This window comes from Mauremys mutica, chromosome 4, assembly GCF_020497125.1.
Source record: "Mauremys mutica isolate MM-2020 ecotype Southern chromosome 4, ASM2049712v1, whole genome shotgun sequence".
Taxonomy (NCBI): domain Eukaryota; kingdom Metazoa; phylum Chordata; order Testudines; family Geoemydidae; genus Mauremys; species Mauremys mutica.
Genome location: NC_059075.1, coordinates 131,029,089 through 131,279,091, shown reverse-complemented (window position 1 = coordinate 131,279,091; position 250,003 = coordinate 131,029,089). Strand labels below are relative to the sequence as shown.

The window sequence follows — 250,003 nt, the reverse complement described above, 5'->3', positions numbered from 1 at the left end:
ATTGTGAGATTATATTATATCTGAATATAGTACAAGCAGCAAAGAGTCTTGTGGCACCTTATAGACTTACAGACGTTTTGGAGCATGAGCTTTCGTGGGTGAATACCCACTTCGTCAGATGCATGTAGTGGAAAATTCCAGGGGCAGGTATATATAAGCAAGCAAGAAGCAGGCTAGAGATAACGAGGTTAGTTCAATCAGGGAGGATGAGGCCCTCTTCTAGCAGCTGAGGTGTGAAAACGAAGAGAGGAGAAACTGGTTTTGTAGTTGGCTAGCCATTCAGTCTTTGTTTAATCCTGAGCTGATGGTGTCAAATTTGCAGATGAACTGAAGCTCAGCAGTTTCTCTTTGAAGTCTGGTCCTGAAGTTTTTTTGCTGCAGGGTGGCTACCTTAAGATCTGCTATTGTGTGGCCAGGGAGGTTGAAGTGTTCTCCTACAGGTTTTTGTATATTGCCATTCCTAATATCTGATTTGTGTCCATTTATCCTTTTCCTTAGAGACTGTCCAGTTTGGCCGATGTACACAGCAGAGGGGCATTGCTGGCATATGATGGCGTATATTACATTGGTGGACATGCAGGTGAATGAACCGGTGATGGTGTGGCTGATCTGGTTAGGTCCTGTGATGGTGTCGCTGGTGTAGATATGTAGGCAGAGTTGGCATCGAGGTTTGTTGCATGGATTGGTTCCTGAGTTAGTTACTATGGTGCAGTGTACAGTTACTGGTGAGAATATGCTTCAGGTTGGCAGGTTGTCTGTGGGCGGGGACTGGCCTGCCACCCAAGGTCTGCGAAAGTGTGGGATCATTGTCCAGGATGGGTTGTAGATCCCTGATGATGCGTTGGAGGGGTTTTAGCTGGGGACTGTATGTGATGGCCAGTGGAGTCCTGTTGGTTTCTTTCTTGGGTTTGTCTTGCAGTAGGAGGCTTTTGGGTACACGTCTGGCTCTGTTGATCTGTTTCCTTATTTCCTCGTGTGCGTATTGTAGTTTTGAGAATGCTTGGTGGAGATTTTGTAGGTGTTGGTCTCTGTCTGAGGGGTTAGAGCAGATACGGTTGTACCTTAGTGCTTGGCTGTAGACAATGGATCATGTGGTGTGCCTGGGATGGAAGCTGGAGGCATGAAGGTAGGCATAGCGATTGGTAGGTTTTCGGTATAGGGTGGTGTTAATGTGACCATCACTTATTTGCACCGTGGTGTCTAGGAAGTGGACCTCCTGTGTAGATTGGTCCAGGCTGAGGTTGATGGTGGGGTGGAAGCTGTTGAAATCGTGGTGGAATTTTTCCAGAGTCTCCTTCCCATGGGTCCAGATGATGAAGATGTCATCAATGTGGCGTAGGTAGAGAAGGGGTGTGAGTGGACGAGAGCTGAGGAAGCGTTGTTCCAGGTCAGCCATAAAAATGTTGGCATATTGTGGGGCCATGCGGGTGCCCATGGCGGTGCCACTGATCTGGAGATATATATTGTCATCAAATTTGAAATAGTTGTGTGTGAGGCTAAAGGCACAGAGCTCAGCAACCAGTTGTGCTGTGGCATCATCAGGGATACTGTTCCTGACAGCTTGTATTCCATCAGTGTGTGGGATGTTTGTGTAGAGAGCCTCTACATCCATGGTGGCTAGGATGGAGATAGCTGGGAGTGCTCAGACCCTATGCCACCAGCACTCCCAGCTATCTCCGTGACACCACTGATTTCCTGAGGAAACTACAATGCATTGGTGGCCTTCCAGAAAACACCACGAAAGCTCATGCTCCAAAACATCTGTTAGTCTATAAGGTGCCACAAGACTCTTTGCTGATTTTACAGATCCAGACTAACACGGCTACCTCTCTGATACTTGAATATAGTATGTAAATATCCTAATGTAGGTTTGAAAATATTCTGTGTTTATATTTGAAATATCTTCCAAAATGTTTTAAGTCCAGGAAACAATATGAACAACACACTTGTTTAAATGGATACATAGGCAGATAAGAGAATTATAACCTGTGAAAAGTCATATTGGTATTTCACATGATGGTCCAATGGATGAAAAATGCAGCTGGGTTTCAGAAGACTTCTATTCTATTCCTGACTCTGCCACTGACCTGCTGTGTGACCCTAGCCAAGTCTCTTCACCACACTATGCCTCAGTTTTCCTTCCCTCTAATACTGGTCGAAATTCAGAATTTCTGCTCCATGGGAAATTTCAAAATTTGTTTTCATTCCAAACTGGAACAAAACCAAAAAGTTTCCCCAAAATGAAATTAGTTCAATGAACTATTTCAGGTCCATCAAAATGTTTTTATTTCTTACAAAACCAAAAAGTTTTGTTCTGATTTTGACTTTTCAGTTTTGTTTACATTTTGAAATTATATTCTTTTAAGCATATTAAAGTCATTTTAAAAAAATCAGAACATTCCATTCTGAGGCAGTTGAAACAGAATGTTTCATCCTTATCTAAACACTTTCACTCTCCACCCCCAATGAAATGATGTTGAAATTGACGCATTGCAATGGAAAGCATCACTTTCAACAACCCGGCATTTTCACTGGAGAGAATTTCTGACCGCTCTACCTCCCCCCCGCCCCCCCCCCCCCAGCCCCTTTGCCTGTCTTGTCTACTTAGACTGTAAGTTCTTTGGGCTGGGGCTCTGTCTCTCAGGACTTGTCAACCCTTGTGGCAGCATGGAGGGAGAGTGTGGCAACACGCAACAGTGAAAAGCAGCCTGCGTCCATGCTGTGTTGTGTAGCGACACTCAGCCATGAAAGACTCTGGCAGCAGGAGCTACACTGCTTAAAAAAATAACAGTGTAGACATGGGTGGCACTTCCTGAGTGTGCAGAGAGCTGTGTAGGGTAGATGCTCTAAGTGTTCAGGTGTGTCTGTACTCATCTAAGCAGTGCCTCCCTGTCTACACTGTTCTTTAGCCCCATGCTAAGGTGTGTGTTGTCTACACACCGCTGTATGTGTACACAGAGCCTTACTCTATGTATGTGCAGCACCGGTACGAAAGGATCTCAGATTTGGCCTCTAGGCACCACTGTGATTGAAAACAATAAGACAGGGATAATTACATTGCCCTTCCTTTGATAAATGCTTTGAGGTTTACAGAGGTAAATATTACTGAGGCTAATATTACTGAGGCTGACGTTTGGGGGTCTTCCAAGGTGCCTGAATCCCATTTGGAGTTAGGTGCCTATCTCTCATAGGTTCTCTTTTGAAAATTCCTGTCTGTAGGGGCTTTCCTGTCCTAATGAGAGGAACCTAGAAGCCAGATGCAGGCCTGGGTTCCAATGTTCACTGGAGTCAGTGAGTCTTCCTAGTGACTTCAGTAGGCTTTGGAGCAGAAACCTGGAGAAGACCACATTTGTCTGGATCGGGTCCTATCGCCAGGTTGTATTCATAAGTAGGCTTGGCAGAATTCTGTTTCTGGTGGGCTTTTTCCAATTTCAACAGATAATGTCAATGTTCATTTTTAAGCATTTTTTTTTTCAATTTTTATCAGTTGTTTTCACAGTTGCAGGAAATTATGGGGGTGTCAGGCATTAAGGGGGGGTGAGCCCATTATTTAATGACAGAAGACCTTGTGAGTCGAAAAGTTAAGGCTTTTTAACCCTTAACACACACACACTGTCATCATCACATGTCAAAATATACCAAGTAAACAGCCCTCCGTGAAACTTGAGTAAGTTCTCAACCCTATTTTTCTTTGCTAGCTGTAAATTTCAATTCACATTGATAGAAATATTTGTGCGTACAGTGAAATTGACGCCTGAACCACATTTACCAATACAAATTGAATCCTTCCAAGCATTTTCAGAAGCTTGTTAGTAGCTGCATTTTATTCCTTAACCCTGATACACCCCACATAGCGGCATGAGCAAGAACTGCTACCCATGAGACTCACTCTAGGGGCATGGCAAACTATTCCCTTCCCCTTTCCTGGCTTCCCTTCTACCAGATCATAATCATAGGTTATTAGAGTTGGAAGGGACCTCAGAAGGTATCTAGTCCAACCCCCTGCTCAAAGCAGGACCAATCCCCAACTAAATCCCCAAATTGTCCCCTCAAGGATTGAGCTCATAACGCTCGTTTAGCAGGCCAATGCTCAAACCACTGAGCTATCCCTCCCCCATCAACTTTCTCGTCCCGCTTTTGTCCAAGTGTATTTTTTTTAATCATTTTCTCAGAGAAAAGGTTAAAGCATCCCAGAAAAGGTTCCGAAGGAACAGTCCAAAAACCTAGTGGAGGGAACAATTAACAAAGTGGCTCGAACCCCTTGCAGGATTGTGCTGGCTGGCAAGATCCCTGCACCTACATGGTGCCCTATTAACCTCAATGAGCAGAATAACTTGCGGGAGAGGGATCTCTTCCTGAGAAGAAGGGAAATGTTCTGACGTGCCGGTCAAGGCTCAGATGGGCATATTCGTCCCATGGATATTAGAACACTTCCATAGCTCATCTCACAGCCTGACGCATTAGCAGGGTCAGAGGCAGGCCAGCATCGCTGCAGGATGATTCGGTCCCGTAAGGATATCAAGAATTACCTCCATTCGCATTAGCAAAGGCGGCTTGGGTGACGTCTGTGCTAGCTAATTCTCTGCGCAACTCATTCTTGCAGCATTAAATTGTCTCCTAAAATGGATCATCGCTTGCTAACGAGCCTTCAAGTGCCTTGTTTCTCTGTGCCTGCCAGCCACTGTGTGCGGTAGACAGAAGTCCTCCCATTTGAGATGGGGACATGTTTGCTTGCTCTAGGAAACACTGGGGCAGGCTTCAGTGGGTGACACTGTCTTCTCCGAGAGGGAGGATGGCTCTGTGGTTAAGGCACTGGCCTGAGCAGCAGGGGATCTGAGTTTAATTTCTGGTTTTTGCCACTGACTTCCTGTGTGACCCTGGGCATATCATTTCACCTCTCTGAGCCTCAGTTATTCATCTCTAAAATGGGGATGACAATACTTTAGTCTGTATTGCCTGTTTTTATTACCATAGCACCCATGGAACCCATTGTGCACGGTGCTGTATAAACACAGAACAGACGGTCCCCGAGTGTAAGCTTTTGGGGGCCAGGGACTGTCTCTAAGTAGGTGCATGTAAAGTGCCTAGCACAGTGAGGCCCTCATTAGAGCTGCTTGAGAGTTTTCTGACAATGTTTGTTTGGGTTTTTTTTGTTTTTGTTTTGTTTTCCCCACCCCCACCCTACTGGAAATTTCTGATTCATCAAAAACAAAACCGTTCACTGGATAGGGTCGGTTTGGACGACTCTCTCAATTTCAAAACATTTTCTAAATGAAGAGTTTCATTGTCCAGGCTGAAGTGACTGTTTATTTAAAAATTTTAGTTCTGACGTAAAAAAAATATTTTTTAAAGACTTTTGATTTTGACTTTTAAAAAAATAATTAAACACGTCTTTTGAAATGACTGAAACAAAACATTTCATACGACCCGAATGCAGTTTTGTTTCTGATTATCAGTTCACAACATATTTAAAGATTTGACGTTTTAGGTCAAATGACTTTAGGTTTTGTCCTGACTTGGGGTGGGAGTGAATTTTAAAATCTCTAGCTCTTCTAGGATTGGAAAACCTTCCCCATACTCAAATCTCATTGAGGCCTCCCAGGGCTACTGGAATACGACTAATATTGTAGGGGTATCTAGGGATCACCAAATGAAATTAATAGGCAGCAGGTTTAAACAAAAGGAAGTGTTTCTTCACACAACACACAGTCAACCTGTGGAACTCCTTGCCAGAGGATGTTGTGAAGGCCAAGACCATAACAGGGTTCAAAAAAGAACTAGATAAATTAATGGAGGATAGGTCCATCAATGGCTATTAGCCAGGATAGGCAGGGATGGTGTCCCTAGCCTCTGTTTGCCAGAAGCTGGGAATGAGCAACAGGGGATGGATCACTTGATGATTCCCTGTTCTGTTCATTCCCTCTGGGGCACCTGGCACTGACCACTGTCTGAAGACAGGATACTAGGCTAGATGGACCTTTTGGTCTGACCCAGTACTCCCATTCGATAGACTTAGCCCCCGAATGCACTGTTCCCAGTTCCTATCCCATGCACATTCTGGGGTCCCTGAGCTTCTTGGGGCTGCTCATCTCATTTCTCTGTGCTGTTCCTCTCCCACTGGTGGGGTTCATCCCTTGCCGCTGGGACAGAGAAGACTCACAAGGATTGTTTGGGGAACATGAGGGAAATGCTCTAGAAGGCAGGACGGAAATTCAAATGAATTAATTTGCTGCTCCACAGTATCTGTGGTAATATGTAAAAGGGGGGAAAATGACACCAGACACTAATGCAGTGAGAAGGAGTGATGGGCTTCAATTAACAGCAGCAATATTCAGCTGGGATATTGTGTGTGTGAGAGAAACAGTGTTAAGGGGAAGGACGCTCATTGCAGAGCAGAACAGTTTGCCTAATGAGGGGAGTCCAGCCAATGGTTAGGGAAGAGGCCGATCCTGCTTGATGTAGAACCCTGGGGCAGGTGATCTCAAAAGGCTGCTTGTAATCCATGGGCCAAATTCTCTATTGGGGTAACACTGGGTTTATACTGAAGCAACAGCCAGTATGGCCACATGTGTGGCTCAGGTATGTCTACACATGCAGACCTACACGGAGAGCACATGGGCTTTACAGGGTTGTAACATGGTTTATAGCAGACAATTTGGTCCAGTCCAGGCAAAGCAGAACTAAGTTATATCATGGTTAAGGCATTGATTATTGCATTGCCATGGTATACCCTGACACCGTAGATAAGAGTGAGTAAATTGGTCCTATGGATATAAAGCCCTAAGAGGATCGGTCCTCCTTGCTATATTTAAAGTACCTGATTCTGACCTTCCTCACATTGGTGCTATGAGAGTGCTATGTCTGTAGATAGGTAAGCAGAAAATGTGCCAGCAGATGGTGCTCAGAAGCATTATCCAGGGGTCTGAGCGAACCCGTCGTTTGCTAGTGTTGTGCCCTGCAAATTCCTTCCTTTTTGCTGCTCTTTACAGACCTCACTGGAATTACTCCTGCTTTGCACAGGCAGGAGTGAGCCAACTCAGCACTGATGCCTCCTCCCCAAGCCTTGCACTGATGCCACCTACCTGTTAGGGAGCCCACTATAGCATCTTAGGTTGGTGGATAATCAGCCTGCTGCCGCAGTGACCCCCTAGGCTGTGGAACTTACTCTCCCATAATGGCCATCTCAGTCCCTCCCTCCTCACGTAGACAAGTTCTTCGTCATGGGTGTTTATTTAGCATGATCATCACCACCACTGGTCCCTTATTTCCTTCTCCTTCTCCTTTGTTCTGTGTCAGTGCCTCCCTCTCGCTCTTTGCTCTCTTAGCCCAGGGCTTTAGGAAGAAGGTACCTTTGTTTCAGCACCCTGAGGACCTGGACAGGAAAAGGGGAGTCGATGCGCTTCATGAAGGCCCCCAGAGCCAAACCCTCCTCTTACACTGCTCCAGCTTGCACCCGAGTGATGGAGAAGAGAATCTGGCCCTTGATATTATTAAGTAGAGATGCTGAACCACAAAAATTCAGGCCCCAAACTAGATTTCAAATCCAACCCCCCAGAATTCAGGGACTGCCCTTATAAATCACAAGACTGGCCATTCGTCCCCAGCCACATGTGTTCTTCATTAGAAACCATCTCTGCTATGGATACTAATACAGACAAGCATTGCACTAGTAAGTAGAAATACAGGAAGGACCTGCTTCAAAAAGCCCATCAAAGTGAGTTGGAGTCTTTGCATTGATTTCATCAGGCTTCTGGGCTCAAGTGTAGCGTGAAATGACTAGAAAGAAACAAATCCTGCATCTTGGCCGGGGCTTAGACTAGATGACCCTTGTGGTCCCTTCTAACCCTCTGATTCTGTGATTCTAAAGTGAAACTGACCGGCTTTAGTCTAAGTCACCATCTAAGATGAGTGAATTACAAATAAAGTACATGAACAGCAGAGAGAAAAAAGTGCATCCCTCCTGTTTGAATTAATCCAAGTAATGCAGAAAGGGGATTTTTAATATATAGGATTTTTATGTTGGCAGTGTCCCTTTCAAAAAGCAAATGGGAAAATCCAAAGAGCAAAATGACATAAACAAGGGGGGCTGTGGAGCACTGGAAATCTAGGGTGAAATTCATCCCTGGGCTGTGGACCACTGCCAGGCTTCAAAATTGGCATGAGGTGGGACTTAAGTGGTACCTAGGATGTGTGCTGAGTGAATCTCCCCCTAAGAGCTTACCGAGGTCTGATATTATACACGGCATTGACGCACGTTGGGAAAAGTCTATTTCTGCAGTGGATGTTCCTTTCCTCATGTAGAGAATGATTGGGTCCGACCCTGTTTGATGAGAACAGACGGGTACAAGAGAGGCTCTAGCTGGCTGGGCAGAGGGATCACTTGTATCCAGCCTAGTTGCTACTGAATGTGTGACATAAGCTCTTTGCTTCCACTAGGCAAAATTACCCCCTGTGCAGAAGGCCAAAGCGCAAAGCCCAGGCAACAATTAAACCCCAGTTAAGCTTCCAAAATAGGATGTAGGTGATGCTGAGGCCTCTCTGGCCCCTCTGCACTGTGAAGAATGTATCTGTTTGTAAACTCAAGGCACAGGCTCATCCCCCACCCCCACCACACACACACCCTGGTCCTTTCCTTTCAGATTTTAAGCATCCACTGTAGGCCCTGAGCCTGCTATTTTCAAAAGTGCCTAAGAGAATTAGGTACCCAGTTCTCCCTGAAAAATCAGTGGGAGTTGGGTGCCTGGCTCTCATAGCATGCTTTGAAAACCCCAGCCTTCCTGTTTATCTCACACTTAGATGGGCAGGCCACTTAATCACAGCCCCATCACACACACTAACTCAGCAGTCACATCCATAACCCACCAATGAACTGCCTAACAAGTTAACTGCGGGGAGGCCGCATTTCCAGTTTGCCAGAAAGAGCCGCTTGTGGCCGTTGATGTATTAACCTCAGACAAGTTGTGTGATAAACCCTACAGGCATCTGCATCACTCCCCAGGGGCTTGTGGGGCCTCGGCTGGCCGTTAATCAGCTACCAGCCTGTGTCTATTCGGCTCTGTAGCGTTTGCTTTATGGTGACATTTACTCATCCAGGAGCACGGCTGCCTCTCGCCACTGGTGCAGTCAGCAAGCTTGTCCGGTCCCTGGGCAAGCCCAATATTATTATTATTAAGTATTTATAGAGAGCTGTAAATTTGCATGGCACTCTACAGACAGCAAAACGCTTCCATGCCTGCCCCCTGGGTAAAAATCCTGGCTCTGAGGCTGAGATCCTCAGTGGTGAATGTCAGTATCTCTCTATCGGCTTCAATGGAGTTATGCTGATTTATATTAGCTGTGGATCTGACTGCCAGGCCAAAGAACTCAGCGCATCCCCTGGAGACAAGCCTATACACCTAGCCCCCAATTCTCTGCATTGCCCTGCAAGCCCTTGGACAGCACAGGGGTAATGTCCTCCAGGGGTTCCTCCAACCAACAGCTCTCCCAGGGATGCCTCTCAAGAGCGGGGCAAACCACAGCTGGGGTGGCAGCTATCTGCCAAGCCCACTGGGGTGCAGGGGGCGGGTGATTTTTGGGCAGGGGAAGGGGAGAGAATTCGTCAGGATCCATCTCCTTGTCTGCTATCTCAGACGGGTTGTACGTGGGCAGTCAGCCTGTGCCTCTGTGGCCACACTAATTTTCCTGTATCAGAGGGGTAGCCGTGTTAGTCTGGATCTGTAAAAGCAGCAAAGAATCCTGTGGCACCTTATAGACTAACAGACGTTTTGCAGCATGAAAGTCTATAAGGTGCCACAGGATTCTTTGCTGCTTTTACTAATTTTCCTGGGCTAACTCATGTTTGGCTACCCGAGCTGAGATTTACAGCTCCCTGCCTCAGTGTAGACGTACCCACAGAGAGTCTGAGATGAAACAAACCAGACCCAGGTCTCCCACAGCCCAGAGCAGTGCTCTAGCCACAAGATCACCCTTCCGCTCTGCTAATGGTACCCCGTGGCTTTCCCTCCACATGTCGTCGGTAGAGAGACCAGCTGACCTGTGGGTGGGGCTTTTACCTGTCCTGTTGGGAGAGCATCTCCCAAGGCTTTGGTGATGGGATCGTCACCTCACACCTAACTCCAGGCCTCCTAAACCATGAAGCACGTGAGACGCCGGCTCACCACTCCGTGTTTCTCTAACATTCTGGTGCGGGGATATATCGCTGCAATTACTTCCCAGCCAAATGGGCTTCACCGGAGCCGCTCTCCATCTCAAGTTGATTGGCCTGTCCTTCCATCTTGCGCTCTGTTCCTCCATGGCTAATCAGGCATTATTTTTGCTTTTGCTCTTGAGCGATAGTGGCTAAACCAGGCGAGCGCAGGAGATACGTTAATACCCTCAGGGTTGTGTACCTGTAAAGAACAGCAGGAGGGTTTTATGTTAGGGTGACCAGATAGCAAGTGTGAAAAATCGGGATGGGGGTGGGGGGTAATAGGCCTCTATATAAGAAAAAGCCCCAAATATCGGGACTGTTCCTATAAAATCGGGACATCTGGTCACCCTAGTTTCTGTCAAAGTTCAAAACTGCCAGAGCTCTAAGGCCTGGGTCTGAAGCTCGCCGAAGTCCATGGGAGTCTTTCCATGAACTCCAATAGGCTTTGGATCAGGTGCTAAGTAGAGTGGGAGACCCCATGCAATGCAGAGAGAGCTCCTGAGCTGGGAATCAGAGCATGGGGGGATGGGGAAAAGGGGGGTCAACAATGCAAAACAGGGGTTGATGGTATCGCCATATCAATGTGAACTGTTTGCTGGACACCTCCTTCTCCACTGCTAAGTGGAATTGCAACCTCAAGAGGTTTTTAAAGCCCTCAATTAATATATTTATATTGTGATAAGATCTAGTGGCCAACCTGGCTGGAACTGCTGGGTGCTGCACAACCATCTAGAAAATGACAATCCGCGTCTTGAACAGCCTGTGTCTATTTGGTAGATGTGGGATATGTTAACCGTAGGCAGAACAGGTTCATATCTGAAAGCGAGCACCCATGTGCCTAGAATCCCATTCACACAGGAACTCTGCATACCTTTCAAGCTTCCTGTTGCTCTGCTGCATTATTAGGCCTGGTGTTACTTAGTTAACTCAATGATTAAGACAGAAGGGGCAAATTCAGAAGAACGGCCATAGGGGGTCAGACCAATGGTCCATCTAGCCCAGTATCCTGTCTTCTGACAGTAGCCAATGCCAGGTGCCCCAGAGGGAATGAACAGAACAGGCAATCATCAAACAGAGGCTAGAGACACCATCTCTGCTCATCCTGGCTAATAGCCATTGGTGGACCCAGAGGTGAAAGTAAGCCGGTACGGTCTGGTACGGCATACTGGCAAGAGCCAGTACACAGCCGACTGTACCGGCAGGGGACAGCTTCCCTAGTCTAGCAATTTAAAAGGGCCCTGGGCTCCCAGCAGCAGCTGGAGCCCCAGGACTCTGGTGGCAATTTAAAGGGCCTGGGGATTTAAAGGCCCCACCCCTTCTGGTCGAGCTCCCCTTGCTCAGGACCCCAGCCCTGCATATCAGTAAGTCCCTTAAGTTACTTACACTCCTGGGTGGACCTATCCTCCATGAACTTATCTAGTTCTTTTTTGAACCCCATTATAGTCTTGGCCTTCACAACATCCTCTGGCAAGGAGTTCCACAGGTTGACTGTGCACTGTATGAAGAAACACTTCCTTTGGTTCCTTTTAAACCTGCTGCCTATTCATTTCATTGGGTGACCCCTAGTTCTTGTGTTCTGGGAAGGGGTAAATAACACTGTGACGTCCCTATTTACTTTCTCCACACCAGTCATGATTTTATAGACCTCTGTCATGCTAAAAAGTCCCAGTCTTATTAATCTCTCCTCATATGGAAGCTGTTCCATACCCCTCATCATTTTTGTTGCCCTTTTCTGAACCTTCTCCAATTCCAATATATAGAGGCAATATGATATTTTCTGTCTTATTATCCATCCCTTTCTTAATGATTCCCAACATTCTGTTTGCTTTTTTGACTGCCGCTGCACATTGAGTGGAAAACATAATCCCAACTATACATATACAATGATGGGGTCTAAATTAGCTGTTACCATTCAAGAAAGAGATCTTGGAGTCATTGTGGGTAGTTCTCTGAAAACAGCCAATGTGCATTACTTTGCATTTATCAACAGTGAATTTCATCTGCCATTTTGTTGCCCAGTCACCCAGTTTTGTGAGATCCCTTTGCAACTCCTCGCAGTCTGCTTTGGACTTAACTGTCTTGAGTAGTTTTGTATCATCTGCAAATTCCAATCTCATTTACATTGGTGTAAATCCAGAACAACCCTACGGAGTTCAACAGAGTGACTCCTAATTTACAGCAGCGTGAGATTGGAATCTAGCCAAGGACCCATAATCCTTTGCAATCTCTGCTCCGCTCTACTCCACTCTCTCCTCACTGTGCAAAGGCCTTTCTGATTCAACAACTTCTTTCTCCTTTAACCCCTTGCCTGCACTCCTCACTTGGACCCACCTCCCACTGTCATTGATATTTATTGTTTGTATTGCAATAGGGCCTAGATGCCCCAGGCAGGTTTCAGGGCCCCATTGTGCTAGGAGCTGGAAAGACAGCCCTCTTGCCCCCAAAAGCTGACCGCCTGACACATCGGGGCTAATTCTTTTCTGCGAGGGAGATTAAAACGATGGGGCCAGATGCACCAGTATGCTCTGGCTGCAAAACTGCTCTAATCCCAGTTTAACTGGCCAGTTCAGCCAGGTTTATGCCTCGTTGGCTGGGCTGGAGTAGCACAAAGCAGGTGGGGTGGTTGATACTGATGGAGGAACTTGGCCTAGGCTGTTGGAGGGTGTTTGTGAAATTAAGAGTCAGATGGATGGACAAAGCGAGTGAAACAGAATGATACCTCTGCAGCTCACTCTGTATATTTCAGATGGATTTTTCCACTGGGAGCAGAACTCCTTTCTGCGAGACTATCAGCGAGATGCTGCTTGGTCTATATATTTAATTAGTCTGTGGTCTAAAAATACCCTAGCAGTTTTCTGCACTGGAGTCCAGTCATTCCTTTGAAGCGGCAGCTGCTCTAATTCATCTTAGTGCTTCAATAAGGTCGAACCCACGTGGGCCCCAACTAATTACTTCCAACCACAAAGAAAACAAGGCAGCAAAGGCCTGGCCCAGGAAATGACCTGAAATCAATCGCTCCGATGATTTTCCCCCCTCAAGGATTCCTGTGGGGCAGAGAAGACCTGGGTCCTGGACCAAATCATGCAACTGGGGCTTTTCAGTCCTTTTTGTTTGTCTTGTTTCCTTCAGCTATTTTCTGGTCCTAGATTCCAAGGCGGGAGGTGTAATTCCCAGCGCAGGTAGACATACACGGGCTAGCTCTGCTCCAGCTAGTGCCTAAAAATAGCAACGTGGCCATGGTAGCACAGGCCGCAGCTCAGGCCAGCCATCCGGTACGTACCCAAGGGGTTGTACTTCAGTGGCTAGCCCAAGCTGCTGCTCCTACGGCGGCCACACTTCTATTTTGAGGTGCTATCTCAAGCATGTACATCTACCCCAGCGTGGCATCACGTCTCCCAGCGGCTGCACAGACACACCCAGAGAGGTTTAAGTGACTTGCCCCAGATCACCTAAACAAATCAGTGCCAGAGCTGGAAACAGAACCCAGGTGTCCTGCCTCCCCTCTGTAGCAGGATGGACCCCTGCTCCTGCCCTGAAGGGGTTAAAAACAGCCCTGGGAAGGGGCTGTGGCTGGAGAAAGCAGCCTTTAGGCTGGGGCAAGAAGCCTGGGCTGATTGGGGAAAGTAGGCTCAGCTGTGGCCATGCTCCAATCAGGCCTAGCTGGCCCCTATAAGAGGCTGTGAGCCAGAAGCCCAGACAGTCTCTCTAGCGATAGAGGGAGATGGGCCTGGCTGCAGGGAGCTGGACATAAGGTACCTGAGTGAAGCAGGGTTGGGGAGCTCTAGCCTGGAAAGCCCCAGGCTGCGGCCTAGCATTGGGCTAATAGGTACTGGGGGTTGCAGAGGGCAGCCCAGGAGTAGGTCAAGGCAGCAGGTCCAAACCCAACCTTGCCAGTGATGAGTAGGCTGATACTGCAGCCTGCCCCAGGGTGTGGGGCTAGACAATGACTGGCAGTAGCCATACACTTAGGCAAGGTGGGGATAGAGGGTGGGGGTTCCCTGGGGAGGGGAGACCCTGAGAGAAAGGGGGTTACTGCCAGGGGGCAGCACCCCATGTAAAAGGGCACCGGGTCCAGGGAAGGACACGGGGGCCAGAGGACAGGCGGATCACCAGCCTGCAGAGGGCGCTCCACAGCTGAATCGAGCTAATTCCCGGAAGTCACCAGCAGGAGGCACCGCAGGGGCGAGTCCGACCCCATTTCACCCTCCCTCAGGACTTTCCAAGCCTTGCGTCTCTTGCCCTAGAGACAGCATCAGACAAAGTGCATCAGTTCTGCGACGTCTGCTGCTGGAAAGCAGTGTGAAAGCTGCACCAGCTCTGCTGACGGATGGCATTTCTCAAAACCATTTAAAAAAAATTCCTTCACTTCCCCTATCAATAACATTTTAATTTTCTCCTCTGACAAGCCAAGATCTATTGAAAGGAGATGAGTGAAATGACTGAAGCAAGAACCTTATTTTGTATCTGAGGCTCTCCCTAGTACTCTCCATAAATCAGACTCTTACTTTCATACAGTGGCTTTTTGAGAGGTTCCTGGGGGGCAGAGGAGAGCCTGATCCCTCGTAGAGGTAAAATGTTTCATGCTTAGCAATTATCAGAGTGTATATTTGTGATGGGCTAAAACCCTCAGAACTCAAAGCCACAGGAAATAGCTGCATCTGAGATGCTTAGGACTCACTTAGATTGTAGGCTCTTTGGGGCAGGGACTGTCTTTCTGTTATGTTCGTACAGCGCCTTGCATAATGGGCTGATCTATGGGTGGGGGTGCTACTGCAGTACAAATAATAAATATGTTTACTAATAATGGTCACTCCAAACAAGACACCCCTTGCTGAGAACCATGGGCCTGATTTTCAGGTCCCCTGTTCGGTACCGGGATGGAGATGGGGTAGTTGAGGTAGCTTGAAGACTCCCTTCATTCTAGAGCTGTTCAAAGAGCTGCTCAAGTCCTTCAGCATAAGTCACGCAGCCTCAGGGCTGCTCTACCTTACGCTCGGCTTCCCAGAAGACCTAAGGCTTCAGCCAGCACAGACGAGAATGAGGAGGAAAGAAGTTACCATTATCCCATGTGGAGAGAGTCCCCTCACTCCCGATCTTCCTGCAGCTGCTGCAAGGGAGGAATGAAGAGGCTGGTTTTACTACAAGCTGTTTTACTACAATGTGTCATCACTCCCACCTGCCAGGGCTCCATGCAACCTCCAGGGTGAAGAGACCCGCAAGGATCTCCACTCCTGCCATTGAGCTGGAGGCAGAGCTTAATTTGTGCCAGGGCTTGCGAGGGCTAAGCCCCAGTGCCTCTAGGCTTGGCAGTTCATAGCCCCGGCACCTCTGGCCTTGCTGCATAAACAAATGAGAAAGGCGGGGTCATTTAACAGTGCAATAAACGAGGGAGCAGCATCTCCGAGTTGGGCTTCTTGCAGGGATAAGTCACAAATAAAATTAACGTACCACCATTTAAATGTGAATGGGGCCAACAGGCCAATTTTCACAGCTACCGCTGCTCTAATGTTTTTCCATTAGAGATTATTAGCCTTTATTGGGCAATTGAACCCACATCTCCTGAACATCATGCTAGTATTTTAACCACAAGATTAACCTGCATTGCATGCCCAGGTGCTCCAGCTACTGACCTTTACCTGGATTACACATCACTGGTGGCTGAGAAACAAGAACAGAGGTTTGGGTCTCCAATTGTGACTTCTTAAATCAAGGAGAGGCTGGTGCTGAGGGATGAACAATGCTAATTCAGAGCACATGTCAAGTGCTTCTCTTCCTTGTTCTCCAGCTGCTATTACCCTTCAGGCTCTTAAACAAAGGATATTCCGGCTCTAGGGCAAATGAAGGGACCTTCTCCAGGATGATTGACAGAAACCAGCTTCTTAATGGCAGAAATCTAGTGTCAGTTATGCACTGCTGCTCCTGTGGACCGCGACAGGAGAAGTGTAGCAGAGTTAACAGAGTTGCTGTTCAGAAGACAAGAAAGCAAAGCTTGACCCTCACCCACTGCAACTGTAAGTGGAGCCTTTGAAATAAAGATGACCCCTGAACTGTCCTCAGGGAAATCTACAGCAGCAGGAGGGTTGTAATTTCTCCACCCAAGTAATGCTGGGGTGTGGGGGTTATCTGGCCTTTGACGGAGCGTGATGATAAATGTATGGAGCTTTTGTCCTGGCCACTGCAGATCGAATCACGTGGTTCTCCTCCGTAAGAGGCTTGTCTGGCTGGCTTCATAAAGCCGTTCCCAGGATAAAAGAAAAGGTTTGTGTGTTATTTGTGTATATAGGGCTAAAGGCCGCAGCTGTGATTGGTGCCCATTGTGCCAGGTGCTGTACAAACACACAATGAGAGACGGCCCAGCCCGCAAAGAGTTTACAGTGGAAATAGACAAGCGAGACAAAGGATGGATGAAAGCAACATGACACAACAGTTTAGGACAGGAAGTGGAGAAAAATACTGTTTCCTATTGAAATTGCAAAGGGATTTTAGGGTGGCAGGATATAATCATTTCAGTTATAATTTGGCGAGGACGTGGGATTGTTGGTGTTTAGAGTGCAGTCAGCCAAAAACACCAATCAAGACTGAGGTCCTATTGTGCCCGGTGCTGTACAAACATGGGGATACCCGCTTCCACTCCTACTCTCATATAAAAGGCTCTGGGATCTTCAATGTCCCCCAACTGCTGTGTTAAGATTTTTGGGGCTCTACCAGCTGGAGTTGGCCCTGAATAGATAAGCCAGAAGAGAGAGATGCAATTCCAATCACTGTCCCTTGAGCCATCTGGTCCCTCTGCCTTCTCTCATTGTGGAACGGAAGGTGATTGGTTTTGTGTTGTTTTGTTGTTTCTGATCAGTGCACTGCCAGGATTCTTTTCTGGCTGGTGCACCTCAGCTGCCCTGGGATCTAATCGAAAGGTCTGTCTTTGTTGCCTGTCTTCTTTGTTCTCCAGAAATATTTAGTCATGAGGCTTAGCCACATAAAAACAAACAAATTTTCAGCTGGAATAAGATGATCCGAGGTTGATGCAACCTCCTCTTTGCCACCCCATCCTCAGGGGGAGCCATTTACCAGAAGGGGCCATTCAATCTTCTAATCGGACCTCCTGCATAAGACAGGTCCTTCAATTCTACCCCCTCCCCATCCCCCCAGTATTGCACCCAATCACTTGTATTGGGCTAAAACATCTCTTCCAGAAAGACATCCAGATCTGAAGCCTTCAAGAGATGGAGAATCCACCGCTTCCCTTGGTAGTTTGTGCCAATGGGTAAATCACCCTGACCGTTAAAAAATTGTGCCGTACTTCCAGATGGATTTCGTCTGGCTTCAGCATCCAGCCACTAGTTCTTTCTCCTTGTGCTGAATTGGTGATAGCTAGGTTGATGGGCTCCTCCAGTTCAGCGGAGGAGCCCATGGACCTGGCAGCTAGGGAATTGGGGTACAAAGCAAATAAAACCTCCCTGACGCCTGGGCTGGGGGTGTGAGGGGAAGCTCATCCCAGGCTCATCCTTAGGTGGTGCTGACTGCGAATGGGGCATGGCCAACAATGTGCTGACCTGGAGCATCCCCTTAGCAGCCTTCAAGGCACCTCTGGAGCCCAGAGTGAAACCTGCAACTCCCGGATAGGTGGCAGACAGTGCTAACACCTCCTCACCCTCCCTTGGTGTGAATTCTCACCCTCACTGGGGCACCGTGGAAAAGGCTGGTGATTAGAGTAGGAGGCGTAGAAGGTCACCATAGCAGCCAGCATAACCCCATAATGTAGATGCAACCTACACCAATAGAACGGGGTTATTCTGTCAGTGAAGGAACAACATTTCCCTTGGACAACAGCAACTGCGCGGACGGAAGCATATAGCATGGACCAAGTCTGAATTAAAACGTGAGCTAACACATTTTCTGATAAAGCCCACCTTTTAGCCCGGTGTAGACATAGCCTCAGGTCTGGTGCATACGAGGAAGGGTTTGCTGGTCCAGCTATGCCGGAGTAACCATGCTCGTCTGCAGAGCAAGTAACAGGGCTGCACGCCAGGGTGTGAATCTACAACCCACTAGCTTGCCGTGCCGTAACATCCCACGAGGACACTGCTACAGGGCACTGAAAGGACCGGAATGCAGCTTACATTACACCTACTTGAAAGTGTAGATTCACACCCTGATTAGCCACACAAGAGCTTGCTATGTAGACAAGCTCTGTATCAGCAAACCTTCCTAGGGGAGATGCAACTTGTAGACCAATTCCCTGAATGAAATAAACTAGACAGGCAAAAAGACTTTGTCCGCCCTCGGGCTTTTGCTGGCATTGCTCTGGTGGTTAGGTGGGTGGCATTTTCCTCACTCCTAACCAATGTAGCTAGGCCAGCAAACTTTTAAGTGTAGATCAGACCTTAGAGAGACATTTCTAAGGGTGGAAAACAACCTTCCCAGTTAGCATCTTCATCTGGGACACAGCACATAGTCATCGCTGGCCTGTCTGAAATATCTCCAGCGAGAAGGAGGGAGGAATACGGATCATTTACAAGCATGAACCCTGACGAATTTGGCAGCAAACTGAATTGCCAAGGGGCATGTTTGTTGTGTGACTTCAGAAGCAGCCACTTGCCCTGATTTCCCCTGGGAGAAGGGCGTAAATAAAAGTCTCCCCTTAATCCTGGCCTTGTGAACATTCTAATTCTGACATTTCCAAATCAATAGGCGCCATCACTGGGGTGACTCTTCATCCTTTGCTTGACTCATGGGCTGTGCATTGTTTAGGCTTGCTGCAGCCAGGGCCTCTTTTGTGCTGCGACGGATAATCTCTCTCTGGGGCTGTGCCCGTGCCAGTGAAGTTTGCTCTGTTTTCCTTCTGTCTGGCATTGTGCCTTGGGTGAGCTGAAAACCAGAAGGTGAATGTTATAAAGCCAGAAGAGCTTGGGCACTGGAGCCCCAAACTATCACTAGTCCTCTGTTTCCCCACAACTTCTTAGCATCTGGATTGGAGCTACAGCTAAGCCTGAGCCACAAGGCTTTCCAGAAAATGCCACCTCCTCTCCCCCCACTATTGCTCATCTCTGACTGGTACAGAGCCAGACAATCCATGCTGCAGAAGCCTCGACAAATTCTGAGCTCCTCAGCCAGGCAAAACTCGCATTTAAATCAAAAGGAATTTGTGTGTGTGAAGGCTGGGTAGAACCCGAGCGCCCAGGTTTTTGTTTGATGTTGGTGTCACCTAGTTGACTTTAGGCCTGATTTACACTAGGATGAGCCAGAGGGGAATCAGCCCCACCGTTTCTTTCCCGCCCTGTGCAGCCTCTGCATACCTTCTCTGTGGAGCTTTAGAAGTAACAGTAACCGTTCTCTTTCCCTCTCCTCCTTGCTGTTTGTTTTGCTTTCACTCTCTCGTCTTCTTTTTCCTTTATGCTGCTTTTTCCTGGTGGCAGCATTGAGAGTAGGGAGGACCAGACCTCCCTTTCCTCTGCAACAGGTTCCAGCGCCTCCTGGGGGGATTGCCCAGCGTTCCCAGGTCAGCCGGGAGATAAAATCCCTCCAGTGTGTCCTGGGTCACCCAGTGGGACGTGCCCGGAAGAGTTCCAAAGGAAGCCGCCTGGCGGGCATCCTTATCAGGTGCCCACACCACCACCTCCCGATCCAGAGGAGTGGTGGCTCTACTGTGAGGCCCTCCTAAATAGCCGACCTTCTCCCCCTGTCTTGGAGAGTAAGCTCAGCCACCCTGCGGAGAAATCTCCTTTCCTTCGTTTTGTACCCATGATCTCGTCCTTTCGGTCATTACCCAAAGTTCATGACCATCGGTGAGGATGGGGACATAGATTGACCCGTAAACCGAGAGCTATTTCCACGAACTCAGCTCCCGCCTCACCACCACGGATCGGTACAGCGCCCGCATCACCACCACTGTCGCACCAATCCGCCGGTTGATCTCCTACTCCCGCTTGCCATTGTTCATGAACAAGACCCCTAGATACTCGAACTCTTCCATTAAGAGCAGCTGCTTCCCCCTCACCTGGAATGAGCAGTCCACTTTCTTCCAGGAGAGGCCCGTGACCTCTGATGTGAAGGTGCTGACTCATCCCAGACGCTTCGCACTCGGCAGCAAAATGTTCGAGTGCATGTCGGAGATCGCAGTCTGAAGAAGCAAGAAGGACAATATCTGCAAACAGCAGAGATGCCACCGCCACGTCCCCATACTGGATGCACTCCCCAGCTCGGCTGCGCCTTGATATCCTGGTCATGAAAATCACAAACGGGAGTAGGGACAAGACACACCCTTGGCAAAATCCAATATCCACCTTGAACTAACTCAACTTGATGCCAAGAATATGAACACAACTCTCACTCCAAGAATAGAGGGACCGGATAGCACGCAAAAGCCCGATGCTCCAGTTCTACCTGGTCCTCTCACCAGCAAACTCTTTTTGATTTGAATGTGAGTTTTGCCTGGCCGAGGAGCTTGGAATTTGTCCCCAGGAAGCCCAGCCTCTGGTGAGCTTAAAAGGCAGAGTCCCACTTGCTGTGAATGGTTGCCAATGAACCAGAAAATACAGGCATGCAAAATACCCTAAGAGAACAGCTACCAACCCCTGCTCTCACCGCCTCCAGGAGCCCAGCTCTGCGCCCTCCCCTCTGGGAGCTACCACGGGCCAGGCAATGACTCAGGACTTGTATCCCCAAATTAAAGAGCTGATGTCATTGGCCAACATGTGTATCTTCCTACAGATCCTGTTTTCAGGCATGGGAGCCATCCTCAGAGCTTGGGTGGCTAGAATACTTGTGAGGTGTAATGACAGCTGGATAAGGGGTATGAGTCCTAGTGAGTCTAGAGAGGTTTATGGGTGTAACGTACAATGAAAGGGGCTGGTCAATTATACTTCCAGAGGGTCCCTCTTGACTGATCACTGAATTTGACCTGGGATCAGCTCCATAAGATGTCATAAGGGATTTTCACACCTACAGTAAATGAAAGTTCACCTCCTTACTAACAAAGCTCATGTCTCATGGGCTCTAGGGTGTGTGTATTGGTCATTATAATACCTATAATGGCATCTTAGATTACAGAGTGCCTTCAGACTTTATACATACAGTCAGGAATCACTTTAAGCCCTGAAATGCAGCTACCTCTGGGGTGGAATTTGGCAGCTGCATACCAGCATATAGCAACATGGTGCAAAAGTTGCCCCCCCCCACCCCTATTGAAACCACGGGAGGAAGAGGATGCAGCTCAGCTGGTACAAATGGACATAGCTCTGAAGTCGTTGGAGCTGTGCCATTGATGCCAACTGAGGAGTGGCCCTGCTGCTTACAAATAGTGCTGTGGGATCTCAAATACTAGGTGGTTCACATGGACACCACTGTTAGCAGATGAGTAACTCAAATGGCCACAAGTGGTCATGTCTCAGGTTTACCATCTCCTCACTTTATTTGGCTTAGCAGTGTCCATGTGCAAATAGTAAAGGGTATCGAAAAAGATGCTCACATAGATTGTGTGTTAGCCTGGGAGGATTTGCTTCTATTTCATTGTGGTTACAGCCAGGAGTGCCCTACCACTTACCAGCCATCTCAGAACAACCTCTATGAGTGTTTGCTGCCCTTTGGGTAAACAATTGATCAATATGGCTGGGGGTCCCGGTTCAGTTCCAACCTGACTAATGCTCAGTTCTTCCCCCAGGAAGCATCAAGTGCAGAATTCCCCCCTTCCTCCATCATTGCAAAATATCTTTCTGCCAATGTCACCAAACGTCGATCGAAGACATCAGCTGCAAATTACTGTGAAGAGGCTGTGTGCCCATTTGCATAGATGTCGAGGGAGCATTAATTCAGAGCGTCATTAGCCCACAGGGGCAGATAATGCTTCAGAATGTCTTCTGATGGGTGTAAGCAACCCCTGATTAGATCTGGTCTTCATGGCGTTCCTCCCGTCGAGGCTTTGGGATGCCAACCCAGGCACTATTTGCTTACACGAAAGAAAGTGCCTGACAATGAACTGATGCCTCTGCAGTGTGAGCAGATGACTTTCCCACCTTGCTCCAAATAAAGTCTATACACATGCACAAGCTCAGACTTACCCTCTTTCTGAATAACACCAATAACAATGGAGAGTAAGCTTTTGCCCCCAGATTTCCTGCAGGGTCTCCTTCTCTGTCTCTACTTCCCTCTGACCAGACAGTCACAACTGCTGTTATGGCAATAAGTACCAGAGTGCCGTTACACAGAGCTGTACATGTTCTTTTTTTTAGCATGCGAGCAGTGTTCGGTCCTGGAATACATGCCCTATTGTTTTTCAATATTATGTGTTCAGGGAAGATGTAGAACAGCTAGCAAGGTTCTTCACTGCCTTAATCTCACCAACTAGCATCAATTCTTGGGGGAGAGTTGCTTGCTGTTAACTGGGCATCGGCGGCTGGGCTGAGATTTCAGAAATAAGGGATTGCCTTTGTGCCATTTGTGCCCACCTCTGTTCCAGGTCTGCTTCAGCATAAATAAACAAGTTACATTATGAATAAATCCAGACTTCCTATCACTGAGATGTCCACCAATGGGAAGCTACCTGCTGGGCCCCCTAACATCTGCTGCTGCTAGGCAGAGAGGTGACGCTATCCTGGTGGAATGAACACAATTGCACTGCGGGGCTGATTCAGATGCTTTCTTCAGGATTCCGGGTAGGCTGGTAGAGGAGCATGTGCCGCATTAGGTGTGTGTATGCATAGGCGGCAGGTTTGTATAATTTTTGGTGGGGCCCAAAATGGTGGTGCCCCCCCGCTCCCGCCCTGTAAGCCGATATAAAATGAAGCTACAACGCGTCAGTGCCACAAGATTACAAGGGTCAATTAAAAGTGGAAAGTCAGAAGCAGCACTTGCCTACTTCAATATACAGTATTATATTTTGTTGCATCTGTTGTGATGAAGTGGGAATGTTCTTAATATTTTCTCTGAATACTGTGTGGGTGCCTCAGTTTCCCCTGCAAGATGCCAACTGAAGGTGTTGGGGACAAAGAGATCAGGTGGCCTCCTTGTCCAGAAGAGACACAGAGGCCAGAGGAGGGAGTGTCAGTTTGGAGCTGGCTGGGGAAATGGGGAGAGACCCAGAACTTGGTTCTGGGCTCCCTACCCCCCAAGATGGACCTGACAGAGGGGTTCTGTTTTCTGTACCAACAAGCTCTGTTTAAACTGTGTTCCCGTCATCTAATAAACCTTCTGTTTTACTGTCTGGCTGAGAGTCACATCTGACTGCAGAGTTGGGGTGCAGCGACCTCTGGTTGCCCCAGGACCAGCCTGGGCAGACTCACTTTGGAAAGTGCATGATGTGGAAGGGCATGCTGAATGCTCCGAGGTCAGACCCAGGAAGGTGTAAACTTCTTGCCCTGGAGACAGTATGCTCCGAGAGAGGAGGCTCCCCCAGAGTCCTGACTGGCTTTGTATGGAGATGTTCCAAAGCATCACAGCATCCCCTTCCACACCGTGCACTTCCCAGAAGTCCGCACAGGCACTGACACTCCCTCCTCCGGCCTTTGTCTCTTTTCCAGGCATTAGGAGGCCACCTGATCTCTCTGTTCTCCAACACCTTCAGTTGGCACCTTGCAGGGGAAACTGATTTGGGAGAAATGAAGTAAAAGCTGCCCAAACCGAGCTTGAGCACTCCTGAATTTTGAGGTGTTCAAATCTGGAAGGCAGGTGCTGGGGGTGGGAGAGGGCTGTGGGCTCCATGGGGGAGCATGGCAGCAACTGTCTGGAGCTGCATGGAGCCAGATACGCTGGTCTGAGTGGCACAGTAAGCGGTTTGGGGGTTGGTGAAGAGGTAGGGAGTTCCGGGGGGCAGTCAAGGGACAAGGAGCAGGGGGAGTTGGATGGGGCAGAGGTTCGAAGGGGCAGTCAGGGGACAGGCAGCAATTGGATAGGCATGGGAGTCTAAGGTTTATCAGGGGACAGGTAGGGGGTGCGGTCCTGGGGGGGGAAGTTGGGTGGGGTCTCAGGAGGGGGCAGTTGGGGACAAGGAGAAGGGAGGCTTAGATAGGGGCTGAGGTCCCAAGGGGCAGTTAGGGGCAGGGGTCTCGGGAGGGGGTAATTGGGGAACAAGGACCAGTGGGGCTTAGATAGGGGGTGGAGGTTCTGGGGGGCAGTTGGGGCAGGGGTCTGGGGAGGAGGCAATCAGCGGACAGAGGCTGGGATTCAAAGGGCTCTGGGCTGCCTGCAACCGCAGGGAGCCCAGAGCCTTTTAAATCCCAGCCGGGGCCGGGAATCAGAGGGCTCTGGGCTGCCCGCTGCGGCGGGGAGCCCAGAACCCTTTAAATCTCAGCCGCGGCCGGGAATCAGAGGGCTCTGGGCTGCCTGCAACCGCGGGGAGCCCAGAGCCTTTTAAATCCCAGCCGCAGCCGGGAATCAGAGGGCTCTGGGCTGCCCGCTGCGGCGGGGAGCCCAGAACCCTTTAAATCTCAGCCGCGGCCGGGAATCAGAGGGCTCTGGGCTGCCTGCAACCGCGGGGAGCCCAGAGCCTTTTAAATCCCAGCCGCAGCCGGGAATCAGAGGGCTCTGGGCTTCCCGCTGCAGCAGGCAGCCCAGAGCCCTCTGATTCCCGGCCGCGGCTGGGATTTAAAGGGCTCTGGGCTGCCTGCAACCGCGGGGAGCCCAGAGCCCTTTAAATCCCAGCCCCGGCTGGGAGTCAGAGGACTCTGGGCTGCCTGCAACCGCAGGGAGCCCAGAGCCTTTTAAATCCCAGCCGGGGCCGGGAATCAGAGGGCTCTGGGCTGCCCGCTGCGGCGGGGAGCCCAGAACCCTTTAAATCTCAGCCGCGGCCGGGAATCAGAGGGCTCTGGGCTGCCTGCAACCGCGGGGAGCCCAGAGCCTTTTAAATCTCAGCCGCTGCTGGGATTTAAAGGGCTCTGGGCTGCCTGCAACCGCGGGGAGCCCAGAGCCTTTTAAATCCCAGCCGCGGCCGGGAATCAGAGGGCTCTGGGCTGCCTGCAACCGCGGGGAGCCCAGAGCCTTTTAAATCTCAGCCGCGGCCGGGAATCAGAGGGCTCTGGGCTGCCTGCAACCGCGGGGAGCCCAGAGCCTTTTAAATCTCAGCCGCTGCTGGGATTTAAAGGGCTCTGGGCTGCCTGCAACCGCGGGGAGCCCAGAGCCTTTTAAATCCCAGCCGCAGCCGGGAATCAGAGGGCTCTGGGCTTCCCGCTGCAGCAGGCAGCCCAGAGCCCTCTGATTCCCGGCCGCGGCTGGGATTTAAAGGGCTCTGGGCTGCCTGCAACCGCGGGGAGCGCAGAGCCTTTTAAATCCCAGCCGCGGCTGGGATTTAAAGGGCTCTGGGCTGCCTGCAAACGCGGGGAGCCCAGAGCCTTTTAAATCCCAGCCGCAGCCGGGAATCAGAGGGCTCTGGGCTGTCTGCTGCGGCGGGGAGCCCAGAGCCCTTTAAATCCCAGCCGCGGCCGGGAATCAGAGGGCTCTGGGCTGTCTGCTGCGGCGGGGAGCCCAGAGCCTTTTAAATCCCAGCCGCAGCCGGGAATCAGAGGGCTCTGGGCTTCCCGCTGCAGCAGGCAGCCCAGAGCCCTCTGATTCCCGGCCGCGGCTGGGATTTAAGGGGCTCTGGGCTGCCTGCAACCGCGGGGAGCGCAGAGCCTTTTAAATCCCAGCCGCAGCCGGGAATCAGAGGGCTCTGGGCTGTCTGCTGCGGCGGGGAGCCCAGAGCCCTTTAAATCCCAGCCGCGGCCGGGAATCAGAGGGCTCTGGGCTGTCTGCTGCGGTGGGCAGCCCAGAGCCTTTTAAATCCCAGCCGCCGCCGGGAATCAGAGGGCTCTGGGCTGCCTGCAACCGCGGGGAGCCCAGAGCCTTTTAAATCTCAGCCGCTGCTGGGATTTAAAGGGCTCTGGGCTGCCTGCAACCGCGGGGAGCCCAGAGCCTTTTTAATCCCAGCCGCAGCCGGGAATCAGAGGGCTCTGGGCTTCCCGCTGCAGCAGGCAGCCCAGAGCCCTCTGATTCCCGGCCGCGGCTGGGATTTAAAGGGCTCTGGGCAGCCCCGGCGGCGGCAGCGGCGGGGGGCGCTCCAAGCAGGGGAGAAAAAATATTGGTGGGGCAGAGCCCCTGCTTGGGATTTATTCATGGGGCTAAAGCCCCAGAGCCCCATATAAGTCGGCGCCTATGTGTGTATGTGATGTGTATGGAATGAGTTGCAGATGTAGGGTGAGCAGCTGTAGCGTGGAGCAGTGCAGGATTTCAGAGGGCAAGGGAATTGCCCCAGGGTGGCTGGATGATGGAGAAGGTCTGGCTCTGTTTCACATCTCTGTGTCCACAGAGTGATAAATCTTTATCTCCCCCAAGTAATTGACGCTGCCTGCCTGCGAGGGCCAGCGCCACTCTGACAGATGGGATATTTTGCTGCTGGCAATTGGAACTATCAAGGGAGGCATTATTCTCGCTGCCTCTGACTTTCTCATCAGGGAGAGAGTGCTGAAGTGCTAGAATTAACGTGCCATTTGATTTAATATGCAGCACCCAACACTCAATTCAAATCGTTACACTGGAAAGCTGGGCCCGACCAACTGGGGCTGTCCAGTACGGGGGAGGCTGGGATATCATTTCTATTCCAGTCAGGGGAGGGGAGGGGGACTGTAGTGTACAGGAATTGGATAGTATCCCTTTAAATAAAATAAATGGTCCAAATGGGAAGGTGCTTCCCCAATGTGGGAAGATTTGACTTAGCCCTGGATCTGACCATCCCTTAATGATGTAGTTTTTGACTTTGAGCTTCTGGCTTCTGAAGCACCTTGCCATTTAAACCAGTGATACCCAAAGGTGAGTCAAACACAGGTCACTTGGCCTCTGATCTTGATCACTGTTCTATGGGAGCAGATCCCTGAGCCTGCATAAAACTCCAATTTCATTCATCCGCCACAGCTTGCAGGATTGGGCCCTTAGCTTAGATATGGATGTGGGACGTGCCCTGACCAATGATTCTAAACTGCAAGCCTCAGGCAGGAGCAGAAAATAGCTCCCCCTGCCACGCAGGGCCCCATTGGCCTAGCAGGAGCTTCCTCCCCCCCCCCGCACCCCCGCCAACTATAGAAGTCAGACTATGCCTATGGAGTAAGGCAATCACAATGGGGCCCTAACGGAGGTTCTTGGGTCTCATCTGCATCTCCCAGGAGCTGAAATCCTATAATAAATGAGAGGCTTCAGCACCAGCCAAATGGTCTTGCATAAATTTCCATCAGCAACCTATGTAATGAATTTTCCATTCATTTCCAGCGGCTAACTCCATTTGCTGTGGGGATGGGGCGACTAATGGTAATTTGATCCAATCTGCACTCCCACCCAGCCAGAGTCACGCTGCCCCGAAATGCGTCACCCTGCAGCCAAGGAGGCATTTACGCCACTGTCTCTTACGCACGGCATCTTCCTTTCCGTTTGTCATGTCCGCCCTGCGTCAATAGGGCAAGAAACGAGGGTGTCCGTTCACAGCGCCAGAAGCCAAGGCCACGGTCAACTTCAGATTCCAGGCTTAATAGGGAGGACAAAATCCCAGCTCTATAGATTCTGGGTCTGACTCACCATTGTCCTGCACCTTGGGTCATCACTTACACCAGTGGGCGGAAAACACGACCATTCTGATTTGGGAGCATTTGACACCTGTTTCCCAGCAGTATCAATGACAACACATATATATACCTGCCTCTGGAAATTTCCACCACATGCATCTGATGAAGTGGGGATTCACCCACAAAAGCTCATGCTCCAATACGTCTGTTAGTTTATGGTGCCACAGGACTCTTTGCTGCTTTTTACAGCTCCAGACTAAACACGGCTGCCCCTCTGATAAATGACAACACAAGGTGCAAAGTAATGGAGTCAGGCTTGGTGCAGGGTAACTGTTTCCTCAGCACCTCCTGTTGGGACAAGCTGGAGGCAGTAGGAGTTATGAGCTCCCCACACCCTCCATTCCAAGCAGTTGGGGAGGCTTGGCTTGGAGTAGCAGTGGTTTCACCAGTCAGCCCTCCTATGCCGTTGCCTACAGTGAGTGCTGCAGGGACTGGAGTAGCCACGAGCTCCCATGCTACCTGGAACACAGTCTCTACATAGCTATTGGCTCGAGTTTCTGTATCTTTGTGTCATTTGCTGCTACGGTAGGTCAGGTATTTTGTCTGGAAAAGTTTCTGTAACCTGGATTTAGGTGTGCAGTTCCAGTCAGTGTGGTCTCTATGTGGATGCAAGTGTAGTGCCCTCCAGTGGGGAATGAAGAGCTTCACACCTCTGTAAATGAACTCTATTCTGTCACTTCCCAAAAACAAGTATGTTAACATATTAAACACCTGCCATGTATTGGTGATAAAGATCTTACACATGAGATCAATGACCTAGAGGAGGAGGCTGCAATGGAACAGGACAGACTAAATTGGGCATCTGCAGTGGGATTTTTCATTCCAAAGCAGACTACTTTGGGGGAGGATAGCTTAGTGGTTTGAGCATTGGCCTACTAAACCCAGGGTTGTGCCTTCAGTGCCTAAGGGGACCACTCAGGGATCTGGGGCAAAATCAGTACTTGGTCCTGCTAGTGAAGGCAGGGTGCTGGACTTAATGACCTTTCAGGGTCCCTTCCAGTTCTACAAGATAGGTATATCTCCATATATCATTATTATTTATTATATACTCATCAAGCTCAGACTCTCACAGTAACCAACTGTTGATATCTTAGAGAAGTGGCTCTCAACCAGGGGTACATGGACACCTGGGGGTACTTGGAGATCTTCCAGGGGGAACTCAACTCATCTAGATCAGTGTTTCTCAATTGAGGGATTGCAGCCCCCAGGGGGATCACAGGACAGGTCTAGGGGGGTTGCAAGTGCAGGGCTGGCAATAGGGGGTAGCAAGCAGGGCAATTGCCTGGGGCCCCGTACCACAGGTGGCCTGCAACACTAAGTTACATGCTTTGGCCCTGGGCGGTGAGACTCGGGCTTCAGCCAAGGCTCACAAGTGAAAAACAGGCTCAAGTATTGCACCGAAACGTAAGTACAATATTTATATTCCAATCAATTTCTTTGATAATTGTATGGTAAAAATGAGAAATAAGTAATTTGTCAGTACTAGTGTGTCTGTGACACTTCCATATGTTGATGTCTGATTTTGTAAGCAAGTACTTTCTAAGTGGGTTGGCCCTTGGGTTATGCCAGACAAATCAGACTCCTGAAAGGGTGGAAAAGTTGGGAGCCACAGTGCAAGAGTGACCAGCTGGGGGCGTAGAACCTTTAGTTCAAGTCTCCCCCTGGGCCCGGTGAGAAAGGAGCGGAACAGTGTCGGTGCTGAGGCTTTCATCTTGCAGCAGTTCCACTTTAATTATCTGTTAATTGGGCCAAAGGAGAGGCAAGTGTGGGACGCCTCTATAGGGCGGCGGATGGGGCATTCTCGGGATGCTGAATCCCGTCTGCTTGCACTGCCAAGCTGTGAAAGGCCAAAACTAGGGAGTCACACCCCGACTCATCCTGGGACTGGCCCGGCCGATTCCCAACTGGTTTTGGCCTCAGTCCGGCGGGAAGCGGCGCTGTGCGCCGGGCCACCCGCCCTGGGGGAGGGGGGGCGCTCCCTGGCGGTGGCTGCCGGCCAGGCCCCCGGCACGCAGCAGCACCGGGGCGCTTGCACAGCGCAGGCTCAGGCCGGGCTGCGACTCCACCAGCCGTGGGCCCCGCCCCCTGCGCTGCGAGCCTCGGTCACGCGCCTAAGAAATTTGACCCTCCTGCGCCGCCGTCCGGCAGCTCTACTAGTGTCTGTCACGTGGGTGGGGGCTGCACAGGAGTAGCTGCGAGGGGCGGGCGGAAGAGAGAGACCGAGATCCCCCCGCACCGGCCGGCGGCGCAGCCGAGTAACATGGAGGGGACGCTGGAGCAGCACCTGGAGGACACGTACGTGCCATTGACCCCAGCGGGCGGGGGCACTGGCCGGAGGGAGGGGGACGGGAGGAGCACCGGGGTGGGGGGTGTTGTATTGGTGGAGGAAGGAGGAATGCTGGGGTGGAGGGGGCACTGGCCGGAGGGAGGGGGAACGTGGGGAGCACGGAGGGGGAGGAACGCTGGGGTGGGGGGATGCTGGGGGGATTGTATTGGTGGGGGAAGGAGGAATGCTGGGGTGGGGGGCATTGACCGGAGGGAGGGGGGAGCACTTGGGGGGTTGTATTGGTGGGGAAGGAGGAACGCTGCGGGGGGGGCGGCACTGGCCGGAGGGAGGGGGAATGCGGGGAGCACGGGGTGTTTATTGGCGGGGCGAGGGGGAGCACTGGGGATGCTGGGGGCACTGGCGAGGGGTAGGGGGGACACTAGCAGGAGGGAGGGGGAGTGCTGGGGACACCTGATTGGTACTGGGAGGGTGATTGGCAGGGGGTTCTTTGGGGACACCAAGGGTGGGGTGCTAGCGTGGGGAGGAGGGAGCATTTGGGCTACTTGGATGGGGGCACGGCCTGGGAAGGATCTGCAATGGGCATACCTGGGTAGGTAAGAAGAGGGAGTGCTGGGGTGAGAGTGAGTTTTGGTTGGTAGGATTTGGGGAATGATGATTTTATGGGATAGAGAGAGTAGGAACTTTTCAGGTGACTGGCAACTTTTGCTCTTTGGTAATTGAGAACCCGCTCTTCTCCCTCATCTCTTTTCTCTTCTGCTTCCACGGAGCAGGGGTTCCTGTTGACAAAAGTCCTAGAGCTTTTCTGCTCTCTTGCTCAGATGGAAACAAACCCCCATTCTGAACAGGGGATTCTCAGTGAGGCTTACCCTGCTCGCTGACTGAGATGGTATCAAATTAACCAGCATTTCTAAATAATGAAATGCATTTTGCAGTTATGAAAGTTCCTGCTTTCCCTCCACCCTGAACTATTTTGACAAGGGGGGGCTGTTATCAGGCTGAAAAGATGGCACTGCTTAAATTGTTTCAGATTTAGGTGAGGCTCTCACTGTTGTCTTGATGTCTCATTTGTTTCTTTCCCATCTAATGCTTAAATTGCTGATCTCGGGTTTTATCTTTATTAGAATGAAGAATCCTTCAATAGTTGGAGTCCTTTGCACAGATTCACAAGGCCTGAACCTTGGCTGTAAGTAACAAAGCAGCTTATTTGCTTCAGAAAATGGGGCCCCTTTCCACTTTCATGTTGTACCAGGAACACTTTCATGTTGAAATAGTGTACATGCTTTAAAATATACACTAGAAAAATAAACCTGCTGTCTGTCAGCTTTGGGCAGATCCCTGCAGTTTCTGTTAAACTCTCCATCTCCTACTTCTTTAAAATCCCGTGTTTTATTCTTGCTCTCTCCTGTCCCAATATTTGAAATATCAAAGTGTACATGGTCTACTTGCCTCTCTTTACCAGTGGTTGCCAACTAACTCATTTTTTAAAGAAAACCCACTAATCTGTATAGGGGGAACAACTAGCCTTTGTTTCAATAATGAACCAATATGTATGGCTGTAGCTAGGGTCCCTTGGTGCTATGGACCAGGTTCCTGTTTGTCCTAGAACACAGAACAATTGAAGTATAAGACACAGCTGTTGCTGATTTGGTAACAGGTATCATCTGATTATGGCCCAGTTAATTAAAAGGTGGGGACAAAATGTGGAATGAGGAGCCCAAGAATGAATTGTAATTGTAAACATTGCCATTGACATAGGTATCTTTATGGGTTTATAGGTAAACAGATTAGCTGCCTCTTTCAGTCAAAATTAAAAGAATGGGTTTGCCTGAAATAAGGCAGCATTGGATACTGAATATTAGGGTATGCTGCAAATATGACTATATAAATCCACCAAAATCACAGTTGTGATGACCGTATTTATCTGGGAAGAGTACAGATAACATGGTGGTAAGCACTGGCAGGAAAAACGCCTTAGAATGCACTAGCAATTATGGGGATAACCTGAAAAATGGGTTCAATTAGTGCACATAGTTCAACTAAATTCTTGGGCTGGCTGGTTATGTAGTTACTGTCATGTAATGAGGGGTTTTACACTTACATAAAGATGTATTTTATAGGTCGTGGAACCCTTTCAGATGAACATGCAGGTGTGATATCAGTTCTAGCCCAGCAGGCAGCCAAACTAACTTCAGATCCTACTGATGTTCCTGTTGTGTGTCTGGAGTCAGATAATGGGTGAGCATCTGGAGCTGTATGTCTGTCATTCCCTTTTCTTTTTGGTTTGCCCTGTATCTTATCATTAGGATCTTCTGGGAATATTAGATCTTTAGAACAGCCTCTTTCACTTCTAGGTGGTTCTGCTCATGTGCCCCTGGTTACAGTGACAGATAAAAGGCTACAAAGCTTTACCCCCAGTGGCACACATGGCAGCAACTCTAGGAAAGTAATTCTTGCCTTTCTCTGGAGCTGGACTGTGGATTGCTTATTAAAATTGAGGCCCTAAGGCATTGGTGAATGTAACCTTGTTTCTATACATACTGCATGCTTCAAAAAGCGGAGAGGCTGCTGCCAGATACAAGGATGCAATACTAGCTAGTCATTCCTGCAGCATGTCTGTAATGGCTATTTAGACCTTATGATCCTGTTTTAATCCTCCTGAAAACTTTTCACAAAAGAAGGGAGATTTGATTCCCAGGAATCTCCCACTTCAAGCTTTTGAAGTACCTGGAGGTGTTGGTGTTTGGGGGGGGGGGGAGATTAGAGCCCAAATGTTTTCAAAGTAGGCAGAGATGGAAAATGGAGTCCTAGTCCTTTGTGTACAGGATCTAGTCCAGGGTTGTTCTCAACAATTTTTTTGGTTGCCTCAGTGTGGCCACTATGACAACTTTTCCTAAAATGCCTAATTAACTTTAGAAAAAACAAATTACTGTGATTTGGACATACGTATGTGCATATTTATGTATGTAGGGGTTTTTCACAAACTGAATAATAAAAATAACATACAGTTGTCTCTATTCTTTACTGGACCTAAACAGAAAAACACAAATAATGTGCTTTGTATGTTCTGGGTGTTTTTTGTTTTGCTTTTTTGTCTGTTCTTTTTAGACTTGCTAGCTAGTAAGTCTGCATCTGGGAAAAGTAATATTTGTACGTGTATTGTCACTTTTCACAACAGATTTACTTAGCCCTGGTTGTAGGGGGAGATGGACAAATTAAGCTGTGGCTAGGGAGGCAACAGGGGCCAGGGCAACGAAGGTGATAATGAGCCCTGCACTTCAGGGGATGGAGCCTGCCAACATGCAGCTGCAGTCTGCCACCCTAGGGCAGAAGCCTGAGCCCAACTGCCTGGCCCAACCCCTGCCAGCAGCCCTGGGGGAGGGGCTGCTGTTTCCCCTACCCTCACTGCCCATGAGACAGTGGCTGTAAAAGCCCCTGGTGGCTGCATTTGAGAAATGCCGATCTAGTCAGTGCTTCCTCTTTGACAGTATGCAGCAGATACAACTTTAGATAATGCTTTCCCAGTACATCTTTGCTAGTGACCTGCAGATTAGCTGCACTGTAGTAGCTATACCTATCTTCAATAACTGTTTGTTTATTTCAGGAACATCATGATCCAGAAGCATGACAGCATCACTGTGGCAGTGCACAAAATGGCATCTTGACCTTTCATACATCTGCTTGGTTCTTTTCCACCCTTGGTGCAACTCCTTGTTGTTGGACTGATCTATTTCCTCTGCTGATCATATCCAGAAAGTGCTTGCAGAACTAATTTTGGGGCAATCTTAAATATGTGGTAGCTTCCCTCCTTATTTAAACTGGTACTGTACTTCAGTCAGAGTCTAACTTCCAGCACAGCCCAGAACTTACTGTCAAGCATGGACTGTGGTTTAACTTACCTTACTTGTGTAATGATCAAATATCCTAACCTGTGGCCTTACTTGTTGAATTCAATAAATTATCTGAGATGAAATACACAGCTGGCTATGTAAGCTTCAGTTGAACGCTGGTTTATCTGAACCTCTGACTAATACTATATATAGACAGACTTTTACAGATATGTCATCTTACAATAAAGATCCCTTGCACTTCCCAATGGTCCTCTCTCAAAAACATCAGGCAAGCTCTTTTTTTTTTTTTTTTAAAGGTAAACAAGCAGAAAGCTTAACTCATGTAGGTTGCCTTCATACATCAAAGAAAGAGCCAAACCCCAGTAAGATTCTTTGTAGGACACCTTTAATCCCTTCTGGCTAAAAATACATACATTTATAAACAGTTTCCTTGTCTGTTACAAATGTCTTTGTTTAAAATTGAAGTATTAAGTTCAACAGCACTACTTACTGTGTTTTGCGTCCTGTGTTACTGTTTTGACACTGGAAATGGACTTGTCAAGCTGTCAATTTCACACCAGGATTCTCAGACTTTAACACCTAATGATACTGTTAAAATTGCAAACACTGCAGGGGAAACATTGTTTAACAACTCCCTCCCTTGGTGATCAAGTATATATGGAAACATTTGTTTTATGTATGGTAAAAGCTTACTTATAAAACCTAATTTGGGGCCAAATTTGACCTGAGACTGTCCCAATTACTAAACCCATGGAGGTACAAATCTTTACTGCATGGTTTTAAATCAGTACAAGAAAGGTGACCTTAAGTAGTGTGGACTCAGAGTGGATGATGTCAACATCAATAGACAATACTAGACCCAGTGACTTTTAACATGACATTAGCAGGAAAATGGTGCAACTATTAGTCCTAAATCTCAGAGCAATACAATCCTTGATAGGGACATGGCCAAAAGGATCCTTACTTTTCAAACTTCCTGTTTGACTGTTAAAAGCTGTTCCTCTTGCATTTGGTACTCTCCAACCTCCTGTAGTGCCAATGGGGACTAGGGAGTACTCTTATAGTTCTGTTGATTATCGTCTCTCACCATTATAGCTTTGACCAATACCCCCATCTCAAATCTCTTGTAAGGAAGTGAAATGTCAAGTAGTTCAATTTTCCAAGTGATCAATCATAGTTGCCAAACAATGCATTAAAGAAAGTATATTCTTAAACTGTCCAGGATGCATTAAGATCCTTAGTTTCATTGTTATCCGGAATGAATACATAAAGTTCAGTGCCATGTAGCTACATAGTTACTTGAGGAGAAAAGTTACATTTGCTGAGGAGCAGACACAGCAGATGTATTCTCTTCCCCCAGCCCTTCCATGCTTACACCAAACAACATATACTGAGAAAATGTGTCAACTCTCTGCCAGTAAGGTAAGTTGTCAAATTTTTCTTTAAATTCATGTTTATAGGCTCTTTGCCCTTTCTACTGATTGCTCTTAGCTGGTATTTTGGAGCAGGGGGTCAAACACAGTGATAGTGAAACAGTTGAGGCTGCTATGCCAAATCTGAGCTCTGACAGGATCTGTGCTGGATTTTTAAAAGAAGGGGATCAGAAGCTTTTGGTGTTCCAATTAAAATAGGGTGGGGCACAGAATCTTTACACAGCAGAGTGGATAACTGCATAAGGTAGAGGAATAAGGGAGGCTGAGCATTGAGATTGGGTAACACATGAATACTACACCCACTGACTGGGTGGTGGTAAGCTTGCTCCCATTGTTTGTTCTCATGTAGCAGATTTCCTAAGCCACTTCCAATGGGAGTCTCTACAGCCAGAAGAACCTCCACACTGCTGCACTGTAGCTTATGCCACTTTCTCCTGAAGTGAACTGAGCTGCTGCAGGAGAGCCGAGGATTGTGGATGAGGGCAGCAGGTCTCACCTGTGGCCGCTGACTGCGAGCTCTCCTCCCCCATTTGCAGCACAAATCTGTCTGTGTATATGTCTCCACTGCAAAATAATGTTTTCCTTTGTTTTAACAGTGTGATAATACGTTAGCTAGCCTACAGTAAAATCCTAGAGGAGACAAGGTGCTACAAGATAACCACGACATCAACATTATACCTCTATCAGTGGTTGACCTCATCGAAAAACTACAGTGCTTTTGCCTCCACTAGGGTTTTACAGCAGGCTAGCTAATGCATATTAGTTTCACTGTAGTAAACACACACCATTTTGGGCAATTAAGACATTGCTTTAGCCTGGAAGTGTTAGGGCAGGTGCCAAGCCCCGTGAGTGTTTCCAAGCAGTCCTTGTGTCAGGACTATACAAAACATTCATCAGTGAATTAAGGAATATGATCTTGCTTATGGTACCTGCTATGCAGCAGGGAGGGAATCCCTGTCTCTGGTTCCCCATCTCTACCTGCTGTGATAGACACACACACAAGTTCAGATGTGGCTCCTGTACTGGAAACTGGTTTTGTGCACTGATGCCACCTACTGGCCTATGTGGTGACTAACAAGCAAAACCTCATGCCTGCCCTCAAGCCTTCCCTTGCAGTTTTTGGGCAGCACTTTAAGGACTCAAATTTCCTCCAAGCAGGATACTTTTAGCAGAGAACTTCATTTCCCCACCCTCGGTCTTGGGTAAGGGGTGGGGCGGAAATGCCTTGAATATGCTAATTACTTTCTCAGAGGAGGGATAAAGTCCAAAAGGCCCTGCACTTAGGGGGCTGCATTTTTTTTTTTTTTTGGGCTAGCTCTGCCTTCTTTGCTTCGTGGCTTCTTTTAGAAGAATGAGCCTTGTGTTCTCCAGTGCAGAGAGGAATTAAGGAACAGACTTAAATGAACTAACTCAGGAGGCTGTAGCTAGCCCCAAGAACAAATGAAGACAGATTATTTTTCTTGATCTTATTTTTTGCAGCATTTTATGCTATGCATCATCCAGACGGTAAGAGAAAAGCTTTGGGTTACAATCCCGCTAACTCCCTTGCAGGTCTCAGCTGCACTATGAGGCAAAACTCCTAGAGCAAACTCAGTAACAGACAGAAACCTCACAGATAAATGGTGAAGGAATAAAATGGCATAGATGCAATGGTGTTGGGAAGAGGTTCAGAGGGGCACTGAGCGGGGTATAGTCAGACAGATGGTGAAGCAGGCTCCCTAGTTCTGGCACAGACTGAATTATGTATAAATACACCAAAGGAAACCTACCTGAACATGCAGGCGTCGTCTTTACTTGGGCACAGCTGTAGTCTAGAAATGAGTAAAAAGGGTGGGAGTTAAAGACCTGAGTTCCATCTCCAGCTCTGCCACAGTGTGAGCGTGCAAACCTAAGTGCCTCTTTACCAAAGGTGTAACAATGCCTAACCAGCTTTAAAAAGCAACTTGTGATCGCTGACTAAATGCAAAATATTGTCTCCCATGTTAGCAGCAGCAGAGGCTGGAGAACAGGAGCAAAGATCGATGGAAGCAAGTGTCAGATTGTTTGTTTGTTTTTTAAAGTAGGTCAATCCTGCAAAGTGAATTTTGAGTCTTGTTTACCTAAAAGAGCCTGATCAGTAAGGTGAAGTGTGACTATTTCCTGAAATTCTCATTTGCAGGAGAAAGGAAGGGGGCAGAGGCAGAAAATCAGCCAACAGCAATGGAGGAGGAGGAGGAACAGCAACCCATACCACCCCCTGATGGAGGATGGGGATGGATGATAGTGCTTCACTTCTTTCTGGTAAGTAAAGAACTCCCAAGGGTCCCACAGGTTAAGTCCTGGAGGAAAGAGATGCTTTCACCGGTTGTGTTCTCACACAGAATGCTTTTTAGACAACAAAACCAACGTATGATGCACACAGGGTTGATTCTAACATGCTCGTGGCAGAGATTAACATTGCCAAGGAGGGCGGGAGTCCTACTTTAATGAGTCTAGCACACTGGTCTGTAACTTTACAGGTAAAGATTATGCTCTCAGTGAAATGTGTAACTAGTTGTAAGAAAGGATTGATCTCTGTCCTTCATTAAAAAGCAGTTGGACTTGGTACTCTTTGCTTGTGACAGTCCCCCCCCCCCGCCAAGTCTCCAGAAGTACACATTGTTGCTGTAGAAATCATACAGCTTTCCTATTACTTCTGGTTAGCTTGATAACCATAGAGGAACCCAACTCTGGTCTCCTTCATGAGGCTCTGTGGGGAAAAAGGCTGCAGATTCTCAGCTAGTGTAAATGCAGTTGCACCAATTTACAACAGCTGAGAATCTGGCAGTGATGGCATTTACCAGAGCTGTTTTTTAACCAGGTAAAATCATGGTTTTTACCAACTAGTTAGTCCCAGTTCAAAGTATTTTCTATTTTAAAAAAACTGTTTCATTAATGTACACCACATTGCTTAACCTTAGTTACATAGTCAAAGTATGGTTCCATAAGGCAGAAGATTCAGACATTAATTTAGATTGTTGTACAAATACAAATTAAAACTGCAGTATACAAAATACTAAACATCAGAATGTCTGTATACATTTTAGTTTGGTATTTTCTCAAGGAAGTTAGGTGTCATGACTCATTTTCATATTATATAAACAATATATTTAGCAATTTGATAATTTTTTTGCAATCTATATATTTCAGTAATTTTCATTAGTATTCTAATAACTTAATTTTTCCCAGTTTAAACTGGTATTTACCAGTGCTCTGTCCTAAACTAGTTTTTCCCAGGAAATTGCCAACCCTGGAATCTGGCCTGCAGTCCGTATAAAAAAAAATTAATTGCTAAGCGGCTTCAAAATGACAACTCGTTTACCTGCAATTTGTACGTTAACATCAAGTAGTAGATATAGTTATAATTGCTGTAAGTACATTTTGACCATGGATGTCAAAAGCACTACACAAGCTTGTTTAGCTAAGCCTCCAAGGTAGGGAGCCTTATTACCCATATTTCAGAATGTCACAGCTCAAAACAGCAACGCTATGAAAAGGAGCCAGGCATCCTGACTCAAGTGTGTTTAGTATATTATACTACCTGCTTTATTTACCAGTCAGCTACTGGAAAAAGAAAATTAGGCAGCATGGCAGTTTCTGACAGGGAAATCTTTCCAGTGCTCATGCCAAAAAGCCAATCAGTTCTGATCTGTCAATGACTCTTGATTTCCAAGAATTCAAACACTCCAGTACTGCTTGTTAAATCACTGACAGTAAGTGTTTAGTTATTTCAAGATTTTTTTCAGTCTCTAGTTTTTATAAGAACTAGTTACAGAAATATGCCAAATACAGTTCAAAGGAATCTGAATTTTTAAACACCTCAAGTGCAATGCCATTCTGATCTGTTGGAAAAATACCCATACTGTGTAGGCTTTGCTCCAGTTAGAATGTGGGCACCACTGAGACCTAGTCACTGAATGTCTCTCACAATACTACCAGACAAGTGTCTCCATTTCTGTCACTAAGCAATGCTGCTAGATGGCTTAGAAATGTCCCCTCCCAATATTGCATCTAACTTGCAATAATGGGTGGAGTGTGTGTATATATGGGGAGGAAGGGGGATTTTTTCCTGACTCTAGCCTGTCATCAGCTTTTCTCCCAATACATGATTCACCACAGTCCTGAGGAACAGGGAGAAGATATTTTTCCAACTATGTGCAGCATTTCACTTGCATCTGCTTTGGGTTTAGGTAAACGTGCTCGTGATGGGAATGCTGAAAACCTTTGGAATTTTCTTTGTGGTCTTTCAAGAAGAGGTGGGAGGCTCTTCAGAACAAATCAGCTGGATCGGCTCCATCATGTCCTCTCTTCGCTTCTCAGCAGGTCAGCAGGGATACGTAAGGTTCAGAAAGTAACAGAGACAGGTCTCTAGTCTTTGAATTTTAAGTCCATTTGATTGCATTAAATAGGTGACATGAAATGACCTGCCAAACTCCTAGTGTCTACATGACAAACTAGTGCAACTGGCACATTTGTTGACACTCCTAGAGAGTCCAAAAATTAATTGAGCCTGGATGCTGAACAACCCTCCAGGGCTAGAGGGCAATCACTCCAAAGCAGGGTTCAATAGCACTAAAAGAAGTGATTACTGGTACTATCATACCTGTTCTTTGAAGACTTCCGTCTGAAGGGCTGTGACTCTTGGCTGACTATGGGGAAGCTCTCTTGTGGTGGTAGCACAGGGAAATCTTTAAAGAACAGGGTTTGCATAAACACAGCCTTTGACAAGTCACTGCCCTTCTCTGTACAGGATTGGCTATGCCAGATCTGATCTATTTAGCACAGTATCCTACCTCTACTACCCAATCTTTCAAAGTAAAGCAGTCTCTCCCACCACTAAATAATCCAATTTAACTGAGCACTGCTGTCTAAAGGGAGCAGGTTAAGGAATTCCTTCCTGACTATCTCCAAACAGGAGATTTGATTACCTCTCTCTCCACAGAGCATAAAATGAGCACTTCTTGTAGCTCTGCTGGAATTCTCAGAGAAGGGTATGAGAATATCAAGAATGCTATTCTAGATGCTACTGTACCGTGAGCTGTTTATATATATGTTTTCCTCTAAATCTTCCAACTGCTTACCTCACGACTGACTTATCTTCCAGGTCCACTGGTCACTATAGCCTGTGGGAAGCTGGGGGACCAGCTGACTTCCATCATTGGGGCAGGCCTAGTTAGCAGTGGTTGTCTGATCAGCACACAGGCCACTAGTATCTCCTTCCTGTGTGTGTCTATGGGACTTCTACTGGGTGAGTGTAACCTCCTACAGCTCACAAGTTTCGCTCTGGCTGCCTTTTTGCCACTTTCCTGAGTGTCTGATCAAAGTGTTTACAACAGGGCACCAGCAGATCCAGATAACCATTAAGCCATGTGGCTGCTTGATTATCCTATTTATATTAGTGTATCACCCAAAGGCTGCAAAAAGAAGTTTCTTTCCTGCAGGTTTTACATTCAGGAAGGCCTAATGAAAGTTTTGACTTACTAGAGCCACTATGTGAATTTAAATTTTTTGTAAACCCACGCTGCGTAGCAAAACCTGGCTTTTTAAATCCTTCATTGAAAAGGAACAATATGCATCTGTAAAGAAGCCAGTTTCTAAATACCATGGGTGAAATCCTGATCCCATGGACTTCACTAGGGCCAGTATTTTACCCGGGGCCAGCTAAAGAAGCAGGTGCTTGGGGCAGCACATCCGGGTTTTCAGCGGCGGGTCCCTCAGTCCCTCTGAGAGCGAAGGGCCTGCTGCCGAAGAGAGGAGTGATGCGATCATGCTGCCGCAGCTCCCCCACACACACACTTGGGGCAGCAGAAAACCCTGTGCACCTTGGGGAGCCATGCCATTGAACTTTACCTGGGTTCCCAGAAAGCACTATTGCCAGCCCGCCAATCCCTGCTACTCTGCAGTTTCTAAACAGGCACAGCTTGGGCATTTCCTTGTGTGCATCACATGCAGTCTCCTGTCTTCACAATACAGCTGTTAGTTGAGATGACTCATTGAGGGTAGGTCTTGAACTAGAAGCTCTGCTCCTCACTTGCATGAGATGAAAATTCTACTCCACACGAGTCACTGCTTGGGCACTGACAATCTTTCTTCTTCTATTTCAGGGCTAGGCTTTGCTTGCTTGTATCAAGCAGCTGCTGTGATGACTGCCAGGTACTTTAAAAAGCGACTGGCTCTATCCAATGCAATCGCTCGCTCAGGAATGGGACTGACATTTATACTAGCACCTTTCACTCAACTTCTGATAGATTTTTATGGTTGGCAAGGTAAAGTGGTTTTGCCTTTTCCACATTTCACCATCAGCACCTAGAAGGGATTGTTATTTTAAAGACTGAAGTTGTGGGGTTGGTTTTTGGCACCTTCTTCTGATAGAGGGGCTAAGCTACTTTGTTTATTTTTGACATATCAGGAATGGCAACTCTGGTCATCTCTGGGATTGTTAATTTTTTACAATATCCTTCTTCCAAAATGTAATCAGTCACTGAAGTTATATTGGTATTAACCAGTGACTACAAATTCCTCTCTCATTTGCTAAACTTTCACACTTTCTTGTAGTGTTGTATTTTCACCACTCAGCATGGCGTCCGCCAAATGAGACAGGAACTGAATTTTTAAGAATACAAGTAGAGGAGGAAAAAACCTTTTAGTTCTTTCCTTCCCCTTGTTTTAATTTATTAGGCAGGGCAATGGGACGGACAGTAGCTATGTTTCTTATGAGTTTGAGTTTATCTGCTTCCCAGCTAGAGTCTCTGTTTGACATTTCTCAAGCAGGAAGGTGACTTCATCTCGGGAAGAAGTCAAACAGAAGGCCTGACAAGACAAATACTGTTTTTCCTTGCAGCAGATCATTCCGTGTGTTCAGTATGAAAAAAGAGCCCATTCTAAACAATGTTTGTGTACTGATCAAAGCATTAGGGTGAAAAAAACCCTTATCTTCCTTCCCTCTCTCTTCTCTCAGGTACCTTACTGATCTTTGGAGGGATCATGTTAAACCTTGTGCCTTCTAGTATGTTACTGCGACCTGTTAACATCAAGAATCTCCAGGACTTTTCTGGTAGAAATGTAGACAGTGGATCATTAACACAAAGTAAACATCCAGCAACTCTTACAAGCCACCTAGATGAAATCAGTACCACAGAAACACAGTTTAATACTAGACTGGATTCTCCTATGCAAGATTCCACTGTCACAAATGGGCTCCACTCAGCTGGAACATTAGGATCACTAGTTCCAGTGAACTCTGCTGGTTTGGAAGGGTCTGAGAGAGAAACCTCCAACTGCTACGCTCCTGGCGGAGACAGTGACAGGGACTGCAGCTATAACAACCTTCCACTGCGAAAGGAATGGAATTCCCACTCACGGCCAGTTCCCTGCAGGCAGCCTCTTCTTGATTTCTCACTGCTGAAAGATCCCTTCTTCTGTATTTTTGCCTGGTCATTTTTGTTCAGCCAGCTGGCCTACTTCATTCCCACCTTTCACCTGGCAGCAAGAGCCAAAACCTTGGGCATAGACAGCATGGATGCCTCTTACCTCATTTCAGTGGCTGGTAGGCAAGAGTCTTCTAACCTTATTTTTAAAAGGTATTTATATTTATACAGAGTAGGAAAGAAATGTAATAACCCCTGAAATCAAAAAACTGTGTAGCAGTCAGCCAATCCTAAAAGGGAATTGTTGCTCAGTGCTCAAGAGGAAGGCAAACAAATGACAATAATATGTCCTAGGAGTAAATTCCTTTCTGCTCCTACATCTGGATTATACCCATAATTGCAGAGAGTTAATTGCCAATTTTTAATACTGTGGCAGTAGTCTTTTGACCTCAAGTAAGATGCCTTCGGACAGAGAAGGAGAATGTCAATTACCTCTAGTAGTTTAGCCCAAACCTTACGCTTTCATTTTTTAAATTAAGCTACCAACACTCCTTGTTCAAGTCTTTATAGGACCCCTTTTAAGTACTTACACACTCCATGAATAATTGCCTGTTAAGGAGCTTGGGGGCAGTGGTGGCTAATGGGGAAAAGGATATACCACATCTGAGGGTAGAAGCCAAACTCAAACAGCTTAATGGGACCAAACTGAGGAACATGGCTAATCTTCAGCTAAGAATATTAGAGGAACTGGCACATGAAATTGCAACCCTAATAAGGATTTTTAATGAATCTGTAAATGTGAGGGGGTCATACCTTATGACTGCAGAATTGCAAATATAGTATTTAAGACAGGAAAAGTGATCCAAGCACCTATAGGCCCATTAGTTTGGCATCAATTGTATGTAAGGTCTTTGAACAAATATTTTGAAAGAGAGAGTAGTTAAGGCCAAAGGTAAATGGTAATTGAGATAATGTATACATGACTTTACAAAAGGTTAAGCATGTGAGACCAAGCTGCTCTTTCTTTAGGTCTACTGTATTTCCTTTGTCTAGAAAATTTGGTATCTTAATCTACTTGGATTTCAGTAAGGCATTTGATGCAGTGCCACTTGGGAAATTAGTTAAATTAGGGAAGAGGAGGATTAATATGAGAATCAAAAGGTGGGTAAGGAACAGCTCAAAGGGGAGACTACAACAGGTCATGCTGAAAGGTATACTGTAATGGTGGAGGGAGGTTACTAGTGGAGTTCCTCAAGGATTGGTCTTGGCACACCACTTATTTAACATTTTCATATGTGACCTTGGCAAAAAAGTAGGTGTACACTAATAAAACTTGCAGATAACAAAGTTGGAAATATTGCTGATGTGGAGGACCCCCCAGAATATCCTACCTTAAAAACTGGAGTAATAGAAATGGGATGACATTTAATAACAGAGTGCAAGATCATGCACCTATGGACTAAGAACTTTTGATGTAAGCTGGGGACATAGCAGTTAGAAGCAACAGGGGAGAGAGACCTGCATGTACTAGTCAGTCACAGGATGATTATGAACCACCAATGTGACAGTGGTAAAAAAAAAAAACCTAATACAATACTAAAATATCAGGTGAGAACACTTCCCTATTTCTATTGCAATTATTATAGAAGGCACTAGTGAGACCAGCTAGAGGACAATTCTGATCTCCCTTGTTTAAAAAGATGAATTCTAACAGGAACAGGTACAGAGAAGGGCTACTAGGATGAGACTTTAGACTAACAAAACAATCTCCTCAACAAGCCAAAGAATGAGGGGACAAATGATTGCTCTCTATAAATAGAGGGATAAACAGCAGGGAGGAAGAGGAGTTAAGGACCTATGTTGGCACAAGAAGAAATGGACAAACTGTGCCCATCATTAAGTTTAGGCTTGAAATTAGACAAAGGTTTAATCATCAGAGAAGTGAAAATCTCAAACAGCCTTCCAAGGGGAATAGTGGAGGAAAAAACCTAACCATTTGTAAGACTGAGTATGACAAGTTTATGGAGGGGATGGTATGCTAAGACTGCCTACAATGGGACATCCATGACTGCTATTAGCAAATGTCTCCAACTACACATGATGGGGAACTAAACAGGAAAGGCTCTGACTTACTATGAAGAATTCTTTCCCAAATGTGGCAGGTAGGTCTTGCCCCAATGCTCAGGGTCTGATTGTCATATTTGGGGTCAGGAAGGTATTTCCCCCAAGGTTGGACTGGAAAAGAGCCTTCCTCTGCCTTGTGGGGCACAGGTCACTTGCTGATTTGAATTAGAGTAAATGCTGGATTCTCTGTAACTTGGAGTCTTTAAATCAAGATTTGAGGATTTAAGTAACTCATCCAGAGGTTATGGGCCAGGTTCTGTGGCTTGCAATGTGTAGGAGATCAGACTAGCAGATCATGATGGTTCAATTCTGGCCTTAAAGTCTGAGCCTAAATCAAGTTAAGAGCACAACTCTTCCCCCCCCCACCCACCTTTTTATTTTTATTTTATTTTGCAGTGAAGACAACGCCTTAGGGTGCTACCTTTATCTTCTCCCCTAACCCTCCCAGCCACTGTGTGCACAGTGGCTTCTGTTGTGAAACACTTTGCATTTATGTAACAGTTGGAGGTTACAATGGCACACTACAAACTGAAAAGTTTACAGGCCAGCCTACTTTAAGTACAGCTGTTGTGCATGAAGCCTGTCCACCTCAAAAATCAAACCTTTTTAGTTTCAAAACATGCAAGTAATGTTACCTTAAGAAAATAGCTCCACTCTAGCATTAAAGAGCCCTTTATTGTACAAAGAAAGTTTACCTAAAGTGAAATCAACATCCTTGGAATGTTATTTAGGGGATATTTGGGCCAAAGAGGCAAGTGATCTAGGTTAAGAACACAATGGTTAATTTGCAGATGACATTGGCAGGAACAGAGGTTTGTGCTCAAACCACTTTCTAGCCAATAGGATATTCAGTGGTAATCAGCACTTTCCTGAACTTGAGACTAGTTCATATAACATACCCAGAAGGTAACATGTATTTTATTAAAAGTGGCCCTGCACTTTAAAAAATGTTTGATTTATGCCCTTTTTTGCTTCTTCATGATGGTTTAAGGTGGGGTTTGGTTTTGTTTGATCAGGATTGCCAAGTCTGGTCATCTCTGATTTTGCTGTATGTCTTTGTGCATGTGTCATGTTTACTGTAACTGTCTCACCCCTTAATTTAATTTTTAAAGAGCATCCTCTCTCAACTCCAGATGCCCATTGGATGCTTACCAAGCACTGAATAGAAAAACAAACATTTTAAAAGAATCCCATCCTCATCTCTTGTGATGTCGTATCCTAAATGTAAAATACAAGCAGAATTCTCTTGACAAACATTTCAGGCAAATGTTTTTGTACATTATGAAGAATCAAGAAGAGCACAAAATGGCTACTGAACAATTTCTAAAAGATTTGGCTAGAGCCTTCACAAGAATTTTCTGTTTCTCTCTAGGGATTATAGAGACAGTCAGCCAATTGCTTTCTGGCTGGATTGCTGATCAGAACTGGATCAAGAAGTATCATTACCATAAGACTTACCTTCTTCTGTGTGGCATCACTAACCTGCTTGGTCCTCTTGCCACATCCTTCCCATTACTTATGGTCTACACAGTAAGCTTTGCCATTTTCTGTGGAGGATACCTGGCTCTGCTGCTCCCTGTGCTGGTGAGTAAAGGATCTCATCAAGAGGTAATACAGTAATGCTTTGCACTTCCAATTGAGTATCTCAAACACCTGAAATCCTATGGCCTGATTTTCAAGGGTATTGAACATCCACAGCTGCCATAGATTTCAGCCTGAGGGTCCTGTGCTCAGAACTCTCAACTCTCAATATCAAACCACTGGGAACCTTGTTAGTTTACTGGTTTTAGGATTACAGTGTCATATGGAGGCCAGACACAGCAGAGGCACAGTATTGGGAGTGCCCTCACAACCTATTTCCAGTGACCTAAATGACCACTTCGCTTCCCAAGTCCTGTCTCAGTGCCACTGTTCCAGCTTAGGTATTGCACTCTGTCCAGCAGAGACTATGAGGAGAACTCATTCATTTGAAACCTAAATCAATATTGGTACAGTGAAGGGCTCTGAATGCCTATGACCAGTATAACATTGCACAAGCAAGATTTGTACAGATATATAGCTACATGAAAATGCAGCAGCATCTCCAAAGAGCGTGAGTTTAAAATATCTTCAAAGATGTAAAGATTACTAATTTCAAATGTTTGTACAGCCCAGGGCTAGAAATGCATCAGTCAGCACTGATCATACTGATCTCAATCTTGGGTTTAATTCTGTATGGACAAACTTTCAAACTATAATCGAGTAAAGAGGAGACTCCCCAGAGAAACATTTTTCATTCTAATGTGTCTGTACATTATATAAAGTAATAATAATTCTGGTTCCATGAACAGGTAGATTTTGTAGGTGTCCCCAGACTCCACAGTTCTTTAGGATTTGCCTCATTCTTTGCTGGGATAGCAGCCATCGCTGGACCTCCTATAGCAGGTAACATAAGCAATATTTTCCCTCTATCCTCTCAATAGAAAATACTCTTAGTTCTTCTCTAGCATCAAAATACTTACTAGGAAACATTTGAGAGTCAAGATGAAAGGTAGTTAAGATGACTTTTTTCTTCAAAAGAAAACTAATTTCTAACAAAAACTAACATGCAAGTGAATGAGTTAATGGTGGTAAACCACACAGCATTTTCTTTAGCTCTGACCCTCCCTTTAGGGGAAGGAAGAGGAAAGAATTGTATGCATCTAAAGGAGACTCAAAATTATGACTTTACCCAACTCAGGCTGTTATTTCAGTTTAACTTGATGCTGAAGGGATCTGAAGAGGTGATAACATGGTCCCAGCAACATGAGGGGTAGGTGCTATATTTGCAGTGCTTTGCATAAAGCAGAGGGGACCGAAGTGGTTCCAATTGTCACCTCCTGACTTGACTAAAGATTCAAAATCTCTACTACTAAACAGCTTATGTAGGCTCAAATGTAAGTGGGAGCCTTCCCCCTCCCCTCCCAAAAAATACCATCTTATTCTATATATAGTGTGTGGCACATTTTGGGGGCTATATTAATATAAATATTCAGAGTCAGATATTTCTTTATCCACTTAGATTGAGGAGAAATTTGCATGCTGTTTCATGCACCTCTGCCCAAGGCAAAGCCTGTCCTTCACTGAACCTTTCATCTTACCCTCATATCTGGATGTGTGATCATCTTCAGCTATTCCCAGACTAGCATTTTACAATATATGGATAAAGCTGCCAGGTCAAATACCAGTGGGTGAATGGCATTCGGTCACTCATCTATCTTGTAAATAGACCAGGAACGTAGAATAAAAAGTGCCAAACCAAATTTTGCATTTACAGTTCGTTGTATGCATCCCCACCCAATGATCTGCTGCGTCTCACCTGGTCACATACTTAATTCAAAGTCTGCCCCGAGTACCTTATATAGTGAATTACTTCACTTTCTGCATTTTCTTTTGTCTATGCATCATACATGCTAACATGGCTATTGCCACTTTCACCTGCTTGTAACATATCTTCACTAACTGGTGACGTCTCTTCTTTCTAACAACTAAATTATTTTTAATCAAACACTAATCATTAATAGTTTATTGGGGGGCGGGGGGAAGGAGGGTGCAGGCTATACGTATTAGTCTGGCAGCTCCTGGCAGTCCAAGTCCTGAGATGGGAAAGGGCCAGCAACAGGCGGGAGAGGCAACCAGGAATGAAGCAATCTAATTTTTCCAGCCCCCTCAATTGTGTGCGCCAGTTTGTCCCACAAAAGGAAAGGGAAGATGGGATTGAGCACGTGATTGTATGTTCAGGGTGCAATCCTATGATCCAAGATCAACTCTGCAATTTTTCCCTCAAATCAAGCCACCTAAGTATGAAAGCTGCATATGCTAAAAAATATTAACTCTCCAACACTGCAGAAGCATGTGCTCCTTACACTTCATATTGAAAGTTAATTCTGGTGAAAATGAAAGAAGCTTGTTACTGCTCTTAAAGATGGTTCTAGGGTTTCTCTTCCTTTGACTGTGATTAAATGAACTATTCCTAACTTATCTACAGTACTGAAGTCAAGACTGATTTAAAAAATATTTCCATAAACTCAAAACATCTAGTACTCTTAGTACAATATACACTATACATAACACCAGTAAGAGGTGAAGGATGCATATTCTGCAAAACAAAAACTATCAAAACATGCATACTAGAAAAAAAAGCTATTTACCTGAAAGACTTGTTTCCTGCTCCTAGGTCCAAAGTCAAAAGCAGTGGTTGTCCACCCAGAGATAAAAAGTTTGAAGCTTCACCAGCAAGTAGGAACCACTTACCTGCTCATCATACAAGGGACACCTGTTTAAGCTGTGAATACTTCTGACATTCTAGAAATGAAATTAAAGATAACAGGAGACAAAACAGGCTGATTCTTAGGCCTGGTCTACACTGGGGGGAGGGGGGGTGTCGATCTAAGGTACGCAACTTCAGCTACGTGAATAGCGTAGCTGAAGTCGAAGTACCTTAGCTCGAATTACTTACCCGTCCTAACGGCGCAGGATCGATGTCCGCGGCTCCCCCATCAACTCCGCTACCGCCACTCGCTCCAGTGGAGTTCCGGAGTCGACAGGAGCGCGTTCGGGGTTCGATATATCGTGTCTAGATGAGACGCGATATATCGAACTCCGAGAAATCGATTGCTACCTGCCGATCCGGCAGGTAGTGAAGACGTACCCTTAGAGGCACAAACAAACACTGGAAGTGAACTATGTTAAGCTTTACAGGAATACAAGGGGTTCTCAAACTAGGGGTTGCAAGGTTATTGCATGGAGGGTTGCGAGCTGTCAGCCTCCACCCCAAACCCCGCTTTGCCTCCAGCATTTATAATGGTGTTAAATATATTAAAAAGTGTTTTTAATTTATGGGGGGGCACACTCAGAGGCTTGCTATGTGAAAGGGGTCACCAGTACAAAACTTTGAGAACCACTGAACAATACAAACCAACTATCATGCTTTTAACAAAACAGTTACAATTCAAAGCAAAAAGGCAATTTACAGAAAAAAAGCACAGCAGGCTCCTCCAGCTCCATTAGTGGCAATAAAAGGAATGATAGCTATACTTAAACATATAACATAGGCATATGCTGTGAGGGGTTAGAGTGTTTAGTTATGGAACAAGGATTTATCAGCACTACTTACGTTTAGAGAAATGCTGCTTTTCTGGATTTCCACAGGAAACTTTGCTTCCCCTTTAGGTTCTCTCCAATTCACTGACTAATCCTTCTGCAACACTGAGTGGCTAGCTGCAATCTGCTTTCTACGACCAGTAATCAAAAAAAGAAACCATTAAGACATCTCTTTATGATCAAAGTCTCTCAGATGCATGTTCTTCAGGATGTACTGTAATGCCAGCTGGTAAGAGGTGGTAGGCAGGCACCACCTACTGATGATTTTGAAAACAGCAGAGTTGAAAGGAAAATGTGAATTTGTGTTCTTTCCTTTATGTTAAGTAGGTATTTTTCAGTTTCTCTGTAAGCTCTACACATAATGGGTTTAAAAACTGAAGCTCATGTCTCTTCATTCTGGACATCTTAATCCTGTGACTAGAGCTTAAGTAGCCCACCCATCTAAAACATAGCAAACTTTTGTACAATTTTGAAGTCATCACATCCTATGAAAATAAAGCATTTACCTCATCCCATTAGATTACCCATAACTTGTCATTTAAAACCTACAAGTTCAGGAAGGGCCCAAACAATATCCCTGAGAAAATGAAACAAGATGTCACCGTAGTGAAGTGATATAATGCAAGGAATTGAAATATCACAACTAGTTAACTCGAGTTCAGAGCAGCAGTTAGTGAGATGCAACTATTGGCTCAAACTCCTATTAGCCTTCATCCTCTTAAAATGGCCATTAAAAACATTTAAAAATATTGATTTTTTTTCCTCTTCACATTTTCTTATTTTTATTCACATCTAAATTTGAGAAATTACTTGTTTTTCTATTATGGTCTAGGCTCTCCCCACACAGACAGAACCCCTGACTAAAACAGCCATGTGACCAAGGAAAAGTAGGGGCTGTTATGTATTTTTCCTGATTGGAGACTAGTTTTAGAACCTCTGATATACTGGGCCATATCCTAAACTGGGGTAACTCCACTGGCTTCCATGGATCTGTGTACGTTTACACTAGCTGAGAAACTGACTCATCAAGTCTTCATCTTGTCTCAGTGCTGTTGTCAACATGCCTTGTATAGCCAAGTGTCTGTCTACACTGCAATCAGAGGTGTGACTGCAGCACATGCAGACATACTCAAGCTAGCTTTTATTTAGGTAGCTTGAACAGTGGCAACACAGGGATGTCATTGAATTTACCAGAGGCGGCTTTTACCAAGTAAAATCATGTTTTTTACCACCCGTGGAAAAAACTAGTTAGTCCCAGTTTAAAGTATTCTCTATTTCCATTAATACACACCGCATTCCACTTAGTTTTAGTTACATATTCAAATTATGGTTCCATAAGGCAGTAGAATATCTGTATACATTATGGTTCAGTATTTTCTCAATGAAGTTATGAGTCATAACTCATTTCAGTTTTCAGTGTTATTATTAAACCTTGGAAGGTTACTATGTAGGAAAGTCCAGCAGCTTTAATAAGCAAACCCTCATCCATTGCAGGTTGGCTGTATGACTACACTCAGACATATGCCTGCTCCTTTCTCTTTGCTGGAACATGTTATCTCATCGCACCCATTTCCTTCTTCTTCGAGCCTTCGGCCCATAAATGGAAGCTACGGAAAGAAAAGGAGTTGAATGAAGTGACCACTTAGCGGAGAGGCTCTGCTGCAGTTGAAAGAAAAGAAGAAGCCTGACTTCAGTATATGATCAGAAGGTGATAATTAGGACAGACTTTTCACTAATTCATAAAAGATGGTAGAAAAATGAAAACTGACATTTGTCGCAACAAAAGACTCAAATGAGCTTACTGTCCATAAATGTTACTTCATGAGCAAGTGGTGTTTAAGATCAAGATGAGCCCAGCAAGATGTGCATTTTGGCTAACAAGACTTTTTGTTCCTAAAATATCCCCAGTTTGGCATGAAGTCTAGTCATCTCTTAAAACAACTTTACTGCTTCTCTTCTTTCTCCAGTGTATATTATCTCATATGTTTAACATGATTAGTAAGAGCCTTTGTGTTAAGCAATTCATTTCTGCTTTTCCAGCTTGCTTAGCCAGTGTCCTTAAGCCTGAAGGGCAAAAAGATAATAAAAGGTAATAATTGTAGATATACCAATCTCCTAGAACTGGAAGGGACCTTGAAAGGTCATTGAGTCCAGCCCCCTGCCTTCACTAGCAGGACCAATTTTTGCCCCAGATCCCTAAGTGGCCCACTCAAGGATTGAACTCACAACCCTGGGTTTAGCAGGCCAATGCTCAAACCACTGAGTTATCCCTCCCCCTAATCTAAGGGCAATCTAAACCCAGTCAACCCAAACATATGGAGTTAAAAACAGACTCACCTTTCAACATAAAGCAGATAAGGCCCTCAAAAGTGCTAAAATAGAGGATCTTGTTAAAAATATCTGGAATAATGATCCAGGGAAGAGAGTGCTCTAAAGAGAATTAAATTTAAGCTTCAGAGAAACAGAGGGAGTCCATAAAAACCTGTTTTTCTGCACCAAGGAAACAACATTGTGACTGCTAAAAGTTCTCCTGACCATTGGCATAGTGCATCTTTGTTATAACACACAGGATGTTGGAATCAAACAAATTTAATTAAAGAAGGCACTAAGATATAATATTAAATTCAATCCTCTGTTCATACAATATAACCAATTGTTATTTGATGTGCTGAGTATATTTTCATTAAAAATTTAGCAACACAGCTGGAATTCCTGAGTTGGAAAGAAACCTTTAGAAAAGGAATGGGACTAGAAAAAGAGACCCTTCTGAAACCAGCAACTCTCACTTCTAGCCCCATAAGTTACTATACTCCCATATAATGCAAAAGGGAAGGTATATTAGGTCAGATGGTCTTTTCCTGTTATTTGTATAACAATGCCCTGAGGCCCAACCCAGACTGTACTAGACACTGGGCAAATGACTTAAGATAATTTCTAGTCCAAAGATTTTACTATCTAAACAGAAAAAAAATGGGTGGGAGGTAGAGAGGTGAACACATTTGCTCAAGGTTACACAGAAGGTAAGCAGCAAGCTACAAACAGAACCCAGGTCTCTGGGCTACCCATTCAGGTGCACTGTGTACCAGGCCACACTGCCTAATGTGTCATACAATAGCAGGTTTAAAAGGACTGTAAGGCAGATATCAAAGGCTCCTCCGATCTCCTTCCCATCCCTCCAAGTGACTGGGGCATGCACAGACTACATTCAGCTGTCAGAGCCAAGGCAAAAACTTTAGTTTAACCTTATCTGGTTGGGCCTATGTATTAAATAAATCTCCAGACAGTCTAAAAGGATCAAGAGGTGTGCGCACATTGCAGGGAATATACAATATATTCCTACTTTCTCCTAAAGGTGGAACCTCCGAATATTCCCTAGAAAGGCAAAAAACTGTGCATGTGCTCTAAGGGGGGAGTGAGGTGGGGGATTTCTCCCCAACTCATGGCAATCAGTGCAGTTCTTTACACATGATCAAGCGTCACTAGAGTTAAACATCTAATTCCATTTATGCCCCCAAATATCTTTAGTATCCAATATGCCCCTTAAATATCTGGGCATGTTGTATTACTGTTCTCACTTAGCCTCCATTCTTCGTGTTTACCTAGACACTTCACACCAGTTTGAACGTAGCAGCACGAAAATGTTTAAAGCGATTTCTGAAGGGCAAGATCTAATACAGCAGCTTTAGCTTTCTTCACACTACAGTGACTTCAGGCTTTGCAATATCTATCATCAGCTATTTGAAAACTATTAATTGATCTGGAATCTGCAGTATTTTTCAATGAAAACTATTTTGGTTAATGGCACAATCCATCTTCTATCATTAAAAGAATTTTCCATTACAGAAACATTTAACATGCAATTTCAAGCATGAAAGTAAATGGTGTATATTTAACAAAAAACTACCAAACATTACAAGTTTATTAAGGATCTGAGACATTGCTGAAGGCAAGAAGACTCACTTAAGGACAATGGGCCAAATTCGGCCCTCATCTAACTCCACTGGTTTCAAAAAAATCTGTGCCTGCTTATACCAGGGAAAAATTTGGCTTTAAATCTGCAATATTTGTCAAATATAAATGATATTAAGGTGCCTGATTTTTCAAAGATTCAGAATTCTCACAGCTTTGAATAATTTCAATGGAAACTGCAGGCAAGGAACACCTCTGGTAGTCAGTCCATTAATCTCTAACTGTATTATCAAATGTTACCCTCTGATTTGGTTGAGTGAATTAACTCTTAAATCCATGACACAAGAAAGATGTACTAGACAGGGATTTCAGAAGGATAGCTTGGTTGGAGGAGGGATAGCTCAGTGGTTTGAGCATTGGCCGGCTAAACCCAGGGTTGTTAGTTCAATCCTTGAGGGAGCCATTTAGGGACCTGTGTCAAAAATCTGTCTGGGGATTGGTCCTGCTTTGAGCAGGGGGTTGGACTAGATGACCTCCTGAGGTCCAAGCACACTAGCCTGGATGAAGAGCACCTAGAATGCCATATACCTTGATCTTCGCTATGGCAAGTGAGGGCCTCGCTAGATGCCCCTTTCTTAGGTCAAACTCTGCTGCCAGGCAAGACTAGTGTGGCAGCTGTGTAGCAGCGTTCACTAATGCAGGATCGGATTCCCAGGTTCTCCATCTTGCTTTTCACTTTTAAGTGGTCATTACTCTGCACCTGCACTGTGTATGATCAAACAAATATCAATAGGCCACTGAACACCTTTCAGGAAGTAATTGCTTCCATTAACAATGGTTGAATCAATGACAAAGGCTCTATCTCCTCATTACCTTGAACCATGCAGTTCATTTCTTCCTCTGCCAAGCCTATCCTTTGCATGTTCTTAGGCTCCCCGTGGACACTTTCATAAGGAAGAGTGAAATACAATTCTTATAAGCAATGAGACTTATAGGAGTTGATTCATATTATTGTTCCTATACTTGAGAATCTGTCTAAGAGCAGCTTTTGGGAGATGAAGTGAAAGACCAAAAGGATAAATACCACAACGTAAGGGTACGACCAGACTCAGAATGGCAACAAGACTCAATGTGGTGATAAATCATTCCTTCAGCCTGGAATAGTTAAAGGTGCCTAAAGGAAGTAAGCACAATCCCCCCTCCCCTGCCACTTGGGCCATCCCCCTTCACCAGGCAGGATTAGTGTTATAGCGCCGGGGCAGAGGGTGCTAATGTGGATGGTCAGGGCAAGGAAGAAGCAGCAGAGAAGGATGCTGGCCTATGATTTTAGCAAGGTACAGTTGAATTTCATTTGTCACAGCATTTTTTAAATCAATCAGCACAAAATCCTTGACTTTTACTAAATACTTACTGCAACTGCTCTCATTTTTGATAAAAATGCAGTAACAAATCTAAAACCTTATGGCTGTTCACCATGACTGATTAAAAAAAAAAAATCACTCATCTTGGTGGCTTTCAATTGTTTCTGTAGAAAAAGCGGTCAAATTTGCAAAAAATAAAAGTTAATGTAAGAGTTTATACAGTATTTTAAATCCTTACCTTATATATCTGAAGACCCAGTACCTGTTTCCACAAAAGCAGAAATTATTGTAAATTTGTTAGTACTCCGTCTCTCAGTTGCGGGCTTTCAGTTCCTGCTTCCATATCTGTGGAAACCTACATTGGACCATCAAAAGTCATGGCAAAGGTTTAAAATATAGCTTTAGACAACTCCAAGCTACACAAAACAAGTCTTATCCCTGCCTTATAGTTTGCATAGCAACCTTTTCAACCAAAAGAGTTAACGGCCAAATATAAGACCTTATGTTGTCAATGTCAGCTGCTGACTGCTTGCTAAGGTAAGGCCTTGTCTATACAGGGAAACTGATTGGAATATTTATTGTAGAATAAGCACAGTGATTATTTCAGCATTAAGTGACTTACGCGAGAAGAGTGTGTCCACATGGGGAGCTATTCCAGAACAGCTTATTCCAGTCAATCCCCCTGTGTAGACAAGGCTTAAGTGACAATTTCCAAAGCCAACTGAAGAATTAAAACTCACTTAACGTTTAAAAAGCTGAAGGCAGCATGGCCAAGCAGTTTGAGCACAGGGACTGAAGTCAAGGACTCCTCACTTCAATCGCAGCTCTGCTATTGGCCAGCTGTGACCTTAGGCAAGTTACATCACTACTGTACCTCCATTTCCCTATGTACAAAATGGGGCTAATGCTATTCACCGCCTATAGGGATACTGTGAGAATAAATGTTTGCACAGTTGTTTCAAAATGTAAAGCGTTTATAGTGAGCATTAGTTATGGGAAATAAAAAGCATATTTAAAGTTTACAACTTTTTAATAAGAACTCATGCTTTTTAGTGGCTATGTTGGACACCCACACTTTTTTTGGCTGATTTAAGGTACACACCAATACACCCAAGGTTGAGTACTTGACAGAACTACACCCCTTCAGCTGCCGCTTATTTGTGCCCTAACGGAGAATAACATGATGTGAAAAATGATAAAAAGAAACTCAGGAAAAGATGTGTCAATATGGCTTCCCATCACCCAGGCACTGGGAAGCAGGATGGTTCTCCCCTCCTCAGTCCGGCAAATGCTTTGTATGGTTGTGACTTGATTTGTCCCCATACACAAGCACTGATAACAGGAATGCTCAGAGCTCTAGGAACAACATTCCCTAAATAACATGAATGTGCATCTGTGCTCATCTTTGGTTTAGATTAAGAAACAAAAGTTTCCCAACAGAGTTCTCCAGAGCAAGAATGGGATTTTTTTTTTTTTTAAAGAAAAACTAACACAAAACTCTGTAGTTTACTGCATGCTTGAAAACCTGAGAAAACAGAGGTGAGCTTTTCAAGAGTGCTTGGTGTTGGTTGGTTGCTTCTGTTTCCACGGAAGTCAATGGGAGTTTTACCACTGACCTCTGTGGGAACAGAATTAGTCCCGCTTGGGAGTTTTCATTTAGGTTAAATTCTAGGTTTTAAAAGATTGACATCTGTCCCTTTAAAATTATTCTGAACTAGTTGGTGAACTATTGGCATAATACATGGAAGACAAAAAAAATCTGTCTAATCTATGGGTAAAATTTTCAAAAAGTTTTTGAAATCATCTAAGTGACTCAGGAGCCAAAGTCCTTATGTAATGCGGATTGAGGCTGCCTCCTGAGTCACTTAGGCACTTTCTAAAATTTCACCCTACATCAGTGGTACTCAGCCTGAGGCTTGCGAGCCACAAGTGGCTCTTTAATGCGTCTCCTGCAGCTCTTTGCAGCACAGGATTTTAAAACGCTGTGATTTAATTATTAACCAATCTAAGTTATTAACAATCAGGATGCTTTTACTATGTTATTAACCAACTGTAGTTAATAAGATAATACTTGGTCAGTCATTTTGCTGTGAGAATGAGAATACATACATATACATACACACAATATTTCCTGACATACTGTTTAAATATGGATATATAGTACCATAGTAAATGAAACAATGAATTCACACTACTATGGCTCTTTTGGGTCATGCTGATCACTAATTTGGCTCCTGAACCACTGAGGAGTGAGTATCACTGCCCTAGACTATTTTTTCATCTGGGCCAGCAAGGACTAGGATCACAGCCTGGGCTAAGAGAGACAAAGAAGAGTGTCTATGTTGCTCAATAGCAACTCCTTCCCAGTCTCACTGAGTGGTGTCACCACCAAAAAAAAGGGGGGTGGGGGAGAGAAGAGAACCATCCAGTCCAAGCACTCTTGAGGCACTGAGATGAAGCTGTGGGCAAAGAACAGCTGCACCTATTGGGTTCTGGGAACTGGGCAGGCGGAAGCCCTCTCACTGCTAAAGGATCCCCGCCCCAGCCTAAGGGGAGGATCTATAGGACCTGAAAACCCAACAGAGTTCGGGGGACAACTAATAAAATAACAAGGACAGGAGTGCAGTCAGAGGATCAAAAGAAGGGAGCCTGACGGGGACACCGAGCAGAGAACCCTGGACAGTCAAGGGAGCGTGGATGCCGCCCAGAGGAACTCTGCACGGATGCATGAATGGACAGAGGACTGGAAACAAGCCCCACAGTCACAGGAATCCCCATTGGCCAACCTCCTCTCCCTGGTTTTGTAGATGGCCGTTTTAGCCAGGGCTAGGAGGAGGTTGACCAGGAGGTCCCGTGACTTTGTGGGGCCACGGACAAAGAACAGCTGCAGCTGGGAAAATCCCTACGGACATAGAGGATCTAGTTTTAGATGCTAAAGTTCAGTAAACACTATGTGAACATTCTAGAGCCAACTGCTTTCGTGTGTTTAGAGATCTATATCTATAAAGGCCATATACATGTGGAATCAGTACCAGGCAGTCAGGGTAGATTTCATACTTCCTGGTCATGCCAGGTCCTTCTAGTCTAGTTCGGTTTGAAATGAGAAAGACTAAAGGCATTTATTAAGAACTATTTGACAGCTAGGAAGCATGCTGCTACATCCATCCTCATTTAAAATGAATGTGTGTGTTGATGAATAGATATGGGATTGATAGACATGGAGAATGAAGTCTTTCATTCATCCATGCAACAGTGGCAGTTCAGGAAAATAATGTTAGCTTCCTTACATTGCCCCACCAATGTCTTTAGTACCTGCTCCTGTATTTTTCACTCCATGCATCTGATGAAGTGGGTTCTAGCCCATGAAAGCTTATGCCCAAATAAATTTGTTAGTCTCTAAGGTGCCACAAGGACTCCTCGTTTTTCCTGACAGAGTGGTGATCTTTTAGGGCCAAAAAGAAGGTTCATTTTCAATTCCTTCTCCACTGAGATTGACAAGTTCATAGCTCTGAATGGAGACTCGTTTCACACATGCTGACTTGGCCTAAATTTGAATAATTGACTAAGAGCAATTCCTTGGCTACAATGAGCTAGAGAGTCCTGAAGCACTAGCAAATTCAGATCTTCACAATAACTTTTGGAAGCAGTAGCCCACGGAAGGAGAGGTATTTCACACAACAGATGTCCACCTGGCACCCTAAATCTAGTCAAGAAATAGAACAATTTAGGGTAGTCATGTCTAGATTTGATGTGATTCAAATGTGGAACTTGGAGATTAGAAAGAAGGTGCAGCCTAAACATGAAATACCTAAAAGCTCACTTGTTGCACACTGCAGAACCCACAAGGAAATAATCAATTCAAGGTTGCTTCCAAGACTAGACATCATTGTCATGTGCTGCAGAGATACTGCCCTGAACAGGACAGCACATGTATCTCTTAGTATTAATTTAGATAATGCTGCCAACATGATAGATACTTTAGTCATTATAATTAAATAGTCAAAGAAGACACTGAGAATGCAGCAACTCTGAACCAAAATTAAAATCTGAAGCCAAACTGATCTTCAGTTCAGGATGTAAAACTAATATGATTGTGACTCATTCTCCAGTCAAGTTTGTTTTTTGGATTTAAGTAACATCACTAGAGTAAGCTCTTCACTGGAGGCAATACAAAGACTAGCCAGCCAAAGGAATCCAGACTGTTTCCCATATAATTAGTGGTCTGTTCCTGTTTGAGATGCTCTGACTTAATGAGAATGACGTCAATTAATACCCAAACATCTCAGGTCCCTCATACAGGGCCCAAGCTCCCATTAGAAAAGTCAGTGGAAAAAATCCTTTATGCTCAAAATGAAGTTAGATTAGGTCCTCCATTGGTTTGTGGTTTACTAGAGTGAGAGCTGAATAGTATCTTGTTATCAAGTGAGCAATAACACAGCTCAAGTGAATGGCTGGCAGACTCCTTCAGTTCCAAAGTAGTCACATTCCCCACTCTTCTAAAAGTATTTGTCCAAACTACTCACACTCTGAAAACCACCGCACATATTGTCTTTTTCAGTTCTCTGGGAGAGTGTCTTGCTATGATCTAATTTCTTGCCATTCTGCAATAAAATGTTAGTTGTATAGCGCTAAGTCTTACACAAACCTTACTGTGAATGTTAGCAGCTTTTCAAGTTTAACAGCAGACTGAAATTTTGTACTTATTTACAACACACCTGCAGCAGATAAAGAGCACAGTTCCAAAGAAACATGGGTGTGAATTAAAATAGCCAATTCCCCTCTTGTTTGGCTAGAATCAGTTAACTCAGCAGTGCAGTTAAATGATTCGTCTTATAAATCCATTTTCCCATTAAACTTGTTTACCTGAAGTCCCACTAGCCAAATTAATTCAATGCATATAAGCACTGTTAACCTTTACAATTATTAATTTTAACAAAAGTGTGCAGTTACCTGGCACGTTAAGGCATCCCTCTAACCAATCCAGAGGGGCTGAACAATCCTGCGAAGAAATAACTCACTATTACAGAACAGCCATTAGAGAATCACCCTGCACCACACACCAACACTAATTAAAATCACTGGGGTATAAGTATCTACTAATACAGGGCGAGTAGAAATAATCCCTTAATTAAAAGGAGATTCATACTGAATGTTGAATACAGCTAGAGGGACCTCTTATGGATTAGCCTCTAGGGGCACCACATTGCATTTGCAGGAAGGACATGAAAAATCAGATAGTAAATGCCAGATCACTCATCCACCCACCCAGATTGCCTGTCTCCATTATCTGTCTTCTTGAAGATGGCCCAATTATTTGGATCATATGAATAAAACTCCATCGCCCTGGCTGGGATTGATAACCCAGCCATGTCAATCACACCTTTGATTCACAGTACTACTACAGGCCCAAAGTCTACATATCTTTTGTAAATGGAATTAAAATTATTGTACCAAATTTAAGATTTAGATGGCATATCTGAGCAAGGTGGGAGAATAAACACTGAGTAAAAATGTCTTATTCTTGACTACAATGAATACAAACTCGTGGTGGGAAAAACTCCATATGAAGTTGGAATTTTCTAGTTATCACATATCTAGAACAGCTCCAGAGCATTTGTGTTATGCAGCTTAATACTACACTTATACCAGCATACCACAAACAGATGAGCAGTCCTCAGTGTGCCCACATTCACAAACACCCACCCTCCCTGTGCCAGTGTTAGCCCATTGGGGGCCTTAAGCAGGAATATTTCCCACCCCCTCACAACATACACTAATAATTAATAGGGGGGCCCTTGAGCTGCTTGGAGCCCTAAGCAACTGCTTAGTCTGCTTATGCCTAATGCCAGCTCTGCACACGCGCACACACAAATTAAGTAGCATTCTGGGTTGTTAGTGTTTTCATTCAAGCATTAGGTGAAGGATACGGGGTATGTCTATGCTGCAAAAGAGACTCATAATTGCAAGTCTCAGAGCTTGGGTCTACAGACTCGGGTTCACACCACAGGGCTAAAAATAGTAGCGCGTACATTACCCCTCAGACACTGAAACCCATCACCCCCACCAGATTTCAGAGGCCACGCTCTAGGCCAAATAGGAACAGCCACACTATTTTTAGCCTTGTAGCAAAAGCCCGTCTTCAGACCTGGGCTCTGACTCATTGCCACAGGTTTTATTTTTGAAGTGTAGACATACGCTAGGTTGCCAGAAAACCTGAGGTTTTATTCAGGAGACCAGTGTCTTACACCCCCAGTTGCTAGAGGTGCTTTGCATCCTTTAACATGAACCCCCAGGACCAAACTAAAATGTAGCATTGAGTGGTACTGAAGACTACAGTCCAGTCCCCAAAGATTGGTGGTCATGGCTCTTTGACATGGAGTGAACACGTTAGTAAAAATTAGTAGGTAACCTCAGGGTGGAGGATAAAGAACAAAAACCACTTAAATCAACATAACCTTCTCCCTATAAATCACAATTCAGTTTGACCTTTAAAACCCCCCTTACCTGTTTATAAGAGATTTATACAGCTGTTTGCCACGGGAACGGACACCTTGCAGAACAAAATCGTGGCATCCTTTGTTGATAAGCACCTGTTGCCTAGCAATCACCCTGCATGGATGAAGGACAGGACTAGGGTTCTTTATCCACAGTAGATTACGGTTTCAAGGTAACCAGAGCAAGCTCGCATCTCAAGGTGTCTTCATCTGCATGTCAGACAGCGACTAGTTAATTCTAACAAAGACTGGCAAACATAACACGAGAGGTTTCTGAAGCCAACGATGCAGCAGTGTTAGCTTCCTCTTGAGCTCTGGTGTTGTCAAATGCCCCGAAGTCTCCTGCAGCAAACATGGAGTTGTACTCCTGTACTGGAACAGCCTTCCAAAGCTCAGGAGCCCCCGTACAGGATAATGCAGGAACTACAGCATACAATTTTTTCAAAGGTGCCTCCATATTTTCCTCTCACAATCTGTACTACAAACTGAGGTGACTGCAAGCAAATGTGCAGTCGTACCTATGAAACGATCAGGGTGCATGCACATCCAAGGCGTGTGGAACATTTGCTTCAAAACCAGCCAAAATAAGGCACTGATACCAATGCAAACGTTTTAATTACAAACTAGCTCTCTGGAATTCTTCATCCATTCAGAACTAAACCCATCACTGCATAACTCTGCTGAAAAGCCCCTGGAGATGGAGGAGCTCCTCAAAGTGTGTCAGGAAAGGTTTTATTAACATCATTTAACACTTTTTAATGAGACTCATTTTTCTTTTCTTTTGGCAATTTGGTGCAAAGGTTTACGTGCATGATTCAAAGCAATTTCAAACTTTTTCTTCAAATTAAAAAAAAATCAGAACTAAAGCCAAACAAGTTGGGTGAACAAAATAAATCAGAAACTTAAAATTCAGGAACTCCAGCTCTTCAAACCAGCGAAGCCCCAGACTTGCACACTGTTCTGAGGCTTTTATGGTGTTTTCCCTGCTTCTTGCATGCCCGCATCAGCACCGTTTCCTCGTAAAGATGAGGAGTTAGCAGCAAATGACCCCCTTCATTGCAATCAAAGGGAGGTGCCACAGCAACACAATGAACTAGATTCTTCAGATCTGATACAACAGGCTGGTCAATATGAAAGTGATGGTCTCCCTGCTTCTTGCTCAAGACCCACAACTATCAGATCAACAACTGAGCAGCAGCAGCAAGTACCCCTTAGCTGCAAACAAAGGGGTCAAAGGTTTGTCGTCAATTCACTTCCAGGCAGAAAAACATTTTCCTCAAAAGAAACAATTTATTTAGAATGAAACAAAATCAGCTCAACTGTGAGCGCATGTTTGAGTGACAGCTACTTTTAAGCTGTGTGAGCCATAAAAAGGGTATTCCTTTACTTTTCCAGAAATCTTGTGTACACAGCACAAAGCAAAGAGGTCATTTTTCCACTTTAAAACACGGGCATTGGCATCACAATAGCAGATACACAACTTTTTTTTTTAAGCTGCCATTTTAGTAAAATGCACAAATACTAAACAGATAAGCTTTCTTCCATCAAGAGGCCCATGTAAATTCCACATGAGCCACAACTTCTCTTCGCAAAGGTCCGTTAGAGCTTGGAATCCCATATTATCTTCTGCAGTCCACCAGCTTTGCTTGCAGGAGGAAAGAAAAGGTAAACATTTGTACTGAAACAACAACAGGTTTTCCCCTCCCCACACTATACAGATGAACATAAAGAACAACAAGGCCTTTCTAAGTATTCTACTTGGACTTTGAAAAGCACCAATACCACCCACCGGCACAAAACCTTGAAATGAAGTCACTTTCTATATATAAATGCATAACAAGTAGTGCAGGTTTTTTTGGACTGCTGTTAAACTAGGTTTACAGGATTGAAGATATACAGGATTGAAGATATTCAACAGGTTTCTAACAGCTAACAGAACATGTCAAAAATCAGCCATGAGGAAAACCAACTGAACGGTTTATAATTCACTTGATTTTCCTCAAAGGACATTTCCTGAAGGCAACTTCTCAATAAAAACATGAAATGTAGTGTTACATGTTGATATCTTCTCATTTTGCTGTATAATTCCAACAGCAGGATGCACTGTAGCCAAGAGGTCAACTCAAGGATGCACTTAATAAACAAAACTTAAGATGTTACTATTCAAGTAGTATTTCTAATCCACCATTTTCATACAATTAGAACTGCATGAAATTAAATTCATTTAACATTTTCAAAATAATATGGTTTGCTTTGCTTAAGTCTTATACAAAGACTACTTTTATGTCAAGTTTAATGATTCATTGGAGTAGCTGTCCTTGGTTTTTACTTGTGGAAAGTCATTAAGAATGGGAGGCAGGGGGAAAGAATCCCAAATCCTCTAGTTACACGGCAATGATTTCTTCAAGTCTGGTATCTTTTCATAGTAGGCTCTTAGCAGGCTCCTGATAAGCACTGCTGTCAACACTGAATTGGGAAAGGATGTCCCCAGAAGCCTTCACGCAAAACCTCAGAAGTCTTTAGACTCTCACCCCACCATTTTGTTCTCCATTCCCCACTAATACTCAAGGCCCTATACACCACAGCTAACATCCGCTAGATGGTTCCTTAAGCTACCCAAGGAAATTGTGTTCTCTCTTCTCTGCCCTCCATAGGAGGCTGCTTCCAAAATACCTTCAACCACCATTGGCAAGAAGAGACATCTAACTGAGAACTCATCCTTCTTTAAAAAGGTTTAAGACCTATTTGTCTGTGTTGCCTATACCTCATCTCCCCTCTGCGATCCGTGCAAGGGTGACATCACTGTCCAAACCACAGAAGTCTATACCTTGCAACAGTTTGAGGTAGCCTTGAGATTCACACCACAGTGCCAGCAAACAGACTGTACACTAGATTCAAGCAAACAAAGCCATTGGCTAACAGCCAAGAGAGTTGTATAAAGTTTGCAATTCGTAAAAATCTAAAATATTAACAAAAGTATGAGTCACTTGAGGTTCTTTCCCCAAAGCATAAAGCACACTATGAAATGATGATTCAGGAAAGGGACATCCCTTTTCCACGCTAATTCAGTACATTGTAACTAATGAAATATAGGAACATCAGCTGCACACAGCATTAGAAAAGATACTGAGTTCTTACCAGAGCCACATAATGACAAATATAACCAGAAAATGTAACTCTGCTAAATCTGTTTTACTCTATACAGAAGTGGCATTAAATATGGACTTCTGCTAGCAGTCAGCTATGGCAAAGGAGGTTTAAGTGGACAGTTACTCCAATGCTGTGCGCTTCTATAGCGCAAGGGAAAATACAGTCAAAAGAGCTGTATTAGAATTGATGCAGCCTGTGGCTAAGTGATGTGTCAAAATGTTGCCTGTCACTTGTTTTGACTTTATGCACCCTTAAAGGGTTTTCAAATCCTTGTTTGCAAAACAGAACCGCAAATAAACCAGATTTAACAGAAGCAGATACCTCATTAAATAAGAAACCAAGAAACCTGGAGTATGAAGTACAATCTTGTCCATCCCATGTTAATTTTCAGTATAGCACATCTCAAGCTCATAGAAGGCAGAGATAATGAACATGACTACTTAATTTTCAAGGAAAAACGAAAGTGCATCTAGAATGCGCTTTCCTAGGAGGACTTCCTTAAGTGTTAGTTGTCAGAGATTTGCTGATAAGTATACTCTGACCCCAAGTTTGGTTGGTTTCTTTTTCTTTAAAAAAAACAAACAAACAAAAAAAAAACCACCAACAGGTGTCTGTTGCATATGACAGTAACAAATACTGTTCTTAGCAAGTTTAAATGTTGAAAACAAACAAGTTTACTGCTAGTATTTTACATTTTTGAATTCCCAGTGGTAAAGATGGATGGGTGGTCTTTAAAACACTAAGAGTAATTAACCCAGTGCTTTAAAGTGATTCTAACTTCCTCCTGCAACTCAAATACAATGAGGAAACTCACTGTAAATGCAACAAATGCTTAAAGGACAATGAAATGGGCAACACAGCATCTGTGATGAATTACATGATAATATGCAACATAGACACCTGCTAAATAAAACAGACATTCTTTGTCACAAGTAGTGAATATGCTAAATTACCTACAACATATGGATCATCCCTTATGTAATTGGTGCCATTTCCAAAAATACCACAATTCTCACTGTTAATAGCAAGACGAACAGCTGCATTCTGCCTTCTATAAGCCTATTACATTCATGCTGAAGGACAATCCACAAGTCCTGGATTTTACTTTCACTGAACATTAAGAGTATTAAATGAGGTTTGTAATTTTAGTTTAGAAAAAAGGAGTAGCAAAAACTAGTTTTAGTCAGTAGTGAACAATGAATACACTACAGGGTCTGAGTAAGTCAGTCAGTGTCACTTTTACACAGCCGCATTTCAAAAACCATAGTTTAAACCTAGGGAAAAAGACGACCCAAGTTCAAGATCATGTTCTTGTTTCTACAAAGAGGTTTGTAAAGTGTAAATAAGTATATTCATATTTACACTTCATTTGGGGACTAGCTAAAGTGGGGGCTTTAAAATGTTTTGATTCTGGTTTTTTTCTAGATTTTATCAAGATAAGGGAGAAAAGCACAGAGAAAAATTTAAATGAAAATGAACTAGGTTTGTTGAACAAGGTGAACTGCTTTTTCAACATTTTGGAGAACTTTTAATACTCTGCCAAGACGCTAAAAAAACACTGCAGTTCCAATGACTATGAAACCTCACATAATGCCCACTCTATTGTACCTAAAACAAGTAGTCCTCAGAAGACAGACAGCAGTTTCTTTCTATTAACAAAGATAAAATGGTGATGAAAACTTTACATAGTTTAATTTTCACAGAATTAAAAGCCCTCTCTGAAGAGTATACTTGTTTGGAGTCTGCACTGTGGAATCCACTATACCTGCAACTCTGAAAAAGGCAGTAAAAATAACAAAAAACCTCATCAAATGATTAGTTGTTCTTAAAGCACCTACTTGTTTCTTGCATACTAGAGTAAGCACAAGACATTCAAGGTTTGTAACAAAGTCCTCACCTATTTACCAAAATGTTGTTACTGCTACAAACCCAAAGTGCATATATGGGATACAATGGAACTCAGAACAGGAGGAACACACCTGTTAAAAGCACACCTTCTGGGCATGCATTTCTGTGGACTGAGTGAAATCCTCAAATTAATACCTACAAAGGAATTCAATGTTCAAGCTACAGTGTACCACAAGATGAGGTGCTAGTCGCTTAAAAGAAATCAACCTTGAGTCAGTCAACTCAAAGTGAAACCATTCAGGTGCCTGATAAAGGACTTATTTAACTTAGGGCTATTGGTCTAAGGCCTTCACAGAATTTCAAAGACTCAAAATGAGTCAATGCCAGTCCACTATCTGGTATGTGGTTTTCTGTTTAAACTACTTAGTGCTTTATACCTGGTCTTTTAAGTTTGTAATTCTAGAGAAGTTTTTAAACCTGCTTTTAAAAAAAAAATGATCAAATGAAAAAAGTTAAAATTAAAAAAAAATGGGAAATTTTCAGTTTTAGTTGAAGCAGGCTTAACCTCCCTGCTACCCTCATTGATAAGGGATCCTCAAAATATCCTACTCAGGCAGAAGGCTAAACCTTCCTGGCTTCTAACTATAGAAAAATGTAGTTACAGAAAAACAGGTGGGGAAAATTGTCTACAAATAACGATCTAATTAAAAATAATTGTGGAGTTGGCTAAGGCTGTATCCCATAGCACCTGGCACACACTGGAGGGGCTGTGTGGAGGAGAAACCGGCAGGGTTGGATACAGAAAACACAAGGGCTTTAGGATGCACCACGGACAATGATCATGACCAGATAGTCGTCCTCTGATTTGGCCAGGGCCTTGGCCGTGGAGTCCAGGAACTGCTGGGAGAAGTCACAGGGTGGGAAGGCGTGCAGGACCCCGCTGTTCTCCTTATCTTTGTTGCCCCCCACAGGGAGGCTGATCACTCCGGCAGCCTGCTTTTGCTTTAGATAGGACACGAGGTTCCTGAGAGGCCTCTGTGTGGAAGTGGTGGCAGCATCACTGGCCCCAGATGAGGAGCGGTTGTCCGAGGTGCCAGGCACAGCCAAGAGGATGGCATAACCATTGGGTCCCGCCACTTTAATACGGCGGGTGACCTCATCCAGCTTGGGCTGGTCCAGGCGGAGACGCTGGGTGATCTTGAGTTGGGCCACTTTGCCACCAGTTGCTCCCTCCACCAGGAGGCTGCTAGCTACACTGAGGTCCCCCTGAAGCAGGTGCATGTTGGACGGGAAGTTGCTATTCTTCAGCAGGAGCATTCCCTGCCAAGCCAGGCATAGTTTGGGAGCCCCAACAGCCTGTGACGTTCCATCTTGCTGTTGCTGCTTCTGGGGTGGAGGTTTGAGCCGGGACCCGCCACCACTGCCCCCTTCTGTGGTACGCTCATCCTTTTTGGCTGGGCTCTTGCACTCCTGGGCAGCTGCTGCAGTGGAGGTGCGGTGCTTCCTCTCTCTTTCAGCAGAGTTTTTGCGGTCACGCTTTTCATTCTGACCTCGTTCAAGACTGCCCCTGCGTGGTTCCCGAACAGGTGATGGCCGCTCCAGCAGGAGCAAACGGGAGGATAAGCGTTCTGTTTCACTAGCATAGCGCTCCCTGCTCCCACCAAGGTCAGGACTGCGGTCTGGGGGAGAGGCCGTGGCCAAACAATGTCGCTTCCGGGACACAGATGAACGCTCGCTATCTGGAGAGCGGTCTAAGTGCCGGCCACCATCCTCTGCCAATCTTCGCTTCCTGGGTTGGTCCCTACTGCTGCTGGTGCCACCCAGCTCCCTCTCTCCTCGGTCCCGTTCAAGGGACCAGCCATCCCGCCGGCGCTCCAAACTTTCCAGTGGATCATAGGCAGCTGCTCGATTGCTCCTGTCCCGTACAGGAGGTGGTGGTGGCACCCAGTCTGCCTCAGGATAGAGATCTCTGTCGCGGTCTCTATAGAGCAGTGGTGGTGTCCTGTCCCGTGCCCCCCGAAGTGGGTCTGGGGGAGCTCCACGGTGTGCCCCAAAAGCAGCTGCCTCTGCTACTAGCTCATAGTGGGCAGGTGGTGGTAGGGTCAGCGGTTGCAAGTAGGGTTGCTGGTAGCGATGCTCAGTGTCAGCAAAGTCCACTCGGAGGCGGCGGTCTGGGCCACCCAAAGGGAAGCCACGCATGTGGGCACAAGCGGCCTGAGCTGCGTCCAGGCTCTCATACTGAATGTAAGCCCATGAGTCTCCTTTACGATAGTCAATAGTGCGAATGGTGCCAAAACGGTCAAACTCCCTTGCCAGGGCAGCCAGTGGCACCCAGGGGCCAAGGCCACCCACCCAAAGCCTGGTGGTAGGAGTGGCTTTGCCATAACCAATTTTGATAGGGTTGCGAAGCAGCACCTTTCCAGACATAGCTAGCTTGGCTCGGTGTGCCATGTCCAGATTTTCAAATTTGAGGAAGCCATAGGTGCTGGTCTGGCCACGACCTGGACGCTTGATGTCCACTTCTGTGATGACCCCAAAGCGGTCAAAAGCCCGGCGCAGGTCCGACTCGCTCACCGTGATGTCCAAGTTGCCCAAGAACAAAGTGCGGTTGGCTCTCTGATCATCCTCAGGACTGATCTCCTCTTCACCAGCAACTCCTGCACCTCCTCCTCCTCCTCGGAAGCCCCCAGCCGCTGCCACTCCAGCCACTCGCTCCAGCCCATAAGCTGGCCGCACACGGGTATCATAGAAAGCCCCGTAGTCCCGCTCCCTCTCCAGCTCCCTAGGCAGGGGAGGTGGCGGGGGCAGGCGGCCCAGAGCGAGTTGCTGTAGCCGATAGTCTCTGTAGCCCAGGCCCCCTCCTCCACCCGCCGGCGACAGCGCCCTCTGGGTTGCTCCGGCCGGGGGGTGCCTGACAGCTGCGGCCGCTGCAGCCGCCACGCCCACGGCCGCGGCCCCGTAGGGAGAATGAGAATCCTTGTCCAGCAGGGCCGGGGAGCGGCTGCTGCGGCGCCGGCTGCTCCCCCCGACATAGACCGCTTCGATCTTGAGCGGCCGGTCGTAGAGCACCAGGCGGCCGCGGGCGTGCTTGGCGGCGCGGGCGTCCTCCGGCCGGCGGAAGTTGACGAAAGCCACCCGCTCGTCGCTGGCGCCCGTGCCCGGCGGGAGGCGGCTGATCTTGACGCTGACGTCCCCGAAGCGCTTGAACTCGTGGAAAAGCCCGTCCTCCACCGCCTCGTCGCTCAGCGCCGAGCCCAGCTCGCTGATCTTCAGCGTCTTGTACTCGCCGCTCCCGCCGCCTCCTCCCGCCCCGGCCGACTCCGACGAGGAGGAGGGGGCCGGCGGCGCCCGGGACTCACCCCCGCCGCCCCGGCTGCCGCTGCTCCGGGACGACTCCGCGTTCTTGCTGCTGCTGCTGTAGCCGTGGCGGCCGGAGCTGGCCGCCGCCCCCGACTCGTACTCGCGGCTCCCGCCCCGGCTGGCCTTGTCCAGGTGCAGGCCCCGCCGGCTGCTGCTCTCGCCGGAGCCGCCCGCCGCTTTCCCCCCGTTGCTGCCGCCCGCGCCGGAGCCGCCGGGCTTCTTGCTGCTCCGCTCGGCCCGGGCCGAAGAAGAGGAGGAGGCCGAGTCCTCGCCGCCGCCCCGGGACCGTTTGGCCTTGGCCGGGGAGCGCTCCTTGCCCTTCATGGCGGCAGGCACCTCCGGGACGGATTCCCCGACTAACCGCCGTGCTCACACACCCGCCGCCATCTTGGAACCTGCCGCGGAAATGAACCCCGCCCACCTGTCACCCATTGGACAGTTAAATTATCACCCGCTCCCCTCATTGGATTGTGAGCCTGTCAGTAATAAGTGGCCCTAGCGTTCCCAAGGTTCGCTAGCGGAAGACCCACCCTACCGCATCACATCTAGGTTGTGATTGGCAGGGACGTCTGTCTCTCGTTACAGATTCTCGCGCTCTCACGGCTCACTAGCGGATGACCCACCTTGAAGGCTCTTATTGGACAGCTCCGGAATCGCAGAATTCTGATTAGACAGTCAGTCTGTCAATCCTAACGGTTCTCGCGCTCTCTTTGCCCTACTCTTTAATGTTCCTTGGTCAGGTGTCATAGTCTCCTTTCTATGATTGGTGGAGCCATCTGTCATTTCTAACGGTTCTACTTTGTGGCGCCAGCATCCGGCCCCGCCATTTCCCATTGGTCAGAGAACGCTTCACCCCTTACATTTAATTAGATGAGGGTTCCCTCAATCTTAACGATTCGTCGCGAGCCACAGTGATCCCGCCCCCCTGCTCTCATTGGTCACCCAAAGCCTTTCCCTAGCAATATGGTAGAATGAAGTCCATGTCTCTCCTGTCTGAGCGCGGGTCGCAGCCTGTCCTGTCCCAAAGTCATTATTGGTCGGTTGAAATCTTCCCCTACCATCTGATTGGATGGTAACGACTGGCCCGCTCCACGAATAGGGCGCGGGAGATGTCAGTCATGCTAAGGCTGGCAGTCGGGAAGGGCGCACACGCACGTGTTGCCTGCTGTGCCTGGCCTTGCCGGCCGCCCCATGCCGCTTGCTTGCGCTGGGGCGGGGCGGGAACTGGGTATCTTCCCCCCCCGAACCCGGCACAATTCGAGATTTTGGCATTTTTCTCTGACTCAGACGAAAAGTCAAAATCTCGAAAACGTTCACGAGCCGGTGTTCGGGGGAGGGGGAGAGCTCAGGATCGGGCCCGGTAATCACGTGAGCTATCCTGGGGTTGGGTCCACTAATCTGGGGCGGAGACCAGGATTGGGCCCAGTAATCCTGGGAGAAATCCTGGCATCAGGTCCACTAATGTGAGGGAGCCTGGGATCAGGCCCACTAATCCAGGAAAAAGTAGCTCATGTCTGATAATTAGGGGGCGGGGGCAGGATCCGTCTGATAATATTCAGGGGAAACCCAAATTTGGATCTGATAAGCCTTGGGAACACCTGGGCTCAGGTCTGATAATCAGGGGACAAAACGGGTTTGGGTCCTGTAATTCAGTGATAGCCCAGGATTGGGTCTGATAATATGGGGGGGACAGGCTTGGTCTAATATGGGATATGGGAAAAACCCATGTCATAGCCAATAGTCTGGGGAAGAACATCTGGATTGGATCCAATAATATGGGAAATACACTGATATTGGGTCTGATAATCTGAGAAAAAACTCAGATCACATCACTATACTCTGGGGGGGAAAAACCTAGATTGGTTTGATAATCTGGGGGGGAAAAAAAACCTGATTGAGAAAAGGGGATCAGGTCTGTCAACATGTTTCTAATATGACCTTTTCATTTGTATAAATTAACTAAAATTCTTAAATAAAATGTCCCTTTGAACTAGTAAAATGATATTTTTGTTTTGCAAATGTCCAAACTGATCATTTCAACAGTTGCCCATTGTTTTTAATTAAACATTTTTGAAAGTGGGAGATTTGTCGAATCCAAATCTTTCCCACCAGTGGTTTCAGTCCCTGCCCTGAAGAGCTAACAGTAAACAAGTGAGATAGGGTGGGAGGAAAAAAAAAAAAGCATACAAGCTCCAAGCAGATGCGTGGGAGCTGAGCCACAGAGCCCTGATCCAAAGACCACTGAATTCAGTCAGAGTCTTTCCACTGATTGAAGTTGAAACGGGTTTTGGATTAGACCCAGGGAAATGAAGCAACTCACTCTAGAGCCCCATAGAGAGTCTGTGGCAAAGCCAAGAGCCAAACTCTAGCTTTCAGTTCCATGCCTTAGCCACAAAAGCACCATCCTTCTCTATTTTCCGTGTCTCTGGAGAGCAGAGACAATGAAATGGGAGAGGTTTTCTTTTTAAGGAGCAAGATTCTGTGTCTTTTTAAAACCCCTATTGCCAAATCCTCTTACTTCAAAGGGCATCACCCTCCAAATGTGAGACAAGAGGCAGATGTGGATGAATGGGCTGATTTTCCTCCTCCTTTAATAGCTGCCTTTCTAAGGGATTGCAGCAGCTGTTTCCTCAACCCTCTTAAAAACATCACTAACCATAGAGGGCAGAACTAAAGAGGGATTATTAAATAGCTTGCTACAGAGATGCTCTCCCTTACTAAATTGTATTGATGGGACTGCTGAGCCCTGGCCCCGCACAATTCTTCTGCCAGTTATAAAATAGCCAATGTTAGAAACAATCTAAGGGGAAGAAAAAGAGTGAATAATTAAATCACTGCTACAGTATAATTTAATTATTATGTTTGCATCTTAATTTTCCTAATCCTGCCCCCCGTCTCCAGGTAAGGGGCTGAATACAGTGGAACTGCTGGTATTCGCCTGTGCTGGGACCTGCATCTCCTGCATGCAACGCATAACAATAACTCGCTCTTATATAACATTTTTCATCAGTAGAACTCAAAATGCTTCACTATCTTTAATGTATTTATCATCACAATACCCCTGTGAGGCTGGACAATGCTATTAGCCCCACTGTACAGATAGGAAAACAGAAAGGCTAAATGACTTGTCTGAGGTCACACAGGAAATCAGTGGCAGAACAGGGAATTGAACATTGGTCTTCTGTGGTGCTTCAGTCATCAGCCAGGCTCTGACGAAAGCATATAACCATGGCAGTAGAATCCACAAACTCATAAATGAGGCAGAGAATTGCTTGAACTGGCTGGCTCTTGGCGCCTGCAGGAGCAATGAGGTTCTCCCAGAAGATGAGATGAGACTCGTCTTGGAGAAAGCTCAGCCAGTCAGAGAAGCATTTGGAGCTGTGGAGAAGGCACACACGGAAAAGTGACAGGAAGCGCAGAATGGGTGGGCAGACTTCATGAGCAGCACCCAATCACTGCACCATTACTTGCTAGAGCTTGTATAGTGCTCTTCTCATCCTGTGCCTTCCCCTCCCTCCCGCAGGAGCGCAGGGGGAAAGGGGAGCTCCAGAATGCCTCTCACACCCCCATTTGGACACCCCAGGCTCAGGGCTCTGTGTCTAGGGCATGCAGTGAGACTGCTTGTTCTCAATTCCCCACCCTGGGGGTGCGGCTCTGGCACGCACTGATGGGGCCTATTCTGCATTCCCCAGTGATCTGCTTGTGGTATGAACTGAACAACCTCTCTTTGGTCTCAGGGCTGTTTGCCTGAGTCATGTCCATTCTCAGTCCCCTTACAGTCGCCGAGCTGTTTGCCTGTAATACGGACTAAGTAGACCCGGTCTCAGCTCCCCTCTGACTCAGCACACAGAGACTTAGGTGTGACAATACGCAGTGTTACCAGCCCTCAGTTTTAAATGCTTAGGCAACCATTGGAAGAACAATGGGATCCCCTAAACCTGAGTTAGGTGCTTAGGCTCCCTCTTTAGTGAATGGGGAGAGACGGGCACCTAAGACTGGGATCTCCTGGAGATGCTGCTGAGGGGGTGGGGGGCCATGCTAAGCCCTGCCCTTCACAGAGTTTGGTCCCTATCTCCGCTTGTGACCCTACCTCTGCCGCCAACAGTCCTGTGGATATGTTGCTGCTGTTTGGTTATATGAGGTAGAGCTGTCCTTTGCTCTGTATATTCTAGAAGTGGGTGAAAGGATAGAAATGTACCAGTTTACATGTGCTCCACATTCCCTTGTGTAGCTTAGCAGTGTGGCGGAAGAGTGTGTTGATTCACACCGAGATTTCACGGGAATCCTTCAGAGAGATCTCTAGGAAACTTTCCTGCAGGTACTTGCCAATCCTTAGCAGAGCTGCTTTGTTCCTTCCCCCTTTGTAGGAAACTTTCCCTTGCCAATCGGCAATCACTTGTGCTGGGACCAAAGCGGCACACAGGAGAGCAGCATAGGGTCTGAAGCTGCATGATGCATCCTTGCTTACCCTCTGGAGTGAGATATTGGCTTCAATGACCCCCACCTGTGGAAAATGGTGGCAGAATTTACAATACTGTCCCTAGTTGCCTGCAGTGATCCCCTTAAAAAATCACCCAGACCAGTGGTTCTCAAAAACTTTAGCAATTCAAAGACCCCCATTTTGATTTAAAAACATTTCACGGACCCCCCAAACTCCCTGCTCAGCCCCAGACCCTCCACTCCATCCCTTCCCTCAAGGCCTCACCTCTTCCCGCTCCACCCCTGCCCCTCCTCTTCCCCATCTCCTTCCACTCCTTCCCCTGAGTGCGGTCCGTCCCCACTCCTCCCCCTCCCTCCCAGCGCCTCCTGGACACTGCTGAACAGCTGTTCCCTGGTGTGTGTGAGGCGCTGAGAGGGAGGGGGAGCAGTTGAGGGAGGGAGGGGGAAGAGTGATCAGCAGGGCCTGCGGACCACCTGGAGTACACTTGTGGAACCCCAGGAGTCTGCAGACCCCAGTTTGAAAAACTTTGCCCATCTTGAGTGCCAAACATCACTCCCCCACCCCCTCAGGCCATGTTTAGGGTGTGTTGCCAAGGGACAGTGGGAAAGCGATTTGTAAAAAGAGGTATATTTTACTATAATGATTCAGTGCTGTGTGTGAACTAACAAACATGCTTCTGTTTCTTGTGCTTCAGCAGATGTGGCCTTCAGGGGAAACCCCTATACACCGGCGGAGTGCCTCTGCTAGATAAGGAAGCGCCCAAGGTGCAACAAGGAGGACAGGTGCAGGCTGCTATGACCATGGGAATATTTTCCTCAGTTAGGGCTAGCCAGCCATAAAGGAAGCACCAGCGCACTTTTAATCTGCCAAAGGCACATTCTGTGGTCATTCTGCACCTGCTCAGCCTATTGTTGAAGCACTCCTTGCTGCTGTCAGGTTTCCTGTGTAAGGCTTCATGAGCCATGGGAGTAAGGGGTACGCTGGGTCTCCCAGGATCACCTGGGCATTTCAACATCCCCCATTGGAATCTGAGAAAGAAAGTCCCTGCTTGCAGCTTTCTGTACAGGCTAGTGTTCCTGAAGATGGGCACACAGCAGGTCAGGCAATTCTGATTCCTGTTCAAAGTGGGAGTTCATGATATACTGCATGACCATCCGTGATGTGTGCTTTACTGTGACCACAACAGTAGAGAGCAGTGTGGGATCCATCCTTTCAGACAGAGATGGCAGGCGCACAATAAACAGGGGCTGTTGAAAAATGCTGCACAATGCAGTCAGAAGCTCATGGAATGATGGAACAGAAAAAACTGCATCATGGGACGTTGAGCCTGCACCCATGATGCACTGGGATCCACTCCGCCTTCCCACAACTCCGAGCTGCAGAAGGTGGCGAGTAGCACAATGGGATGCTACCCACAGTGCACTGCTCTGACTGTCGATGCTAGAGCACCAACTGTGGATGCGCTCTGCCAATATTAGTGTTGTGTGAACATGCCCAAATGATATAATTATACCGTTCTTGGATTATCAGTGTAGCTTGCATCGACAAAACTGTGTATTGTAGACAAGGCCTTAGTGAAAGCTGATGGTTCTGCTTTAACCTGCCCTGCAGTGTTCACTTTTTGTGGGTTTAAATTACACACCCTAATCTTGATTCAAGCTAGTTTTTGCAGTCTCTCCTTCTATCATAGTATCAGAGGAGAAACAGGAAAGGAACCAATGGGAAACCAAGTGTGGTTTATTGATGCTTCAAACTCAAGACCCAATACTATTCAACTCTAGAGTTGGTTGAAATCTGTTCATCAGCAAAAAGAAAGAAAATACTTGGTTTTGTTGGAAAATAAAAAATTCTTTGCAAACTTATAAAAGTTGAGATCCTTTTGAATTTTTTTCCCTGAAAATACATACATTTTTTCACCTAGTTCTACTCAGCTCTCTGCTTACCCACCTGTGAAATAAGTCTGATAGTAGTTACCTATCTCACTGTGATGTTGGAAGCCTTAATGAATGGTGAGCACCTTAATAATACTTAAGACAGTGTTTTTCATCTCCATGCACTTCACTGAGGGGGTGGACCCAGTATCATTTTCCCTGTATTACAGACTTGAAAAGTGAGGTACCGAATGGTGAAATGAATTGCTAGTGATCACAGAGCAAGTCTATGGCAGACCCAGGGCTAGAACTCAAAATTCCTGACTTCCCGTTTTGGGCTGTAGACACTCTATCCAAATGAAACTTTAATACTAGTTAAAGGAAATACTGCAGTTATTTTAAAATGTCCACAATCTCTTCCAATGCTGGAAATCTAGACACTAGAGTAGGGTGCTAATCAGGAGAACCAGAAAGTGAAACTGACCAGTTTTGTTTCAGGAGTCAACTTGATGTACAAACAAAGCAAACAAAGTGTGTCACAACAAGGGGAAGGCAAATTTGCCATAATCGGGGGGGGGCGGGGGGAGAATTCATTTGATAAAGCAGCAATTCTATCCAATCAGTCCTAAAAGATCTGAAATATCCAGTTCTGTTCTCAAGAGCAGAAAGTATGATGATCACTTACTGTGTTTCTGGCTGAAAAGTCCACATTAATCCATGTGTCATGTAGCCATGGAAATAAAATGACTCCCCAGCTGCAGCTTAGTACAAACCAGAGGTGGAACTGAATGAGATTCTTTTTCCTGACAGTCCACTGGATGGCGTTTCTCCCCATCTTTATCATCTCTTTTCAAAGGAGCTGGTATCCTATAACACAGGGATCTGGGGGCTGGATTTCAAATTAGGGGTAAAGAACCCCAATGTGTTAGTCTTCTTTATGCACGACATGCCTCAGGTGGCACGTGACCAAGATTCATCACCAAATTTGGTCCGCTGGTTGGATCATTAGCTTCCCCGGCTTAGGCCGGGTACTGACAGGGAGTGCAACATGAACACTGATCCATGCCCCACAAGTGTTAGTAGGGACCCAGGAGTGATCAGAAGTGTATACTGGAAATATAAATCTGGCTATGTCTGTGTCTATGGAAATTAGGGTCTCAAAGTTACCTTAAGATGTGTATCAGAGTCCAACCTGCATGTAATTAGTTGCACAATCATAGGGGAGGTAGGCTCATGCAGATATAATTGTCCTGGGCTGTATGGAAGACACATGCACAGAGGTATAGCCGGTGTCCTAGAAACAAATTAAGGGTTACTCAAGAATCTATTTCCAAATCACATTGACCATTATTGTCCATTTGGAGCTGCTTTACTCAGTTTGGAGTAGGGTGAGGTTGCAGGAGAACATGTAAGACTTGATTTCAGTTTTATGGACTAGATTCTGAGCTGGTATAAACCAACAAAGCTCCCCTGACTGCTATGTTAATTTGCAACAGCTGATGATCTGGTCCTGTGTCTATTCAGAATTTGTGATGGTCCTATTTTCTTCATCTGCTGCAGTTTAGAAGTGAAATATACAGTAATTACTTAAAAGCATCAGCTGATGAGTCATAGTTTAAAAGACACATTGGGTGAGTAATGGCCATGTATCCTTGAAGGGCCATCCACAGAGTAATGTGACATTTAATGTGATTTCAATTTTGCTTCTAAGTTGCTCTTTTTAAATTGGATGTCCTGCGATTTTCCATCTCCATTTGAACTGCAGTCAGATGCCTGATTTCCGTAGAACGAGTCCAATTGCTGGTTGTTCAGCAGCTTCAGTACATTGAGTAAGAGTTTTGGCACTGATGAAAGGAAAGGCAGCATTTTGGGAGCCCTGGAAAATGGAGATTTTTAATCAGCCCACGAGGAGGGGTGTACTGCAAGCAGCAATCTTCCCCTCATGCTTATTACAGAAGTGCTCTGTATCTGTACACATTTAAGGTGTCAGCAGATGGTTCTTAGGAATATGTTGCATGGTTTGTGGGTTTTGTAGGACCAATGAAATTTGTCTACTGCAAATGGCTTCCTTTGGTAGCTCTTTGCAATACTGCTCGAGGTGAGGGGGCATTTCAGACTCCATGCCCCTTGAAACACAGCCTTTCTACTAGGCTTGCCCACTGATGCTGGTTGTGGGGATGGGTTTTATGATGTGTGCACATGACCACCAAATTCATTTCACACAAGGACACTCAGCACCTCCATGACTAGGACTGGCACTAGCAACCTTGATTTTACAACTCAGGCTGCTCCCAATGGACTCAGACATCTAGCCTCCCCCCCCCCACCCGTTCTGTTACTTGGAATCAACTCTGACAGGGAGTTGAGAGCCATCACTCACCTGTTTCCCCTCATCCTAAGCCATATGCAGCTTGTGACAGGGTTCACTCACCACTGTGGCGCCTCCCGCTGGCAGTCTTGGGGATTAACTCAGCATGTTAGTGCGCCCTCTTCGGGTGGTGCCTCGCCACTGTCACTCCTGCTCTAGGACCCACATCTCTCGGAGGACCATGGCATCCTCTTCAGTGGCACAGCGCTCCGGCCCTGCCACACACTCTGCTGCCCCCTTTTCGGGGGACCTGCAGTCCGCTGTTCAGCCACTTCCCATAGTGGCTACTGCAACAAGTTGTCTGGCCAGTTTCTCCTGGCATCAGCATCCTCTTTGTTCTTGCCTCAGGGCCTCAGCCTGCAAACCCCAGCAGCCAGCTGGGAGCTGCCTCTCGCTCCCCACTAGCAGCACTGCTCTGTCCAGGGTTCTGGCAGTTCTCTCAGCCCTCCAGAGACACAGTCCTTCCTCGCTAGGCTCCCAGCAGAGAATTGCCTTCCTCTGCCCTTAAGTTCCCTTTTTATATGGGCCTGCTTGGCCCTGATTGGCAGCTCCCTTCAGTCCTTCTCTGATTGGTTGCCTCCTGCACAGCCTCCCTAGGGCTCTGTTAGCCTCTTAGAGCCCAGTGTGGGGCAGGCACCCCATCACACAGCTGTTGGTGCCGCTCCATTCTAAAGAGTTGATCTTGGAAAAGCAGAACAATCAGTTTGACACAGGAGGAAATGCAATGAGGATTACCAGGCCAGATCCTCAGCTGGTGTAAATTAGTATCATTCCATTGAGTAATGTTGATTTACACCAGCTGAAGATCTGTCTTCTGACGGGCTGGAACTGTTATAACCATCTAGGTTTCCATTATTCAGGAAGTTGCATTTTAGTCTTAGCTGGTGCTTAGAGATGTCAAAATACATTAAAGTCTCTTAGACAAGGCCTTGAGAACATCCCAGGAAGGAAGATTCACTAATGAGCAGTCCTTCACTGTGACCAAGTGCTGGGAGGGAAGAGAAAGGTTCCCCCAATTCACCAGCTGAAGAGGGCAAGTCTGTTGATGACCTTCATAATGCCCTGGGCCATCCCTGCTAGACCTCTGACCCTGGCATTGGAACAAAGGTTGCTCTGACAGGATCCTCCCTAGGTTTGCCCTGAGCCAAGAGAAGGTGTGATGCCCCAGGCTGTGCGGCTACCAGTGCCATGCAGACATGTCTGTAAAGCTCCTTCTTTCGTACATCACAACTGAGTCTCTTTCCCAGGAACCTGGGACATAACACCACACCTCTGCTTTTCCATGTGGAAGGAGCGGTGAAACCCCTAACCTCTAAACACGCCCCTCTGGGTCCCTGTGCCTGGAGAGTTATCTCCCCTCTCCCCCACCTCACTCCCACTGGTGGGCAAGTCTTGCTCTCCTGCTCTGATTGTCCCATCTGGGTGAAGCTGTAGACTCCATTTCATTTTGAAATACATTCTTGTGCTGAATTTGATTGGCATTTGGCCTTCACTTGCTGAGCTTCGGCCTGTAGGATGGCCCCCAAAGAAGGCAGCTCCTAACAGCAGAAAGAACAGGAGTACTTGTGGCACCTTAGGGTACGTCCATACTACCCGCCCGGGTCGGCGGGTAGCGATCGACTTCTCGGAGTTCGATATATCGCGTCTCATCTAGATGCTATATATCGAACTCCGAACGCGCTCCCGTCGACTCCAGAACTCCACCACCGCGAACGACGGTGGCGGAGTCGACGGGGGAGCCGCGGACTTCGATCCCGCGGCGTCTGGACGGATGAGTAGTTCGAACTAAGGTAGTTCGAGTTCTGCTACTGAGTAGCTGAACTTGCGTACCTTAGTTCGACCCCCGCCCCAGTGTAGACCAGGCCTTAGAGACTAAAGGTATGGCTACACTTGCAGCCGTACAGCACTGCTGTGGGAGCGCTTCCGCGGCAGCGCTTTGAAGTGCGAGTGTGGTCACGGCGCCAGCGCTGGGAGAGAGCTCTCCCGTTGGGATTAGCTTACAGCGCTGGGGCAGTGTTTACACTGGCGCTTTGCAGCACTGTAACTTGTTGCGCTCAGGGGTGTGTTTTTTCACACCCCTGAGCGAGAAAGTTGCAGCACTGTAAAGCGCCAGTGTAGCCAAGGCCTAACACATTTATTTGAGCATAAGCTTTTGTGGGCTGCAGCCCACTTCATCAGATGCATAGAATGGAACATATAGTGAGGAGATATATATACATACAGAGAACATGAAAAGGTGGAAGTTGCCATACCAACTCTAAGAGGCAGAGTAACTATGCAAAGCTTCTCCTAATCAGTAGGTGCCTCTCCCTCTAGCTGGAGTAGCCAGGATCGATAACATGAAAATAGCCTCATGATTATTTATGAGTTGGCTTGTTTTCTTCCAACAGGTAGAGGCTTAATTCTCCTCTCATCCACTCTGGTGTGAATCAGGAGTCACTGGCTAAAGAAGATGTGAGAGAACAGGCCAACACCTTCCATACCAGTGGCCAGCAGAGGGCAGAAACTGCACATGAATCCCCTGACCCTGATTGTTCCATTCAGTGGCCAATCTCTTTCACTAGCCTGGCTTAGCAAACCTGGGACCCTCATCCTGCTGGAACTAAGGGAATTCAAGGGAGCCAATGGGCCACTGCAGATTCTCCCCAGTGAGACGTGTGGGGCTTGGAACATATTCTGTCATCAGGGTTGTTCATTCTGATCATACCCTTGGCATTATTTTTCAGTCAAGTGGTTAGTGCTAGAGCTTAATAAATAATGAGGGAATGTATGGAGCCATTAGCATGATAATTGTTCACTTTCTACGCTAACCCTCAGAGACTGATGGAGGAAAAAGCAAAGAGAGGAGTAAGCTAGCTTACAAGTCACAAGGCCTGGGTGATCTGATCTCACATGTGACCAGAGAGGTTCTGGTGTTAAGCTCTCTGCTGGGACATGCTGAGTGATAGACCAGAGAGGAAGGATGGTTCAGTGGCTAAGGCATTAGCCTTGAACTTAGGAAAACTGGGTTCAAGTCCCTGCTCTAGCAAAGCCTTCTTCTGCAATTTACTTTGCCTCCATTTCCCACCCGTACAACAGGGATAATTGCCCTGCCTCAGAGGGTAGATGGATGCATTTAAATCTATGAAGCATCTCAGTTGTATTTATATGTATCACAATCTCCTTGCATGCTGGCACATTGCCAGAGACAGGGATGAGAGAGCAGTACAGTGTCATGACATGATCAGTTTGTCCTGCTGGGCAAATAACAAACAGATGGCAGCTCTGCCCAGGAGAGAACCAGCACAATCATGGCATTTAGAACCAACCTGAACAATGGAGGTTTGGGTCTCAACTGGGCTCACCCTGTTATTTGGGCCTGTCAAGCGCCTGGATAAAGGCTGATTTTCTCCCTGCTCTGACCTGAAATCCAAAACCTCCAGCAGGCCACGTTTCGGGGACAAACGGTGTTTCGCTCTCTAAGCAAACAGCAGAGTTCGTCTGTGTCAGGAGAAGCTGTGAAAATCCAGCCGGTGGCACGATGCTCAGCGGGAGCGTGGCAGGCGGGGGCGTGGGAGGTTTTCTGGCTCAGCCAAGCGACCTTGTCAGGAGAGGAAGGGATGTGGCCTGTAGTGAGAAGCATGGCAGTTACGTGAGTGGAGCAGGTGGGGGATGGGATTCAGGGTGAAAAGTTGATGAGCATGAGGTGCCCAGGGAAATGGCTGAGCTTGTCATCATCAAAATGGTACCAAGAGGACTCAAGAAACTCCTCCCCGTGTGCAGCCCTGTAAGCAGGCACTATAGGCTCCTCTCACTTATACCAGTATCATTTCATTGACTTGAGAGGAATTACTCCTGATTTACACTCATGTCACTGAGAGCTACATCAGGAGGACATTTTCCTGCTGGAAAATCCCAGGCCGACTCAGTCCATTCCGCTGCCTGTGCAATCCAGTGTCTTCATGATACCCCACGTCTGACCATCTCCAGGCAGCTCTTCCCCAGGAAGCTAGGTGACTCAGGTCTAGAATGGTCACCCCCAGACCCTAGGGATGCCCCCCTGAACAGTTTGGGCTGGCTGTCAGGACAAACTTGCCACGCTGCAGCATCGTGATGTTCACATCATGAGATTTTCTCATGGGGGGGGGAGGTTGCGGCGTGGTAGCACCTCACAGTACCGTGTCCACATGCATGTCGACCACGCTCATCACATCATATCACAGCGTGGTGCAAAGGGCACTGTGTCAGCATGCCACAGCAAAATGCACTGTCAATGTGAGTTTGTGTGTGTGGTGGGGGGTTGGAACCCAGAGCTGCCACTAGAGTCATAGCCTCTTCTTAAAAACCTCCAGTGATGGTGATTCCACAACCTCCCTAAGCAACCTGTTCAGTGCTTAACTACCCTGATAGTTTCCTAATATCTAACCAAAATCTCCCTTGCTGCAACAAAGCTGATGATGTCTGTCCTACTACCCCCGTGGACATGGAGAACAATTGATCAAGGTCTTCTTTGTGACAACCTTTTGGCTTTGCTATTGCTATTTTACAATTGCTATTGAGTTTTACGTGGAAAATGCTCAGAGACTCTGGTGCTCGGGGGCAGAATAAAACCCTAAGAGAGAGAACCATGCCTTGTGGTTTTGCACCTGGTTCAGAACTGACACAGCTGTTGGGGTGGGGGAGATTTTCCCAAGCACTCAGGACCCAGCACCTCCCTTCGTGACACTTAGTGATCTGATTTCCCACATTGCTCTGCACCCACAAATGCCCTGAGGGTGTGTGCTGAGCCCTTCCGAAAATTCTGGGCCATGCAGACCAGGTGGGAGTTGGAAGCAGCATGTTAGAGATGCAGAGTTAGGGCACAGGGAGATTACATGGTTTGCTCAAGCTTTGTACAAGGAACATGCGACAGAACAGACAATGGAACCCACATCGTTCGAGCACCTTAAACACATGAGCATCCTCCCGCTCTGGTATGGAGGCAGGGTTGTCCAGTGGTTAGGGCATGAGCCCAAGCTGTTGGAGACCTGTGCTCCATCTTCCCCAGGCTTCCTATGTGACCTTGAGCACATTACAGTCCCTCTGTGCCTTGGTTCCCCAGCTGTACAATGGGGATAGTAGCCCAGGGGTGTTATGAGTTCTAGGTTTTGGGATGTGTCATACTGCAGTAATGGAGGCCATATGAATAGCATAGCTAGCGAGCACCTTGCTACTTAGGCATCGGCTGTGTTAGCCTGTGTCTTGCTTACTCGGCTCTCTTTATTCTGCTGTGCCACACCAATTCTGTGCCCCCTGGCTGCAGCTCGATTGCCCAGCTTCTTTTCCCCCGCTCCTTTAGCATCTCCGTCCCCTACCTGGGGGCTTTCAGAGAGGTCATTTGCGATACACCCCCGTGGGAGCATAAAACAGACACAAAACAAACCTCTTCATCGCCTCCGAAAGGTGCCAGGTCTGTCTAATGCCTCTTAATGAGTTGGAGCGATGAGTAATCTGGGCAAGGTTTCACTTTGCAGAAGAAAATAAAAAATCAAGAGAACCCAGGGGCTGCCAGCTTAATTTGTCATTTTAATGAGTGAACTCAGAATGCATGATTTGAATGCAGCTTGCCGGCAATCAATAAACTCTGTGGGTCTGTAACAGGACACTCAACAGCATTCAGACTGCTGGGGCCCCCAAAGTCACTGCAGGCATCTAAGAATCCCACTTGTCTTTATTAAAGCATCCACCGTGTCTTCTTCCATGCTGCCACGGGAGAGCGAAGAGACGGCACGTCAAAGCAAATGAAACACAGGGAGAGGATGCTGAGAGCCCCTAAGGTCTTGGGTTTCCATGACAGAGCTGCTGGCTCTCGGCAAAGCTCCGCGGTTGTTCAAGGAGACCCTTTCCTGCAAAGGAACTGAATCCTCCTTGAGAGGATGAGCTGTGAATAATTCATGGCCTCCGGTTAATCACATGGCCCTCCTGAGCTCCAGGACTGGGAGCTGAGGACTAGGGCTAGACTCTGGGAGACGCGGGACGAGATGTACAGTCTCCTAGTCCTTCGCGCCACCTTGGTGTTAGGAGATCTCTCTCCTGCCCTTGTCCTCCGGTGTGACCAAGCGAAGTGTCTTCTCTCCTCTCCCAACCTGATATGTAGTGAGAGGGGGACAAATACATTCCCCCTCCCCACCTTGAGGATGGGTCCAATGGATTTTCTTTCTCAGCCGTCCTGGTATGGCTGGAAAGATAGATAGGAGATAGCCCAATTCTTGGGCCAAGGGCAGGTTTTGACCCCAGGCCCTTTGCAGTGAAAAAGAACAAGGTACAGTCATCTGAGCTAAAGTACTAAGTCTAATTGCCAGATGCAGCGTCAGCTACTGACACTGCCTTTGTGGAGCAACCAAGTAGAGGACAATGAGTCACACTCAACCAAAGCGAGTTTCATAGACACAGCTCAGAGGAAAAAAGAGCAGCCTGGGGAAAAACTACAAGGGGAAAATGGCATCCCACCCACTTTCCATACAGGACGTGGCATTTCACCTCAAAACGTGAGATGGGTAGAAGGCCACATCTTCCAGGGCACTCCTGGGAAAAGAAGGATGAACTCCAGGCAGGGCAGCCAATGCAGTCCCCTTCCCAGGGTGGAATTTGGTTTTACTGTAGGCTTAGGCTCTATTCTTAACTTCTCCCTGCTCTAGAGGAGCTACATGGAGCATGTGGGCTGCATCCGCCCCGAGGACTGTAGGGAAGTCTTCCATCATCACTGGAGCACCAATGCAGATGGTAGCAACTGGGCTCAGGGATCTTTATCATTGTGTTCTCTAACCGTGCTCTGTAAGACATGTTGGTAAGAAGTCTGATGGCTGGTCTACACTAGCGCTCCTATTGCTGATGCAATGGGGTGAGAGTTCCCTAAAATCCTCACCACAGACAAGACCAGAGAGGGCGTCATTCTCCACTAGGTGAGATGTGTCCAAAGTGGGACCTTGCAGCTAGCTTAGGGAGGGGGACTTTCTTCTGCACATAGGGGTGTAGATGAAAATTGGGAGTCCCCCTCCCATTATGTATGTCCCCATCAATTCCCAGGCTGCCTTAGGCCCAATTCAGTGGTGATGTGTAGGAAAGCCTCTGATATTGACCCTATGGGACAGACCCACAGCAAGAGTGAAGTTTATTGACTTCAGTGGAGCTATGCCAAATTTACACCAGCTGAGAATCTGGCCCCGTGTCTCTCGACAGGCCCAAAGGGGATACATGGGGGAAAACGCACATGATCACGTCAGCTTATGGTTTGCTTTTTAGTTCTAGTGTTATTCAGCCCTCAAAGGTCTGATGCATTGAGTCCCTGGCTCCATCACACAGCCTGGGCTTTGTAGGGTAAGGCCTGGTCTACACTGGGTGGAGGGGTTGATCTAAGATACACAACTTCAGCTATGAGAATAGCGTAGCTGAAGTCGGCGTATCTTAGATCGACTTACCTCCTGTCCTCATGGCGCGGGATCATCGGCCGCGGCTCCCCCGTCGACTCCGCTTCCGCCTCTCACCCTGGTGGAGTTCCGGAGTCAACGGCAGAGCGTTCGGGGATCGATATATCGTGTCTAGACGAGACATGATACATCGATCCCCAATAGATCGATCGCTACCCGCCGATCCAGCGGGTAGTGTGGACGTACCCTAAGGCATCATTATTTTCCAAGACCTGAGCATCTTACATTCGGAGGCCTTACTGTGCCTAGGGCCAGGGGCTGCGAGTCAGGACCCCTCCCCAGTCCTCCTCTCAGTTTTGTGCCTTGGCTTCTCCCTTTGTAAAATGGGAACCGTTACCTCCTTCTGTCTCAAGGGGTGTGCGGCCAACGTATACTTAGTTAATGTTTGGAAAGTGCTTTGAGATCCTCAGATGAATGACACTGGCCTAGCGTAACTCAGTGTTGCTCCACTGAAGTCACAGCGATGTCAGTTTACAGCAGCGGAGGAGCTGGCGGGCTGCACGACAGCTGAGTGCTATTACATTTCCCTTCGCTGAACTGCAGCTGCCGCTCATTTGCCCATGTTCCTAGTCTCTCCAGCTCGTTAGGCATTTCATTACCATTTCAATGCTGCACCTTTCTGTGCTTTCCGCCCCAGTTTTGGATGATCAGCAGTTTCATCAACTTCTGTACATTCCCTTTCCAGATCACAGATGCACAAATGGAATAAAATCCCTTCTTAAAGGGACAGTTGCTGTGGGGCTCTTCTAGTCACCTCCTTCCACCTCAAACTGCTTCTACTCAAAGCACCCTGGCCCAGATCCTCAAAGCCTTTAGGTACCTAACTCCTCAACCAATGGGGAGCTAGGTGCCTTGGGCATACAAATCCGCTCCCAGTCTCTAACCACCATGGGAGATGGTATCAGAGGGGCAAAGCCCTACAGTTCTTACTCATGCAAATTGCATTGGGCCACAGTCTGCTGGGGAATGATGTAACACTTTTAAACTATATGTTGCATCCCCACTCACAGCCCATGTGGAGGAAAACAGCCTACTACTGATACCAGCTGAGGGAGTTATTGCTTTAGCTCAAGCAGTAGACACCTGTGCTTTGGCACAGAAGATTTAAGTTTCAAACTCTGCTAATGATCTAGTAGTGGGGGGTTACTATGCTGGATTCCTGAAAATCTCATGGGGGTGGGGGTCAATAGGAGTTGGAGGTGCTCAGGATCTGGCCCACAGACAAGGTCTGAACCTGGAACGAAACTTTTGAGAGGCTTTGATATGTTTGCTTCACTCTTTCCCCTTTACTTCCATACTTGCTGCTGCCTCTGCCTTTCCAGGATCTGGCAAGGATGGGGAAGTACCAGAATCTGATGGGAAAGTGCTCCCGTGATATTTCCACCCCACTCTGGAAATAGCAGAAATCTTGCCAGGAAGCATGTTCTCATATCACTACTGCAAAGCCAAATTCATCTCTCCTGGGAATAAGTAGGAACAGCTCTTCAGGTCAACAGAACTGCCCTCCACTTCTCACAAAGGACTCAATTTGGCCCAGTGGGTTCAGATAGTTGGGATCAACTTTGAATGACCATCCTCATTTTCTGGAAGCAAAATGCTGTTCTCAGTCACACCAGGTGCAGCTCCTTGACTCCATTTGTGTGGGTGTAACCATCAGAAGAACTTCACCCTGGGATTTTATCCAACCCTTTCGAGATTCACCCACCACTGGCCCAGTCACCTTCTCCTTCCACTCCCTGCTCGTGCAGAACTGTTGCCTACGGAGTATTCTGCACGCTACACTGCCACATTCCTTCTCGCTGACCTTGTCAATTAACCCACTGTGCTGCTGTATCATAAGCCATTTCCACAAACATTATTGTGTCCAGAGCTCCCTCATCCATGGACAGTGAATTCTTGTGATTCTTTTTTAACTGACTCAGTATATTTTTAAATGACCCATGAAGCTATTTCGGTTTAATTTCCGTTTTGGTTTTCTCCCTCTGTCGGATCGCCCCGCTCTCCAGAGACGGCTTATTTTCATCTCTCCTGCACATGAGACAAGCTGGTTGGATTAAGACAAAAGCCTTTCCCCCCAAAAAGATTAGACACACATAAGTACAAATAGCATCTGCAGCTCTCCAAGCTAAGAAAACAATGATAAGGGCTTTTGACCCTCATGCCTCAGGGTATAAACTGATACCAGCTGGGGGATCAGGATGACATTTTCCATTCCGTGGTATGCCCAGGTAAGTGAGTAATGGGGGCGGGGAAGAGGTATTTCCCTTTCCTTTGAGCACAGGCAGGCTAGGAACTGAATAAGATTTTATGGGTTCCATACCCAAGAGCAACTCTGAAATAATTTGATTTTAGAGTAAGGGGAAAAACAAGAAAGAGCCAGGGTAAAAAGTGTCCATGGTAGAGACCACAGTATCTTTGTGTGTCTTCTCTGTAATAGTCTAAGTCTATCTATCTCTCCCTTCATCCTCTGTCTCGGCACCTAAGTCATTTATATGGCATCAGTCACCTCTGTAGCACCTAGACATGAGTTGGTCTTCACCCTTCACTGTAACGTGAAGGCAGGCACTCTGACATCTTGACCTGCTGTTATTGTGACTGCCTTCATTAACTATTTCCCCTTCCATAGGAAAGTTTGTTTCTAGATACTGGTCTCCTCTTTCTCTGGTCTTACATGTGAGGCCCAAACAGGGGTGGCTCTAGACATTTCGCCACCCCAAACAGGGCAGCATGCCGCGGGGGGCGCTCTGGCGGTCGCCAGGAGGGAGGCAGGCGGCTCCGGTGGACCTCCCGCAGGCGTGCCTGTGGAGGGTCTGCTGGTCCCACGGTCCGCTGGTCCCGCGGCTTTGGTGGACCTCCCGCAGGCACGCCGGAGCCGGCAACCGGCAGAGTGCCCCCTGCGGCATGCCACCCCAATCATGCGCTTGGCGTGCTGGGGCCTGGAGCCGCCCCTGGGCCCAAAGAATTGGCTGTGAGGAGACCAGGGTTCTATTCCTGGCTCTGCTACTGACTCACGGTGAGACCTTGGTCAAGACACATCAACTCTCTGTGTCAGTTTCCCCAGCTGATAGACGGGGGTAATCGTACTTCACCAGGATATTGGCAATCTACTTATTAATCTATGTAAAGCATGCTGAGACTCTCAGGTAGAAAATGTATTTCTAAGAGCATGAGCTCTTTGGGGCAGGGACTGAGTGTGTGTGTTTGTGTATATACACAGCAGCTAGCGTATTATAGATACTACCAGAATATAAATAAAAATAAGGGGAAGCGAGATTATTACTTGGCACTGCTTGAAGAGAAATCATTTAATGTACGTAATGTGCCCAGCTCCCTCTAGCAGTCCCTGCCTCCTGCTTTGACCTCTGGTAACTTATGCACTTGAGAAAACTTCTCTTCATTCATCAGCGCTCTGGGTGCCATTTGCCTTTCAGCCAGTGCCCCTTGGGCTTGTGCTCCGTTTCTTTCACACCCAATTAACTTCACACTGTGAACTCCATTCCTCACTCCTGCCCAATGCTTTATCACTCGCACAGGAGTCACCCTCACCCAGGATTGCTTTTATTTTTTGCATTTTCTTGTTCATACACATTGGCCTGTTGTTTGCGACCTGTGCATGTTTATTAAGGGGTGGCATCTGCAGCCCTTGGCGCTACCACCGTAGATGAGGAAACGCATTCCACTTCTCCTCTGTGCATTTCCCTCCATCGTGCCACCCTGTAGATTTCATCCAACACTTTGGATGAAAGTTTTTCATTCCAGACTTTCCTCTGATGAAATCCAGAGTTAGTTTTACCTGCTACCTTCGCCTCCTCCTCAGTCACCTCCTAGCCCTTCGTATTCAGTGAAGTGCTGCATCGCTGGTCTGCGTTATGCAGCAGGAAAATAGCAGCTGTGTAACCCCCTTTGAAATTTGTCAGCTCCTGGAATCATACTGGACTGAGCCTCCAGGGGAGGGGATCTACCCTATGGACGACAATAACCACCATGGCTCCAGAGCCTCTGTACCTTAGAATCCGGGGCAGGGACAGAATCGATTGGACAATCCTGCAAAACCCAATAGGAAGGCTTCTGCTGGGGTGATTGATACAGGCAGTTTTTGGGCCAGTTATGAAATAGGACTGCTCAGTCCCCTGGTGGGCAGGCACAGACTGACACAGAGGCAAAGAGTCTAGATGTAGTTAGTGTTGCTCTTAGACTCACAGACATTAAGGCCAGAAGGGACCATTATGATCAGCTGGTCTGACCTGCACATCGCAGACCACAGAATCTCACCCACCCGCTCCTGTAATAGACCCATAACCTCTGGCTGAGTCACTGAACTCCTCAAATCATGATTTAAAGATGTCAAGTTACAGAGAATCCACCATTTACACTAGTTCAAACCAAAAAGTGACCCATGCCCCATGCTGCAGAGGAAGGTAAAACACTCCAGGGCCTCTGCCAATCTGACCGGGGAGAAAATTTTTTCCCAACCCCAAAAACAGTGATCAGTTGGACTCTGAGCATGTGGGTAAGACCCATCAGCGAGACACCTGGGAAAGAATCCTCTGGAGTAACTCAGAGCCTTCCCCATGTAGTGTCCCATCACCAGCCATTGGAGATATTTACTGCTAGCAGTCACCGATAGGCCATGTGCCATTGTAGGCAGTCCCATCATGCCATCCCCTCCATAAATTTATCAAGCTCAGTCTTGAAGCCACTAAGATGTTTTGCCCCCATTGCTCCCATTGCAAGGCTGTTCCAGAACTTCACTATGATGAAATCTTCATCTAATTTCAAGCCTACCCTTGTTGATGGCCAGTTTCTATTAATTTGTTCTTGTGTGCACACTGGTGCTTAACTTAAATAACTCCTCTCCCTCCCCAAATGTATTAATAGAGAACGATCATATCTCCCCTTAGCCTTCGTTTGGTTAGGCTAAACAAGCCAAGTTCTTTGAGTCTCATCTCATAAGTCAGGATTTCCATTCCTCTGATCATCCTAGTAGCCCGTCTCTGCACCTGTTCCAGTTTGAATTCATCTTTCTTAAACATGGGAGAGCAGAGCTGCACACGGTATTCCAGATGAGATCTCACCAGTGCTTTGTATAACAGTACTAACACCTCCCTGTCTCTACATTCTAGGACTGCATTAGCCTTTTTCACGGCCACATCACATCGGTGGCTCACAGTCATCCTGTCAAAGCAGCAAAGAATCCTGTGGCACCTTGTAGACTAACAGACGTTTTGCAGCATGAGCTTTCGTGGGTGAATACCCACTTCGTCGGATGCATCCTGTCATCAACCAATACACCCAGGTCTTTCTCCTCCTCTGTCACTTCCAACTGATAAGTCCCCAGCTTATAGCAAAAAATTCTTATTGTTAGTTCCCAAGGGCACGACCTTGCACTTTGCACTATTAAATTTCATCCCAGTTCTATTACTCCAGTTTTCAAGGTCTTGGATCTTTTGAGTTTGGAACTGATTAGAAGCAGCAGAACAGCTCAGGGTGTCTCTGCTTAGCTCCTGGTCCCCACAGAGAAAGACACTGAACTGCTGTGGGATCTAGTGCATGGGCAAGCAGTTTCTGCCCTAGAGAAAGCAGTGGCCAGAGAACGAGTCCAAGGCTGGCTACTGAGAGCCACCTGAGACCTCCACAAGACTTCGAACTAGGAAGCCAGGAGAGGGCCCCCTTCATTTTCTTTAAGCAGACAAAAGTTTGCAGCGCTGCTACACCCATCTCCAGACCCATCCTAGGCATTCCATCTGGCTGGAAGAATGCCAGGGTGGGAGCTGGGGGTTGTGGTACAGTTGTGAATGGGGGGAAAGTTTTGTTTTATTAGTGTAGTATTTATTAATTAACCTTAGCCTTTCCTTCCCTACAGCCTCTATTTCCTGCCCACAGTAAGGTCCCATTTGTTATACTGTTACTTAGGGGTGTGGCATTTATTTGTTGGGGGTGTGGATGAATGTATTTTGTTGTTTGTGCACTGGGTCATAGTCCTTGTTAAGGGTGATAGCATTAGTCATTTTCCCCAGGGACAGCCGCCTTTGTGTTCCAGGCATAGTGAGGGGGTCACCATGGGTGGAGGCACCATGGGTCACAACAAAGAACCCAGGACCCAAACTCCTACAAGGAGAGTGGAGAAGCCGCTCCAAGTGATAGGTATCGGGGAGGGGGCTTGAGCCACACATTGGGGAAGGGGCTACAGACAAATAAAAAGGATCCAGTACTACACTGGAAGGCAGGGATCCTGGTCTCTGCTGAAGGTACTAGAATCCATCATAGTAAGAAATGAAGTCAACACAATTCTTTCCCCCTCCCCTGGGACACCCTGACTGTGAGTTTTGTTCAGGAGAAAGTTGTACTAAATATTTGGCAACAGGATGAAATGTACATGCCCTGAGCCAAGATTTAAGCCTAGATATCCAGAGGCAAAAGGCTAGTGAACTGACCCATTGTGCCACCTAGTGCTCGATTCCTCTGTCTTTTAGGCCCCCAATCCCAAAGTCCCCAAAGGTCTGTACAATTGAATGAAAAAAATTATAGCATAATCGTCAATTACACCCACTTGATATGTTCATGCTGGGGTGGGGGGGTGCTCAGAAATGCTGCCAGCTGCTGGCCAGCCAGAAGTTCTACCTTTTCCTGTGATCTTTTTGCTAGCCAAGTGATCAAAATAATGAATTATTGCAAACTGTGTCATTCCAGGTTTGGAGTTAGAGGTCCCCCACCCTCGTCGCTCTACACAAGCACGGAGGCAAGGACGGAGTCCCTTCATAATCCAGGAGTGTTTGGATCTGGGGTTTTGCTTACTGCCTCTCTCTCTGTAATACCACATTTTAACTGTTAGCTTGTCCACATTTGAAGATCTCAGAGTGCCTCATGAAATATAATGAAGCGAAGAGGAAAGATGCCTCACTGAACAAACACCAGACCTAGAATGTAAATGAGCTGCATCACTAGGCATGGGATCAGAATCTGAATTTAGTTAGTGCTTAAAATAAACCCCACAGAGAGTTTTGGGAAGGGATTTATAATCTTATGCTTCAGGTCTAAAGCCAGTCTCTGAGGAGACTTTAATGGGTGGTAGAGGGGCCCACATCTTCTGTAGGTAATGTTTTTGGCTCTTCGCTCTGAAATATCTGGTGCTGGCCACTCTCCCAGACAGGAGACTGAGCTGGTGGACTATGGGCAATTCCTATGTTCATGTGTAATCAATATCAGCAATTTCTCTTTTGGACAAATGTCCCAACTAATATGACTGAAATTATGCTCCCAGTGGGTTCTGCTGCTGCCCAATTAGCAGCAGCACTAGGGCTCAGCCCCTGTGATCGGAGCTCACCTAGCTAGGTCTGTGTGCCACCACCAGCTCAGTCTCCTGTCTGGGAGAGTGGCCAGCACTCTAGCAATGCGGGAGAATAGGCTGAATGCTGAAGATCAAGACCCATTCATAGATTCTAAGGTCAGAAGAGACCACTGTGTGACCATCTAGGATCATGCCCATTGCTATTAAAAATCTACCAGCCTCATCCCAGCCACCATCTTCACTCCTCATGTCAGAGAAAGGCTGTCCAGGTGAGGCACAGACCTATTGTCCCTTTCATCTAAGGATCTCAAAGCACTTTACAATCACTGCATCACATTCATCCCTGCTGTAACTCAACTGAGGCCTCAGTACCAGAAATCAATCTGGCCCATTCATTCATTATTATGAGTAATGCTGAGGAGCCCCCGTCCACGACCGCATACCTACACACTGTAGAAACACAGAATCATTACACCTCACAACAGGGAATTAGTTGAGATCTGGAGAGAGGAAGTTACACATAAGAACAATATTGTCAGACATATTTGATGAACATAATTTGTTGCGGAAGAGTCAACATGGTTTTAGTAAAGGGAAATCATGCCTCACCAATCTACTAGAATTCTTTGAGGGGGGCCAACAAGCATGTGGACCACAGGGATCCAGTGGATATAGTGTACTTAGGTTTTCAGAAAGCCTTTGAAAAGGTCCCTCACCAAAGGCTCTTACGCAAAGTAAGCTGCCACGGGATAAGAGGGAAGGTGCTCTCATGGACTGGTAACTGGTTAAAAGAGAGGAAACAAAGGGTAGGTATAAATGATCAGTTTTCAGAATGGAGAGAGGTAAATAGTGGTGTCCCCCAGCATAGGTGCCAACTCCGTGGATGCTCCGGGGCTGGAGCACCCACAGGGAAAAATTAATGGGTGTTCTGCACCAACCAGCAGCCAAGCTCCCCTCCCACCTCCTCCTCCCCCGGTTCCTCTGCCTACCTCCCAGTGTTTCCCGCCCGGCCATCACCAAACTGCTGTTTGGCGGCGTTAGCAAGCTCCGGGCTGGGGAGGGAGGGGGAACATGGCACGCTCAGGGGAGGAGATGGGGCCAGGATGGGGATTTGGGAAAGGGGTTGGAATGGGGGCAGGGAAGGCGGGGAAGAGGCGGTGCAGGGGCAGGGCCTCATGGAAGGGGTGGAGTGGGGGCGGGGCCATGAGCAGAGGTGGGGGGTCAAGCACCCACGGAAAAGAGGGGAAGTTGGCGCCTGTGTCCCCCAGGGGTATGTTCTGGGACCAGTCCTATTCAACATATTAATAAATGATCTGGGAAAAGGGGTAAACAATGAGGTGGCAAAATTTGCAGATGATACAAAATTACTAAAGATAGTTAAGACCCAGGCAGACTGCAAAGAGCTACAAAAGGATTTCTCAGAACTGGGTGACTGGGCAACAAAATGGCAGATGAAACTTAATGTTAATAAATGCAAAGTAATTCACACTGGAAAGCATAATCCCAACTATACATATAAAATGATGGGTCTAAATAAGCTGTTACCACTCAAGAAAGAGATCTTGGAGTCATTGTGGATAGTTCTCTGAAAACATCCACTCAATGTGCAGCAGCAGTCAAAAAGGTGAACAGAATGTTGGGAATAATTAAGAAAGGGATGGATAATAGGACAGAAAATATGTTGCCTCTATATAAATCCATGGTACGCCCACATCTTGAATACTGTGTGCAGATGTGGTTGCCCCATCTCAAAAAAGAGATATTGGAATTGGAAAAGGTTCAGAAAAGGGCAACAAAAATGATTCTGGGTATGGAATGGCTTCCGTATGAGGAGCGATTATTAAGACTGGGACTTCTCAGCTTGGAAAAGAGATGGCTAAGGGGAGATATGATTGAGGTCTATACAATTATGACTGGTGTAGAGAAAGTAGATAAGGACGTGTTGTTTATTACTTCTCATAACACAAGAACTAGGGGTCACCAAATGAAATTAATAGGCAGCAGGTTTAAAACAAACAAAAGGAAGTATTTCTTCACACAATGCACAGTCAACCTGTGGAACTCCTTGCCAGAGGATGTTGTGAAGGCCAAGACCATAACAGGGTTCAAAAAAGAACTAGATAAATTCATGGAGGATAGGTCCATCAATGGGTATTAGCCAGGATGGGCAGGAATGGTGTACCTAGCCTCTGTTTGCCAGAAGTTGGGAATGAGCGACAGGGGATGGATCACTTGATGATTCCCTGTTTTGTTCATTCCCTCTAGGGCACTTGGCACTGGTCACTGTCGGTAGACAGGATACTGGGCTAGATGGACCCTTGGTCTGACCCAGTAGGGTCATTCTTATGTATAGCAAGCCAATGGCAGATCTGGGAATGGGAACCCAGGAGTCTCTTGGCTCTAAACACATTCTCCCTCCTTAGTGCTGTTACCTTTTGGGATGATAGAACACAGAACATTAGGGTTGGAAGGGACCTCAGGAGGTCATCTAGTCCAACCCCCTGCTCAAAGCAGGACCAATCCCTGGACAGATTTTTGCCCCAGATCCCTAAATGGCCCCCTCCGGGATTGAGTTCACAACCCTGGGTTTGGCAGGCTAATACTCGAACCACTGAGCTATCCCTGGGGGCATTAAAGGGTCACTTAGCTCCCTCCCAACCAGTCGCTGGGCTCTGCCCACAGGTAGGCTAGTCAGTCCAAGATCTCCTTTCTGTTCCACGGGCTGCACAGAACATGAATGGGTTGGGCACACTGCAGTCATCTGCTTCCTGCTGCGGTGAATAAGAAATACTTCCATTGACAAAACAGTGGCTTAGAGCCAGCTGCTGACACCACTGGGGGCTGCTCCAAAGCCTTGATCCAGTCAGGCAGCAAACAAAGTGAAGCAGTCTAACACCCTCCTTGCGTATTCCACTCGCCACATCCCACTGGTTTGCTGTTAGAAAATGCAGGTGGGGAGGAATGGAAAGAGATGTGTGAATGCTCTGCAGCTGGGAGAGGGAAAGAGGAGGTGCGGCAGATTAGCATGAGCCAATAAAAGAAAAGAAGAATGAGTGACAGAAAGAGAGAGAGAAATGGGCAGATCTCAAGGGCCTCATTCAATATTTACTCAGTTTTAACTCAGGAGGAGCATGGCATAAAATATTATTATAACAGTCGTCTTGAGCACTTATGCAACATCAATATTAAAGCCTTTTACAAAAAGACGGGTATCCATCACTGCCTCTTTCCAGGAGAGGAGAAATGCCCCAGCTCATGCAGTGAGAGCAATGGGGGTTCTGACTCCCAGTCCTATTCACTAAGTGACCCATCCCATCCAAGTCAATGATGCTTCTATTGATTTCAATGGGAGCAGAAGCAGGATCCTGGCACTTACGCCACTGACCTGGTATGGCACTGTGGAGCCACCCCAGGATGAGCACTGATGAGACTACGTCTGTTAGTTGCAGTCTCCCCAGGGGCTGCGCTATCCCTTGCAGGAGAGATGGGATGTTCTAGTGCTTAGGGCTCTAGTTTAGGACCTGCAGAGCCTGGGTTCAGTTCCTTTATCTGTCACAGCTTTCTCCTGTGACCTTGGGCAAGTCACTTAGCCTTTTTATGCCTCAAGTCCCCAGCAGTAAAATGGGGATAATTGCCCTTCCTGACCCCACAGAGGTATTGCAAGGCCTTTTGCCATGCACCTTTCCCCTCTGCTGGGGATTAGCTCCCTGTCTCCTCCGCCTCTCTCTATGGGGTCACTGCACTTTCTCTCTTCAGCTGCCTGGTCCCAACTGCCCATCTCCAGCTGCTGTGAAAACATCCAGTTCCCACGGTCCTCATAGAGCAAGATGAGTGGCACAAAAAGTGACCTGTAGCTATTTCCAGAAATAGCCATAGCCTATTTGCCCCTTCATATTCCATGGGGCCATGTTATTCCTGTAGCATTCAGTAGTCAGGAACCCTACACACCAATGAATTTTCACACAAACACCGATTTGCCTGAAATTCATAACGAAAGTGCATCCCTTGCTTCTCCTCACTCTGCTGTTCTGAAAAGTTTCACCATCCAGGTAAGGAACAGAAACAATAGCATGCGACTGAAGACCAATCACACGCTACGAATATCTTCAGAGGGGAAACAAAAGAAAAAAACCAACAAAACCCACAGTTCACAAATACGCCAGAGGCTGAACTAATATGGAGTCCAAGCCACACTCCCTGTAACCTGCTAGTGGCAGCTAGTCCACATATGCAGGACAACAATGAACCTCCTACACTGGCAGTCGTTTAGCTGGGGCTTTAGACCAGCATGCTTAGATGCAGATGCCTCAGGTCTGATTCCCAGCTGCTTACAACCCTGCCAGGGGCCCAGCCTTGCATGATGAAGAACAAAGACACCTGGGCAAGCAGGATTGTAAATGAGTCACTCCGAGAACACAGGGTTCCATTTGCTGCATCACAGCAAATCTGAGCAGCTCAATTGCCATCCCTTCCTCGGCTAACAGGGCATCTCCTTCAACTGCCCAATTCCAGTTGTTGTCCCCAACAGCCTGTTTCCACTGTCGCTCCAACGGTTGCACGTGCGGTATATGAACGTTAAGCCACAGTGACTGCCTCTTTAAGTTCCAGATCGTTCGGAGGGGCAGCGTGAAAGTGACCTGTCAGTTGGCAGCAGCCGGAGTTGAAGCTTGAGACTGAACCCCCCAAAATGGAGTGGGCTGGGTGTAGCTTGTAAACAAGGACTCGCTGTGCTAAATGGATTCCTTTCTGTCATTACTTTATTTGTTGTTATTCTGAGCCAATTAAAGTCATTTTACTTAATTAAACAGGGATATTTAGCTGATTGGATTTCTGGGAGACAGAGCAGCTGCCAAACTGACATGGGCCAATTCCAGCTGCTACTCCGCAACCGTCCAATTCCGACTGCCTGAATGCACAGTTCCAAGTGCCGCTGCCCAATCCACTGCCCCTGCCAGACTGCCCCATTCAGATGACTCAGTTCCAGCTGCCAAGCCGCCCAGTTCCAACTGACACTGCCCAGTTCTAACTCGCAGGCCCTGCTGCCCAGTTCCAAGTGTCCTCTCCGTTTGCCCAAGGAACCCTAGTCTACATTTGGACTGGGAGAATTTAGGAGGTGGCTCCATCTTTCCTCTAGAATCATGGGACGTGCACATCTCCCTGGAGCGTGAAAGCCGTCACTCGTCCTTGGATCCCACACCAGTAGCCAATGCACATCGCCACACTCCCAGGTACTCTTCTCTCTGACAAGAGATTTTTCACCTGTGCCCCAATCTCCTCTGCACTGTCTTGGCAACACAATCTGTTTATTCTGGGACTCGGTGAGTTTCTGTTGCTCATGAGTTTATTGGCTGCATCCGTCTTAGGTGCTACCTGCTATTACTGACAGGTATGCTAATAATACTTACATAGCACCTGTTCTCTGTGAGCAGGTCACCAGGCGGTTTCCCAGGACAGGTAGGTGTCAAAATCCACATTTTACCAGTGAGAAAAGTGAAACACTCAGAAGTTGCAATTTGTCCAAGGTCACACCATAAAGCACCAGCCAAGCAGGGAGAACTCAGGAACCCTGGATCCCATCCATCAGATAATGCTGGCTAACATAGCCCCAGGTGGCGAGCCCACACAGCTGCATTGTGACATGGAGATGGCTATTTATGGGACTGTTGTCATAGCATCAGTCAATCCATTTTAGGGGCTTGTTTGGTGGCAGCCTTGTGGTGTTGCTATGTGTTGGTGTTGCTATGGGAGACCATTCAGTGTAGTAGGGCCAGGAGCTAAGAGCTCAGAGAACCCACTGCAGGCAGATTCACAAACAGTGTGAGCCCCTCAACAAAGTGGGGGCAGAGGAGGGGACCACATACCTCCAGGGGAATGAATAGGCCCAAGTCACAGCTCAGCCAAACAGCTATACAGGGCATTAAGCTGTGCCCACACCAAGTTTCTTGTGCCAGTTCCCAGGGCACAAGGAAGGACCCTGCAAACTGAAGCAGGAAAGCATAAACACACTCAGGAGTACATTTAGGCTCAGCCCATTGGGAACATGGCTGCATTCCTTTTCTTTCAACCCAGAGTCAGGTGGAGTTTTGCCTAGCTAGTATTCTTTACCTTCAGTTCTGAGCATGCTGGCTGCTTGCACACATGTGCTGATGCGCTGGTCAGCTTCAGACCTACTCAGCTGTTTGCCCTATGTCACCCAGAGAGCTTCGCCTTGCGCTCGAATGCCAGCTGCCAGCACTTTTAGAGTGAGAGGATGAGAGTTCTAGCCCAGCCCTCGCTGGGAAGTCCCAAGGGGCATGGCATGCTGAAGGACAGCTGGGACTCCTTAGCGGGCTGGGGTAATACCAAGTGAAGAAATAGGTAAAATGCATTGCAAGTTAAACAAAACCCTGAAGATTCCTCGGATCCTTTCTCATGATGAGGCTCCACAGGGTTGGGGTGTCTGCTGTAGTTCCACAGCTTTTGTCCCAGTATCTAGCAGTCCCTTTGGGCACAAAAGAGCCCTTATTCCATCAGCTGAACAGGCACCACCCTGAGCTGCCTGGTACAGGAGTTCCAAGGACACTAACTGAGTAAGGTCACAACGCACAGCTATTGTGTAATGCGAAGTGAGCTCACTCAGCCTGATGATGGTCATAGTACGTCCATCCCCTCTCCTTGCTTGTACAGCCCATTAAAGCTGGGTGACTCTTGATCTTTCAGATGGAACCTGTAGCTTCCTGTGAACTGGCATTCTCCGGTGGGGTGGAGAATAATGGAAGCAGCGGGGCATGTGATTCCGATTCTTGTCCGATCTGTATTGTTTTCAGCTCCAGTGCCGCCACCGTCTCTCCCTTTTTCTCTTTCTGTTTCCCCCGGGGAGTCAGGCAGGCAGCTGAGATAATTTACCGCTTAATGTGGGCAGATGGCTTAATTTAAACAGAATCAGAGAGGATGGAAGTGAGTCGGATGAGCCGAGCCCCCCTCGGAAAGGATGCAGACACAATGCTGATGCTTTGCCCTTCCCTAGCCCCTCTCATCTGCAGATCTCTAAGCACTCTGGGGGGAGTTTTCAAGGCTTTATAGAGCACGTATATGCCCAATTTCTGGTCAGAATTTGGCATTTAAATCCCTCCTGTGGCTTTGAAAATCCAACCCTTTCCATGCATTAATGTAAGTCCCCCAACACCCCTATGAGGCAGGTCAGTATCATTATTCCCCTTACACAGGTGGGGAAACTGAGTCACAGAATGGCAAAGGGACTTTCTCCAAGACACACAGTGAATCAGTTGCAGAGTGAGCTATATAGAAGCCATGAGTCCTTGAGCTTGGAGATACAATGCCTACTTAGAAGACTTCAGCCTAAGGAGGGAATATGATAGCCACATGCTGGTATTTGATCAAGGATGGGGGCTTAAGAGGTTTTCTTGAAATATATTGCAGGCATGGGCCAGCATGGATGAGGGTTTCCACCTCTCGCATGTAGGATTCTGCCATTTCAAAGTGGCCAGAGGTGACCCTACATCGCCATAAGTAAAAGAGAGGCACATTTCAAGGAAAGCTCCAGGTCCAGTGTATTTTCTATGAGCCATGATGATAGATCCAGTGGGAGATTTTCCAGGGTACAAAGAGCAGTTAGGTAACCAGTTCCCATTCAAAGCCCCTGCCCTGAGGTGCCTAACTCCCATTTCCGCCTTGGGAGATTTCCCCTCCATCCCCCCTTGCTCCACATATGCTACTTTATTTGAGGAGGAACCCAATCTTTGTTTAGTTCTCACTCTGCCCTCCACCTCTGCATGGACAATGGTTTTCCTTTCCCACCAAGGAAAGAATCCCCAGTGTTAAATAATAATTATGACAGTGGAGGACAGGAAGTGAATGATCCTATATCTTGCTGAAACTGGACAGCTGACTATACTGTGGTCACCCAGACTCAGCCGGGACTAATGCCCTGACCCTTTTGAAAAGAGCTCTGATCTTTAATCCCTTCTTAAAACTCTCCTGTGCTTGATACCTACCAAAACCTTGACAATAGTTAGGCAGCTGATGAGCTGAGACCATTGCTGATCATTTCATTGTCTCCGTGTACATCCCCCATCTGTCTATCAGTCTTCACCCTTAAGCATCGATTGGAAGCCAGTCGGGGCAGGGACCATCGATGTGTTCTGTATTTGTACAATGCCTAGCACAACAGGGAATTAGGTCAATGGCTGGGGGGTCCTGGTATTTTGTATTGCAATAGCGCCGAATAACTACACGTGGTCAGGCCCTTGATTTTACCCCACATCCAGCAGCACAGCCTCATGCTGCGGCATTGGTTCACTATGAACTTAAGGGGAAGAAAAGTGAAACAAACATGCTGCACCATGGGGGTGCTCATATGATAGACATTAAACAATCAGCCCCCTTGAAATGTTCTACTCTGAAGTCTCCCATCCAAGTCCTAGCACAGCCCAGGTGTTCTTAGCTTGGAAGGAGCACACGGCAATATTAAGACCTAGACTCAAGTAGCCAATTTATAGTGCGTAACAGCACCATTTAGGAGCCATGCTACAAATCCTTATCTGCCAGTAGATGGCGCTCTTTATAATCACTCGCTATATATGGCATGCACATCCATTACAGCTATATTACCTTTATATTTAGCATTCCTGTAACAGGTGGCCTGGCTGGAGGTGACTGCTTTAAAAAGTTGCCCGCCCATGGAGTTTCAACTGTGAGGCTCTGTCAATTCCTGTTCCCTTCTCAGTAATGACAGCTAATAATAATACTTAGAAATTTCATGATCTGTGTAATGTAGGCTGATCACAATGGTTCCCTATTGCCTTAAAATCTGTGACTCTTATTTAGATCACTTTACAAAAGAAAGTCAGTGTCATCCCTACTCCACACAGATGAGGAAACTGAGGCACAGAGAGATTAAGTGATTTGCCCAAGGCTGCAGACTAGGTCAGTGGCAGAACTAGGAACATGGTCCTGGTTCTCCTGGCTCCCAGTTTAGCAGCCTATCCCCTGGACTACACTGACATCATCTCTCAGAAGCATCCCTGAATGGCTGATCCTTGCAAGAATCCCCCACTGACATGATTGATTCTAGCGAAGTGTGGCTGGATATTCCACCCTCTCCTCCAACAAGTATAATTTTCCTTGCCATTAGTCTAATTATCTTCCATATCCTGGCTCCCCACCTCCTCACTTCCAGCCTGATTACACAGTAGGCTCGGCCAGAGCTGCAGGGCGCTGGAAGGATGCTCAGTGTCATATCGACATGGAGCAGCTGCTTTGAATTGTGGCTGTTGGCAGTGATTATTGGGGATGATAGACAGCCAGCGCTCATTTCTCTTGCTCTGACTCAGAGGCCACAACATGCTGCAGCTCAGAATTTCAATCAGCCCAGGCAACGCACAGCCACCTGGAACCTGGAACTGGTGTGTCTGAGTAGCCAGGACTGGCCCTTTCCTGCCTCTAGAGAAGCCACTTGGGAAGCACAGAAGACCTGTCCTCCCTGTCGGAGAAATGGATTAAGGGTCTGTCTACACTGCAGTCAGGAGGTGTGATGGCAACACGTGTCGGCAGACCCAAGCTAGCTTTGATCTAGCTCGGGCAAAACTAGCTTGAACAAATAGAAGTGAAGCCGCCAGTGCGATCACAAGCAGCTCTATGGGCTAGCCCTGCTCACCCAGGACCCGGGGTACATACTCAAGGGGCCGCAGCCCATGCTGCCAGAACTTCACTGCTATAGTTACTTGAGCTAGCTTGGCTCTAGCCTGGTCAAAGCTAGATTGGGTATGTCTACGTATGAAGCAATCATACCTCACCGTGGTAGTGTAGACATCCCACAGTGTTGCTTGAATTCAACCCTCTTGTATATTTCTAGTGGGGCTACAGAGTGGAATCATAGAATCAGAGACTATCAGGGTTGGAAGAGGAGGTCATCTAGTCCCACCCCCTACTCAAAGCAGGACCAGTCCCCAAGAAGGAGTAGAGGGGGAAAGTTTGGGGTTCCTTTTCAGAAAGCTGGGTCAAAGCAGTTGGCATATTGCTGAGGAAGAGTGGGATGGAGGTGCAAAATTTGGGGACTCCTTAGGAAAACTGCAGGGAGGCTTTGGACAATAAATAGGGTGCCCCAAATCTCCATGGGGATGTGGCAAAATGTGTGGGCCCTTTGAGAAAAATCTGGAAATCCTATACAATTGGGAGACCCGGCTCAGCTGACCGGTTTGATCCGGTCTTAACCCACCCATCCCATGGTTATGATAGCAACCACCAAATCCACAATGGCAGGGGATTATCAAAAGCCACGTGAAGAACCAGACAGGTGTTTGAGGCTCATGGGTCTGCAGCAGGCACTCATCCACCAGGGTATTCTATGAGGAGGTGATAAAACCCAGAGGGTTCTGTCTCTGATCAGGATGGTTACTACAGAAATATCCTCTAATAATGACTCTCATTCCAGCCCAGATGCCTCCCAGAAGGCACCATTCCTTCCCCTGGATGGATCAAGCAATGCCCAGTTAAGACAACAGACAGAGAGGAAAGCCCTGACAGAGAGAGGGGCAGCGGGTCGAAGCCTCGACCTTCCCCATCCCACCCCTTCTTCCCATCACTCTTTGCAAGGCTGCATCTACATCTCAGCAAAGTTTCAGCTGTAACCCAGCGCAGATGGTCTCGTCCCTGTTTGAGATTCTTGTCGTGGCTAAGCAGCAGGCTGGCATGCTGAGCGAGTCTGCCATGCAGCTGTCACAGCTGATTTCTCTAATGAGAGGCCTTGCACTCCAGCCGAGTGGTTGATGATGATCAGCACGATGGGCGAGATGTGCTTTTCCCTGCATGAACAAGGGTCATGGAATTCCTTAGCCAGAAGGAAGAGCTAGTGGGGTCTGGGATACAGCTGTGCTGCCTTGGGCTATGCAGGCAACCTCCTGCCACACGACAACCTCTGGAAAGTGGGAGGCCACTTGTTCCAACCAGTGCTGGAACAATAGCAGCGTGTGACAGGAATCATGAGAATGAGCGTGGTTCATTTAGAGGGTGCTCCTATCAAGGAGGTCAGCTTGCCTAATGGGTAAAGCACTAGTCTAAGTGCCTGGAGACTTGGGGGGTGTATTCTCAGCTCTGCTACTGAGCAAGTCACTTCGGGCTGGATTTTTAAAATGTATTCAGGAGCCTAGTGGGATTTCCAAATGCACCCAGCATGCACCTATCTGAATCTTTAGGTGCCTAAATTAGCTTTAAAAATTTGGCCTATTGTGCCTCAGTTTCCCCATCTGCAAAATAGGCATTTTGAGACCAATGCTATTAGCCAGCAGGGTCCCCTTCCAACTGTGTGTCATCCTCTCCTGTTGCTGGTTCTGGAGAAAATGGCCTGAACAAGCAGGAGGAGAGAGTAAAGCTCCCCTTGAATTCTCCCTCACAGACAGCAGAAGCTTTTGGTTCCCAAGAAAGTTATTTTGCCGCCTCGGTGCCCATCTACAACACAGCCCCTGTGAAAGGGGAGGCTGCCCCCTGTTTACTCATCCAGCTGCACCCTGGCTCAGCTTTGAAATGGATGGGGAGCCTGAAAGGCCAGGAAGCCTGCTATTGGACAATCAAGGTGCTAAAGGAGCATTCAAGGAAGATAAGGCCATTGTGGAGAAGCTAAATGAAATCTTTGCATCAGTCTTCATTACAGATGATGTGAGGGAGACTTCCACACCTGAGCCATTCTTTTTAGGTGACAAATCTGAGGAACTGTCCCAGATTGTGCTGTCAGTAGAGGAGGTTTTGGAATGAATTGATAAATTAAACAATAATAAGTCACCAGGACCAGATGGGATTCACCCAAGAGTTCTGAAGGAACTCATATATGAAATGGCAGAACTACTAACTGTGGTATGTAACCTATTGCTTAAATCAGCCTCCATACAGATGATTGGAGGACAGCTAATGTAACACTGATTTTTAAAAGAGGCTCCAGAGGTGATCCTGGCAATTACAGGCCAGTAAATCTAACTTCAGTACCAGGAAAATTAGTTGAAATTATCGTAAAGTACAGAATTATCAGGCATAGATAAACACAATTTGTTGGGGAAGAGTCAACACAGCTTTTGTAAAGGGAAATCATGCCTCACCAATCTATTAGAATTATTTGAGGAAGTCAATAAGCACGTGGACAAGGGTGATCCACTTGATATAGTGTACTTGCACTTTCTGAAAGCCTTTGACAATGTCCCATACCAAGGATTTTTAAGCAAAGTAAGCAGTCATGGGATAAGAGGGAGCATCCTTTCCTGGATCAGTATCTGATTAAAAGATAGGAGACAAAGGAATAAGGAATAAATGGCCATCTTTTACAATGGAGAGAGGTAAATAGCAGGCTCCCCCAAGGAACTGTATTGGGACCAGTGCTGTTCAACATATTCATAAATGATCTGGAAAAGGGGGTAAACAGTGAGGTGGCAAAATTTGCAGATGATTCAAAATTACTCAAGATAGTTAAGTTCAAATCTGTGGAGAAAGTGAATAAGGAAGTGTTGTTTTCCCCTTCATATCACATAAGAACCAAGGGTCTCTCATAGAAATTAATTAATTTAACACAAATATAAGGAAGTACTTCCTCACACAACACAGAGTCAACCTGTGGCACTCGTTGCCAGGGGATGTTGTGAAGGTCAAAAGTATAACTGGATTCAAAGAATTATTAAATAAAAGTTCGTGGAGGATAGGTCCATCGATGGCTATTAGGCAGGATGGTCAGGGATGCAACCCCATGCTCTGGGTGTCCCTAAGCCTTTAAGTGCTGGGACTGGATGACAAGTGATTGATCATTTGATAACTGCCCTGTTCTGTTCATTTCCTCTGAAGCACCTGGCATTTGCCACTGTGAGAAGACAGGATACTGGGCTAGATTGACCACCGATCTGACCCAGCTTGGCTGTTCTTATTTTCTTATGTAAATCCTGAGCATATTTAATGTTAACATCTCCCATTCCCTGTGTATTGGTGACTCCTGGTTATTGACATGGTCACTGGGCCTATACAAAAAGAACAGGAGTACTTGTGGCACCTTAAAGACTAACAAATTTATTTTAGCATTTATTTTAGTCTTTAAGGTGCCACAAATACTCCTGTTCTTTTTGCGGATACAGACTAACACGGCTGCTACTCTGAAACCTGGGCCTATACAGTAATCCAGGGATAGCCTACACTAGAGCCTCTGGCCTTCCTTCCCTTTAACTAACTGGCTGGTACTCTACACTGCCATTTCAAATGGCTCTGTTCTGATTTACACTAAGGCCTCTTTACACCACTCTGACAGAGTATGTAAAGGCACCTTAGTGCAAATGAGAATCAGGTCCTACATGTTTGCACAGTGCCTGGCACAGGGGTCCCTAGCCTGGTTGAAGTCTCCAGTAACTATGTCAATGTAAATCTCAAATAACAATATAAATAGTACGATCCTAGAGAGGTGTAGCTCAGAGTGCAGTTCTCCACCTTCCCTGGCGTGGGCCAAAATGGAGCATTGCATGCTGGGACATGTAGTCTGCACAGGCTGCATCTGCGAAGTAGCTGCAGCTCTCAAATGCCTGGCACATTGTCAGTGCAGCAACAGAAGACAGGTCACTTTCCCAGGGCGTGGGGCATGTGAAAACGTGGCTGCTGGGATCCAAGCAGCCGTCTCTGCCGCATCACCCCTCATGCTTCCAGAGCGACAGCCTCTGAAAGAGATGGGAGGGCTTCATCCCAGAGCTTCCCACCACATACAACACAAGCTCTTGTGGAGCTAGGAAATTACTGTGTGAATCCATCACCTGCTCTGAGGTCATCCTGACCGAGCTGTTTAAAGCAACTAGCTATAAATAGTATCAGAGGGGTAGCCGTGTTAGTCTGGATCTGTAAAAGCAGCAAAGAGTCTTGTGGCACCTTATAGACTAACAGACATTTTGGAGCATGAGCTTTCGTGGGTGAATACCCACTTCGTCAGATGCATGGATCCGATGAAGTGGGTATTCACCCACGAAAGCTCATGGTGCCACAAGACTCTTTGCTGCTTATCTATAAATAAGGAGCCTTTTGCCATCTTAACACAAGGGAGCCAGATGATCCTCCAAACTGCCTGATCCCAGCTGGAGGCCTAAAGGGGATTTTTACGGTGCTGGAAGGAGAATGTGGCCTCAGCAAGTGTAAATCAGCCTAGTGCCGTTGAAGCCAGTGAGTGAAGCTACACCAATTTACCCCAGAGGAAGATCTGGCCCTTGGAGTTTGTTTTTGCTTGCCGTTCCCACTTCTTTCTTGGCCCATCCAGACTGGCTTATCTTCCTGCTCAGCTCTGCATCAGACCTCTATTGAGTCATCCACCCTGGGGCACTGAGGTGGGTACCACTGTCTGCAGTGCAGCTCCAGGCTGAGACATCGGGCTTAGCCTTGAGTCAGAGGAGAGAGCATCCCCTGCTAAGCCATTCACCCCACTCCCTACAGCACAGCACATCCCTAGCATGGCTCTGGGGCTGGATACCACTTCCTGCAGCACAGCACCCCCCTAGCACCATGCTGAGACACTGGGGCTAGCATTGCCTGAGAGGCGAGCATGCTCCCTGCTGAGTCACTTTTACTGCTCCTTGTAGCACACAACATGGGGGCCGTAGGGTCAGCACTGACTCCCAGGACAGAGTGCCTCTACTGAGCCAGCCACCCCACCCCCCGCAGAACAACCCCCGCTCCCACCACACTGAAGCATTGGGATCAGCACTGACTCCAAGGGGACAGCTCCCTCTACTGAAATCAACAGCATCAGCTCCTGGTTTCGCTTGCTCTCCAAGTACTGCAATGTCCTAAACCTGCTTAGCCTGGGAGCTCTGACAGGATCACAGACACAAGATGGTCTCGGCTGTGGATTAAAACATGCCTGGATATGAGAAATACAAGAGGAAAACTTGATGTAGATGCAATGCATCTGGCTTTTGATATACCCACCAGGGCATTCTTGTATCTAGAACTTCAATACAGTAATCTGGGTTATAGCTACTAGATACAGCTGTTTTCTACCAAGCCCTCTGTTTAAGTAAACATCCTCAAGACAGATGTTCTTACCCGGTAACTGTAAGCAGCAAAGTCTCTTTTGGCTTAAATGTCTAATATCCCAGCCCTTCACAGGGAAGGGGGATTAGGGAGGGAGAGTTATAATCAGATGAAAACAACTCATTACCTAGCAAATGAGCTGTTTTAGGGGCGGAAAGTTGGGTGTAGGGGGACAGCAAAGGTCTGGGAAGTGTGGGCCTTATAAATCTATTTTCGTTTACTATTAGAGAAAACATGCCCACTCGTTGGCTATCAGAAGCTTTACCTGTGAGAGTTACTGCAAAATTGACGAGCGCTGTAAAATTAGATTCTTAATGCCTCCCTGACACCATCTCTCTACACAGCTGCTGCTGTGTGGTGTATTTGTAACCTGAGAAATTGCAAAGGCATTCCACTACTCCCTGAAAGTCACTTGAACATTTTTTAATGATGCATGTTCCTTGTTGCCTTCGCTTAGAATCGAGATCCTTTCAAGTCAAACGCTCTTTGATTAGGCAAGGAAGGCAGATGGTAAACACTGGCCCCCGGTTCCCCTCCCTGCCCAAAAGAGCTAAATTTAAAAGAAGACAGAGATGGTATGTAGCACAAAGATATGAAAGTCTAACAGTTTCTGTGACTATGGTAAAATCTGGAGCAGTTACAACAAACCCTCCAAAATCCTGTCATCAAAAGTTTACCAGTGCTATTGCAATTGCTATCACATGCCTGACCAGTGGGCCTTCTAGTCCAGTGTCCTGGCCCCAATTCACCAAGGCACGCACCTAGTTTTAAGCTGGTGACTAGCCCTATTGATGGGGCCCTACCAAATTCACGGTCCATTTTGATCAATTTCATGCCCAGAGGGTTTTAAAATTGGTCAATTTCACATTTTCAGATGTTTATCTCTGAAATTTCACAGTGTTGTAACCATGGAATCCCAACCCAGTGGAGACTTGCAGCTAGGAGACCCCTGGCTGGGGTGCTCCCAGCAGTAAGAGGGAGATCAGATTTCACAGGGAAGGGCTTATTTCACAGTCCGTGACACATTTTTCACAGCAGTGAAATTGGTAGGGCCCTACCTATTCATATCACGTGCTTAGAAGTGAGACACATGATTAGTTGCCTTGCCGAATTGGGGCCCCCGTCTCAGACAGTGGTTAGTACCAGCTGCTTCAGAAGAAGATGCACTCAGTTATGGAATAATCCATCCAGAAGGGAAGTTTCTTTCTAACATCACCAAGCTCCAATAGGTAGAGGCTGCCTTATGTCCTGAAGCAGGAGGGTTACAGCATTTCCAGACTTCAGGGCATTTTAAAAACACTTTCACATGACGCACAGTTAGCCTGTGGAACAAGATATCAGCCACAAGACACCAGTGAGGCCAAGAGTTTAAAAAGACTGGAAGTTCATGAAGCTAACAAGACTATCCAGTTGGAATAGTTTCCTAGAGTCTGAAGCCAGAAGAGACAAGTAGATCATCTAGTCTGACCTCCTATAAACATACAGCCATTACATTTCACCTCCCATAGCCCTATTATTTTAATAGAGAGCCCAATTATTTTAATCACACACTTCAGTCCTCAGGAGACTAAACTGTTGTGGCCACAGGCAGAGAAAGGAGAGCCTGATCTTCCACCAATGCCAGAGGCTCCTGCAATAGCAGGGAATTTATTAGGCAATGCTCAGAGGATCCTAGCAGGCAAGCCACACTCCATGGAACACTGAGGACCCTGGACAATCTGACCAGGAGGAAAATTCACCCTAAATCTGGCAATCAGTTTCACCCTGAGCATGGGAGCAAACACACACCAGCCAGGCATCTAGGAAAGATAAATCTCTGGGCCATCTCAGAGCACTAGTCCACCTTGTCCAGTGTCGTATCTCCAGCGGTGGCCAATCCCTGATATTTCAGAGGAAAGCAGGGAAAAAGAAACCCAAAACACATCTGGTTAGTTGTGCATCGGGGAAAATCATTCCTTCCTGGCCCATGCAGACGGCCGACTGAAGCATGAGATTTGATTATAGTCATAATACAAAGCTTCATGTGTTATGAGCATGTTGAGGGTAACACAGAACTCCCTGATCTCTCTATGGCTATAAGGAAGGGGATGGATAGCAGGATTCATAAATTCACAGACACCAAGGCCGGAAGAGACCACCACAATCATCCATTCTTCTGCGCACACAGGCAGTAGAATTTCCCTCAGAAGCTGGATTAAAGAATAGCCTTTAAAAAGATCCCTGATCTTGTTTTAGAGCCCAGCACTTCCCCTGGTGAGCTGTTCCAATGTGTCATTCCCCTTGCCCCAAGGAAATTTCATCTTATTTCAAGGTTAAATTTGTCTAACTTCAGGGCATAACAAGATGCTGGTCAGCAAGGCTGAAAAGCCCTTTACTATCAGATCTCTTTGCCATGTGTAAGTACCTAAACACAATCAACTCTCAACCTTCTCTTTGATGAGCTGAATACGGGGAGCTCCTCAAATCTCACATCATTATTTTTTTTCCCAGCCCTTGGATCATTTTTGTGGCCCTCCTTAGGACTCATTCCAGTATTTCCACATCTTTCTTGACGTGTGGACACCAGAACTGGACAAAATATTCTTACAATGCTGTATCCAGAGATAAGATCACATCCCTGCTTCCACTTGATATCCCCCCGTTCATACATCCAAGGATCACTTTAGCCCGTTTTGTCACAGCAGAGCTCATGTTGAGGCGATTATATATGATGCTCTCTAAGATCTTCTGAATCAATGCTCATCCAAAACAGACTCTTTCAACTTGCAGGTATGTCTGCATTCTTTCCCCCCAGATTTATTATTTTGCATTTGGCTATATTAAAATGACTTTTATTGGATTCTGACCATTTAACCAGGTGATTCAGATCACTCTAACAATTTATTTACTACCCTGCTAATATTTGTGTTATCTGCAAACTTTACCAGCAAAGATTTTACATCATCATCCAGATAGCTGTAAAAATATTAGAGCAGCACTGGACCAGCAACCAATCCCTGGGGACCCCACTAGAAACAGCACCCTTCCTTGACGTCTCCTCATTAATAACTACATTTTGAGATCTATCAGTGAGCCAGTTTTTAATCCATCTATCCTGTGCCATTAGTTCCATATTATGCAGGGGGAGTGTCAAGTGCCTTGGAGAAATCCAACTATATTATATCTACACAGTTGCCTTATTCAATCAGACCCATAATCCTACAAAAGTTTGTTTGGCAAGATCTAACTTACATAAAACCATGATAGCTGGCATTAATTATATGCCTATCCATTAATTCTTTGTGGATAGAGTCTTGTATAAATAGGCTTGGCAGGATTAAATTTTGATCATTTTTATAATTTTTATAGATAATATTGTTTATTTAATTTATCAAATTAAATTTTCACAGCTGCACCAAGTTATGGCAGGGTGTCAGACAATAATTATTTAATGACAGCAGACATTAAGATTCAAAAAGTTAAAGCTTTTTAACCAAACACAAACTGTCGTCAACATCACCTGTCAAAATATAGAAGGTAAATATACTTAAATCAGACTCAGATTAGTTCTCAAGCAGCAGGGTTTTTTATTTTGTCTATCAGTACATTTTTATTATGATGGATGCATTTTTTTTGTCAGTTTGTGGGCGTTCAGTGAAATCAACATTTACAAATAAAAATTGAATCCTCCCAAACCTACATATTAACCATGACATTATTTTACCTGGGACTGACAACAGGCTAGCTGATCTATAGTTCTCTGGGTCATCCTTTTAAAACATTGAAACTACATTGGCAGAACTCCAATCCTTTGGAATTTCCCCAGTAAAGATGAAAAAAATGAACAAGAGTTTTGGAAGGGCTATAAACCTTCCTGCTTCAGGGCATGAATCAACCTCTAACTAGTTGAGGTCAGGAAGTAATTTCCCCCATGGGCAGGTTATTCCACAATTGTCAATTGAGGAGATAGGTGTCTTGCACCTTCCTCTGAAGCAGACACTGTTAAGAGACGGAATCCTGAGATAGATCCCAGGTCTGATGCAGTCTTGCAATTCCAATGTTTCTGTGTTTGTAGTTTTTTAGCATGGCAATGATCCTACTTTAGTTCCTCCACATGCTTTCTAATCCACATGAGAAAGCAAAATGAGGGTCCTAGCCCCAACTTTCAGCAAATATTTAAGTGTGGATAATTTAGAGAGGTTTCATATAACAAAGATTTCACTACTTTTTTCCTTTTTTTTTTTTTGCTCAAATCTATCTTACATTTTATTTACTGCATGAAGGATGATCACAAATCATCAGAACCTAGATAGAGGTCACAAGAGAAATGATCAAAGTGCGTTGTCGGTTGCATTTGCCTTGATTTTGTGGGGGAGGGGGGGTTCCCTTGCTAGAGGGCAACATTCAGTCATTCACAACGAGCATCATTGGTACTGATGCCCTGATCAGTAAGGGAAGAATTTTTAAAGCAGCTTTCTGAGCCCACAATCAGGGTCAGATTTTCAGGACAGCAAAGTGCTGGGGGTGGGGGGAGGTGTCACAATGAGAGCTGAGCTGTTTTGAAAATCTAACCCTGACAGCAGGGGCTGAGTACTTGCAAAACTGTCTCACCACTAAAGATGGACTATGTAATGGGACTGCCCAGCCTCAGTCCTGTTTAGTCCTCAATCCTAAAGGCTCTCAGCAAAAGAGCTATTGCCTTGCTCAACTGTCCCAGTGAAGTCCATGGGGCGAGGACGACACATTCGGTATGGCTACACTGCAATCAAACACCCGGGGCTGGCCCGAGTCAGCTGACTTGGACTTGCGGGACTTGGGTTACACTGCAGTGTTATAGCCTTGAGCCCCGTGACCCCCAAGTCAGCGGACACTGGCCAGCGGCAGGCACTTGATTGCAGTGTGGATGTACCCCGAGGTAGCCAGGCGCTGGTGTTTGCGTCTCAGCTGGCGTTTGACTGCAGTGTGGATATACTCTGAGGTAGCCAGGCCTTGGTCTTTACAAGGCACAGAGAAGCAGATGGGAAGCCAAGCTGACCTTTTTAGAGGAGCCTAAATGAGACAGGTACCTAACTCCCATTGGATTTCAAAGGGAGCTGGGCGCCTCGGCGTGAGAGCTGAGGAGCAGGCAGTGGAAACACTCTGTCTGCATCCCGGAGTTCAGATCTAGGCACTCTCCAAAGGCAATGCCTCGGCTGATTCACCCATGGGTCCGTGTGTGGAGGGGTGGGGGAGCAGTCTCTTAGGCAGTGGCAGATGGGAAGCCAGGGCAGTTCATAGAGCACTGGCGCTATCTGTGCTCCTCATGGCTCAGTCCACTAAGCCAGGGGGCTGCTGCCTCCTGCCCTCTAGGGTAGTGCCAAGCGCAGGAAGTGGCAAGGGAATGAGGAGGTGGCCAAGGCCTGGATTGCTGTGACCAGATCTGCATCAGAGAGGAAAGGCGCCCGGTAGGTGCATACAGAGGACCAAATCCCCAGTTGGGGTAAATCAAAATAACCCCGTTTGCAAAGGCTGATTTACACCAGCACGAGTGGCGCTGGAGAATGGGCTTTTCCTTTTTCTTCCCTTGAGTTCTGGGTTCCCGTTGCCCTGACTCACTGCTCCCTAAGACAAGAGTTCTGGCCTAATGCAGGCGCTGTATAACCGGCTGCCGTATATTCTCCAATCCCTTTCACTATTCAGTGTCAGCCTCTCATCTGCTTCCATTTCCATCCCCAGTGCCAGCTGCTTCCTCCAGAGGCCACACTTCCCTCTCCTCCAGGAAACAACTTCTTGCCTCTGAGCTATACCCTTAGATACCAAAAAAACCAACAACCCAATGCAGGCCACAACAAAACCAAGGCCTATTTCAATCGCCCCTCCTCCATTACATGCAGCGTCTCTCCGCTCGAGGGCTTCTAGGAAATCAGTCCAGCTAATGGATGGATGAAAAGGGCTTTTGTGACATGCTTTGTGTTTTCTAAGCCATGGAAAGACATTTCTAATTATTGCACAAAAAGGGGCTCTCAGCCGTGCACTCCTCCATTAACCGGCTCGGTGCAGCGCAGCCAAGTGGCTGCAGATCCTGGCCCCGCGCTGTCAGAGCCACACTGCATTTGTGTCTAAATGCTTCCCTTTCCTGGCAGATTCATTCCTTTTATGATCATGTTTGCCGCTTCTTCTCCCACCTCCCTTCCCGTATGGCTGTCCCTCCTCCGCCCGCCTCCAGTCTCTCTGTTCCTCACTTTGCCTCTGTCACACTTACTCCCTTGCATTTTTAAAAACCCTTCATGAGCTTGCCCCAGCCGATCTCACAGACCTTGTGTCTCTCTTTCTATTTCCTTCCCTGCTGCCTCCACTCACCTAGTGGTGACTCAGCATCACTGGGGATACAAGAGCTTTCTCCTCTGCAGTTCCTGGAAATAGACTTTTGGCTGGTTTCATCTGCTCTCCAAGGGCCAGATCCTCAGTTGGGATAAATCAACGTTGCTCTGATGCTATCACTGGAGCTACACTCAAATTTGCTTAACTTAAAGGCCCAGATCCTGGACTGTGGCCAAGGAGCACTTAGTGTAGCTCAGGATCTTGGGAATTCTGTGTCAGGCTAGTTCCCAACATGAATTAGAGCAGCCTGCGGGCTGCTCTAATGTACACTGGCTGCTAACAGCCCCAAGAAGCTATTCTGGAAGCTGGAGGATCAGCTGGGTGTAAGGAAGCCCCAGCCCCATACACTACAGGAATCCACCCGTTGTCAGCTAAGCCAGCTTTAGGGCGACCCTGATCTTGTGGGTTAGTGGACAGCTGCCTCATGATGGCTGAGAATCAGGCCCAGACACTAGTCCCATTAGGTTACACTGGGCCAGAGTCTCAGCTGGTGTTAAGTTGGTGTAGCTCCATTGATTTATATCAGTGGAAGACCTGGCCTATGGGCAGTCCACCCACATGAGGAATTAGCCAGATTTAACTTTTTGATACATCTTCTTACAAACTTCTTTTAACAGACAAATAATTTTGAAAAGCCACTAATTGTGGCACAAAGTAATAATTCACGCTAACTGCAGTTAGCATGTCTCTTTCCCGTGACTAGTGTAAGACACAGTTACGTTTTTGGAACAGAATCAGTCATAACAATTGATCCTAGAAGGCATCTGTACAAGCACCTGAAAAGACAACTATGTTGATTGCCACATGTCCCACAAGCAAGCATCAGGAGAGCAGAGAAACACATACAAAGAGGAATCATTTTCAGCAAAATGCAAGTATTTAACAGCCTGCAGCAACACTACCCAACTGTTCATGACAGGACAGGAGGATTTGCATATCCCTTGGGAAACACAGTGGGAATTTTAGGGAGGCAGCACATAAATCCCAGAGCTGGAAACTGACCAGGGCACCAGGATTCTTGCAGAATATACTGTGGTTGCTTTAATGCCACGTATGTCCAGGGTCCTTGGTTTTCCACGGGGCTGGGCAGAGTCTTGGGGAAGGAAAAGGCCTTGTGCAGCTTATTTCTGGGAAAGTCACAGTTCATTCCCTGCTCTGTTCCTGGGGCAGTGCAACCACCTGCTGCCCCTTACTTGGGGTGCATTTCAAGATGCCAGTCTAAGCCCGCGAGCTGGGCACAGAGAGACTATCAACGTCCTCCTCCTCTAGGATGTGGTGCCTCTGCGTACACAGCTCAAGATTACACCGACCTTTCTTGCTGCTATATCACACTGCAGACCCATCTCTGTTCAGCAGGCCAAAATCCCTAGCGTGACCATACGTCCCGTTTTGGCTTGGACAGTCCCTTTTTTAGGCCCTGTCCCGGCCATCCCGAATTTTTTTACAAAACTGGACATTTGTCTCATTTGGCAAAAAAAGTGGGGTGGGACCCTTAGTGGGGTGTAGAGGAACATGTGGGGGGCGGGGGATGAGTGGTAATGCCAGCCCTGCACTGGAAGGAGGGAAAGGGAGAGTGGATCGGGCTGGCCAGTCTCACATTCAGGGAGGAGAGGAGGGGCCACAGGCAGCCCCGGGTGCGGGTGTGCAGCGGGGGACTCGGACCATCAGTCCTGTGCATGGGGGTTAAGGATCGGCAGGGGAAAGGGGGGTTGTGTGTGGGTGGGGGCTTGGGCTGGCCCCAGGTGCCAGTGGGGAGGGGGACCTCAGACTGGCCCAGCGTGGGCAGGAGGCTGGGACGTCTTGGGTGGCCCCGTGCATGGGAGAGCGGCGGGGGTCTGTTGCAGGTGCCAGGGAAGGGGACCTCATCCCAGCTTGGTGGGAGGTAGGGAGGCTTGGGCCAGCCCTGCGTGGTGGGGAGGGGCTCAGGCCAGCCCAGGGGTGTCACCTTTTCCCTTTGGGAAAATATAGTCACCCTAAGTATCCCCCTAAAACTCTTTCAGCATTACAGCCTCCCGATACCTCCCTCCAACTCAGTCTCTGGCGGTGCAATTATTTCCCCCCCATCTATATCATCTTGCATTCCCCTTCCCTCCCCCTACCCCCAAAATGAATTTGTGCCTTTTACACCCGTGTAAATACAGTCTGGCTCGCTGCCCCCCTCTAGTGGCTAGACCACATAAAGGTTTAAGGCTGCTGCAGACTTTGAGCCATGAAAAAATAAAACATCTTTAAAAGAAAAAAAAAACAGTTTAACCTTATCGGGGACCACAAACTCTAAAATCATAAGGTTACCGCACTACCGGGCAGAGTTACTGTTGTTTGGATGTCGTAACTGCATATCCACACGGCAGCATGTTTACATTTTTTTTTAGTGCAATCTTAATGATGACGTTCCTGGTTGAAAAAGATCTGTGGGTTACAGTGGACCACAAATTTAATGGGAGTCAACAACGTGATGCAGTTGCAAAAAAAAAAAAAAAAAGGCTGGTACCAGTCTGGGGTGTATGAACAGGAGTGTCGTATGTAAGACACAGGTGGCAATTGTTCCGCTCTACTTGGCACTGGTGAGGCCTCAGCTGGAGACCTGTGTCCAGTTCTGGGCTCCTCACTTTAACAAAGATGTGGATAAATCGGAGAGAGGCCAGAGGAGAGCAAGAAAAAAAGAGAAAATATTTGGAAGACCTGACCTATGAGGAAAGGTTACAAAAAAAAAGAACTGGGCATGTTTAGCCTTGAGAAAAGAAGACTGAGAAGGGGACCTGCTAACAGTCACCAAATATGTTAACTGTCCTCTTTATAACAGCCCTTATCAATTGTTCTCTGTGACCACTGAAGGTAGGACAAGAAGTAATGGGCTTAATCTGCACCAAGGGAGATTTAGGTTGGATATTAGGAAAAACTTTCTAAGGGCTGGTCTACACTAGGGGGGAGTATTGATCTAAGATACGCAACTTCAGCTACGTGAATAGCGTAGCTGAAGTCGAAGTATCTTAGATCGATTTACTTCGGGTCCTCATGGCGCAGGATCGACGTCCGTGGCTCCCCATGTTGACTCCGCTACCGACACTCGCTCCGGTGGAGTTCCAGAGTCAACGGGAGCGCATTCGGGGATCGATATATCGCGTCTAGATGAGACACAATATATCGATCCCCGAAAAATCGATCGCTACCCGCCAATACAGCGGGTAGTCTGGACATACCCTAAGTCTCAGGATAGTTACACTCTGGAACAGGCTTCCAAGGGAGGCTTAAAAACCTCCAGTGACGGGGGTTTCACAGAACAGGTTGGACAAACACTTGTCAGGGTTGGCGTAGAGGTTTACTTGGTCTTGCTTCAGTGCAGAGGGCTGGACTAGATGACCTTTCGAGGTTCCTTCCAGCCCTGCATTTCTATATTACACTGCAGCCAGAATGTCAGCATTCATCTCCAAGCCAATCTGAATTAATTTAGGGAGCGAGATTTTTATTACAGGCTAAATGGAATGTTTCACTCATCTAACTACCCAGAGAGCAGCTGCAGCTTTTAGCCGCAGCTCTGTGGAGTCATGCAGGGGTTGCACGAGGGAACACAGCGCCTACTCACAGGAGAGTTACTGCATTAGTATTATTAGCAATTATTTGTATTACAGTAGCAATACAAGGTCCTTATCGAGGACCAAGGCCCCCTAGCGATAGACACCTTAAAAATAAATATTTATATTGATCGTTATTAGGGTTGCCACAGCACTAGGGTGCCCAGCCATGGACCAGGACCCCATCCTGCCTACTGTACTGATACAGAACAAAACCACAGCCCCTGCCCCAGAATACTTACTGTCTAGAGGTGACATCCTAGCCCCACTGAAGTCAATGGGAGTTTTGCCACTGACTTCACTGAGGCAGGGATTTCACTCCAGGGGTCAGATGAAACAAACAGGTGTGAGAGGAGGGGATGGGAGGAAGAGTAAATGGGGCACAGAAGAATGGACTTCCAGGCTTTCAAGTGATGGAATTTTGTCTGAAAATATCCATCCAGTTGGGCAAGATTTGCTCTTTATCCCCCTTCCCCATCTCCCGACACACGCCCGCTTATCACTCATGCTTTTACTACCTGTTACGCCCAGCCTCACTCAGCAAAGCATTTAAGCACATGCTGATCTGTGGCCTGCCTGCCAAAAGACCGCTCTGTTATTTCAATGGCCCAGAGGACGGTCTGAATGCAGGCTCCAGGAGCGGCGCAATCTTAGACGGGAAGCTCTTGCGGGGCAAGGGCCGTCTTTTTTGTTCTACGTTTGTACAGCACCCGGCACAGTGGCGTCCTAGTCATAAATAATTCATGACTGAACAGTGCCAGATGCAGGTGGCGATTTGGTGGTCATGATAGGAAGCTGGTTGGGAAGATGCGGGAGCAGGAGGTCAAAGAAATTCAGGTGCCGTGTCAAACACCTGAGCGTGCTGGAATGCCGTAAATTCATCACAGAACATTAATATGCCTCTGATCCTGCCTCTCCCCCGACTGCACCTCGCTTTGAACAGACTGGAGTCCCTCATCGTGACTCCTCAGCGGCTGCACACAAGAAAGAAACAGTGCCCCCTGAAGGAAACCTTGCCCCTTGGCAAGTTTCAGCAGGTGACTGAAATATTAGCATCAGTGGATTTCTGGAGTGCTGCAATTTGTCTGTGCTGCACGCTGTTCTGCAAACGCCATGTTCTCGGAGCAGAGAGCAAAAGATGAAGAATTGTTCGTGCCAGAAAGAAACGAAAGGCTAATGATGTAGAGAACAGTGAGCAACAAGCAATGGCAAGAGGCAATTCATTTGTGTGGGGGTTTGAGGGTTGTTTTTTTAGACTCTTCAAGACAGAAAATGGATGTTTGTTATAATACAAATACGCTGGAGAGATGGATTTTTACAAGGCACAAGCCAGAGAGACACCAGCTGGTAGGAGCAGCTTCTGGAGCAGCCAAAGCAGGGACTTCTGCACTGCAGGGGAGGGGGGCCTACCCCTGTCCCCAGCACCCCTCAGAAGTGTATAGGGAAGACCCCTCACAGTCTGGACAAAGTAGAACCCCATGGTGCCTCCTCTTCCCCATTTTGTGGCTTTGAGGGAAAATGGAACAGAGGAGCCAGCCAGAGACTCCAGCCGGAGCGGGGACCTTCTCACATCCAGAGAGCACTGTACAGTTTTGATTGGACTTTCTGTGCCCTATGCTGCTTGGCTGTTTGCACCAACCCTCTCCCTGCCCATGTGACTCAAGGACTCCTTGACGCTAACTGGCAGAGGGCATGGAGTGGTATCTACATAGTAGTTCGCCAAAGAGTGTCATGTGAGGTCACTCTTGAAAGCCTGTGTCACACTGCTCCTCATAATCATTGTGAGATGGATGGATGCATAATTGTGAAGAATTATGTGTAACTCCTGAAAATCATGGTCTGTAGGTCTGTGACTTGGAGTGGTCAACAAAAGGCAAGAACCAGGTTTCTTTCCGGCAGCTGATGTTTATCTATTGGTCTGTCCACATGTAAATTGAGTACTGCATACTTCACACCAAACACCTATTTACAGTCTGAGCAACGAGCTAATCAAGTAATTGCAAAGTCTCCAGAGGAGATCCTAGACAGGGAAACACAAGCAGTGGGGGGGTTTGCAAGTTAGCTGGAAAAAGAGACGATTAAGGGGGGACACGAGAGAGGCCTACAAACTCCCGAATGGTGGGGAGAAAGTGAATGGGGAAGTGTTATTTGCCGCTTCACATAACACAAGAACTAGGGGTCACCCAATGAAATTAATAGGCAGCTGGTTTAAAACAGAAGGAAGTACTTCATCATGCAATGCCCCGTCAACCCGTGGAACTCGTTGCCAGGGGATGTTGTAAAGGCCAAAAGTATAACTGGGTTAAAAATAAGAATGAGATACGTTCATGGAGGATAGGTCCATCAACGGCTATTAGCCAAGATGGTCAGGGCCACAACCCCATGCTCCAGGTGTCTCTAAATCTCCAACTGCCAGAAGCATCTGGCAATGGCCACTGTCAGAGCCAGGATATGGGCCTAGATATGGTTGGGGTGGGGGGGTTGGATGGGGCATGGGAGTCCCGGGGTTTGTGAGGGGGTAGGGGGGTGAATAGGGGTGAGGGCAGTCAGGGGACCGGGAGCAAGGAGGGTCCTGGGGGGGAAGTTAGGGTGGGGGGTCTCTGAAGGGGGTGGTCAGGGGACAAGGGGTAGGCAACCTATAGCATGTGTGCCAAAGGCAGCACGCAAGCTGATTTTCAGTGGCACTCACACTGCCCGGGTCTGGGGAGATCTTCATTTTAATTTAATTTTAAATGAAGCTTCTTAAACATTTTAAAAACCTTATTTACTTTACATACAACAATAGTTTAGTTATCATATTTAGTTATATATTATAGACTTAGAGAAAGAGACCTTCTGAAAATATTAAAATTATTACTGTAACGCGAAACCTTAAATTAGAGTGAATAAATGAAGACTCAGCACACCACTTCTGAAAGGTTGCCGACCCCTGGCCTAGATGGACTGTTGGGCTAATCCAGTACAATCGTTCGTATGTTCAAGTGAAGATAATGGATTTTTGAACTATAACTGTGGAGACAGAGACAAACACTAGGGAGTGAAGAGGACAGTGTGCTTGGCTTATGAACAGAACACCACAGCCAAGCCTGGCTGTGACACACACCAGAAGCATTGGGGGCACACGTTTGCTCTGATGATGGGACAGTGTCTTGGTAGGAAAGCTGAGGCTCTAGTAGGTGTGTTATGATTTTATTTTTATTGTATTCTTTCTTTCCAATCTTTCTGCTTATGCATTTCAATCTCTGTTCTTTGTTAAATAAACATATAGTCACTGAAATCCAAGTGCTGTGTTCTGTGACATAACAGGGAAGCTGGGTGGCCTATTCCTTTGGGACCAAAGGATCTGGGAATTCTGAGAGCATCCAGTGGACCAGGGGCTGGGCACTCCAGGGAGATGCTTGGAGGGCTCCAGAGTTGGATTGTGCCTATTGCTAGGCTTCTGTCCTGCACTTAGGATGGAAGAATCCCATGCACTGCTACAGACTAGGGACTGAATGGCTAGGCAGCAGATCTGCAGAAAAGGACCTAGGGTTTGTGATACAGCATGGCCAGAGGGCAGCAGGAGAGGGTTAGAAGGGAGCCTTATTCCCTGTAAGGGGAAGAAAGTTTGCTATAGATTAACTAGAGCACCTGACGCCAATTAGAGCACCTGAAGCCAGTCACATGATAAAAACCTCTGCTTCAATCAGACAGTGTGGGAGTTGGAACAGAAAAGATTGGTGTTGGAGCAGAGAACAGTTTGAAGGGAAGCAGAGGACAGTTTGGAAAAGTGCTGCGGTGGGCTAAGAAGTCCAAGACCCTAGATAAAGGGGCACCTGGCTTGTGCAGAGGGAGGGCAGGAAGCCCCCCACAAGCTGAAGGGCAGGAGAAGGAAGTAGCCCAGTGGAAGGATCCGTCAGTTCAAGTGGTTCACCACTATCCTCAGGGCCCCTGGAGTAGAGGGCTGGCCCAGATCCCTCCCTCTCCACTCCACTCCCCTAGGACACTAGTGGGGCAATTAATATTCCAATTTAGGGGCAAGAAATGGTGCCCTGAACCCCCCCCCCCCAAAGAAGAGAAAGCGCGAGACCCATCATAATAGTGCCGGCAATTTGCCACAGGTTACAGTGGACGAGAAGTTGAATATGAGTTAACAATGTGCCCTTGTTGCCAAGGAGGCTAATGGCATTTTGGGCTGTAGAAGTAGGAGCATTGCCAGCAGATCGAGGGACGTGATCATTCCCCTCTATTCGGCATTGGTGAGGCCTCATCTGGAGTATTTCATCCAGTTTTGGGCCCCACACTACAAGAAAGATGTGGAAAAATTGGAAAGAGTCCAGCAGAGGGCAACAAAAATGGTTAGGGGGCTGGAGCACATGACTTATGAGGAGAGGCTGAGGGAACTGGGATTGTTTAGTCTGCAGAAGAGAAGAATGAGGGGGGATTTGATAGCTGCTTTCAACTGCCTGAAAGGGGGTTCCAAAGAGGATGGATCTAGGCTGTTCTCAGTGGTACCAGCTGATAGAACAAGGAGCAATGGTCTCAAGTTGCAGTGGGGGAGGTTTAGATTGGATATTAGGAAAAACTTTTTCACTAGGAGGGTGGTGAAGCCCGGGAATGGGTTACCTAGGGAGGTGGTGGAATCTTCTTCCTTAGAAATTTTTAAGGTCAGGCTTGACAAAGCCCTGGCTGGGGTGATTTAGTTGGGGATTGGTCCTGCTTTGAGCAGGGGGTTGGACTAGATGATCTCCTGAGGCCCCTTCCAACCCTGATACTCTATGATTCTAACCTGTAAATAGGCAGTGAGGCCTGGAATGCAGGGCTTGTGTTGGGGAACTGACTCACAGCAGGCACAGCCACGGCTTCCTCCCGCTAAGGGCAGGTGCCTCACAATCCTGGAAATCCGCGAGAAGCAGCCTACCTCCCTCCAGTCTCTTCATTTCTGCTTCACTCCTCACCTGCAGCTCTTACCTCTTCTCCCCTACCCTGTCCCCTTCCCTTCTCCCGGAGCTGATCCCCTTCTAACTAAACCCACTGATCCCAAATCTAAACCTAAATCCTGCACCCAAATCTTCATGGAATTAACATGCAGCTTGCTGCCATCACTTTGTTCACTCCGTTGGTGCGTCCTACCTTTCCCCCGAATCCGGTGTCCGTCTGGTATATTTAGATTGGAAGCTCTCTGGGGTAGGGACCATCTCCTACTCTGGGTTTGTGCAGTGCCTGGCACAATGGGCCCTTGCTCTTGGTTGATCCTTTAGCACTACCATCATAAACATGATTAATAACAGCCAGATGTGCAGGTACATGCCTGCCGAGAGATGGCCCAATGGTCAGAACTGGAATGGGCTGGAACTTAGGAGACAAGTTTAATTCCCTACTCTAGCACAGATTCCCTGGGTGATCTTGGGCAAATCACTTAGTCCCCAGATTTTTGAGGCCATCTAGTGCCTTAGAGAGGAAGGACGGTTCAATGGTTAGAGCACTAGTGTGGGACTTGGAAGAGTTGGACTCAAGTCACTGCTCACCACAGATTTAGCATCTCTGGGCCTCACTCTCCCTTCTGTTCAGTGGGGAGAACAGCACTGACCTAGCTCACAGGGGGCGAGAGAGTGGAGGGGGCTGTGAAGATCAAGACATTAAATATCAAATGCTCAGACACAATGGTAAAGCGGGGGACCTGTGGTGGGTGGGTCTTGTGGTGAAGGCACTGGACCAGGACTCCTGAAATCGAAGCTCTGCTCCTGCATCTAACACAGACTCCCTGTGACGGTCAGTCTCTTCCTCCTCTTTAAATCTAATCCTTCCCTTGGCTGTTCAGACTGTAGCTCTTTGGGGCAGGGACTGTCTCTCACCAGGCACGCCCAGAGCCTAGCACAATGGGGCCCTGAGCTCAGTGAAGACTTTTTAAACATAAAAACAAGAAACAATAATAAAGCTGGGACTGCTGCCAATAGCTCCCATTTTAAGCAGCTCTGTGCCTCAGTTTACCCCGTCTGTAAAAGAGCAGGGATAATGATACCAACCTCCTTTGTAAAGTGCTTTGAGATCTACTGATGCAACAGGCTATATACAGACTAGGTGTTATTATTAACCGTTGCCTCCCAGGATAGCAAGGCTTTAGACAGACTACTCCAGCAGGTCAACAACAGGTGTGCTTGACGCACAAGACTATCCAGGTATTTCAGACAGAGATCTTCCATTTGCAGTCTTTCCGAGCTACGCATCACATCAGAGTCATCAGCTTTCATTTCAGGATGTCCAAGCCTACATCTGAAAGGCTAGTCCTGGGAGCTGACAAAATCCTTAGGCATTTATAAAGCATGGCAGATTGGAAGAGAGTTTCCCCAGTGCAATTCCTGCTCTTTAAATCAAACATTGGCATCTATTTCTTACCTTGGCAAATCCAATAAACTTGCTGCACTAAATTCTTTAAATGGAAGGTCTCTGATCTGAAGGGATCTTGTGTTGCATTTGGTTTCCTGCATTCTGTTTCCAATGCAGCTCCAGGGTCAGATTTTTCTCTCGCTCACACTGGTTTAAGGTCCCCGTAGCGCCACTGAAAGCAAGGAGGGTTATGCTGTGCAGATCTGGAGTGAGAATTGGGCCCAGAGTGTCTATATTTGGCTTAAATCATATTCATACTGATAAGAGAGACCCAGAACCTCCTGGGAGTGAATAATGATCAGCGCTGTGTGAGGTTGTTGGGAAAGTTTCAAGTCAAGAGGAACTCAACTAGTTTGGACCTGACCTGGTTTTGTGAATTGAGCTCAAGGTGAGCATCTTTTCCATCCCCCGGGCCATTTTCACAATCAGCCAGGCTCATGCAGGGCATTGTTTTTCCTACATGCACCCATACTGACTCACGCAAGCTGGTCCAGGTCACACACATTTGTGTATGTCATGATCCACACAACAGCATTCTTCAGGCAAATGGAGGGGGGGTTGCAACTCATACATCGCTCACATTACACACTCCAGCAGTTTCCACCTGCGACAGGGCAAAACTCACCCATTTGAGCTGAGGCCCTGTTGCTGATTGGGTCTCCCACCCCACCCCACCAGGGCGATGGGGCCCTGTACTCACCCAGCCTCCCATCCATCAGCAGCACAAGGTCCCATGGGCACGTAACCCTTCCAGAGCTACTAAAGGTCCATAAGCAGGTGGGGAGAGACACAAACTGATAAGCCCCCAGCTGACCTTCCTTCCTTCCTGGGGCCTCTGGCAAGTCATAATCCAGCTGAACACCCACAGCTGAGTTGCTAATAAGAGTTCCAAAGTAATCATTAGCAGTCCAGCCCACCTTCCCCTGGAGGGACTTAGGCAGGCAGCAGCCAGAGGAGCAGTCTTTGCTCTCAGCCATACTTTCCTCCTGGAGCTGACATACAGAGATCTGTTCTTCTGCCAGGCTGTTGCTAATTGAGCTGCATGTCCCCTTTGTAGGCCCTTCTTCCAGGCCTGACGTGCCCCGCAGGTGCGTCGGGGCAGGGCCGCTTGAGCCCCGAGCAGGTCAACAACCTGCCCCTGGCCTGTGCATAGTTTGTACAGCCTCTCACAGGCCCAGCTCGGAGCACCTTGCAAGGACCTCAGCGGCAGAAATGAGACCAAGCAGAGACCTTCTACGCATCTCTGATGGTGATCATAGGCCTGTGGCTTGTCTGCCAGCTGGCTCCTCTACCGCAGGGCAGGCAGAATTACTTAGTGCCTTTCTCAGTCGGATAGCTGGACAAATTGCAAGTGCATCCCCCCCGCCCCCCCTTTGTGTCACTGTGGTGATGTCAGCAGTCTGGAGAGGTATCTGCATAGACTACATTGCAATAATCTAATGAGAGCATCATCAAGGCAGGGGTCCTTGGGGAGAGGTCAGCAGCAGAGAGAAATGGCTGCAAAAGAGAGGTGAGGACTTCCCCACCAGTGGCACTATCTAAGCATCCAGGGACAATCAGGGCTCCAGCTGTGCCCTATAAAAGGTGTTGGGACTGTCCTTAAAGGGCCAGCACACTCTTTTACACACCCCCATGCTGTGAATTATTATAGTTAATTATTTGGGTTATCGTAGCACCTAGCAGCCCCAGTCATGGGCCAGGCCCCCATCGTGTGAGGTGCTGTACAGACACACAACACAAAGCCGGCCCCTGCCCCAAAGAGCTTCCAGTCAAAGTCAGGAATAAATGTCTGCCCTATTATCATGACACCTGCCTCCCCTCACCTCCCGCCCCAGAGATTGTCTTGTGCAAACTCTCAGCCCAGAGATCTTCCCCCCAGGGACAGCTGGAACCAAACTTCCCATCCTGCAGAACCCTCTGAGGGGAACCCTAAAAATAACCTGGGCCAGAGTTTGAACGGTTGTGTGACACAAGTCTTGCCTAGGTGCCTTGACAGCCTTCAACCTTCACCCCATGCCTAACAATGTACCTCGGTGAAAATTCTTAGTCATACCTTGCAATGGCTCATGGTTTAATTGTCGATCTGTCACCGAAGGTCCTTGTTGAGCGTGATTCTTGTCAGTTGCCAGGAGAGGACAAGTGGTTTACAAGGCCGCAAGTGTCAGACTGAACTATTTTCTTTTATTATTATTATTACCCATAACAAGGGAAGCGAAGCATTTTCTGATGGTAGCCTGCCTAGAAACGGGCTAGATAAATATGCCACAAGCACAGATGAAGAGCCCCCTGGCTGAGGGCTGTTTCCAGCTCCTTACTGTTATGCTGAGTGTATGTTTAGAATAGCATTAATGAAAGCTGGTCACACGGCAATCTTTTTGGATGGAAAGTGGCTTTTAGCCCCAAACAAACATTCCCAAAGAAAATTTTCAGGTTGGACAAAAAGAACAAACCCAACAACTCTAAATCAGAAGCTGAAAACTTGACAGTAAAAATTTTCAGCTTTCAGTTTGGGGGGGGTTTCAGTTAAAAAAACCCTCAGTGTTTGGTTTTTGAAAATCAATTTTTTAAACCAAAAATGGCTTTTGAAAACCTGAAAATTTTTATTAAGGAAATGAATCAGAGGGGAGGTTTAAAAAGCAATTTTTTCCCTACATTTTCCAGGAAAAATAATTGGCATTTCTCAACCACTGTTGCTACCCATTGGGAAAGAACCACATGCCAGAGGGGAGGATGTGAGCACGATCTTGTAGGGAAATACTGGCTGTGGATATGTCTGCATTGGAGTGGGGCTGTAATTTCCAGCTCGCGTAGACATTTCTGTGCTAGCTCTGAGCTAGCATCCTAAAAACACCAGTGTAGCTGTGGCACATTGGCAGCAGGCTGGGCTAGCCACCCAAATACATACCGAGGGTGTCAGGTGGGATCGTACTCGGGCAGCTTGGGGGTATGTACACTGCTGTTGTTAGCATGCTAGCTCAACCCAGGGATTTACAGACCAGTCACTTTAACTTCTGTACCCGGAAAGATAATGGAGCACATAATTAAGCAATCAATTTGCAAACACCTAGAAGACAATAAGGTGATAAGTAACAATCAGCATGGCTTTGTCAAGAACAAATCGTGTCAAACCAACCTGTTAGCCTGCTTTGACAGGGTAACAAGCCTTGTGGCTAGGGGGCAAGTAGTAGACATGGTATAGCTCGACTTTAGTAAGGCTTTTGCTACTGTCTCACATGACCACCTCATAAACAAACTAGGGAAATGAAACCTAGATGGAGCTACTATAAGGTGGGTGCATAACTGGTTGGAAAACCATTCCCAGACTGTAGTTATCAGTGGTTTACAGTCATGCTGGAAGGGCATAACGAGTGGGGTCCTGAAGGGATAGGTTCTGGGTCCGGTTCTGTTCAATATCTTCATCAATGATTTAGATAATGGCATAGATAGCATGCTTATAAAGTTTGTGGACAATTCCGTGCTGGGAGGGTTTGCAAGTGCTTTGGAGGATAAGATTAAAATTCAAAATGATCTGGACAAACTGGAGAAATGGTCTGAAGTAAATAGGATGAAATTCAATATGGACAAATGCAAAGTACTCCACTTAGGAAGGAACAATCAGTTGCACACATACAAAATGGGAAATGACTGCCTAGGAACAGATACTGCAGAAAGGGATCTGGTATCATAGTGGATCACAAGCTAAATATGAGTCAACAGTGTAACACTTGCAAAAAAAGCAAATATAATTCTGGGATGTATTAGCAGGAGTGTTGTAAGCAAGACACAAGAAGTAATTCTTCCGCTCTACTCCGCGCTGATTAGGCCTTAACTGGAGTATTGTGTCCAGTTCTGGGCGCCACATTTCAGGAAAGATGTGTACAAATTGGAGAAAGTCCAGAGAAGAGCGATAAAAATGATGAAAGGTCTAGAAAACATGACCTATGGGGGAAGATTGAAAAAATTGGGTTTGTTTAGTCTGGCAAAGAGACGACTGAGAGGGGACATGAGAACAGTTTTCAAGTACATCAAAGGGTGTTACAAGGAGGAGGGAGAAAAATTGTTCTTCTTAACCTCTGAGGATAGGCAAGAAGCAATGGGCTTAAATTGCAGCAAGGGAGGTTTAGGTTGGACATTAGGAAAAACTTCCTAACTGTCAGAATGGTTAAGCACTGAAATAAATTGCCTAGGGAGGTAGGGGAATCTCCATCATTGGGGATTTTTAAGAGCAGGTTGGACAAACACCTGTCAGGGATGGTCTAGATAATTAGTCCTGCCATGAGTGTAGGGGACTGGACTAGACGACCTATCAAGGTCCCTTCCAGTCCTATGATTCTATGATCCAATCAGAGCTAGGGCAGGCTCATCTGCTTGAGCTGGAAACGATACCTCCAGTGTAGATGATGTGTATCCCTATCTTTGGAGAACAGGGTTCAATCCCTGGCTTGCCAACTTGTGGCAGGCAAGTCATTCTTCTAGTCCTGATTCCCCGCCCCTGACTTCAGTGACAAAGAATCAAGCGCTCTGTCCTTTGTTTCCCTGCTTTGAGATCCCTGAGGAGGGTGGGACAGAAGCATAGGGTGGTGGTAATTGTTGTGCCCACAACAAGCCGAAGACCTGAACATGGAGTGTTTGTGTAGCAGGAAAGATCACTTGGGTTTCAGTTCAGCTGGAATTCAGAGCTACAGATTACTGTTCATTTTGCCTCTTAGCTCCACGGCACAAGGGATGAACAGAGACCACAATCTCAGCTTTGGGCTCACAGTTCACTTTTTTGTTCATTGTCTCGCACCTGTCCCAGTGAGATAAGGCGCGAGGTGCTAACAGGGCTGGTACACATGAAATATACTATCCAAGCTGTTAACCCTTTCTACTCAGGAATGGAGTGTAAGCAGTGCATAGGCTTTGCTCCAGCCCTTGCCAATGGATTTTCCCCCTTGTACACATCCAGCTCAGATAGCAAGAAAATGCTCTACACATGTATGTGGAAGGAAACTAATTTTGCCTCCCAGTCACTAAAGAAAACACCAGATGCTAGCTGCAGATGATGATGATTTATGGTGCAGTAGTGCCAACCAAGCTGTGAACTCCACTGCACCAGGTGCTGTACAAATTCAAAATGACAGGCAGCTGCTGCCTCCAAGAGCTTACAGTCTCAAAAGATAAGGCAAAGGGTGGGAGAGCAAAGTGACCTGCCCACGGTCAAGCAGTAGGTCAGTGGAGGAACTGAGGCTAGCACCCACCTTGCCAAGCTCTTAGTCCAGTATCTTAGCCACTAGCCCATGCTGCGTAGCACCATCAAGGCATCATGAAGGCTACCGTAGGCTGACAAGGTTCAGAACGAGAATACCCTGCAGAAGTTGTGGCTTTGAAGGAAGTGGTGCCTAATAGCTTCCAATGGCGATCAACTTTCTTCAGTGCTTTCCTCAAGGCCAATTTCAGAAGCAATATACATAAAGTGCAGTAAATGAGCCTCTAACAGTAACTTAGATAACACCAGTCAAACTGGACTGATCTGTAGCAGCATGGTTCTCTTCCCCAGGGTCCCCATCTCCATCTGGTGCTGCAAAGTGTAAGCTTTTTAAAAACGTCACCCTCTCATCTTTTGGGTTGGTGAAGCCTCTAGAGTCAGACCTTCATAAGATGAGCTGAGAGTAACTGATGGGGCGACACTCACATGAGTGTCCAGGCAAACTGCTCCCATTCATCTGGATTGTGAGCCAGCGGTTCTCAAACTGTGGGTCAGGACCCCATTTTAATGGGGTCGCCAGGGCTGGCGTTTAGATGTGCTGGGGTCCAGGGCCAAAGCCCAAGCCCGAGGGGTCCCGATCAAATAAGTTTGAGAACCACTGGAGCCTACTGATGACAATCTTAATGCCGACCTGAACTATTTCCAGGCAAACAGGACAGGAGAGGGGTAATCATATCCACAAGGCTCGCGCAATCTACAGTGAGCAGCGTCCCATTTTGGCATCACAAGTAGGTGAGGCTTAGGTGGGGGTGGGGGGGCAGAGCTTGGGAGAGAAATACAGTTTATTTTCTTCTAATCCAGCTGGTAAATTCCACCAACTCAGCACATCCATTGAGTGGGTGTAAGTCAGTCTAAGTGACTTTGAGTGTAAGGGCATCTCAGTTACACCACCTTACACATCACCTGTACATTTGGCCCTAAAAGCCAAGTCCTTTGTAACTCAGCTCTTGTATCTAAAACCTCAATACCCATGACTACTTTGTCACAACCATATTGAGAACAATATCTCCCTACTGTATGGGGTTTTCAGCCTGCGCTGGTACAGCTACTTGTGAATCCCAGGCTGCAGTCATGTTCTGAATTGTGACCATAGCTCCTCTGGGTATTGCATTATAAACTGCCTGGTGGCAGCTGGGGGCTCTGCCAGAGTTTAAAGAGACCAGGTGATGTAAATGAGGCTGTCACAGCTGAAAGCATGGAATTGTGCTTCATTAAAGGTGCTTTGATTCTGTTTCTCGGGTCATGTTACATTACCGGTGCGCGGCTGATGCTGGCATTGTGTGACACTGGGGGAAAAGAGAAAGGGACTGGAGAGGAGTCTGAATATTTGCAGCGCACCTGGAGCTTTGATCTTGTTGGAATTCAGAAGATAAATAAGGACGGCCCAAAATGTCCCGCATCTCATGGTGCTGGGTGCTGCACAAACACAGAGAGTGTAGGTCAGAGGTGGGCAAACTATGGCCTGAGGGCCACATCCGGCCCACGGGACCGTCTTGCCTGGCCTTTGAGTTCCCGGCCGGGGATGTCGTCCCCCCCCGCAATCCCCCCTCCTTCTCCACAGTTACGCCGCCGTGTGGGCAGCATGGCTGGCTCTGGCATAGTAAGGGGGCAGGGAGTGGGGGGGGGGTTGGATAAGGGGCAGGAGGTCCCAGGGTGCTGTCAGGGGACAGGGAGCGGTTGGATGGGGCAGAGGTTTTGGGGGGGGCAGTCAGGGACTGGGAACAGGGGGGGTTGGATAGGCGTGGGAGTCTCGGGGGGCCTGTCAGGGGCAGGGGTGTGGATATGGGTTGGGACAGTCAGGGGACAGGGAGTAGGGGGGGTTGGATAGGCATGGGAGTCATGGGGGGACTGTCAGGGGCGGGGGATCCCAGGAGGGGGCGGTGAGGGTACAAGGAACAGAGGGGGTTGGATGGGTGGGGGGTTCTGAGGGCGGCAGTCAGGGGGCAGGAAGTGGGAGGGGGAGGATAGGGGGTGGAGGCCAGGCTGTTGGGGAAGCACAACCTTCCCTACCCGGCCCTCCATACATTTTCGCAACCCCGATGTAGCCTTCAGACCAAAAGTTTGCCCACCCCTGCTGTAGGTGAGTCATATAGGACACTCTTCCAAGTCAATATTGAACCAGCTGTGCTGAACAAGGCATAAAACCAACATCTTGACCATTTGTGATCAACAACTCCGATTGCCTAATTACCGTGACACAAATTAATCCCTCTGGGTCTATCCTGTGGAATGACCAAAGAATCCCCTGGGGTGAGATGTCTCTCCTCGGGTGTGACCAAGGAATAACTACGGCTCATTGTATTGGCCAAACATTCCCCAGTGTTCCAGCTGAGGAAGATCTAGTTTTGCATTCTGGAGGATTGCTGTACTACTTAAAAACTGTCACCTTCCATCCCAGAGGTGGCTCTGTTTCAGCGACAGGTGAAATGATCCTTGTACGGTATGGCAGTGTTTCAGTGCTCTCTGGACGAAAGGGATTATATAAGTGTCCATCACTATTATTATGCATAGCAAGAGCTAATTCTTTTTCTAAATTTCCGAGGCAGCTGCGAGACCAAGGAGAAGAAGATTTGATGGGCCAGAAAATAAAGGAAACTCAACTATTCCAGTGGATGCTTCACTCAACAGTGAACTCATCGGGGCAAACTTTCTGCTGCTGTAAATTGGCCCACTGACATCAGTAGACCTGCACTAGTGGACACCAGCAGAGCAGAGCATTTGACCCGTCAATGAAGAATGGCCCTCCCTCCAATTCTCCTCCTGGAACAGACAGTCCCATCCTTGGGCCAATTCAAAAACCAGACAGAATCTTTATTTTATTCAGCTGTTCATACAGTGTGTTGCTGAGCCTTTCTGAATAGGCCATGGGACACAAGTGTGTGAGAGCCAAACTGCTGGGAACTGGGCCACTGGGAGAGGATAAGGTCCGCGGGAGGATGTTACGCACAGAATGAAGTGCAGATCTGATTCAGTTCATCTAATCCTAGAAGAGAGGCTCAGGGGAATAATTTCTTGTTCCATCATCCCCAGAAGGACCACCTTTCCCTTGGCTTTTGCTTCATGTAATTTCTTCCACAGCAGTTGTGTTTTTCAGGTCAAAGACATCCTGCAGCCACCTTACAGGTCCTTCATTTTTCATACTTACCTTTCTGAGGGTGACTTTGGCTTTTTGAAATCAACAATGAAGGGCGGGAGGCGGCAGAATGAATTAAAAGAATGAGAGAGAGACAAATGAGCAGATCGCTGTAGGAAGGCTAAGAAAAATCTCCCATATGCCTTTAAACCACCTTTCCTCAGGGGTCCGCAGCCTAATTGTCCTAATTTTAATTTATCCTCACGTAGCTCAGATGAGAAAGGAGACAGGATTTATTGATGACATTTGCCTTCTAGAAACGAACTGTATGACATCCTCGAAGCTGCCTGGATTGCTATTGGACCATCTTTCTACCTGTGTGGCTGCTTTTTGACAAGAAGTTCTGTTGCCCTGGAGCTAGGTCTCCATGGTAACTCGCTTTTCAGACACTCAATGGAAAATGCTGGCACAGAGAGGCTTGTGCTGGAATACTGATTCACACCAAGCGTCTGTAACACTGACTGCATTTTAATACCACTCAGCTACCCAGTGGGCTAAAAATACACAGCACTCCATCTCCCCCTGAACTGGAGTAAGCATCTTAAAGCAACACCGTGTTGCTGAGCCTCTGAAATTCCATGAATCAGCTAAAATTAGGAAGCTGGCAGAACTGTTGAGGAAATGTAAAATGCGTATCACGCCTCTTCCCTAATGCTACGGTGATGGGCTTCTCGTTGTGTTCCCAGTGCTGGATTGGGTGCAGAGTGTTCTATTGGGTTACCTACGACGTGGTGGAATCTCCATCCTTAGAGGTTTTTAAGGTCAGGCTTGACAAAGCCCTGGCTGGGATGATTTAGTTGGGGATTGGTCCTGCTTTGAGAAGGGAGTGGGACTAGATGACCTCCCAAGGTCCCTTCCATTCTATGGATATTCTATGATTGGTGGGTCCACAGGTTATGTCTGCACTGCATTGTAAACCTGGGTCTTGGGACTCAGGGTTGCCAAGCCTCATCCTGCACTGTAAACCTGGGTTTACAATTGCTGGGCCTGAGGTCTTACAGCCATGTGAGAGCATCCACACTGCACTATGCTGACCTTCTGACTCGGGTCTGTGGTTTGAGCTGCATCCACACTGCAAAATGACAGGGCTTGGACCTGCGTGACAGCTGGACTTGGGCTTTGATACCCCCCGCCCCCAGCAGAGTCCTAGCACACAGTGCCTGAGTGCTGGCTGACCCAAGTCAGACTGATTTGTGTATGGATAGAAGCAGGGCTCAGGTTCAAACCTGAGTCAGAGCCTGGCTTAGTGGGCAGTGCAGACTGGAGCGGGGACCAGTCCACCGTACTGGCTTCACTTTCTACACCCCCTGCAGAATGGAAGCACTTGAAGACCCAGTGACCTCCCCCCTCTCCTGTGGAGGATTGTCACAAGGATTTAGAGTGCCCTCAACTTGCATGGATTTCAACTCTGCACCTCTTAGGAGGTTGTCACAGACATGCCTGCACCACAGTACCCCCTGCTGGCTGAACATGATGCTGCAGGCACTCCCAGCCTCACTTTCCTCCTCTGAGGTGGGCCCCGTCAGCCTTCCCCACCCAGGTTGGGCTGGTGATGTGATTTAACTCTCTAGCCAAGACACCAACTAAAACTTAACCTCTTCCAGGGTAACAAAAATCCAAACAAACACCCTGCTTGGGCTCCTTCTTCAGCCCATCCTCAGGGCTCAGTTCCCAGCCCTTTCTGGCCTACTTTTCAGTTCTCCCCACTTCGGGATAGAATCCTGAGCCCCAGCCTGCTTCCCTGAAGTCCTCACAGGTCTGCTTCAGGGCCTTCCCCAGGTGCCCAAGTTACTTCCTATCATTTCTCCCTCAAACTGAACTCTCTGCCCTTTGATGAGGCCCATGTGTTTATTACACTGTCATCTGACTCCAATTAGTCCTGCCTCCTTAGGCTGGGTGGCTGCTAATTATGGCACAGGCACTGCTGGTCTCATATCACCATAAAGGGCCAGTCACCCTGTGACAAAAAAATGCACTCAGCACCTCACTGGTTTGGGTTCTTACAGAGATAGCCTGGTGTAAGAATTCCCTCCAAACTGAGGTGCCACACCAGAGAAATATTAGTAATTTCCATTCTTCTAGGATTGCGGGACACCGGCTGAGCTGTGTTGTGGCACACCATTGACTGGGGTAATGCACCAATCTGATTGATGCACCTCTGCTTCTTGAGGAGAAGGTCCATCAGGAGAATGACACTTTAAATATAGGAGAGGCAGGGCCTGGATGGCTCACGGGGCTGGTGATGGGAACTGGGAACTTTCATAGCTTGTTCAGCAGCTCAAATGCGGGGCCAAAAAATCATTTCCCTTTGAAGGGTTTGTGGTGGCCTCTGTGAAATAATCGTATGTTGTCCTTTAGCCGAGGAGTTAAAAGTGCTTCAGAAGCTATATTGGAATTGGAAAAGGTTCAGAAAAGGGCAACAAAAATGATGAGGGGTATGGAACGGCTTCCATATGAGGAGAGATTAATAAGACTGGGACTTTTCAGCTGGGAAAAGAGATGACTAAGGGGGGGGGGTTATGATTGAGGTCTATAAAATTGTGACTGGCAGGGGGAAGTAGATAAGGAAGTGTTGTTTATTAGTTCTCATAACACAAGAACCAGGGGTGACCCAATGAAATTAATAGGCAATAGGTTTAAAACAAACAAAAGGAAGTATTTCTTCACACAGCACACAGTCAACCTGTGGAACTCTGTCAGAGGATGTTGTGAAGGCTGAAACTATAACAGGGTTCAAAAAACTAGATAAGTTCATGGAGGATAGGTCCATCAATGGCTATGAGCCAGGATGGGCAGGAATGGTGTCCCTAGTCTGTTTGCCAGAAGCTGGGAATGAGCATCAGGGGATGGTTCACTTGGTGAACCTGTTCTGTTCATTCCCTCTGGGGCACCTGGCATTGGCCACTGTCAGAAGACAGGATACTGGGCTAGATGGACCTTTGGTCTGAGCCACTATGGCCGTTTTTATGTAGAAGCATTAATGAATCCTCCCAGAAGCATTCCTGTAGCTAGATGAAGAAATTAACAAAGAATCAGGGTGTGGGGTGCATGGCAAGTGTATTGTTTATCAATTGTCTTGACTTTGGCACTGATAAGGCCCCCCATTAGCACTGACTGTGAGCCCCTCACACTCTTTAATGGATTTAGGCTCACATACCTCTGTGTTCAGGCAGGGCTTTTATGCCCATTGTACAGATGAGGATCTTTTAAAGGCCTAATGTTCCCCCTCCCCCCCAAAAAAAATTCTCTACCTTTCCCCTCCATTGCTCTTAGCCACCTTATCACTGCTGGTTGGTTGTTCTTTTCTGTTTCATGGAATGAGAGAAATTAGGAAGGGTGTGACGGGTTCCTGCTGGGGTGTCAGCTGGAACTGGGGTACCCCTGAGCCCTCTGACCCACCAGCCTGAGCTCCCTCTCACACTTGCTGCTGTGACAAGTTGCAAGCTTGGAGGGCTTTGCACTTCCCCCTGCATTCACACAGGTGGAGACACACCCAGCTGCAGTCACACATGGGCTCTCGACCCACCAGCCTAGGACCCCACAGCAGTACCATCTTGCTCTGGTCTAATCTGGCCAGTACATGGGTTTAATATGCACTCTGCCTCTCCCTCAGTGTGAAGAGGACCAGGCCCACTTGTGGTAACCAAGCTGAGATTTTCCTCAGACACCTTAGTCAAACACACACCGCTTTGGATTAAGACATAAAATACGTTTATTAACTACAAAAGGATAGACTTTAAGTGATTATAAATGATAGGAAACAGATCAAAGCAGATTACCTAGTAAATAAACAAAACTGCAAACTGAGTTTTACACACTAGTTAGGTAGGATATGAATTAGCAGACTCTCACCCCGACTGATGAACAGGCTGGCAGATTCTTAAGGCATAAGGTGCCTTGGCTTTGCAGCTTGGATTTCCCAGGTTTTCATACACAAACTAGCAATCCCTTAGCCTGGGACCATCACCTCCCCCCGTTCAGTCTTTCTTCCTCAGGTGTTTCCAGGTATGTTGTAGGGAGAGTGAGGTACCATCATTATGTCACCCCCCCCGCCCCCCTTTTATATCTTCTTCTCCTCACGTGCTGGAAAGCTGTTTTGCTGTGACCTGGATCAAACAGCTCCCATTGTGTAGCATTATCTGAGAGCTTTCTATTGCTTACAGTTCCTGGGGGTAACGCTGGTGCTTGTGTGCATTTCCTCAATAAGCCATTAACATTGTCTGGCCTTTTTACTGTTGTACCTGAAAGGCTGCTTGTGGGTGTTTGCAACCTCACAACATGTTTCAGTAAACACATACCTAGCCAAACTTCATAACTTCACATACAACCCAATGAGATATTGCTGTCTAGCAGATCAAGACTTTTAGAATGATATCTCACAAGGCATACTTTGTACAAAACATATCCTAGTTACAGGACAGTGGTGAATATTGGGTGTCACAAAGGGGAAAGGACATTTTAGGTAAATTTTTGTCTGTTCTTCGAACAGCTTCATCCTGATGACAAGAAGATTAAGGTACATTTTTCCATCAATTCCATGTAAGAAGGAAAATAAAATAAACCTGTATGTGCATCTCTCTCTCCAGCAAAAGATAGGTTGAGAGTTCCACTCCTTACCTGTAAAGAGAAGCCATTCACAGTCTGATTTATTTATTAGCTTGCATCACATTAAATTACCGGGAACTGGACATAATCAACGAGCTGTCCTCTGACTCCTCTGCCAAAATCTCAATCTAGGACCCATTAGAGTAAAAGTCTGAAGTGTCAGAGTGGAAATGGACGTGCAGAGACGGCACAGCCAGGAGAGCTATAGACTGCTGATGAATTAAACTGCCAAGAGTCCAGGGAAAACAAGATGGATCTGCGATGGGGGTGGTAAATATTGATGGCAGAAGGCTTTGGGCATTTAGGGGCTGGCTGAGTTCTTCACGATTAAGCATATTTACTAGCAAACCAGGCCTCATCTACACTGGGAATTTGTCCTGATTTCAGCAGCTGGTGTAGTTACACGGGAGGAAGTCCCCGTGTAGAGAAGGCAAAGTCACTAGTTGCACTGATGGAGCTGAGATAATCTGCACTGGGACAAGTCATGGTTCAAAGCACTGTAAATAGGTTACACCTACTATATGAATTGGTGGCCAGCCAAAGATGGCTGTTACTGGGGACAAAATCCCTGTCTAAGATCTTTTTGCAAGCAGCTAACTTGTCCCAAAGGTATGTGTTATTCACAAAGCTGTTCCAGAACTCATTTTTGGGTTGGTCACTGTAGGATATTCATGCAGAGTGATTGGGCACCCAAGTCACATGGTATTGGGCCTGCTCCATAGTTATTTTCTGATGATGATGATGATGATAGAGTCTAGATACCCCACTGGTCTGGGCACTTGGGTCTCATCTAGCCTTGGAGAATGAATGGTGTTTTCAAACATATCCACTAGTGCTTTTTAAACACATTTTTAAACTAAGACCTTGTCTACAATATTAAGTTGTACCTCTTTAACTACACTGGTGTGGTTAAAGTTTTACAACTTCCCTAGTATAGATGCAGTTATATAGGTATAAAGGTCCTTATACTAGTATAGTTAATCCCATACAGGAAGAGGAATAAACTATGCTAGTATAAAGCACCTTTATACCAGTATAACTGTGTCTACACTAGACTTTTATCAGTATAACTATTTCAGTTAAAAAAATAAGTCACGCTCCTATCCAAAATAGTTATAGCAGAAAAATCTTTCTAGTGCAGACCAAGCCTCAGTGATGTTTAGTTAGCTAGTCATGGTTAACCCCTTTGGGATATGTCTACATTAGGGCCTTGCCTACACTAAAAAGGGTTTATTGCTATAGCTAGAGAGGTAAGCCCCGCCATTGGAGATGTCAGAGCCATGGGGGGCGGGGGCACTTTGAGCAGTCAGTGAACTGCTGCAGAGCTTATGAGTGGCTCTGCTGACTCTTCAAACAATGAGGTGGGGTAGCCAACCAGGCTGTCAATCCAGACCAGCTATGCTTGTTAGGGTGCCCAGAGACTGGCTCTGCTGAAGGTCCTGCTTCCTGACAAGGGATGTTGTTAGATTGTAAGCTCTTTAGGGCAGTGACTGGCTCTTGCCATGTGTATGTACAGCACCTAGCACAATGGAGCCCTCTTGGCAGGGCCAGCTACAGGGTTTTTGCCACCCCAAGCGGTGGGTAAAAAAAAGAAAGCCATGATCACAATCAGCAGCAGCTCCACCGCGCCGCTTTCTTCTTTGGTGGCAATTCAGCAGCAGGTCCTTCCCTCCGAGAGGGACTGAAGGACCCACCGCCAAATTGCCATCAAAGAGCCCTACGTGCCGCCCCAAGCACCTGCTTGCTGAGCTAGTGCCTGGAGCCAGTCCTGCCTCTTGGTGCTACCATCAGACACAGAACAGTAGAGTAAGTGAGCATGATTGTAAATGTAGCGGATCAAGCACTCACCACCACGGCACCTCCTGCTGGTCAGTCGAGGAATTAGTTCTTTCCAGCCTCAGACCACTTCCTGCTGGCCAGTGTCTAGCCTACCACAGGCCCTATGTCCCTCCCAGACCCCAGTGCCCCTTACCTTGCTCCACAGAAGTCCCCACACTCTGGGTCTCCCCTCCCCCTATGCCCACCTTGCCTCAGTGGCTACTACCAGTCATCATCTAGCCCCCTTTTCCTGGGGCAGACTGCAGTCTGTTATGGCCACTCATCATTGGCAAGGGGGTTGGACCAGCTGCCTCTGCCTATCCCCAGGCTGCACCTCTGCAGCCCCAGTACCTCCTCAGGTCTTTAACAAGGCCTCAGGCTGAAGCTCAGCTCAGCTCAGCTCCCCGCCCTGCCCTGCATACCATTACTCCCAGGGAGCTAGATCCTTCTCACTCCAAGATTGTAGTGAGACTCACCACCTTCACCCCAGGAGCCCTTCTTATACTGGCCCAGCCGGGCCCTGATTGGCTGCCTCAAGCCCGCTCATGATTGGCTCCCCAGGCCAGCCCTTTCCCAGGGCTTTTTCAACCCCTTCCAAACTGGAGCAGGGTGATCGCCCTGCTACAGTAAGAGATAGACAAAGGGCCACTATCAGAAGACGTCCCCTGCTCTGGCTGCCCAGCATGGGTCAAAGGGCTCAGTATGATACATGCCATCAATTTCATCCAGCAACTATTTGATCAGCTCCTCCCCATTGGGAAAGTCTGTGCTGTCTGTCTCTCTCTCTGCCTCGAATCCCTTACATGAAAGAGGGCTGCTTCAATCAGCCCTTTCAACGGCAGGACTTGAGCAACAGCCAAGTTAAAACAGGGGCTGCCAGCAGATCTCTATCCCCCAGGGTGGGCAGGGAACAGCTTGCTACAGGCCACTTGCCTTTCGTTCGACCAGTTAGCAGCGGAATCAGAAGTGACTGGTTTATCAGGCGCCTTTGAAGGAAGGTTGGCAGCTGAGCATGTTAGTTGCAGTGGGGAGAATCAGGAGCCTGGGGCACGTTTGATGCACAAGCACAGCTCCAGCAAAGGGGGAAAATTACTTATTCTACTTGCGGCAACACAGCTACCTTAGGTGATAGGTCGACTGCCTGTTGGTCAGGAGTCGGGCCACACCTCAGCTCCATGCTGCTCCTGTCTTCAAAGGAACCAGTGAAGAGCCAAAATTCTGCTCACAAGTGCATCACTGACTCCTATTGCAACCAGCAGGGGCTGCACATCAGGGGCAGAATTTGGCCCAAAGGGTTTCAATGTTTCTATCTCACAGTATCTATCAGCCTTCTCAGTGAGGTTAGGATTCCTCCTTAGTACCAGCCTGGATAGTAACATTGTGCTCTCACTAATTATTATTTATTCCCTTTGTAGTAGTGCCACATCGTGCTAGGTGCTGTACAACCATGTGACAAAAGGACAACCGTGGCCCTGGCTAGCTAGCAATCTCAGTCTCACTGCTTTGATTTTACAGTGCTAAACACTAATAGTCCCCTGCACTGAGCTAGCATGTGCCAGGCAAGAAGCTTGACACACTTCACGGAGGTGGGTAAATATAATTATCTTCATTTTACACATGGAGAAACTGAGACCCAGAGCGACAGACTTGCTCACGGGCACAGAGCAAGTTAGCTGCCGAAAACCCAGGCCTCCTGACTCCCAGTCCCCCAATTTAACTACTAGACAGCCTTAACATCTTCCTTTTCTGTACAAGATTGGGATTGGTTGCAACAATAGCTCTGATCTATGAACATAAGAACATAAGACTGTCCATACTGAGTCATACCAAAGGTCTATCTAGCCCAGCATCCTGTCTTCCGACTGTGGCCAGTGCCAGGTGCCCCAGAGGGAATGAACAGAACCGGGCATCATCAAGTGATCCATCCCCTGTTGCCCATTCCCAGCTTCTGGCAAACAGAGGCTAGGGACACCATTCCTGCCCATCCTGGCTAATAGCCATTGATGGACCTAGCCCCCAATGAACTTATCTAGTTCTTTTTTGAACCCTGAACCTTGGCCTTCACAACATCCTCTGGCAAGGAGTTCCACAGGTTGACTGTGTGTTGTGTGAAGAAATACTTCCTTTTATTTGTTTTAAACCTGCTGCCTATTAATTTCATTTGGTGACCCCTAGTTCTTGTATTATGAGAAGTAGTAAACAACACGTCCTTATTTACTTTCTCGACACCATTCATGATTTTATAGACCTCAATCATATCCCCCCTTAGCCATCTCTTTTCCAGGCTGAAAAGTCCCAGTCTTATTAATCTCTCCTCATAGGGAAGCCATTCCATACCCTGAATCATTCTTGTGGCCCTTTTCTGAACCTTTTCCAATTCCAATGTATCTTTTTTGAGATGGGGCGACCACATCTGCACACAGTATTCAAGATGTGGGCGTACCATGGATTTATATAGAGGCAACGTGATATTTTCTGTCCTATTATCCATCCCTTTCTTAATTATTCCCAGCATTCTGTTGGCTTTTTTGACTGCCACTGCACCCTGAGTGGATGTTTTCAGAGAACTACCCACAATGACTCCAAGATCTCTTTCTTGAGTGGGAACAGCTAATTTAGACCCCATCATTTTATGTGTGCTGGTACGAGAGCATCAGAGTGAAACTCAGGGAAGTGGACATCCAGAGCTAGATCTGAAATGTGTGGGAGGAGCCCTTCTTCCGGGCTAAATATATATAACATTTATTTCTCATTGGATGTTTCCACGGTCTGGCTTTACACGCTTTTCAATGCAGTGCTGAATGATACATAGGGGTGACAGCAAATGAAACATGGGTTTGCAGTGCAATATGGCAGCTATATAGGCTAGTGCCGGTCTGCAAATTCTGCCAATGAAGACTGGAAGAGACAGCCCTTCTCTATCCTTCTCCAGTGCAATTGCTACCATCATGATTCATTTAGTCTTGGGCATCTCTTTCCCTGAAAGATATTGACAGATGGGAGGCAGCCCAGATGCTGACACCCCTGCTGGGTTTTGTGCCTGCCTGATCAGACACTTGGGGCTACTTTCCTAGATTAAAAGTAATGCAATCAACCATTTGGCTCAGCAGCACAGGACACTTCAAAGCAGCCCCCCTCTGTCCATTTTACAATATTGTTTTTTTGCTTATTAAATCTCCTTTATTGCATTCTCCAGCTCAACGCAGGCTCACCTGCAGGCATGTGGTGCCCAGTGTCTATTTTTGGATTCGCGCCTTTGTCCCATTTTGTCTTTCAGTCTCTGCTCTAGTCTCTCACTGTCTGTCTCATTCTGGCTTTTTTTCTCCTCTCGCCGGCTGACTGCCCTTCACTTTTTCCTGTCATTCCACCTGTATTTTCTCTCCTCTTCCTTTCTTTCTGTCCTGCACTTGGAAATAAGATACAAAGTGCTTGGGGGGGGCTATAAATCCAATCTGGTGGCGGGGGGGGGAGGGTGTCTCTTTGTTTTCAGGGAGGAAACCGGGCTTGTGAGTATGTTGCAGACTCATTCTCCTTTCCCTCCTCTCTCGTATTGCCTGTGATGGTTTTATACACAGAGGCACTGTTGAGCCGAGTAATACAGTCCAACAGCAAAAGTCTTGCCAAAAGAGACTTATTCCAAGGGCTTGCTGTCAGGAACGGGAGTCTAGAGAAAACACACACATACCCTTAAATAAACTGCAGATTCCCTTACAATCCCCCCCTTGATCAGCTGGAGCTCAGGTTGCTGCTGCACAATAGTGTCTTCTGTTTTCTGTGTCCTTTCTCGACTGTGGTTTTTAATCCTCCCGTATTAAAATATTAGAAATTATGATTAAAGTCTCCCTGATTATCCCCCAAAAGAATGTCAGCGTGGTAAGCAAAACCAAGCAGGAAATGCACCATTCAGCACCACTGCTTCAAACGGGGAGCCAGGATGCCTGGGTTCTCTTCCTTCTGCAGAATGGAGTGTGGTCTGATAGTTAGAACGGGTAATGGGGTGGCAGGACTGGTTTCTATTCCTATCTCTGTCGCTGCCTCATCAGACCATTTAAGGGAAGTCACCGGGGGCCAGATTTTCACAAGAGCTCAGGGTCAGATTTGCCACTTGCCCTGAGATTTTCAAAGTAGGTTAGCATCCAGCAACTCCCATTGGGATACTACTGGTCAGATTTTCAGACAAGCTCAGCACCCACCATGCATGCCACCTTCTTTTGAAAAGCTGATCCTTAACCTCTCTGTCCCTCAGTTTTCCCTTCTGTAAAATGGGCACCTTGTCCAGACTCCCAAGGGTTCTGGCGAGGACTGGTTAATTAATATCTACAAAGTGCCTTGAGACCCGTGGGTGTAAGGCTCACTAGAAATGCAAACGATTGTGATCATTATTACAGAGGAGAGCAGATAGCTAGCTTCAACCTTCCCAAGGGGGAATGTGTGCGTAATTTACAAGCCATTCTTACCCCAGCATGGGTTATTTCTTTTATCTGCCAGGAATCCCCCTTTGGGCTTAGTTAAATAATCCATCTTTTCCCCACCATCAAATACTGGTACTGCAGCCAGAGCACTCATCTCTTTTCCCTCTGGACCAGATCAGAAAGGGTTAAATCCCCCCCGGGAGGGGATCCTGCCTCCTGAGTGTTCCAAACTCACTATAGCAACTCTATAGCAACTGGCTTTAAACAACTACTTCGGGATGAACGCAAAGCTTGGCTGGACCCAAGCAAGGCCTCTGTGTCTTGTTAGTAAACAGCAGCTCCCCAGTGCAGCAGCGGGAGAGGGACTCTGCTGCACCCGCCCGCATCCCTCATCTCTGCTTCCTCTGCTCTCTGGCTTGTTCTTTCCCCCGGTGCCCTGCTGGCCTGCCGTGTTCACACTGCAGGTGCCATCATCAGTTTGTGCTGATGAGCAGCAGGCTTCTTGTATGGCTCTATCCCACCACAGCATGAAGGCAGCACAGATAGAGCAGCACAGGAGGCCGCACCATGTTGCGGTTGATGAAGGGGACCACAGACCGGGGTGGGGTGGGGGGACTGGATTCTTTGCTTGATTGTGACCTGCCACAGGGGGGAGGCTGGCTCCACAACTGTCACACTGGAACGGCTCCACTAATGTCAGTGGAGTTACCCCCGTATTTGCACAGGTCTGACTGGGCTCCAAGCCTCAGCTGGTGCGAACGGCTGTTGCTCCAGTGCCTTCTGATTTACACCCCGCAGAGGTTTTGGCCCTACATCCCTCTGTGACTGACAGTACCCATCTTTAAACTGGACGGGCAAGAGCAAGCAGGGCAGGCTTTAGGGTGATTCAGACGATTCCCCAGAATCAGGTCCCACGCCCCTAAGAGGGCCCCACAACGTCCCGAAGGAGCTGCCGCCGAAATCCCGCTGCTGTCTTCGGCAGCAGCTCAATAGCTGCCACGGAGGAAGGTCCCTCTGCCGAAATGTTGCTGAAGACAGCGGCAACAATTAAGCTGCCGCCACCGACAATGCCAGGTCTTCGGCGGCAGCTCAATTGGCTGCCGGTGCCTTCGGTGGCATTTCGGCGGAGGGACCTTCCTCCACAGCAGCAATTGAGCTGCCGTTGAAGACAGTGGCGGGACTTCGGCGGCAGCTCCTTCGGGACGTTGCGGGGCCCTCTTAGGGGTGCGGGGCCCGATTCCGGGGAATCGTCTGAATCGCCCTAAAGCTGGCCCTGCTTGCTCTTGCCCCTCCAGGAGGCTGTGAGGGCTTCCTCCTATCTTAACCCTAACCAGACACCTGCCCCAATCAGGCCTTGTTCTCTCACGGGCTGTGGAGGATTATTTTACACCAGAATCACAGCCCTTCATCATTAAGGCACAGACACAGCTAATTGCTTCAGAGGGGGTTGTTTGCTTCCAGCTGGATAAGAACGTATAAAGCCTTGGGGAAAAGCAGAGGCCACATCCAGTAGATTCCCACCTTACTGAGATTGGAGATCCACACTGCTGTCTCAGGACCAAGAAGTCTTACTTGGTAGGGATCCCCCTTCTAGCTCCACTGCACCTCTCTGGTCCATACTCCTCTGCTTAGACCGAGTGCAGGGAGCGCATCTATTATGGAGGATGAACTTACTGGATCGCAGCAAGGACCCAGCTTAGAAATGCCAGCAGGTTTCTATTTGTGGGATCTTCTGCTGTTTGAACAACAGCAGGTATCTTACCTGGAGTCTGCTACTGCAACTGCTGCATACACAACTCCCTGGGACCAGCCACTGAAAAGACTGCGCCTGGTTCACCTGGCTTTAACTCCTGGAACCAAAGAAGCCATTTGGTGCAGCAGCCACGGCCCTATCTGGGGCAGGAACCTTTGATGAGCACATCTTAAAAGGCTCTATGGCAGGGGTGGGCAAGCTTTTTGGCCTGAAGGCCACATCGGGGTTTTGAAACTGTATGGAGGGCCAGGTAGGGAACACTGTGCCTCCCCAAACAGCCTGTCCCCTATCTGCCCCCTCCCACTTCCCGCCCCCTGACTGCCCTGCTCAGAACCCCCGACCCATCCAACCCCCCTGACTGCTTACCATGCCACTCAGAGCGCCAGGACTGGCAGCTGTGCTGCCCAGCAGGAGCTCACAGCCCCACCGCCCAGAGCACTGATGGCACGGTGAGCTGAGGCTGGGAGGAGGGGGGACATCAGGGGAGGGGCTGGGTCCCGCGGGCCGTAGTTTGCCCACCTCTGCTCTATGGCAATTCAAAGCTCAGCTCCCATCCAGTCTCAGTGCTGCAGACCAGTCCAAAGGGTATTAGGCACCTCAAACCAAAGTTGGGTGCCTGACTCCAGCCATGGGCTGCTTTTGATTGAGATGAAGCAGAAAGGAGTTGCAAGAGAGGGGCTTTCCCGTCAGTAGGTTTACTTTCCAGATGTGTGAAGCCACAGAGAAAGGAGAGGAGGGGAAGAAAAGGAAAAAGAAGAAAACTGGAAATCCTGTTTCTTTTGTCTCTCCAGGCTAGGTCAACAGCTGCTCTCTGGCCCACTCCTTTAGTCCCTTTCTTCCGATTCAATCTCTCATCAGCTGTGCTGCATCTTTACAGCTCCGCTCCCCTTTTCAGGGTGTGCCCTTTTACTGGGCAATCAACCCATTTGGTCTCCTGGAGCTAGGCTGCCCCCCTCACTCCCCTCTTCACTGTTTAATGCTGAGTGGTTTGGTCTCGCTCTCAGCCTGCACATCTGCATACATGTCTGCTGGGCTACTTTCTATATGGCTATTTCAGTCATGTAGGGACCCCTCCGTATTTTAGCAGCCATGTTTCCCAAATGCTTTTCCAGTCGCAAGGGTGTGCCTCTCTGAATGAACATGTGTTGTGTTCTTGTGCATCTGCGTGTGTGCATGGAGAGGCATCTCACGCTGGCAGGGCACCATGGATAACAGGGAGGTTTTGAACCCACACAAGTGACCTCGGCATTTCCCATTCTGGCCAAGATGCTGAAAAACAAAAAAATCCAACTGTTTTTTCTGCATCTGTTCTACAAATGGCCATTCTCTTGCCACCTCCTAGCTCTGGCATGTCTGCCTGCCACTTGAACAGCTCTATGGTGTGGCCTAGCTGGGATCATAAGGTGATTGGCACCTTAAAGCTATCTGCTGCAAGAGAGAATAGGAGCAGGATGCATGCTGCAGCAGCAGCAAGAGGGACAGAAGGACTTTTTGGAGCAACAGTGTGGTGTCAGAAGGAGATGCAATCAGGAGCAACTAAAATGTTCAGAAGATATAACTCACTCTTGCATGACTTAGAAACGTCCTTTGAAGCCATCTTCCCCAGCCATACAGCTCCTACCTTGCACCAGAGCGGAGCCCACTTTGCAGAGGCATAGAAGCCCTGGGTAGCATCTGCCTTCTCATGCTTCCCCCAAGCTCCAGGTCTTCTGCTGCTACCTATCCTTCTCCCTGCAGGTATCACAAGGGACAGATCTACCATTACCCATTGCATTCCAAAGGGAGTTGGATCAGGCCCCAAATGATCACGTAATTGATTAACAGTGCTGGAGGGATGAGAGTGTTAACAAGCTGATAATTTGAGCTGGTTAACATTTGCCCCCAAATTAATTGTTTTTGGACAAAAACTTTTTAATCAAAAGCTTTGAATTCCAATGAGAAAAAAAACAGGACTTTCCCCCACGAGTTTCATCTCATTTTCTCGTCGAAATTTCAACAAGATTCATCAACAAACCGACTATTGGAAAGTTACAATGGCAGAGCAACAGCCTGGCTTTGAGCTAGTGACAGTGCCCCCTAGTGGTGCCAAATTGGATAAGGGACAGAGCACCACTGCTCTCTAAAGGAGACCTAGAATGGCTGGGAGGGGAAGGTCCCTAATCTTCTCCTTCTGTCTGCAGCATTGGCCCAGTTGCTTCTCTCTCTTCCAGCCTTGCCAAGGCCCCTTGCAGTCTCTGAGCTGTTCATATTGCTGGCTGAGCACCTGCTCGTACATGGCCCAGCCCTGCATTGGCCTAGATAGTTTGCAGCAAATACTCATGTATCTTTGACATCTCCACCAGTGCTTGCCTTGCTCGACCTTTCTGTGATCCCTATTCTGCCACCCTGGGGCTGCTGCCAGAGAGTCACCCTGGCTTGAGAAGATGAACTCTGGGCTATGGAGCCCGGGCGTGGACTCATCCCGCAGCACGGTCAATCAGCAAGTGCCACTGTGGTCCTGCATCACCAAGGCGCTCAGGCCCATTTACATAGCGACTCGGAGCTGCTTTCAGACCCAGACAATGAAGCCGCTTGCTCAGCATTGATCTTCTGAGAGCGAAACAGTGGCATTTTGGAACCGGGCCATGAAGTTTAATATAATTATGAAGCCAGTGGTGCAGCTTTCAGCCAACCTGGCTTGCAAATGGCTTTATCTCATCTGAGTGGGAAATATATAGTTTCTCTAAATGTCTCGGAGAAAGGTTTTATCTTTAATTGATGCTTGGCTATCAGCCACAAACCCACTGATCACTCAGTATTTTACACTGCTTTCTTTCCAGTGTTATGGGAGGCCTTTCCCAGCGATAGATTCCCAGGGGCTGAAACCCTCTAGTTCTGTTTCTGATCATCGCATTTCACCATCATTCACAAAAACCAGCCCCCGCCTGTGTACATTCTCTCCAGTGTCATTCCCAACATGCGTTTCTTGTTAATTTAAGCTAACGTCCCACAAGCTAATTATAACAGTGACCTGGAACACTAGACCGTGCAATCAGGGCCCCCATGTACACTGCCATTCCATGCCATTTGCTGCTCAATCCTTGTCCTGCGCTGCAGAACCTAAACTGTCATTTAAAACTATTAGGGGCTAGATCCTCACCTGGTGCAAATCAGTCCAACTCCTTTGACTCAAGTGGAGCTACATCAGTTAACATCAGCTGAGGAGCTGATTCTATATTTCTAGGCCTTATGACTGAAAAAAAAATTGAATATATGAACCTAATGTTCTTGTATTGTTTTACATAAGAATGGCCGTACTGGGTCAGACCAAAGGTCCATCTAGCCCAGTATCCCGTCTACTGACAGTGGTCAATGCCAGGTGCCCCAGAGGGAGTGATCCTAACCAGGGGCGACTTTAGGCATTTTGCCGCCCCAAGCACGACAGGCAGGCTGCGTTCGGTGGCTTGCCTGCAGGAGGTCCGCTGGTCCCGCAGCTTTGGCGGACCTCCCGCAGCCGTGCCTGCGGGAGGTCCAGAAGCTGCGGGACCAGCGGACCCTCGGCAGGCAAGCCGCCGAAGGCAACCTGCCTGCCGCCCTCGCGGCGCCCGGCAGAGCGCCCCCTGCGGCTTGCCGCCCCAAGCAAGTGCTTGGCGTGCTGGGGCCTGGAGCCGCCCCTGATCCTAACAGGTAATGATCAAGTGATCTCTCTCCTGCCATCCATCTCCATCCTCTGACAAACAGAGGCTAGGGACACCATTCCTTACTCATCCTGGCTAATAGCCATTAATGGACTTAACCTCCATGAATTTATCCAGTTCTCTTTTAAATGCTGTTATAGTCCTAGCCTTCACCACCTCCTCAGGCAAGGTGTTCCACAAGTTGATTCTGTGCTGTGTGAAGAAGAACTTCCTTTTATTTGTTTTAAACCTGCTGCCCATTAAATTTCATTTGATGGCCCCTAGTCCTTGTATTATGGAAATAAGTAAATAACTTTTCCTTATCTACTTTCTCCACATCACTCATGATATAGTGCTGTCTTCCTGAATCTGCAGGTAGCCTGACACAGCTTGGTGAGGTGTGAACAATTCCATTCATTGCAAGAGGTTGTTAACTCTGAAACCTAAAGATGGCATTTAAAAGGTCAACATTACTAACTATTTCCCTGCTGGTCATCTTTACAGAAAGAGCCAGTATGCGTTCTCCATCTACAATCTCATGCTGTCAAGTAGGGAAATTCATATTAAAAACAAAGAACACATAAAACCAGGAATCATTTAAATGAAGCTGCCATGGAATTTCCAGTCTGCTGCACCGAGAGCACTGTGGAACCCAGATGTCCTGAGGTAGAATCCAGTGACCCTGTCACAGAGTCCAGGGACCTGGACACAGAACGTGGGGGACCGTACTGTAGAATAGAGGCCCAGGGTGCTGCAGGGTTATACAGGGTCTTGGCTGCAGTTTATAGGTGCAGTGGGTTTGGCTGATAACTGGATGGATTCAGCAAGCTTGTGCAAAGGAAAGGCAGAGGCAGTGACACGTACAAGAAACAAATTTCAGCTCCCAGATCTCTTTATTAGAACTCTAGTACTGCTTGACAGGAAGAGGCATGTGTACAGCATATAAGGTAATGGGATTAGTATTGCCTTGGTCACAGAGATATGTAACAGCATTAGAAAGAAGCTAGCCATATCAGGCCAGCCGGTCCACCTGGTCTCTGCTATTGCACGCAGTCATTGGCTACTCTAGTATTGCAACTTGGACTTCCTGGAGGCTTCTCCACCCCACCCCCATGCACCTCAGGAGCCATTGTCCAATGGGTCCCAAACCAATCCCAGGAGCAGCCTCTTTTAGAGAAGGAATCTGTACATTGGAGGAGGCTGGAGCAAACGTCACAGAGTCTAAAAATAATAATTAAAAGAAAATAGTCCACAGCTACCGCTCGGCGGATGGACACGGTGAGAGCACAGATGGTGCCTGTGACAAGGCGTCTGTGATGAGCAGCTGACGCCCAGCTATGGTCGTCTGCGGCGAGATCCGGGCGCTGTCTAAGTTACTACAGCAGAACGACAGCAATCACGCCGGCCAACGGGTCAGTCAACAAATGACGAGGAGCGAGAGGGTTCATTGGAACAGTCAGACAGCACGGGAGTCGTTAATGGTGTCATCAGTGGGGGCAGGGCGGGGCGAGGTCTGTGGTACACGTCAGACAGACGGTCGTACGACACATGCACAACAAGCAAGGTTACAGCGTGGCGGGAGAATCCAGTCTCGTCTCCCTCTTCCCTCGCCCGCCCTGGGTATATTTAGACCCGGCAAATGGTCTGCGCAATTCCCAGCTTCCAAGGGAGTCAGAGGGGATTCGACAGTCCTGCAAAAACAAGGATTTTCAGAGTCTTTCACAGCAAAAAAATCTTTGCCTGTGCGGCTGAGGGCAGGCAAACGTGGCCCCACTAACTCGTCTTTTGTTCTCTCTGCCTGCCAGCGCATGACCAAAGCTTTAAGAGAAGGTGATGACCTCAGCTTGGGGATAATTAGAAGAGAGGACATCTTTGCAGCTCTCTGCGTTTAAAGGACACAGGCATTAAACACACCATGGTACCCTTTCTCCTCTCAGCACTTCCTGCTCAGGGATTTAAATAAAATAAAATAGAGACAGAAGGAGATCCGTGTGCCTTGTGGATCCAGAGACTGCAATGCTTTGAAAGGATGATTCATTCAGCTTTCTAAAGCCTGGGTGACACTGAAGCCGCCCAGACAGAACAGATGGTAGTTTGGGTGAGTCAGAGGGAGAAGGCTTAGGCTAAATGAAGGGCTGACATCACCCAGGATGGGCACCCCTCGGGCTGGGTACAGTACAATCACTCTGCAGTTAGAGTCCCACCCCCTAGCTGAGCATCCCTGGGCACTGGAGGCATCCCTGGCCTCACCCTGGCTGGGACTCAGAAGAGCAACGGTTCTTAACCTTTTCATAGAATCTCAGGGTTGGAAGGGACCTCAGGAGGTATCTAGTCCAACGCCCTGCTCAAAGCAGGACCAATCCCCAACTAAATCATCCCCGCCAGGGCTTTGTCAAGCCTGACCTTAAAAACCTCTAAGGATGGAGATTCCACCACCTCCCTAGGTAACCCATTCCAATGCTTCACCACCCTTCTAGTGAAATAGTGTTTCCTAATATCCAACCTAAACCTCCCCCACTGCAACTTGAGACCATTGCTCCTTGTTCTCTCATCTGCTACCACTGAGAACAGTCTAGATCCATCCTCTTTGGAACCCCCTTTCAGGTAGTTGAAAGCAGCTATCTAATCCCCCCTCATTCGTCTCTTCTGCAGACTAAACAATCCCAGTTCCCTCAGCCTCTCGTCATGTGCTCCAGCCTCCTAATCATTTTTGTTGCCCTCAGCTGGACTCTTTCCAATTTTTCCACATCTTTCTTGTAGTGTGGGGCCCAAAACTAGATGCAATACTCCAGATGAGGACTCACCAATGCTGAATAGAGGGGAATGATCATGTCCCTCAATCTGCTGGCAATGCTCCTACTTTTACAACCCAAAATGCTGTTTGCCCTTGTTACCAAGAAGGCTAACTGTTGATACCGGCTGCCAACTAGACATAGAGCCATTGATCACTACCCATTGAGTCTGATGATCTAGCCAGCTTTCTATCCACCTTATAGTCCATTCATCCAGCCCATACTTCTTTAGCTTGCTGGCAAGAATACTGTGACCCCATATTGCTACAACTAGTTTGGGGACCTCAGTCCCAACTAGCCATGAAGAAAGAGGAGGTAGCTGATAGCCGTTTGCAGCTCCCAGATTGCGATCCCATGCTACAGAGTACCATCACCCCTCACAGCGCTCCCTGAGGGCTGGCCACATAAGCACCCTTACCCTGGCTAAGAATGCTTGGGGCCAGATAGGGTACAAGCCTGCATGGACCCCAAGATTGCACATACCCCTCTAGGGCTATGTTTCTATTGACAACTCCCTGCATCATCCCACTGCCTGGGCTCAGATCCCAGCTGCCCCTGAGTTCACATCAGGCTGAGTGGAGCTGGTAAATAGCTGGCAATCCCCTGGGGCCTTTACCTAGCTAGTTAGGTGCAGGGAGCCCATTTGAGGTTTGAGAAAAGAAGTTGCTATTGATTGTAGTCAGGAAATGCAACAAGGGAACAGAGCCTGCAGGAGACCAAAGCTATCAAGGCCCCTGCTTATATGATCCCAGCTAATAAACTGACCAAAATGACTAACAGCATAATGGGAGTATGATTCTTTTAGAAAAGAGCCTTCACCTTAATATAAAGCTCACATATTTCCTTAACTGGATGTTTAAGAAACATAGTTCTTCCTAGGTCATAAATACAGCACACTCCAAAATCACTCCAGACCCCTCATTGCCACAGAATACACCTGAGATTCCATGCATAGTTGGGACCGGATGCCAAGGGAACCCACCATGGGACAGATTCTGTTCCCATCTATGCTGGTGTAAACTAGAGTAACTCCACTGAAGTGAGCAGAGCCACATTGACACTGGTGGAAATAAGATCAGAATCCAGCCCAGTGATCTTTGAAGCATTTTCACTCCTCAGCAGGGTAGTGTTATTGCCATGAGAAAGGCGAGATTATCCACAGATGGGCCAGATCCTGATCATAGAAGATTAGGGTTGGAAGAGACCTCAGGAGGTCATCTAGTCCAGGGGTCTCAAACTCAAATGACCCCGAGGGCCGCATGAGGACTAGTGCATTGGCCCGAGGGCCGCATCACTGACACGCCCCCTTGCTGCCCCTGGCCCCACCCCCAATCCACCCCTTCCATGAGGCCCCGCCCCTGCCCTGTCTCTTCTCCACCTCCTCCCCTAAGCGCGCGCAGTTTTAATAAATATATACACTCAGTAATGCACCTCACTCAAAGGACAAAACACGCACTTAGATTTACTGCCTAAGGCTCTGGGAGGGAGTTTGGGTGGGGGAGGGGGTCTGGATGCAGGCTCTGTGCTCGATGCAGGCTCCAGGCTGCGGCAGGGGGTGGGGGTGCAGGCTTTGGGACGGAGTTTGGGGATAGGAGGGAGTGCAGGGGTGAGGGCTGTGGGGCTGAGGGCGAGGGGTACATGATGCAGGAGGGGGCTCAGGGCTAGGGAAGAGGGTTGGGCTGTGGGGTGAGGGCTGTGGATGAGGGGTTCATGATGCGAGGGGGCTCAGGGCTAGGGAAGAGGGTTGGGCTGTGGGGTGAGGGCTGTGGATGAGGGGTTCATGATGCGAGGGGGCTCAGGGCTAGGGAAGAGGGTTGGGCTGTGGGGTGAGGGCTGTGGATGAGGGGTTCATGATGTGGGGGCGCTCAGGGCTGGGGCAGAAGATTAGGGTGTGGGGGGATGAGGGGTTCATGATGTGGGGGTGCTCAGGGCTGGGGCTGAGGATTAGGGTGCGGGGGGAATGAGGGCTCTGGCTGGGGCTGAGGGTTTGGGGTTGGAGAGGCTCAGGGTAAGGGAAGCCTGCCTTGCCAGTACTGGCGGAGGGCAGGCACTAGGACCCTGCACCCTAATCCTCAGCCCCAGCCAGAGCCCTCATCGCCCCACCCCCTAATCCTCTGCCCCCGCCCGGAGCGCCCCCACCTCCTGCACCCCTCATCCCCCGCACCCTAATCCTCTGCCCCAGCCCTGAGCGCCCCCACATCATGAACCCCTCATCCCCCCGCACCCTAATCCTCTGCCCCAGCCCTGAGCGCTTCCCTTCCCCCCCCCCCGGCCCGGCCGGTCCCGCTTCCCTCCCCCTTACCCGAGCGCGTCTCCAGCGGTCCCGCTCAGAGCCGCGGGGTGAGGGGGCGGGGCTGGGAGCTCCACGCCGAGCGCAGCGCTCAGCCCAGAGCTCCCAGCCCCGCCCCCTCCCCACGCGGCTCGGATCGGGGCGGGGCTCAGGCGCTCGGACGGAGACTCGGCGCTCTATGCGCCGAGGCTCCAGGAGAGGGGCGGAGGCGGGAGCCTCCGCTTTTCTCTTGGGGGCCCCTGCGGAGCTCCCCTGGGGAGCTCCGCGGGCCGCAGGGAAGAGCTCCGCGGGCCGCATGCGGCCCGCGGGCCGCATGTTTGAGACCCTTGATCTAGTCCAATCCCCTGCTCAAAGCAAGATCACCACCAACTAAATCATCCCAGCCAAGGTATTGTCAAGCCTGACCTTAAAAACTTCTAAGGAAGGAGATTCCACCACCTCCCTAGGTAACCCATTCCAGTGCTTCACCACCCTTCTAGTGAAAAAGTGTTTCCTAATATCCAACCTAAACCTCCCCCTCTGCAACTTGAGACCATTACTCCTTGTGCTGTCAGCTGGTACCACTGAGAACAGTCTAGAGCCATCCTTTTTGGAACCCACCTTCAGGTAGTTGAAAGCAGCTATCTAATCCCCCCTCATTCGTCTCTTCTGCAGCCTAAATAACCCCAGTTCCCTCAGCCTCTCCTCATAAGTCATGTGCCCCAGACCCCTAATCATTTTTGTTGTCCTCTGCTGGACTCTCTCCAATTTGTCCACATCTCTTTTTGACCTCTTAAACTGACGTAAATCCAAACTCAATGGACTTCCACGGAGTTCTGCCAGATCAGACTTTGTCCTGACAACTTGTCACTTTTCCCCACTGCCTGATCTGCACAGCACAGGATGGTATATTCAGACAGGGAGAGTGTTTTCATTGCATTGGTCTCCTACTACCCTGCCTTCTTCGGTACTTAAACACCAAAAGATTGATGCCTCAATTCAGCAAAGCTCAAGCGCAGGCTCACTTTTAAGCATGTAACTGTCCTATTGGAGTCACGGGGATTACTCAGGGCCAGTGCAACGAAGTTTCACGCTCTAGGTGAAACTTCCACCTTGTGCTCCCCCTAGCCCTGTGGCAGCTCCCCTCCGCCCTGAGGTGCCCCCCCCCGCCCCGTGGCAGCTCCCTCCCTGGGAGCCGTGTGGCACCTCCCCACCCCAGCTCACCTCTGCTCAGTGTCCTCCCTGAGCACGCCGCCCCTTCTCTAATTCTCCTCCCCTCCCAGGCTTGCAGCGCCAAACAGCTGATTGGCGCTGCAAGCCTGGGAGGTGGGACAAGTGGAGCAGCGACTGTGCACTCGGGGAGGAACTGCTGTAAAAAAATAAAATAAATTGGGGGCACTGCTTTTTGGCGCCATAGGCAACCGCCTAGTTTGCCTTAATGGTAGCACCGGCCCTGGGATTACTCACACTCTTGAAGTAAGTGCTTTAAACCCAGCTCCTGAAAAGTACTTAGGCCCCTTACTTCCATTGATTTCAATGAAGTTAGGAGCTTGAATACCATTGAGGATGTGGGCTTAGGACCTGAAAGAATAGCTTGGACTCCTGGGGCGAGGGGGAGGGGGGGAATACTGGGACCAGGAGGCTGGGCTCCCAATAGGGTTGCCAATTCTGGTTGGATGTACTCCTGGAGATTTGATCACATGACATGATCTTTAATTCCTGGAGACTCCATGCCAAAGCTCCAGCTAGTCAGGGAAGTGTTTAATGTATCATAGAGGTGGGATCTAAGTTTTCCAGATGTTCCTGGCACTCTGAGATCTGGGGGGAGGGGGTCAGATTAGGCTGAATACTGAGAAAGGAGCATGTGCAAAGTCCGCTTTTGGGTCTCAGGGATGTTTGGATCCAGCTCAAGTACATAATGCAACTATGACTGCTCCATGCACTATGTATGTGAACAATGCATTGGAAACAGACATGAATGAGATCTATGCATTGACTGGTGACAAACACATGAACGCGACCTCAGAATAGGTCAGTGCGACGAAACAAAAATGGACCATGGCTCCTTCCTCAGTGCCTGCTGCTGTGCAGAACGGCAGGTGCAATGCCACTGAGCAGCCACCTTTCCTACATTAATCAGTGTCCATCTGATTACATTCTTGCTTTCCCCAGGGTGCAGGGTAGGAATGTATAAAGGCTGTCTTCGCCCTGGTGGTCACTGCGGGAAAGGCAGCTACGGTGGGAAATGACTATGACCTCTGTTAACTCACATCCTGGGAGGAGAGCAGAGCTGGCCCCACTTGTGTGGGCGAGAAGGCAACGTTCAACCATAGAAATGAATGGTATGTCCCTGCCCACAGGTGGCTTTCCAGAGGGGAAGAAAGGCCCAGTTAGCAGGGCACTCAGGATACATGGGATCAGTTCCCTGCTTTGCCACACATTCCCTTGGGCAAATCACTCAGGCCCAGATTTTTAAAGGTATTTAGGCACTTAACTCCCATTGATTTCTGGAGGAGATGGCAGTGAGGGGCCAGTGACAAGGCCGGGCTCTGCCCCAGGACACAAGCCTCTACCTGCCTCACCCGCCCAGGGGCCCCGCTTTCAGTGGGAGTTATGCAATAGAATTAATACCAGTCAACATGGGTTTATGGAAAATAGATCCTGTCCAACTAACTGGTAATCTCATCAAAAAGATATCAAGTTTAATAAAGGCAATAGTGTTGATGTACTAGACTTAGACTTCTGTAGGCATCTGACTTGGTACCGCATGACATTTTGATTAACAAAACTACAATGATATAAAATTAACATGGCACATATTAAATGGCCTCAATTGCAAATGAGGAATTATTGAGTAGATGTGTTTCTAGTGGGGACCTATTCTTGGCCCTACGCTAATTAACATTTTTATCAGCGATCGCCGAGAAAACATCAAACCATCACTGATGAAGTCTGCAGAGGGCACAAAACTTGGCAGAGTGGTAAATAATGAAGATCGCAGGTTACGGATACACAGTGATCTGGAACACTTGGTAAACTGGGCATAAGCAAACAATCTGTGTTTTAATACGGTGAAATGTACATGTGTACATCTAGGAGCAAAGACTGTAGGTCCTACTTTCAGGATGGCTGAGTCTATCCTGGGAAGCAGTGACTCTGAAGAAGATTTGGGGGTCGTGGTGGGTAATCAGTTGAACAGAAGCTCCCAGTGCGATACTGTGGCCAAAAGAGCTAACGTAATCCTTGGACGCATTCATAGGGGAATCTGATGTAAGAGTAAAGAGATTATTTGACCTCTGTATTTGGCACTAGTGCGACTGCTGCTGGAATCTTGTGTCCAGATCTGGTGCCCACAATTCAAGAAGGATGTTGATCAATTGGAGAGGGGTCAGAGAAGAGCCACAAGAGTGATGAAAGGTTTAGAAAACTTGTCTTATAGCAAGAAACTCAAAGAGCTCAATCTAGATAGTTCAACAAAGAGACGGTTAAGGGAAGACTTAATTACTGTCTATAAGTACCTACATGGGGAACAAATATTGAATGATGGGCTCTTTAATCTACCAAAGGAAGATCTAACACAATCCATTTGTGGAAGTTGAAGCTAGACAAATTCAGACTGGAAATAAGGCAGATATATTTAATGGTGAGAGTAATTAGCCACTGGAACAATTTACCAAGGATTGTGGTAGAATCTCCATCACTGGCAACTTTTAAATCAGGATTGGGTGTTTTTCTAAAACATCTGCTCTAGGAAATATTTTAAGGAAGTTCTCTAGCTGGGTTATGCAGGAGGTCAGACTAGATGATCACAATGGTCCCGTCTGGCCCTGGAATCTATGAACCAAATATTGTTATACATCTAGATCCTAATCTTTCTGTTCCCCCTATGTACAATGCGGATAACAGCACTACCCTGGCTGCTTACCAGAGGTGTGGTGAGGATAAATACCTTACAGAATGTGAGGTGCTTAGCTGCTATGACACTGCAGGCGATGGTTAGTACCTTAGATCAGTAGGGAGCATCCCATGTGATTGTTGCCTAAGTCTGCCCATCAAGGGCTGCTTTCTCTGGAGAGCAGCAGTTTGAAGCTAAATCACCCACAGAAATTCTAGCCACAGGTTCCTTGATGCAGGGGCGGCTTGTTAACAGTACATTAATGTGTGCCAGACCAGATCCTCTATGAAATCGCAAGGGCCTTCACTCAAATACAGATCCGTTCCTTTCACTAGAGTCCCCTCCACGTGGGCTATTTGAACTGAACCTCCGTCGAGACACCAGAGATTGCAGCTTAGGCTTTTCTATTTCTTGTTTGGTTTCTTTTTTAAGGTTAGGGATGACCTATATTCCCCAACATAAAAAAAAAATCCTTTTAGCCTCAAAGGCTGCAGTGGCAGAGATCCGTTTGCAGATTAGCTGGAGCAGTCTGCCATGTGCCCGCTATATCTCACGGCCTTCATGGGCACAGCACACAGACCGCTGGGCGCCAAGAAGTAGGGCAGGATGAGGGGGGACTGCATCTTGCACAGGGATCAATGCAGAAGCAAAGCTTTATTTTGGAACCCAGTGAGCAATTAAAGGGTCTGCTGAGCTTTTCCATTGCCTGGATGGATCTCAGGGAACTGTTATGTTGAAAGGTGCTAATGGCTGCCCTCAGGAGGGTCTTTGATCCAGGGCTGCCCAGAGGGGGGGGCAAGTGGGGCAATTTGCCCCAGGCTCCGGGCCCCGCAGGGGCCCCCACGAGAATTTTTTGGGGTCCCTGGAGCAGGGTCCTTCACTCGCTCCAGGGGCCCCAGAAAACTCATGGGGCCCGGGCCCCCGGAAAACTCTTGCGGGGCCCGGGCCCCCGGAGCTTCTTCTACTCTGGGTCTTTGGCAGTGTGGGGTCCTTCTGACCTGGGGCAGAAGGACCCCCTGCCGCCGAATTACCACCAAAGCGGGGGCCCCCCACCGCCGAAGTGCCGGGTCTTCTGTGGTAATTCGGCAGCGGGGGGGCCCGCCGCGGGTCTTTGGGGCACTTTGGCGGCGGGTCCCAGACCGGAAGGACCCCCCCGCTGCCGAATTACCACCGAAGCGGGGGCCCCCCACCGCCGAAGACCCCAGGCCCCCTGAATCCTCTGGGCGGCCCTGCTTTCATCCAAGGACAATCATAGACCTCTAAACTCAGTGGGTATGTGACTCAATGGAAGGAGCAATTAAGCCCATTTTTATAGCAGACAGCTATGAACAATGCAGGGACTGCCCAAGGCACATGGCTGGTTGCAGCTCAGCTGTGTGGGCTGAGTTTCCCTGACCGCCAATGTAGGAGCTAGGAGATTGATTTTGCAGCCTGTGTGTGTTGGAGACAGGAAGCCTGGAGAAGCAGTTGTGAGCGTGACCCTGAGAGGAAGCAGAAAGACAGAACTTCCTGGGCACAGAGCTTGCTGGAGTGGCAGGCATGGGGATTTCTGAGGCCCTGCTGTTTGCTTGATGCTACGAGTTAGGTAGAAACTACTTCTCATTCTAATGATCCCAACTCTATAAGGCCCTGAGTATTGGCCAAGCACTAGGCCAAAAGGACAGTGAAAATTTTGGCCCCACTGGGGGCACTGAGCAGTTAGAAATTGGCCCTACAAACAGATCTCCGTGCCTGATGGCTATGTTCTGATAGGATATTACATCCCCTGCTGGGGAAAGACAAGCTAGCTCACATGCACCAAAGCCATGAGTGAGGTACACTGGCTTCTCTCGTGCAGGGAAAGATATGTCACCAGGAAGATCAGCCATCATGCATTATACATCTAAAATCTCCTTTTTAAAATCCCTCCTGCTGTTTGTCAGGGTGGGAACCGCCAAGATGGCAGTTGTGAGAAGTTAAAGCACTTGAGAAGTAGCAAGCTCAGTAATGAATATCCTTCAGCTTTGAAAAACTTGGGATTTGTTAGGGCAGCAATGAAATAACACAAGGATCAGGGGTTAGACTAGGAAAAAAATAGTAGGAGGGGGAAAATCTCTCCAAAAATATTTACCACTGTAACAATCACCCTAGATGGGTTATCTGCAGGGACTGAACCCAGGAGCTGTGGATCTAAGGGCATGTACTGCTACTGCTAGATAATAAGTAATCAGCCCCATTCACTCAGCCAGTGTAATTTAAATCTCCTTCCACAGTCTGGCCACTAGAAGGGGACAAAGACAGACTTAGCTCACATGATACGTAACTAGGCTAGGATGGATTAAATTTTTTTAAAAAAATCAGTAAGTGTTGGTAAAAAAAACAAACCAATATCACTGTCCATGCAGACACTGACAAAGAGTATTTCCACCAATAATAATCAAAGTTGACAGCTAGGCAAAATAAGAAAAATGCTGCTTGAGAACATCAAGTTTGATTTAAGGCGGCTTACTGCATACGTTTTGACAGGACATTGCCAAATTTGTGTTTTAAGGGTTATAAACCCTTAACTTTTGAATCTCCACATCTACTGCCATTAAATCATTGTCTGACCCACTCATAATTTCTGATAACTGTGAACGTTTAAATGGATAAAACTAGAAAAAATGCTTTAAAATAAATCAATATCTGTTAAAATGATAAAGGAAAATAAAAATTCAATTCTGCCAAGCCTATCCCTAATCAATCCCCAAACCCAGAGGCTGTCTTGTCTGGGATAAAATATAATATCTCCAGCTCCAAGCATGGGCCTCTATCACTTGAACTAATTCTCTATTTCCTGGTAGGAACAGCATGCTCTTATGCTTTATGTGGATTAGCCACTAGAAGGGGTCAGGGCCTGCTTAATTGATGAGTTACATATTGTTTACAGATGAACATGTGGGAGAAAAATGTTTTGGTTACTTCAGAGGTTTTCTGCTTTAGTGCTATTGTTCTGGCCACCCCCTCGGCCAACACATTGGGACTGAATCAGTGACCTTCAAAGCTAAAAGCCTAGATAACGAGCCAAGGCTCTGTAGCCGGAGGCTGTAACAACTAATATACTCTGTGGATCAGGCACAGAGAGGGACCAACAATACACACTCACCACTGTCACAGTATCTTGTGGCAATGAGTTCCACAGGCTAATTGTGTGATGTGTAAATAAAAATAACCTAACACTGTGCTCTTCAGGTGAAGGCCCAATGCTCTTTCCCAAGGGTGTATCTCCCTGTGATATAACAGATCCCATGCATGCAATGAAGTGCAATTTGTAGCAAAATAGATGATCTTATAGGCTTTAATAATCTCCTTGCTCACACTGAGAAAAAATGTCCTCCAAAGCTGAATGGGGAATAACTAACTGTTGCTTTGAAGAAAGATATTTCTCCAGAAAATCTGGAGACAGGAGAGAGTTCTTAGTCCTTGGCAGTACAGTAGAGCCAGGAGCTTAAACTGGAGTGAGATCAGAATCAACGATAGTGTCACGCCAGTGGAGCCACTCTCAGTTTACTCCTGTAAGTGGCAGCAGAATCATGCCCCAGGTTTCTAATCGGAGAAACCTGGCTCCTTGAAAGGGGCTGTTCTCCTATTTCCTACTGCATGTGAATTCCCCTAATTTCAGCGCTCACTAAATGTAGGGCCCAGATTACAGAGCTCCTGCCTGCTTTCTCCACCGCCCTGTCCTCTCACACCATCCTACCCCAAACTCTCTTCTCTAAGGAGCCTTATACCCCGTCTTACAATGAAACCAAGACTCAATGGGACCCTCCATTGTCATCCGCTGGGTGAGCGATGCAAATGACCAAACTTCTTCACCCTAATCCTGCCCTGCCTGCTCCCCTTTATCTGTTGCTTCTTCCTGCTGCTTGTGTCTTAATTTAGGACCAGGTGGGGAGCCCTTTTCCACCCTGTTTTACACTTATGCATGCGAGTAACTCCATTCAAGTCTACTGAGAGTCAGTGATGGCCAGTGCGGAGGGCATTGGATGGGGAATCAGACAGACCTGCATTCTGCTCCTGGCTCTGTCCCTGACTTGTTGTGGGACCTGGTCAAGTCACTTCCCCTCTGTTCCCTTTGTCTATAGCTCCTTCGGGCAGGGGCTGTCTCTTGCTATGAGTGTCTGCAGCACGCAAGACAATGGGGCCCTGATCCAGATGGTATGGTGACAAAAATAAACTGTCTGCTCCTTGGATTTTAAGTCCTTCTGGGCAGGGACTCCATCTTTGTTTTGCAAAGCACCACATACATGTCTGAAGCCTTGTATATAATAAATCATTACAAGGCACGATATGGGAAATGAGCTTTGTAAGCTTCCCACCCACACAGATCTATCAATACACTTCAGCCCTGACCTGCAGTACTCCCTCCCCACTATTCCAGTGCTGGGTTCCCACATACAGCTCTGCCGATGCTCCTCCTTCTTCCAGCGGCATCTCCGGTTTTCCTAGCTCGTATCACCCACACAGCTCTGCTAATCAGCCCTGACCCGCAACTCCCATTGCCCTCACCGAGCTCTGCTGCTGCATCTCAGTCCTGACCTCCCAGTCCCTCCCATAGCCCAGTCCTGGATCCCATCTTGGGCAGAGAGAGAGAGAGGTTGCTTAGTTCTCTACAGGCAAACCTGACCACCCAGCCCTGCCTATGCTGAGCTCTGCCTATTTCACAGCTCTGCCCTGTCCTGATGCCCCATGACCCTGCCCAGACATGACCACCCAGCTCAGCCAAATCGGATACCTGATTTACAACAGTCTCATTATCCTGTTCCAGACCCCTGCATTGGACAGGATGGGAAGATGCACTCATGGTGATCAGCGGGATTTTTGTGACAGGGATTTAGCACTAAACTTTCCCTGCTGAATTTCATGCGTCGTCATTTGCTTACAAAGGAGATTCAAACGAGTGATGGAAGAATCTCTAAACCGGTTTGGAATTTGGAGCCATGTGAGTCTCCAGAAGTTTGGCTGCTTTGCCAAGCCTCATCCAAACTACTGGGGCTGCAAGTCTGTCAGTAATGTCCCAAGAAGAAGATCCCTGGGAGGTAGGGTGACCATATTCCCCCCAAGGGAAAATGGGACACCATGTAAGGATAGCCTAAGTTCTCTCCCCCCCCCGTGTGTGGGGCTGGTGTTGCTGCTCACACGAGCCCTGCCTGCCCCACATGTGGGGCTAGCATCGCTGCTCCCACACACACATTCCTCCTCATGCCACTTTTGACAAAAATGGGTATTTGTCCCATTGATCAGTTGGCAAGAGCAAATGGGACAAATGTCTCCACTTTTGCCAAAAAAGTCGGGATGGCCGGGACAGGGCTTAAAAAAGGGACTGTCCTGGCTAAAACGGGACATGCGGTCACACTACTGGGGGTTGCCGCTCAGGAGAGCAGCCTTTCACTCAGGATTCCAGGGATTTCTGCATCCATCCTGGACCACACTGGGAGGCTCAGAGATCAGCAAAAATGAAAGCAAAAGTTTGCCAAAAACCTTTTCACACCTCCAAAGAGTTGGTTCAGAGATGGCCCCCCGAGACCCAGTTCTTCTATAGAAAGAAAGATCCATCGATTTACCCCAGCAGAGGATCCAGCCCAGAGTTGGGATTCAGAACCAAACTTCCCCGTTGGTCAGCGCTGGGATTCTGATCCGTTCCCACCCCCAGCAAACATTCGGGTGGATTTTCACAGGAGCGGTTTTGCTCCCTCATGCCTCACTGAAACCCAGATGTCCCAAAGCGTAGTGCACTAGTAACCACAGGGCTCTAGCTTTCTTTGTCAATGAATTCATCAGTATTGATTGGAGCTCTGAGTCATGCTGCAGCCTCTGTGGGTGTGCCAGCTCTGGGCTTCCCAAATGAAGGGCCAGCTTAGTGCTCTTAAGTGCCATTGACTCCAAGGGGCATTAATAAATGAGGCACAGGGGAGTGGCTAAGTGACTTGCTCAAGGTCACACAGGGAGTCGGTGGCAAAGCAGAGACCTGAACCCAGGTCTCTCAAGTCTGAGGCAATTTCTTCCCCTGCTAGGGGGTTCTGTCCATTTGCCTCAGACCAGCCGGTTCCTCCAAAGAACGGGAAGGCCAGTCACAAAGCTTGTGAGGCTGTGTGAAAACCTCTGAGCCACCACGCTGGGCAGATTCCATTGGAACTGCAAGCAGAGTCTGTTATCCAAGTGAAGAGAAGATCTCAGAGGAGGCTGAGTCAGGAATAGGATAACAGCTCATGTCTCCAGCTGATGGAAGTGGTGGGGTGGCAGGGCCCTAGACAGGGCTGAAAGGAGAAGTGTCCTAGGCTAGCAGAGGTGTGGGGCAATCCAAGATATCTGCAGGCCTCTAGCACTTGGCAATACCACTCCTGTCTGGATGGGGAGAGGATTGAGTCTGGACCTTGGCTTGGGAGTGATCTCCCAGGAAAAGCCAGCTGTAGCCAGGAGCAGAGCTGCGGCTCAAAGCATCCCCTCTCACCTGTGCAAACAGCACCCTGCCCTGCTTGTGGAGAAAGGGGCAGTGTTTAGAAGCTTCCCGTTGTCCTCCAGTGCAGCTAGGAACACTCCAGCCCGCTCTATTGATTTCTCAGGACACCACTAAGCTTTTAGCTCCCCCAGATTCCTTTACCTTCCAAGCTGTTTTTGCATCAAAGTTGTGATTGTCCAGGTCCCCCAGGGACTTGCCTTTGAAAACAGCTTCCCCAGTCTGAGAAATTAACCCAGCTAAGAAATAAATAACAAAGGGCTTTGTTTAGGCCCATCACCAGACAACAATGCCAAGAGTGCAATCTGCCTTCATAGAATTATTATTTGTGTTATGGCAGACACTATCGTGGCCCCAACCGAGATTGGGGCCCCCTCACTGCGCCGGGCCCTGCACAGGCCCTGACCAAGGTGAGGGGCCCATAAGACAATATAGTCCCTGCCCCAATCTAAATAGACAAAGCAGAATTCTCCTTCTCAGAACAGAGACAGAACTATTTAGTGACTTGCCCAAGGTCCCATACAGAGTCTGTTGCAGATCCAGGAATGGCACCCAACTCTCCCGAGTCCAAATTCAGTGCCATGGCCACAAGGCCAGCCTTCTTCTCTGAAGCAAGCTACCCCAAGTGCCCAGCACAGCATGCTGTCATAACAGCAGACTCCCACTGAAGCGTTGCATGACCTGTAATGGGAGCAGGATCGGGTCCTTATTTGCTACAGTAACGTCTCCTCAGGTGCAATCCCAGTGCACTGCCCACTGTCATAGCTTGGAATCCTCCATGGACCATGGGCATGTCTACGGTGTAATCGGAGGTGTGATTGTAGCTCAGGTAGAAATACCTGCGCTGGCTTTACCTGGGCTAGCATGGCAAAAATAGCAATATAGACATGGGGGTACATGCGTCAAACTCAAAAACCAATTATTCACACAGCTCGACCCATGCCACTTTGCTCTGATTGTGCGCATCCTACAATAGATCACTGGCTTTGGTTGGTTCTCTTTGTCAAAGAACCTGTTTGAGCAGACAGAGCAGCTCAGGAAACGCTGGAACCTGAACCCATTCAAGCAAAAACAGCACAAAACAAACAGGGATGGGAGCCGGAAAGCTTCACTGAAGCCTTTCCAATGTAGGGAAGCCAATCTTGCTGGTTGAAAGGAATGGAGACGTTTTCTTGTCAAGAGGTTTTCAAAGTTGAAACAATGAGTGCTGGGCCCTCAGGGGGAGCTGAATGCTGGATGTTCAGCACTAAAAGGCACAAGCCTCTGTCACTTGAGTCAAATGCTCCTTGGCAGCTATAGTAGGCTCTTATCCTCATGAGAGCCAGCCACTAGAGGAAGACAAAGCCAGCCTGGGTTCATGTGGGTTACATGAACACTATTGCCTTCTGGATACCACACGGTTCTCCCTTGGAGACGCAACACTTGCCGGGGTAGAAGAAAAAGTCCTAGCAAGGAAAATCACACCTGTGACTTCTAAGCAGCTTCTCCCCCTTCCTCTGCTGAATATCATTACCCAGGCTTCCAGACCTTAGAAGCTAACTTTCATCTTTCAGATACATGGCTTTCAAGGAATTTTTCTTTCTAGATCTGGAACATGATACTTTCTGGGACCATTTTCCTTCATCCCTTTCATTTTATTTCAGCAAACTATGACAGCCTCTAAAACTGCAGGAATTAAAATACCCAAAGCAGCTCTCTCAGCAACCTCCTTTCTGCAGTCACTTCGCAGTTGCATGCTCTGGGCTTGCCTTGTAAGTAACATCTATTGTTTATGGCTGGGATTTAAAATGGGTTCCCATTAACACATCACAGAGATGGGGCAAAAACCACACCTATAATCCCTCCCCCCATCCCATAAACCACATGCTGTTACTTTAAAGCGTCCATGTTCCTTGGGATTTGGATCTCTAAGGTGCCCACGGCACTTTGTGTCCTAGGTATATTGATGAATTACTTATATTTCCCCTTTGCAGTTTTATCTGCCGTTTGATATACTGATACAGTGCTGTAATTCTTTTCTTCCTGTCCTGAAGTGCCATTTATTGTTGCTCTGTGCTGTTGAGCAGCTGCTGTGTTCCACCTGAGAGATGGCTGCATTTCAACAGTCAGAGAAAATGGCCCTTGTATAAGTGTGTTGCCAAGTGCTTTGTGGTCCTTTTGGAGGAATCATTACTTTCCATTGGGTTGTGGTTGGGAGGCAAGAGCATGGCATAACAAGAAGCTATTGTCCAGAAGGCTGGAGCGGGACAACCTAATAATATATTAGTAGCTTAAAGTTTAGCTAGAGAGCTCTCTCTTTATTCTAGGACTGCATCTTATACCAGTGGTTCTCAAGCTAGGGCCGCCGCTTGTTCAGGGAAAGCCTCTGGCGGGCTGGGCTGGTTTGTTTACCTGCCGTGTCCACAGGTTCAGCCAATCACAGCTCCCAGTGGCCGCAGTTTGCCGTTCCAGGCCAATGGGGGCTGCAGGAAGCTGCAGCCAGTACGTCCCTCGGCCCGTGCCACTTCCTGCAGCACCCACTGGCCTGCAGCGGCGAACCGCGGCCACTGGGAGCTGTGATCGGCGGAACCTGCGGATGCGGCAGGTAAACAAATGGACCCGGCCGGCCAGGGGCTTTCCCTGAACAAGCGGCAGCCCTAGTTTGAGAACCACTGTCTTATACCACATCTGCCTTTGCTCTCTTATTTCCTCATAGGCATTGCCTAACTGACATTTTTTATTGTCATTAAATAGGCACTGCAGATTTTTACTGCCAGTGCTGGGGAAGCCAGGCACAGACTGTTTCTGGGCAATGCAATTATTTTCATACCACGCCTGTTTCTTGTCCAACTGATCGTTAGGTCTTTCCATTTTCTCAGCTCCTTCAGGAGTCTCCTGAGAAATGGTGCAATACTTTGCACATATCTTTCTTCCTGGGATCTAAAAGGGCTTCACAAGTATTAACTGATTTCCAGAACACCCATGTATGTTTATCCCCATTTTACAGAGAAGAAAACTGAGTCAAAGAAGAGCTGAAGTGACTTCCTCAAAGTCATGCTGAAGGCAGTGGTGGAGGAGTTGGTAAAGGAATGTAGGATTTCTGGTACCCAGTGCTCAGACAGGCACCCCGGCACCAGAGTGATGTGCGTGTCAGCACTTTGGTGGCAGGGACCATCTGTTTTTTCTCCGTGTTTGTACAGCACATAGCACAGTGGGGTCCTGTTTTGGAGCAGTAATAGGGACTAATGCATAGGGTCAGGATAGAGGATGAGCTGGCTGGCTGCATACACTCATCATTTGTGTTAGAATAGTGCCAAGTCCAGGGTCCCATTGTGCCTATACCCAGTGAGAGAACGTCCCCCTTCTGAAAGACCTTGCAAGCTGAAGAGACAAGATAGACAAGGAAAGGATGCAGACTTGCCCCAGGCCACAGGCAGATCAGTGATTAAGTTGAGAAGAGACCCTAGGCATCCTGCCAGCCCTCCAGTGCCTTCATTATTGGACCATACTACCCCACACCTTGATGGACTGTGTCTCTTTTCTGCCATCCACACCAGACCCTCACATGGTTTTCCAAGTGCGAGTTTGAATCGACAGCAGTGTGCCGGCAGATGTGTCCTATGGGTCAAGTATGCAGATGTGGGGGTTGTGCCTGGGTATAGGTATGTGCAAACATAGTATATGCATAGACAGGCCTTGTGCAGTGTACTGCAACAGTGTGTGTGCGTGCGCACTGCTTGAGGGGAGGTGTATCCTTTGCACGCAGTTCTCATGCATTGTGGGTGTCATTAATGTATGGCTGAGTGTGCTCATATATAGACACATGATGGGTCTTTGTGCAGTGAGTGTGTACGCACCTTGGATGGGCCTGTGTGCACAATGTGTGTATGTACTGAATTTCAGTGCAGTGAACACGTGAGCTGTAGCAATCCCAGCCATTTCCAGGGCCTGCCCAGGGTGTGTGTGTGGGGGGGGAATTTAACATACTCGGGCACTGTATTTTCAGCAGCATTGACCTAATAATGCATCTGTTAATATGAGGGAGTTTGAGAAATTACCTTGGATCCATAAACAACTTCAGGTAAAGTTACCAATCTAAATTTTGTGTAAATAGTCTCTGATCCCAACACAGCTCCAATTAGGCTTCTAGCTTCAGAACCCTGCCACAAGGGCTAATTGCAGCTGATTAGCCACAGCTGGCTGCCTCTTGGTGACTCAGGGGACTGCTGATAGGCTAAGGAGGTTTTTATTGCTAAATCACAGGTTCAAATCCAGCTTGGGCTAGTAGCAATGGCCCCTTACACCCAGAGGGCTATTCAGTGAGCCATGCGAAGCAATGAGTCTATGGTTTTACTCCAGTCCAGCCAACAGGTGTCACTGCCACCTCCGGCCCTGTTCCTGCAACAGAGGTGCCAAGGACTGAATGGGCATGTAGACCAAATGATACCTCCAGCCCAGAGCAGATGCACATTTAATTAAAGCTGGCACTGCCATTACTTGGGCCCTGCAGTTAAACAGAGGAATCAGACCCCAAGGCCATCAAGCCAGGATTGAGTTCAATGTGAAAACCATACTTAGCAACAAGGTCTTGTCAGAACTCTGGCAAAGGCAAATGAGCTGCTATTTATTTATTTTTTTTGGAGAATCTGAATAAAAAACTGCCCTGCTGCTCTTCCACAGACATTTCTCCTTAATTGGAAATGTTTCTTCTCCATAGATCTCTAAACATCGTGAAGAGGAAAGGTCCTTTTAAAAGGCTATTCCAGGCTGCAAAAAAACCCCACCAACAACCCAACATATATAGGTCCCCCCTCCCCCCCCCCAAAAAAAAAAGGTACTTATTTTTTGGGTGGAAAAGGAAAAAAAATCCAATTGATTTCTCAACAGTTTGGTGCCTCTCACTACAAAATCCCTGAGTCTTACTCTCTATTTCTGGTTTCTGTTGCTGTAGAAGCAGGAAGGGCTGCACATTAGTCAGGCTTTTTACCAAGTTACATAATGTTAATTCTAAAAATCGCAGAGCACAGCTACATGTCAGGTCTAATACACATTAGATGAAACATTAGTAGCTTTGCTGATCATAAGTTTCTTTGTCTGCTGAGGGTATTCCATGCCACACAGAGCAACAGGCTCCTCTTTGGTGTTTGCAGGAGTCTGTTTCAGGAGCTTGGTAGTTAGCTGCCGTGACAGCAAAGAACAGGCTCTTTGGACTTGTAGATGTATCCAATGTAGGGCCAGGTTACAGCTTTCATGTTTCTCGGAACCAAGGTTTTCCTTGGAAAGGGGGCAGCAGGTCTGGATTCTATTCCTTGGTCTTCCCAACCTTTCTGTGTGACTTAGGCAAATCACTTATGATTCACAGATGCCAAGGCCAGAAAGGATCAGGGTGATCAGTGCTGTTTGATCCTGCATAGCACAGCCAGAGAATTTCACCTGCCACTTTCTACAGCCAGCCCAATAACTTACGGTTTCACTGACACAGCTCTTTCAGAAACAGGCACCTTATTTTGATTGACAGATCTGAAGGGATGGAGAATCTACCACATGATCTCTCTCGAAGATGCCCAGCTACTTACTATGATGATGCACCAGGTATTAAAACCTAAACAGGTTTTGTTCCTCACTGCCTCAGTTTCCCCATCTGCAAAACCCAAATACCAATATTGACTTATTGTCAAGCTAGAATTTGGGGCAGGGACCATTCTTCTGTTCTGTGTTGGTACAGCACCATGCACAATGGGATCTTGGCCCATGGCGGGAGCTTCTGTGTGCTATGGTAATACAAATAATAAGACATTGTTTGTAAAGTCTGTTGAGATACAATAGATGCCAGGGGAGAAGGACGAGGCATTATTAGTGCTATGAGCTGTGGCCTTTTCTCTTTTCCCTTGGTTACATTAGAGGTGCTAACCATAAATATTCTGTGACTCACAAACCTGTTAAAATTACCGGAATTGTTAGGTAAATGAATACGCCTAATTACCAAAATCAGACACGTACACTGCTACAGAATAGCTCCATGACAAGCTTGTTTGAGGTAAATGGCAGATGAGTCACAGGCATGGCAAAGTCCAGGGGAAGCCTGGCCCCAAGATTGGAAATGGAAGAAAACGCAGAGCTAGGTTCTCTTTCAGGCTATGTCCACACTGGCCTTGGCGTGCAACCCCGGTATAGCTACACCAGCAAAGTGCACCTGGTCTGGATGCAGCTATCGGCCACAGTCATGCTTTGCACTGGCATAATGAAACCACTCCCTGCGAGCAGAACAGGCAATGCCAGTAAAAGCACACTAGGAACTGCTGCCAGCATGGCTGTCGGTCAGGTAGGGTGATCAGATGTCCCGATTTTATAGGGACAGTCCCGATTCTGGGGTCTTTTTCTTATATAGGTTCCTATTACCCCCCACCCCCATCCTGATTTTTCACATTTGCTGTCTGGTCACCCTACAGTCAGGGATCACACCCCTCCCTGATCCATGTAGAATCACAGGACTGGAAGGGACCTCGAGAGGTCATCTAGTCCAGTCCCCTGCACTCGTGGCAGGACTAGGTATTATAGCTGTGCTGGCATTAGGCTGTAGTGTAAACACAGCCTTGGCCTGCACTGCTGCTCCAAATTTGGTAACAGGCCCGTCGGGGAGGTAGAGAAGGTACCATGTCAGAAATGGTTATTTAGCACTTAGCAGCCCTGACATAAATCTGTCAGTGATCTGCAGCCTAAAGGAAGCAGCTGAACAGTTTGCAGAGTGCTCCCGGCACAAGTCCCTGCTTTTAATTTTTTTGTTCTTTTAATGATCCACAGACAAGCTTGGGCGGGGCGGGGGAGGGGGGGAGAAAGACACAACCACGACTTCTCTAGTCTCTGCCCTTTGCTAACTAGGACTCAGAAAAACCCACATTTTTTTCCTTCTGAAAGAAGAGGGAGGTTTTTCTACACACTCCTGTGAGCTTGTTAAGCTCGGCAGGGAAATCAGGCCAGTCACATCACCCTTAGGTAGTACTTGTCACACACAGGTCTCAATACTGAGGGAGGTTGGTATCATTATCCCCCTTGTACCGATGGGGAAACTGAGGCAAAGAAGGGAAGCAATTACTGAACAGGTCCCCAGTAAAGCTGGGATTAGAACCCAGGTCTCCTGATTGCCTGTCTAGTGTGGATCATGGTACGTTCCAAACTACAGCCGGAACAAAGAGCCCAATTGTTGAGTAGTACCCTACTCCTTAAGCTGTCCCATTGAAATAGAAGCGCTCAGCTCTGCTTGGCTAGTGATAGAGGAGATTGGTCTCTTTAAGGGCTTTAATTGACCCCATCAAAGGACCCAAAGACTGGGCTCTGATCCCCTTTACTTCACTGCCACGTTCAACTGGGACATTTCACAAACATCAATAGTTTTCTTCTCCCCTCCTGCCCCCCAATTTTTCAAAGTGGAGATTTGCTGAAACGGACCCTTCCCTGCAAACAGTGTCTCCTTTTTGACAAATCAGCATTTTCCCGGCCTGGCCCCACAGCGGCCAACACAGAGCAAGGGTTAAGCTGTAGCCAATCACAGAGCAAACGTGCAGGCCTTGCTTTGAGCAGGGCGTTGGACTAGATGGGCTCCTGAGGTCTCTTCCAACCCTGATCTTCTATGGTTCTATGACACAGCATGCTCAGGGCACCTAGCCCCATCAGCACACATCTAAGGCTCTCTGCACAACGGCCTGCTTAGTAGGTCTACACTGCAGCTGGGAGACTCGCTGCCAGCTGGGGTTGTGGATGTCCCAGCTTGGATTCTCTTAGCTTCAGAGCCAAGTTCCCCCCCCCCCCGAGCCAGAACGCTGCTATTTTAAGTGCGCCAGCTTAAGCCTACTTGGGCTAGGACATTCATTCATAGACATACCTTATGTGGGGAAGCACAACTGCTTCCCTGTTTCTCCCCCAGTTCGGCTCTTCCTCCCCCATGCTTCCTTAACGACTAGCTCCCCTGACACAGCCAGCTGCCAAAGCCTCCTGCCCCTGTGGAGGCTACAGGTTTCTTGCCCCCGTGCTCCATTGTTCTGATGTTGCACAGGGCTAGGGTTACCATTGACCTTAACGATCCAGTTGTTGGATAGACAAAACGGGCACAGACAGCAAGACGGAGACAGCTTAAATCACCAAAACTGGGGGTGGCTAAGGAGATGGGAAATAGAGGTCACCCCTCACCCCTTATGTTGCAGTAATTAAAAAAAAAATTATGAGACTCCATCACCCAACTCAGTGACCCCTTATGTTCCACCCACTCATTTGCACTCATGGCTGTTCTGGAGCAATTCGACGGAGAGGCTGAACATCCCTGCCCTGTTTTATTTAGGTTACACTTAAGGATTTGAGGAAAGAAGCAAATCTGCACCCGGGGTTTTCCCCAAATGCACATGGGAGAGAATAGATTTGTTCCCCTTACAGAAAAGTGAACGTGGCCAGAAAAACAGGTGGCTAGTGCCAAGGACAGCGCACTCAGCCGGAGGAGAGCACTTCCCAGTTTGATTCTCCTCTCCTGGCACTCAGTTGTCAATGTCAACGTGCAGGGGAAGGGCAGAGTGGAGATGCAACATCATGTTGTGTGATGGTGGGGGTGGTGGAGCAGAGACCAGTGAAGGACAATGAAATGACAGAGAGGTCCGTATGCTGTTAGAGACTGGAAGATATGGGAGATCAGGGGCGTTGCAGAGAATAAGAAGAGCTGCAGAGTGATGGGAACAGAGAGAGGCTCAGCGTATGGCAGATACCAGCTATGATGTTCAGACTCCTGGGTTTTTCTATAGCCTTTGTGAAGAAAATGGACACAAGTGAGGTTACAGCCAAAGAAACTTCATTGGGCAGAATCAGAGATGACCATGACCTAGATGTGCAGAAACCCTCAGAAGAGCCTCATCAAGATCCTACATTTAAAAGGATCCATTCCTGAGTATGGTCCCCTAGAGACCACAGCCCACATCTACCTAAAAAGCTATGAAAATAGGGCTCATCTGTGTGGATAAGAATCCTTAATCAACCTAGAGGGAAAAAGTCAGTTCAGGAAAGAACTTTCCCTGCTGGAAAGAGACAGCAGTGGACGGGGCTTTCAGTCAGAGAGGAGTGAATTCTAAAACCAGTTTTGATTCAGCCATGTTCCCAACTTTCTCATGGTCGCTGTCCGTGGATGGTCTTTTACCACAGCATGAATTTTAAGCTCATTTGAAAGTCAAGCCTTCACTGAGGGTGAATATAGACTGGAACATTCAGTAGTAAATATGCATTGCTTTGGTTAATTACAGAGATCATCCAATCAGGGCACAGACACTATGCCATATGACTCATATAGCAAACCAACATCTTGGAAGTTTGGATAATGAGTTGTTCCTAGGGGAAATTGTTGGGTTTTTTTTGTTTTTGTTTTACAAATAATTATGAAAAACAAATGAAACAGGGGATTTTGTGGGCGGCAAACAAACAGAGAAAGAAGCAGAATTCAACCAACTGATGATTCGTTATGAATTATTCCCTCAGCTCTCATTTTAAATTGGAGATAGCAGCAGCAGCTATCAACCCTACTATGTTTACATATCAGGCAAGGCTGGTTGGAAAAAAAAATCCACTTGTTTTCCATGAGAAATTTTAAAACTGTCAAAAAAGATTCCCACAGAAATTTTTCTATGAAAGCCAAAAAGTTTTAAGTAGAATTTTTTTTTATTTTTTTTGGAAATCAAAAGTGTTTTGGTTATTCATTAAAAAAAATCAGAAAATTTCAACCAAAATTAAAATTCTCTTTTGCATCAAAAAAAAAACCAAAAAAACCCCAACCTTTGTTCCCCCTTCAGAAAAAAAACGGTGTGTCTCATTGAAAATTTTTTTTGATTAGCTCAAATATCAGTTCTACTTTTAGAGTCCTCCAGAGTCTACTTCAGGCCTGACCTTCCCTCAGAAAATCCTGATGCCTAATTCACCCCCAGTACAGCACCACCAGAGGATGGAGCATGTCTGTCCTACACTGCATCCTCCATGAACATTAATGACCAGTCCAGACCCTAACCCTAACCCTAACCCTAACAACTCAAGATCGAGCAAGCTTCCCTCTGCTTAAATTAAGTGTGGCCTCATTCATGACCAGACAAAGTGTCCATTGATAACATGCAGGGCTCTTGGAATCATTCTGCATTCACCCGCCACAGTCACAGAGACAATAGATCACTCCTAAGAACCCCGCACTGGGGTTATCCCTTGAAAACAGATGTCTATGAGGTTTCCCTCATCACCACATTGAGAACTTCTAGGGAAGGGCAGGAAATCAGTTCTTTGACAGCAAAAACCCAAACTGTTAGTCAGTCAGTTTGATGGTGCCTGAAAACACTCTGTATAACCATCAGGTTTGTGTGTGTAGGTTTAGACACAAAAGGGTCTGATTCTGACCTCTGATGCACCCCATTCCAATTTCAGTGGTACTAACTCCTTGTTTACTGGGAGATAAGCAACAGCTGAATCAGGCCCATGGTAGAAAAGAGGCTCTGGTTTTGTAGAAAGCCACCAACTGGGGTTTGTAAAGAAAGATCACTACAGGCAGGTGAACTATTGCAGCAAACAGCTTATTCAACAAATCCAGCCCTTTCTCAGACCACAAGTTGCCTGTTAAGAGGTCACAGTTCTAACTGATTTGAGCCTAAAATATTTGTCAAGTGGCCACTGATTTCAGGTGCCTCAATTTCTTGGTGCTCAACTTGAGGCCTTTGGGGCAAATGGAAGTGCCCAAAATTAGTGGCTCTTCGTAATCATTCAACCAGAAGTTTGTGCAAACCCGAGTCAGCCTGTGGATTGCTTGCTACTCGTTATTCTCTAGTTGTGCTGCTTAATTGGCTAGCAAGATCACAAGCCAGCTCCCTGCCTGGAGGACAGTAAGGGACTCTTTCCATTTACAAAGTTTAGGTTTGCAAATTATCCCCAAAAGTTTAGTGTTACTTACTGATCTATCGCACATTCAGTTCTTCACGAGAATGTTCATTACACTTGGGCTTTCCTCAAACATCCTGGTGAATTCAGAGATTCCTAAGGTCAGAGGGTCATAGCACAAGCCAGAAAACCTCACCCCAAAATCCTTACCTCAATCCCTACCCTGGTTGAACAGCTACAGATCTTGTAGACACCGAAGCATCTTTATTCAGGACAGTAGTTAAGCACACGCTTAGAAGTTAAGAGCATGCTTAAGTGCTTTCATGAAGAGAGGCCTGTAAATGGGTCTCTACCTCCTGAGCACCCCCTTGTGGTGGCTCTGCAGCACCCTGCTTCAGTTTCCCCTCTCTCACAGAGTTCCTCAAAAACTCCACCCAGTATATATCATTTTAAAACATTCTCCATCTGGAAGGGGGTGGGGGAGGTAACAATTAATGTAGTCCATACACGCATTGGCCCTCCAGGCCCCAACCCTTCCCCCTAACCCAGGGAGCCCATAGCCATCTCTCCAGAACAATGCAGCACTTCACACCAGCTGGCCCCTTCAGACACCAGTTCTCTCCCTGAGTCAGATGCCCCCAGCCCCCCTTCCCTGTTATAATCCAAACAGCCCCGATCCTTACAGCACTCACCTGCAGCTTCCGGCTGGCCTGTGGCTGGCTCAGATGCCTCCAACCTGCCCTTCCACTCTCCCTTATATCCCTGAGCCTGGTCAGTCAGTCACACGGCCTTCCTGCCACATGACCAGAATCATTTGTCCCACCTGGGGAGATGCGCTGATCTCACCACAGGTGGGGCGCTGAGGCCCTTAAGAGGCCAGCCACCCTGTGACAGGGCCCAAGGACAGAAGAATCCACCCCACCTCATAGTAAACTGTTCCAGTGGTCAGTTCCCCCCCACCCCCCCGGCCTCCTGTTAAAAATGTGCAGCTGGTGCCCAGTTTGAATGACACCTGGCTTATGTGAGCACTTGTGAATAAGAGGCTGATCAGCAGGCTTCTTTACCAAGGAAGCTGTCTCGGTTCTATTTGCCCAGCCCCAAGGGGTATCATTGCTTTCTAACAGGGCCACAGAAGCAGGGCTGGCTCCAGGCACCAGCACAGCAAGCAGGTGCTTGGGGCGGCCAATGGAAAGGGGCAGCACATCCGGCTCTTCGGCGGCAATTCAGTGGTGGGTCCCTCAGTCCCTCTCGGAGGAAGGGACCTACTGCCAAATGATGAAGCGGCAGCGGTAGAGCTCCCGCCGAACTGGCACCAATCGTGACTTCTTTTTTTTTCCTGCCACTTGGGGCGGCAAAAACGCTGGAGCCGGCCCTCCACAGAAGCACCCAATTCCAAGCTGCTGCTTGGGCAAACCATCCAAGGAAAGTTGCAAAGCATCAGAGGGTTTTGCTATGCTAATTGCCATCAGTGCTGTTAGTTAGGGAGGCTGGTTTCCCAGCAACACATATAGGTGCTAACTGAGGTCAGCCTAATTGGTTTAAAAATGGGTTTGTTGCCAAGGAGCTGCATGGAGGCATTTTATAAACAGAGCGGCTGATGGCAGTGGGCACCTCCATGGTCTCTTCCCATGCAAAAGGGCATCAGAGGTTCCATTCCACCTTATCCATGTGCAAATACTCAGCGCTCAGTGATGTGCCTGAATGATCACACACGTGCACTGAATGGGGAACAGAAATGCATCGTCACGCAGAGATGCACATGGACCCGACAATGCACATGGGTGGGGAGCTGCAGTAACTCACATACTCCTATACTTCTGGCCAATTACTCACATTCTTGCAACACACTCATGCACAAATACACAAAAACATATGTACTCACCCTCATGCCCTTGTACACTCATCCATGCATATACACCACAGACACACTGGCACATCACAAATAACTCACGCACACATACTGTGCACTCACTTAGCATGAAAAACACATGGATGACCCGGTCCATTAACTCATGCACACACACTACTAAATGAATTATATACACATTCTCTCCTACATAGCACTCAGATCAACACAGACTTATGTAGGTATCACTTCTGCATCACATATGCACATAATCTTGTAGTTACATAGATGTCAAAACCCTCAGCTGCTTGGTGCCCTAGGCTGATGCAGGACAATAGAACTTAGAGTATGTTAACACTGCACAGTTACCCAGGCTCTACCTCCCTACCTTCCACACAGAACAACCTCTAACCAGGGTTTGGAGGCATTTGAGCCTGTGGGAAGTTACCCAGCTGGGAGTGTGGGTTAGAACCCAGGCTATGCTTTAACTCGAGCAGAATCATAGAATAGAATAATAGAATATCAGTATTGGAAGGGACTTCAGGAGGTCATCTGGTCCTATCCCCTGCTCAAAGCAGGACCAACCCCAACTAAATCATCCCAGCCAGGGCTTTGTCAAGCTGGGACTTAAAAGCCTCTAAGGAAGGAGATCCCACCACCTCCCTAGGTAACCCATTCCAGTGCTTCACCACCCTCCTAGTGAAAGCGTTTTTCCTAATATCCAACCTAAACCTCCCCCACTGCAACTTGAGACCATTACTCCTTGTTCTGTCCTCTGCTACCAATGAGAACAGTCTAGAGCCATCCTTTTTGGAACCCACCTTCAGGTAGTTGAAAGCAGCTATCAAATCCCACCTCATTCTTCTCTTCTGCAGACTAAACAATCCCAGTTCCCTCAGCCTCTCCTCATAAGTCATGTGCTCCAGCCCCCTAATCATTTTTGTTGCCCTCCGCTGGACTCTTTCCAATTTTTCCAAGTCGTTCTTGTAGTGTGGGGCCCAAAACTGGGCACAGTACTTCCGATGAGGCCTCACCAATGCTGAATAGAGGGGAATGATCACGTCCCTCGATCTGCTGGCAAAGTGGAAACCTGCCTACTTTGCAGTGAAGACACAAGCAAATCACTCGAGTTCTAATAGTCCTCCAATGCCTTCCCACAGTTCCCCCCGAAAGGACAGAAATTCTCTCGCAATTGACTGGGAAAGAATCCTAGAGCATTTCAGCCCAAAGAACCATGGGATATGCCCAGACAGATACGGGTGAACACGGAAATAGTGAGGACACAGTACTGAGGGCAGGACTTAGCAGCGGAGATGCCAGGTTAGGCTAACCAGGTTAACTGTGTAGTATAGACACAGCCTGAGGCAGTGGGAGTTGGATGGCCGGACAGACTGCAAAGTAGCACACAGGTGCTGGGTTAGGAGTCTGGCTGCCATGCCTGCTGCCCAACTACAGCCTCAAGGGGATGTGGTCTGCACATCTCATGGCATTGCCAGGCCCTGAAGCGCTCCAGGCATATGGGGCAAAATTTACCTTAATAACAAGGGCCAGCACCAGTGGTAAATTTTACCCATAATCTGGTTGGCTGGTGGGGATGCCCGCTGCTCCTCTTGAAGAAGTACTAAGGTACTTATGAAACAATGTCTTAACATATAAAGTACTAGATGGGGTGCTACAGACCACCAAATCACACTAGGGAACAGGATGACTGGCTCCTTACACAACTATCTATAATGTGTAGGGGTAAAAAACAAATAAAAACAAACAACTGTGACCATGGAGGACTTCAATTTGCGAGACATACGCTGGAGGTCTCATGCAGCCAGTATTAAAACACCCTTAAAAAGAACTGGAGTACTTGTGGCACCTTAGAGACTAACACATTTATTTGATCATCAGCTTTTGTGGGTACAGCCCACTTCATCAGATGCATAGAATGGAACATAGTAAGAAGATTATTTTATATATATACACACACACACACGAAAAAGTGGAAGGAGCCATACCAACTGTAAGAGGCTAATTAATTAAGATGAGCTATGTCATAAACAGATCAGGGTTAAGGTCTCTTTTACCTGGAAAGGGTTAACAAGCTCAGTAACCTAAGAAACACCTGACCAGAGGACCAATCAAGGGATAGGATAATTTCAAATCTCTGTGGAGGGAAGCCTTTGTCTGTGTTCCTTGTTTGCTCTGTGTGCTCTCTTTGGATCTAAGAGAGGCCAGACATGTCTCCAAGTTCTCCTGGAGTATTTCCTACTATCCAGTATAGTGAGTATTAGAAAGGCGAATTAGTCTTATAATTTGATTTCTACATTTGCAATTGTGTGTTTGCTAAAGGAAATTCTTTATTTCTGTTTGCTGTTACTTTGATTATGCTGAGGAGGAGGGAGGGGAAGTCTCTCCAGTTTTTATAAGTTAAACCCTGTATTTTTGCATCCTGGTATTACAGAGATAGTGTACGGTACTTTTTTTTCTTTCTTTAATAAAATCTTTTCTTTTTTAGAACTTGATTGATTTCTTCCCTTGTTTGGATTTTCAGGGGAGGGGAGGGGGAAAAGTGAATCCCTCTTTGTTTGATTCAAGGAGTCTGAATCAAGGTATTTTTCCCAAGGACTAGGGGAAAGGGAGGGGGGGGTATAGGGAATCCCTCTTTGTTTGATTCAAACTCCTTGAATCAAGGTATCTCTCTCCAGGACTAGGAAAGGGGAGGTGAGTCCCTCTTTGTGTTGAGTCAAGGATTTGACTCGTTGTGTAATCTCTCCGGCAGGCTGGAGAGAGGAAGGGGGGGAGGGGAACTGGCTGTTTCTCTCTCTCTAGTGAGATTCAAGGGGTTTGAATCTGGGTTCCCCAGGGGAAGCTTGGGGGACAGGCAGTGTGTCAGACACTTAGAAAACTGACTGGTGGCAGCGAGAACCAGATCTAAACTAGAATTTTAGTTTAGAGGAGTCCATGCAGGTCCCCATCTTGGAACCCAACAGCTCCAAGTGGGGGAGAAGACCTATGACAGCTATTATCAGCAGGAGGAAAAAAAACCTTTTGTGGTGATAATCAAGATGGCCCATTTTAGACAGTTAACAAGAAGGTGTGACAATACTTAACATGGGGAAATAGATTCAATATGTGTAATGACCCAGCTGGGGTCATCTATTTCCCCATGTTAAGTATCCTCACACCTTCTTGTCAACTGTCTAAAATGGGCCATCTTGATTATCACCACAAAAGTTTTTTTTCCTCCTGCTGAGGCTAGATTACCGACACAGAGCAATACAAATCACTTGGTAAACTGGGCACAAGCAAACAATATGCATTTTAACATGGCTAGATGTAAATGCGCTCATCTAGGAACATAGAATGTAAGCCATACTTGCAGGATGGGGAGCAGAGACTCTGAAAAAGATTTGGGGGCCTGGTGGATAATCAGCTGAACATGAGCTTCCAGTGTGATGCTGTGGACAAAATGGCTAATGCCATCCTGGGATGCATAAACAGGGTACTCTCAAGTAGGAGCAGAGAGGTTATTTTACCTCTGTATTTAGTACTGGTGAGACGGCTGATAGGATATTGTGTCCGTTCTGGTACCCACAATTCAAGAAGGATGTTGATAAACTGGAGAGGGTGCAGAGAGGAGCCATGAGAATGATGAAAGGATCAGAAAACCTGCCTTCTAGTGAGAGACTCAAGGAGCTCAACCTATGTAGTTTAACAAAGAAAAGGTTAAGGGGTGATTGCAGTCTACAAGCACCTACATAGGGGACCAAATATTTAATAATGGACTCTTCAAGCTAGCAGAGGAAGGTTTAACATGATCCAATGGCTGGAAACGGACGCTGGACAAATTCAGACTGGAAATAATGCACAGTTTTTTAAATAGTGAAAGTAATTAATCATTACCAAGGGTCGTGCTGGATTCTGCATCACTGGCAATTTTTCAATCAAGATTGGATGCTTTTCTAAAAGATCGGCTCTGAGAATTATTGTGGGGAAGTTCTCTGGCCTGTATTCTAGAGGGGGTCAGATGAGATGATCACAATGGAAACGTGCACACAGACACATGCCAGTACGGACACACACAGCCATGTTTCAGGGTAGCAACAAATGATTCCCCCACTTCTGCTGCTGAGACCATTTCAAACACATCATCTGTATGGACAAGGGATTGGGGTCATGCCCTCTGAAGGGAAAAGAGGGGGAAATGCTTCATCTGTGTTAGGACGGGCTTGCCCTTCTCAGGACCGAAGAAGAAGGGTATTATGGGAAGAAGAATTATATTCTCCATCTTCCTGAAATAAACCATGCTCAGTTTGCAACATTTCTACTTTAACCAGGACCAAAATCCTGTCGATGGCTGATATCTGCATTATTCTTCCAACTAAACGCCAATGTCCTGGCTTCCAGAGCTTGTAATAACATAAGTACCTGTCCCCAAATTTGACAGAAGTCTCTCAGTGAGCTGGGCTCAGAACCAAAGTACTCTGACTTCGGAGCATTGCCAGGGTGTCCAGTACCAGCACAAATAGCTGCAACGGGAGATTAATTAGGGCCTGAGCAGTCACAGCTCCCATTAACTTTGTCTAGGACTGAGAGCGCTCAGCACCTCTGACAATCGAGCTAGAAGGTTCTAATATTTGGATAGAAAGGATCCTCTTAAGCATATCTAATCCTCTCTCTCTCTCCTCTGGTCCGAAGAAACCTCTTTAAATAACAATGTGTGAAACAAAGGCCGCCGTTAATAGAAACAATCACTAGTCTCCAGGCTAAATGTGTTTCATGAAGCATGTTGAGAAACGGCCATCTCACCCCTCAGAGACCTATCATTCACCACATCACACAGTAACTGGAAGTCACATCTCCAAATGAGCATCTTCCCCAGTTCTCAACCCAAGTCATCTGACACCAAGTTCTGACCGCACCTCAGCCAGGAGGTCTAGATGTTTTGGGGGGACATTAAAGGAATGTGCTGGTCCATTTATTTTCATGCACCATGAACGAGTGGTTACATTGATTCTCAGAGCTAAGCAGGGCCAGGCTGGGTCAGTCCTTGGATGAGAGATCTCTGGCAACCAATGCAGATGCTATAGGAAATAGTATTGGTGATCCAGTAGGGTGGGTGCACTTTGCTTGGACTTGTTAGTGAACCAGTGCCCCAGAATGGTGTTAGGGGATACTGTGCTCTGTTGGGTGAGATGTCCTGACCACATGTCATCATGAAAGATCCCATGGAGGTTTTCACCAGAGGGAAAAGGGATGCCAGTGCCATTGTCCCACCTAATGTGGGTAATTGCATCCTTTCCCAGTTGCTCCAGCTGGTTATGGTAATCTCTCCCACTTTCTGTTTTAGAGCACCCTTGGAGTGTTACCCAAGCTATTCTAATGCCACATCCCACTCCAGAGGTGGTGGCATTTCAGCTGAGGGTGATGGCAAGTTACTGCTCATGCTGAAATAAATTTGTTAGTCTCTAAGGTGCCACAAGTACTCCTGTTCTTTTCCCCTGTATACATAGAATTCATACCTTTATAAAGCCCCTTGTCCTTGCAAAAGGAACCATATAATCAATCAGCAATCATGCTCAAGAGCCCATTGTAACACGCAATGAAACTTCCTGTTCAGATCCCACTCAACCCTCTACAATTGACCTGTGCAGTTTAAAAGAGAACAGGTCAGATCTTCAGCTGGTCTACTTCCAGTTTACGCCAGCAGAGGCTCTGTCTAAAGAGGTTTTCCTGGAAAGGGAAAAGCCCAGTGTTAATTCTTCCTTGTTTTCCCCAACCTGTTTCCCCATCTGGTCTGAAAGTTTATAAATCAGAGCTGGTTGACATTTTTTTTTTCAATCAAAATATTTGTGAATGAAAAAATATGGCTTCAGGTCCAAAATAAAAAATTTGCAGAAATTTTTCATTTAGGTCAAAAAATCCCTCAAAACCATTTTTTTGAGGGGAAGGGGGTGAATTTTTTTTAAACCACTCCCCCCGCCCCCCAATTTTATTCTTTTAGTCAAAACATATTTTTATTTGGTCTAGTAAACATTGTTGGGTATTTTTGGCTTACAAAAGTCAATTTTTAAAAAACCAAAAACTAGTTTTGAACACTGAAGAAAAAAATCCTTTTCAGTTTTGCTTTTTCATTAAAAAAAAGTCAAGAAAATGTTTATAATAAAAAATCTTTCAATGTTTCCCATGAAAAGTAATTGACATTTTTCTTCCAACTCTCCCAAAAATCTGAAAATCCTAATCTCTCTGAGTTTCTAATTCCTTCCTTCACTTGATAAAGCACAAAGCTTCATATGTTATAAATTCCAGCTCCTCTATGAATCATAGAATATCAGGGTTGGAAGGGACCTCAGGAGGTCATCTAGTCCAACCCCTGATCAAAGCAGGACCAACACCAACTAAATCAAAATATGCTGCTGCAATTTCCTAGCTGACCCAAAACCTGATCCAAAGCCCAATGAAATCAGTGGACTTCAGTGGCCTTTGGATCTGGCTCCTAATCTCCAGGTTAGTGGAGAATAACAGAGGGTCCTTCCATGGCAGAGTCACACAGAAGGCTCCAGCTCTCATCTCTGCTGGAGGAGCTAGAGAGTTTTGGTCTAGCAATGTTGCTTCTATGTCACAACAATGGGCTGGCAGTGGTGCCAAATCCTGCGTAGTGTTGGATTAGCCAAAGTGATGGCAAAGTGAGAATGGAATTGGCGAAGCTACTCAGGGCTCTCTGCACTGCCAGAGAGAGACTGGATCTGGCACAGCGACACAGCACTGGATCTACATTGACCACGGGAAAGGCAGTGCTGCTCCATAGCTCCTCAGAGCTGGATCAGCCCTTGCCACGACAAGGGAAACTGGAGTAAGGTGTATCAGGTGGCAGCCCCTCTTCTGGCTCCTCCAGAACCTAGTATTCAGGTTCTGGCTGCACTTTTCCCTGCATTCCCTGATCTATGCACAAAGTCACGGGACTGGGACCTCCTTATCAACCTCCTCTTGGTGCTGGCCAAGATGGCCTCCATCACTGCAGGAGGAGGATGCTGTGGGGAGGGTGCAGTGTGCTCTGCAAGTGTGGGAGCTATTTCCATTCCCTTGTTCAATCACACTTCTGGGCAAAGTCCCTTTGGGCAGTGTCCACTGACAGTCTCATGCCTTTGAGGAGCAGTGGGTGCTCTCCGAGGGTGTCCCCCTCTGGTTCCTTGACTTTCAACCTTTGACCTCACTCCCGTTCCTGTTTTCCCCTTCGTTGTCCCACACACTCCCTTGTAGCGTGAGCATAGCAGCTACTCCCCTGTTAGGTTTGGGGGGGGGGGGCTTGACCCACCTGTCCCAGGTCTGCAAATAGTACAAGGGGAACTGAAGCAGGTTATTTTATTCTTGCCATAAGAGAACACTGGAACTAGACTCTTGCCACTGGATTAGCCATTCAGACTGCAAGAGAGACTGGCACTGGTGGAGTGGCTCACGGCTCCCCAACCCTGGGCACAGCTCAGTGTTGGCTCACCCTGTCTCTAATGCCACAAGAGACAATAGCACAGCAGCCAGCATTCTTGACTCACACCAAAGAACGAACGGAGATCCCTACAAGTTGAGCTAAACTGCCTGTGTCCATCGCTGGGACCGTGAGAGACTCATCTCCTCTGTAGACTGGGCACAGAGGGGAATGTGTAATACATGCTGACCCTGCCTACTAGCAGAGCACCTAAGCACTGGCTCATGTTACACCATCAGAGAGAGACAGAAAGGTGGGGAATAGGCCATGATGCCTCAGTGGCAGATTTAAAGAACAAAGCCACTGCTCAGAGCTTCTGAGCTCTAAATGCAGCAAGAGAGGACAGAGCCAGCAGATCGCTGTATGCGGCTCATTAAATAGGAAAGAGAAAAATCCTGATTTGATTTATTTTCCAAGTTTTCAGTTAAGCTCTTTGCAGAATTTGTTTGTGAAACAATAACATACAAAGTGATCATCTGATGGACTGGAGGAGCGAGGACCCAGTGCGAAACCATCAGACCTGCAGGAACCCACCTGGGTCAATCCCTTTGGGCTACTCAGTCAGATCTCTCAGTAACTTCATTGGCTGGATCCTTGGCTGGTGTAAATTAGGGTAACTGGAGCTAGTTGGAAAAGGCCAATTGTTTTTTGCTGGAAATTTAAAAAAAAAAAAGTTTCAAAATTTCTCATGAACATTTTTTGTTTTCTCATTGAAAAATTGAAATTGCCCAACATTTCAGTTTTCAGAAACAGTTTTTGGTACCGAGGTATGGGGGTTTGAAACCCATAAACTCAAAATGCTTATGGAAAACCAAATATTTTCACCAAAAAAAGTTCCAATTTCAATTTCTGTTTTTTCAATCGCAAAACCTGAACATTTTGACCAAACCCCGCCCTAGCATCACTTTTGTGCTAGAAAACATTTTGACCAGCTGTAGCTGGAACTCCATGGACTTCAGTGGAGTTTCTCCAGTTTACACCAGCTGAGGATCTAGCTAGCTGAGTGGCATCAGAATGCCCTGTCAGGAAGTGGACGAACAAGATATGGGCAGAGCTGGAGGGTAAGGAAGCTGGCACAAAAGTCAGCAGCTGCAAAGAGAAGAGAAGATACTGGTGGCAAGGTAGTTTCACAGGCAGGTAAGCTAGCTGGATGGGAGGCAGGTAGATAAAGCAGACCTGATTCTCTGGGCAAAGCACTCTCATGCTGAATTGGTAGCTTATTACACACGCTTTGCACAGGTGTAAATGATTGACAAGGTGCAGGGAAGAACCAGTGGTTCTAGGTAATGCTGTGGCTAGTGAAGCAGCTAGGTGTGGATGGGGAAGAAGGACCCCAAGAATACAGGTGAGGATTACAGGTAAGAGAAGCCCAAAGGGAATTCCAATTAGCACAGAAAGACAAAGGCAGAGGGAGATGGAGTAGGTGGGAAGGAAATAATCCTAGTGGTCTCCTGGGGACAGATGTGAAAGAGGAAAAAGGTCACACAGGACAATGGAAATGGGTCACATGGTGCACTGGGCAAGCCCTTTGTAAGATCAGCACATGCCTGTGGCGCGCAGTGAAGGGATGAGCCCGAGGAAGCCAAAGCTCAGGGCAAGGTGGCATTTTATGGGCAACCTCCGCTCCGGCATTCACTTCTAAACAGCCATTCTCCTGCGATGGTGGGGGTGTTTCTTCCGAGAAACGAAGCATTTTGCTTTTGAAGGGGGCTGCTATTGGGGGAGCTAATGGGGAAGTGACTGGGAAATGCCCTCCCCCCGCCTTGCCCCACCCCCGGTGGGAAATCAGCTTTACGTGTCCACACTCGTCCCTCTGTCCTCCATCTCCCCGACCCGCGCTGCCACTCTGTCCACCAGCTGCCTCTGGGTCTCGCCTGTACCTTTCCGGATGCCGCCGTCGGCCGTGCAGGAGAAATCGCCAGCATTCAGCAGAAAGCAGGTGGCCGCTTTCTTGGTTTTGTCTCTGGTGCTGGAGCGCCTCATCGGCCGCTTCTCCTCGTGCGAGGATGACAGGGGCTGCTCCTCGTCTGACAGCACTGTATTGGCATCGCCGTTCTGCTTGGAGTCTTCAGGGCCAGGACGGGAGGGGCAAAAAGGATGAAAAATATCAATTTTCCAGAGAAATTGACAAGCCAAGATACTTGTCTGCTTGCTCCTGCTACTGGCAACAGGGAGGCCAGGTGGCTGACTGCCCACTAGCTATGGTAGGGCAAGCTTCCCCCTTATGTGGCCAAGTTGATGTGAGTGGAACTGAGGCAGCAATGGGGTTTGCTGACTCATCCCCCAGAGAATTTAATGCCGCTCTCCCAGAAATCAGAAATAACTTGAGGGGCTCTGTTCAAACCTTCCAAAAAGTAAAAATCCACTGTTAGGTAGAGACAGAGGCTACCTTCCAGCAGGGGTACACCGGAGAATCTCTACTGATTTCATTGGACCTATGTCAGTTTACCCCAGCTGAAGATCTGGTCTAGTAACGCCAATGGAGTTGCGCCAGTTTACACTAGCTCAGTACCCGGCTCTCTGGGCTCAACCCTCAGATCAATCCTGAGGCGGCTCTGAATTACAACAAATAGCCACCTGCAGGATTGGGAAACTACCCCCCTGCTCCTTTACAACTGTTCCAAGCTGCACACAGTGGATTTTGGCCGAGAGCTGGGTCCTGTGGATGGAAATTTTCCATTTAGAAGGGAAATGTTCCATGAGTGTGGACAAACACAGGGTTAGAAAGGAAATTCCTGCAACTTTAATGGAGGTGCTCAGGTCCTGTGCTGATGAGTATAAAACACAGGCCAGTAGCAGTCCCCATTATTCACCCAGGAGGGAACATGAGCAGGGCCAGATCTTTAGTTGGTGTAATTCAGTGAAGCCCTTCAGTGGAGCTACAGCAGTTTGCACCAGCTGAGGATCTGGCCCTGTACATGGTGTGAATTTAGTGCTGGTGAAGACACCAGATTAACAGATCTGCAGGGTGGAGATTCCTCCGTAGGACAAGTACGATCAGGGGAAGTAGCAGGGCCAGCTTCCCTCACAAACATGTCTAAAATACCACCAGCTCCTGGGGCCAGAGGGCAGTTCAGTCTCCACCGCCCATTCAGTCCTTGTTTTCTCTGCTGAGATTGCCAACAAGGCAGCCTGCTGGTGCCAGTTATGCTAGTGTCTTAGGGTACGTCCACACTGCAAGCGAAAGTGTGATTGTAGCATCGGTAGGCATGCCCATGTTAGCGTCAGTCTAGCTGGCCTAGGTAACAATAGCTATGCAGACACGATGGCATGGGCTAGCAACCAGAGTACAAGTCCACTGGGGTACATACTCTCGTTGCTAGCCAGTAGCCAAGACCACGCCACCACGTCTACACTGCTATTGACACCCAGGCTATCATCACCCCTTCACTTTCCAGTGTAGACAGCAGCTTTGTGATGAAGACCTCTCTTCACCGGGAACTGGATTAAGACCCAGGCAACTCACTTTCAGCCGGCCCACAGCTGTTGGTCACCATCAATTTGCTATTGTAAATATTTGCTGCTTTGATCTACAGCCTCTCACAGCCAGAACTGAGCTCAATAGATCTGAGCCAGTGACCTAGATGGCTCCAGGCCTGCAACAGGGCAAGCTAAGGATGGCTTTTCAGCTTTCACTCTGGATTCCTTGGCTCTAAGCCAAGCCTTTCCATGCAATTTAAATGCATCTTTTGTTTGCAATTCAAAACTGGAGACAAACATCAGGGGCCAGGCTCCCAAAGGAGGCCTCAGAGTGCCTTCCTCTGCCAGCCAGGAGCCTGTAGCAAGAAATCCCAGAGAGAGGCAAACCCCAGGCAGCAGCCACACAGAGCTTAACTACTGCCAAGTGTTGGCACCAGAAGATACAGCAGAAATCAGGAGAATGCAGCAGCTCCTGTGCTCCAATGACAGGCTGTGCTCTGAAGACACCCCAGCAGTGATTCCAATCTATTACCCTGTAATCCATTCCATTGGGGGCTGGCTGCTAACCTTTGCACCCCAAAGACACATGGATGCTTGGTGCTGGCAGCTCAGTGCAGTGCGAATAAGTCTGGACAAAACAGCACAGAGGATTTGCTAGATGCAAGTGGGACTAGCTGGAAAATTTTCGACACAACCGTTTTCCATCGGAAAATGTGGTTTGGTCAAAATTGAAATGTTTGCCAGGATCAGCATCCATTGCAACAACATTTCCAAGAGGAAAATGTCAAAATGAATCATTTTGAGGTTTGTTGCAATAACGTAAAACCATTTTGGTTTGCCTTTATCATTTTGATTCATCTTGGTTCGACGTGTATATTAAAATGCCAATTTTAACATCAGGCTGCATTTGTGCAATTGGGTATGGTCACGTTGTAACATTATTGAAAGGAAACATTGTTACTGTATCGAAACTAACCGATTTGATGGCCCCAGAATTTTCATCCATGAGAACATTTCAAAATGTTTCACTTTTTGCTCCAAAATTTGAAATTAAAACAAAATTTTGAAATGTCGGAATTTCCCAGGGAATGGAAATTCCATTTCCTGACCTGCTCCAGATGAAAGGGGTCATTGGAGCAGCTCAGGCAAATCACGTGGCGCAGGACAAGCTGGGCTAGCTACCAGGGAGCAAGGTCACGACATGGGTTTGGCCAGCTCCCAGGGCATAGGAGCACTGCATGGGCTGGGCTAGCTGCTAGCTACCACACAGGCCAGGCCAGCTAGGAAGGTGTCAGGGCAACACACAGGCCAAGCTAGCCCAAAAGACACCGAGGCATAATGCTTGGCTAGTAACTGGCACTCTCAGGCTAGCTGCTAGCACAGAGGCACTTAGAGGATTTGCCAATGGATTAGCGCAATTCTCTTAGCTAGCCATTAGTAATGGGAAGCTTGGCACACGCTAGCCACCGAGACAGAAATGCCAGCCACGGACAGGAAGCAACACTGAACAAAACTCATTGCAACTACCTTCACTCTCAGGTTAGGCAAAATGGTTAACACACTGGGGTTGCTTCTGATCTCATGGAGGCTTTTAAATCAGGCAGTCCATCAGTGGAGTTACTCCTGGTTTACCCCAGGGGCAGTGAGAGAGGAATTAGGCCCCACTGACTTACTCCTAATCTATGCCAGCGTGAGAACAGAATCAGGTCCATGCGGCACCATTCCTAATTGCTTTCCGGGGATTCTGCTTCCATAATGTTGTGATCACCTGAGCCAGCTGCCTCTGTCAAAGGCCTTGAATCCCTCTCAAAAAATCAATACCTGAGTGCCACTGGTCCTTCTGGGACAGCCTCACCTTGAGGTGATGGCATCAGGCCAGATTCTGCTCTCGCTCCACCATGAATATGGAGTGTCCCCACTGAACCATAGCAGTCAGCCAAACACCCCAGTGGGCGTGGAGTCTTCCCTGGAGTCTCCATTAGGCGGGACTTACATACCTGGCACTTTTTCTTCCCCCCTCAGTTCTTATTGACCATGGGCTTTTGCATCTCACCTGATCGCTTTCGCTCCACCACCACCTCCTCCGCTGCCAGGGGGCAGGTGTCACTCTGTGTGCTATTGCGAGGCGAGTTGTCCTCGGACTTGCAGTACGTGGGGGAGTCCAGTGGGGCTGGACGGGGTATATGCTTTTTCTTCTTCTTTGGGAGCTTCTGCTTTGCCATAGCTAGTGAGTAGTACATTCCAAAGTTGTTGACGATGACAGGCACCGGCATGGCGATGGTCAGCACCCCGGCCAGGGCACACAGAGCCCCCACCAGCATGCCCGACCAGGTCTTGGGGTACATGTCACCATAGCCCAGCGTTGTCATGGTGACCACCGCCCACCAGAACCCAATGGGGATGTTCTTAAAGTAAGTGTGCTCGGTGCCGCTGGGGTCGGATGGCTTGGCCCCAATCCGCTCGGCATAGTAGATCATTGTAGCAAAGATCAAGACCCCCAAGGCCAGGAAGATGATGAGGAGCAAAAACTCATTGGTGCTGGCCCGGAGCGTGTGGCCTAGCACCCGGAGCCCCACAAAGTGCCGCGTCAGCTTAAAGATCCGGAGGATCCGGACAAAACGGACCACCCTCAGGAAGCCCAGAACGTCCCGGGCAGCCTTGGAGGACAGGCCACTGAGGCCTACCTCCAGGTAGAAGGGCAAGATAGCCACAAAGTCAATGATGTTGAGCAGTTTCTTGATGAAGAGCAGCTTATCTGGGCAGCAAATGATGCGCACCAGGAACTCCAGCGTGAACCACAGGACGCACACCCCCTCGATGTAGGTGAGGACAGGTTCCGTCTCCACCTTATTCGTCAGCAGGACCTTTGTGGTGTTGCCAACCACCATCGTCTCAGTCACGTTGACATTTCTATTAAAGGCCTCATGTGTCTCCAGGCAGAATGTCGTGATGGAGACCAGGATGAAGAAGAGCGAGGCGAAGGCAACTACCTGCAAGAGGAAATGAACTCAGTGGTTAGGGGAACAACACAGGGCAGACAGGGAAGGGGATGAAAGCACTTCAGAATAGACTTCCTTCCCCTTCTTATCAATCACTACAAGGGGGTAGGAGGAAAGATACACAGTGTGTCCAAATCTGAGGGGAAGGGTTCAACCACAGGACATTCCTGGTGTCATTTGTATTTCATACACTCCCTCTGACCCAAGCCCTGCTGTTATCTTCTTCAGTTCCCCATCAAAGCAGAGCCCAGAAGCTTGCCCTGCTAGAGGTCACAGACAAGGAGAGGACGCCGCCCCTCCAGTGACACCTAGGAGACTAGCACTGGGTACCTGTCACCAGAGCCCAGCATTGTCATGGTAACCACTGCCCTCCAGGACCCGGTGGGGATGTTCTTAAAGTGGTCACCTCTGCTGGGGTCAGAGGTCTCGGCCCTGCTCTACTCTTCATAACAGACCCTGGTGTCGAAGTTCAAGACCGCAAGGACTAGGAAGATGATACAACTACAGAGCGTTTCACTTCTAGCTCCCCTCTTCATATTAGATCGGGGATCTCGGGTGGCTCTTAGACCATTTCCCAGGGAACAGGTGAGGACGTCACAAAGCCACCATGGCCTGACCCTCCTGTTGAGGAGAGGTGATGGACTGAACAGGCCAAGGGAAGCTTTCACAGCTGCTAGGGGTGGTGATGTATCTTATAGGACTTTGGCCTCCAGGGCTTTCAAAATGTCAGCCTGGCACCTTCCACCAGTACTACCAATAAAAAAAGAAGTCCCTGATCCTATAGCTAGGCCTCTGCGGTTGAGGTGACCTGGGTATGTTTGTGCCTTTGCATCTCTCTCAGTCCATTTGCTCTTCACCTGAGCTCACAGCTCCATATGAGAAATTAAAATTCACAGTGCCACTATTCGATCATTAGACTCTCCTCTAAATCGTAAAGGGCAACAGTGTGGTGTGATAACGACTCCTTCCCCGGGCACACGGTGACCTTGAGTTAAAACTAGGAGACCCTGGGCTCATCTTTTCCTAGGGTAACCAGCCTGCTCCTCAGTTTGTATGAATGGCAGCAGCTCCATTCAAGTCCTAGTCCCCTCCGGCTCACGCCCTCCCGGGGCAGAATTTCAAGAGCTCAAGTTGCAGCAGCTCCCATTGAGAACAATGGTTGCTCCTCACACACCCCCTCCTGCGCACTATTGAGAACAATGGGAGGTGCTGGGTCCTGAACTCAGCTGAAAATCTGGCCACTTCATCCAGGTGTCTGAATGGGAGCAGAGGATGTTTGAAATTCCAGCCCCATAGTGGTTTTGACCTCTACCACTATGCTCTCATTCAAATCCAACCCTGGAACCAAATCTCCATTGAAGCCTATGGGAGCATCCCAGGGATGCATTTGACCCCAAGCCCAAAGAGACTCAGGTATATAAGTCATCTGAGGGCTGTTTGGCAGTCTAGGTGAGATCAGTGTTGTGTTCCTACTAGTAATAACACCACCTAGTTCGTAAATAGCACATTAGTACCTCGCAGAACACTCTACCAAGGAAGATCAGTACCATTATGCATATTTTAGAGATGGGGAAACTGAGGCACAGAGCGAGGCAGCAGGTTGCTCAAGGTCCCCCTGCAGCTCAGAGATAGAATGCAGGTCTCTTGAGTCCTAGGCCAGTGCATCATCCACTAGGTTGCACGCACACAAAGCTGCCCCGCAGGCAGAGGTACACATCCGAATTGAGAGCCTCAGTTAAAAAGGGCAGTGCTGAATCGTTATAGAAGGGATGGGCCAGCTCTTCCGCTGATGGAAATCTGCACGGCTCCAGCTAAAGCCTTAAATCCCACTCCACTCCCAGGGCTAGAATTGGCCTCAGATGAGTTCTGAGGAGCGCTTGCTGTGCCCATGTTGTACCCGTCCTGTGGACTCTGAGCTCCAGGGCTGCCAGGCCAGATCCATTTACAAGAGCTACAATCCAGTGTGACCGCGGGGCGTGTCAAGCTGCAGCAGCTGCTGGAATGAGGAGATGGAGATTCTGAAATGGAACTCCCTCTAGTAACAGATTTGTTTAAGTGTCCATTCTGAATTCACATGAAAGGCTGGTGTAACAGCACCAATTAAAAGCCTTCAATTGCTCTGCATGCAACATCTCTTGCTGGAACTGATAGTGTTGCTATTCACAGCTCCAGAGTTAAGGATCTGTCTGGGTTTCCATTTGAATAGAGAAATTAATTTTGTTTGGGGAGCGGGGAGTGTGGGGGGCTTGTAACTCTAGTGTAAGAATCTCCTGAAATTTGTCAGACCCCATTGCAGCAGGAGGGGCCAGATTTTCAGATGGTGCAAATTGGTGTAGCTCTAATGGCAATTTACACCAGCTGAGCAGCTCCCAGGCTCTTATGTCCAGGCAGGATGCTGCTCTCCATTCATGTCTCCACCCCCCATCCCCATTCTGAACAGGGAGGTAGGGTGAGGTGGGGAGAGGCGGGTAAGAGATGGAGCCTGTATAAACAGCTGCCAAAGCTGAGCTGGCACTGGGGGCGGGGTGTTAATTTTCTGCTCGTATGGAACAGCTGCAAATAACAATTGTTCCAGAGCAATTCCGGCTCTGGGATGATTCTGGAGTCTTGAGGCAGAGCAGGCAACCCAAACCCACAGGACCACAGCAGGAATCTGGCTTTTCCGTGCTCCTTAGACAGACCTTTAACACTTCAGTTGCTGGTTTCAAATGCTTAGCAAAGCTCCTCTACTAATAGCAACAGCAATCAGGCTTCTCATTCATCTAGACCACAAGCAACTGCAAATGGGCCCAAAATAATAAGCTGAAAAGCAAACGCTCTGTAGAAGAAATGGGTTTTATTCCCCAATCAGCCATGCTCAGACCTCCTTCCTGACAGGATGAGTTCATCATGAGTCCATTATCCAGAGCATCTGTTTCCAAAAGCACCTGAAAAGCCTCAGAGCAGAAAAACCCCAGCCGAGGAAGCTTGCTGACTCTTCTCCAGTTCCTCTATTAACAGCACATACAGGCTTTCAGCTTTGCATGGACCTGATCTGCACTGAAGTGACATGCAGCATCCTATAGTATTGAACACAAGCCTGATTCTGCTAACACTGGAGTTGATAGCAAAACTCCCCGCTGCTGGCTGCAACATGAGCAGGACTGGGCCAAGTTAGGTGCTCAGTCTCTTCTGGTCAAGAGAACTGGACCAGTTTGTGTGTCAGATCTTCTCTTGACCATCCTTGTTGCATCAGACCATGACACCGCAAAACAGTTACAAATTACAGGCCAGATCTTCAACTGGAGTGAATCAGAATCAACTTCCAGCTACCTTAGTTCACACCAGTGGAGGGGCTGGTCCTAAACGCCAAGACTTGAGGGCTGCGGGAAGCTGAGAGGATCTGTATCCCAGAGCCCCATCCTGGGCTCCCCAAGGAAAAAAGAGCAGTTAGAAATTAATGATATCATATCACACTGTGTTCAGTGCAGAGAACCACTGAAGGGAAAGATACTGTCCCACAGCACACAGAAGGAGAAGAAGATGGAATGAATGAGACAGAGAGAGAGAGAGATGGAGAAGGTGGAAGACAAAGGATCTCATTTTGATCTTACCCTACCACCAGTGCAATTTGTCAGCTGGTGAAAACTGATGTAGCTCTGTTGAAGTCAATGGGCAATTAATAGGATCCAGCCCACAATTATTGTCTTAAAAAGGACTGACTCCAGATTTACACCAGTGTAACTTAGATCCAAATCAAGCCCAAAAGACCAAACGAAAGAAAGAACAAATGTGATTTTGCTCTCTCTTGCACCAGTGTAAATCTGGAGTGATTGCTTAGGACATTGGTGCTACATTGGTTTTAGACCCAACATAGGGGAGATCAGAATCAGGTCTGGAGTGTATAACTATCCTCTAAACACAGAAGGGTTGGATCCCCAACCGGTGTGAACTGGTGACGTTCTACTGTAGTCAGTGGAACAGCTCCAGTTTTATACCAGCTGAGGATCTGGCCCATAATCTTTACCTTGGCTCCAACCTTTGTCTAGTAGCAAGTCAAAGTTTTTTCTTTTCTTTTTTCTTTTAAAGGGCTCCTTTCTGAGCCTGCTATTTAGAAGGCTCCAGCGTGAGCAAAGGGAGATCACGTCACAGGAGAATTCCAGACCCCCAAATATTTCATTGTGATTTCAAGGTTTAAGGCTGGAGCGTCTTACATGGGCTGGTAGAAGCTAAGTGTCCAATTGCCACTGACTCTCCCAGTGCCAGGCATGCTCTTTGTCCGCAGAGAGCCTGAACACTACCTCTGAGCAGTGTGACCTGCCACGTTCACCTCACTGGGATGTTGACTCAGATTCCCAACAACGACCATTGAGATGTCAACACTGTTAAACCACTTCACTGCTGCCTGAGGCCAGGATGGGGACGGAGCATATTAGAAAGTGGACATATTACATGTGAATGATCACTCATTCTGGTGCCACAAATGGGTGGCCCTTGGGGAGAGATTTTCACCCCTCATTTCCCACAATGCTCAAGACGGCACCAAACCCAAGAAGCCTAGCAGAGCCCAGGAGGGCTTCTAAGTCCCACCAAGGGGGCCCAAGAGAACACATGGGATGATATTTAGAACATCTGCATACGTTACTGTGAGCAGCACCTTGGCATCTTAAAGTGGGCAGGGCTTATTTTGCAGGTGGCGCTTGGAAGTGTCCCAATACCTCCCCTCCCCCTACCCCAAGTGACCTGTCTAGTATACAAGACTAGAAAACAGTGCCTGCTGTGCTGAAGCTATGCCCACCCAGCTAAGGATCAAGCTCTCTCCACAGAAGAGGGTGGGGGGCAGAGCATAAACTAGGACCAATCTTGCACCAGTGCCAGGGAAGTTGTACTGGATAGATGAGCTAATGGGCCTATGAGCCTGCGGGCACTGATGCTGTCAACTTACCACAGGGGAGAGAGGTTAAATGCTCGGGGGAACCTTGTAAGCAGATGCTGAGTCAGTTGCCAAGCTCTACGGGTGGAGATACTAATAAAAACACCCAAACCACAAACTCCATGCACAGCAATACCCCAGCCACTGCACCAAGCAAAGTGCCCCTGAGCTACAATTTAGCTGCACTAGACAGGTCTACTTTCTCCAGAAGGGGCTCTAGGGTATCTCACAATCCCCAGGCTTGGGGGGAAATTGCTGCGTGCTGCTTGGGTGCTCTAGCCATTTAGCCAGGATCATTCCCATCAGCCTTTCTTGCTGTCAGGCTAATGCAGAGATAATGCAGAGCGCTGAGCAGAAGGTTAAATACCAAGAGGCTAGGCTGGCATCTAATCTCCATCTCAAGGGAAGCTGCCTGTGCTTTCTCTTGCTACCCCGCTCTTTTCCTCGCGTCGCTTGTGAAAATAGTAAGTGTAGGTAAAGAAAAGAGAAGAACCTGGAGACGAGCTGCTCAGAGACTTCTAGGGCAGGACACGCGAGTTCGAGTCAGACAGCGACAAAAAGGCTGAAGGCTCCTCGGTCAATTTAGTGATTCGGTGCCAGTGAAAGATGCCAGGTGGGCAGCTCTGGAGACTCAGCCGCAGAGACGGACAAGGGCAGCATGAGGAGAGAACTAAGAGGGGATTTCAGTTATTGCTCCGCTGGGACGCGGGGAGGGCTAACGGCAGAGATAGTCTCTGGGACACCAGCATACTGTCAACTCATTTCACCATCGCCTGGCAGCAGCTTCTGATCGCTGACACTTTGGGCTGGACTTGAATCGGTGATCTGGGCGGGGTGGAAGGGAAGGCTTCTAGGGCCTAATCTGAAGCTCACCCTGGTCTCTGTGTTGACTTCAATGGCCTGTAGATCAGCCCCTCGAAGCCATTGGCAGTCCCCCTAAGCCATCCAGCCTCTGAAGAGCGTTGGTGCCTTCCAGAAGTAACCCTCAGTGAAAGGGCTGGTTAGGAAGGAGGCTTGGGTCAAGGAGTGGGAGAGCCCATCTGTTCCTAACACTTCAATCTTGATACTTCACAAGGACTGTGACTCTGCTTGGGAGATCTTCTATTCCCTCCTTCTCCTACATTTTTAATCGAAAGGGAATTTGCCACTGCACAGCTGGACCCTGGCACACGAAGGGTTAAGCGCTCATAGGCCTGAGTCTCCTCTCGTTTGCACTAGTTTTACACTGGTGTAACTCTATTGGCATCAGTGTAACAAATGACTCACATTGGGGCTAGCGAGGGAGCAATCAGGCCCAGTGGAGATGCACCCGATTTACACTGGGATGAGAAAGAGGGGAATCAGGCCCCCTTCTCCATCACCTCGTATCTCTAATCTCAGCCACACCAGCTCTGTGACAGCATCCTCGTTTCACATGGCATCAGAGATGCCTCCAAACTTGGACCTGGGCCATGCACTTGTCCCACCTGGCTTCCAAGATCAGGGAGCCTCACTCTGCTTCCTTTGAACTGTCAACATCACAGCCCATCTCATGCTCACCCATTGAGGAAAAACATCCAGAAAGACACTGCTGTTGGGAAGGAAAGGATCAGGCTCCCAGATGAATTAAATAACTGGCTTCTGCCCCGCCATCAACAGAGGCAGCTAATAGAAGGGCAGATGTGATCTTCGTACGCTGGCATGTTTTGACAGAAATCCAAAGGATAATTTTTTCCAGCTGATCCTAAATTATCAGTTAAATCGACGAGTGAAATCTAATAAATTTGACATGCGAGGCACGGGCTGGATGGGCTGAGATAAAGCAGGCAGCAGACCTGCCCGTTGCAGCACAGCATCAGTCCTAGGGACCTAAACTACAGTCTAACAATGGAAAAACTGTGCTCGGCACAGAGGTAACCAGGCAGAACTCTGGCACCATGTGGCAATAGCACTGCCCTGCAAGGGGCTAAGATGGGGGCACCAGGGCCACAAACGGAGGGAGACAGAAGCCATCAGCTGGCTCCCAAGCCCAGACACCCTGGACTTTGTGATTCTGGTGAAACAGGACTCGAGTAAGCAGGAAACGGGCCCGTAGCTAGGCAACAGGTAGCTCTCATCAGCTCTGTTCCCCACCCCTCCATCCTGTTTACTTTTTGCTTAGCTTCGGTGGGAGCAATCTATTTCTCAAACTCAGGGTGTCTGAATGCTCGGTCGCTGGCGAGGAGGCCTGCAGGCCAGGTGCGATGCATGAGTCGAGCTACTGTGACCATGCGTCCGTCACTTCCCCGCCAGCACCAGAGTGCACTAGATTTACTCAGGGTTCAGCTCACATCAGCAACCTCGGAGCCACTCTGTCACTTCAGGACTGCATCCTCCCTTTCACCTGACCGGGGTAATGCCAGCCCCAGGACAGGCTGAGTCAGCAGATCCACACCGGGAAGGACGGCCTCATGCTTAGCCTTCTATAGCACTTAGATGGCCTGTTATTGGGCAGTGCTATTATGCTCATTGTACAGGAGGACTAAGATAGAGAGAGGCTAAATCTGGGCCAGAGCAGTGTCTTCAATCCAGTTCTCCCAAGTCCTCTGCCAGTGCTCTAACCATTGGACAATCCTTCCTCTCTACGGCACTAGCCAGCAACTCAAAACGTCTGGACTAGCTTCCTGGCTTTGCCACTGACTCCCTGTGTGACCTTAGGCAAATCACTTAACTTTCCTACACCTCAGCTCCTTTACAATGGGAACAGTAATCCTTCCTTTATTTGTTTTGTTTGCTTAGATCATAAGCTCTACAGGCAGGAACTGTTTTACTGTACAGTGTTTGTACAGTTCCTTGCACCCATGAGACCTCCAGGCACTACCATAAGACAAAGACAAAGTCTCCCTTCTACTTCATGTGGATAGTGGAGGCTGCCTGCGCCCATATTTCAGGAAGTGTTACTACATGCTGCCATGCTCCACCTCAGAGGTGACTGTAACTTGGTGGTGGGTGACAAATTTTCTATAAATTTTGGTCTTGCATCCGACGAAGTGGGTATTCACCCACGAAAGCTCATGCTCCAAAACATCTGTTAGTCTATAAGGTGCCACAGGATTCTTTGCTGCTTTTACAGATCCAGACTAACACGGCTACCCCTCTGATACAAATTTTCTATAAAGGGCCAAATTCTTCTAAGCTACACTGCTAGAAATCTGGAGCAACTCCGAGGGTTTCAATGGGCTTATTTTGCATTCACACTGGTGTAAGTAAAGCAGAATTCGATCCAAATTTTTGTAAGACTCTTTGGGATCCTTCAGGATGAAAGATGCTACATAAACACCACCATTCTGACTTGGTCAAGTGTTTACACTCACTTTGCACCATTGTCAGAGACTTTACAAGGCGTAAGCCAGTGGGGAATTACTCCCAATGAGGGGTGTAAATCAGTATTGCTCCATTGATTTCAGCAGAGCTATGTTCATTTACACCCACTGAGGAGGTGGCCTGCTGAGGCTTAGGTATAACATATTCTCCTTTCCTCTCTCATTCCCACAGTCAAATAAAGAGCCAAGACGCACTCTGCAAAGACTTCAATAGAGTTACACTGCTTGACACATATTGAGGGTATGGCCATGTACCTATATAGCTATAGGGGAGTCACCTCCACATCAAACTAGTTACCACATAAGTTCTCCCTGGCCCTACCAAGTCAATTATATCCTCTGAGAAAACAACTCGGGTCAAATTCTGACCTCGCTTACACCAGTGTAATTGGTGCATTTCCACTCAATGGGTCCTATTCAGCAGTGGTAAAATGGTGTTTGGGATAGATGGGGTGTGGGCCCAATTCTCCTCTCACACTACACTGGCATAATGCCATGAGACCCAATGGAGTTACTCCTGATTTACACCAGAGTGAGGGAGAGGAGACTCAGGCCAAGCACTGACAAGTCCTGCCCCAACAAAGAGCATAGGATTGCAAAACTCACTGCCAAGACAACACAGATGGCAGAGGGGACCTGCTGGTCACACTCTCCGGTTCCTTCTCCTCCAAGCCCAGAGTCCAGTAGGCTGAAGCATTTGTTTGTAATCCAGCTGGTGGAATACCAAGGCCTGTCTCGAGAAGGGCTTTAGAACCCAATCAGATTTCACCCCGTGTTTAAACACGCTTCTAGCCCCCAGCCTGTCAGGTTACAAAGAGGTTTGGCTCCTGAGCACAGCTCCACTGACTTCAGTACAGCTACTGATGTAGGTCAGAGTAAAGGTGACTATGCGACCTAAAGATGGGTTGGAAACAAAGCTGCAGTTTAAACACGCCCAAATTCCAGTGTGGCTTTTTGGAACGACACCAGTTATGCCAGCTGAGGATGTGGCCCCAGTTCGTGCCCCGTCCTTTAACCACCCACCATGGCTACCTCCTTTAGTTACTCTGTGCCAGTGAGACTGTGGTCCAGAGGATCAGTCGCTGACTTGAGAATCAGAGAACCTATGTTCTGTTCCTGGCTCTGAGTGACCTGGAGAAGGTGATTTCACTGCTCGGTGCCTCAGTTTCCCAAAAGAAGGTACCGTTTGCCATCCCAAATGTTTGCACAATGCTGTGAGCTAGTGGAATGGAAAGCATTACAGAGAAGAGCCCAAGCTCAGCGCAGCCCTGTGCTAAGTAGACTCCTATTATAAAGGGTAAGAAGGAGCCATTTTTATAGTCACTTGTCTACCTAGCTGCTCTATAGCCTCCGAGCCACTGCACCCAGGACATCAACCTCTGCTCCCAATGAGCTATGCCCGAGGCTCCCTGACAGCATTGGTGCTGCCACACCCCCTGGCTTGAAGGAGTCAGAAAAAATACCAAACGCATGGTTTCCATCATCAGCACCCCGGCCTGGCAGGGGGGAAACAGGAGCTCAGTGTGAGGGAAATGCAGTGCAAAAAACTCCTAGGCAATTGTTTTAAGCAGAGTCTATTTGGGAGCAGCTCTCAAAGCCAGATATCCCTCAGAGCTGAGACAGAGGTTTGGTTCCCTCTTTAGAATGGGTCTCTCTGGAAATTCTGTCACTGCCTAAGCATTTTATTCTGGCATCTGTTGGGTTTCCCTTTTAGCTGAAAGGAAACCCTCTCGAGGAGCATCTCACTCTCTGGGTTTGCGTGTGGTTCCTGCCAGGAGCAGGCTTGGAGCTTAGAGTCTATTTTTTGTTGCTGTTCCTTTTTGCACCTCCAAAATGTCAAAAACTCTTTTAGATCCCGTGTGTGTCAGCCTGTTGGTATTTATGAACTGGGTGTGACTTGGGGAACGGACGTGTGAACAGGAGCAGATGAGGGAGCAGGGGTAGATGGGGAGGTGCGTAGCAGCACGTGTGTGTGTGTTTATATGAGTTGGTAGTGTGTGGGCTTGGGAAGGAGTGTGTGAAAAGAGTCACATGCTGGTGTGGGGGAGGATGAAGATGGGTGCAGCTGAACTTCTGTGGGATTGGGTAGAGATACACTGTGTGTGTGTCTGTGTTGCTGTGTACACACGGATGGGTCTGTGTTCATGCATATGGGGGTGTGTCTGTGCCAGTGTGTCAATTGGTACGGATGCTGGTATGCGGGAGTGAGGGAACATGCAGGAGAGTTTGTATGAGGATGTTCCATGTATTTGAATATGTACAGATGGGTGTGGGTGGGTGCGTTTGCATGAGTCCCCTTAATTAATGTGCACAGATGTGTGTGTGAGAGAGAGACAGGCTTTGTGGGGATGTGTTGTGGGTCTGTCCATGTCGGTGGGCATGGCTGTGAGAGCACTCCAGTCCTGGATTCCCTGCTGTAACCTTGTGACATTAAACACCACTTTCAGCACGTAGATCCACCGAGAACGACAAGAGGAACTGGATAATCCACCTGCCTCTGGCGCCACCTGGAAATCTGCCAGGATTTAGGGCTGGCAAGGACTCTCCCTGGCAATCCCTCGGTCCCCATCGACTGTGGGATGGCAGCTGGGGACATGTGTTGGGGGCTGGCTGCTGATCGTTAGGTGGGTGAAACCACCCTCTGTGCACGGCAGGAGAATTGGAGTAGAGGAAGTTAGAGAGGAGCATGGGTGGTGGGAGGGAGGAAGAGTCAGCATCTCTCAGGGAGGAAACATGGGGAGGGCCGCAACGCAGCTCAGGTGGGGTAGGGGAGATGAATGGGTGAACCAAGGCACCCATGGAGAGGTAGCAGATGAATGACAGGGTGAACCAATGCACCTATGGACGGGTGGCAGATGAATGACAGGGTGAACCAATGCACCCGGGGAGCAGATCATTGAGGGGGGAACCAATGCATGTCAATGACCCTGCACCTGCTCCGATCCCTCTCTCCCCAACCCCGCCCCCAGCCCCAGGGTTGTCTCTCACAAACTCACCCTTGCTGCCCTGGACGAGTAGGGATCCTCGAAGAGCGCCCACATCCTAGGCTGCCAGTTGCGGCAGCATCCACCCCCGCCTGTGGCCCCAGCAGCCCCCGGTGACCTGTCGTCCATGCCCAGGCGCTGGAGGGCCATCTCCCTGCCCCCTTCCTCCTCGGCCTCCTCTCCCCCTGCCCCAGGCTCGGGGCTCTCAAAGATGTCCAGCGCCTCCTCGGCATCGCGGTGCTGCCGGTAGGTCATCCAGCAGCAGGGCTCCACGTCGGTCTCATCGATGCCCCAGTAGGTCAGCTCCTCCTCAAAGAGGGGCCCGCAGATGTCGGCAGGGCAGTGCAGCTTGCCCGTGCGGTAGTAGTTGAGCACGTAGGAGAAGATGCCCGGGTGGCGGTCAAAGAAGAACTCGTTGCTCTTGCCATCGAAGTCAAAGTTGCTCTGGGCATCGGGGTCGGCCAGCCAAGCCAGGCGGGTGCCAGGCAACGTCCGCAAGGTGCTCTTGTAGGTCTCATGCCTGGTGCCCCCTACGTTGATGGTGATCTTGTCCGACTCTTCCCCTTTGGCCATCTCTTCCTTCAGACATGTTTTGGAGGGTGGTTTGTTCCCAGACTTGCGTCCACGGTACGATGAGACACACACCGAGCTGATCATAGATTTAGGTGGATGGGAAATGCCCTCTAAACACCCTTCCTCTAGCGAGGAGCTGGGAGGGAAGGGCGATTGTGGGGGGAGCTCAGATTTCTCTCTCCCCAACCTCAGACAGCTCTGCCCTTTGGCTGCCTCATCGATCCCTCTCCGCAGGAGGAGACTGAGCACAGGTGGTTGCTTTGGAGAGAAGGAAGGGGACAATATAATGGCCTGGAGCCCTTGCTCCAGACACCAGGAAGCAGCAACAAGGAAATCCCCACCGGGAAGAGAAGAACAGTGATAGAAGCTCCTGCCACCGCGATGCGGGCTGGAAAGTAGTGGCAAAGGCACTTTGATTAGGGGAACAAATAGATGTGGCTGTTGGGCAAGCCACAAAAACGAATCTGAGGAAGAAAGAGAGAGAAAAAGAGAGATTTCGACAGCAGCAGCAAGTGTCAGTCTTCCTCTCTTTGCTGGCGATGGCAAAAAAAACCCTCAATCAATCCAAAAATCAGAGTCTTTGGGGAAAGATAGGAGAGCTTTGCTCTGCTTTAAAATAGATCTTAAAGTTTGGAAGAGCTGGAAGGAAAGTGACTGAGATCTATGCTCCGGGAAGATCTCTGGCTTTTTTTTTCTCTCTCTCTCTCATACACAAGATGAGTAGAGACCTGGTCCTGTCTATATTTAGAGCAGTTGGTTCCCTGTGTTTATACTTCCCTCCAAGACAGGCTTAAGAACGACTGGCGTTGGTTGATTCCACCATCCCCTGCTGTCAGACACTCCATAGACTCCGCTTCCCAGCAGCCAGCACCGGATGCATCGGGATCCTGGATGGATGCTGAGGAAGAAACACACAACTCGGCTGGATTTCCCCTCCAGGTGCGCTCCGGGGAGAGCAGGGAGCAGAGGGCTGGATTGGGAGTCGGGTCAGTTTCAGGCGGAGGCGCTGCAAACACACACTGGCTAGGAGACTGTCCAGGTCTCTGTCTCTCTCTCCGAGCCTGGGTTTTTTCAGCCCCGAGATGAGCTCACGCGCGTGGATGGGTGGACTCCAGGAGCCGCTTGTTTATCGCTCGCTGCCAACTGACGGTCACTTTTTGCCTCGGCAGGAGGAAGGGAGGCGATCTGGGGGGGCTGGGCTGGGCTGTGGCAGCTGCAGCTTCCTCACACCCAAAGTATCCTCTTGCATCACCCAGCAGGCGCTGGCTTCCCGGGGCTGGGGCACGGGGATCTGTTGCTTCTTCTCTGTGCTCGCCACCTTCCCAGGCAGGGCGCCAGCGAGGGAGCGCTGCAGGTGGCAGCTGCGTCTGGGGTGGAGGCCGATCAGAGACCCGCGGGCAGCGGCACAGCCATGTTTTGGGGCTGGTTTGATGAGATGCCTCCGGCTGCTTGTTGCTTTTATACTCGGCTCCTGCCCTTCCAGCCGGCGCTAGCCCAGCCCCTCTCTTCTCTCCGGTTAACCCTTCTCGCACCGCCTCACAGATCGCCTTGTATTGATCCGTCCAGCCCTAGCCACCCTCACCCGTCTCTACCCAGATAGAGAGTTTACACCCCGGGACCATCGGGATCTGCCAGCACTTTACCCCGATGAATTAAGCCTGGCCACACGCCAGGGAGGGATAGAAATGTAATGATCTCCCTGGGGAAAGGCAGCAGAGAGCTCTGGAGGGACCAGCCCAGCTTTCTGCTACTTCCAGAGGCTGGAGTAAAAGACCCATTGACTTTCCCCACCCAGCTCCATCCACAGCCAGCCTAATAGATGCCACCAGCAGATAGAACGGGCTAGATCCTCAGCTGGTGTAAATCTACCCAGCCCAGTTTGACCACCTCAGAAGAAAGTTAGCAGATAGTCTCCCGCTTTCCCTAATGCCCTGGAGCGCTGGCATGGGATGTGCCAACCAATGTCCATTGGCGCTCCATTCCCTCCTGGCACCCTGTAAGGCAAATGGGTTTTTATCCCTCCCAGGGTATCTTTCAAGATGCCGTGATGTGCCAGGGGAAATTTGAGGAGGGTTCAGAAAGTGCCTGGGCTGACCACCTGCCAGAATTGGTGTGGGGGGGGGTCATCTCCCAATGGGAAATCCAACACCAGGCACTTTCTGCTGAAAATGCACCCCCAGGGGGGAGCTGGACTGCTAGATGTTGGATGAGACCTCAAATCAAAACCTTCCTTTGGCTGGTTTCTAGTGACTGTCCAGGGAGAAGCTAAGGAGCCCAGGCACCTTTGGGGGAAAGAATAAGGGACAACTTCCTTTGTCAAGGCCAGTGCCCAAGGTCCTGGGTGAGCAATTTGCTCATGACCTGAGTGGCTCAGCCTCTCTGCAAATCAGCAGCTTACTGGTGCCATGTTTACCTACATAGTCATCTCTGGGCCTTTAGGAAAGCAGCCAGGTCTGTAGGATCCCCAATAAAGTGCTTGAAGTTTGGGCTGAGCGGGAGGCCGGGGCTCTCTGGAGCAGGGTGAGGGATAACCCCAGAGCTCAGGGAGTGAAGTCGTTCCCTTGAGCGTATTGGGCTTTGGGACCCAGCCCACAGTCAGAGGGGAGATCCAGAATGGGCCACAGGGCTCTTCTGCCTCTGCAGGGAAGTGATGAATGGTACAGACGGAACTTCTCTCTCCAGCCAAGGGGTCATCGCATAGGAGATGAGAAGGAAGGGAGTAATATGCTACGCAGAGGTCACTTAGTACAAAGCGTGGGAAAGGTGTGATCTACACTCACTTCCTGTTCCCCTGAGGCCCTTGGCTGGTGTGTGCGGGGGGGTGGGGGTGGCCAGCCCATGGTCCCAAATATCTCTCCCTGGCAGTGCTGGCCCCTCCCTCCTTTGCTCTTTTTAGCATCCGCAGCCCAAGTACAGCTACCTCCTGCATGGGGTCGGAGGTACCTGGCATCCTTCTTTGCGGCTCCACAGAAGGATGAGCATAATTTGGCCCTTAGGCTTGAGAGAAAAAATGTTCAATTATGGATAAGGTATAAAAAAAATCAATGGCAGTACTAGACCCAAACTTACCCCCCCCCCCCACACACACAATCCATGGTTCACTCACTGTCCTTTTGGGGCCAGATCCTCAGCTGGTGTAAATCAGCCTAGCATTGTAGCAGTAAATGGAGCTACCCTAAATTTACACCAGCTGAGGATCTGGCCCTGGGATGCTTTGACTGGGAAAGCTGCTATGGAAAAGCAAATGCTCTCTCCCTTTTCTGTAAAAGCAGCAAAGAATCCTGTGGCACCTTATAGACTAACAGATGTTTTGCAGCATGAAGCTTTCGTGGGTGAATACCCGCATCCGACGAAGTGGGTATTTACCCACGAAAGCTCATGCTGCAATACGTCTGTTAGTCTATAAGGTGCCACAGGATTCTTTGCTGCTTTTACAGATCCAGACTAACACGGCTACCCCTCTGATACTCTCCCCTTTCTATACATAATAAATCTGTCATAACAGGCTATACCGTGCCATCCTTAATGGATGGTTGGCCAGAATGAAGTAGGAGTGAAAACTGTGGGATGGGACCCAAAATGACAATCTCTTACATTTATATAGTGCCTGTCATCCCAAGAGATCTTAATGCACTGAGGAACCCATACTCATGCAGCACTACTGGATTGCAGCCCCCTCTGGGGTGCAGAGAAGCAGCCAGCCAGAAAACTAGCTCACATCAGGAGGAGGAAGGGAACTTTTGGCCGATGACACCTGTGCTCTGTCCAAAAATGCCATCAGATCTTTAATGTGCATGCAGAAAAATAGTGAGTACATACTGTCTCCCCCGAGAGGTGTCCTTAAACTGAGTTCTATGCAGGTATCTCCATCAGAAGGATGAAGGAAGGTGTCTCATTCATCTTTCAGATGAGATGTGAAACTGAGGTCTGGCCCACTTGGTCATTAAAGAGCCCATAGAGTAGGAGAGGTGTATTAACCCCACTGTCCTGTTTAAATTCAGATGATATATTTACATGCTTCTGACTGCAGTTGCAGTGGGATGGATTATTCTGCCTTATGGAAATAACTGTTCTTGCAGGAGTCATTAGGGATCCCTGTTACACAGTCTTATAAGGCTTCTTCCCCCTCCCCTTTCAGTGTAGGAGCAAGTGTACAGTCTTTGAAGACATGCTCTTTTGCTATTAGTTTTTGTGATGCAGGTTTGCCTCAGGGCAGCTGTTGCAAGTCACAGGAAAGTTTGCTCTCTGCCCAAATCTCTCTAACTAGAGTCAGTTCTCAGGACTGAGTTCTCCCTGGGAACTGGCTATCAGTGTTTGGGCTGAGAGGGGATTGCTTGCATGCTGCTTGTGATCATCTCTGTTCCAGGACTGGTGTATATAGTGTAAATAAACAAGTTCCACTAAGAAAATACCTTGGCTCCATGTCATTGATTTCTCCTCCAACAGGAAACTGAGCTGGAGGACGCAGATACCTACTACGACATAGCAGAGGGGCATTGATATTGTTGTTGTGACAGGGGTACCTTGTGAAGCCTGCAGGGTAGAGAGAAATATGGAGGTGGACAATTTAGAGAATGGACTATGGATAAAGCAGAAACCCAGGTTCTATTCCCAGCTCTGCAGGGTGACCTTGGGCAAGTCGTGTTCCCTCACGGTGCCTCAGTTTCCCCACTTGTAAAAAGGGACAGACCTCCTTTGTAAAGCACTTTGAGATCTACCGATGAAGAGCACTAGATAAGAACCAGGTATAATTAGTGGTAGCAGTTGCACCCATTATGAGCTGGCCCCTTCCCAAACCAAAGGAGCAGCCAGGATGGGGACATTTTGGAGCTTGGGGACAGCTCATCCCAAGCCCTCTCTCTCACCTGAATTTAGCTTTCCACCAGCCTTGTTGTGACTCCCCCTTGGGACCCTTCTGTCACTTCCTTCAATTCACCCATTTCAGCTGCTGTGCTGTACAAACACAGTAAGAGAGACAAGAGCCCACCCCAAAGAGCTTACAATCTACCAAGACAAGGGCAGGTGGGATGGGAAATACCAGGTCAGAGTAGCAGAGATGGGAACAGAACCCAGGTGTCCCAAGTCCCTCTGCATAGGGTCGAGGACGGGGAATAAAACAGGATTGGAGCAGAAGGAAAGGAAGAAGTGAGTGGGCAAGGAGACAAGGAGCACATAGGAAAGGGAGCGAGTGGAGAAAGGCGAGGAAGAGGGAAGGCTGGGTGGATGGTTGAAGGATAAAAAGCAGAGCTGCAGTGTGGGGGGAGCAGTGTGAGTGCAGGAGGGGAGAGAAGCAGTGGACAAAGCACAGATGGGGTGGGGAGGAATTGAGAGAGTCAGGGCTGAAGAAGGATTGTGGGGAGGAAGGATGGGGGATAAGCAGAGAACTCAGGGGTTAAACAGCTGAAGCTGAGGATTAGACGTGGGGAGCATCATAGGAAAACTCTGCCCTCTGGTGGGTTTGCGAGGATCTGAAAGTCCTTCATCCCAAAGAGATGGTGCTCAGCACCTTTGCATTGTAACAACCCCCCCCCCCCCACCACCCCAGTGTGGTAAGTCAGCAGGGGCAGAAACCAAGACCAGCTCCAAAGCACCTGGCTCTGCCACTTGAGCTAAAGGAATTACTCCACTAGTTGGCAGCAGTAGTAGGCTGTTATCCTCTATGAGGACCAGCCAACAAAGGGGGCACACAACACACTGCTATTCCAACAGTCAGCAGAACAGAGTGGGCCCAAAGCACTTTTCCCAACTTTCTGCAATGACTTCATGGCTTAGAAAGAGGATGACACGCAAATATTTGCTGCTCACTCACTAATCACCAAAACTCAAGGAGCAGAGGGCATGGGAGTCTGGGAGCACTGGCCCTACACCCACCTCCACCCTCCCAAAGGGACCCCCATGACCAGTGGAGAACCCTTCGTGGATCCAGGATTGTGGGTGTCATGAGGGGATTTGTGCAAAGGACCCCGGAGGGCAGACAATCTCCCCTCACATTAGGTGCACTTGCCTCTGAGCCAGAAAGGCTTCATGACGGATACTGCAGAGCAATATACACCTATATAGATTAGAATGGTGCTTAGGTTGCCAGTGTGTCATGACAGCGTGATGTAAACATCATCCTGTCAGGACAGGCAGGCTGGTGGAGGCAGGTCTCCATGGGTTGAGGCTCCCCCTGCTCTGGAGAACGAGCTCCTGGAATGCACGGCTCTTCTTGGCTGGCACGAGGAGCGATGCCATCACACACCTGCCAGATCACCCTGTGGCATCAGCGGAGCAGCCTCAAGCTCAGCTTAATCGGGTTCCCAAATCGTTCACTCACCTCACTGCTCCCACCCAGGGCCAACATCCCAAAGGGCTTCTGAAACCCACCCCCCGCACAATCTGCATGTGCAAGACGCTGCCCACGGGCTGCACATCCCCAGCACGTTTCAGGGCCACATGGAGGACCAGACCCTACTACAGCCAGGGGAGCTGCTTCTTTAGCTCAAGAGGCAGAGGTCGGGGCTGGAGGCCACAGTTCAAAGGCAATTGACAGGAGGGTTGTAACAGCACGGGATGCATGCCAGGTCCGTGCAAACACCCCAGGTGCATTTCCAAGAGGCCCGGCTTTCTAAGTGTGCAAAGACGGCATCATGTGACTGACCTCAGTTCAGGTGCTGCATGAACTTGGGTAAGGCCCTTCATCCTGCCTGTAGGATAGGCAGAATAAGCCTTCCTTTCCCTGGCTTTTCTCTGTCGAGTAGGAGCTCTTTGGAAGAGAGGTGGTTTCTCACTGCTGTGTGTACAGCATCTAACATGAGGAGACACCTGTCTCAGGTGCTATGATAATGCCAATCATCCTGGGAGGCTCCTATACTGGCAGAGCCCACGGCTGGTGGTGCAGGGCGCCCGTACCTTTTAAATGCAGCAGCGGCCCCATTGCCACTGCCTGTGCTGCTAATTTAATTGCTTCCCTTTATCAGTCCCCTTCCACTCGAGCCTCTGCTAATAGAGATTCTCTCAGCTCTTTCTACCCCATAGGTCAGGGCGGCTCTTTATCGGCTCACTCAATTACAGCCTTAGAAGCCGCTCGCCGCTGCGGGATGGACTAACCTGGATCAGAGAGGAGACAACCATGGGGAACACAGAGGTTTGTTGTGAAAGGCTGCTCCAGCCTCTGAGAGTTTCAGTCACTCATGCTTCTTGGGGCTACCACAGGGCTTGGAAATGGGCAGTATCCCAGGCTGGGATGGCCCTTGAAGAGAGCTGGGGTTCCTCCTCTACCTTGGTGGGTCCTGCACTTATTGGCAGATTTGGCTAGCCTCAGAGATCTTCCTGTGTTGGATCAGGAGTTGGGAGGTTTTGGGGAGAACCCAGGCCCATCCTCTACTCCGGGTTCCAGCCCAGGGCCCTGTGGACTGCAGCTGTCTAGAGTGCCTCCTGGTATAGCTGCACGACAGCTACAATTCCCTGGGCTACTTCCCCGTGGTCTCCTCCCAACACCTTCTTTGTCCTCACCACAGGACCTCCTCCTGGTGTCTGTTAACACTTGTACTCCTCAGTCCTCCAGTAGCACATCCTCTCACTCCCAGCTCCTTACACGCACCACTAACTGGCGAGAGAGAACCAGGTGTCCTGATTAGCCTTAATTAATTCTGGTAACTTCCCAATTGGCTACAGGTGTCCTAATTAGCCTACCTGCCTTAATTAGTTCTAGAAAGTTCCTGAGTGTTTTGGAATAGTCCCTGTTATCTTACCCAGGGAAAAGAGACCTGCTTAACCTGGAGCTAATGTATCCACCATCAACCACTCTCTTGTAGCCATCTGGCCTGACCCTGTCACACCCCCCTTGTGACTAATTATCTGTCTCCCATGTGAGGAGGTCACAGTCCAGATGACAACCCAAAGATCAAAGTGCTAAGTTCAAAGGCCAACAAGCATTTCCCCCCTGGAGTAAAACCTGCAGTGAGCAGGTAGGGTCCTGAGGGAGACATGAGTCATGTTGAGCTCTTTGGATTTAGAGAAACAAATCTCACCCCCTAGAGAGAAGAGATTTAGCTGCAGCTGCTGTTGGGAGTTATTTAACACACTGGCCAATGAACTGGCCCCACTGGCTTACAGAGGGGCTATGGCCCCTCCCACTCACTGGCCAGCACACCTGAGCTAGGATGTGGGGCGTGCTGTGACTACCCCCTGGAGCAGAGCAGAAACCAAGGCAAGAGCTGTGCCTAGGGTGACCAGATGTCCCAATTTTATAGGGACAGTCCTGATTTTTGGGTCTTTTTCTTATATAGGCTCCTATTACCCCCCACCCCCATCCCGATTTTTCACATTTGCTGTCTGGTCACCCTAGCTGTGCCTCTGTGGTGCCCTGGGGTGATGCAGCTCCAGGCGGTTCCTATCTGTGCAGCCTATTACATGTATAGATCCCTAGGACATTTATATAGAGGGGGTTTTCTTAGCAAGTGCTAAGACATCTCAGTCACTGGCAGCTTGTTCTTCAGCTTTGGACCCCGTTTTGGACCCTGTTTCCTCCAGGGCTAGCAGCATCCACTGGGCTGTGCCACCACTGCCCAAGGGCTGGGGTCTATACTCCTCAGAGGACTAGGGTCTGAATGACATTATGTGCACTGCTATAGATCAGGAGTGACGCCACTGAAATTCATGGAGCTGTGCTGATCCAAGAGTGAAAACATGGAGTTTGCCCCAGTGGCCTTGTCCAAAACTTCTCAGTGGCTGGCAGTGAGCCAGTTGTCTGCCTGGTTGCTGCCTTCCACCCCAGAGGTGGCTGCATTTCAGTGGTATCTGGGGGATTCTACCCTAAATTCTTACAGCTCCAATATGGTGCGTGTCCCTAGGCGTGCTGGGCTAGATCCTCAGCTGCTGTAGCTCGTGGAAGCGCCATGGCAATGTTCCCAATTTATAGCCTACTGTGGATCTGGTCCCTTATATCCAGCCTTTCTTCCTCATTCAGTCGTCCCCCCATGATGGATGGGGATTGATCCTCTTCTTTCTCAAGATGGTGAAAATCAGGAGTAACTCCAGGGAAGTGGAAGGATTTACACCCATTTTACACGGCTGTAAGTAAAGAGGGAATCAGGCCCTCAGTGTTTTACTGGTTGGCCTTTTCAAATCCAAATAACTCCCCGATTCTATTACAAAGGCCTATTACCTGGGCTGCTGGGGTTGTATTTTGGGGCACTAAACATCCCATGGATTTTGTCCCAGGAGCAAGACCTGGTGTCCAGGCCAAATTCCACCCAGGTGAACTACATCCTGCTGCTCTAAATTCTGCCTGCACTTCCAAACGGATGCAGTAGCCTTCCTGGCCTTTGGCGGGTTGCTGTGCACTGTTAAGTGGGGGCCATGCTTCACCCTAGAAGTGGCTGCATTTTGATGCTTGTATGTATGATTTCGTTGGGGATTGGTCCTGCTTTGAGCAGGGGCTTGGACTGAGGTCCCTTCCTACCCTGATATTCTATGATACAGGAGCCTCAGCTGGTGTAAACCGATGAAGCGGTGCTGATTTACACCAGCTGAGGCTGTGGCCTGTAATTTGCAAGGCCTGTGATAAAGTGCTCTGAGATTGCATAGGAAGGCCCAAAATCTCAGGAGGCATTTAGGCTCCTCACTTCCACTGGTTGGTGTTTCTGGGCCAAGTTGCTATGAAAATTAATAGTTTCTTATGTTATCACAGAGTCAAGGGCATTTTTAAAGTGAACACACACCATGGCAAGGGTTAGTGAGGAAAGTGACTGACGGTTATTTGCAAATTTCAGACAAACGGGGGAGTCCTAACAGCTCCTGCAGTTTGCACAGTGAAGTGGCTCCTAGAGTTTTTTTGCAGGGAGAAGGCGCCACCTTGTGGCTGGAAGTGGTTTAGACAGAAGTGGCCACTCCACCTGTGGTTTAATCATCCTAACCACCGACATGCTAGTGCTTTGGGCGGGAGGAAAACTCTCTGAGGCTCCCCTCATGGAGTCTACCTGGGATCTTTCTGCCCCACCGGCATCCCTAGGGCAGGCATACACCTCTGAGCAAGACCTGTGGCTCTAAAATCTCCCGTTTCCCACCCCCCAACCTCTCGGCAGCATCTCCCAGTGGCTGGCTTAGGTGGCTCCCTGCCTAATGTGGTGGCTTTTGTGCATCCTAATCTTAGGTGCCTGACTCTTCCCCATTCACTGACGAGGGAGCCTAAGCACCTAGCTCAGGTTTAGGGGGTCCCATTGTTCTTCCAGTGGTTTTCTAGGCATTTAAAAGTGAGGGCCGGTAACATTGTATTGCTGCACCTAAATCCCTGTGTGCTGAGACAGAGGGGAACTGAGTCTACTTGGTCTGTATTACAGGCAAGCAGCATTGCGACTGTAAGGGGACTGAGAATGGACATGACTCAGGCAAATAGCCCTGAGCCCAAAGAGGGGTGGTTGGGTTCATACCACAGACACAGCGCCGAGTCCCCGGGAGCTGAGAGTGGGCCTGCTTTGTGAATGCCACGAGCACAGAGATCACTGGGGAATGCAGAATAGGCCCCATCAGTGCGTGCCAGAGCTGCACCCCCAAAACCAGGGTGGGGAATTGAGAACAGCCCTAGACACAGAGCCCTGAGCCTGGGGTGCCCAAAAGGGGGTGTGAGAGGCATTCTGGAGCTCCCCTTTCCCTGCGTGCTCCCACGGGGGGTGGGGAAGGTGCAGGGGGAGAAGAGCGCTATACAAGCTCTAGCAAGTAATGGTGCAGTGCTTGGGTGCTGCTCATGAAGTCTGCCTGCCCATTCTGCGCTTCCCGTCGCTTTTCCCTGTGTGCCTTCTCCACAGCTCCAAATGCTTCTCTGAATGTCTGAGCTTTCTCCAAGACAAGGCTCATCTCATCTTCTGGGAGAACCTCATTGCTCCTGCAGGCGCCAAGTGCCAGCCAGTTCAAGCAATTCTCTGCCTCATTTATGAGTTTGTGGATTCTACTACCATGGCTATATGCTTTCCTCAGAGCCTGGCTGATGACTGAAGCACCATATAGGAGATATATGGCGATAGACTGAGGTCATTAAGTATTATTTGTATGCCTGAAGGCCCTGACCTCCTGTGCTAATTGCTGGACAAATAGCTAAAGAGATGCTCCCCCCCCCCCGCCCACCACACACAGACAGAGACACTTAGGGTGGTAGATAGACATAGACAGAGGGTTTGATGGATGGATGGATAGATATTTATGCTCTCTATTAAAATCTCCTTCTTCTGTCACTGCAGCCAGATCCCTCCTTCAGGCTCATCTGTATTGCCCTTGTAAGCCCTGCCGTGACCCCTTAGTGCCCACTGGCAAAGGGGTTGCTGTTCTGGATCAGCAGCCTGGGGCAGTCCTGAGCAACTCACTACACCCAACATTTTCCTGTCACTGTATTTATCTGTAAAGAATGCTATGTGAGATCTGAAATGAAAGCCAGGATCACGTTGATCCTTATGCTTATCGTGGCATGCTGTATGGACAGACGATATTTCAGAAGTTGTGTCTATGTACTAGACATAGGCTTTAAAACCTGCGTCCCAGGCAGAGCCAGCAAACACGTGTCCCCCACACAGGAGCGAAAATGTGTCTCACTCTCTCATGTGTAAATGAAGCATTGTAAGTCAACACAATAGAAGCCCATTTGCACACGACTCAACATGAGGTTGTGAAGTCAATATGAAGCCACCAGACACCATGGAATAGACATTAGGGGGCTTTAGTGACTCTGGGGAGAGCAACAATGGAGTATAAGGGGACATCTTTAGCCAATCATAGAGGGAGCCAAAAAGACAGCACTTTTTGCATCCAGAGACGGTATCACTGGGTGGTTGCTTTAAGTGCTAACCTACCTTAGACAAGGATTCCAGCCTGGTAAAGTTAAGTTTCGACTTCAAGAAGTGTGTTACACTTTTTGTTTTATATGTAACCATTTCTGCTTCCATTATCCATACTCGGTGTCTCTTAAATCTTAATCTTTGATAAAACACATAGGATTGTTCCACTATAAAGCTCTCTCTGTGCAATGTGGTTATAAAGGACCAGATCCTGAGTTGTACTAATCAAGCTGGGAACAGCGACCCTGGTAATTACTGTGAGTGTCCAGTGCTGGGGGCTGGATACTACAGGGGGACACTTTGTGAGGGGATTGGGGTACACTGAAAAGCACAGTCAGGGCTGGCAGAGGTGAGGAAATGGAAGTGGAAGCGGCTAATAGACTAGAGGCATCAGGGAGCTGACCCCAGTTAAGAACCAGCAAGCCTGTCTCTCACTGAAGCCGGGGAGTAACACAGTGGCTCACAGTCTTGGGTGCCCCAAGATAGCATCACAGCTGCTCCTGTTTTTCATGTGACATCCCCATTCCCCAAAGCTTAGAGTTACCCAGACACGGATCGCAAGAAAGGAAGTCCAGGAGGCGGCGCTTGATAAGAAGAGACTTTAATGGGACTCAGTTATGGTTGTTACAGTATTTCTCTCCTACTATACATTTTCCTGCCGGCCCAGGGTGTGCTTTGTAAATACACCGGCTATGTTCTACGTGAGACGACGAGTTCTGTGCTTTGCCCTGTACAGTAGGGGTTCGTCAGATATGTGCTTTCCAAAGTTTAATCACCACAGCAGCTCACACAACACACCGCAGCCACTCTAAGGGCTCTTCTCTGCTACAGCTGGGGCCATCTCACCGTGGGGCACGCTGGACTAAAGGCCTTGCTACTCAGGGTCAGCCCTTGGCTCACCAGCAACTAGACCTCTTCCCCGCCTCCCTCCCCTGCTTCTTGGCCTTTGTTTCTGCTCCTCTGGAGCCTGATCTAAAGCTCTTGGAAGCCAATGGGAGTCTAGCCATTGTCTGCACTGGGGATCAGGCCCTTGGTTTCCAAATGCAAAGAATTCTTGGACATACACCGGGCACCATGTTTGCCACTCCGCAGTACCACAGTGCCTGCTAGGCTCAGCACAGGAAGACCCCATGCTCAGGAGAATGGAAAGTCTCCCATTGATTCCCAAAGCCTTCTGGTCTGTAGGAATATGTCTATGCTGCAAGTCGTGGGGTGTTTGCAGCACAGGTAGGCATACCCCTGCTAGCTGACATAGGTAACAATAGCAGTGTCAACATGGTGGCAGGGGCTAACACAAATACATATCCACTCTCCCCAGCAAGCTTGTCTTTGGGCAGCTGGCCCCTGCCGAATCCCAGTTCCCTGTCTTCATTCCTATGATTACCCATGCTAACTAGCACGGCTATGCCTACCCACCTGCAGTGTAGACAGAACCTGCATCAGGTAGCTGGCCTGGTGGGTGCTGGGTCTGTAATGGTGCCCCACCTCACCTCATTCCCACAGGCTCTCCCTGACTAGGAGTGAACAGAACCAGGAGCTGAGGAGCAGTTCAGAACTGGTCTGGGGGTGAAGTAGGCAGCCCCAAAGATCCCCCCTCTACCAAGGGTTGTGGTGGAGTCTCCATCACTGACCATTTTTAAATGGAGGAGGGATGTTTTTCTAGACGATCTGCTCTAGGATTTATTTTGGGGAAGTCCTATGGCCTGCGTGATACAGGACTTCAGACTAGACAATCACCATGGGCCTTTCTGGCCTCGCAATCTATCAGTGTATGAGGTGCCCCTTGCAGCTGCCTCCTTCACGCAAGGACACCCCTGGCCAGGAAGATTCCCCTCTAGGCAGAATGAAAGGCAGGGGATGCAGAGAGAACATCTACAATAATAAACTCCACAAGATAGTGAGATCTGGCTCCCGTCTAAATTACCTGAGCAAAACACGAGCAAGGTAGGGACTGTGGGATCAGCTGAATTACAATCCTGAGTCACCAGGTCCTCTATAGGTAATGGCGCAGGGGGATGGCATCACCCAGTAATACTGCACAAGGCCATTAGGGGGAGATGTGGAGACTCGCTCGCCCCGTTCTCGCAGTGGCAGAAATGGCATCCAGTCTGTATCGTTCCCAGAGGAATTACACCACCTATTCAGCCACTAACAGGTATTGACAAGGACAATGATGATCTACGATATGTTACTAAAAGCACCATACACGGGAATGTATTGCCGGAAACCATTACCCACCCCACTTACTGCCACCTGGATAGAAATATCACTTCGCAGAAGGGCTGGGCTGCCACTCGGTCCTGCCAGTGGTTTAGCAGCAAAGGGCAAAATCAGCTGCCTGTTCAAGGGACACTTAGAGTCAGACACAAGCTCACAAAATCTCAGATCTGGATTCTGAACATCTCCAAAGTTCAGATCTAGAGTTTTGTAAAGAACTGGACCATGTACTAAACCAGGATTGGGATTTTGACCTCCCCACTCTCCCAAGGTTGGAAGTGTTGGGGGGGGGTGGGGGGGTATTTCATCCTCACTAAAAAGATGGGGGGTGTGGTGAGGTGGCTGCCCCATACAGACAGGAGAAGGGTTAGGCAGCCTTGGAGAGGCTGCGCAGAACCCAGCCAATCAGGAAAGGGTTTATTGGGAGAGCCAATCAGGAGAAGGCTTGCTGGAGCAGCCCATATATAAAGGGCTGCTCAGCTGAGCAAGGGGCAGTCTCTTCCTGGAGGGCAAAGGGGGAGGACTGTCTGCTGAGGAGCACCAGAGATACTGTGGGGCTGGGCAGGGTAGGGGAGCTGGTGAGAGTGGAGTTACAAACAGTGCTGGTAGCTCCCACGCAGGCTGTGCAAGCTGGTCAATTCTTCATTAGAGGCTATTGTGCTTGTCAAAGTTGTATCCTGTGCTCAAGTAAACCAGCCTCCCCTCAGCAGACAGGTGCCAGCTAAGTGTCCCCTCAAGGATAGGTGGGGACACTTTCTGAGAACACCCCTTATTGCTCCCCAGTCCTCACTGACCCCATCCAAGGCCACTAATTCCACAGGGTTCCAACCGATCAAATTTTTGCAATTAGAAAAAAAAAAGTGCATGCAGTCATAATATTGGCTCATCCTCATGTCTGAGAGAGCGCGATATAAATTGATCATTGGCCATAAAACCCTGCAGCTGATCAGCTTTAACCCTTCCCCTGCCAGGGAGACAGCAAGATCTGGGAACGTACCCTAGGCCATGTTTGCTGTTATAAACAGACTAAAGTTGGTTGTTAATAGAAACTGAAGAGTGGCTGGATTACAGAAAAGTCTTAACATAACACACATGTAGCATCTATTAACCATAACACACACACACAGTGACTGCATACAGCACCTAACACTTAAACCCCGCCCCGAACCTAATATCTAGCAAACGCCACAAGCAATACTGTACTTCCACGGAAAAAAAAAAGAAGGCAGCTCCCCCTTGTGGCTACCCACTGCGGGCAGAGTGGCGGGGCAGCTGCCAATCACACACTAGAATAAGAAATTATAAATATCTCAAATATACAATGAAAATAGATCTGTACAGCACTGAGAATGAAAATAGCCCACGGGTCACTTTGGAATATGTTTGTCATTTAACAGAATTTACACCAACATTTACAGAGTAAATATACAATAGAAATAGAAACTATAGATTATTATGTATATATGTATATAGGTGATAGAGCTGTTCTTCGCCTTTCTACCACCACTGCTGACACACCACAAGAAGAGGGAGGGGGACTGAGTGGATTGGTTGCTAGTCAACTCAGGCGATGGCGGGCGAGATCTCTAGCTGGCATAAGTCAGCATTGTTTCATTGAAGTGGCTGGAACTACGTGATTTTACACCAGCTGGGGATCTGGCCTCATTGACTTCAACTGGAACTAGAGCTGATTGACATCAGCTGGGGATGGCTTGGGGGAGAACTAACTCCAATGGAACTACAACTGATTTACACCAGCTGGGGCTCTGGCCCCATTGACTCCAATGGAGCGACACTGATTTGCACCAGCTGGTAGCCTGCCTTGGTGGCTCTACAGACACAGACTGGGAAGGCTGCACCAGGTATAATGCTTGTGCTCCTTTGATAATCCCCTGCTTGGGATCCTGGGGCCCACTGGGAGCGAAAAGACCTGGAGGGGGAGAAAAAGAGGGAGTTTGGAAGGACCCGCCCCCAATGGGCACATTATTCCATGACTGAGCACGAGGCGATTCCTTGGACCTTTCTGTAAAGCAGCTGGTGCTGGGTCCTGGGGGAGGTGGACCCTGGTCTGATGAGGTGAGGCCATCCCTGTGTTCCTATGCACTGTGGGAAGGAGAGAGAGAGGGACACAAAGGGATGGAAAGAGGGAGAGGGGTGGCTTTGATTCTGACTGCACATGGCCAGCTGTCCCAGCAGAAGTCCTCTACAAAGCTCCCAGGTGACAGGGACTCCAAGCTGCAAGCAGAACAGACTCGGCTCTGATGCCATCAACACCCTGCTCTCCCCAAACTACCTCTGACCTGCACTTCTGTCCCGCTCTCCTCGTCCTGCGGAGTGGGGTCAGATGACAGGTTTACAATTCCAGGCTGAGGTACTGCTCAGCTGAGTGATTCAAATGCCAGGCCTGATTCTCGCCTCAGTGCAAGTCAGGGGTAATGCTATGGAAATCCATGAAGAGACACCAGTGTAAATGAGAGCAGAAAAAAAGTGGGGTCCCGGTCACAGCTGGTGCAAATCACTGAAGTCAAAATGAAATTTCCACCAGCAGGGGATCTGGCTCTGTGTTTCTCCTATGAAGTTTGGAAAAGAGCCAATTCCTAACCCTTCTGATTCCCACTTGGGTTTAAATTCTCTCTCATCTGAGGTGGAAATTTCTTAGGGATGCTGGCCTCTATCAAGCGGCTAATGGATCCTTCCAGGGTCATCCTGCAGCTGCTCCATCCCCATCTCGAAGCAAATGCACCAGCTAGGCAAAATCAGCCTCAGACGCAAAGAACTCAACTCTGCACAGGGCTCATTCATCACTTTCACTCTGCTCCGAAGGTTAGCGGGGCCCACGCGGTGACTCCTAATCCATTGCCCAGGAAAACAAGGTGAATCGGGAAAAAAAGTCTTCACAGTGATGGTACAAAAGCCAGAGGAAGTGACACAAGCCCTAGTAGCTTGTGGGAACCCAGTGGGTCCTACTGAGCAGAAGTGAAATGGTGTTTGGATGTTAACAGGCGGGGTGGGCCTGATTTGCATCTCACGCTATCTTTTTTTTAGTGTGTTTATCCTCAACCCCCTGCAAGGTGGAGCAGTGCTGTCCCAGCTGCAGAACTGAGGCACAGGGAGACAAAGGCCCAGATCCCGAAAGGTATTTCTGTTGATTGCAATGGGAGTTAGGGGCCCAAACAGGGCTGGATCTAGCGTCTTTGCCACCTCAAGCAGAAAAAAAAAAAAAAAAAAGCCACGATCGCGATTGGTGGCAATTCAGCAGCAGCTCTACTGCTGCTTCATTCTATGGCGGCAATTTGGTGGCAGGAGGTGGAGGTGCTGGAGGTGCTGCCCCTCTTCATTGGCCGCCCCAGGCACCTGCTTGCGACACTGGTGCCTGGAGCCGGCCCTGGGCCCAAATACCTTCCAGGATCAGGGCCTGAGGGACTTGCTTAAGGTCTCACAAGACGTCTGTGGCAGCACAAGGAATGAAGGTGTGTCTCCCATGCCGTAGGCTAACACCCTAACCCAGAGGCAGCGGAAGACTGCTTTGAATGGGGGTGGAGGGATGGGAGGGAGGCCAGTGAGTATGCAAAGTCAGTGTAACTTACCCCCCTGGGGCAAGATCTCCAGCTGATATAAACTGGAGTAACGACTGTGAAATCAGTGGAGCTACACTACTTTACACCAGAATGGATTTGGCTTGTTGGACCCAATTCTGATCTCATCTATACCACTGGCATCAGTGGAGTTACACCAGGATAAAACCACTGTCGGATCTGAATCGGGCCCGTTTGGCATTCTGTGCGGCCCTCATTCAGCTCCAGCGTGAGCAGGTGTAGCTTCCATTGAAAGTAGTTGGAGCTGTACCCACTTAAGCTTGAATATGACCCCAGTATATTAGGGGAGAGTTGGGAGCACAAAATAAAGGGGGGGGGTGTTCTACTTCCTCGTATACCCATTTGCTAATTGTCTCTCCAGCTAGGCGCTGTTCCGCCCCATGGTACGTAACTCACCCTAACTGAATGCCACACTGGTGCACGAACACGAAATTATGGCCACACTGTTTCTGACTCAGAAGATTGCAAGGGAGATGTACCCCTTGCCTGTGGTTGCTGAGTCATGTGACCTTACCTTGGAAAAGCCCCATGGGTGGCTTAGGGGTGAAGGCCTGATTTTTAGTGCAGGGATAGGGAATTGGGTGTCATGGGTTCAATTCCCAGCAGTGCCACTGCTTCACACTGTAACCATGGCCCAGTCTGTGCCTCAGTTTCCCCACCTGTAAAATGGCTACTGCGGGGCTCAATTAATGTCTGTTAAAGTGCTTTCAGACCCTTGGATGACAGGTGCAATAGAAGGGCCAATGGTTATTATTTAAAGGCTCACAGGTTGCATGAGGGAAGCCTCAGAAGAGATGGACCTATGGGGAGAAATGGTGCTAATGGAAACGAACGAAGCAGCAAAAAGCTCCAGGGCTTGTCACCCATCCTTCAGTCTTTCTATGTTTCCTCAAGAGGGGATGGACTCCCATCAGAGGGGAAAGCAAAGGATGAGAGGGGAGAAGGTCTCCCAGTCTTTGCAAGGACAAGGGGAGATCAGCCTGGCCTATGCGCTGGCATGAAATACCATCAAGCTTGTGCTAAGTACATCAGGAGTAAGGAAGGGCAGGTTAAAAAACCATACTTAAATGGATGGGACATATCCACAATTATTTCCCCCACCCAAGCCCTAAATCTCGCGGATGGGTGTGATAGTCAGGGGCTCGCCACCAGACATGCCAAGACCTCGCACTAACATACAGGAGACTCCGTAACACACAGTGCACACTGCAACCTACAAAGAGTCCTGTGGCACCTTACAGACTAACAGATGTATTGGAGCATAAGCTTTCGTGGGTGAATACCCAGTTCGTCAAATGCATGTAATGGAAATTGCATATTTATACCTGCCTCTGGAAATTTCCATTACATGCGTCTGACAAAGTGGGTATTCACCCACGAAAGCTTATGCTCCAATACATCTGTTAGTCTATAAGGTGCCACAGGACTCTTTGTTGCTTTTTACAGATCTAGACTAACATGGCTACCCCTCTGATATGCTGCAATCTACGTTTCCATCCCGCTGCAAACTCGGCATGAAGTCTCTGAGCCAACTACACCCCTGCTGTAAGGCCACTGACATCTACAAGATACACCAGGGAGGAATTTGGACCCTTGCTTTTAGATGCATGAGGCTAGTGAACAGGAAGAAACACATACAGTCAGCTTCCATTACACCCAGATGACACCACTCTAAATAAGGGCAGAATTCAGATCATGGGACTCTATTTCCTACAAAAGCTAACCCAAGATTGTAATCAGAATCCAATAACCCCAGCTTCTCTCTACTCATCTCTGTATCTAGGAGGGCTAGGGTATATCATTCACCAGTCCAGGGGGCTTCTTTCACACAGTGCATTGAAAATGAAAATCCTGGGGCTGGAGCTTGCTCACAGTTACCCAGTTGCAAATCAGGAACAACTCCAGAGGTTACTCCTGATCTACACCAGTGTCCCCCTGCTCAAATTCTGGCCTGTGGACATGGCACATGCTCACACACCTGAAATAGCGGTTGCACCAGCGGTTCTGTGCCACTTTGGATGGAGTAACACTGTCTAATAAGTGGCTGTGCTCACCGCAGCTCAGTTTAGAATGAGATCCCATCCCACCCAGACATGACTCATGGACATATTCCCCACGTGTGTCGAACCAACATCCATAGTAACACAACAGATACCAAAGGGTCAGCTAGTTGCTGCCGCTCACTGTAAAGTGTTGTCCACTCAAGATGCGTCTGCGCTGGGTAAGAAATATCCACTAAAGCTGAGCTCTTTGGATGTCTCCAGAGCTACAAAACCAAAGGAGGTGCCACGACCACTGCCCCAGCTAAAACTCCATCAGGTGATGGCTGTCCATCGGGCTGTGAACATGGGTGGTCAAATGTGATCAATGGAATAAGAGCCATCTCTTCTCCTAACTAGGGGAAAACAAGAGGAGGGGGAAGAACTCCAGGTTATAAGAGGAAACGTCTTTGGCTGTCACCTCATTTTGTATCCCTTCTCTGAACTTCCGATGCTTGGAAATCAAGAGATGCTTGGTTTGGTCTCCAATTTTCTCTCTCTGGAAACACACCGATCAAATTTATTGCAGTGTCTTGTTTTGTTTTGTTTTTTTCCACAAGGCAGCTGACAAGGGATCCTGCCTTTTTGATTGGAATTGCAGAGAGGGAAATCCCTTCTTCCCGACCTTGCCCGGGAAATGGCTGCTTACTTGCTAACATTCTAGGAAGGGTTTCTTCTTTTTTTCTTTTTGTTCCACAAATGGACAGGATCCATTCCCCAGTTGCCTCCTCTCCTAGGCGCTGGAGGGTGGGGCGAGGGCTGGTGGGTGGCCATCACAGTTCAGATTCAGGGGTGCTGGCCAAGTGGTACCCACTCCCATAGCGTCCGTTGGGTGCACTGCTCATCTCCATTGGGGAAGCGTTTCCCGGGCCCAGGTAGGAACGGTGCGTGGGCATCGGGGACGGGGTCTCGCTGGGCACTTTGCTCAAGATGAAGCGAGTCTCATCATTGTCCTCTAGGTTGGAGATGTCCTTCATCATCCGGCCCTTCTTGTAGGTGACAGAGAGGGCGTTGGAGCCATCGGACACCAGGTGGAACTGACGGAGGATGAAGACCACGGGCAGTGGGAGGGTGGCCAGGATGATGAGACAGATGAGGATGGCCATAGCCCATGTTGGGTAATAGAGGAACTTCTCTGCAGCCTGGAAGAGAAAGAGGAAGCTTCACTACAGTGGACATGAGTGTCTACACCTCCATGAAGGTACATGGGCAGATGACAGGAGGTTATCACTGTGGAGTTAAGTCAGGGTCATTGAGGTCTTGGTCCTCCAGGTCCTAGAGAGGACCAAGACATGGTGTATAGGGGAACTTAATAAAGGGAGACAGGAGGACACTGTCTAGCTCTCTGCCGATTCACCTGATGTCTGAAGGAACGGGGTACAGAGAGACCCAGCTACTGTAGGTGTGCTTATCACGAAGGAAAACTTTCCCAGAGTCTGGTTGTCCCTCACCTATTGTCTCCTGCCAACTGTGTGGTCTACATAAGAAGGAAAGGGCAGTTCAGAGCTTCAGGGACGGAGGTGGAGGTGTACAGGAAGTCAATTACCAAACACAGTGGAAGCAGAGAATTCCCAGCCGCTAACCTGGAACCAAACCTTCACTCAGTGTTGACCCAGGCATTACGCAGGCAGACTTCCCATGAGGAAGGTAAAGACCAAGTGAAAACTGAGTAAGGGCCTCAGGGTTGGAACTGTGGAGGAGAGGACTCCCTAAAAGCTGGTGTTCCTGTACTCACCTCCTCTCTGATCCAAGCGCTGTAGCCCGGTGGGTTGACTCCCAGCTGTATGATGCTGGCTGTCATTAGCACAGCCATGCAGAGGGGAGAGATGTACTTCCAGGTGTAAAAGTAGAAGATGTACGGCCGGAAGCCCAGCATTTCTGTCAGTTCCTGCATGAACCTGGAGAGAAAGGACAGGAAACCCAAATGGATAGAGCACAAGAGTCCTGCCTTCTCTTTTCCTGCCACTTCAGGTGGAAAACTCCTACCCAGTAACCGTCTCAGTGAACTAAGCATTGGGTCAGAGAAACGGTCAGAGGTCAGCTTAGGTCCAGAGAAGGATCCAAACGCTTCTCTTAGCTTTTTGAAGCTCTTGAGCCTGCAGAGATGGCCTGGGAAAAGTCCACATGAGGGACTCCTGGAATTTCCCCTGGTTCTGGCAAGCCCCCAGACGCTCCCAGGAACAGCTACCTTGGGACTGCAGCATTCCTCGAATCCTCAAGTGAGGGAAGTGAAAAGCAAAGAAGACAAGTGGAACCAAACATTTCAGACATGGTTTGGTTCCAGGGTGGGGTTATGTTTTCCAAATTATTTTAGCCGTCTGTACACTTAGACCAAGTTCTAGATCCCCTCTTTATATCTGGTGTGATAGACCCAGGCCAGTTGGGTACAGCAGAATAGCAGAAGGCAGATATACTGGCCACTGGATTAACAGTTTTCTGTTCTCTGACTGACCAGAACAGGGGCTGCTCCAGGCTAATGAGAACACCTGACTCTAATTAACCTGCAAAGAGTCAGGTGAGGCCATTAAGTTAATGTGACCACCTGACTCTAATTAAGGCCCTGCTGATACTATAAAAAGAGTTCACTCCAGTCAGGTAGAGGAGAGCAGGGGAGAGAAAGTGTGGCTGAAGGGCTGGTTGATGAAGACACCCTCAAACCATCGGCAAGGGAGCCCTAAGGTAAGGATGAAGAAGGGAGAAGCAGGAGAGCTGTGGGGAAGTGACCCAGGGAAATGTAGCAACTCTGGCAGTGAAAGGTTGGCTGCCAACAGCTGCTACCATTAGGGTCCCTGGGCCAGAACCCGGAGTAGAGGGCGGGCCTGGGTTCCCCCCAACCCACCACTACAGGAACATCTCCTGGGAGGGGAAGTCAGGCCCCTGTCAGGACAGGAGGCTAAACTGTTCTGAAATAAGCCCCAGGGACAACAGAGACTGTTGGAGTTCTCTCACCAACCTCCTTGCAGCCTATGATGAAAAGGGCTCAGTAGACTGTAACCCTGGCCCTAGAGAGAGAAGGGCTACGTGGAGGGTCACAGTGAGCCACTGAGGCTAGCATAAACCACCAAGAACCACAGGACCCATTGGGGCAAGGTCAGAGCTCTGCCACACTGGGTGAAATGCTATGGCTTGCCTTCAGGGGTGGATCTAGGTATTTTGCCGCCCCAAGCATGGCAGGCAGGCTACCTTTGGCGGCTTGCTTGCGGGAGGTCCCTGGTCCTGTGGATTCGGCGGCACGCCTGTGGGAGGTCCGCTGAAGCCGCGGGACCAGCAGACCCTCCACAGGCATGCCGCCGAAGGCAACCTGCCTGCCGCCCTCGCGGGGACCAGCAGAGCGCCCCCTGTGGCTTGCTGCCCCAGGCACGCGCTTGGCGTGCTGGTGCCTGGAGCCGCCCCTGCTTGCCTTATATCAGTGGTTCCCAAGCTGGGGTTCACAAAATGTTACAGGGGGTTCTCGGGGTGGGGGAATCCCTAAAGGCAGACAGAGCTGTCCCTAGGGACCCAGGCAGCATGGGGCCAGCAGCCCGGAGCCCCTGGACTTCCAAGAGCTAAGCAGATCAAAGCAAGCATATCTATCACACTGAGGAGATTTAAACTTCAAGACTCCTTATAAGAAATGGAAAGGGAGGTGGATATTTTTTGCTGTTTTTAAAATTAAATAGGCAGCTAGTATTGTTTTTTAAATTATTATGAAGAACAAGTTTAAACTTTGTTGTAATGTGTGCTGTTTGCCTGGACTGCTCAAGACCTGAATGCTTGTGTAGGAGGAACTCTTTTGAGTTGGCTTCTTAAATACCTTTACGCTGTTTCACATCTGATACTCCTTGATGAAACATAGAAACCTTGCCTTATAACAGGCTTATTCAAAGTGATACAAGCTACGAAAGTGAGATCTTGGAAGAGTGTTGCCGTTTTCATAATGTAATAAAAATACTGTAATGATAAATAATAATTAATAATACATAGTGTGTAATAAGCATGTCATAAAAACAAATTGTGTATTTCCAAGATCACTGCTTTTATAATTTATACTCAGGTAAAGGAGAAAATCCCTGGAAACAGTCATTTTTAGGAGGGCATTCGCGAGACTTGACATTTTCATGAAAGGGGTTCACAGGTTGTTAAAGTTTGAGAACCACTGCCTTACATGCAGGAAGACAGAGTCCACGATCATAATGGCCCCTTTCTGGCCTATGGGCCAGATTCTCAGTTACCCTGTGCCTTATGTGGTATTGTATACCAAACCACAGTGGGTGCAATACACGACCATTCCGATCTGTACTTCTTTTGCATGGGTGAAGATGATTCCACCAATTGCAGGACCAGGGAGAATCTGGCCCTGTGAGCTCGTGACTATCCGTCGACTCCTCCAGGGTTAGAACTCCTTGATGGGACCTCTACAAATGCCTTCAGGACTGGCCCATGCTCTGGTCCTAGCCCTGGGATTAGAGAGGGGGGGAAATTGTTGATCCCTGCCTCAAGTTTTGCCTATCATTGCTCCTAACCTTGAGGTGCCACCTTAGGACAGAGATAGGCAGCTTGGCACTAACCCCTGTACCGTTACATATTTGGACCAAGGGGTTAAAGGAGAAAGTTTAGGAATCCAGCCGGACTAACAGAGGCGGCAGAGGTGTCATTATTGCCGTTGCGTGAGTTCTTACTTCTTGGTGCCATAAATCCAGGCCACGGCAATGTTCTCCAGGATCACCACGACCGTGAGCGGCAGCGTGGCAGAGTAATCGTCAAACATGGTGACGAAGTAATTCCCCGAGTGCTGCACGAAGATCAAGCCTATCAGGAAGGCGATGATGCAACAGCCAACTGCAAAGAGCACATGGTCACTGTCAGCATAGCTCCTCCGGGGGAACGCGGAACTCGGGGTGGGGGAAGAATGAGGTTCTAATAACTCCCCCAGCCTAAATTAATACATCCTCAAATCTGCTGATGGAATAGTAAATTACAACAACAATAAGCATTACTGAGCATCGGTGAGTCTGGCAACCTGCTGAGACCGCTGTGGCTACAAACCTATGCTAATGCACCGGTCTCTACTGTTGCTTTGTCCTCCCACTGTTTGCCTCTTTTGTCACCTGGGCCCTGATCCTGCAAAGTCTTACGCATGTGCTTAACTTTCAGCTCTGGGACCAGTCCCATTGCAATCAGTTGCAGGAGGAGGAAGGATGGGTCAGTGGTTCTCAGAGAAAAATAGAAAGTTTATTATTATGATTTGCATTACAGCAGCAAGTAGGAGCCCCAGCCATGGTCAAGGTCCCATTGTGCGAGGCACCACACATACATATTGTGAGATAGCCCTGCCGTGAAGAATTTCTAAAAGACAAAGGGAGGAAGGGAAACTGAGGCACAGAGCAACAACATGAAGTGCCAACTGGCAAGAGCTAGTCAGTGGCAGATCCAGGAATAGAACCCAGATCTCCGGAGGCCCAGTCTAGTGCCCTCCCCACAATTCATCTCCCTCTGCTTTGAATTGCTAGGGACAGCAGGTGCTGTGTTAATATTAAATTATTAAATGCATTGAGGAGAACTAGAGATGAATATATATGGCAGTGGTAGAAGGCACACTGTGTGTGTCCAAAACACTCCGAAATGCCAAGGCCACTAAAGGTGCAGATCTGGATCTCAAACACCTCAAAAGTTTTGGGTCTGGAGTTTTGGTTCTGGCCCATCTCTAGTTATGACATGTGCTGCTTCAATGTTATTTGCAGTCATGGATCCACAGCTTGGCACTCCCAAGAGCAGAAGGAAGCAGGGTTCTTCCCACCTTCCAAAGGTTGTCATCTTTCCAACACACTCCCAGCAACTCAACAGCCAATCCAGTGCCTAGGTAACCTTGGGACTCCCTAGATCCAGAGTTCCATTCCTCCCCCCCCCCCACCTCCCTCCCACATTCAGCCCTTTCCTCATCCAGGTTTTGCTCAGGATCCCTCTGGGAGCAAGCTCTGCTCCCCTGGTCCAGCTAACCTTGGGCCCTTCCTATAATGCAGACAGAGAGATGAGGTATCTGTGCACGCTCCTGGGACATCCTAAGGTTCAGCCCTGCTGGTGGAGATGTGATCTGACTGGGTCTCACAAGCCAGCCGACGCTGCAGTCTCCAATCCACCTGCTTGAGTCACCGTGCCCACCCCAAGGAAATGGAGAACCCCCTGCCCCCAAGACAGTGCAGCCAGAAAGAACCTCACCTGTGAAAACTTCCTTCCGCACCTTGAAGGTGTCAATGATAGGGGTGGTGATACCTGCCATGGTCCCAATCATGCTGCCCAGCCCCAGGTTTATCAGCATCAGGAAGAACATCACGGACCAGAAAGGAGAAGCTGGGAAGTGGGTCATGGCTTCAGTGAAGGCGATGAAGGCCAGGCCGGTTCCCTGCACTGACTGCATGGGGAGAGAAGAGGGACAGCTGTGTCAGAGTCGGGAGAGAAATACACTGGGGACATGTGCATAAAACCAGACATGCATCTGCAAGCCCAACAGCCACACCTACACCCGAAACCCGCCCCCTGCCCCTGAGCTACCCCTAGCTCTGAAGTGAATGCAAAGAACCATCCCCAGGCACCTTGTTGAGCTCATCCTCTAGCAGGCAGGGGTCCAAGCCCAGCTCCTTGAAGTGATCCTCCTTCACAGTCATGATCACTTGGTACATCTCGCTGTAGTCCTTGGCCGTGAGATGGGAGAAGTTCACGTGGGGCGGGATGAGGTCGTGGCTCAGGACGTGGGTGTTTAGGTAGCCCAGGATCTTCTCAGTGTTCCTATGGGGAGCAAAGCCGGAGTCACCCATGGAGCCCCCACCCTGCAGTGAAGACGAGGAGGGATGTGATCGCCCCCTATGGGCCAGGCAGGGCACTGCGTGTGAAGGCGGGACAATGGGAGCAAAGCGGGGCATCAGCAGCAACATTCTCCCGCAATGTAAGTGCGCTGGGAGGCAACCCTGCCATCAAAAGCACTGAGGGTGGCACACTCCCTCTCCTGCATCCAGTGCTAGCTTCCATCTCTGCAGCACTTGCTGTGACTACAAAGAGAAAAGCTGCCTTGGCTACCAACTCTAGACTGTGATCTCTCTGGGACCAACAAGAGTCCGTGCAGCAGTCCCCAGACGCCAGCACGGCTCCAACGCTTGCCCCTCAGGTTTATAACTTTGTCGTAGGTAGCGGCACTCAGCCAGAGATCCAAAAGCACTGTTCACTTTTTAGAAACTAGGTATAGGGCTCGCTTCACCCAGCGCTGAAACGCAGCCACTTCTGCGGTAGAGCGCAGCAGCTCTTTAACATCACATAGCTACGCACCAGTTGAGGACAGGAGGTGAAAGAGAATCCCGTCTCCAGCTGAAATTGGAGGAGGAATTTAGAATGTAATTAGCCAAGTTGGATTTGCCCAGGACAGTCAGGCCAATACCTCAGCTTTAAGCTTGGATTTCCAAAGGGATGGAAGGTCTCATTAGAAGCTGATGAGAATTGGGTACTTAGCGCATTACTCAGAGAGAAAGAGCACCTCGCAGTGAGTCACCAGCAATACCCTAGACATGGAGATCTCCCATTCAGGCCCAGTATAGCTGCTGATATCAGCTGCACCTAACAGGTATTATGGTTTCATTTATCCCTGTAACAATCTTTTCATCCCTGTTGGGTCATAAGTGGAGACTGAACTGGGAGCTCCTGGATCTACAAGCATGAGCTTTGAATGCACACGCTAAAGGACTAGGGCCCAGATCCTCAATGGCATTTAGGCACCTAACTCCCACTGAAATTACCCTGTGGGGACCTGGGCCTAGAAGATACTGAATCTGCATCCCCATTTGTGTGGGTTCGCCCCCTGGGCAGGAGACCGAGGCCAGGAGAAGGGCCCTGGGAAGCGAGAGGAATCCATACGTACTCCACCACACATTTCTCATTCATGATGTTGGCCTTGAACCCCAGCACGGCGAAGACCACCAGGGTGGCCAACACGGAGGTGAAGAAGTTAATGAAGGAGACGAGGGTGGCGTCGAAGTGGCAGTTATTGTCCTGCTTGTTGTAGCTGGAGAAAGCGATGACACCTCCAAAGCCCAGGCCCAGGGCGAAGAAGACCTGAGTAGCCGCCTCTCGCCACACCTGGGGGTCCAGCATCTTGTCAAGCTGGGAAGGGAGAGAAAGGGGGAGGAGCCTGGTGAGTAGCCCCGTCTCCCTGTTCACTCAGCCTGTCAGGTCCAGGGAAACCCAGCACACCCATCACTGGCACCAAGCCAGTGACGTCCCTTATGGTAATGGATGGGTGGAGGCTCAATATGTAGAACCTTGGGCTCCATGTGCTAGCCGGGGCCATGGGCTCATGTCCACTGCACCTTGGACTATGCTTGATCAGGATTTTCACATATGCATATGGACTTGGCGAAGCAAAGAATATAATTCTCTCCCAAACAAACACCCCCTCCAATGAGGGTAGTGAGCCCATTGTGCTTACGTAGCCTATTCCACCCACAGACCTCTAAGAGTTAGGTGTCACCATCTCTAATTTACAGATGGGGAAACTGAGGCACTGAGAAGGGGGAATTGCCATACAGTGACCGAGATGGGAATAAGAACCCAGCTTGCTTGATGCCCGAGCATGTCTGTGCTCCACCCACGAGGCCAAACTGCTCTTCATGGATTTCAAAGCCCTTTCAAAGCAAAGGTGGTTAGCTTCCTTTCAGAGCTGGGGAAGAGACTGGCCCAGGGTCACACATTGAGTCAGCAGAGCTGGGAAGAGCACCCAAGTCTCCTGACATTCACTCAGATCTCCCATCCACTAGACTGTCCTCTCCATGAGCTCCCTGTCTTTAATACTTCCCCGCCCCACTCATATATCGTTACACCCAGGCACCCGTTTTCCTTGCACTCCGCAGCGAGCTCCAACCTTCCCATCAGGACCACTGGCTGCTGACTTGTCCCTTGACGACTATGCTGTGTTTGCTGCCACGGGACCTGGAGTGCTGCAAGTCCCTGCACTGCGTGGAGTGCGAGCTGGATGCTGAATTGCAGTGTGCTCAGATATGCAAAGCAGCTGGAGGATGCACAGAGCCATCTCTCTCTAGCTACTTTGAGCACACATCTCCCTGTGGTGCCTGAGTACCTTAGGCGTGCCCTGTGCATTAACATTAATTGAGAGCTAATGCCTGTGTGATTAGCCCAGTTTGTTTTAAATTCTGCCCCCATCACAGCTTCCCTTTTATAATAAAAGCCAGAGCTGTAGGACTGAAGTGTCTGGGTATCTCTCATCAAGCTCTCATCATTAATATCTTGCAACAGCTTTGTGGGCTGAGCTGATTCATCTACATCTCAGCTTCATTAATTAATTAGCTCGTTAATTACTTGATACGTAACACTGATGGCTGCCTAGGTTTGTAACTGTGGAGGTTTGTCTGCCAGCCAGCATCTGTCATAGAGGCAGCCCCATGAAGTTTTAAAATGTAGCCCATGTCAACAAGCACAGAGACTGCAGGTGCCAACCAGCAATGCCCCACCTTGAGCTAAGAGACCTGCCCCACAAAGCATTCCATGCTGGGAGCTGTAGTTTCCTCTAGCTGCACCCCTACATTAAAGATACAGTCTGCCCCACTTGTGTAAGTTAGGTGTGGTCTTGGGGTTCCTGACTGTTTCAGTGGCACTGGGTTTAGGCACCCTGATCTCCTGTAGGGGGTGTGTGTAGCACTGATTGTATGTGCATATAGGGTTGTGTAAGGCTGTGTGCAGCAGCATTGCATGCATCTATTTGTGTGTGTGTGTGTGTGTGTGTGTACAGTTGTGCGTGTGAATCTGTTTCCTAGTGAGAACCAACTATATGTGTAAATGGGACTGGGTGTGTGCACAGGGCTGATTGCATGTGTGTAGATGTTGTTGTATGTATGTAGGTGTGATTTTGTGTATGTGCGTGCACCTGCCTATGGTTGATATCGGAAGCAGCCTGCTCCCTCCAGGAAAATGAAGGCGCAAGCCAGAAGGAATGGGAGCCTGTATCGTGATCATGGACCTCTGCCCCTATCTCCCATCCAAACTCATCGTGAAATCAGCAGGGCAAGCAGCCTTGGGAAAGGGCCCTGTCCCTCTCTGACCAGGCAGAGGAGCTGTACAGTGAGCGCTGGTCACTTACCTTAGGAGTGAACATGTGCAGGATCCCATCTATCGCCCCCCTCAGGAGCAGCCCCCGCACCAGGAAGCAAAGGAGCACCACATAGGGGAAGAGGGAGCTGAAGTACATCACCTAGGAGAGAGAAGACCCAACATGGAAGGACCGGTGCACGGCCACTGCCTCATGACTGGCACTCAGGCAGGGCCTGTCCTCCGTTCCCCTCTGCACAGAATCTCCCGACAGAAAAGGAGCAGGAGTGGGAGAGAATTTTACTTTGAAAGAGAAGCATTGAGCCTTTATAAGTAAGCATGAAGCATGTTGAAGCATTAAGGGGCATTGTGCTGCTGGGAATATTGCCCTTCAACACCTAAACGCCAGTTCTATCTGCCATGGCACAAGGGGGCGCTGTGCTGCTAGGGATGCTGCCCTCCATAGCCTGAACCTACCCCCTTTATGCTGTAGCATGGTGTAACAAGCCCCCAGTACAGTCTCTCAAAAAGATTTGAACCTACCACCTTTAGCACTGACCTTTACCACTGGAACAGCCTCCATTTGGTTGTAGCAGTAGTAGGCTGTTATCCTCCCTATTACCCAGCCACTAGGGAAGAGTGGGGATGCAACACATACTTGACTAGCACGAGGGGGCCTGTATGGCTAATGCTGACTACCTGCATAACCTGGGCCTATTTCTAGTGCTCAGGTGAGCACGCACGAACAGAGTCTAGCGTGTCACACTTAATCTGAGCAGGGAAGTTTGGCTGTTAATGCTCCGCTTTTGTTCTCTGCTTGCTGCAAAGCATCTGGTGCCTCTTTGTATTGCTGGGATGGCAGCCTGGGGACTCATTGCCCTGATGCTCTACAGCAGAGTTATGAGGACACAGTGTTCCGGCGTCTCAGCTGGGATTTTCCCCTTCAGAAGTCCCTCGCCTTGCTCAGCGATGAGACACAGCCTTTTTCATAGTGCCAAATGTGAGCATCAGCGAAATGTTCATTGCAGCCCTTCTCCCCAAGACTCTGATCCAGCCCTGGTTGGGTCTGGTGCCTACCAATTTCCATCGGTGCTGCCTGCCAACCCAGCAAGACAGGCTGGGCGTCGTGGCAGCTTCCTTGGAGCAGAATTTCCTCAGCAAAGCCAAGGGCAACTAGCACAAAAGGTCAAACCTCGCTCTGGGCCCAAATCATCATACGTGGGTGCCCAATGGGTCATAGCCAGGCACCTGGCCTGATTGTCCCAGGTGCAGAACATGCACAAGCCCCCCTGAAGTCATAGGGACACAGGACTGGAAGGGACTTCCCAGGGCATCCATTCCAGTCCCCTGCTATCGTAGGCAACCCCATTCATAAAGCTCCACCTTAAAACCAGCACAGGTGTCGGCCCCACTACTCCTGTTGGAAGCTTGTTCCGAAACCTCACTCCTCTGATGGTTCTAATTCTAATCGCCAGCCTAGATTTATTTCTGGCCGGTTGATCATCATTTGTTCCTGGGCCAGCACGGTCCTTTAACTTAAATAGCATTGGCTTTTTTCACAGCTGGTCAGTGGGGAGCATCAGGTGGCCAGAACCTCAGAACATCAGCTCATTTCCATTAGGGGACCTACAGGCTGAGATCTTGACATGGTGGCAGAAGTTAATACCCTGTCACACACCAGGGGTATCTGCAGAGGCCAGTCGTGATGGTTACATCAGCAGAGCCACATTCCTAGCAGGAATAAACTCACCAGCTGTAGAAAACTCCCATCTCCAGGCACAAGCAGCTGCAGACAGTCCTCCCTTCTCAGACACTCCACAGCTACACTGCTACCCAGCTGCTCTTTTGCAGACACTCCCCAGCACTGGATGCATTTACTCCTTCTATCCTTGGTGCACGTAACATCACTTCAGCCACTGGCAGGAAACAAGACTTGTGGCTCTGGCCTTTGCTGACCCTCACCTTCCCTGAAGACTGAATTCCTTTGATCACGGCCAATCCCACGATGCTCCAGGCTGTCAGCAGGCACAGGGTCATCTTCCAGTTGAGCCCTCCGCTCTCTGAGATGGAGTTGGAAATCTCCAGAGCCTCCCGGTACCAGAAGTAGGTGGTAGCAGAGCTCTTCTCACATTCTGCCTCCACAACTGAAACAAACAAGGGACATGAGAGTTTGGGTTGCTGGAAAGAATCCCCCTCCCTTGAGGGTAACATGTCATTAAGGACCTGCCTAAGTCCCAGGGCAGCCAGCCGTGATTTACAAATGTCTGTAGGGCACTTGCGGGGTTGGATCTTGGTTGATTTTTAATAGCAAAGAGGGGATAGAAAGATGCTAACAAATGAAAATAAGATGTTAAATAAATGGTGCAATTTACACCTGCCATAAAATATTCCTAAGTATACCAGGGAGATGTTCAGATGTTACTAAAACGCTCTGTATTGGGCTCTCAGGAACCAGCTAGATGAACGCTCCGAATGCAATTACCAGCTGCCAAATCCATCTGCAATCCTGATAGCAGGCATGCCACAGTGGCTGTCTCCTTAGTGCAACCAGGCAAACATGTCCCAACACAACATCATGTCCCACCAGTGGGAAAATACCCACAAAGAGACAGCAAGTGTCCCACGTGTTACCACATCCCAGCATCCCCTAACCATGAGCATCCCCATCCAGTGACAACTATCAGCAATGGAAACTACCCACATCCCGGAAGCAACTCCCCAGATCCAATGCCTTGTCCCAGCAGCTGGAACCATTTGCAACCCTAACAGCTCTTGTCCACGTCCTGTCTCTCAGCACCTGCTGAGCTGAAGAGACAACAAAATTACTCACCGGCCATTGTGCCATTTTTAATGATGGGGCACTCGCTCCAGGGGAGCGGATACTGGAAGGATTTAAAGAAGTAAAAGATGCTCCAGCCGATGATCACGTTATAATAGAGACCAACAAAGAAGCAGACCTTAGGAGAGGGAAAACAACAGTGTTTAGATCCGGCATGGTGCATCCCTCATACAGACCTGACGCTGACCAGGAAACCCTGGGACAAGGCAGCTGGAGTGATGAGATGTGGTAATCTGGGCCTGATCCCAAAGTCTAGTGATGTGAATAGAAAAACTCTCATTGACTGCAATGGGCCAATAGATCAGGCCATTAGAATGTTCACTTCCAATGACCATATGAGAACCAGAGCTTTACTACGATGGACCTTCAGAAAAAGCAAATTTTAAGCTTGAATTCCAATTCTTCAATCTCGTTCTTCAATCCAAGATCTAACATGGTCCACTGGCTGGGAGCTGAAGCAAGACCAATTCAGACTAGAAACAAGGTGCACATTTTTAACAGTGAGGGGAATTAACGACTGGAACAACTGGCCAGGAGCTGTGATGAATTCTCTGGCCCTGGCCATTTTGGAATCAGGACTGGAAGTTTTTCTAAAAGATTTGCTCAAATCCAAACAGGAATTCATTCTGGGAAGTCCGATAGCCTGTATCATGCAGGCGGTCAGACCAGATGATTACAGTGGTCCCTTCTGGCTAGATAATCTATTCATTGCATCTTCCCTGAAGCGTTTGCAGTTTGTGCTGCGCAAGCTTATTAAATACGTGCTGTTGTCTTTTGCTCTTTATGCAACAGAAGCAACGTGGAGAAACCACATAGGCACAGCTGGGTCCCAAATAACTGTGTTTACTAACTATACACAGATAGGACGGGCCTAATCACAGACACATTGCTGCTTGTTTCTGGCACTTTCTAAGACACAGAACACAGCGAGTGTCACTAGAGGGTTGGCAAACCATTTAAAGGGACACTACCTTACTTTCTGTATGCTACAATGTGTGATCCAAGCAGGGAACAGGCCCAACCCATGGAACTAACAGACACACAGCAATCCTCGGTGAAAATTCTTGCTGCATTATCCTCAGTCTGAGCTTTATTCAGAGAAGAAATTAGCAGAGAATTTCATTTAAATCGGTGTGATCACTTTGCTGTCTGCTCGCAAGCTGGAAGCAAAGGTGACATTGGCTGAACGAAAGATTCATCATGAATGAGTCGCTCAGCTGTAATTACATTCCAAACTGAATTCTGAATTGCCTGTGTAACCCACTGATCAGGATGTGTTGTGGGTGTCGTCCTCTGCACCTGATCCGCAGGGGACAGGAGTCTGACACAGGCCTAATTTGAGAGGCTGGCTTTTTAGCTCATGCTGTAAAGACTCATGTTTTCAGCTCCCGGTTCAATCTCTGGTGTTGACCAAGGTGGCAGCTGTCACATGTGTTTTTCAGTGAAGTTGTTTTTGACATGTAGTAGCCAAAGCTAAGAAATGAAAAGTTAAGGAAGAAGGCAACAGCTCTGAGCTGATTGTCTGAGGTTGTGCCTGGATTAACACAGTCTATACTGGTGTAATGGACATCACACTCTGATCTCAAACTCCTGCAAAACCCACAGGGAATTGCTAGTGATGGTAGTGCTGTGTGCGCTGGGAAAACCTGGAGCCAGGAGACAATGAGGCCAGAACGGCAGCCATTTATTACCACTTTACAATTGCACCTGCTGCAATGCACCTCAACCAAATGCTCGGAGCTCACCTGCAAGGGACCATCTCTGCTAGGGCAATCCAGGATGAACCCCCTCACCCCATCATGCCCTGGAACTAAGGTGAGAATCTCTATCCATTCAGAGACTATCCAAGGGACTGATTCTGTGAGGTGCTGAGCAGCTCCTAATGTCCATAGGCTCCATTGAGGGCACTCAGTAGCTCTCAGGAGATGCCCAGCCCCCACTAGATGGGTCCCTGCTTGTGCTGAACTTTTCCTCCTGGAAGCCCGGGTGAGACTGCCATGTTGAGCTCAGACTGAGGTGGAGTGTTGCACTCCATCACTCACTAGACTAATTATGCATGAATTTCTATGTATAGGAATTACCTTCCCTGCTACCAAACTGCAGCCACCTCTGGGGTGGGACGTGGCAGCTGTTTAACAGCACTCCTCACTGCCCAACAGGCCAGAGGTGAAGCATACGATATCCATTAGCTATGTAGTGGCCCACACTGGCATCTGAGCAGGACATTGGGAATAGCACCCTGACTCTTGCAATAAGAGCTATGGGATTTTGATGACCACAAGTGGATACAACCCTGGTTTTACATCTCAACATCCTCAGACAAGTACCTCTTCCCAGGCTCCAAGATGACTAAGGATGCTGCCATGGCAGCTGGAAATCTGTCTTGCTATTGCTACAGTTACCGTAGCTAGGAACCTAGCTGTTTGTGGCCTGCAATGCCCTCCCTGTGACTGGACAAAGAGATCAACCCTCCTCCCCTCCCACAACCACACGTGGCACTGGGTGAAACTCATCTGAGCACTCACGAGACAGCTGGCATATCCAATGCCCCCCAGGCGGGGGCAGATGTAATTCCACACGCCAATGCTGCCCCGGCGGATTCTCTGACCCACGGCCAGCTCCAGGAAGAAGAGAGGGAGCCCAATGATGATGAGCAGCACCAGGTATGGGACCAGGTAGGCACCTGGCAGGAGAAAAAAGGGTGATTACAGATCCCACCTGTGACTGTGAGAGCCAGGGTTCTTCCGCGCGGTGGGAGAGACGTGGAGGGGGAGAGGGAGGAGGACAATGGGGAGGAGAGAGAACAATCTCAACCATGATATCTCACCAGCCGCCTGTTCATTATAACCCAGAACCATCAGAGTCACCCCCTGCGCCTGTTGTTTTTCTTACACACTGACATGCATGTAGAATACACACACACACACACACACACACACACTATTCTGGCACCTACAGACACCTGATTTATCTGTCTGCATTCACACTTGTGCTTGGCACAATCTTGCTGCTGCACTCGAGTGAGTAGCTCCTAAGAGGAGTAAATGGCAACTCTCCAGGCTGGAATGGCTTTCGAGAGAAACTCCATTAATCTCTGTCTAATTGGGGAGACCGGAGCAAAATCAGCGGTTCAAGGAGCGTGACCAGACGACCACAAAGAACAAAATGACTCACGCTGGAGCTGCCTGCTGATAAATCACCCAGGCATTTTGGAAGGCTCACAGCAAAGAGGCCATTTTTCCAGCATATTTCTGATTCTTACTGCATGGGAGGCTGTGGATATTTAGATGCAGATTTCTGATGCTGCACTGGGACACCAAACAAGGACACTCGTGCCTGGTTGGCAGGATGGGCTGGCTAGAAATAAATATATAGCGGCCTCGTGTCATTACTGACCCAAAGCACCTTCCGGCAGTGAGCAGAGCAGAGCCTCATTGTGTTACCAGCACACACCTACCGACTGTGCTTGTGCATCTTCCCCTCCCGGACACCACAACGCATCACACTGAAGCCGCCCCTGCTGCTGATCCTGAGCGACGACAGCACAATTGCTTCTCCGCCCCACTGAGAGTCTCACCCTGCTCCCAATGCAACCCTGTGGCTGCACCCAGCCCAGCAGCCTAACCGTTATCCACCATAAAGCCATACGCAGGCCTGGATTAGCCGCTGTGCACTTGCACAGGGGGCCCCCCGCCCACGGACACAAACCTGAGCGGCGCTGGAACCCTGTGTGCCCATTAAAACGTCTCTCACTCAAATTTGGCCTGACCACTCCCCACCCCTATCCTGACAGAGGGGCAGTGGGGCCAGACCTGAGTGGTGCGGGGCCATGGGAGTGCTGGGCAGGCCATGGGAGCAACCAGAGCTGGGCAGCCAGGATCAGAAGCGACTATCCTAGCCCGGGATGGGAGAGGAGTGCTGCACTGGGGGGGGGGCTGGTGAATAGCCCCCTGGAAGATCCTGGGGTGGGCAGCTGAGGGGGTGGGGGTGAGTTGCTGGTGGGCTATAGGAAGAGGGAGTGGGGGTGAGTGAGGGATGTCAGGAGGCGGTGGGGCAGGAGGATAGGATGTTGGGGCCGAGTGGGGCATGTGGGCAGCTGTGGCCAGTCGGGCCGAGGTGTTGGGGGCTGCGGTGAGTGAGATATACATCAGAGCGGTTGGGATGGGGGGGCTGTCAGGATAAGTGGAAGCTGGTGGAGGGTTTTTTGGTGTATATGTGGAATAGAAGGGGCATTCTGGGGTCTGTGGGGTGGGATGGGAGAGCATTCTGGGGGGCTGTCTTGGGTGAGGACGGGGGAAATTCTGGGGTCTGTAGGGGGTGGGAGGGGCATTTGGGTGTTGGTGTGTTGTCTATTGGGGTGAGGGTGGGGGGTATTCCAGGGTCTGTGTGTGGTGGGAAAGGCATTTGGGGATTTGTTAGGGATAGGGACGTGTGGGATAGGGTTGGGGGACATTCTGGGACATTCTCCACCTCCATGTGGGGTGGAGTACATATGGAGCGTGCACTTTAAGGAAGGAGGGGCAACTTCCATAGTGCACAGGGCCCCCAAATTCTGTAATCTGGGCCTGCCTGCACCTCACACTACAGTCTAGCTCTGCCGCTGGCTGCAACATGTCCTCAGGTTACCACTGCACCTGAGAGAGCTTTCCCGTCACATCAGCCCAAATCACAGAACCCTGCCTTATCATCGGCACAAATGGCCACATGCGCTCAGCGGGACAACGTCAGCCGGTGGCCAAATGACAACGTCACTCTGATCCTAGGACAAAGGCACTTACAGAACTCAGCTACTACAGTGATCAGCAGTGACAAAGGCTTTAGAAATACAGAAGTGGGGGGGGGGAAGTATATGAACTGATAGGGCGAGAGAAAGAGAATCAGCAAAGAGTCCTGTGGCACCTTATAGACTAACAGACGTATTGGAGCATGAGCTTTCGTGGGTGAATGCCCACTTCGTCGGATGCATCATAAACAGAAAACAACTCCAGTACATGCACCCGAGATGGTAACTTCCTCTCATCAATGATATTAAGGCTTCCTACTTGCATAGTCCCTTTCATCCAAGGATCTCAAAGCACTTTACAAAGGTGGGTGAACTTTACTATCCAGTTCCCATTTCAATCAGTGCCACCTAGAGCTGCCAGATTTCATTATCAATGCTAAACACAACTTAATGCATCGGTCATAACCTTACTGGGCCAGATCCTCAGCTGTTGCAAATAGACATACTCCATTTACACTATTTGATGATGGGGTCTATTATTTCTAGTGCAAACCTAGTCTCTGCCCCTGCTGCTATAACCTCATCCCATGGTAAAGCTAAAGCAGCTCACTTATCACCCTTTTAGCTACTCAGAACCCCTTGCATTCATGACAAGCCCACCTCACTACACAGTCCATCACAGCATCCCCTAGTACAAACCTGCCCCTTGTACCCAGGAGTATAGTACTCTGCTTTCTCAGAAGTCTGCACAGGCCATTGCATGCACCAAAACGCACACGTGTACATGTCTAATTTGCATGTGACATTGCTCCGATCATGATCGTAACCGTGGCAATTGCACATGCCAATCAGGCAAACACATTGCATCCTTGTGTGTACTTTCACTGGAGCACACAGAGTTCTGAAGATCTGGGCCAATATCACTCTGTTACCAATACAAAACTGTTCTCTGCAACATATGCACACTTGGTTACCAGGATAAAATGCAGTTTGCCACCCCCACACATCACAGCATTTCCAACACATACCCTCTCATTGTACCGAGGAGCACGCCCACCACACACCGGCTCTCTGCATCCATTGCTCTCACATCATCCTTTGGCTAACAGGACCCAATGGCACGCAGCTAATTGCACGCTGGCCCAAATCAGCCGGGTACTTAAGGACATAATGATAATAAATAATATTTTATTGGAATATAATGCAGCTGCATTCCCATCATATACCCTGTAAGTACCTTGCTTTGGCTGGGGAAACCAAAGCTACAACTAGCAAGCCAAAGCTTTCCAATTCTCAAGCAATCTCAGCGATCTTACCCATGATTAGGAAACTCTGGACATTGGCCCATGCCTGAAAATCCTTCAGCTAAACGTTAAAGGTCTCTCAGCTGGTAAACCTTCAGCCCCCTGCCTCCAAACAGAACATGGAAGAAATCGGCCTTGAGGAGATACATGTCAACTCCCAATCAGCCAACCACCTGAATGTCAAAGGTTATGACCTTGTGCCATACTTTTTGCATAGCCAACATGACTGTGCTACCTGTGTCGGAGCAGATCTTGCTGACACATAACTGCACCCATCAAATTCAGACCTCTTGGACATTGTGAGAACTGGTCATTTCAGAGAGGCAAATGCATACCAGCCCCTTAACCAATCCTGGCCTACCCAAATATTCTTTATAAACTCCCACACCCTGTCATTTATGTTGGAGATTTGAATAGTCACCACACCAGTTGAGGTCCAGGGGGTCAGATCAAAATGGAGTTGACCTTTTGGATCAGGCTTCACTCCATGACCTTCACCTTATCCTGGCCAGACTAATGAGGTACTGTTCATTCTGCCAGATGGGAGCAAAACTACTCCCCTCCCCTCACCTGAAGCACCAGCACAATCAATCATCCATGTCAAGTTATACGCCAGTGTACTGAACAACTTCTCACCTAGTCAACACCATCTGACTTTTGCCACAGCTGGAATAACCAGAGCCTACCTGGAACTGGCCCAGTTTTCCATGTTTCACAGCCCGCCACATCGCTTGGAACGTCTCTAGTGAAGAAGCTGACACACAGTTCTCAAAAGCCATTTACAGAGCTGTCACCAAGTCAGTTCCAAGAGGCTATCAGACATACACCCCCTGCCTAGATGAGGAGTGTGCAGAACTCCTCAAGCAATGTGCAGAAAGTGGCCACCAAAAGCACCACCCATTTTAGACATTTCTAGAAGAGTAAGATGGGATCAGACTACCACAGAACTAAGCATGCTAAGATCCAGCCGCAAAGCCTGGGCACTACTCAGAAAACTTGGTACAATTCAGGAGCTTCCAGCATGGGGCTATCCCCCAGCATCTTCCAATCGCATTGCTACCCACTGATAAAGGACAAGAAGTTTGAAGGAGAGGTGAAGAAGAAATGGTGACAATACAAACAACGCATACCTGAAACCAAAGAAGATTTCCAGCCTTTCACCACAGATGAACTAGAGAAGTGATCAAAACACTGAAAATGGGGAAAGCCTATGGGCTTGCTCATCTCTCCCCCAAATTCCTGAAGAACCTAGGACAAGCTAGCAGGCCATGGCCAGCCATCTTTCTATCTCAAGTCATCCAGAAGAATAAAATACCCAAGAGCTGGTGTAGAGTAAAAGTAATAGCCTTGCCAAAAGCAGAGCGAGACCACCCACTTGTAACTAGGTACTGCCCCCTCACTTGGCTAAGCTGTGTGTGTACAAATGACTGGAAAGGCTAGGCCTGCTGAGAATTGGTGGTCCCCTGAGTGTAGAGCAAGCCAGGTTCACACCAAACTGTAGGACCTGTGATCAAGGGCTGGCACTCACGGCCTGCACTGAGAGTGGTTTCCTGCCCAGGCAGAAGACAGGTGCAGTATCCCTCAATTGCACTGCTGCACAGGGCACAACCCGGCATACAGGCCGACTGCACAGACTGTCTTTGGCCCTGCCAAAGTGGGTTGTTGTGGCTGTGGAACTTTGCTGAGAGGCTGCTGGTTCCAAGTTTCACCTGGGCAAAAACACAGTTCCTGGAGGCCCCAGAACAGCCGGCTACCTCAGGGCTCAGAGAGTCACCACAGTATTAACTGACTATTCGTATTCAGAGTCACCATGGTAACCACTTATCTAGAACCCTGAAAATGAAGATGGTACATTACGGAGGCTGAACAGGGCAGTATTAACTGACTATTCTTAGTATTAACTAGTTAATATTTAATACTTAGTATTAACTAGTATTAATTAGCTAATCATATTTACTGACTATTCTTATTCAGAATCACCATCGTAACCACTTATCTAGAACTCTGAAAATGAAGATGGTGCATTATGAAGGCTGAACAGGACAGGTTCCCCCCTCTGAAGAGCTTATAGTCAAAGGCCCCATTCCTGCAAAGACACGTGCTTAACTTTCTGCACTGAAACAGAACTGCTCGCGCTGTGTATAGTTCATCACACACAGGACTGGGACTTAGCCAAACTGACCTATCGTAGGCACTTGCCTGGCCCCCATCATCGTTAATGGACTGAGCCTCACAACCCTCTTGTTAGGCTATTATCCCGTTGTGCAGATGGGGAGCGGAGGCACAGAGAGACACTAAGTGACGGACCCAAGGCCACACAGGAAGTCCATGGCAGAGCAGGGATTTGAATCTAGGCCTTCCACTAACCACTGGACCATCTTTCCTTTCTAGGGGACAGAATGTATAAATATATGAAGGAAGGAGCTGGAAGAGGGGTAAGGAAAATTGAGATGAATGACAGGACCACAGACATTGGATATGAGAGTAAGGAGAAGTGACAGCAAAGATGTAGGTGGGGACAGATGAGACAAGGTGAGGATGGGAAATGTGAATGGGCCATGGGCCAGATATTCAGGTGGTGTAAATTTAAGGAAACATTAATTCATTAGGGACCCCCCCCAAACTGCTGAGAGATGGGTCAATGTTATTATACCCATTGTGCCAATGGGGAAACTGAGGCACAAAGTGGTTACGTGACTTGTTTTAGATGATGTAGCCAGGAAATGGCAGTTTTTGGAATACAACCGGGAATCCTGCGCCCCCAGTCACAGCTCACTCTCTGATCTCCCTTACAGTGGTGTAAATCGAGAGGTCCTCCATGGAAGTCACAAGGCCAGATCCTCAGCGGGTATAGATCAGCATAGCTCCACTGGAATCAATGAGAATGGAAAATCTGGCCCAATAATTGCATTCAACCTCCTCCTTATTACCAGTACAAACCCACTCAATGCAACCAATGCATATCACTGCAGATGCAATGCATGCATATCAGTGGGTACACAACATAACCCATGCATGCATATCAGTGTGCATGCAATGCAACCCTTGCATGCATATCAATGCAGAGGCAATGCAGCCTGTGCACACTTATCAGTGCATATGCAATGCAGTACAAGCCATGCAGGTCTATCAGAGTATTCTCTCTTTGATCCAAACTAGGTCACTGTTTGCTATGTATGTGAGATCACAAGGGGAATCAGGTGATGGAGAAGTGCTGGCACACTGGAGCTGGCCTGAGGTGCCAATTAGGGATCGAAAGGTGAGGGGTGCGTGAGCAGACCCGGAGTGCGAAGTGCTCACTGTACAAGTTCAGCTAGAAGGATGACTCATCACCGAGATGACACTAGAGACATTTTAATTATTGAGATTACTGCAGCCTTTGCAGTTGAGGAGATGCTGAATTATGCAGTGTTGGGAATAAGGACAACAGGGAGGAGGGGAATAATCAGAATAGGCTCCCCAGCTTGGTGACTTGCAAGGGGGTGGGTAAACTGTGATGGAAATCAGAGTTTGGGTCCTGCTGCCTGAATTCCACACCAGGGAATTTAGCTCTGACGGAGCATCTGAATGTGAGCTCTGGAGATGGGTTAACGCCATTCTGCTGCAGCTTCCTTCCACACCCTGAAAGGTTATCACTGCAGCACAGAGACACTGAATGCCTGATCTTCCAAGGTGCTGTGCAACCTTTTACAGTAGAGCCTCAGAGTAGCGAACACCAGAGTTACAAACTGACCCATCAACCACACACCTTATTTGGAACCGGAAGTATACACACAGGTAGCAGCAGAGACCAAAAAATAAATAAATAAATAAAAGCCAATGCAATACAGTTCTGTGTTAAACGTAAACTACTAAAAAAGTCCAGGGAAAGCAGCATGTTTCCTCTGCACAGAGAAAGTTCCGAAGCTGTATAAAGTCAATGTTCGGTTGTAAACTTTTGAATGAGCAACCAGAAGGTTTTGTTCAGAGTTAGGAACAAGCCTCATTCCCGAGGTGTTCGTAACTCTGAGGTTCTACTGTATTGACTTCGTTAGGTGCTGGGGGTGCTCGGTGCTGCAGCAAACTGGGCCCTAAGGGCTAACCCAGTGGGCTTGATCCTGCCCTTTGACATTAGTGGGGATCGTGCGGGGTTATCTGAGAGCAGAATCTGGTCTGCATGATTAGGGACGGGGCTGGGTGGAGGGGGTTGGGCTGGGGAGGGTGAGGAGAGGCCTATCTAAATCATGGATATATTTTGCCTGTCAGTATGTAACATTGTAGCAATTGTCAACTGAGGATCTCAAAGCACTTTAGAAACATTAGCTAATGAAGCATCGTCACAGGCTCCTCTGAGATAGGTCACTCTTATGATCCCCATTTTGCAAACTGGGAAAACTGAGGCACAGAGCGGTTAGGTGACTTGCCCAAGGTCACAGAGCAAGGCAGTGGCGGAGCTGGGGATAGCTGTCAGGAATGCTGTCTCCCCGTCACTGCTCTGTTCACTAGACCACATTCTCTAAGCCGGATTCTGACTGTATGTGTGCTGGTGTAAATAAGGAGTATCTCCACTAACGTAAATGCAATGGTGGTGGTGTGAAACCAGCCTGAGAAGAAAATCAATTCTCCCAATTGCATAAAAACAAAATTCAGGTGTCTGTTTCCTTGTACAGCAGTCACCATTAAAATGCCAGCATTCACCTACATTGTGATGTCTGACGTCACTTCAATGAGCCCTTGTTCTACTCCTGCAAAGAAAAATGGCACAATAATGTGCTCATAACTGTGAATAAATGCTGATACTCTCTAATGGAGATAGATAGATAGATAGATGTGGTGTATGGGGATAGACAGATAGATAGATATTCACTTGGTGTTGATTTCAATGGATCGATCTAGGCTGGTTTACATCATTTGAGGAGCTGACCCCATAGGTTGACCTGATTCAAAAATCTAATGCAATTTGCTTTCCTATAATATGGAGTGTAGAGATGAGCATATAATTGATTTTTTGGTTCTCTGGAAATTTTGGAGAAAAAAAGTTTCATGTCAACCTGAAAACAAATATTTTCTAACTTTTCAGCAAATAGAACAGTCAAAAAATGTCATTTCAGGGCAAACAAAAGGCTTAGTTTCATTTTAATGCTTTTTATAATAAAATTAAAGAAAATTTTGAAAGAAAAAAAAATTGTTCCAACCTGGAAAAAAAAAATCAAAACATTTTTCAGTTTCTGGATTTTTTTTTTCAAACAAACAAGTCAGTAAAACGGACACAAATTCGCTAAAAGTTTCTGTATCACTGAATCTGAAGTCCCCAGCCACCCACCCCTGAAAAACAGTTTCAGACAAATAGTGGCAGAGCCTTCAACTCCCAGTAGGCTAGGGGAGGAGATCAACTGAGCTAAGTCTGCACTGCAATAAAAAACCTGCAAAGCCCGGGTCAGCTGATTCAGGCTTGCAGGGCCCGGGCTGTGGGGCTGTAAAATTGCAGTGAAGGGTTCAGACTCAGGCTCTGAGACCCTCCCCTATCATGCGATATGAGAGCCCAGGCTCCAGCCCGACCCTGGACGTCTACACTCCAATTTTACACCCCTACAAGCCTGAGCCCCTCTGAGTTAGCTGACCGGGGCCAACCCCAGCCGTGCCAGGGGTCTTTTGTCGCAGTGTAGACGTAACCTATATGCATTCCAAGCATCCAGATAGTGCATGTGGGTTAATCCTGCCCTTGGCTATGCATTCCCACCTGTTACGGATTTCAACAGGAGCTGGATGCGTGCAGGAACTGGCCCCCTCTCTATCCCAGTGGGGTTGTGTTGTACTGAGCTGGCTGTGCCCATACCCGTGGTCTCTTACCTCCGCCGTTTTTTTGACACAAGTATGGAAACCGCCAGACGTTCCCCAGCCCCACCGAGTACCCAATCTGGGCCAGGATGTACTGCAGTTTGCTGTTCCACGCTGGCCGCTTCTCAGAGTCCAGATCTTCCTCCACATCCTTCTGCTTGTCCCAGGCCTCGCCCGTCACGTTCAAGACGCTGCGCTTGTAGTCCACGGGCTCCTCGTGGGCCAGCAGGTCAGCCACCGATTCGGTGACATGCTCGCTGCTGTGCTCTCGCTGCGTCACTTTGCTGTTCTTAGGCATTGAGGGTTTGCTGGCTCTGCAGCCCCAGACGTCGGGATGGGATGAAAGGGGGACGGCAGGAGAGGCAGGCTCTAGCTTTGGAGATCAGCCCCCTCAGCTCCTGTTCATCCGCGGGACCTGCAAAATAGACAAGCCAATGGGCAATGAAAGCAAACGGTCTGTTGGGCTTTGCTGCGATCGGAGATGCACACCTGACTCGGGGGGGGGGAGGCGGATCACCTAGTTTGGGGAGGGGCTTCACCTGGTTTAGATGGGACTGCTGGTAGCCTCCGAGCTGGTGTGATAGCCAGAGGCCACATGGGCTAGCCAGAGGCTTCAGGCATCTCACGGCATCGGGACCTTCACCTGGTCCAGATGGGATGGCTAGGGCCTTCAGTGCTAGCGGGGACCTGCACCTACTCTAGGTTGCACTGAGATATGACCCACCCCTTCCTCCATTTATCTCCCCACAGACTCCTGCTCCATCTGATTCCATGATATTCGGTCTGGAGCCACCAACTGCCTCCTGCGAGGCCTGACGGGCATATCCAAGGGTGGCACGATCCCTGCTTTCCTCCAGTGACCCCCGTTCCCATGGCTGCTTCCTGGCCAGCACCTTCCACATCCTGCTTGGGTTAGAGCCAAGGATGGGCATGGAAAATATTGTTCAAGACAAGAACAGGCATCAGCTGTGTTCATTTGACAGCGACAACAGCCAGAGTTCTCGCTCTCTGCTGACGTTATCAGAGCAATTGAAATAGCCAGGAAGCCTGTAGCTAATTATTCCAAGGCAGTTTTACAGCAGATAATGTCTACAGATCATTGGCACGGTGTACAGAGCCATCACTTGTGCCTTCCCCTTCGCATTGCAAAGCTGCGGCTGCTGATCATAGGATCACATCCTCAGCTACTGCAAATCAGCATAGTCCCATTGACTTGGATGCTGCTCCAGCGACCTACATCAGCTGGGAATCTGCCCATTAACATTTCAAAGATCTGTGGCATCGGCATCATTTGAAAGTGTTTCTTAATTAAAATGATGAGGGGGAAAGATTTTTCAAAGCAGTTTTCACCGGGTGTATTTCCAGGGCAGTAATGACTGTCTGGTGGAATTGTACTATTACAGGGAACACCGTCTTTTGAACTAACCTGTATTCAGCATATTCTGCATTGCACAGGGACCTGATCCCATACCGGTCATACATGGAGGATTTGCATGATGACAGCATCTAGACACCTTGGTCAGGATCAAAGCCCAGGGTGCTAGGTGCTGCACGTACACAAAGGGAGAGGCGGGCCCCACCTCCAGAAGCTCACGGTCCAAATAGACAAGGTGGACAAGAGGCAGAGAGAGTGGAAGTGACGTGTCCAAGGTCATCCAGCAGGTCAGCGACTGAGCCCAGAATAGCACCCAGGGCTCGAGTCCCACTCCAGTGCCCTAGCCAATAGCAGAGCTAGGTTTTGCAGCTAGGGGTGGCGATGGGTCCCTGGTGGTGGGCTGGGGAATGAGCCCACCCTACAGTCACCCAGCAGCAGCAGCTCCTGTCCTGGTGCACAGGGCTGCAGTGCCATTCAGATGTGGCCCATCACGATGACGGGGGAGCTGGCCCAAATTTGAGTGGATGCCGTTGCAACTTGGTCACAGGGTTGCAGCACCATACAACCCTACTGCCATCTCACAACACCTGGAGTGGGGAGCTGGGCCCAGTCTCGCGGGATGGGAGCTGCCACGGCTGGGTGAGTGCTGCATGGACTCGCTCTCCAACCCTGCCTTGGCCACAAGAACACACTGCCCGTGGTACCCACACACACACCACACTCTACTGCCACCCTTATTCATGCTGGGCCAGGTCCTCAACTGGTGGAAACTGGTGTAACTCCACTGAAGTCAATGGAGCAAGACCGATTTACACCAGCTGAGGATCTGGCCTGTTCAGCAGTAACTGAGGGTTCAGTCCCGCCCATCCTGAAATCAGTGGCAAAACCCCCATTCATTTTAATGGGGTGGGATTGGGCCCTCCCTCAGTGATTTGCCCCAATGAAATAAATAGG

The 250,003-nt window shown here is 48.2% G+C and overlaps 5 protein-coding genes and 1 long non-coding RNA gene across 12 annotated transcripts; 2 read left to right on the top strand and 4 right to left on the bottom strand.

Annotated features, from left to right (window-relative positions):
- Positions 1 to 29,901: 29,901 nt before the first annotated feature.
- LAMTOR5 (late endosomal/lysosomal adaptor, MAPK and MTOR activator 5) lies at positions 29,902 to 34,023 on the top strand. Its single transcript, XM_045015125.1, has 4 exons — positions 29,902 to 30,057; positions 31,171 to 31,232; positions 32,167 to 32,284; positions 33,651 to 34,023. The coding sequence occupies exons 1-4, from the start codon at positions 30,023 to 30,025 to the stop codon at positions 33,709 to 33,711; spliced, it is 276 nt and encodes a 91-aa protein (XP_044871060.1). The 5' UTR covers positions 29,902 to 30,022; the 3' UTR covers positions 33,712 to 34,023.
- A 2,621-nt stretch (positions 34,024 to 36,644) lies between these two features.
- Positions 36,645 to 56,510, top strand: SLC16A4 (solute carrier family 16 member 4). 4 transcript variants are annotated; one of them, XR_006579059.1, is made up of 10 exons: positions 36,645 to 36,836; positions 37,489 to 37,610; positions 39,539 to 39,671; positions 40,453 to 40,596; positions 41,453 to 41,614; positions 42,307 to 42,894; positions 46,212 to 46,423; positions 47,170 to 47,263; positions 50,030 to 50,189; positions 51,455 to 51,581. XR_006579059.1 is itself a non-coding variant. In XM_045015122.1 (9 exons), exons 1-9 carry the CDS (start codon positions 36,821 to 36,823, stop codon positions 51,604 to 51,606), a joined length of 1,623 nt encoding a protein of 540 aa, XP_044871057.1. In that variant the 5' UTR covers positions 36,645 to 36,820; the 3' UTR covers positions 51,607 to 56,510. The 4 variants fall into 4 exon arrangements, 3 of the variants coding, with proteins under 3 accessions (XP_044871057.1, XP_044871058.1, XP_044871059.1); XM_045015122.1 differs by lacking the exon at positions 50,030 to 50,189 and having other exon boundaries at positions 51,455 to 56,510; XM_045015123.1 differs by lacking the exons at positions 50,030 to 50,189; positions 51,455 to 51,581 and adding an exon at positions 49,035 to 49,267.
- On the bottom strand, positions 55,550 to 61,800 carry LOC123369485. The gene is made up of 3 exons (XR_006579060.1): positions 61,735 to 61,800; positions 60,181 to 60,229; positions 55,550 to 55,585 (listed from the first exon to the last, which is right to left on the bottom strand). It is a non-coding gene; the product is annotated as an uncharacterized LOC123369485 (long non-coding RNA).
- A 1,199-nt stretch (positions 61,801 to 62,999) lies between these two features.
- Positions 63,000 to 70,474, bottom strand: RBM15 (RNA binding motif protein 15). The gene has a single exon (XM_045016947.1). It carries the CDS (start codon positions 70,404 to 70,406, stop codon positions 67,539 to 67,541), a length of 2,868 nt encoding a protein of 955 aa, XP_044872882.1. The 5' UTR covers positions 70,407 to 70,474; the 3' UTR covers positions 63,000 to 67,538.
- Positions 70,475 to 74,072: 3,598 nt separating this feature from the next.
- On the bottom strand, positions 74,073 to 204,684 carry KCNC4 (potassium voltage-gated channel subfamily C member 4). Of its 4 annotated transcripts, XM_045012189.1 has the most exons (5): positions 202,710 to 204,684; positions 190,515 to 191,451; positions 186,922 to 187,107; positions 185,576 to 185,692; positions 150,240 to 151,121 (listed from the first exon to the last, which is right to left on the bottom strand). In XM_045012189.1, exons 1-4 carry the CDS (start codon positions 203,352 to 203,354, stop codon positions 185,595 to 185,597), a joined length of 1,866 nt encoding a protein of 621 aa, XP_044868124.1. In that variant the 5' UTR covers positions 203,355 to 204,684; the 3' UTR covers positions 150,240 to 151,121; positions 185,576 to 185,594. The 4 variants fall into 4 exon arrangements, 3 of the variants coding, with proteins under 3 accessions (XP_044868126.1, XP_044868124.1, XP_044868125.1); XM_045012191.1 differs by lacking the exons at positions 150,240 to 151,121; positions 185,576 to 185,692 and adding an exon at positions 74,073 to 74,586; XM_045012190.1 differs by lacking the exon at positions 185,576 to 185,692 and having other exon boundaries at positions 150,243 to 151,121.
- Positions 204,685 to 222,314: 17,630 nt separating this feature from the next.
- SLC6A17 (solute carrier family 6 member 17) lies at positions 222,315 to 248,925 on the bottom strand. Its single transcript, XM_045015903.1, has 11 exons — positions 247,687 to 248,925; positions 238,356 to 238,513; positions 235,822 to 235,948; positions 234,954 to 235,135; positions 233,044 to 233,154; positions 230,812 to 231,053; positions 229,499 to 229,691; positions 229,125 to 229,317; positions 227,588 to 227,747; positions 224,665 to 224,827; positions 222,315 to 224,071 (listed from the first exon to the last, which is right to left on the bottom strand). The coding sequence occupies exons 1-11, from the start codon at positions 247,970 to 247,972 to the stop codon at positions 223,703 to 223,705; spliced, it is 2,184 nt and encodes a 727-aa protein (XP_044871838.1). The 5' UTR covers positions 247,973 to 248,925; the 3' UTR covers positions 222,315 to 223,702.
- Positions 248,926 to 250,003: the final 1,078 nt, after the last annotated feature.

Coding starts and splice junctions, on each gene's coding strand:
- LAMTOR5 (XM_045015125.1), top strand. CDS start 30,023: ATGGAGGGGACGCTGGAGCAGCACCTGGAGGACAC. Junction 30,058..31,170: donor GAGCAGCACCTGGAGGACAC/GTACGTGCCATT, acceptor TATCTTTATTAG/AATGAAGAATCCTTCAATAG. Junction 32,285..33,650: donor TGTCTGGAGTCAGATAATGG/GTGAGCATCTGG, acceptor TGTTTATTTCAG/GAACATCATGATCCAGAAGC.
- SLC16A4 (XM_045015122.1), top strand. Junction 46,424..47,169: donor CTCTGCTGCTCCCTGTGCTG/GTGAGTAAAGGA, acceptor TTCCATGAACAG/GTAGATTTTGTAGGTGTCCC. Junction 47,264..51,454: donor CGCTGGACCTCCTATAGCAG/GTAACATAAGCA, acceptor CATCCATTGCAG/GTTGGCTGTATGACTACACT.
- RBM15 (XM_045016947.1), bottom strand. CDS start 70,406: ATGAAGGGCAAGGAGCGCTCCCCGGCCAAGGCCAAACGGTCCCGGGGC.
- KCNC4 (XM_045012189.1), bottom strand. CDS start 203,354: ATGATCAGCTCGGTGTGTGTCTCATCGTACCGTGGACGCAAGTCTGGG. Junction 187,108..190,514: donor GGTGGAGCGAAAGCGATCAG/GTGAGATGCAAA, acceptor CTGGCCCTGAAG/ACTCCAAGCAGAACGGCGAT. Junction 185,693..186,921: donor CGACGGCGGCATCCGGAAAG/GTACAGGCGAGA, acceptor TTAAATTTCCAG/CAAAAAACAATTGGCCTTTT.
- SLC6A17 (XM_045015903.1), bottom strand. CDS start 247,972: ATGCCTAAGAACAGCAAAGTGACGCAGCGAGAGCACAGCAGCGAGCAT. Junction 233,155..234,953: donor GAATTCAGTCTTCAGGGAAG/GTGAGGGTCAGC, acceptor TCTCTCTCCTAG/GTGATGTACTTCAGCTCCCT. Junction 227,748..229,124: donor GCGGAAGGAAGTTTTCACAG/GTGAGGTTCTTT, acceptor TGCTCTTTGCAG/TTGGCTGTTGCATCATCGCC.